Source organism: Rhamphochromis sp. 'chilingali', assembly GCF_963969265.1.
Source record: "Rhamphochromis sp. 'chilingali' genome assembly, chromosome: 16".
Lineage (NCBI taxonomy): Eukaryota > Metazoa > Chordata > Actinopteri > Cichliformes > Cichlidae > Rhamphochromis > Rhamphochromis sp. 'chilingali'.
In genome coordinates this window covers 33,054,112-33,340,968 of record NC_137943.1, presented here as the reverse complement: position 1 = coordinate 33,340,968, position 286,857 = coordinate 33,054,112, and the positions used below count along the sequence as shown (strand labels likewise).

General features: G+C 42.4%; 1 protein-coding gene across 2 annotated transcripts; it reads left to right on the top strand.

Annotated features, from left to right (window-relative positions):
- The first annotated feature begins 107,719 nt into the window (after positions 1 to 107,719).
- Positions 107,720 to 238,497, top strand: adcy8 (adenylate cyclase 8 (brain)). Of its 2 annotated transcripts, XM_080907299.1 has the most exons (18): positions 107,720 to 109,604; positions 152,688 to 152,837; positions 160,886 to 161,016; positions 161,213 to 161,324; positions 162,788 to 162,915; positions 174,857 to 175,015; positions 176,557 to 176,827; positions 193,637 to 193,834; positions 197,759 to 197,859; positions 200,930 to 201,131; positions 202,679 to 202,768; positions 205,268 to 205,440; positions 209,528 to 209,606; positions 225,594 to 225,752; positions 233,458 to 233,604; positions 236,496 to 236,588; positions 237,159 to 237,273; positions 237,983 to 238,497. In XM_080907299.1, the coding sequence occupies exons 1-18, from the start codon at positions 108,705 to 108,707 to the stop codon at positions 238,480 to 238,482; spliced, it is 3,708 nt and encodes a 1,235-aa protein (XP_080763425.1). In that variant the 5' UTR covers positions 107,720 to 108,704; the 3' UTR covers positions 238,483 to 238,497. The 2 variants fall into 2 exon arrangements, with proteins under 2 accessions (XP_080763425.1, XP_080763426.1); XM_080907300.1 differs by lacking the exon at positions 193,637 to 193,834.
- The last annotated feature ends 48,360 nt before the right edge of the window (positions 238,498 to 286,857 follow it).

Below are 286,857 nucleotides of genomic sequence, written 5' to 3'. Positions count from 1 at the left end.
GTGTTGACCAGAGAAAAAAGGAATCCTGAATTATGGCGAGGAGCCGGAGGGATAAAAATGTACGGGTATTCATGTTTGTTTATGACACTCCGGAGTAGAGAACATATGCGGAGTTGTTGCTCTTTGTCTTGTCTTTTAATTGGTATTTCTTTAGTCCCACCCTACAAAAGAGCAAATCTTTTTTATAACCCACATCCTTTACAATCACTGTAGAGCCAGAAGGCACCATATGTCATGTTTCTTTTATGGTCCCTGTGGTATAGCAGTGCTGCCCACAGCCACTCTGGTGTCCCTTCGACACAAGCCAGTTTTACTGTGTGAATACTGATGGACAGGCCTACAGTCTGCTGGTTATTTAGACCCTAGTCACACAGGCCTAGAGACCGGTCAGTACTGGTAACTACCAGTTCCAAGGGAAAAAGATGTAACCCTGACTGGTGGCTTACTGTTGCTAGGTGAAATTGGTCAAAAAAGTTAAATGATACGGCACTAAAAACGTCCTTGTGACTGCTTTATAGTGATGTGCGGATCGATCCTGAAATATCGATTCCTCCGATACCAGTCATTTATGTTCTAGAATCGATTCTCACATTAAAATATCGATATTTTAGTAATTTAGGGTAAATTTGTAGTTTATCATTAACAGGAACACAGTGGGAAGAAACTATAACATTCGGATTGTCTGCATTCGAAGGAACTACTTCCTCTTCTGCCTTTCATAGTCATGTGCGAAATACGGCTGTATAAATGTGTTGCAGCCCCTGGCTGAGCTTAATTGGAGTCATGTGCGGATGTATTTTACCTCCACAAACAGCTGAGACGTGGTTTGCAATACATGTGGCAAGAAAGTGAGGTGTTGTGGCAACATCACTAACCTTGTCAAACACCTCAGAATAAATCATATCACAGAATATGACGAGCGTATGTTGAGGCGAACTGAAGAGGAGGAGAGGACAGGGACAGATGCTGCTAGGGCGAGACAGACGTCTCTCACGGAGTCCTTTAGTGCTGCAGGCAGGCAACGTGTTCAAATAGCGCACAGCTTCAGTTTTTTTTTTTATTTCTATATGATGAACTTCGCATTATTAAGCGATAAGAACAAGTAATCTGATGTCCTGTAATCATTATGATGCTATAATTTGAGATACAATAAATAAAATAAGTTTCTCTACAAAGTATGGGTATCGGATCAGTATCGTCGATACCACCCTGAATTTTACTTGGTATCGGATCGGAAAGGAAATCAGTGGTATCGCACATCACTACTGCTTTATTCCTTAGAAGATTGTTGTTGTCGGTCATAGTCTGCATGGAAGACAGTGACTTGTCCTTAAACACTTACCAGTTACTCAGTAAGTAGTTGTGAATCGGAAACATGCAGCAAAAATGGAAACTGTTCGAAAACAAAGTAAAAGTGTGGGTTTTTTAAAACATGTTGGATTCAGCAGTAAGAAACAACTTTAACTTTGAGGGTGAATGTGCTTCGTTTCCAGTATGTGTTTTTTAAGTTTCACTGCTGCTCGCGGTTAATTAGCAAGTGTTGGCAGACAAATTGGGATATTACATAAGCAACCAAGGCGACCTGCTAACAGCCAAACCTGTCATGGCTACTGAACGGACCCACGCGCAGACAGTTCTTTCAAGGAAACAAAAAGGGGATTTATTTACAATAGGGATCACCTTAGTGCAAAATATATGTACAGTGAGTTGGGAGGGGGTCCAGGGCTCCAGGGAGAGAAGGGGGGGGGGATCCACACACACGCTTCCTCTTCCACTCAGTCACCGCCACCGCTCCTCCGCACACACGCACTCCTCTTCAGCCGCACTCGCTCCAACACTCCACACACTGCCCCACTTGGACAGGTCCGGTGATTCGGTCCAGAATCTACAGACAGAAGGTCAAGGTTAGTTCCACAACATAAAACACGTGTAAGCGATTCTTCTTTGAATATGCCGCGAGCACGAACTCAGGTGGTTCGACGTTCCAGCAGTGAGCTGCTCTGTGCCACTGCCTTAAATAGCAGCTGGGGAAATCAGCCAGATCAGCCGCAGGTGGACACCATCCACAGGGGTGCGTGGGCCAAGAGTGAGAGCCCGTAATGAGCTCCACCTAGGCAGAGAGGAGGAGGAGAGACAAAAAACTAAAACTAACAACAACAAAACCTGTAGCCAGCGTGGGCCAACCAGAGAGACACGGGGACCGTGACAAAACCAATCAAAGCCGTGTAACTCAATCACTTTTACCCCGCAACCACTCGCCAACTAGTTGGTGAAAACACATTTTTCTGGTGTCTACTAAGACAGCGGTCCCCAACCGTTATTGCGCCACAGACCGATTTAATGTCAGACAATATTTTCACGGACTGGCCTTTAAGGTGTCACGAATAAATAAACCCCGACTTACAAGTACCCCGTTACACGAAAAATTCAAGTTACGAAGGCACTGAACGGCAATATTTCTGCCCATGTTACGCAAAATGCCCGTGTTACGAAATCTGCTGGCTCTGATTGGCTCAGCCCAGAATGGCTACAATGCCCACAATGCCTTCTGAATCATGTGACAACCCCTTGGCTTTCGTACTTGCGCTTCGCTGTTCCACTTAAACGACATATTGTTGTTGCTGTTAGCAATTAGCCTATAGCCTATCGTTCACTCAAAAGGCGCGATGGGTGCTTCGACTTATGAAAATTTTCGACTTACGAAAGACCCTCGGGAACGAATAAGTCGGGGTTCCACTGTACAACAAAATAAAACGATATGACCAAAACAAAAACTGTGGTATTTTGTAAATATAATAATAAACGCGAATTCACTGTGTAATTGTGTAACTTTATTAGCAGCGTCCTCCTTAAATGCACCAACAACATTGAGAGTAACATCCTCCTCTCTGCCCCTTAATGCCCTCTGGTCGCTGTGGTAACGTGTAAATATTTCTTTCAAAATAAGACACACAACTACAACACGGGAAAAGACCCAGGAAAAGCGAGTTAACAGTAAAACCCTGAAAACCATAAATTTCACACCCGAGCCTCAACTCTGTCGGCCGGTTACCAAAGGACCAGTATCGGTCCGTGGCCCGGGGGTTGAGGACTGCTGCACTAAGAGGTCTGCAGCCGGTCTCTAGGCCTGTGTGTTAAAGCTTTAAATAACAATGTTATTGCTGATGTGGACTGATGTTTCCCACATATCCACCCTCTCACTCACAGATGACCTCACACCTTTCATCATCCTCTTTTGCACATTCCTCTTGTCAAGGTTTAATTTTTCTTCTTCTACAGTTGTTGCACCTGCGCCACAGCTGGCGCTCAGATGCCAGATCAACGCCAAACACCGAGCGCTCCTCAGCCTGTGGGCGTCCGCTCTCCATCGGCTGTTTGCATCAGTCTTCATCCAACACTTCTCCTTAGCTGGCTGGCAACATCACCCGTCTCCTCCCCAAGACACACACATATACACACAGCATCAGCACCACACTTCTCCACAGTAGTTGAGCTGCCGCGCACCATCTGCTCCCTTCAGGAGAGGGTGATTGATGCACCGTCCATATAAAAGCTACGGGGATGACTCATCGACTCCCCGCCACGATACTTGGTGCAGTGAGGAGGTATGTGTGTGTTTCTCCTTCTGTTTCATATCTCACATCACTTATCCTCCACCTCGCCAGAGCTTTAAAGTTTGCACTGTCTCAAGTTATTAACCAGCAATCGATGCTTTTTTGATCAGTTGTGCAGCTCGTGGAGTGATTCGGAGAAGTTTTACACTCTCAGGGTGAACTGACACTGACGGTTTTACAGCGCACTCACTCGACCAGCTGCTCCACAACGAGGAAGTCCAAGAGAATAAAATGTGAACTTTTACTGCCCTGATATAACATTTCTAATTAGCTCGTTAGCTGGTTTCATTCAAAACCTGATGAGCCAGGTTAAAAGAAACATATTTAAATCTAATTAATCTTTCAGTATGAGCTTTACTTACCCATCAGCTGATAACAGCTTGCCATATTCCCCAATATTGTCTTTGAAGGACTTTATTTCACCAGAAAGTTCGCAACAGTGGACATGCTGAGCCCGTGCCTGGTGTTGAACTTGTAGAGCTCAGATTTTTTTCGTTTTGATAAATGGTGCTTTCCATGTGAGCAACAGTATAAATGTCTTTCAGAATAGACTGTGTTTGTCTTGTGCTTGACCAACATACCATAAGCAGTATTTGTTGTATAACCTGGTCCAATAACATGGTTTCATGGTCAGTGGTGTGAAAAGGGTTAGGGTAGGAACAAGGAGCCGGCCAACAGGAAGAAAAGCAAGAAGGGTTTTTTGGAAGAGTAAACTGCAGCCGATTCCTCCCAGCTTGTCTTCTCTTTATTGTTTTCCGGTCTTTAAGTCTGATGCCATTAGCTGTTTCTGGGTCCAAACTCTGCTTCAGGTCCCAAAGTCAAACGATCACTGCGGTATCACTGAGAGTTACAAACTGTCTAAATTCGGTAATAAAATGATCAGTATGGCTGCTCTACCAGGTGCAATGAAGTTTAACATCCAGGCATTCATGAAAACAGGATTTATGAAGCTTGACGGAGTTCATACCCATATGGAAAAGATATATATAAATCTTATAAAGTTTTTATCTGTCTTGTATGAAACTTGTATGAAAAGCATACAAGAGTGAAAACACATATAAGATCCCTTGAAAAATTATATAATGAAACTTGTATGTTTTGTATACTTACTAAAAAAAAATATGAAAGTAATGAGAAAGTGGCCACTTTCATGAGTAAATCATGTAAGCCTTATGATTTATATATGATTTACTCATGAAAGTGGCCACTTTCAAGAGTAAATCATATATGTTTTTACTATTTCTTTTCCATATGGGTAGTTAGCAGGAAGTTTGCTTGCTAGTTTCTATCCAAACATAATATAGCATGTTCTGACTGAGGGATTTCTGAAAAATTAAAACGTACAGCTCTGCTATCACTTCCGATATAAATGAAGACAGAAAACTAAACAGCAGTGACTTTTGTAGGGTTACTGAAGTTTGGCTAGCTGGTATATAATGATGTGCTACGTGGCTAGCTACACAGCTATGGTTAGCATAACATAAACACAGTGAAGCCGGAGGATGAACCCTAACTTTTCTCCACTCGATAAAAGTTAACGTCACGAGAACAACTGAGATAATCCATCCACAATACGAGGTTAGTCATTAATATACTGCTGCATGGGCTGGGCTGTAGTTACATCGTAAGGTTTTAAAAACCGAGCTTTAAAACGAACAGTGGTAATAAAAACCAAGAGAGGTCGACAGTGATCACTGACTATTTTTAGGGGCTTGTTCAGATTAAACAGAAGAAGATACAAAGCATTAAAACATGTTAAAAACACACCAGCCTTATTAAACAGTGTTTGTAAAGCCTCCATTAAAACCATATTTCAAAGTCGTTTTGTCTGATAGATTTATTGTGACTCTGGCTGTATTACAATGTAGTACAAATGAGTGTATGAAGTAGCAAAGAAGCAAATGGATGTAAATGGCTAACAGCAGGCTGAGTCTGACTGCTCTGAAGTAGATAAAGATGAACACACGGCCATTAAAGTTTCCACAGTTTACAGTTTTCCCCAGAGCTCCGACCTTTATGCACACGATCAACGCTAATAATTGTGTTAGTCCCACTGAGTGCTGCTCGTGGGGACATCAGCAGCACGTGTTAGTCTGGTTATTTGTAGATTATACTGAGAGAATTCTCATTTCTTGCTATGACTTTGATTTTCTGAAGTTTTACAACAGTGTATCAAATCTTTGTCTTTCATTGACGAGTAGAAATGCACGTTCAACTTTATTCCCCAATTTTAAACAGGGCACATAATTGTCCTTTGGACCTTAGAGTATATCAAACTGGCATCTATGCTTCATTTTTATTTTTTACTCTCAGAACGTTAAACACCATCACCTACACAGCAGGCATTTTTCCTCACCCTCTTGTCCTTAATAGGTTCAACTTTATTGATAGAGTTGTTTTTCTGTCTCACTTATCAACGTGCTTAAAGCTCACTTACAGCACTTTAGATACTGTAACACTGTTCAGTCCTTTTCCTGCTGCTGCTTTGTCTGCAGCAGCTGTGTTGCTTTCAGCCTCTTCATATTTTTCTAATATCATAGTTTTAATTTCCTTTTTAAAATCCGCTTCTTTGCTTCCAGTAGACTTATCCATGTCTGTGATTCATCGGATGCTGCCAACGTCACCCATTTATTGCTGTTGTTGGTGCCTCTAAGGATCAAAACATCATGTAATGATGTGTTTGGCTTATTGGGGTTATATGGGCTACACCTGTGCCCAAACACACCTCCAAGTTTTGAAGACCTACTTGAAAACCAATGAAGACTACGGCATGCTGCCTGACGTTTACAAAAAACTAGGTTGGAAATTAGTAGTAGCTACAAACTATGCAGTAAGTCAGATTTATGGTCTGTATCGGAACTATGTACAAGTGCTTTGTCCCTCTCAATTAAAAACATGAAAAATTTGATTAATTTGGACACGAAAGAAGCCTGAGAAAGACAAATATTGCAGAAATTAGAAGATGCACTTCAGCAATTATGCTGGGATGACATAGATAACATGACAAATCCCGGGCAGATGTTATATGTGATAAACATATACGTATTAAATTTTAATCTCTGCTTGTTTTTGAGGTTTGGATTTCCAAACATTTGGCCTAATTTTTGTCTCCATTATAAGAAAACAAAACATGACAAACACTGGAAAGAAACTGCAGATTGTGAAAGCAAACATTCACACTTTATTTCTCCACCTTGGAAATTAGTAGAACCTTCTTTGTTTCCTAGATGTATTTTCCTATCTGAATGCGGCGGTCCCAGTAGCCTCACATTGTTTTGTCGCCTTTGAATGCTGAGCTGTGATCAAATTCCTCATTGAGATGCAGATGGAGGGCCAACCTGCCTCAGCCCCAGCTCGTGGCTTTGGAGGCAGCCGCCAGGATTGTTTGTTCTCCCCTCCGTGATTTCAGCTCATCATCTGGAGCAGAGACTAACAGGATCTCCTCCTCTTTTCACACACAGCTGCACAGCCACTTCACCTCTTTGCAACCTTATTGTGCCACATGAACCAGTGTTAAAGCACGCTCAGTGGAAATACACAATGACACTGTGCTGGTACAGAACGCCTCTGATACAAATCGCACTCATGAGGGCAGACGATCACAATACACATACAGAAAGTTAACACATTTCACATTTCAAAGCATTTAAAATAAAAGCATTCAGAACTGCTCCAACGCTATTGTGCAGGCTTAATACTCAATCTGTGCAACACTTCATTGTGGAAATATTTTGCTAAAGTGGGGCCAACTACAATCACCAAACTCTGTTTAATGACAAATACAAGTTAAAAAACAGAACCAGCACAAATGGTTGAGCTCACCGTTTGAAATCGCATTAACACTCACAGAGTGAAGAGCATCTAACACCCGTGGACTGATTTCTCCGTGAAGGACTGGGGACAAATGGGTGTGATGTTTTAGCGCTAGCTTAGAAACTGGAATCCACTAATGATGATAAATGACTGCCTGTGTATACACTGAGCAACAACATCTAATAGCTTACAAATGAAGTCCACTAATCACCTTCCTCAATAACCGTAAAACCCAAGGGGCCAAATGGGAGGGTGTGATCTTGTCAGCAGGATAAAGAGGGAACAAAGGGGGCATTTGGTTCATGGAGGGGCTTTTGTACCCTGAGCTAGCTTTGCTCTACTTCGTGTTAAAGCTTGCTTGCCTTGTAATGGATTGCTAGCTGTTTAAATTACTGTCCTGAATGGATAAAGTCAGTTAACTTTAAAATTAAAGCAAAGTTACAGCTAGCTCGCCAATCTTAGCTTATTTGCGACCTAACGTCATAGCTAACAAAACACTGCTATCACATGTGTAGATTAGTTAGCTTCCCAGCTAACATGATATCCACTTAGAGATTACAAAGGGTGACCAACCGTCCTCTTTTCCCTGGACATGTCCTTTTTTCACGTTCTGTCCGGGGCGCCCAAGGGGTTTTTCGAGATTGATAAAAATGTCCGGGTTTTCCTATATTCCGACAGAGGACCCATGTGTGTGACGTCAGTCATCCCCAAGCTGCTGCTTTGTGAGCGCTTGTTCTGCGCTCACAGACAGGACAGACAGCGCACAGCAACGCGCCTAATGATATTTAAAAGGTCCCAAAGCACAAGTCCATCTTTTCAGACAAACTGCAAAAGAAATTTCCCTCGTACCGACCATAGCTGTACTGGCCATTTTTTGTTTTTACGGGCCGATGTTTTTCTTTGCTGTTGTTGTTTTTGTAACGGTATAAACAATGAAAGCTGGTGGATTGGCCAGATGCTGGCCGATGTATAAAAATAACTTGGTGGTGGCTATGGCGGAGCTGCCACAGAGGTCAGCAGGTTTATGAGGGAAAGGGGAGGCAGGAGGAGGAGAGACCCGAGGGGGCCGCTGGTCCGAGTGTCAGGTGAAATGAACTTCAGGTAAGAAGTTATGACCTGCAGTCTATCTGGGTCAGATATAAACCAAGTTCAGGTGGAGTTTATTTTCCTTGTGCTGACGTTTTACAGTCAGTTACAATAACTCGTACGGCGTACTAGTTAGCATGAGTTTCTATACAGCTGGGTGGGTGCTATGATGTTACTGATAGTGAACTTTATTTATAAGAGTTAGTTAGTAGAGTTGCCAACCGTCCCGTAAAAAACGTAATCGTCTCGTATTCAGAGAAAATATTACGCGTTTCGTATTGAGCTGAAAAGGAGCACAGTTTGTCTCGTACTTCAGCTAGAATGGAAAAAGACACAAAGGTGGAGTTATTCTGTCTTTACGCTGCACAGCTGCCTCTTCTTCTCTCATTCTCTCCCCTCTCTCGCCTGTTTCTACTTCAATCATGAAACTGATCAATGATCAGCTGATCGGCTTTTCTCTCTTGTTTGTTTAACGCCCACTTTGCACCAGAAAGAGGAAACCAGCAGATGTCACACTAAACAACAGCAGCACGTTTAAGCTTGATCAGCTGTTGTTAGAATTTATCAAATATTACTTTCTAGTATCAGCTGATGTTTGCTGGAGCCACAGCTGTAAACCTGCTGGTCATGATATCGGTTTGGACATGAACATGAAGATGAAACCAGGAGATGTCCTTACTGAATCATCAGAGCTGAACAGGTGATGGAGAAACAGGTTTACCTTTTAGGTGACATGAATGAGTTGAAGGGACGTTATGAACTGTTCCTGAGAGACAAATAACACCAGGATCCTTTTTTTTATGTAGCTGACAGCTGGTAAGTGTGCAGGGGCGGGTCTAGCAAAGTTTTGCCAGGGGCCAGGTAGGGCATTAATGGGGAATATTACAACCAAAGTTTTCATCTGATGTAAAATTATATATATACCAACAAGACAGTGTACATCACTGTCACAACAGCGTTTGTTTTCATTCAAAGGCTTTATGGTTTTTCCTATAATACCTGGTGGGGCAGTCTCTAGTCAAAATGCCCGGGCCGATTTTATGTTTCTTTAAGGAAGTTCTTCATGACTGAGCCAAGTGTCCTCTTTTTTGGAAATCAAAATATGGTCACCCTAAATTACAAAACACTGAATTGATTTTAGCTTAAGATAAATAATGGTTCAAAAAAGGCGTTTAGTGAAAGGTTAGTTTCTACAGTGCTAGCATGTAGCATGTAGCACTGTTCATCATGTCCATGCTTTGTTCATATACAGGGATACTGCAACATAGACTTGCTATGAGCTACGACCTGAAACGACTTCATGTGCTCCTGTGGGAGCAAATCAGTCTGATATGAATAGTGTTTTAACAAAAATATGTTTATTAATTTATTTTTTGTAGGTGTATCCAAAGCCTGACAGACATGATTCCTCTGTTATGTAAAAAATAAAATGTAACAGTTAACCACAGTGTTGCACTTGGTTTATTACCATTAATAAAATCTATGTACTTTTATATTAACATTAAACCCTCCCACAGATGATTTGCAGCAGTTGCTTAAACAACTTTGCAAATGAGCTATTACTAAGTGAATGCACTGGAGTACACAGATTACAGAACTTTGCTCAGGGAAAAAAAAGAGTCATTACCTGAACAATGATGAGCAAACAACAGAAGACACGACATGTCTGAACATTCATTTTAAATAATAAACAAAAATGAAAAAAGCTCACTCTTTTTGAGAATAACACATTGATATGGAAAAAGCAAGACGGTGCAACAGAAACAGAATTTTCTAAAGAGTCCGCAGTAGTGAAAGGAAAGCTATTTCCCCCATTCCTTTACCCAGAAATGTACATAAAACCGAGCTAACCAAATTAAAATGTCTCTGAAGTCAGTGTACAATAAATATCTAGCAAGTCTAATATAAGCCTCTGGGAAATTTATACAAACATGTGTAATATTAATCTCTGCCCTGCTCCTGACATATTGACCCTTTCCTCAACTGGGAGGCAGATTTAGATCTTTTAAAGTGTTCCTATAAAATACACACTTCTGATTCAGCTCATTCTCTGCCTTATCTCTGCTGATGCATCTCTTTTTATTTGCATCGAGGGCGATTTAATTAAAGGATTCACCAAGTGTGAAGCAAATAAACTGCCACAATGCCCTGACTGACACTGTATGACAGCAGATAGCTTTAGGACTTGGGGGGGTGACATTAACATGCATGGCTGAAATAACTGGACAGTGAATTAACCTTTGCGAGTACATTGTTCAGCACAGCGTAAAATGATGATCGCAAACGAAGGAACGCAGCAGAGGAATACTAAATCCACTGTGTGAAGAAAGTTAGCTTTGAATTTGCAGGGCTTATGTGCTGAAGCGAAACGGTAATCACTTTGGAATAAATGAATAGAGCGCAGCGAGTCGTCAGCGGCAGAAAGACTGTCGTACATTGGTCTTTTATCGCTTGGTGAGTTTTGAAATTACTTTTTGTCTAAAATCCGAGAATGATAGAAAAGTTCATTCACAATCTGAATTTTGGCTTTGTGATTAAAGTTATTATGTTGGACTATTTAACACTTTGCAGTTCTTGGTTCAGTTTGTACAATAACAGTAAATCGGATGAAAACTTTCTTTACAAATTATTCCACAAATAGATGATAGATTAATTTAAAATTAAAAATTTAATTTTGGGGTTGTTTCAGATTTTATGCTTCAAGAAAAAAAAATCATATTGTCGTTTTCTGTGTTTTGTGTTTGACAGTGATTAACAAATTCATTAGACCACCTGTCATAAAACCAAGGAAACACAAATATTTTAGAAATCAATGTCAAAAGCTTGTTTAAAACTAAAAAATACACTTTTTATTATTCAAATAACAAACTGAATTGATGTTTTTATACCCAGATTTGAGCCGCCACACTGGACTTTCCTGAGAAGTCAGAAAGTAGTCAAGCTTAACATCTAACATGCTTAACATTCAACTGCTTAAACTAATTTAACTGTAAATAACTGTAAAACATTTATTGAAAACAGGACATTTGATCATACATCTATCTATCTATCTATCTATCTATCTATCTATCTATCTATCTATCTATATATATATATATATAAAAAACACCCAGCACGCCCCTGCGGGCGGTTTATCCTTCAAGCTCGGGTCCTCTACCAGAGGCCTGGGAGCTTGAGGGTCCTGCGCAGTATCTTAGCTGTTCCCAGGACTGCGCTCTTCTGGACAGAGATCTCCGATGTTATTCCCGGGATCTGCTGGAGCCACTCGCCTAGCTTGGGAGTCACCGCACCTAGTGCTCCGATTACCACGGGGACCACCGTTACCTTCACCCTCCACATCCTCTCGAGCTCTTCTCTGAGCCCTTGGTATTTCTCCAGCTTCTCGTGTTCCTTCTTCCTGATATTGCTGTCATTCGGAACCGCTACATCGATCACTACGGCCATCTTCTTCTGTTTGTCTACCACCACTATGTCCGGTTGGTTAGCCACCACCATTTTGTCCGTCTGTATCTGGAAGTCCCACAGGATCTTAGCTCGGTCATTCTCCACCACCCTTGGGGGCATCTCCCATTTTGACCTTGGGACTTCCAGGTTATACTCGGCACAGATGTTCCTGTACACTATGCCGGCCACTTGGTTATGGCGTTCCATGTATGCCTTGCCTGCTAGCATCTTGCACCCTGCTGGTATGTGCTGGATTGTCTCTGGGGCATCTTTACACAGCCTGCATCTGGGGTCTTGCCTGGTGTGATAGACCCCAGCCTCTATGGATCTTGTGCTCAGAGCTTGTTCTTGTGCTGCCATGATTAGTGCCTCTGTGCTGTCTTTCAGTCCAGCTTTGTCCAGCCACTGGTAGGATTTCTGGATATCAGCCACCTCCTCTATCTGCCGGTGGTACATACCGTGCAGGGGCCTGTCCTTCCATGATGGTTCCTCGTCTCCCTCCTCTTTCTTGGGTTTCTGCTGCCTGAGGTATTCACTGAGCACTCAGTCAGTTGGGGCCATCTTCCCAATGTATTCTTGGATGTTCCTTGTCTCATCCTGGACTGTGGTGCTGACACTCACCAGTCCCCGGCCCCCCTCCTTCCGCTTAGCGTACAGCCTCAGGGTGCTGGACTTGGGGTGAAACCCTCCATGCATGGTAAGGAGCTTTCTTGTCTTTATGTCAGTGGCTTCTATCTCCTCCTTTGGCCAGCCCATTACCCCAGCAGGGTACCTGATCACGGGCAGGGCGTACGTGTTGATGGCCCGGATCTTGTTCTTACCATTCAGCTGACTCCTCAGGACTTGCCTGACCCTCTGCAGGTACTTGGTGGTTGCAGCCTTTCTAGCGGCCTCTTCATGGTTCCCATTTGCCTGCGGGATCCCCAGGTACTTGTAACTGTCCTCTATGTCTGCAATGTTGCCTTCTGGTAGTTCAATTCCCTCAGTTCTGACTACCTTCCCTCTCTTTGATACCATCCGACTACACTTCTCCAGTCCGAACGACATTCCAATGTCATTGCTGTATAGCCTGGTAGTGTGGATCAGTGAATCGATGTCTCGTTCACTCTTGGCATACAGCTTGATGTCATCCATGTACAGGAGGTGGCTGACAACTGCTCCGTTCCGTAGTCGGTATCCGTAGCCAGTCTTGTTAATGATCTCACTGAGGGGGTTCAGGCCTATGCAGAACAGCAGTGGGGACAGAGCATCTCCTTGGTAGATCCCGCACTTGATGGTGACTTGTGCTATGGGCTTGGAGTTGGCCTCTAGTGTTGTACGCCACATCCCCATTGAGTTCCTGATGAAGGCTCTTAGGGTCCCATTGATCTTGTACAATTCTAGGCATTCCAGTATCCAGCTGTGGGGCATTGAGTCATAGGCCTTCTTGTAATCAATCCAGGCAGTGCACAGGTTGGTCAGTCTGGTCTTGCAGTCTCGGCTGATTGTTCTGTCTACCAGTAGCTGGTGTTTTGCGCCTCTGGTATTCTTGCCAATTCCTTTCTGTGTCCCGCTCATGTATTGACCCATGTGCCTGTTCATCTTAGCCGATATGATGCCTGACAGGAGCTTCCATGTAGTACTGAGGCAGGTTATTGGTCGGTAGTTGGAGGGGACCGGTCCCTTCTTGGGGTCCTTGGGGATCAGGACCGTCCGGCCTTCAGTTAGCCATTCCGGGTGTCTCTCGTTAACTAGCAGCTGGTTCATTTGTGCTGCCAGACGCTTGTGGAGTGCAGTCAGCTTCTTCAGCCAGTAGGCGTGAACCATGTCGGGCCCTGGTGCTGTCCAACTCTTCATACTGGAGACCCTTTCTTGGATATCTGCCACTGTGATGGTTACTGGACCCTGTTCAGGGAGGTCGCTGTGGTCTGCCCTCAGATCCTCTAGCCACTGAGCATTGCCGTTATGGGTTGCATCCTTCTCCCATATGCTCTTCCAGTATTGCTCCGTCTCCAGCCTTGGTGGTGCTGTTCTCTTATTGTTCCCCTGCCACTGAGAGTACACCTTTGCTGGTTCTGTGGAGAACAGCTGGTTTATTCTCCTGCCTTCTATCTCTCTGGTGTACCTCCTCAAGCGGCTGGCCAAGGCTGTGAGTCTTTGCTTGGCAGTTTCCAAGGCCTCAGGTATGGACAGCTTGCTGTATTTCTTAGGCACCTTATTTGTCGCACCTTGCTGCAACTCCGTTAGTTGGCTAACCTCCCTCCGTGCTACTTTGATCTTGCCCTCTAGCCTCCTTCTCCATGGAGGGTACTGCCCCTTGTCGCTGTTCAACTTGTAGCCAAGCATCTCACTGATCACTGCTGCCGTATTGTAGATCAGCTTGTTAGTGTCGGTAATCGTGGTTGTAGGTATTGCCCGTAGTGCTGCATTAACATCATCTAGCAGACCTTCTGAGGGTACTTCACGTAATCTTGGTAACCGGCTACGGTGGATCCAGGTTTCAAGCTTGGCCATGATCCTATTTTTCAGGTCAGTTCCTCTCACACTCAACGATCCTTCTCCTATCGCACTTGGGGCTATGTACCCAATCTCGGGTGGGGGTGATGATATCGCCCCCCTGACCTGGCGTCCTGACTCCTCCTTGCCGTAGCATTTGTGTTGTACCTCGTCAATCTCTAGCTGTGAGAGCAGTCCCTTCTTTCGAATGTTGGAACACTGAGCTACTAGTTGTTTCGCCGTCATTGTGGATGTTGGGTATCGAAGAATCCATAGGTCCCTCATCCTATTCATGTAGCCCCTTCCGCCGGGGTTACTTGCGTAGTAGCATTCCAACAACGCCCTGTTTTCGTCTCTTGCCCACCGATGCCTTCTTGTTCCAGTAGCCCACTTTTCATCAGGGTGCCCTGGTTCCTCAACACCTGACGCGGACCTTGTTGATCCGGGCGACGTCCGAGCCGGCATGCCTTCATATTTATCTGTCTCGCTCATGTCTGCGGTAGGCTTGCTTAGCTGTATACAATGCCAGCCACTTGGTTAAAGCGTTCCATGTACGCCCTTTCCACTTGGGTTACTTGTGTAGAAACATTCCAACAGGGCCACCGATGCCGTTTTGTTCCAGTAGCCCCTCATAAGGGTGCCCTGGTTCCTCAACACTTTACGCTGACTCCTGTTCCAAAGGTGTGTAGTCTTACCAATTAATTTTGAAGCCTTGATGTTGGTGTTTTGGCAGCCTTCATTTTGGGTTTTTGGAGGCACATAAGTGAGCATATTTATTTGTTACAAAACACAGACATGAAACTGTGAACTAGCACGGCAAAGGATCCTGGCTGGACACAAAAACAGTCAAATAATGAAGCAATCAAGCACAACTGTTTGCTATCATAAGTGCACACACAATTTCTCAAAATTACATCTGAAAGATGTAGATTACTGAACGATATTTGATGCATAAACTGCAAATAATGCAGTATTTTTCCCCATGTCCTGGGGGTGCGAGCTGACCAGTCAGCCAGCAAAATTTGTCCACTGAGTGATACTGAAGATTTTCTGTCTTTAGCCTGTGGCAAGAACTCAGTGTGGACGTGACTGATTGATGATCAGAAGTCTAATCATTTATGAATGTGCTACAAGTGACCTGTTTATCCTATTTTCTATGTCATTGTCACAAAATCCCAATATTCAGAATAATTTATTAATCTTAGAGGAAATGATGTGGTTATATATCATATAGATTAAATAAGTGAAAATATACCTGTTTCACGGTCATGGTTTACTGGGACACATGATGAAACTGAGGCGTCATTGGTTCCACCTTTCCCTGCTGTGATTTCTCAACAGGAGTTGCTGTGAAAAACGTCTGGTTAGTTGATTGTACATCAGCTAAATGAACTTTCCCCCCCGTCAGTCTTACACATCTGCTGAAACACAGTTTGTAATTAAAACTGTCTTTCACTGAGAACCTTCACAGACAGTTTGTAATTAACCGTCCATCACAGCTTTTATTCGTTTTGTCAGCCACCCTGGCATCATGCGGCGTGCTGTGGTTGTGGACGTAGGCAGACCTTTCCAAATACATGTTGTAGTGTTTTCAAAGACACTGCGCCATCTCAGGAGACATGTCATCGGTCTCACCGTTTGATAATTAAATCAAGAAGCCACGAGCCAGTGAGCAAGGTGGAGTGAGTCAGGTTTTCACAATAATCAAATCTTCTAAATCTCTCGTTTCAGAGGGTCCTTGAACACATCAGCATTGTTGTCCTCTACAAAGGGCCCCATCATGTTGCCCTACACTCAAATCATGACTACAAATCCTGATATCACTACAGCATTTCAACAAGCTCTGTATATGACTCATGTTAGTTTTGAAGGGCGGTCTTGTCGCTCACTAACAGATGTCCCGGGCACGAAGACTGAAGTGTTTAACCTTTCTGAAACGGACTGCCTCCAAGCGCCCGTTTTCATTTTAGAGTGGCAATTGTATCGCTGTACGTTTAAATAAACTCATCATCAGTGGATATACAGTACAGCGATAAATGGTTATTCGTGAATTAACCCAACCATCCACAAACCCTTGCTGGTAATCACAGCTCTGACCAACTCGGTAGATTATGATGAAGCAGGATTTTCTTCTATTTGTAGATTTTTCTTGGTCATTGTCCACTGAAAGCCTTCTTTTAGCATATCGCAATAGCACCCCTCTATTTACTGTATTTTTTGGACCATAAGGTGCACCGGATTATAAGGCGCATTAAGCCAAACCTAACAGTCAGATTAGTCGAACTTTATTAAACTCATTCACAATAACTCTCAATATTGTTAAGTTGTAACACATTAAAAATTGAACAATAAACATTCTGCTTCCACAAATCCATCAAATTCCTTTATCTTCAGTGTCTGAGTTCAACAGTTGGGCGAATTCGGCCTCAAGCATGCCCGGATCCCTCTCATCATTATGCGAATCAGTCTTGTTGGTCTGGAAAGCTCGGACGACACTTGAGACCGATACCTTAGCTCAAGCATCCACGATCCATTGGCAGATAGGGGCGTAACTCGCTCGCCGTTGTCTCCCTGTCTTGGTCGCAGCTCGCAATTTGACTTTGAACGACCTGTTGACACCAATATCTAGTGGTTGGAGTTTTTGGTTAATCCACCCGGAATGATGGCAAGCTCCGAAATAGTTTGCTTCATTTGGGTTTTGACAGTATCGGTGAGATGGGCGCGCATGGAGTCGTATCAATAGGGACGGAGATTTGTGGAAAAAGCCGGTCTCTTGACATAAATTCCCTCAGCCACTCGCTCATCTTCTCCTCGTCCATCCAGCCCTTTGAGTTAGCCTTGACAATGATGCCGGCCGGAAACTTTTCTTTTGGCAAAGTCTTCCTCTTGAAAATGACCATGGGTGGTAGTTTCTGGCCATTAGCTTGGCAACCCAGAACTGTAGTGAAGGATGACTTCTCGTTCCCTGTGGTGCATATAGATACCGTACTGGTCCGTTGCTCCTGATGTTTCTAAATGAGAAAAAGAAGAAACCGAGATTCACAGATTAATACGGATTGAATCTGTGTTTCAGGGTGGAGCAGTTTGAGCTTTTGTTGGCAGAGTTGGGAACACATTTAAGATGGCTTTGAAAAATCTTCAGAGATTTACCTGAAAAAATGCTAGCTATGTGTCTGAGGTAAACTAATATCATTATCATTACATTATTTGTATATTCAGTACTGGTTTTGAGTTACAGTCCACTTTTTGCTAAATGCAGTCATCTGACTGGTTTATTATCATCATGAAAAAAAAGCCACAAATTCACCCAGTGAAATTACACGTTCAACGAGTCAGAAGATATTTTTAATTGACATGAAAATATGCATATACTTTACACGTCTGGAGTATAAAAACCTTCAGTTTGAATAAAAGACAGTTTGATGTCATTAAAGCCTTCAGTCCTGTGTTAGCTACTGGTTCTGGTCAAAAACGTTACCTGAACCGAGACCAAATCATCAAACAAATAAAGGAAAATATGTATTTATTAGTTCTGATTACTTTTTGAAAATGGAAACATTACAATTGACTATCGTGCGCGGCACCTGGAGTACCTTCAAAGTCCATCAGGGGGTAGCTGCTTGTAAGAGTTAACACAAACCAGAAAAGTGAAAAACTTCACTACAGCGTCACTCTGTAAACAAACAGTCCTTCAAAATGTAGACTGGCTTTGGGGATAATAACTGTTTACTGTTGGTCAAACTGGGAAATTTAAAAAGGTACAAGAAAACATTGTGTTTTAGGAAGCTGCAGGAAGGTCATGCTGTTGTCTTCTCCCTGACTAATGTAAAGTTAGCGTGGACCATGGAGCCACAGTATGCTAGTGTGAAATAAACCAGTAATCCTTTAAACCCTGACCGCTCGGTTCGATCGCGCATGTGTTCCTTTGACTATATTTTTCATGCCCTATGTGCACTGTTAGATGTTGATAATACTGCTAATCTGTCTGTGGCACTGCTGGAGCCACAACACAGAGAAAATAACCCACAAAGAGGAGCAGATTGTTTCAATGCCTCTATTTACAATGATGAAAACACACACAAACACACACAGACTCACACCCTCCCCCCAGGTCAACCCCGCTGGATCAGTATTATTACATCTGGTCCAATGCTGAGCAAATCCCGTCCATATTTTTTTTCAAGTTAGCAAGAGAAAGGATGAGAAAGACGATTAGGGAGTATAAGCCACAGTGTGTGTTTATATGCGTGTGTGTGTTTATATGCGTGTGTGTGTGTGTGTGTGTGTGTGTGTGTGTGTGTGTGTGTGTGTGTGTGTAATGGCACGAAGGCTGAAAGCATGTTAGTTGAACCATGGCAGGCGGCCAGCAGCAGCAGCTTGTCCTGCTCTGTTGTAGACTGAAAACAGGAAGGAAAACATTGCATTTGACGACACAGACCCATGAGTTAGGGTGTAATTTCCCAACATTTATTGTGTAATTCTTATGAAGTGCGTGTTTTATAGTGATCACAGTGGGAAAAAAATGCTTCTATGACAATGTAAATCAGTGGCATTTCCTCTAATGGGCACTTGAGTGACTCTAACAGTGAGTCAGTCCCCGTAGTCTCCCATGTTAAAATGTCCAACTGAACAGCAGAAATAAACACGATTACAGCTGCTACAAAAACCAGCTTTGCGCCCTTTGATTAACCCTCCTGCCATCCTTTAAAAAACTCACACCCATCACCCTAGGGACCATTCTCAGCCACGCCATAAAAAGACCATATATCCATATTTTATTCCACTTTAAATTAGCCAACCTTGTAAAACTACTTCTCCCTGAAATATTCATGTAAAGTTTTAATTATATTTTCGTTGTTTTAACCCTTCAAATCCCAGTGTTATTACATGAGCGCCCTGTGTTATAAGCCCCAAAAACCAAAAAACGAAACTAAATATTTCCACAAAAAACCAGTTGAAGTAATATGTGATTGTCATTATAAGTAGGCCTTTAGATGGACCAAAGATTGGCACCAACATACATTTTGACCTGCCATTATTTTTTTTGCATTTTTTTTGCAATTTAAAAATTAAAACTTCAAGGCCCTGAGTCTTCATTGACATCCAAGAAAAGAAGAAAAAATAAAATCATATGATGATAATTTGGGGTTGAAAAATAGCGTTTATAATGGAAGTCAATGGGCAGAAAATGGTCCCCAGGGTGATGGGTGTGGGGATTTCTGCTGCTCAGCCATTTTAGGCTGATTTAAGGAATTCACACTGGAATATTAACATTGACAGGTAAAAACTATCCTGTGGCAAGTTTGGTTATATTCCACTGAACACAGTGGAAATGGCAGCCATTTAACACATAGCAGTGGCACAAAAAGGTCCCAAGAAGGCAGGAAGGTTAATTTGCCCCCGTTCTTTGGATGTTGGCTGTCTTTTGTTCTGTTGTCTGTCAAAATGATCCCACCGTTTCAATAACATTGAGATCCGGACTCTGGGGAGGCCAATCCACGACTGATTGTGTTGCCCTGTGTTTTACTACAGTGTGTTTGGGATCACGGTAACACTGAAAAATGAAGCTGTTGCCAGTCAGATGCTTTCCAAATATTAGTGACGTGCAAATTAGAATCTGATGTTACTTTTCTGCATTTGTAATTCCATCTATCTCCAACACCACTGATTTAAATGCAGCCACAAACAATGACAGAGCCTCCACCGTGCTTTCCATAAAGCTGTAGACACACTCCTGATGCTCTCTGCACATAATAACAACAATCTGAACCAAAGTCTCAAATTTCGATTTATAATTCTATAAGACCTGTTACCACAGATTTTGAGGAAGTGTAATTTGGCATACTTCAGCCCTTTTCCCGTTTCCTTTCCTTAATATTGTCTTCTTGAGACAGTTGGAGGAATTTCCAGCCGGAGTCGATGCGTTCCCTGTGTCTCCTCTCATGTGTGGAGTTTCTGGTGTTTCACCTGTGTTGCATCCACGGCTAAACAGCAGTAGGGTTCTTTAGACCAGCGCTGTCCTCCGCTCTGTGCTAGTTCGTCAGCTACCTCTTGGTGGTAACTAGACTTTCCTTGTGTCTTGCCTCCACGGTTTATTCTTAATGTGTAATCTTGTTCCTGGTCGCGACTTCCAGGATCCATCCACTGCCACAGTTTCTGTCAAGTGCTGGTCCTACCTGCAACGCTCATCAGTAACTATCTGGAAAACAGAACTACTCACCTCACCTGCCCTCCTGTCCACCGTGCACCTCGGGGACTTTGGAATTTCGAAGCAGAGTGCCGTTAACCTCTTTGCTCGTTCCTTCCCTAGACACTCCTTCAGCTACCCTACTTGAAGCTCCCATTCTTCACCTGCAAATAAGCAAACATCCAGCAAGAAATACTCACCTGTAGTTTCATTCTTCTGTCACTCAGTAACCGCTGTTTCCTCTGTTTCACAGCTGCTAATCAGAGGTCCCATTCTGCTCCCTACTGGTATCTTCATAGGTATATAATCAAACCTCGTCTCTTGTGTGTAAATAAAGTCTAAGTCAGTTCTTGAGTCTGCTTCTGGGTTCGCATCTTGTACAGACCTTTGGTTTGTGACACACCGTTCCACTGAGAGCATTTCTGTCAGGGTTCTGGGTGGCTGCTCTGGATGTTTCACCATTACTGCACACAGCAAAGGCTTCAGTTTGCACTTCACTCCAGATCAGGTTCAACCAAAAACATCTGAAGGGAAAGTTAAATACAGTGTCACGGCAGGGTGTGCCGGTGTTTTTGGAAACAGGACCCAAAAGCAGATGCTGACAGAGGAGTTGCAGGTTTTAACCAAAAATAAGCCTTTAATTTTGGCCGAAAAACTGCAGTACTATGAAACTATGAAAAAAACCATGAAAAACTATGACAACTATGAAAGACTATGACTGCAGTGGAGAGAATAACAGGTGACCTGAGAAAAAACACAGAAAACAGGACTTAAATACACAGGAGGTGATCAGGGGAAGTGAGAACACATGGGGAAACAGCTGACTGATCAACAAAATAAAACTAAAATACACTAACCAGTCCATGACATAAAGCATCTGTCCCGGTACAGTGCAATGATTACTCTCTTCAGCCACAAAGGCAGAGCATGTGGGATCTAGCTAGCCCAGCAGCCGAAGATGAGCAGCCTATGGAATGCAGTCCTACAGTGGATCATGACTTTTGTCCCAGAACCTTCTGGCCTTGACCTGGTAGCAGCCAAAAACAGAAAAGAGGTGGAGGAACTCAAAATTTAATTCACTTTCAGATTACAAAGATTGGTTGGATGCGCTGATTCTACCCAACATTTGCAAGTTACTTCCTGACGCTTTGAGGACTAATTGAGCCATCTGTCCACAAAATGGTTCGCACATCAAGAGCCAAAGTCTGAAACACACATGAGGCAGTCACTGCAACCCACTGATGAGCTCTGGCTCTTCTAAATGTACCTGGCTGCTAGTCTTAAGGAGACAGACTGTACAGCCACTGTAAGTCGCATTATTTCTTCATGGACCAACAACTTTTACACTCTCTTGGGTTCAGTGCGAATTTGGATTGATGCTGAGGACATTAAAGCTCACCTCCCTGATTATTTCAAAGACTTTCCTGATACTCAGGTGATTGCAGATTGCACTGAGCTAAAGTATCAAACCCCATCCTCCCCTGTTCTCCAAAGTGAGATGTTCTCCAGATACAAATCTCAGTGAACTTTGTTTCTTCACTCTATGAGGGGTCAGTAAGTGATGAAGAACTCTTTAGGAGATGAGGGTTGGCTGACCCAGAAGACATGGCCATAATGGTTGCCAAGGGATTCCTCATCTCTGACTGTGTAAAGTTCAAGGTTTACTGTCTGCCTTATCTCAGCAAAAGAAGCCAGATGCCAGCACACAGCTTCCTCCAGACACAGAAAATCACACGTCTGAGAGTGCATGTGGAGCATGAAATTCGAAGGGTTAAGTAAAAAAAGCCGTTTGACGAATACAGATTTCCCTTGATTCCACAAAGTAGACAAAACAGAGACATTTTGAACACAACCAAAAGAAAGCTGCAAGTTTCTAAAAATGTTTTTTTCTTTTTCTGAATGGTTTCTAAGATGTAAAACAATGATTTTATTGCAACAAACTGTTGTTTTGTATGTATTTCATGAATAAATATGAAAGCTAACAATCAAAAAAGTAAAAAGAAAAACCTTGTTAGCAGAGGTGTGGACTCGAGTCACATGACTTGGACTCGAGTCCAAGTCATGTGACTCGAGTCATTAATTTTATGACTTTAGACTTGACTTGAAAAAATGTTCTAAGACTTGTGACTTGACTTGGACTTTTACACCAATGACCTGGGACTTGAATTGGACTTGAACCGGTTTACTTGAAAAGACTTGATATTTTACCCCAAATATAAAATTTAACATGCATATTATATAGAGATTGAAAATGTGACGTCATTCACGGGTAGAACCGCAAAGGATTCTGGGAACTCGTGGCAAGCGGTACTAGCGCAGCGATAAAAAGAAACACAAAAATGTCAAGAAGCTGTTGTATTATTAACTGCAATAGCCGGTCGCATGACAGCCACGGGAAGCCGACGAGTAAAGAGATCGGTTGTTATCGGATTACGTCGTTGAAGAGAAATTGTTCGAGCCGTGTTTCCGAAGTAACAAAGAGGCGACTGGATTGCAGCCATTCAAAGATCAAAATATAACGTCCCAGAACACTCCAGCTCACAGGTTAGTCTGCTCCAAGCATTTACACGAAGGTCAGTCTGCTGTTGTAGTTAATACGTCATTTTTCTTAACATAATTGGTGATATAGGTTACAAGCAAGTCTGGCGCTGAACAGAAATTGTCGCGCTATGCTCCTTTGTTTATTGTGCATAAATAGTGAATTGTCCTGACACAATATTGCGTTTCGCTTCTGTTATTATGGTACATTGACAAAAACATATACTTTTATTCACAGGATAAAACAGGTTTTTTGTATCACTAATTGCCCAGTACGATTACAGCATACAATATTATTGTCACTGCTACATTTCTGTGATGCTACCAGAAATTATTTCCACTACTAATTAATTACCGTTGAGCTCAAAGGTTATATTAATAAACGGTTAACAAATGTGTATTTATGACGACGATTTGTGAGACTGGTAAACTTATGATACGTACGATGGTCTTTCGTTCTACACGGTGCATTTCAAGGTCCTGCACCCATCCGTCGGTAAACTGTACCTGGGCTTGTTGCAGTGACCGGAAGTTACTAAACTTCATGAGTGTATGCACTCACTCCAAGAACCGTATAATTATAAATATGCATATAAATATGCTACGATGAGATAGCTGACTTCATCTAACTAGCAAATGTTTTCCAGGCTACGTTGGTGATGCAGTTTTTTTTAAATGTGTATGATATTTTTGTCATGCGATTTTAAAGCTGGTCCTACAACCGCATCCAAGAATAACATGCAGCTTATCTCAGAACTGTCGGTGAAAATTATTCTTGGAGCTAGGTTTAATTGAGCTGCATTTTAAAGAGGTGCAATTTCACAATTTGTGTATATTTTCTAAGTTCACTATTTTGTATGTGTTGAGAAAAACACAGATTTAAAAATTACATGGTCTAATATTTACATTTAGCATAACTGCAACATGCTTTTTTTCGGGTTTTTTTTAAAGACTCGAAAGGACTTGAAATTCAAAATTTCAGACTTGTGACTTGACTCGGACTTTTACACCAGTGACTTGAGACTCGACTCTGACTTGCCTGACATTACTTGAGACATTACTTGAGACTTGAGGATAAAGACTTGAGACTTACTTGAGACTTGCAAAACAATGACTTGGTCCCACCTCTGCTTGTTAGTGCAAAAACACATTTTTATGCCTTTTATCTTTGGCATTTCTTGTACATTCAGCTAAAGAAATGGAAACAAATGACGCATATGCTTTATAAGTCAGTTATATGAAAACAGTAGTAGTGGTTCATCCGTTGAGTTAGGTATCTTATTTATGCTTAAATTCCTAAACACTGCTCTGAAAATGTTCAGGTGCAAGAACTGGACTGAAAAGGAGCGAAAAAGCAGCCCAAGAGATCCTGGAGAACCACCGCTTTTAAAAACACGATGAAGGCTGGCTCGAGACTTCTGCACAGACTTGCTGATTCCATCCACTCACGTGTGTGATCCTGGACTTAAATAATAATTGACTGTGCCTCTTTTTGTCCCACATTTATTTGTGATTTTGTCCCCTCAGCTCTCTCCTTCTTCCACTTTCCCCGTCTCTCAACGCTCCACATTTGTGAGTTCGAGGTTGTGTTTAGCCTCGTCCTTGTGTGGTCTAAATAAAAACCACAGGTGATCAGAGATTCTCTGAGGAAGATCAGCGGCTCTGTGGAGCTTCATTTAACCCAAGATTGTGTGAGGGCACTCACTGTGTGTCTGTGTGTGTGTATAGGTTAGACCTGAAAGCATTTGCTGTCCATCAGTACCACCTACAACATGTTTTCCATTATTCAGGTTATGTTCATGATGCATACATGCAAACAGCTTCTCAGCATTTTATTAGTTAGACTAAACTAAACAGTTTAATAAACAGTTTTGGGATGTAGATTTCTTAAAGAAGGATGTAAGTCTGGAGGCTGCAGTTACTCTTGCTGTCTTGAGGCTTCAGGTAAAGCCAGCAGTTATCTGGGCCAGTTTTGCCATCCGGTCATTGTTTACAAATGCAGATCACGAGGGGAAAAAAAGAATAAGCTAAAAATATCTTCAGCCAGCCACTGATGTTTAAATACTTGCAACAAAACCAATTCCCTGTCCTCTGCCTACAGATTCTGCATCTGTAACTTAACGTTGGTTGAATGAGACTAAGCTTCTCCAAATCTAAGGCCACGGTTCTCTGAAGAAAAACGATGGAGAGCATCTAACGGGTTAGAGAACAGTTGTTCCTAAATACGTGGAAGTTTTAAGTATGTTGGGTTCTTGTTTATGACTGAAAGCAGGATGTGATTGGCAGATCGGCAGATTGTTTGCAGCATCAGCAGTAATGAGGACATTGCACTTTTTTGTTGAAGACAGGATGCCTCCCATTGGAGGAGTTTTGGGCATGTCCAATTGGGAGCAGAATTTGCAGGCCCAGAATTTTACAGGAGGGATTATATATCTCATCATACTTGGTGGCAATTGGGAAATATTGCTAGAGGGAAAAAAACAAAAAGGCTGATGGGGGCGTTTTTACCTCACAGATTACTGTGATTTTAATTACCAATATAAATAAGAATGACATTCACTATTTTTTTTCTGTTTTCCCCATTGTGTTGCTTATCTGCACCTTCAGCTATTAACTCTCTAAATGTCCACAATAAGCAGAAAATGTGAAAAGAAAGGAGGTGAAGGAAATCAGAAATCCAGTGAATAAGGACATGCTGACGGCTGTTTAATCAACAACTGCACTGAAGCTGCTGACAAGAAGAAAATGAGAGTTTGCAGAAAGAACATAAATACACGGTGAACTTTTCAACACTGACATGGACGTAAACATAATGTCAGGTAACAACAGTACAGTGGTGATAAATACATATATTTTTGGGACATATTGGTCACAGCATACTGGTTTTCTAGTACAGGTCAGGCTGTGACACTGCACACCTCAGTGACAATTAAAATATGATAAATTAAAATATGCTACGTGCACGGTATTTAGAACTGGAGGTGGGTTCAAGCTGCAGTGCCCGACCTGTGGCACACTCTGCCCACACCTGATGAGGTTTAATGACTCTAAACACTTTTATAAAGGACCTAAAAACTTATTTACTTGGGCAGTTCACCAACAATTATTACTGGCCTAGACTGTGATACATATTGAGCCATACGTGAAACGTAAATATAGCCTGAGTAAGCCTGAAAATTTTAAGTATTTCTGTGGCAAAGGTGGTAGATTTTTTTTAAATGATTGATTTACTTTGGCTGCTGTTAATTTCCCACTCCTTGGATTGTAAACTAACTGTTAGGAGGCAGCTAAAAACACGTCTTTACTCGAAGCAGCAAAAACGTGTTTCGTGTTCGTTCTGCTTTTGTGCAATTTTGTCCTGTAATAATTGTACTGCTCCTAACCATGTTTCAAACAGTGGCTCTTAAGAACACATTACATTTTACAATAAACAGTATGTAATTAACATTATGAACTGCCACAGAGTAAATTAAACAGTATAAAAAATAAATGGGTTTTGCAATTGATTTGGAGGCAAATGGCGCCTTTGTGGCTAAGGAGTTGGACAGTGATTTGATTTCCTCAAGCCCTTACTTTTAAGTGTTATTGGACAGGTTACTGAACCCTAAATTGCTCACAATTGCATTGCATTCATTGACACGAGTGTGAGCAACAGAGAGGCCAGTGCGAGTTAAGGTGCTGCAAGAATGCATGTGCCAATGGTTAATGTGGCTTTTAGCATAAAAGCCTTTTAAATGGTCAGTTAGACTAGAAAAGTGCTACATCGATACAGGTCCATTTACCAGAGGTAACTCTAAAAATAAAAACGGGTTCCTGTTTGTTGGCTTGACTCCACAATTACACGAAACCACAACCTTTCCCTTTAAAAAAGAACGCTGCCAATAAAATAAACGTATAGGTGTGTGTTTGTGTTTGTGAATGAGGGATTGCCGTCCAGCTGCAGAGATAAGATGGCGAGGTTATAGGTTGTGTCCTGCTTTCATATCAGCCAATGATCGAGGGAGCGCATCCGACTCAATTATTCATTAGTAAACTCTTTTGTCTCCAGTTAGCAGATCAATAGCTTCTATAATCAGCTTCCCAATGAAGAAAAGTAGCACAGTGCTCACCCGGAACATGACATATGTCTCGTGTGGGGGAATAAAGAAGCAAACAAACATCAGGAACTATCGGCTGTTAGGCAATCAGATGTCAGTTTGAGCATCTGCACAGACCCATAAAAACTTAGTGTGCTGGGAAAATTTAAAGCTGCCTCTTTTTTAAAAAAAATCTTGTGTGTTCCCACATTTTGACATTTAGCAGCTGATTGTGCCCAAAGCTTCCCTAAAGTCCTCAGCCCAGACAAGCCAGTTAATAGTTTTTCCTTGTAGGGTCAACATTTCCTCAGGCACAGGGATTTTAATCCCATATATTCCATTCCAGATAGCTCTTCACCCATCCCTCCCTCCCGCTCTCTGTCTCCACTATTTTCCAGTAGATTTGCTAAAGTCTGCTCTCTATAAGCTGATGATCCGTTTGCTTAATAAAACTCTGGAGAATGATACTTGGGCTGTAGTTAAGCTTCTTACCCGGGATCCCTGTTTGCAAGCGTGACCTTAGAAATGGAGAATATGTCACTGCTGTTCATAGTTTGGAAGGAAAATGTGTTCACAGTAAGATTTACAGCAAGTTGTCTTGTTCAGTTTTAAAAAATGGCAGCAAGGCGAGTGGACGACATTTAACAGCTTCCTCTTCGCGTTGTGTTGTGTATTTATTGGGTAATGATCTTCATTCTTTTTTTATTCATTTAGGAACAAATCTATATATTTTTTATACAATAACTTTACATTGATGAAGAAATTCTATAAGGCTTGAAAAGGCTGGTTCAAAATTACAGCCAGAAGACGAGCCTGGTCTTAGAATGTAGGTGAAAGGGAGACGTAGCTGTGGCAGAGGTGTGGTCTCTGGCCTGCTGCAGAGGACAGGTGGCACAGTGAGCTCGCAAGGGGGACACGGAGGCGTGTTTGAAACACAGGCGTGCTGGAGCGGGGTAAATGACACTGCTATCTTCTTCGGTTTTTTCCAGTGATGGTGAAGCAGGAGGACGTGTGTGGCAGCAACCTTGGAGTGACTGTTTCCAGCGTGCAGAGCACCGAAACAACAGTATCTGCTGCCCATAGACAATCAAAGTTATCCGAGCAAACTGGCAACTGTGTGTGTGCGTGGGGTCCGTGCCACACTAGCATATAGCTGTTCATCTCCCACATAGTGAAATGAGGTTTAAAGTCGTGGGGGCAGCAGCCTAAGCAGAGAAGCCCAAACCTCCCTCTCCCTGGCCACCTCCTCCAGCTTGTCTGGGGGAACATCAAGGTGTTCCCAGGACCACACGAGAGATATAATTTCTCCAGTGAGAGATAGAGTGAGATGTTCAGCCATCTGGGAGGGGTTCAGAGTAGAGCTGCTGCTCCTCCACATCGAAAGGAGTGAGGTGGTTCGGGCATCTGACAAGGAGGCTTCCTGGATGAGGTGTTCGGGGCATGTCCCAGGACACGCTCGGCTGGCCTGGGAATAAATAAATAAATAAAATAAAACTATCTGTAACATGTCAGCATTCCTTTCATCTCTCTGTACTTCCATGTTGCCTGATGACACTGAGTAGATGATAACAGCTGCCACCGTGAGAAGGGACAATGTTTCGGATAGATTATCATGATGTTTAAGCTCGGTCACTATGATGATCTGCTTTTCTGTTACCTGGCTGGACGGTACCACAAAGTCTCTCTGCAGCATGACAGGGGCATGCATCTGCTGCAGGTCAAAGCTCGGAGTGAAACAAACTCACGATAAGACGTATAAAAAAGTGTTAGTGTTAAACAGAAACAGGAGGTTGAAGAAGTTTATCATCTACTTTCTATGGTCTGTAGTCACCATGGTGGCTGCGAAATGCTCCCAGCAGGATGTGGAGTCTGTGAGGGATTTTAATGTCTCTGCAGACAAAGCTGAATTCAGGCTCGTTTTCTAGAAGAAAAGCTAAAAGACAATTCATACTGATAATGTGATTGCATGGGAAATCGCAAAACTTAGCTTCAAATACATATCGATCAGCTCCATAATGGATCCTCCAAGAAGCAGCTCAAGTGACACATGACACGGACCACAAAATTTCAGGGTTATCTCATACATGTCCTGATGTTTTTCATTTTAAAAACCAGCTAGTCCTTCACTGGGTCCAGAAGATCTCAAGCACACTAATAAACAGTCAGCACTCTGAGCATCTGGGCTTGTATGGCCGATATCTGGTCCTCTGGGTAGAAGATCCTCGTATGTTCAGAATTGCTCCATGTGGAATGGAGTGGTGTTCCTGCAGGTTGCAGAATGGGGCCTGCATGGATCTGGCCTGAACCACTGCATCCAGCAGGTCGTCAGATGGATCTGCAAAGTTTGAGGAACGGGTCAGCATTGTGGGCTGTACTTCAGCTCTTCCCAGCAGCACGATCTTCCTGAAAATTCATTTTTTCATGGGAGATTGTGTTTGATCTGCAAAAATGTTCAGGAGCATAGCTAGTATCAAAGTTACACCCAAACCAAGTTTGTGAGAGGATCCTGAATCGGTCCATTTTTATAACTTCTGGGGTTCGTCTTCTTGCTGTCAGCGATGTATAATGTAATGGAAATGATTCAATAAAGCACAGACAGGACAGTTTGTGTTGTGCTATAGTGCTCATATTTACTCCTGATGAGTACATTTCTGATGAAAGTGTCTTGTTCTGTTAAACATAACCTGAAGAATTTAAAAGGCCGACAGGATTTCTTCTTTGCTGGTTCCGGTGTGATATTCACTGACGTAACCTCACTAGAAATGTGGAAATATGTGGAAATTCGAAGTCTTCTCAGAGAAATGTTTTAAAACATATAAGACTGAATTCAGAAAGTAGTCTCTGTCCTGTTCTCTGCAGCGCAGTCACAGTCCGTCCTCTGTAGAGAAAGAACAAATGGAATATTTTAAAAAAGTAAAGTCACTTCACTAGACTAGAATGTAAATGTCACCGAGAATTAAAATGAGTCAACATGAAGCTCGTACACTTTCTGTTAAACATTAAAATCCTGAAAGAGGCCATTCTCACACTTCTTTGTTTTTCTGGTTTGGCTGAGACTGAAAATGTGGTGACAGCAGCAGAACATCTGGTGAGGAAGAAAGTATAAATGTTATTTTCAACTGTGTAATCATTTTAACAACAAATACATCCTCGATAATGAGCATAAATAATGACTCAGAGAATTTGCATCACAAAAATGATGCATTCATACATTTACACGCCAGGTTATCTCTGCAGCCGTGTGAAAAACGGGGCACAGCCTTATGTAACTGGGAGCCAGATGACTCTAACTTGATCCTCAATGAGGATCGACCATGGTTCAGGGGGTTGGGAAGCTCATCTTGTAACCGGAAGGTTGCCGGTTTGATCCCCTGCTCTGTCTTGGTCATTGTGTCCTTGACACAAGACACTTCACTTACCGCCTACTGGTGTTGGCCAGAGGGGCTGATGGTGTGATATGGCAGCCTCGCTTCTGTCAGTCTGCCCCAGTAGCTTGTGAATGTGAGAGTGAATGAATAGTGGAATTGTAAAGCGCTTTGTGGGCCTTGAAAAGCGCTATATAAATGCAATCCATTATTACTGAGGAATGAACAAGAAGCAAATTCACCCTCAAACCATGCAATGATCTTGAAGAGCTTCAAGATTTTACAGGACTCAGTTATTATGTCATGTGTTAAAGATCAAGCCGGAACAATTAGAAGAAGGCTGAACAAATGGGAAGGGTTTGGAAGGGTTGCCACGAGAAAGCCTCTGCTTTTAAAAGAGCATGGTGGCATTGGTTAGATATGCAAAGTTGCAATTGAACAAACCACAAGACGTCTGGAGCAATGTCCTTAAGACAGATGAAAAAACTGACATCCCAGTGTGCTTCAGACCCAGCAACACACTCAGACAAAAACTGGTTCACCTGAAAGACAAAACTCCAAAACACAAACTTAACAATGTGGTGTTTGCTGTACAGTGCAGCGAGGAATGCTCAGACCTCCACATTGGAGAGACCAAACAGCCACTTCACAAGCGCATGGCACAACACAGAAGAGCCACCTCCACAGGACAAGACTCAGCAGTCCATCTGCATCTAAAGGTCAAAGGTCACTCTTTCGAGGATGCCAATGTTCACATTTTGGACAGAGAGGACAGATGGTTTGAAAGAGGAGTGAAAGAAGCCATCTATGTCCACTGTGAGCGACCATCTTTGAACAGAGGCGGGGGTTTACGACACCAACTCTCTGCCATCTATAATCCAGTTTTGAGATCCCTTCCCAGACGCCTTAACGCCCACTCACATCCTGGGCCATCTGACCTCAGGAAATCGCATGATAAGGTGGGGCCAGGTTTCACAATGAGCTCACCTGAAACCCTGGCTGATTGTGACCCACACCCAGTTTCACACCTTGGCTCATGTGATTAGGTAGAGGATCATCAGGGGGTCCTTTTGTCCCTCTTTGGGGGGAAACTCCCACTGGGTTTAAATCTGGGACTCTCCACCATTTGACCTTAGAACTGAAGAAGCTTCTCGGATGAGAGGTAAAACGTCTTCAAGCAACTTAAAGAAGTCCAGACGCTTTTCCAGAAGCTCCTTAGACTACCATGTCTTGATAAACTGAGCAGATATTTGAAGTTTACACAGCTACATTCTCTGAAAATATCTTATAAATGTATTTTGTGACCCAGAAAAAGTAATAAGAGTAATTTTAAAACTGTAATTTTAAAACTTCCAACAACTGCCATTGTTGGAAACTGGATGTGGCTGGGCCGCGCTATGAATTCTGCGATATGGTGGGCCACGAAGGATACACCCAACCCATTCTTCAAATCTGGGGAAAAGTAGGACGCAATTGTCGGCCACATTTGGAGGAGTCTACAAATTTGGACAGCCTTCATTACGTCGCTGTGACGTAATTGGCCTACAAATGCGGCCTCAGGAGGATGCAGCCTATGAATTTGGACATCCCCGATAACAGCACAAACACCTCATACAGTCCCTCACTGTCAGCGCAAGGCGTAGTTGAAGTGAGCCTTGCAATAGGACAGAGAGCCCAAGAACAGCACAAATCTACAATAGAACCAGTTTGCAAACTTAAATGAAAACTTTTTTTTCAAAGGGCAATCTGAAGAGTTTCCATAGAGTTTCATCTTTTAGGCCAAAATTCAGATTTGCAAGTAGAACAAAGACGTTCTCCTCCAGAGCAACATTGAAAAGCATGGCTCACATAGAAATCTGAGCGATCAATGTTAAGTGATAAGTGTTGTATCAACATTAAAATACTAACAAAAGGTTCTGTTTGATTGATGGTGTGTTTACAGTCAAACAGGTGACCACACTGAGGTGGAAAACCCAATGATTAATAGTTGACTGAGGAATTAAAGCTATTATCACCTGGATTGTTCCGCTGCACTCGTCTCATAGTCATTGATTTATAGTTGAGCGGGATGGTAGATGACATTACTGCACGCCAGAGATCCATCCATTACTTAGCTGGGGGGTCTGAAGCCTATGTCAGCTGTCATAGGGGTCGCCAATCTATCACAGTGCAAGCATTCACTTATTTCTAATATTTAAATTGTGAAAGATGTAAATTTTAACTAGCTATATTTTATCGCGTATCATTCGAGGGTGCAAAAGTGATAGATCAACGTCAGCATTCAGTTTTCGTTTTGAATCAAAGTTGCGTCTCAGAAACAGAGGAGCGGCAGCCTCGTCTGTGAACCATCCAGACATTTTACACTTTCATGCCTCTTTTTATTTGAACACAGGATCCAATTTGAATGGCAGCGTGATGTTCCGGTCTCCAGTTCAAACTGAGCCGCACCTTAATTCACCTGACAAAAGACAACAAAGAACGAGTTCCCCCCGGGTCTCTTTATCTTTCTTACTTTTAATTGGGCCACTCCAAAGAGGGATGTCTTGCCAATGAAACACTGTGTCATTTTAATTTTCTCTCATTAGCTTTTAAATTGCTTGGCGGTCCTCCGACAGGAGACCAGTCATTTTTTAAGATGGAAATGAAAGAGAGGCTCGCGGTAAAGGAAAAAAAGAAGCAATCTGCAGAGCTGCTGCACGCCTGCTGCTATCCTCGTTGTATATAGAGGACGTGTGATCGTTGACCTCTTAGATAGGCGATGATGTAGCAGGGAAAGATGATAGTCAAGACTGGATAGATGAAAATGGCAAATTATCAATTTCTTTCCTCCTCAGTGGGGTTTTAGTGTGTGAATTACAGTCGATATGCAGGATTTATCTACGGAAATCAAGAATGGGTCACCTACAAAATACAGTACAGCTCTTTAATGCTAATAAATGATTAATATAATATGAATTATGTTTCTCATCAAGCTCATGGTATTTAAAGGCTGGATGGTGCTGATGTTCTCTGTCAGATCATTTAGGGTAATAAAGTAGAAATCCCAGTTTGTTACCTGCCAGTTTTCCATCAGCCTCCTAGTTGTTCCGCTGACCTGTTCACCTGGATTCCTGCTATCCTGAGGAGTTTCCCAGTCATCGCCATCCACTCTTACATTAACCGGTCAGCCAGTCTCAATACTTACAAAGTAAGGGAATTACCTGTAATCTACCTGCCTGCTCACCCTCCATCACCACTCACCCATTTTCTCAGATTTCTCTCTGCCAGCCTTGTACACCTTCAGAGCATCTGTTCAAGAAATAAACAAATGAAGCCGTTAAACTGATCACAAATATTACAAGCTGGACTCACCTTTGCCCCTCTTAACCCCCTCTCTCCTCGCTGACAGGTCCCAATGCTTCCTGTCCTTCACTGAACACAGTAAAGCTGCTGTCGCCTCGTTGAGTATGAGCCCCGAGTCCAAATTGTACCGAAACAATAATAATTCCACCTGTTTGTTTTGGTTCATGGACACAAATCGATCTTTTTCTTTTTTCTTTTTTTTTTTTTACAAAAAAACTTCATTAGAACAAGTCGTACGTTTCATGTTTCATGGCTGAACGTTGTTCTCTCTGAGGATGTTTTTCATTGAAAACACGAGGCTGAATAATTGTCAGTGGTTTTATCTGAATCCAAAGCATCTATTTCTAAATCCGACCGAGTAGTTTCCTTGTTTAAAGGTAACAACACAACACGAACGCTCTTTCATCCTTTACAGCTGGAAAAACTGACAGCAAACGTCTCCGCAGGACAGTCGGGCTCTCCCAAGCCCAGGAAGGTGTCAATTCTGTTACGGGACCAGTTGATCAAATCCATAATTTTTTAGGTTTTAGAGAACAAGACTGAGAAACTCTTTGAGGGTTAGAGTTAGATGAGATTATACAAAAGACATGAGAAGCCAAGCAGGAAAGATAAGTGAGAGGGAGAGGGGGAGGGAGAAAAGTGCGACCGCCTCCGTCAAGAGCCAAGAAAGAAGAAAAAAAATTCAACAATCCTTGTAATTATATTATGGATCTAATGTGTGGAGATTTCCTTCCTTACGAATAAGAGAACAAAGAGCTCCTCAGCATAACAAAGGCCTCAGACTGTCCAGTTTGAATGCAGAGTGAGTAAATGTCTCCTTTCGAGGTTTATTCACTACAACTGACTGAGAATGTGTTATCATCTCCTCCTAGCTTACAATTTCAGTCAAGCAATGGGACATGTTGAAGAAAAATGCAAAGAGCACGCACCTTTCAGACTCTCAGGCTGTTTCGTTGAGGCGATTTTTATAACCCGACACTCTGCACGCACTCTCTGCTGTTCACTTCACACCGAACAGCCATTATCGGCGTTTCAAAGCATCTAAAAGCTCTTTTCCTGCATTGACCTAGTTTCCGCTTCTCTTCCAGTTACTTGTGTCCTGCTGGTTTGATTGATGGGTCACGAGTCCAGTTGTTCAGGGTGTCAGCACTCTGCCAATTAAACCAAAGGGGAGAAGGCACAGAAGTGGAACAGGTAAGTCTATGATTAGATCCAGTTGGGAAGCTTTTACCCCGGTGAGGTGGCTTCGAAAGAACCTTGCCTGACAATTCGCAAACTCTGGTTTCAGACAAAAGCCCGGTGTGAGATGGAAGCGAAAGTGAGCATGTGAGTCAAAGGAGCTGCAGCTGTTCACCTGCGAGGCCTTTCTGAAAGCAGCTGCACTTTTCTTCACCACACTGCGAACGCACTAAGATCTTTACTCTGGGATGCAGCTAGCTGTTACTTACATTATCAGATCTCTCAATCACTGTTCCAGCTGCACCGTAAAGACACACAAGCACAGCCACAACAACGCACCGTACACCCGCATCTACTCCGATAACATTTAGACAAGTCGCCCAGGGACATGGACGGTCAGGAGGAGAAACGCTGGAGCAAGGAGGGGGAGAAGAAAAAGAGAAAGGCCTGTGGCACAGATGAAGATAATGACTACGAGATAGCTCCACAGCAGTCATCTCAAGGTGCATTATACTGAAAGGTAAAGACCCTCCAACAGCGGTGGGTAACATTGTTTCTGCAGAGGAACACACTGACCTGCACAGTAAGCGAAGGGCCACGCTCAATAACTGACTTTACTGCTTAGCATAAAGCTTGCTTTTTTTTTTAGGTTAACCCTAACCTCCACCAAGGAGTTGATGTGTTTGCATGTGTGTGTCTGTGAACAGGATAAACTGTTTGGCAGTCGTCCGCACAAAGGTCTACAATTTATTGGTCAAAAAGTGACAAAAATGTCCTTTAACCTTGAAAATGTGTTTCTTACTGAGGTGTGAATTGTCTAAGGATATAAAGATCACATTTGACCTCTGACCTCTCCTTCAAGGTCAATAGATTGATCTAAAGGTCAAATTGACAATGCTATATGAAGCTATTTTCAAAACTACTACTTACTGCTGTGGTTTGTATTGACAACATATAGGACACGGGGATTCTAACGATCACGTTACATTAAACCTCTGACCTCTTTTTCAAGGTCAAATAAGGTCAAACTGTCATAAAATGTCTTTCATCTTTAAAGCTGTGCTTAAACTCTACCGCCTTCATTTGTATTGATAATGACTCCGACAAATGGGGGTTCTAAATATCACATGACATTTGACCTCTGACCTCATTTTTATATTTTATATGCTTTTCCTTCGGTTTGACCCCTAAGCGTATTGTATCTTTAGAGAAGCTATTACTCTTTCAATGGTTTTAATGCATAAAGCCATAATGATAACATGTTAAGGTGGACAGAACGGACTCAGGCGCAGACTCAGGCTCCTTGGAAAAAGAGTTTGACAGTTTATTTAGAAAACCAAAGTGCCGAATATATACAAGGTGAGGGGCAAAGCGTCCAGGGCTCCAGGGGGGTATGTGGGACATCCACACGCTTGCCTCACTCTTCGTGCTCACACTCTCACTCCTCTTCTGCCACTCACGCCTTTTCACACTCTACGCAGACAAACAGGCACTCCAGGAGGGTTCGGGGACAGGTCCAGGAAATCTATGTACAAGGAGACACAGGTCAGGAACACCAGCTAGCGAAGCTCGAGAACAAACACTAGGAAGTATCCGGGGACACGAACTCCAGTAGCTCAACGATCCAGCGACGAGAAGCTCAGAGCCGCCACCTTAAGTAGCGTCAGGAACTGTGTCAGTGAGCAGCAGCAGGTGGTAATCAGGCCAGGTGTGTGGGCCAAAGGCGGGAGCCCATAATGAGCTCCGCCCAGCCAGACAGGAGAGTGAGAACAAAAACAACATGTGGCCTGGAGTGAGCCAGCCGGAGAGACACAGGGCCATGACATAACATCTTTAACCTTTGACAGAGTCAGTGGGCCATTTTCTTTATAATTTGATTTGGACTTGAACCCCAAACTTTAGTTCATTCTGAAGTTTCAGCTGCAGTCTCTGAACTGCCTTCACTCTGCTCCTCTGATTTAAAAATATCCTCAAAATCCTCAAAAATCTGCACCTGCAAAATGAAATTCCTCCCAATCCAAAGCATGATGAAAAACGGGGACACGAGAGGTTGTCTGGTCATTGTTTGGTCCAAGGTTGGAGCAGCTGCAATCACACCGCAACTTCTCCAGGAATAAATCCCGAGCACAAAAATATCATTTCTCCTCTCTGCTCTGTTCTGTTCTCTGCACTTGCCAGAAGACGGTACGGCGAGGAAGGAATAACGACTGTTGGATCAGTGCCAAACATGAGGCTTAAGGAAAAGAAACCTCCAATGGACAATCAGCGTTAACAGTGCCTGTGAAAAACATCCTGAAGCTGTACATAAAAGCCTAACAAAAAAATAAACAGGAAATACAAGGCATGAGAAAAATAGAATGACCTCAATAATGTTTAATAATCAAACTAATGAGGAGCAAATGAATGTTGGCAGGTTTATATTTCTGCTGTCAGAAGCAGGGGAGACGACCACATGGAATAAAAGACGGTAAGAAGCGGCGAAACACTAAGTGAAGACGGCTGTTTGATGTTTTCTTCCAGATATCAGATTAGAGGAATATCACTGAATTGATTAGCTGATGTTCATGGCTGGTCAGGTGCTGAAAAACCCCGATGGATCCTTTTCTTGTTCCTCATCGACCAAAGAGCCAAAGAAAGATGATAAGAGCCTCTTTGGGTGAAAGTCAATATTGTGTAGGTTCATTTACCTCGCTGTCTCTTAACCTGGAGGTCGCAAGCTCAGTCTCTGTCTGTCAGTGTGAGTAACATGGCAACAGCACAAGTACATTTTTAGAGTGAAATACCCCCCCACCCCGTGTTCATGTGTGTTCCTGCAGCTTCGCCATTTTCCTGCTGTCGTTTCCAGAGATCCGAGCGCTCTGCGTGAGTCTGTCCGCATACATTTTCTTCTGGTTGGAGTCAAACTGTGCTGGAGCCAGCGAGCAGGTGGCTGATTGTCAGCCAGATGAAGGCGACAGGCTGCATGGCAATAAAGAGGGAAGAAAGGCTTCTGGAGGAAATAATTAAGGACTCGGCATGTTCATAAAAAAGCAAATATTAGTGTTGAAATCCTGAGGTTTCCGTCCTCTGCAAATCCCCCCCAATGACAGGCTCTCTGACACACATATGAATTTTTTTATTTTATTTTTTTAATCCTTGAAAGGTTAAATTGCAGCTATTCAATTCAGAAATTATCCATAGCTACTGGGACACGCCCACCTGCTGGGCAAAATCTGTGCAGCCATCCTTCGACTTTAACTTAGTCAAAATGCCGGATAGCTTCTTTGCTATCAGATGCACTAATCAGTGTTTATTTACAGCTGCCAGAAGGCCGTATGGTACCAACACGTGAGCACAACTCTTCTAACCCTGCCTTAGAGACCAAATCGCACCAATCCCTCCTTCTCCACATTGACTTTCATGACGGCTCATTTAAACTGTACCTGGTCAACTGCTACTGTTATAACACAAACAAAGAAGAACTTTTTTGGCCTACGGATTTAAATAAAGCTAAATCACAAGTCTCTTAAATTCATAGTTTCCCCTCATCTCATCTCAATTGATAGCTGATACAGGTAGTCTTGGCTTGAGACAGGTGAAAAAACCCAACTTTTTATCCTGCAGTACTACCGACTATCCTCTTACTTTTTGCTGTCATGATGGAGTATTGTTTTCACCCGCCAGGTAGTGAGTCAGTCATGTGACTGAAAATCGGCCCATTGGCCGGGGAAGCACCAAGGTGTTCCCAGGACCACCCTAGAGATATAATCTCTCCAGTGTGTCCTGGGTCTGCCCCGGGCCTCCTCCCGGTGGGACATGCCCAGAACACTGCATCCAGGAGGCATCCTTGTCAGATGCCCGAATCACCTCAACTGGCTCCTTTCGATATGGAGGAGCAGCGGCTGTACTTTGAGCCTCCAAATCTGAGGCCATGGTCCTCACCCAGAAAAGGGTGGCGCGCCCACTCCAGGTCAGGGACGAGTTCCTGTCCCAAGTGAAGGAGTTTAAATGTTTCTTTTTCTTTCCTTCATTTTAAATTTTTTTCTTAATCCTGGCGTGTCGAACTCGAGTGCTCGAGGGCCGGTGTCCTGAAACTTTTAAATGAGTCCCTGCTGCAACACACCTGAATAAAATTAGGTCATGAGCAAGACTTGACTACTTGGTGAAGTGGCAACCCCTAACCTTGCTCAAGTAAATTTAAATAAATTTAAGTTTTGGGAAAAATGTACTTCCTAAAGTACTTTTATTGCACCGTGTTCATTCACTCATAAGCTTCAGTAACATGAATCAAATGGCTGAATTGCCACCTCAGCATGCAGTCAGTTCTATAGAGTGTTGCTAATGACCTACTAATTTTATCCAGGTGTGTTGCAGCAGAGACACATGGAAAAGTTTCAGGACACCGACCCTGGAGGACTGGAGTTTGACACCCGTGACCTAATCAATCTTTTTTCCACTTATTATTGTCCCGAGTGTCCCTAATCCACCGTCGCAGCACAGCACTAGAGAAGACCTTTAACTGTGTTGTGTACTGAGTCCTGCATATGTAGACTCATAGCTGTTCTCCTGGAGGAAAGAGCAAAAAACAGAAAACTAATTTAGCACACGGTGGCTGTTCTGGTTGCAATAACTTTTGCAGTCACTAACGATGTGTTCGAGCACACTGAGGGTAAAGCACGTAGGTCATATCTGTTCATTACAGAGGAAAGCTTTAGCAAAGTTTTATCCTGGCTACTCTACGCCTGTATCCACCAGGCCCGAGTATTAAATCTGGATTAAAGAAACACATGCTATCTGCACAGTGACATTAAAATCGTGTACATGCTGCAGAACGAGATTAATGTTGGGCCTGATAAATGATTTCTGTCTCCCTGCAGTAAATCTGCGTTGTGCTCGGTCTGTTCGTTGATGTGCATCGGCCACGTCACCCCGATGCTGTGGAGATTTACGGCGTGCGTGTTTGTTTTGGGCCTCGGTGTCACGTCGCGGTGTCCAATCCGTCACTCGCCCGACAGTCGTTACAGGGCAGGAGGTAGCACTGCTGCACGTGACGCCAGCTGTTTTAATTATGTGAGCCAATAAATCTGATCTCCAGGAAATGTCAGCAAAGATATGGCTGCCTGTAAAGTGTTTGGCTTCAGCTGCAAAGGTTCAACGAAGTCAGAGACTATCAGGGAACATGAGAAGGGTGTAACTGTCTGTTAAAGGGGACCCATTATGATTTATTTTCTGTCATAAACACACCCTGTTGCAACAGTTCACGCTCATGTTAAATATGTGACATAACAAGGCCAGTGGATGTTTTTTTTCTGCTTTTCTGCATGATGTCAGAGCTGGTCATCTCATGCACTCACTGCTTCACTGAGTGAATGGGTTAAAGAGAAGAAGAAGAAGAATCCTTTAATTGTCCCAGATGGGGAAATTTGGGTGTAACAGTAGTAAGAAAGACACATATACAAACAAACAGGACACAGAACAGAAACAATTTTTACATATTTACATCAAGGACAATGGTTACCAAAAACAGAGTATCCATCCATCCATCCATTTTCATCCGCTTTGTCCGGGGCCGGGTCGCGGGGGCAGCAGCCTCCTGGGTGAGGTGTTCCAGGCATGTCCCACCGGGAGGAGGCCCCGGGGCAGACCCAGGACACGCTGGAGAAAAACAGAGTACTGTACCGTTATTAAATTAAATAAAATTAAATACAGATAAGAGGCAAACCCTAGTTATAGTGTGAATCGGTTGATAAAATAGTGCCAAGTTACAGCGTTGTTATAAACATCCATGTTTGTTGGGAGCAGTTCTGGTAGTACAGTCTGACAGCTGCAGGGAGGAAGGACCTGCGGAAACGCTCCTTCGTGCATCGAGGATGCAGCAGTCTGGCACTGAAGCAGCTCTGCAGCAACACTTACATGCATGGGGTGGGAGACTCTGTCCATCAGAGATGTTATTTTGGCCGGAGTCCTTCTGTCTCCCACCACCTGCACTGGGTCCAGGGTGCCTCCCAGAACAGAGCTGGCCTTCCTGATGAGTTTATCCAACCTCTTCCTCTCAGCTGCCGATAAACTGCTGCTCCAGCAAACCACACTGTAAAAAATGACAGATGCCACCACAGAGTCATGGAAGGTCTTTAAAAGTGCTCCCTGGACTCCAAATGACCTCAGCCGCCTCAGCAGGTAGAGTCTGCTCTGACCCTTCCTGTACAGAGCATCAGTGTTGTGGCTCCAGTCCAGTTTATTCCACTATCTCAATGTCCACTCCCTGGATGTTCACCGGTGTCAGTGTGGTGGGTCTGCGTCTCCGGAAGTCCACCACCAACTCCTTGGTTTTCCCGGCATTGATCAGCAGGTGGTTCTGCTGACACCAGTCCACAGAGTCCAGAGTCCAGAGTCCACCGTCTGTACTCTGAGTCGTCCTCACCTGTGATGAGGCCGACTATGGCAGAGTCGTCAGAGAACTTTTATAGGTGGCAGCGTGGGGAGTTGATGGAGAAGTCTGCAGTGTAGAGGGTGAAGAGGAACGGTGCCAGCACAGTTCCCTGTGGGGCCCCCGTACTGCAGACCAGCGTGTCAGAGACACAGCCCTGCGTCCTCACATACTGTGGGCGTTCTGTGAGGTAGTCCAGTATCCACTGGGACATGTGGTGGTCCACTCCCGATAGCTCCAGCTTGTCTCTCAGAAGTCGTGGCTGGATGGTGTTGAAAGCACTGGAGAAATCAAAGAACATGATCCTCACAGTGCTTCCAGGCTTCTCCAGGTGAGTCAGGGCTCGGTGCAGGAGGTAGATGATGGCGTCCTCCACCCCGATGCCAGGCTGGTAAGCAAACTGCAGTGGATCCAATGAAGACCTCACCAGGGGACGCAGATGGTTTAGAACCAACCTCTCGAGGGTCTTCATCAGATGAGATGTCAGGGCAACCGGCCTGTAGCTGCTGAGGTCCTTGGGATGGGAGGTCTTTGGTACCGTTATCACACAGGAGGTCTTCCACAGCTGTGGTACTTTCTTTTTGCAGCTGGGGGGATGATGCTGGGGGAGGGGTGGGTGTTTGATCAAACCTATTAAAATATTTATTTAGGTCATTCACCCACCCCAAGTCTCCTGCAGCCTGGGGGGTTGGTTTTTGTCCTGAGATTGTCTTCAGGCTGTTCCAAACCCCTCTGATGTTGTCCTGTTGCAGCTGCTCTTCCATCTTCCTGCTGTAGTTTTCCTTCCCCTGCCTTATCTTCCATTTCAGCTTCTTCTGAACAACTCTCCGCTCCTGTTTGTCTCCAGATCTAAAGACTCTCTTCTCCTTGAGGAGAGCCTTTATTTCAGGATTTATTTATGGATTGTTGTTAGAAAAACACCGTACCTTTATGATGGGTACGGTGTTGTCCACACAGAAGTTCATGTAATCCGTAATGCAGTCTGTGATGCTGTTGAGGTCATCCTCCAGGGGGCTGCAGAGGTTGTCCCACACAGTAGAACGGAAACAGTCCCTCAGGGCCTCTTCAGTCTCTGCCGACCATTTCCTTACTGTCCGTTTCACAACTGGTTCTCTGTGTACCAGAGGTTTATACACAGGCTGGAGATGAACCAGATTGTGATCTGAGCCCCCCAGGGGAGGAAGAGGTGATGAGCTGTATGCCTCCTTGGTGTTGGCATACAATAAGTCCAATGTTTTATTGTCTCTGGTGTGGCAGGTAACATACTGGGTGAAGGTGGGGAGAGTGGAGGACAGGGAAATGTGATTAAAGTCCCCAGAGATCAGGAAAAGGGCCTGAGGGTGCTGTGTTTGGAGTCTGCTGGTTACAGTGTGCAGGACCTCACAGGCTGCTGCAGCGTTAGCAGAGGGCGGGACATACACAGCTATCATAATCATGTGTTAAACTCTCGCGGTAGATAGTACGGTCTCATGCTAACCGCTAGCAGCTCAATGTCCTTACAGCATAGCGTCTCCTTGATAGATAAATGCCCAGAGTTACACCATCTATCGTTCACAAACACAGCGAGACCCCCTCCTCTCTTCTGACCACTCTCCGCTGTTCTGTCGGCCCGGATCAGGTGGAAACCGTCTATGTTTATGTGTGAGTCCGGAGTTAGCGTGGTTAGCCACGACTCTGTGAAGCACATCAGGCTGCACTCCCTGTAGCTCCTCTGATGTCGGGTTAGAGCCGCCAGTTCATCCACTTTTTTGGGGAGCGATCTCACGTTCCCCATAATAACAGATGGAATCGCTGGCCGGTACCTCCTAACCTTACTGCGACGCCCAATCTCGGCCCGAGTGCCATGTCTCTTCCTCCTCACCTCGTTGCGGATGTTGGCTCGCTCGGCGGTAGGCAGAACAGCGGAGGCCCTGAGGGCTAACAGCTGATCCTTGCTGTAAACAATGGGCGGTCGGACCTCCGAGCGCTCCCCAGACACAGATGCCGTAAAAATATGTGATAAATAACACAATTGTCCATAAAATTCTGAGCTCCATTGTGGAGTAGTACAGTCCACAATAAAAAAAAAACAAGAACAAGAAACACAATAACAACAAAGAAAGAGAAAAACGACTCGGTCAGGTCGGAGCTGCTGATACTGGCTGCCAGCTCGGAGCGGCGCCGGAAGTGATGTAAATGCAGAGAGAAATTTCCCACGGGCACATTATTATCTTGGACACACAGAAGCTCCACCCACCTGCTATTTGAATCTTTGCTTCATGAGGGTCAGCCAATCATAAAAAAGCTGGTTTAAAGAGAGTCGAGGGAGCCAATGGGAGTTTCAGATTAAGCCAGAAGTTTCGGGTTCCCAGTTGGAATTTTAGTCTGGAATACTGGGTTTTCCAAGCTGGAAACTCGGAGGAGCCCCACCAACTCTGAGATAACAATTCAAGATGGCAGCAGTAATCTGTCCATCATTGTTGTGTATCTGTGACTTGCTAAATAAGTGCAGACCACTGATCAGGCTCTATCCATGAATGTGCTGCAATTGTGCTGTGTCGCTAGTGATGCATGAATGGCTCCACTATTAACACCGTTATTCACACTTTTCCGAATTTACTACTGGAACGCACTAACTCATTCTAACGTCCAAGCGAGAACAGATTTCCTGTTTTATTGTGATAGTCTTGCGTTCCGTGTTGAGTGTGTCTTCTGTTTTGTTGTGCCTAATTCGTCCCAGCTGTGGTCCCCGTGTTTCTTTTCCCTCGTCACCCTCATGTGTATGTATGTGTTTAGCTGTTATTCAGTCTTTGTCAGGTCGTCTGTTACGTTCACGCCGTGTTTCCAGTTCTTCATGTTTCCATGATGATAGTTTCCAGGGTTCGCGCGTTTAGTTTAGTCTTTAGTTTCCCAGTTTAGTCTTAGTTATTTCTCTTCCTGACTTTTGTTTTGTATTTCGGTTATCGGCCTCCAATAAATGTCTCACCTTCTGTTCCACCTCACTCATGCCTCAGTGTCTGCATTTGGGTTCTCCTACTCTCACCACACGAGCTGGGTTGCAGATCCTGACATCTGAGGCACGACAGAATCTTCAGTCACCATAACCAGCTGCTTCTTATACACACATTGAAGCTTTTGTCGTGGTTTAATGTTGATTCAATATATAACTTGGAAAGAGGTGAGAACACATAAGAAAATCTTAACTAGATCATTTCTTTTAGAGCAACAGTATATGACAAAAATACTTCCCCACAGCACGAGGCAGTCCTTAGTGACGGTGTGGAGAAGGGGCTCTTTTTAACAGGACGAGATCAAAGTTTAAGGAGGGGTAGTCGTCTTCCATGACTGAACGAGGGGAGGACGGAAAGAGAAGAGAGAAAAGACGAGCACAGAGAAAGGAACTGAACAAACCACAAACTACTGGAGAGAGCAAAGGAAATGTTAATATGGAGCTAGAAATGAGCAGAGTGCACAAAACTGAAAATATAAAGTCAAGTTGAAAGCGCCAACGATCACTCTAGTTTGAGTCTTTTGCAAGGTGACAGCTACACCTGTCACGATACCTGTTTAAACAGGTTATTGCCACAGAGAGAATAAAAGTTTATTCAAGGATCACTGCTTTCTAATTAAGGAAGTTTGACATTTAACATCGGCTTTACGCTTACTTGGCAGGAAACAGTAAGACAAGAGATCAATAGCAGTATTTTTAAAGGTAATTCCATTAAAGATGCTGCAAAAGTAAAATTCCAGACAGAGGTGAAGCTATAGCTGCCAATCAAAGCTATCTAACTTTTATAAAAGGAGAAACTGACCATAGAAAACTGTTTTTTTCTACTAAAACATTAAAAAAAAACAACCCTCCAATATGGGACTGCTGTTTCAGCATTGGGCTTCCAAAACTTGCTACCTCACTGTCTGGTACCACATTTCATGTACTATGGTTGGGATTATGCTTATGTTAAAGCCATATCCCTTTGTTTTCTAATTGCTTCCTCTTAATTGCTGTAATTCCTACTTCCTGTCTTTGTTAGAGTCCCTGCATCGCCCCGCCGTCATCAGTATCGCCTGTGTTTAATTGGCGACACCTGTTTCCAGTTAATCACTTACCTCAGTGCATTTCCAGTTGCCCCCCAGTGACCTTTATATCTTATGGTTTTCTTGTGCATGTCTCCTGCTCCCTGCCAAACTCCCCTCCTTCCTTGCTGCACATCCTGACCTCCTGCATGACTTATTCTACGCTTAATTTTCATTTTTTATTGTGAACTTCTGCTCCTGTGCAGGTTGCTGACGGCTGGCTCCCTGTCAGTTTGGCCCTGACCTGATTTCAGGCCTGTGAAGACCACTGGAGCAAACTGAAGCTCCTCATAACCTTGTGCTGCTGCAATTCTGTTAAAAGCCTCCAAATCCTTCCATCATTAGCAAAGCTCTGAGCTCTTCTCTGATTGTTTTTGTGGCCACAAATGGAAGAGATTTATTCCATAACATATTGTACTTCTATTTTGGGAAGAATGTTCCTCAGGTTTAATTTGGAAATTGTGGAGGGACCAGGCTGGAAGGCTGTTTAATTTCCCCACCCAATGACATATTTAATATTTTTACATGAGCCTAAAAAGGCAGTAATCTCTTAATTCATTTGAGCACATTAAGCATGTGCTAATTTTGATTTACTAGCATGAAAAACAGCAATGTCTAAAGCTTGCTGGCAGCAGCTCCATCAGTCCTAACATGCAGGAGGTATTGTCTCAGAGTTTGGTGTTTGAGGTGGATTTACTGGGCTTGTTTGGTGAAAACAGCTGCTGCTTGCTGCTATTGCAAACAACGACACTGAAACCTGCCAGAAATGAGCTGCAAAACCAAAACTGGAAGCTAAAATAACCCAAAACACACGGAAGAACCGACTCTGAGCCTTTTGTCATTAAAACTGCTATCTTCATAAACCAACATGTTTCCCTTTAATGCTTAAACTTTGAAGTTTACACTCTATTTGCACCCATCCTGGGGTGTCACATAAGGGTGTTTTGTCAGATGCAAGCAAAAGGTGTCCTGTGACTTTATGTGATGTCCCCGTTTTAGACATCTATAAATTGTGCTGGACAAGCTGGACATTTATCAGGAGATTTGGACTTTGTGTTTTTTGCCTGCCTTTAACTCTTTATTTTCACTTTCACTCGTGAGGTTTCCAGAATAAAAACAACTTGATTAGCTTTAAGAAAAGTGAGGTGAGGAGTAACAGCTTGTTACGTGTCCCCCAAGTATACTTAGAAACGTGCAACTGAAACACACTGATGACTAAAGCGACGTGTGTTCATCATTGGAAAGAGGTCATTTCTCCGCTACTTTGAGCTGCTTTGCCAATGTTCCACCTCTCTCTGTGCATCCATAGCTCCCACATGCATTGCATAAAACCATCTGCATGTACACCTTGTTCCACTAAATCACTTCTCATCAGTATGTCTCAGTTCCTCAACACACATTGCTAATCCGGGTCATGAGTGAGCTGGTATGCTTCAGGGGGCTAACACAGGGACACTTACTGGATCTATCGTTCCAAAGGTGGCAGTGGTGCCACTACACTGTCCAGCTACTCGCACCACAAATCATCTCCAAGATACCCAATGCAATTGCTGTTGTTAGATCATAAGTTTGCTTTCCACTGTGGTTCCAAACAACTAACCAGGCTACAGGTTGGATCTTCAGAATCCAAAAGTAAATCTGTACAACGTCCATCTTTTATATAGTCTGTTCACAACTCGTGATGCAGCCTTCCAGTGTTGAAGTATGACAAATGTTCGCCCATCATCTCCTGCCTCGATTTGTTCCCCCGGTTCAAATCACAGACAAACAGGATCCCACAGCTGTTTATGTTTTTGAACCCATTTTGCACAGAGAGGCATTTTTTGAAAAATGTATTGACAGCAATGTTGAATATTATTACACAGGAAAGAAACAACTACAGTAAAATAATCACACTGTGACGCCTCTGCCTTTGTAAATGGAGGGACAGTAACTGCGTGTAAAACCTGCAGACAGTCAGATTAACAGTATTTCATCTCTATCTGCCATTCTGCAATTCATCTCATGTAAACAATAACGTGGCTACAGCGTGACGTGAAAAGAGGCACATTGCGCAACAAACTTTGTATTCCTCGTCCACACGTAAACGCAAAAAAGGAGTTTTAAAAATCTCAGTTTTTGGTGATTCGAAACGCCGTTTATGTGTGGAAGAAAGGTCCAAACGCACAGAAACCGCTGTGTTTTCAAAAATACTCGTGTAGGTGTGGATGCAGCGTAAAAGAATTTGGAGATTATTTTATTACTACCTGTAATTTATTGCAGTTTACTTGTATTTGCTTATTTGTTTACTAAATGTTTGAGGTGTGAAAGAAACCGCAGTGGAGTTTGAAAACAAACTATGTGTTTGTGCGTGGGGACGGGCATTTGGTCCCCATAAGTGACTGCTGGTCCCCACAATTAGCATGCCAATTTTCTGTCCTCACAAAGAAGCTTAAACATGTACACACACACACTTCATAAAAATGCATAAACGCTCTGCTCTGGACGTTATGCTGCACTGGTCAGGATGGTGGGGAAAATGACTGACAGGTGTCACCAGCTCGGGAGTCCAGTTCAAACCTCCAAACAGCGGCTCTGAATTATGTGTTGCAGGCACAAAGTGAATAACGGCTGTTTAAAGCCTGAGTGCTCCAGACAAACACCGCACCGTGCCTTCCTGCTCTGACGTGAGCTTCCAGTCTAAGAGAACACGACGGGACACTTTCCCTTTTACAGCATCAGTTTTGTGCTTTTGATTCAAACACCTTCTGCTGCTGATTACAGGTTGCATTGTGAATGCTGCGAAACAGCCTCAGCTCCCTCTGCGTTTCACAGCTGTGCTCATCTCTGCGTTTCACAGATAACTGTCTGCCTGAATGATGTATGTGTCTCTTATTTCTCATTATTTTTATGTGTGCAGATTACAGAAAGCTGCAGCTCAGACTCGGTCATCGTAGGAAAATTTATGAAGGTCATCTATTTTGTCCCATTAATTTCGGCACATTCAGCTTCCTCCCCAAACTCTTCGAGATGTCTCACTTTGTTCGCTGCGATTCAATTCAGCTGTGTGGGAGGGCCAGAGGGAGGATTTTCTAAGCCCACCCCACTCCCACTGTGACAGACTTTTTCATTTTGCTGATTCAGAGCCACTCGTATCCATGGGAGACATCAGACTGTGCCGCCATCGCCGCCTCATTAAGAGTGCTGGTGGGTTTGATCAAAGGAGAAAGTATACTTATCCTGCAGATCCATTCAGCTTTTCCCTGAGATTTAACCTCAGGAGACTTGTACAGTCACTGCAGGCTGAACGCCAACACGCTGCGCCCGTGCACGGCAGCCCATTACGCCACGCCGCAGCAGGAAAGCAGACGTACATGCTGTGAATGTCCCACTTCACCTTTGTGTTAATGAATACCTTTTCTAACTAGTCTCATTCAGGTGGGCATTCATGTGAATTTTCCCAGTCACTGTAAGATACAGATGACTCTGCCTCACAGCAGACCATCAGACATCCTGTCACGGTTGGGCTGTTACAGCAGCAGAGGCCATGCTTGACTCAAACTTACACTTGACTGTAGCTGCCTCACACACTGACTTTACTGCCAGCAGTTTAATTTAGCTGACTTTATTGGCTGAAAACACAAAGTCTAAAATTGAACACGTGGAGCAAAAACTGGCAGCAAAACAGGAAAACACAAGGAACTAAACAGGGAACTAACCAGGGAACTAACCAGGGAACAGACATGTACACAATCTGAATGACTGGTGATGAGACACAGGAGGGGACACCAACCAGAGGGAAAAAATTGTCTCTGAAGGATAGCTAATACAATCAAAAGACAAACTCAATATTAAACACGAGTCAGGAGCAAAAGTTTTGGCAAGTTGGCAAGTTTTTCAGTGCTTCAGGTTTAAACTTTTAATATAAAAAAATGAAGAGGATTCATTTTAAAGTATCATAAATATAATTCTAGCATTTAAAATGAACCAAGTCATTTGAAAATCTGTTGGAAATTGAGTTACAATTTCTATAGTTTCTCCTCACACACACACACGTAGGAGGTCTAATGTGGCATCTGTATTGACGTCTATACCTCCACTGCAGTGAGGCTGTCCATAGTTGGCCATTAAACTGACACTGGGAGCAGTTTTTAGATCTTCTTCGTGTCCATATTATTATTATCTTGTCACTAAAGTGACCCTGAAACCGATGACTGATGGATCAACAGGAGCTATCTCACTAACATTAGCCAATTATCTTAACAGTGAAGGATTTCTTTTCTTCCATCTGTCACGTGGCAGCATTATTAACCCATTTTACCCTGGCAGCAGTTTAAGGGAGGGATTCTCCAGATGGTACTAATATATACATGTACGTGTGTGTGTGTCCAGTGCTGGCTGGTTTGCCTTCCAGGTATTCAGTGAAATGACTGACAGTTTCGCCGACATTTTTGACAGCCTGGTTTGCGTCTCTATGAATAGATTCCTCCTTCTAACTGTACACTTAGTGATTTTGTTTACTGGAGTTAGGGGCGTGGCCTCAGTTTAGCTAACTGGAGTCACTGAACTGAACATTTCCACTGAGTTTGTGCAGTTCAGAGCGTGTTTTTTAATGGAATTATGTGACCGATAGATGTGTTCCGGCTCGATCGTTTTACTACATTTTAGTGAGTGAAACTAATATTTTATTAGTCTTTACAGGGCGTCTGTAGTCATGTGCTTGACCCAGATAGTCATCGTCATGTTATGTTCCAGTACATAGCAGTGTGCTGGACTGCATTTTGAAACTTGCATCCATACAGCTGCAGTGCAAAGGAAAGATCTGCTAGTTAGTGACAGACTAATAAAATATGCAGCATAAAGGTAGTGGATGGTCTGTACCACCTAAGTCCTGATGTTTCCCATATACTCTTATTAAAAAGGCACCAACAGCGAGGTGGAGCTCAGTGACTCAAATTTGGGGCGTTTACGCCAGAAACCATCATTTATTTACAGCACATGTTCCTCTGACAGTAAATGTATTTTTATGGACAGTTTGGTTGGAGCAGATCTGCACAGCAACAGTGAAATATTAAAAAAATATAAAATGTGTAGTTTTGCCTCCTCTGTGCTCGGTCTCTTAAAAACAGCTGCAGTGACTTTTTCTCAGCTGCTGAACTCATGAACAATCAGTGACTCTGGAGAGTTGCTTCAGTGAATTACCATTCATCATATGCATGCCAATCAAGAATCTTGTTCCTCTCAACACATTAATTTCACCACTTTAATAACAAGGTCACTGGCAACATCCGTGACGGAGAGCTTTGTACAACCTCTGAGAGCGGCTGATTCCCTCTGAGTGTGACGGTTAAATGAAGAGAATGGGCCGGGATTGTTCTCCGACATTGGCGTGTTGTAGCTGGATGCACCTCATCAACATTTCATTTATACATTAGACACGGAGGATATAGTCCTCGTAAGTTACGGGAGCCATTCTTGGAACCCAAGTTGCATATATGAGATGAGCGTTGTGTAAAGGAATCGTTTGGGCATCTCTAATTTTAAGAACTGACATATGAAACAGCCTCCAGGTCACAGGAGGACAAGCGCTCGACCTACGCCGGCCACCGGCGTCATCGGCCCATGTTTGCTCTCCATTATTGACGGCGTATCAATCATTCGCCCCAGCCTCCAGGCCTCCCCTGGGTGTCTTCGCAGCCCAGTGGTGAGTGTCAAATGCTCCTGTAATGAGTTGTTATTGTGCACGATGATGTATATGAGCATCCCTCATGAGCTCGGGTCACTGCAAGAAGAATGTATCATTGATTGCACGATCAATGGCTCATAGGAGGAGCCGAGGGGGTCGTTGTTGGGTGTTGAGTCAAGCGTCAAAGCTCCTTAATGCCTTCACAGCCTCTGGGGTGCACGCAGTTAGGACCCCCCCTGGGAAAAAACAGCATGAATCACAAAGTTTTGTGCTTTTCAAAGTTAAATGAAGTAAGAATGAACCTTGGCAGACATTACATCTCGCAAACACTTTTTTTAGCCAGCTGAGAGTCAGTGTGGCCATTAGAGGAACCATTAGTGTGTGTGTGTGTGTGTGTGTGTGTGTGTGTGTGTGTGTGTGTGTGTGTGTGTGTGTGTGTGTGTGTGTGTGTGTGTGTGTGTGTGTGTGTGTGTGGCACATCTGCACTGGTTTCACTGTTAAATTCTAAAGGCTTCCAGGTCGGAGAGACAAGGCTGCTGCAGATGAAGCTGCCAGGCTGCAGGTAAAGTGTAAGTTTATGGCAGTGGTTCTTAACCTGGGTTCGATCGAACCCTAGGGGTTCGGTGAGTCAGTCTCAGGGGTTCGGCAGAGCCTCCGCCGTGACATGCATGGCTCATTTTGTGCACCAGTAAAAAACATACCTATGTCTTGAATTTGAAAAAAATCACATTTTATTTTTCACTAAAGAGGCTTTCAGTGAATGCGCATATGAAACTGGTGGGGTTCGGTTCCTCCAACAAGGTTAAGGACCACTGGTTTATGGACATGCAGGTCTTCTGCGCATATAGAGGAAGGTGTTGCTCAAATGGGAGCAATCAAAGAGGGGAAATAGTGAGAATGTCTTTAGTTAGTTAGGATAGCCAGTAAATTGGACAAAGGACTGTTTAAAGATGGTCTGCAAGATGCAGTTCCTCTAAAGTCCACTTGAGGCTCCAAAAGTGAGCCAATCCCCATAGACTCCCATGTTAAAATGACCAGGTTTAAAGCAGATTTATACCTGGTCTGTCTCTCAGTGGATATATTCCTTATGCCATTAGTTTGCCCTAGGTCATGGTTTCCTTCCACATATGGCCTTGCATACAAAGAACTTGCAGCAACAGAAACATAATATTCCAGAAACACGCTTTGCCGATCCAATCAGCTGTTCATTCAATTCAATTCAATTTTATTTATATAGCGCCAAATCACAACAAAAGTCGCCTCAAGGCGCTTCATAGGTACAGAGAGAAGCCCAACAATCATATGACCCCCTATGAGCAAGCACTTTGGCGACAGTGGGAAGGAAAAACTCCCTTTCAACAGGAAGAAACTGCCAGCAGAACCAGGCTCAGGGAGGGGCGGGGCCATCTGCTGCGACCAGTTGGGGTGAGAGAAGGAAGACAGGATAAAGACATGCTGTGGAAGAGAGACAGAGGTTAATAAGAGATATGATTCAATGCAGAGAGGTCTATTAATACATAGTGAGTGAGAAAGGTGACTGGAAAGGAAAAACTCAATGCATCATGGGAATCCCCTGGCAGCCTACGTCTATAGCAGCATAACTAAGGGAGGATTCAGGGTCACCTGGTCCAGCCCTAACTATATGCTTTAGCAAAAAGGAAAGTTTTAAGCCTAATCTTAAAAGTAGAGATAGTGTCTGTCTCCTGAATCCAAACTGGAAGCTGGTTCCACAGAAGAGGGGCCTGAAAACTGAAGGCTCTGCCTCCCATTCTACTTTTAAATACTCTAGGAACAACAAGTAGGCCTGCAGAGCGAGAGCAAAGTGCTCTAATAGGGTGATATGGTACTACAAGGTCATTAAGATAAGATGGGGCCTGATTATTTCAGACCTTGTATGTGAGGAGCAGGATTTTGAATTCAATTCTGGATTTAACAGGAAGCCAATGAAGGGAAGCCAAAACAGGAGAAATCTGCTCTCTCTTTCTAGTCCCTGTCAGGACTCTTGCTGCAGCATTTTGGATTAACTGAAGAATTTTCAGCGAGTTTTTAGGACTTCCTGATAATAATGAACAGGTCAGAAGTCCTGACGCTTGAACAACTACTCTTTCAAGGATTTTTGATATGAAAGGAAGGTTGGAGATTGGCCTATAATTAGCTAAGACTGCTGGGTCTAGAGATGCTTTTTGAGTAAAGGTTTAACTACAGCCAGCTTGAAGGCCTGTGGTACATAGCTGATTATTAGCGATAGGTTGATCATGTTTAAGATCGAAGAATTAATTAATGGCAGAACTTCTTTGAGCAGTTTTGTAGGAATGGGGTCTAAAAGACACGTTGATGGCTTCGAGGAAGTAATTCAGTGTGCGAATGTGTGTGTGAATGGGTGGATGACTGGATATGTAAAGCGCTTTGGGGTCCTTAGGGACTAGTAAAGCGCTATATAAATACAGGCCATTTACCATTTACCATTCTTGACCTCACCGATCCTTCTGATATCAGCTGGAGAAGAAGAGTCAGATGAGGCTGGAGGATTTTTCATCAAAGCTTTATTACCAATGTGCATTGGGAGATCCCACTACATGCACTAATTCTATTGTTCAGTCGAGGGGGGGGGGGGGGGCTGTCCTCCCCCAGGCTAGTAGCTGTGGCTTCCTGTTTATGTGGCCAAGGCAGCTCTTACTCCTCATTTTATGATAGGTAGACCCCCACCTGTCAATAAATTCCTCACACTATACAGTGAGAAACCAACTTATTTGGCACGTCACAGGTCAGGGATCAGCAACTTAATCTCATTCTTGAAAGCTTTAACGTCACATGAAATGCTTTGAGAATAAAAACAGGGGTTGACCGCGTCATCCTAACCAAACACACTCACAAATCATTTCCTGTTCTTCTGATCCCCCTATTATCTAAGCACATTCTATTCTAATCTTTGGTTTATTCTACTCACACAATGTAAAGTGCCTTGAGGTGACTCTTGTTGGCAATTGGCACAGTAATATGTGAAATGCGAGAACTTCCTGGTAAGTTGTAAAAAAGCGTCACTGTAACTTGATTTCAGCTTTCGTTGTGTAAGAGCTCCTTAAGCCTGGATTGTACTGTGTTGTCGAGACACAACGGTGGAGTAGTCGTTCTTGTTGTACTTCTTTGAAGTCTGCTTAAAGTCCGCTGCCTGGGGTTTTTAATGTGGATTATAGGGCACGTTGATCCTCACACTCACTGTCCAATGTCGAAATTTATATCACAGGGATCCTGGTGAAACACAGAGTATAAAACTTATTTGCTGGCTGTTAAGAGTATTTCCGGATTCTGGATTCACAGCGGTGCGACGTTGCTTCATGTTTGGACACAGCTTTTTATGCCACAGGACATCAGGCTGAATATGGATCAAGAACTGAAACGACTGTAGTCCACAACAGTCTGACAGCCGTGGAAGTCTGACATAATGAATGAAAACTGACAGTCCAGGCTTCGAGGAAGTAATTCAGTGTGTGAATGTGTGTGTGAATGGGTGGATGACTGGATATGTAAAGCGCTTTGGGGTCCTTAGGGACTAGTAAAGCGCTATATAAATACAGGCCATTTACCATTTACCAATTATTGAAGTTAACTCAGAAAGATCAATTGGAGAAAAAGAGTCTAACTTAACATCAGTGGTACTAAGAGTAGCTGTAGATAATATTACATCTGTGGGATGATTATTGGTATTTTTTTCTCTAATGATAAAAATTTTATTTGTGAAGAAGTTCATGAAGTCATTACTAGTTAACGTTAAAGGGATGGTTGGCTCAAAAGAGCTCTGACTTTTTGTCAGCCTGGCTACAGAGCTGACGAGAAACCTGGGGTTGTTCTTATTTTCTTCAATCAGTGATGAATAGTAAGATGTTCTGGCTCTGTGGAGGGCTTTCTTATAAAGCAGCAAACTATTTCTCCAGGCTAAATGATGATCCTCTAAATTTGTGACACGCCATTTCCTCTCTAGCTTACGAGTCATCTGCTTTAGGCTACGTGTTTGAGAATTATACCACGGAGTCAGGTACTTCTGATTAGAGACCTTAGTTTTCACTGGAGCTACAGTATCCAGAGTCGTACGTAGTGAGGAGGTGAAATTATTAACAAGATAATCGACCTCTGTTGGAGCAGCGTTCAGATAGCTGCTCTGCTCTGTGTTGGTACAGGGCATTGAAGATGATAACAGTGGGTGGATTATATTCTTAAACTTAGTTACAGCGCTTTCAGAAAGACATCTACTGTGATAAAGTCTACTCTCCACCGCTGTGTAATCAATTATTGTAAATCATAACACTTCCTATGTTGGAATAGACATCAGCGCGAACTATCGCATGTCCACCATTACCTGCCAGAAACCGGAAGTGATGTCATTTTGGCGGAAAATTTAGTTTTTTACCTTTAGAGCCTTATAAGCCTGCACTGGTGTTTTTCATTTTCAACTTTATGCTTTTCTGAATAGTTTCTGGGATGCTTAGAACCCAAAAGGCACTGCTGGAAATAGTTTATTTTGACGCATATGCTCTTTTTTTGCAAATTTGCATTATAATATTTATTTTCGTTTTTCCTGCAGTATATAATAATTGGTGTATCTCAAAAATAAAACTATGAAGACGCTCAAAATAAATTTCCTGTGGTGGGAAACTATTTTGTGCAACTTTTATGTATTTACAGTTTTGAGGGATAAACCTCTTAAATTTCTCTAACTAGAAATATATGTAAAAAAAAAAAAATCAAATACGATTTTCATTTTTTTTGTAGTTTATTGCACTTTTTTGCAATTTATGTAGCTACTTTGCACTTAATGCATACATATTATTAAAATTTGGGCTATGGTGGTTGTATTGATGTATAGCAACTTGAAATGCTCCCAAAAATGGCACTACAGCATGTGAAAATATAAAGATAAGCTCTGGCAGACTTGGTTCTATGGTAGGTCTTAAAGGGTTAATACAGCATGTTAGCATGCTGGGTAAGCTAGCTGTTTGCTGCTAGTATTTCACTGATTATCTGGCACATTACATTTCATACACCCTTAAGAAGATCAAATAAAAGGATCAAACTTACTGCATGTACATTAATTTTTGTCAATGTTTACTATATATAGTAATAGTGATAATGTTTTTTTACATGCTGAAAGCTAAACCTGTTGGTAGGACCTGGTCACCCAAAATTAGCACAAAGTAATATATGCATACATATGTAATATGTATCTATAAGTAAACAGTGAAAGGATAAAAGAAAGTTGAAGTTTGTTCGTATAGCCGCATGCATTCGCCTTTTGATAGTCTTGTATGTTTTTTCACTGATGGTGTTATTTGCTGATGCTGTTCTGTCTGGTGTAAATGGTGTAAATAAAACAGTCTGGTGATGAGGCTAAAGTGCAAACTTTCATATTCATGCTTAAGGTTTCAGACATTTTCATTTATCTAAATTATTTTAAGTCTAAATAATTAACTTTAGCAGAGGGGAAAATATTTAACAGGATGCAGAAATGAGACATTTTTTTCTGGATAGAAATTTTGACCCAGTTTATGGGCCAAACATGGCATGAGTGGCCTTAAAATAGCTGCAGTGCGACTAAAAAAACGATACTGTCTGATTTTTCAGTCTCTTCTTCCCAGAGCAGGTTTTTCTTCCAGCCTTTGCTTCCATAAAAGTCAGTGGATTTTGGGTTGTGTTCTCGTGCCATCCCTCCTTAGTGTGGCTGCTGACCCGTGGCCCGTGTCAGTAAACACATCATCCTCAAACAGCCGTGCTGTCACCTTGCTCAGGTCACCCAGAATATTAGTAGGCTTCACTGGACTCTCATGCCACTGGTTCAATGACAAACGCCTGACAGAAAATAACACTAAGATGGGTGAATATGGAGTAAAAAACTGTGAAGATGGTTTGTTTACTTCTGATTCCAACAACAAAAAAAACAAACAACAACAAAGTAAATTTGGATATATCCATCACGAGGACTGTTGTGAAGAAAAGAAAGTTGAACAAGCCTGAGATGTAAAAAAGAAAATGATTAATAAAGTAACAGACAGTCAAAGGAGCTTGCAAAGAAAAGTGTCTGGACTTCTTTAAGTTGGGTGAAATTTCACCCGAAAGACAAAACTCCTAAACACAAACTTAACAATGTGGTGTTTGCTGTACAGTGCAGCGAGGAATGCCCAGACCTCTACACTGGAGAGACCAAACAGCCACTTCACAAGCGCATGGCACAACATAGAAGAGCCACCTCCACAGGACAAGACTCAGCAGTCCATCTGCATCTAAAGGTCAAAGGTCACTCTTTCGAGGACACCAATGTTCACATTTTGGACAGAGAGGACAGATGGTTTGAAAGACGAGTGAAAGAAGCATCTATGTCCACTGTGAGCGACCATCTTTGAACAGAGGCGGGGGTTTACGACACCAACTCTCTGCCATCTATAATCCAGTTTTGAGATCCTTCCCAGACGCCTTAACGCCCACTCACATCCTGGGCCATCTGACCTCAGGAAATCACATGATAAGGTGGGGCCAGGTTTCACAATGAGCTCACCTGAAACCCTGGCTGACTGTGACCCACACCCAGTTTCACACCTGGGCTCATGTGATTAGGTAGAGGATAATCAGGGGGTCCTTTTGTCCCTCTGTGGGGGGAAACTCCCACTAGGTTTAAATCTGGGACTCTCCACCATTTGACCTTAGAACTGAAGAAGCTTCTCGGATGAGAGGTGAAACGTCTTCAAGCAACTTAAAGAAGTCCAGACGCTTTTCTTTGCAAGCTCCTTTGACTACGATGACCTGGATGACTGAGAACCTTCACAGACAAAGTAACCGACAATGCAGCAAAAACTGATCATGTTATGTAACATTACAAAGAACACTGGCACTCACTAATATCTGCATTCTGCAGGAAAAAATGGCAGAGCTTGTACAAAAAAAAAAATCACCATCAGGTTTAGGACGCATGCAAGCTAACCTCCAGGTGAAGCGGAGAAAGCACAAAGTTAGATAGCAAGGCGAGTAAAAGACATTCAAGAGAATTTTACAGCTCAAGAAATGAAAACAATAGTCTCAGAGAAAGAAGCAAAAAAGGCACGCTTTTCAAAAGTGTTTCCACGGGTGTCACGATGGTGAAAAGAAAAAAAGGCTGGGCTGTACAATAAAGCCGTATCCTCCGAGACCTGTCCAGACACATCCAGCAACGCTTCAGCAGCGCAGATGTGCGCTCTGTTACAGCGTGTGTGTGGACGTGGACGTGGTTGTAGCAGATGGGGTCAACAGCCATGTTTTTTTTTTTTTTTAAAGCCATGTCAACTGTCATCTAAAATAATAAATTTAGTATTTAAGCACAGACAGAACCCAGTGTTTCGATTTAATAACTTACTCCAAATGCATTCCTGCTGTGCTGCTGTCGTGGGTACATCCGGTACATCAGACTAAAGGACAAGATCAGAGAGGCTAAGGACAATTACAGGAGGAAGCTGGAGTGGAAACTCCAGCAGAACAGCATGAGAGAGGTGTGGAGGGGCATGAAGACCATCACGGGATTCAGGCCAACCAACAGCAGGGGAGCTGAGGGAGGTGAGAATAGAGCCGACGAGTTTAATCTGTTTTTCAATAGATTCGACACCACAGTGTCTGCTCCCACCCCCACAACCTCACCTGCAGTCAGCCTGGAATCCAGAGCCACACCACTGTGCCAGCCTCTCTCTTCACATGTTGCCTCCTGTGAGATTCCTGACACCCCTCCCCCACCCATCACCTTCACTCAATACCAGGTTGAGATGCAAATGAGGAGACTTCACTCAGGCAAGTCTGCTGGACCAGACGGAGTGAGTCCCCTTGTCCTCAAGACCTGTGCCCCCCAGCTGTGTGGAGTCTTTCATAAACTGTTTATGCTGAGTCTGAGTCTGCAGAGGGTCCCGGTGATGTGGAAGACATCATGCCTCGTCCCTGTACCAAAGACGCCACGTCCCAGTGGCCCCCAGGATTACAGGCCCGTGGCACTGACCTCCCACATCATGAAGACCCTGGAAAGGCTCATCCTGGACCAGCTGCGACCCATAGTAAGACCACATCTGGATCCCCTTCAGTTCGCTTATCAGCCTCGTCTCGGAACAGAGGACGCCATCATCTACCTGCTCAATCGTGTCTACACCCATCTGGACCAGCCGGCGAGCACTGTGAGGGTCATGTTTTTTGACTTTTCCAGTGCTTTCAACACCATCAGGCCGACCCTCCTGGGTGATAAGTTAGCAGCGATGCAGGTGGATGCTTCTCTGGTGTCCTGGATTGTTGATTACCTGACAGGAAGACCACAATATGTACGTCTCCCACAGTGTGTGTCTGACAAGGTGATTAGCAACACAGGGGCACCACAGGGGACTGTCCTCTCCCCCTTCCTCTTCACCCTCTACACCACAGACTTCAGCCACTGCACAGAGACCTGCCATCTTCAGAAGTTTTCTGATGACTCTGCGGTGGTTGGATGCATCAGCAGGGATGATGAGACAGAGTACCGGGCTGTGGTCGACTCCTTTGTCACGTGGTGTGAGCAGAATCATCTGCAGCTCAACGTGGCAAAGACCAAGGAACTGATCGTGGACTTCAGGAAGACCAGGAAACACTTGACCCCTGTTTCAATCCAGGGGTCAGTGTTGACATTGTGGAGGACTATAAATACCTTGGAGTACACATTGACAATAAACTGGACTGGGCTAAAAACACCACAGCACTTTACAGGAAGGGCCAGAGTCGTCTCTATTTTTTGAGGCGACTGAGGTCCTTCAACATCTGCCAGAAAATGCTGAGGATTTTCTATGAGTCTGTTGTGGCCAGTGCGATCCTCTATGCTGTTGCATGCTGGGGGAGCAGGCTGAGGGTCGCAGATGCCAACAGACTTAATAAACTGATCCGTAAGGCCAGCAATGTTGTGGGGATGGAGCTGGACTCCCTCAAGGTGGTGTCGGAGAGGCGGATGCTGTCCAAGATAAAGACAATGTTGGATAACACCTCCCACCCACTCCATGACATGCTGGTCAGTCACAGGAGCACGTTCAGTGAGAGACTGAGATTACCGAAAAGCACCACTGAACGACACAGGAAATCATTCCTGCCTGTGGCTCCCTGTACAACGCATCCACTTAACACACTGTTTGCTGCTACAACTACACATGTTTCTTTTCCAACTATTTATTTATGAGTGACTTATGTATGTATGTATGTATGTATGTATGTATGTATGTATGTATGTATGTATATATTGTACTATTCTTAGTTAGCGTATTGTCTGTCTGGTCTTAATGTTGGTTTAAAATGGAGCACTGTAACAAAAAATAATTTCCCCCAGGGATCAATAAAGTATTCTGATTCTGATTCTGATTCTGATTCCAAGACAATCTGACGATTCACATATTACCTGAACATTGATCATATTTAAACTGCATATTTTAAATGGAGTAAGTAGACGAAATTCTGATGCACACATAGGGTCGCCCTATTGCTCCAATAGCCTGTTCATTATAATGTAATTTTCTTCAGGCATTAGCCTGATAATTCCATTTAACTCTGGGAATTAGAAGCCACAGAAATCTCGGACCGATCCGCTCCTTCCCTCAGAAATGTCTCTGTAGCCAAGAAAGTGATGGTTCATAAAACTTGGACCTGAGGTTGTACGGGCTGAGCGGTGTGCGTGTGTTGTCTTATTTCTATTCCAAGGAACTGATTCAACAAAAGACTATAGGCTAAAACTCAGTGAAATAATTTCCACCTTTCCAATATTTCCGACCTGAAGGTGCAGGGAAAAAACCCTCTTGTCCACCGGGAGGAACCCCAACATACAGGCAGCAATCCGAGGGGATACTAGGATACCCACCCCAACCTGCCGCCTCTCACCAAGGGCAACTCCGGACTGAGACAAAGTCCAGCCCCTCTCCAGGAGACTGGTGCCAGAGTCCAAGCCGTGCGTTGACTTGAGCCCGACTATATCTAGCCGGTACCTTTTAACCTCACGCACTAACTCATGCTCCTTCTCCTTTTGATAGTCAGGGACTGGTCCGCCAGGGCTTTCATTCCTGGCCCCTACCCACAAACATTGCACCCAACCCCTACGGCACCTCCTGCGGGTGATGGGCCTACGGGATGATGGGCCCATGTCCCTTTTTTTCGGGCTGTGCCCAGTTGGGCCCCGGGACTAAGGCCTGGCCATCACACGCTCGCCCTTAGGCATCCTCCCCGGGCCTGGCTCCAGCGCGGGGTCCTGGGCAGGTGAACTGTTCCCTCAGTATTGGACTCATCTCCTGAATCGGTCTTTGTCTGATCTTTGTCAAACTGGTCACCCAGGACCAGTTTGCCATGGGTAACCCTACCAGGGGGCAAAAGCCCCCCCAACAACATAGCCCCTCCACCCCCATAAGGTAGCGATTAGGAGGGGATATCGTTTTCCGTTACAGCTTTTTTTAATGAATGTAGTTAGCCACATGGTCACGATGAAGGTGTTCATCAGCTTGGTCCACCCATAATTCTCAGTTTAGCTGCAGACACTTAAATAAACAGTGGAGTTTGCAACATTTCACTAATCACACTGATATTTATTTCAGTCTTTATGAAAGCAGCAGAGCGAGAGTGAGCCGGGGAAAGCATTTATGGCTCTGTAAGAATGTCAGAGATTTAGGTGCTTTGCAGTAACACTGAAAGATTTCTGCTATACTAAAAATAAATTAGCTGGCAGGTGAGACGGAAAGCTGATAAAAGATACAAACTGTGTTAGAGACTCATAAGTATCACAGCTCTATCATTAAAGTCTGGGAGGGTCTGATGGATTACAGCCATTATTCCATGAAATTAATGTTCAGACGTGTGTAAAGCAGCTTTCATTCTTTCAGCTGCAGCCCAGGTTTAAGAATAAATATATAGGCTCAGTCTACGACATGTTTAATAAGGCCAACAAGTACAAATAGGCACCATCTTTTACCATCATATACTAATGCTTACAGAGGAATAAGAAGCTAATATAGATATAGAAACTTCAGTCTCTCTTAGATGCGCTTTTCCTCTCCACTCTGAGGTCTGAATGGTCAGTGTTATGGTCTCTAAATTTATGGCTCAAAGGAGCCTAACATGAGATGCTCACATTCAAGCTTTTTACAATGGAAACACAATTATTTACAAAGGACAAACAAGCAAAAAGGGATGAGAGCCATGGCTATAAAAAAAGAGGAAGGAGGCTGTGGACACAATGGCCCTCAGATCCAGCTTAAACAAGTTCAGGTAAAGAAGACAAATGGAAACAGAAACGGGAACGGCCGACTCCACCTATATTTAATAATAATTAAAAACAAAAAAAAGTAAAACTGGTACTGATGGAGGAGAGGAAGAAGGCGAGACGGACCAAGATGCTCCGCTTTCTCTGTGTTTATGCTCAGAGACGAGCATGAGGGTGACAATAAAAACACGATGATGATGATGATGACTGGACCAACATACTGAGGTAACGGGATCAGGTGCAATAGTCAGCAGGTGGTCATTTCATGCCTTGTGATCTTGTATTGTGTACAACACGCTCCAGGGCAGCACATCACTGAAAACCAGTTAAACCTTGAAGTTACTTCGCTAATCCCTGAATCCTGCTCCGAGCTCCAGGCCTCAGGGAACACCAGCTCATGATGCAGCACCACTGAGCCCAGTTTGGTGGATGCTTGGTAAACGCTGGCTCTTCTGACGTCATACATGTAATGCTAATAACTCTGCTGGCAGCAAATCAGCTGTGAGAGACAGTCAGCGAACGTGAATTTAAAGTTCGGAGACATTTATGAACCAATAATTAGTGGGAACATTTAGACAGGAAGGCCTTCTAGGAAGAGGAATGAAAGAACTGACCTTCAGCTAAAAACATCTCCGGTCTTTGTGTGGAAATTAGCAGATGAATGGTTTTTGTGTCCTGTCTTTGCTCTTCCTGCAATTGATCACAAGCAGATGTTTCAGTTTTATCAGATATATTGCTCATCTTTTTCCCCACCTTTCACTTATTCCTTTTTCCTTTCTTCTTGGAATTGTTTGTGTCTTTCCAGCCATCACCCCTCCTCCTCCTCCTCATCTCTTTACAACTTTTAGTCATGAAGCTGCAGAGGAAATTGATATTTACAGCAAAAGAAGAGCTCTTTAAAGAAAACCTCTTTGCTGTGATTTAAAATATTTTCCACCTAACATGATAGTATCAGTGATGTAAAGCATCAGAAATGTCCCTAAAGTGGGTCGACATATTTTCTTTTAACCTTCTTATGGTGATATATGTGGGAAGTTGCATCACTCGAGTTACTGCCTTTTATTTATGTTTATGTGTAAGAATCAGGAACTGGGCGGATGGTTAGCGAATGCATTCATGCACACTGACTTGTCGATGGATGCATGTTAAACCCGAGCCAGCAGAGCAGCGAGAGGCTGACTCATCCCTGCAGGCCGCTGTTTGCATGTAAAGTTCACCATTAATCCACAAGATACAATTTTATACATTATGTACATTAGAGACTAAAAGAAATTACAGTTTAATGTGGTTTCCTCTAATTAAATACTGAACACTAAACTTACAGTGGTGCACTCGTATCAGGACAGGAAGTGTTTGCTCTTCCTCAGTTCAGTGTGTCTTGTGTAAAGTGTGATGCAAAGAGAACACAAATGCAAAACTCTGAAGCAAATAAGTAGTTTTAGCTGCAGTCCAGCAAGAAACAATTCAGGGTCGGTAAACTGGGACAACAGGAAAGCTCAGGGTGAAAAGATCGATGCAGCCCAGTTGAAAGCAGAGTGAAAATCACTCGACTGACAGGACAGACGTCGACTTCCTGTCTGCCATCTTGTTGTTTTCTCAGTGACGCTAACCCGTCACACTTTGAGCCACAGACTACTTTTGCTTGCTTTCCCTGTTTTTTTTGTGCATAGTTATTGTGCAGGTATAATAAATGCATATAAAAATGCATTTAAGTGTATTCAGTAAACATTGCATAACTGAGTGCTCAACTTTATCCAGCCTCGTTTGAGCCCATATGGCATAATTCAATCTTTTATTTATTATGTTTGCTTTTATTTTGACGTGGATGCCAAATTCCTGTCAAATACCTGGAGTAATTCAAAAACTGTAATGATTTTAAACACAGTATGTGCGAATAGACACGCATGAGCATGACAATGAAGGCGAGGAGGGGGTGGTGAGGATGAGGAGTTTATTCTGGGTAGGAAGGTGGTTGAGGTAGGGTGGGGGCATGTTTCCATCAGGTCTTGAAAAATAACTGGGCTGTGAAACAGAATTAAAGGATCAGTGCAGCTAATGCATCAATCACAATAAATGACTTTCGCACACAGTTCAGGTTATTCGCGGTTTCTCATTTCGCCTCCTGCTGTGACCATCTGAACGCTTCATTTCTGCAGGAGGCGTGGGGGTCACTTTAACATTAACCACACTGGTCAGTGATTTAATGAGCGCAGTGTGGAGTTTAACTTCAGGTGAATTTAAAGAGCGCTGACAAATTTGACAACAGGAAGTCCATTACATGGGTTGTTGACTTGGCACGTAGTTTCATTTGAGTAGCATTGAAACGATGTGGAACTACAGAAGATCAAGAAAAGGCAAAGGATTCTCATCCAGAGGCCTCGCATACACCACACATATATATCACACACATCTGACAGAGCACAGTCTTTGGATGTTGCAGACTCTGAGGTTGGAGAAGTCTCTACAAAGAAAATCATACACATAATGCTTAATATATTATATTTAGTATCAGCTTGATAAGTTTGAAATTTACCAACTGGTCACACTATGACAGCATTGTTGTATGGATGAAAAATAACCAGGCCACACAGAAAGGCCACAGTTTTTATAGAATAACTTAAATACCATGTTACCCTCATGTAAACTCTAAAACAAACAAACATCAACTGACAACACCACTAATTGTGGCAAGTACGGTGAGCTACATTTAGCTGCTCCCTTACCACAGCGGGTAGTTGCATACATTTAATTTAACAGTGTTTATGTCAGATGAACTTCCTGAGAAAATATCAAAACTGTGGCAGTGGGAAAAACAAACAGAGAAGACGAGAACAGGTTTGCAATATGAGTCAGAGGGAACAAAGACAGACTGAAGCTTTAAATAAATTCAGAGGTTAATCAGGGAAAATGGAAACATAAGCGTAACTGGACACAGCTGAAACTAATTAAGACAATGGGTTAAGCATCGGTCTCTATCACATCCAGCTCGTCACAACATAATACACTTTCCTACTGACAGTTTTTGATAAAGCAGAATGAGCCAAATCCCTGCAGCTGCAGTCTGTGTGTTATCAGGACAGAGGACACAGCCAGGAGTTTAGACGGTCTACTGACCCTCCTCGCTTTACCTCCACAAACCTGCAATATCACTTCTAGCATTCATTCACATTCTGCACAGTCCTGCAATAAAAGAGATATCTGTGCATCATTTTTACGATCGTGCACTAGAGACTAAACATTTTCTCTCCCCCAGAATTTTTTCTTTAGTTGTCTAAAGAAAAAAAAACGATGAAGAAAAGTAAGGCAGACAGTTCATCCTTGGAAACATCACTCTGTCTTTTATTCTTGTATATGCTGAATGTATTTAGTGACCCAGTTTCTATTATAAGTTGATTTTCTTTCGTGTGCTTGTTCTCTCTTCCTCTTCTACGTGCTCGTATCTTATGTTTAGTCCTGTCTCCATTACTTCCCTCTTTGTGACTGATGATTGTCCTTCACCTGTCCCTGATCGATCTCACCTGTCCTCTGTTCTGTTCTAATCAGTTCCTCTGTTCTGTCTTCCTCTTTGTCAGACAGTCTGTTATCCATCCTCATGTGCCTGCTTTGTTTTCCTGTTGTGCCTTTGTTAGATTTTGAGGTTAGGTTAGGTTTTGGCAGTTTTGTTCATACTTTTGTTGGTCAGAACAGAAGTTTTCTGGTGCCAGATTTCCTGTCAGAGGCTTCACCGTTGGACTGTCAGTTTTCATTCATTATGTCAGACTTCCACGGCTGTCAGACTGTTGTGGACTACAGTCGTTTCAGTTCTTGATCCATATTCAGCCTGATGTCCTGTGGCATAAAAAGCTGTGTCCAAACATGAAGCAACGTCGCACCGCTGTGAATCCAGAATCCGGAAATACTCTTAACAGCCAGCAAATAAGTTTTATACTTTGTGTTTCACCAGGATCCCTGTGATATAAATTTCGACATTGGACAGTGAGTGTGAGGATCAACACTATAATCCACATTAAAAACCCCAGGCAGCGGACTTTAAGCAGACTTCAAAGAAGTACAACAAGAACGACTACTCCACCGTTGTGTCTCGACAACACAGTACAATCCAGGCTTAAGGAGCTCTTACACAACGAAAGCTGAAATCAAGTTACAGTGACGCTTTTTTACAACTTACCAGGAAGTTCTCGCATTTCACATATTACTGTGCCAATTGCCAACAAGAGTCACCTCAAGGCACTTTACATTGTGTGAGTAGAATAAACCAAAGATTAGAATAGAATGTGCTTAGATAATAGGGGGATCAGAAGAACAGGAAATGATTTGTGAGTGTGTTTGGTTAGGATGACGCGGTCAACCCCTGTTTTTATTCTCAAAGCATTTCATGTGACGTTAAAGCTTTCAAGAATGAGATTAAGTTGCTGATCCCTGACCTGTGACGTGCCAAATAAGTTGGTTTCTCACTGTATAGTGTGAGGAATTTATTGACAGGTGGGGGTCTACCTATCATAAAATAAGGAGTAAGAGCTGCCTTGGCCACATAAACAGGAAGCCACAGCTACTAGCCTGGGGGAGGACAGCCCCCCCCCCCCCCCCCCCCCTCGACTGAACAATAGAATTAGTGCATGTAGTGGGATCTCCCAATGCACATTGGTAATAAAGCTTTGATGAAAAATCCTCCAGCCTCATCTGACTCTTCTTCTCCAGCTGATATCAGAAGGATCGGTGAGGTCAAGAATGGTAAAATGGTAAATGGCCTGTATTTATATAGCGCTTTACTAGTCCCTAAGGACCCCAAAGCGCTTTACATATCCAGTCATCCACCCATTCACACACACATTCGCACACTGGTGATGGCAAGCTACATTGTAACCACAGCCACCCTGGGGCGCACTGACAGAGGCGAGGCTGCCGGACACTGGCGCCACCGGGCCCTCTGACCACCACCAGTAGGCAACAGGTGAAGTGTCTTGCCCAAGGACACAACGACCGAGACTGTCCGAGCCGGGGCTCGAACCGGCAACCTTCCGATTACAAGACGAACTCCCAACTCTTGAGCCACGATCGCTCAAGAAGTAAACCTCAACAATCGTAAAGTAAATAAAACAAACAAAATTCAAGAGAAAACTTCCAGCAATCTGTGAGCAGCACCTTCTGATGCTGGGAATAAAAAGCCTGCTTTTAACAGGACGAGACCTCCAGCAGACCCAGGCGGGGGTGGAGCAGCTGTCTTCAGTGAGTGGTTGGGAGATTTGGGGAAATACAGAATTGCAATCATATCAGTTTGATTGGAAGACACAACAAAAGCCGCCTGTGAATACCAATGAAAATCTTTTATTAGTCTGCATTCATTTATATACATCGAGTGTGTATAAATACGAGTTTGGGCTGCGAGGAAATCTGGTCTGAGCCGCGAAACATTTTTCCTAATCTGCTGTTGTCCATACAGCAAATGAAATCGGGGCTGAAGCAGCGAGGCAGAGACATCACATTTTAATTCATTAAACTGATGATTAAAGCTGTGTTAGGACACAGTCGGCTGCTCCATATTAGTTCCCAGAAATCCTGTGAAGGGACTTCAGTCAGCCGCCCGTGATTACACGCAGGCCAAAGCAGAGCACACTTTGCATGTTTGCGACGCGCCCTGGTGCCGATCGGACGTCCGCTTTGTTTTATTTTTCCAGTCTGTGGTTTACTGTGAAGTGAGGCGGTGATTAGTATTATACAGTGACAGCTGGTGGAGAAACCTGCCCGGCTCCAGAGACAATATTTACAGGTGTGACCTTGAACTGTGTGTTCAGATTTATGCGGTGCTGCATAACGAAACACAACTCGGGTCCACAGCAAGTCCATGTAGAGTGATGACTGCTCACACTGACTGCTGCATGATGAGAACCAGTAGGTAATAGATGAGGACGATGCAGTGTGGCTGAAAATATATTTTTTCTCTGAATCTGTTAAAAGCATTTCTGTGTTGTTTACTCATAAAATATAACTATACTTTAAGCAATTATGTACAATTCTGGCTGGAAGAAGTTAGTGAAACCTTAGATTTGAAAGGGAAGTTTGCAGAACCGGTAAGAAGGGCACAGATTTTTTTTTCTCCAAAGCTTTGATATCTGAAGTTCGCTTGTAGTTGGTGGCATAAAGGCAAATAGTCAGTACAGCGAGCCTACGTGTCAGGTTATGAGGTGTAGAGAGGACCCAAACGCAAGACACAAGGACAGAAGAATGAAATAAAATTTCACTGTAGCTGAAAAAACAGGAACACTGGAATAATCAGAGCTGTAAGTGAAGGAGAACAACCAGAGGCTTTGAACAAGAACACATGACAGATCAAGATGGTGTAATTAACAAGAGATGACAATGAGAGTAGAGGGATAAACTACAACTAAAGTTCAACACAGTCAACAAAACCTGAAACTGCAATCAGAGGTAACTGGAAACATGGCGGTGGTCATCAACTTTCTGTTAACCCGCCTCTCGTTTGACTCATGCAGGGAGCTTGTTCCAGTTAAGAGGAACAAGTGGTTATTATGGAGCACCATGAAGAATATTAACAAACGTCTTAGCAGAAAATGCAACACTGCAAACAAAGCGAGAAGTGTTAGGTTGGCAAAAAAAGAATGCATAAATGTAACTGGTGTGTTCCTGCATTGTATCTGACAATGAAAGATGAAAAGAAAGACCTCCAAGTAAATAACTGGCCCGCTCAAGCTCCTATAACCAAATATAAAGCAAGACTGATCTGTTCAAGCAAGCATTAACAGCACCTATACACATACGTGGCACACACATATTCACAGCATGTAGTAAAGACAGGCGTAATGATGACAACACAATCAGAAACATCAGGGTGGATAAAGGTACAATTAGTGTTGGAAAAGAAATGACACCGACCTCTCCCGCAGGGGAATTGTAGAAAAAAAGGAGAGGCCAAAGGGGTACCCCAAATTTATAGGGTTGCACCAAAGAAGAAGAAGAAAAGGATGAAGAGGGGCTCTAACTGATAATGAAGATAACCACAGGCTCGGAGGTCCTAAAAGTCACGTATACCAGGAACAGTTTGGGGTTTAGAACACATTTTGTGTGATTATAATATGTAATTTACGACCCAGTTACATATTTCACATCTACCTCTTTCATTTGCAGTTGAAGGAGATACTCTGGTTTTGCCTGAGCTGCCATCACACACACCTCACCCCCAGAGATCAGCAGTCATAGCAAAGTAGCATATTCATAACCATAGCACAGCATAGTTAGCTCATTTATTTCACAGGGTGAGGACAACATGCAGCATTCTCCTGACCTGTGGCCTCCACCTCTAGACCTCCTGGGAATGTCTCCAGCATTAAAGGTCCCATTGGGCAGCATCCAGAAATGGAACCACCAGGACTCTTCCTAAAGGTGGCCGTCTGGCCAATCTGAGTGATCAGGGTAGAAGGGCCTCAGTCATGGAGGTGACCAAGACCCTGATGATCGCTGCGGGGATGTTTCTTGACATCAGGAACCATGAGACTAGTCAGGGTCAGGGGAAAGATGAATGCAGCAGTGGACCTCAGACTGCAGTGAAGGTTCATCCAACAGGACCAAAGGAGTGGTTTCTGGACCGGTCTGTGCACAGAGCTCAAACTTGAACCTGGTTGAACATCTCTGGATCTGAAAATGGCTGCGCACTGACGCACCCCATCCAACCTGAGGGAGCTTGAAGGGTTCTTCAAAGAACAGGTGTGCCAAAGGCAGTGAATACTTTTGTTCAGGTTATATTTTTGTTTGTATTCCAAAGAATCTTTTTTCACTTTGTCATCGTGTGTAATCTGAACATTGTTCTGACTCGTGTCTGTGTAAATCCTGTGAATAGCTGCTTTTGGCCTGGTGGAACTATTTATAATTCTAACAGCTGTTAGAGGAAATTACCCCTTGTCTCCTGTCCATACTGGAGATACTGAGTGTGGCTGCGACTCCTTGAACTTCTTCTGGGACTATTTTTTAGTTCCTAGGATGTTTTTTACAACACGTGAAACTTTTGTCATCATGTTACACGAGGAGTGTGCAACGTGTGCCAGAAAGCATGAATGACACACAAACGTACTCTTAGTTTGTTGGAATCTGCCCACATTCATGAAACATGTTTTAGAGGAAACCACAGCAAAAACACAGAGCACTATTTTCAGATTAAACGAGGTGTCACCAGCCGTGACTGTGACGACCTGCTGCTGATGGTAAATACAGGTGTGTGTTTTTAAGGCCAAAGACCAGTGAGTTGCAGAGCTCTGTAACGCTCCGCATTTACTCCCAATCATATTTTCCTAATGCAGAGATCAGAGTTCAGAATGCAGAGAGGCAAAACCAGTGTTGTCCTCACAGTTTGCTTCACAGGCATCAGGCCGCTGACTGTGAGTGTCTCAGCTGCTCTGGCACGCTGCTCCTTGTGCAGCCGAAGCCGTTAATTATGGCAGCCGGTTCACAGTTTCGATAGCAGTGCTTTGGCGCTCTGCGACATCCCAACTGTCAGTTTAATCATAGAGCGCGGGGTCGACGACGCCGACCGCGCCGGGCTGTCTCTGCCTCGCCTCATCCCACACTGCAAAAAATGCCACAATCCCAGTTTCTCAACCTCTGTGACTCATGATGTGTCACAGACATGGAACCCACAGCGTGGGCTGGAGTGAGTGTCGAAGTGAATTGCAGGTCAACAAGGTGTAAAGTTCAGCATCAGGTTAATACCAAAGAAAGTACACGACTTCTTTATTGCTTTATTGTTTGGATTCATGAGGAAGATAAATGTGTAACATTGGAGAAGGAAACTCAGCCAGATGTGGACTGCAGCTGTAAATCAGAGGGTTGGTGGGGTTCTGCATACATTCGGTCATTACATCAATGCAAAATCTCCATCTTGCCAAATCATTTGTGTCTGTATCAAGTCCTAAAATCAGTCTTTGTCTGTTTTATGTGTTTGTAATTCAAGTTCTCAGTGTTTGTATTTTAACACATGCGATAATGAGACCATTTTATTTGTTGTTTTTAATGAAAGAATGTTTTAAGACCTGAACGAGACTCTTCTTGCAGTGTGCAGGATTCCTCCACTTCATCGCTTCATCTGGTGGTTTATGTTTCGTGGTTTCCAAAAACAAACACACAGTACAGTACAGCGCCGTCAGCGTGACTTGGTTCAAGCAGAGTGCACTCTGAAGTAGTTTGCTCCCAAAGCAAAGCATCAGATCACATCCATACCAGCTCTAGTGCTGATGAACCTGGTACATGTCCATCCATCCATCTTTTCCCGCTTGTCCAGGGCCAAATCTACTTGGTCTATCCAAACAAACCGGTAGAGTTCATGCACTGAAAACTGTTTAGGGTGAGATGGGAGAGGTACTCAGTTGGGTTTAGGCTTTAGAATCTGAACCTCATTCTTGGCGGCAGAAAATTTGACAAAACTCGAAGTGAGGGAGTGAGAACAACCTGAGACTGCACTCCTGTGTGAATTATGGCGGTAACACTCCTGCAGCCGCCCTTATGTGTAGTTTTATTGCTGTTTCTAAGTGATAACTCTTAGAAACAGCAACCATGGCGATAACAGCTGACTGACCCTATCAGTTATACCTTGGGATTAATTATTTTAATTGGTTTTTAGCTTAAAGGGAAGTTTCATTTATAGATACAGCCATTGTACTTAGTAAGAATGACACAGTAAACAAAAACACATACCTGACCAGTCGAGATGAATATCTTTGATGGTGCAGATTTCAGCTTTCAGCATTAGAGCAGACAGTACAGGTGTTTGGATGAGTTTATTTCTGAACAGCTGACTGTACGGTATGTTGTTAAGCATTTTCCTCGCCTGCAGCTGCCACTCGAGGTCGATGTGAGTAAAGATACTAAAACGAGCTCAGAACATCAAGTGAAATCACACAGCAGCTTTTCATTTGCACTAAATCCTGTTTGCTTTTGTAAAAGGCTGTTGGTGTTCAAAGAAGGTTTGCTGTTCCCGGAGGCTTTTACACTGAAGCTTTCCCCCCTCCACACACACACACACACACGCCCAGCGACACATCAGAAGTGCTGCCTGAATTTTGGAAGGCTCATTAATGGTCCATTTCTGTGTGTGTTGATTTGATGTGTGTCACCCGCCACCGTGAAGTGGCAGCAAATACGACATCCTGTCCTGGAAAGGGGCGAAAATAGCTGCTCATTAACTCGCTCTCAGTCTCTCTCTCTCTCTCTCTCTCTCTCTCTCTCTCTCTCTCTCTCTCTCTCTCTCTCTCTCACACACACACACACACACACACACACACACACACACACACACACACACACACACACACACACACACACAGAGCTGGATAAAACTACGTAGACACACATTTTATTTGATCTCAAACACTTGAGGCTACAGACTTGTGCTCACACACATGTACGAAGGGTTACGTTACCATGACTGTATAAACTTTATAATAAATAACTGTAAATAACCAAGATTATTGAAAATATGTGAAAACGTGTTTTAAATATATTATAAAATAAAATCGATGTGATTAGCTTTGCCTGTTCTGCAGTTATTGTGAGCTAGAGCACTTTTTCTAAAAGGCTACATGGAAAAACCAAAATGCATTTTTCAGATAATATTTTGTACTGAACACAACTGCTTTTTTCCATTTGCAATATTTGGAGTCTGTGCATGGCTCAATAGAGCAAACTCTCTACCCTCCTCTGTCCATATGTGGAAAGCTACAGTAGAGGCCGAGAAAGCAGCAGAAAGCCACATGAACTCTAGCTCTGCTCCAGCACAGGACTCTGAATCGACTGTTTGGCTCCACTTCTGTTTTTTGCCATAACTACATTTAATGGGAAGAGGGGAGAATTATTCCAGAATTATTAGCATATTTAGTCAAGAAAGTCTGACCCGAGTTTTCATATTAATCATCTGCAGGTTAGAGTTTTGCAGGATGACAGCAGGCAGGAGGACAACAGGCTCAAGCTTCAGAGTTTGAAAAGTGAGGTTACTGGGGAACCACCAGCAGGGGGCGACTTCTCTGCTTGAAGATGAATCTTTGAGTTTGGCTTCCACTGGCAATAACAAGTCTTATTGAATAGAACATAGTGCTTATTTTTACAAATCTGCTCACAATGGAGGATAACTCTATGATTCAGGTGGGTCTGCATTGTGATTGGCTGAGTCTTTGTGCCCATCAGTTTGTCGGCCAGAGCCAGAACAGAAAAAAGGGCTAACGCTCCGAACTTCAGGTGCAACCTCGCTAACCATCAGGTGAGGCTACGCTAGCTATGTCCATGTTCTATACTTAATCTATTTGGAAGACAGTCAGGTTGGAGGGTTGGATGCAGAGCAGGCAGGCACAAAGGTCTGGAGCTTCCATATAGTAATTCAGCCAAGCAGTGCACATCCCCCCCCCCCCCCCACACACACACACACACACAAAACATTGTACATTAACATAAAACTGTTGTCAGAACCATACTGAATTTCGCCAGAGAAACACACACACACATATGAAGAGAGAGAGTATGCATAGTATACAAACAGCTACCAAACAGCCATCATAATTCGTCATACAATGAGAACAGGACAAATCAACAACTGACAACGACTAATTAGTATTAAAATCTGTAACATAATGTATTGTTTGGAGTTTAGTCTGTTACTGTTACTATTTTTTACCATTTCTTCTTGGAGCAACTGTAACCCACATAATTTCCTTAGGGATTAATAAAGTATTCTGATTGTTTCAGGATGACCTGCTTACCTGTATCTTTTGCTTGTTTCTCCTCCTCTTCTGTTCTATTTTTTCTAACCCAGGATTCAAATCATGAATACATGATGGGCTTGGATTTACAACATTATGAATGAAATGCGCTCTATTTGGAAGCAGCAGGGCCCACCGCCCCTTTCAACGGGTTGTGTGTGAGACTTTAAATCATCAAACTCTAAATTATAAATGTTAAATTGTAATTGATCCCTTTACCCCAAGTGTATATTTATTTTCTTACTCTTCTTATAATTATTGTTTGTTTACTTGCACTGCTGTAACTGGAGCCTCGTCGTCTCGTCTCTCTACTGGACTGTATGTAGCGGAGATGACAATAAAGTTTACTTTGACTTCACCAGCGAGCAGGCGCACTGAGGGCTCTCGCGCTCACTTTGAACGTACAGGGAGTGCAGAATTATTAGGCAAATGAGTATTTTGTCCACATCATCCTCTTCATGCATGTTGTCTTACTCCAAGCTGTATAGGCTCGAAAGCCTACTACCAATTAAGCATACTAGGTGATGTGCATCTCTGTAATGAGAAGGGGTGTGGTCTAATGACATCAACACCATATATCAGGTGTGCATAATTATTAGGCAACGTCCTTTCCTTTGGCAAAATGGGTCAAAAGAAGGACTTGACAGGCTCAGAAAAGTCAAAAATAGTGAGATATCTTGCAGAGGGATGCAGCAGTCTCAAAATTGCAAAGCTTCTGAAGCGTGATCATCGAACAATCAAGCGTTTCATTCAAAATAGTCAACAGGGTCGCAAGAAGCGTGTGGAAAAACCAAGGCACAAAATAACTGCCCATGAACTGAGAAAAGTCAAGCGTGCAGCTGCCAAGATGCCACTTGCCACCAGTTTGGCCATATTTCAGAGCTGCAACATCACTGGAGTGCCCAAAAGCACAAGGTGTGCAATACTCAGAGACATGGCCAAGGTAAGAAAGGCTGAAAGACGACCACCACTGAACAAGACACACAAGCTGAAACGTCAAGACTGGGCCAAGAAATATCTCAAGACTGGTTTTTCTAAGGTTTTATGGACTGATGAAACGAGAGTGAGTCTTGATGGGCCAGATGGATGGGCCCGTGGCTGGATTGGTAAAGGGCAGGAGAGCTCCAGTCCGACTCAGACGCCAGCAAGGTGGAGGTGGAGTACTGGTTTGGGCTGGTATCATCAAAGATGAGCTTGTGGGGCCTTTTCGGGTTGAGGATGGAGTCAAGCTCAACTCCCAGTCCTACTGCCAGTTTCTGGAAGACACCTTCTTCAAGCAGTGGTACAGGAAGAAGTCTGCATCCTTCAAGAAAAACATGATTTTCATGCAGGACAATGCTCCATCACACGCGTCCAAGTACTCCACAGCGTGGCTGGCAAGAAAGGGTATAAAAGAAGAAAAACTAATGACATGGCCACCTTGTTCACCTGATCTGAACCCCATTGAGAACCTGTGGTCCATCATCAAATGTGAGCATTACAAGGAGGGAAAACAGTACACCTCTCTGAACAGTGTCTGGGAGGCTGTGGTTGCTGCTGCACACAATGTTGATGGTGAACAGATCAAAACACTGACAGAATCCATGGATGGCAGGCTTTTGAGTGTCCTTGCAAAGAAAGGTGGCTATATTGGTCGCTGATTTGTTTTTGTTTTGTTTTTGAATGTCAGAAATGTATATTTGTGAATGTGGAGATGTTATATTGGTTTCACTGGTAAAAATAAATAATTGAAATGGGTATATATTTGTTTTTTAAGTTGCCTAATAATTATGCACAGTAATAGTCACCTGCACACACAGATATCCCCCTAAAATAGCTAAAACTAAAAACAAACTAAAAACTACTTCCAAAAACATTCAGCTTTGATATTAATGAGTTTTTTGGGTTCATTGAGAACATGGTTGTGTCACGGATTGCCGGGGCAAGCCGTGTGGAATGTAGAAAAGGACCCAAAAGGCAGCAGCTCTGGTGCAGGCGAGTGTTTATTTACAGGGGTGGGTAAGTACAAACAGCGGTGGCGACAAAACATGAAACCGGAAACCTAAACTGGGTAAACTAATAAGACAAACCAGAATGAGGATGCAGGGAGGTCCGGAGAAATACATACGGGGAGACGCAGGGAGACCGAGGGGAAACAACACAGACGAACCAGCGACTAGACAGAAAACACAACTTAAATACACTCAGAAAACACAGGGAGATTACACACAGGTGGGAAACACAGCCGGGAGTGATTAACATGACGAGACTAGGGAGGCAAACTGAAAATACTCACATAAGACGCAGACCTACACAATAAAACAGGAACTTGCACATGAAAGGACACAAACTAAGAAACGCGGACTAGATACAGGAACACACGGGCAGAACAGAGTAAACACTAACCAGAGGAAGAACAGAACCAAACTCACGAAGAGAAAACACAAAATGCTGGGTCGAAAGGACCCAGGATCATGACAGATTGTTGTTCAATAATAAAATTATTCCTCAAAAATACAACTTGCCTAATAATTCTGCACTCCCTGTACAGAATTTTTTAAAAAAACATCGGTGCAAATTATAAGTCTGTATCATGATGTCTGGTGTTTTTGTGTTTGTTGGTTTGTTTTTATTTTGTTTTATTTTGTGAGTTGGTTATTAGATGCTGCTCCAACCAGCCAGAGAATCCCCCGCCGCCCCGCCCTCTCCTCCCTGTGCTGCAAGCAGCAGGCGCACCTCGCAAACGGAGGGCGCCCTTACTCCCAGCAAATGGGCGATAGAAAACCGATCGGTCTGCCTCCCCCCACCGCAGGGAAAAGGGTAACACCACCTGGGTCTGGGTGCAGTTCCCCCCTCCAGGGGCAAGGGTACCTAGACCCGGTTCGTAGAGTACGCTTGGGGAGTGTGATCGTGTGTACAGCGTCTCTTTATGTCTGTCTCCACGTTGGTTGAGTGTGGAGTGAGTGCATATGAGAGCATGAAGGTGGGAATGGATGTTTGTATCTGTGTGTGCCTGTATGTCTGTGTCTATATGTCAGGTTGGGTATCAGACGCCACCTCTCTGGGGACATCTCAGGCCCTCCAAGGTTTGGAGGCCTATCTCCCTCCACCACCACTTCCCCTGCCAGTGGCGGACTCCCTCAGGTGTCGGTGCGTTGGTGGTTCTTTGTGTCTGGGGGTGGGCGTCCGGGTACACACCGGCTCACTCCTTGGCGGCCGCTTATCGGGGCCTGGAGCCTGGGGCTTGCTCGGGCCACTTCGGAGGTGGAGTGCCCCCGGCCTCTCGGCCTGGGGCTCGGTCACTCAGGCACGGCTGGCTGCCGGCGGAGCTCACGGGCGCGTCACTGCAACTCCCCCTGGCTTCTGCTCCGCGGCTGCTGAGTGAGCCCTCATCTGGGACTCTCCTCAGCTCTTACTGGGACAGTGGCGCGGCTGCCCCTCTGTTGGTCTTCCTTGGTCTCTTGTGTTCTGGGGGCCTCTGGATGTCTGGAGTTTTGATCTCCTCCATACCTGCTTCATACCCTGGTGGACGGGGCTGTGGCTCCCCAGACTCCCTAGCAGATCGTTACATGGAGAAACCTTTGGAATGCAAGCATGCTGATCCACACAGGTATGCACACAGGTGTACACATGGGTATTCACAGACGCGGACTACAGCTTTCTTGGCTGCTGCCTCAAAGCACATGGTGCGCTGTCTATCTTGCGTGCTGCACAATATCGTTTATTATTTAGTATCTACTGATATCTACTGCTAGCTAGTTTATTGTGATGGTGCCGTTTTTTTTATTATGTTGCTCTTTGTTGTTTGCTTTCTCTTCTGTGTTTTTTCTCCATACAGGTGACCCATGTTTTGTTTTTTTTTTCTTTGTTTGTTTGTTTGTTTTTCTTTCTTCCCCGCTTTCTCACCGTCTCTTCTCCCCTTTGGTTTTCTTTCTCCCCCCCCCCCTTCTCATCGTCTCTTCTCCCCTTTGGTTTTCTTTCTCCCCCCCCCCCCCCCTTCTCATCGTCTCTTCTCCCCTTTGGTTTTCTTTCTCTCCCCCTCTTTCTTTCATTCTTTCTCCCTGTCCTATCCCCCAATCATGTCTGTCCCGTTTGTAGCAACTGAAAATAAAATAAATTCATAATTATAATAAAGGTCAATCAAATGGACCAATATGGCAAGGCCATGATGATCCACTTGGTAAAATAAATCCGCTTGGCATCTTTCTTGGCCTTAAGACAACAATTCTGATGGCTAAAGATCCAAACGGGACACAAAAAAAAACCAAAAAACGATCGGAACTCAGTCAATGTCACAAAGCACACGTCACTTTATCTGACATGGCTTCACAAACATGATGGCGAGTTGAGCGGCCTCCCCAGACACCAGATCTAGAGTAGACCTCTGTGGAACAGGAGGCTGGCAGCATGAATGTGCAGCAATGCTGAAATAATCAGATGCAATCATTTCTCAGAGGAAGGTTTCCAACATCCTGAAGTCAGAATGTTTACGGTGATCCTAAAAATGCGCTAGGTTGGTTTTACTGACGCTTTGTCAGCTCAGCTCTTTTATTTTGAAGCAAAGTTTTCTCTGATTTGGCAGGAAGCTGCAGAGAGAGAGTCAGCAACAGTCGAGGAGACTGACGGGATTCTGGAAGTCGACGTGTTTTGTCAGCTGTGCCGGTCAGACGGGAAGTAGCTTCAGAGTCGTCAGGGTTGGGTGACGCTCCAGACGCACGACATGTGACACAGCGTGTGAGCGCTCAGAGACTCCATACATCAACCTGACAGCATCCAGCCTGGGAGGTCGAGAAACGGTGCTGCTGCTGACAGAAGAGACGGGCCGGAGATAAAACAGAGCAGTCCTTATGCAAACATGCCTTCATGAAGTACAGCTTCAAATGTAATAGAAGATAAAAGAAGTCTGTTGTATTTGATTTACAAATGAGCTGCAAAACAAACCTAAAGAGATTAAGGAGCGCTCTGGATCCTGATGATCAGCAGTTATATTTAAAATGCCCGATGATTCATCTTTGGGTTAGATTTGGTCACTATCTAACTCACATTGTAGAGATGAATGTATCTTTGGATGTGGCAGCAAACTATAGCTGAACATAGACTCCCAGGTGTGGAAGTCTTATGAAAAGATGACTGTTGCTTTGTGTTGGAAGTGAAGGTCACTGTGTGAGTATGTGTAAGTTCAATAAGGAGGATGTGTAATCACCCATCAGTCTGCTAGTCTATCCTTTACGTCGCTCCCATGTTTCTCACCTTGTCAAACTCAACACTGACTTCATTACTCTGGTGCAATCATTTTCCGCAGTCTGCGACCCAATCAGCCTCCGCTCTGTGTGATGTAATGTAAGCACCTCCTTCTCATCTCCACCCTATCCTGCTCACTCAGCCTTCATCTTCACCGTCGCCAGCGTCTTAGCTCTGGGACGTCCTGTCCTAACTCTTATCACTTCTGGGACCCTGTTCTGCTTTGACTGTAAATGGTTTCAATTAACTTAATTGAATCATGATCAGTTCTCCCAAACAAACTGCTGTAGTCATTTTTTTAAGCCTCATCTCACTGTGATGTGACATTTTGGCTTCATCTACATGTACAGGTGTATTTCATATTTAATTCAGTTCAGTTTTATTTATATAGTGCCAAATCACAACGCTTCAAGGTATGTAATATTGTAAGGTACAGACTCTACAGTATTAAAGAGAAACCCCAACAATCAGATGGCCTCTGTGAGGAAGCTTTTGGCAACAGTGGGAAGGAAAAACTCCCTTTTAACAGGAACAAACCTCCACAGAGCCAGGCTCAGGAAGGGGCAGCTACCTGCCATGACTGGTTAGGAGTGAGAGACGAGAAACACACTGTTGAAGCGTGTGTAATCTTTAAGCCCAATCTTAAAAGTAGTGTAATTCCAGAAGATGAAAAACAAAACAAAAACCCAACTTTATTAGTCATGAACACACAGTGTAAAGTTTGACTTTATCCAGTGTGAGCTTAGCCTGAAAATCACACTAAGAATGACAAAGTTTACAAAATGGACTAAATGTTTTGTTCACAATGACCACGAGAAAGAAGTCAGAAAGTTACGAGCAAACCAAACCTTGATTTTGCTTAAACAATCAAAAACGGATGTGGGTGGGAGAGTAGCTGTGGGTGTGGAAGATAAGTAGAGCTGGGTGTCGTCTGCATAGCAGTGAAATTGGATGTTATATTTCTTGAAAATATTACCTAGGGATAGGAGATAGATCATAAAAAGTAAAGGACCCAGGACAGAGCCTTGGGGTACACCAGAGTTAACTGGAATAGATCGTGATCTGTGAGTGAGTAACTGAACAAACTGTGAACGGCCAGATAAATATGAGGTAAACCAGGCGAGTGCTATATCGTTGATGCCAATAGATTTTAATCTATGAAGAAGGGAGTGGTGGGAGCATCGAAAGCTGCCAAAGGTCAAGGAGAATGAGGATGGCGATGAGTCCAGAGTCAGCTGCAAGCAGAAGATCATTTGTGATTTTTATTAGAGCTGTTTCTGTTCTATGAAATGAATGAAAGACAGACTGAAACTGTTCGTACAAGTTGTTTCCAGTGAGGTGTCCATGAACCTGTGCAGCCACTATCTTTTCCAGAATTTTGGCTACGAGAGAATTTTGGCTGAAATTGCCCTGAAATTATTTAAATTTGTAGGGTCTGAACCATTCTTTTTCAATATTGGAGTGATCATTGCAGTTTTAAGAGAGGATGGAAAGGAACCAGAGATAAATAAGAGAGGAGTGTGTGATATCAATGAGCCAAGAGAGGGGAGTGAAAGTTTAACAAGATTAGTGGGCAGAGGGGCATTTCGTCCAGACCCAGAGGCTGCGTCCAGTTTTCATAGTCTCTGTAAAAAACATCTATTTTGAATGTTAGTGAATGCAGATCAACAGAATAGATAAATCAGACTCATTCAGCTTCACTCTGTGTTGTTCTGCGTCGCCTGCAGCTCAAACACCAAACAGACCAACAGACACAACAACTGAGTGAAAGTTCAGAGAATGGAGGTTTACTCTGGTAGAGCAGATGAATAAACAAATCCTCATGCTCGACCGCTCTTTAAACAAACGTCCAAGCTGTCATTTCTGACACTGCGTTGATGTTGGCTTTGAATCAGAGAGACATCGAGGACATCACGGAAACATTTATAGTCAGAATCAACATTACAGACTGAGAAAATCACAGATTTTCATGTTGGAACAGTGACAGCACCATAGTATTCACAGTGTCAGCTGGTGGCAGTCATATTCCACCCTGTGACTACAGCAGCAGAGATGTAGGTCAGTGTGCTTATAGCTGTCTTGGCTAACTGCATCCATAACATGAATTATTATGTTAACGGTTGCTCTGATGAAAAGAGCAGAGATGCATTTCCTCTCTGAGTAGACCCATGAATGATAATGTTGTACAGCTCTGGGTGGAAAAAGCTTTTTAAACCATATTTTGGGGCCAAATCAAAAGTAAAACCAGCATTTTTTAAAAATGAATAAATAAATTTGATTTTACTGGTGATTCATTGTACCCAATTTCAAAATAACTGCCCAGAGACATGGCAAAAATCGTGATGCCAAAGTGAAAGACTTGCTGCTTTTATCAAAGTCATATTATACAACTTTCTTCCTAGACAGTTATAAATGGTAAATGGACTGGTTCTATATAGCGCTTTTCTAATACACTATATACACTACAGAGCTTTTCTTTCACAGCTACATTTGTGTTTAAATAAAGGATAACCGCTGGTTATCCTTTATTTAAACACACTGAGCAGGAGGAGGTTGGGGTGGATGGTGGGCTTTACAGGTGTTCACATTCAGACTTCCATCTGTCGCTGTTTCGAGGCAGCAAGAAGCTCGTTGGTCAAGGTTAAACCACAATTGTGGCTTTAATTAAATGTAGACATTCATCTAACATTGTGTTTCTGGTTCCAGTTGAATTCCTTGAAAATAATATCACATTCTCTTTCAGATTTCTACCTGATTAAATTTGATGTGAGTCAAACTGAGTTGTGCTGAATTAAATTATTGCACACTGGTCCAGCAGCAAAGGAGTCAGTGCCTCAGGCAGCGTGGACGCTGATAGCTTCGATGGGTATTAAAGCTGATGAGCCGGGTGTCCAGTTAATTTGTGTTGGCTGTAAAAAGCAGTGTACAACGCATCCACTTAACACACTGTTTGCTGCTACAGCTACACATGTTTCTTTTCCAACTATTTATTTATAAGTGACTTATGTATGTATGTATGTATATATATGTATATATTGTACTATTCTTAGTTAGCGTATTGTCTGTCTTGTCTTAATGTTGGTTTAAAATGGAGCACTGTAACAAAAAATTATTTCCCCCAGGGATCAATAAAGTATTCTGATTCTGATTCTGACCCGTGGGAAACAGAGGGGAAGGTGGTGCTGATCTACAAGCTTATACAGCAGCTGCAGCTTGGTGCTAATAAATCACACAGGAGTGACTGTTTGGCTGTTCGGTTCTGGATCAGATAAGTTTGGGGAAACATTTTCATTTTATGTTCATAAAAAGATGTAAAATCTCAGCACATCACTGGATTTTTTAGGTGCAAACCTGAAAGGAAAGCAATGGTTTATCAATAGGAATGTCAGCCAAACAGGATGATCTTCAGAGGATTTCAAACATTGAAATAAAGAAAGTTTACCCAGAATCAAACGACTCTTACTTGCTTGTCTTGTCTGTAATACATGTGATGGATCTATTTTTTTAATTATCTGTGTCCAGTGTTGGGGAGTAATGGAATACATGTACCGCCGTTACGTATTTAAAATACAAAATATGAGTAACTGTATTCTGTTACAGTTACCATTTAAAAAAGGTGGTATTTAGAATACAGTTACTTTGTTGAAATAAATGGATTACACGGCGGTATTTTCCTGTTTCATATTGTGGTGGGTCAGGACTGTTTGGGTTTTGTTTGACATGTTCTGTTGTTCCAGGTGGCAGCGTTACGGTTGCCATGGTTACAGGGCGACGCTCTCTCTCTCTGCGACTGTGTGTTTCCTGGGTGAGAGAGCGTCTTTTTGTTGTTGTTGTGCTAAGCTAATAGGCAGAATGCTACAGGCATAGCCCTAAAGAATGTAGCATCATGGGCAGTGTAGTCCGTGCTGCTGGGAGAATGGACCGCCATACCCGTTATGTGTCTGTGAGCGAGGGAGGGAGGGAGAGAAAGGAAAAGTACGAGCTGTCATCGAGCAGAAACGGGAGCTGGAAGCATGTAAATATAATAATAACCACTGCAGCCAAGAAGAGTGTCTGACGAGTCCAGCTGTAAGTAAGCTATTAAGACTGTACGCTTTGTTCATGTTTTCAATAAGTTCCGTTGGAGCAGCCTTTCAACGCCTCTCTCTGTCTCTTGCTAGCAAAGTTGACCCAGACAACAAAGTAAAGCTATTTTTCAGCTACAAGCCGACACGAACCCGACGTATTAGTCAGAGGTCCCTTTACTACGGTTCGGCGCCGCGGACCTTCAGTAACAGTAATAAGTCACAGCAATAGTACATCCATGTAGTTGTAAACAGCATGATAATATATTAAGTAATCCAAAGTATTCAGAATACGTTACTCTCATTGAGTAACGTAACGGAATACGTTACAGAATACATTTTGGGGCATGTATTCTGTAATGGAATACATTTTAAAAGTAACCTTCCCAACACTGTCTGTGTCTAATTAGTCTAGTTATGTCTAATTATTGTTTAAAGGAAATAAAATAAAATGTTTGTTTTTTTTTAATTCATCATATCATTGTACATCTTCCCTCTGTGTGACCAAACCATCTATACGTACTGCTTCAAAGTATGCGTGTCTATGTTGTAGATCAGTAGATCATTAAAATAATAATAATAAGCAGTGCAGTGAGTCACTAATGAGCGCGCAAACAGTCAGCAAAGCTTCAATATTCAGTCAGGAATAAGCCCTGCACAGTCGATAATTAAGCTCTAACAATGTCTCTGCCAGTTAGTTCATTAGTTGCTAATCATTATTTACAACATAATTCAGGATTAGGAATTATGAGGGGAAGTACCTGGGAATGAAAACACTCCAGTTCTTTCTAGTTGTTCTTGCCAGTGCTAAAAATAGATTTTCATTCATGGCGGGAATAAAACGTCTCCCTCCACTAAACATTTTAAACAACATCTCCAGTAAAACCGAAGAAAAATGAAAAGCTGTCCAAAGCTGTTCTAAAGACCTGCCTGCATCCTGATCATCTGCATCAGAATGTCTTACAGAGGTGAAATCTGAAACATCTTATTTCAACTTGCTAAACTGCAGACCTGCAGTGAGACGTCGTGTGCCGGGCATCATCAGCGGAGCAGCCGCGCTCACGTCTCATTTTCAGATATTTTCAGATATTTACTGACTCTCTCAAAGGCCAACAGCCTGCTGTGCCTTAAAGTAAATGAATTTGAAATATGAGGTAACAGCAGCACGCCTGACTGAATGATGCTCTCTGATGTTTAAACAGTATTATGTTTGATTGCATCCTGTGTGTACGCAAGAAAAACACAGGAGACTAAAGAGATTTAAATAATCCTGGAAATGCATCAGTCAAATCTAAGGTTTAACCTTAGATTTAGAGATAACCCTAAAGTTATATCTCCTAGATATTTGATAAGGGGGAGAGAAAAATGAACGATAGATGCATGTTTCCGTATGCTTCATTTCCTGCTATGATGCAGAGTTTCTCGCTCTATAATGTGATGTGCAGACAGACGCTGAACTGTTTTCTTCCAGTGATTCTGCTGCCGTGCGCCTGATCTAAACGCAGTACAGGATGTGCTCTCTTTTTACCGCTCTGCCACGCACAGTCGAAATCGGAGTTAATCAAAAACAGCTTTTTGCTTTTCACGGTTCAATGAGAAACCAGGAAATAAACATTTCAGCCAGGTGCATAGATGGGTTCTTTTTTTCTCACCGAAACCTGTTTCACAAGGCCGAGCATGTCTGATCTGAGACGTTCCCGTCCAAAAAGAAGAAAAAAGACACTTTCATGTCTCGTTTTTTCAAGAAATAAACTGCAACAGGAAGAAGTGATTTCTTCCTCGGCTCAAACAGTAACCATCGTCTGAACGATCAAATGAGGATGTTTGAGATATCCAATCAAAGGAAACAAAAGAAGAATCAATCTGAGAAGAGAAACAAATTAAGACAAATTGCTCTACAGCTGTGCTTCAGTGTGAAGAGATGATGTAAACGATCCCAATGGCTGTGGCAGACATCACAATCACAATTACCAATTTCCATCTCAGCTTCTCGAACATCAGCACCGCGACTGTCTTCAGTTCAAGGTGGCAATCAGCGTAAAAACAGTGTTTGATTATCGATCGGCCCTTTCTGATTGGCCAACACGACTGAACACAAAGCCGAGCAATGACGACGACGAGCCCAGCGCAGCAGATTACAAGGAATGAGAAGCGAGGGAGGAGGATGAAGGAAAAAAAGCCATCTCTGGATGACTCATCCCCTCAGGCGGCCTTTCAGATGTGATGCCAGCAAACTTGGTTATTTGAAGCAGGCTCAAACCGCTGCGCCGCCCTCAAATATGATCACTTCCAGAGCCGGCCGAGGCCTCCGTGACTCTGTGACATCCGGACATCTCAGCGAGTTCTCCTCTCCGGTTCACAGGATTAAACGTGTTTATCGCCTGGAACATGTGAGGGTGATTTCTGTGTGTTTTCACGGCTTATAAACTTGTTTCGAGACTTCCTTTACTATTAGGTAATGCATTTTTTTTTCAGACTAGTGCAAGGATTACTGGGGACATTATTTCATGCAGCTCAGGCTTCCAAAGTTGCATCCTGGTGAGCAAAGACACGGCAGAGGTTTGGTGATGATGTAAAATGAGGGAATGTTTGTGGGGGAATTGATTTTTCTTTTCATCTCTGTAGAAAGTATCTGTTTGGTGTGCAAGCTTCTCTAGTTCTTCACAGAGGGATTTCAGCAATAAAGAGCTGCTCTAGTCGAAGAACGTGTCCAAACAAGTTTGTCTTTTCTTTTTATACCTTACAGCTGACTGTGTTTAGTTCTAAATGATGAGGCCCCATCATATCTGAGAGACCTTACAGAGTTCCCAGAGTCTTAAATGTCAGGTCCCAGTTAGGGAACCGGGTACCAGTTAGGGTTCACGGGACAGACATGGTCTCCAGAGTTTAGACTAGACTTCAACGTTTCCTTTATAGTTAGTACTAGTACTCATATTCATGTTTTAACTCGACACATATACACAGTGGAGGCGAATAGAGTAAAACTTTTATCAATATTTCAATATTGATTTCATTTCTCAAGACGATTCACGGTTCAATACATAATGCAGTGAGTCAGACTGTGTTTACAGGAATCACCTGCTGTCAAACATTTTGTACCTGATGGGTCGGTCACAAGCAGATATTCCAGCCTCTGGTTGCCAAGGTAATTCTTTAATGTACTCTATTAAGCACTCACTAATATCCAGTCAGTGTATCCAATCGTTTTCATTGGTACTCATTTCAGTGATTGAATCTGATGCCACTGACTCTTTCTGGTGTCTGGTTTCTGCTTTGCTCCCAGTCACTTCCTGTGTGGTCACTGGTGTCTGTTCCTGGAGGAGTGGTCTGCTCAGGTGTTCATGGTGTTCTTCTCTTTCTTGTTCCTGTTTTATTTCCTGATTCATTGATTTTATGCTTTATCTGCTCCTCACCAGGTCTGTGAGGTGCGCTGGCTGTCAGGATGAGTTTGATCTGAGGCTTTCTGAATCCGGTTGTTCAGTGATGACGCGACGAATCCTACTTCCGGGCCTAAAGTAGTCTGCGTTTAATATGGCTTTTGTGTTGTTAACATGTTTAATGTTATGTATTTTCTTCTATTTGATCTCAAAAAGCTCCTAAAACAGTCAGTGATCCCTGTTGACCTCCCTCGGCTTTTATTACCACTAATCGTTTATTTAAGCTCAGTTTTTAAAACCTTAGGATGTAACTACAGCCCAGCCCATGCAGCAGTATATGAATGACTAACCTCGTATTGTGGATGGATTATCTCAGTTGTTCTCCTGGCTGAAGTTTGGTCCTTTTACAGCATCCTGCCATGCGATTACATTTGTTCCTGACCACCGAGAACACTCACGTTAACTTTTATCGAGTGGAAAAAAAGTTAGCTTGTTTATATTATGCTAGCATAGCTGTGTCGCTAGCGGTCACGTAGCACATCATTATATACCAGCTAGCCCAACTTCAGTAACCCTACAAACGTCACTGCTGTTTAGTTTTCTGTCTTCATTTATGCTGGAAGTGATAACAGAGCTGTACGTTTGAATTTGTTTCCAAAACCCCGCAGTCAGGACATGCTATATTGTATTTAGATAGAAGCTAGCGAGCTAACTCCCTGCTAACTTCTAACTCCGTTAAATGTCATAAATTCCCTTTTCATGGATGCCTGGATGTTAAACTCAATTGTTACACCTGGTAGAGCAGAACGCTGATCATTTTATTAAAGATGAAAGACTTTAGACAGTTTTTCAACTCTCAGTAATGCCATAGTGATCGTTTGATATATGGACCTGCAGCGGAGTTTAGACCCAGACACGGCTAGTGACGTCAGACTGAACAACCGGATAGAGGTTCTGATGGAGGAAGACAGAGTGTGCTTAAGTGGAATGTGATTGAAATTAATGTATCATGTATGTATTTATAGGCTTAATGCCACTCTGTCAGCTTGGCCTTGGACTGATGTGACTGTGCGAGGTTTTGAAAGAGAGAATTAGTATTTTTTTTTCTGATTTTTCATATTGTCACAAACTGCGACTGCAACACTGAATGAATTATTCATAACAGAGTGGCTTCACGTCTCCAGAGAGTGCATCAAAGTCAACTTTTCCTGTATGTTCATTCATCTGTGAGCCAAGATGTTTATTAAAAGCTTTCCTGAAATTTGATTTGGTTTGTCCACTTTACTTAAATCTAATTGCACTTTGGCTGCAGTTGATGTGGAAAACTTTGACTCAGCAGGAGTCAGTGTAATCAGCCAATCACAGCACAGCTCTACAAGGTCCTGCGCTTCAAAATCATTTGGTAAAAACTCTTTAAACACACCAGCGGCAGGGCAGAAGTAGCCCAGCACATGGTCTCAGGGAAAAATCAAATAGGAGTGTTTTAGTCACGACCATACCTGCATAAAAACTCACGCCAATGCATGTTGACTGATTTTAGCTCTGAGCTGCCTGAGCTGTAGAGAAACTTAAAAAAGAGCGATGCAAACCAAAAATGGAGAATATCCACCTTCAGAATAAAAGTTGTGCTTTAGTGCTGTAACCAACTGTTTCAGCAGACAGAACCTTTACTTTGAAGGCAGCCACCCTCTGTTTTCCAACTATGTCTCACTTTTTCAAGTTTTACTACGACTTGCCAAGTAATTCGAAGTGTTTGCAGACATGTTTGCCCCAAATGTGCGAATTGATGGCGATCTGCAGAAAACTGCTCACGACCAAAACAGCTGCAAGGCGATTTTTTAGTGTGACCAGTTTAACACGAGCAGCAGAACTTACAACTGCTCGGCGAGTTCAGATTTTTCTTCAGCGAGGAGTGGTTTCTGGATGGATGCTAACTGGTCTCTAGGCCTGTGTGACTGAAGCCTTAGCAAGCTGCATCCATAAACCTGTAGGTGAAGTGCTAAGATAAAGGTGTGCTACCCAGGAGGCAGAGTGTTTCATTGGCTGTTTTAGGTTTATGTATCAGTCTATCATTTTGTGATAAATCATCTATCACTAACATGAGTTCACACTCTTTTTAACCCGAGTCAGTGTAATCTCCAGATCACACACACACACTCAGTAATAGCACAATGCTGAGCTACATGTAAGTCTCACTTCTTCCTTGGTCAAGGTCGTAGTGGATGGTTTACTGCTTAACAATAGAGCATCTGTTATTTTCCATAATAGGATTTTATTAACGAAGGGTGTTTTAAGCCCTTGTGGAAGGAGATTGCAGGCAGCGCGTTGCACAGCTGCTGTCTGTATTATACTGAAAGCATCAAATTCATTGGGAGAGAAGTGCTGAGAAGTTTTGGAGGTTGTCGTCATCCATGAGACTGTTCCCACTCCTTTCTCCTCATGATCCTGGAATTGGTGAAGACTCCTTATTTTCAAACTGTGTATAATCAGCTCAACTTTTAAATGCCACCAATTTATGTCACTGGACCAGGATGCACTCTAAATATTTAATTAATTTCACCTTTTTAGGTCATAATATAAGAACGATAACGACACAAATCTTGAGCCAACTCCAGTTTCTTTATATTTTGTGTCCACTGAGCCAGACTTTTAATTTTTAAAGTGAGCTTGAGCAACAGTTCTTCAGGCTTTCTGAAGGTCTTTCAGGGTTTTTGTTGGACACTGGCTGCTTTTTAAATCATGGTTCACCTCAACACACTGACATAACTGGACAGGAAACTGGCAGGCCTAAAAAACACAGCAGGTGAACAGTGTCTGAAAGTCATGTTCTTATGAAATAGGAAAAAAAGAGCTGACACAGAGCCTACTGTTCACTGAAGCCTCATCAGATATGGTCTCAGTGGAAGGATGGCAGTCAAGAAGCCGTTCTTAAGGAAGGGAAGCAGGAGAAAAAGCTGAGGTAAGAAAATTATGGAAGTAATGAACTGAACAGCATTGCAAACAGGTTTTATATAAGGATGAACTGAAAGCAGCCATGTGAGAAAGTGCAGTTCATGCATTAGGTTCTTTTTTTTAACCGCAACACAAAAAGATGTACAATCATTTTCTCAACGTGCACAATTCTTATTGGCGCATTCCTTCACATCATGCTGTGGCTGTTCTTTGCTCTTTGTAAGCAAATATATTCCTCACTGCTGCCGGGGGGGCTCATGTGTAACTTCAGTATGTGTTTAAATTAGAGATGGCACGATACCACTTTTTTATGTCCGATACCGATACCGATATCATAAATTTGGATATCTGCCGATACCGATATGAATCCGATATAGTGTGTTTTAATCAACAAAACTGTTTTTTAAATATCTTGCTGCATTTTGTATAGGTTCATACTCAAGTTTAAAACAACAACTACACTAAAGCTATTCTGTTATACCTGTATGCAAAAAAAAATATTTCATAGTTCAGCAATACTGATCAATCTAATAAACTTAGACCTACACCATCCTCCCTATTCTGGTATTTTAAAGAGTACTTAGCATAAATATTAAGCAACCTAACTAATAGGGTTCCAACTCCCAGCAACAACAAAAATAAAAAAATAAAAAATAGGGAACCACCCCTCACGCTCCACCTCATGATGCTTAATCGACGTAATCAACCTTAATTTGATGCAGTGTGAAAAAAAATGCACAGAAATCAATTATTTTTCAAGAAATATTAAATAGATTCAACATCTTTCTTCAACAAAATTGCAGACTGCATAGATGGTACCTTCCCAAAGTAAAAAGTACTATAGCTTACTAGGGTATATATATTAGACTTAATAGTCACTATATACAGTAATTGACTTATATTCATTTTACATCAAATTAAAACTTTGGGTGTCAGATAATTATTTATTAAAAGCTAGACATTTTAAATGAGAATAAGAAAGAAAAGTATGTCTTTGTGCCCCCTTTTCCCTGTTCATGCCCTATCGGCCCCCCTGGCTAAACTTTGCTAGATCCGCCCCTGCACAGTTACCAGCGTCAGCTACGTAGAAAAAGATCCTGGAGTAGAAAGTAATATTAAATACATTCTAACAATAGCTGATCAAGCTTAAACGTGCTGCTGTTGTTCAGCCGCTGGTTTCCTCTTTCTGGTGCAAAGTGGGCCAAAAACAAACTAGAGAGACGGACTCGCGACAGAAAAGCCGATCAGCTGATCGTTAAGCAGTTTCATGATTGAAGTAGCAGCAAGAAGAGGCAGTCGCTCCATATATCGCTTGTTAAGCTTAACGCAGGAATGCTTTACATTCAGAGATGGACTTACACACTTGCTTTACTTCTCTCGGGGATAACTTTGTCGGAGATGAAATGCCGGGTTGCTAGCGAAGCTCCAAATGCTATCCAGACCACCGACAGGTCCCGCATGCCACAGCCGCTCTATCACGTGATGCATACTGCTCCGACGTGCTAACGTTCTGAGGTGAGTTACGGCGTGTTGCAAGTTTTGTGAGGTGCTTTCGTGATATTTAATGGATCGGATTACATTTTTTATATTTCTCCGATATCCGATCCAGTAATTTAGGTCAGTATCGGACCGATACGTAATATCGGATCGGTCCATCTCTAGTTTAAATCCTCAGATATCTGTGAGCACACGTCCAATGAAGTCATATACATATGCAGCCACTGGCATGTATGCATGCCCGTGAGCACGTGCACACACTCAAGCACGCACTGTAGCTCTTGTACAACACCGCCGGCATGCTGATGGCGGTGCAGCACATTGGTGGTGGTATATGAAGTGCAGGTAAGTGTTGCAGGAGGAGGAGGAGGCATGGAGTGAGTATGTACGTGAGATGACAACACTTCTGCAGTCTCTCTCAGTCCCCAGCCTCCCTCTGATCTGCCAGATAAGCTGGAGCTGTGTGAATATCTGCTCCACATTCAAGGATTCTGCATCCCGCACGCAAGAAAACAGTCCAGAGCTGGGATCAGGGCGATGCCCAGGAATCCACACATTTTAAGCCTTGTGTTAGAAAATTTTCTTTATACTCAAATATATTATGCACCTACCTAAGAAAACACTTTTTCCAGTGGTATTGATTTAAAGGCTTTCCACAGCATGTCTCCGTCCTGTTTTCCTCCCATCACCCCAATCGGTTGTAGCAGATGTCTTCACATGATTATGCTGGAGGTTTCTTTCTTTTAAAAGAGAGTTTTTCTTTCCCACAGTTGACAAAGCACTTGCTCAGTAGGGCAATTTGATTCTTGAGGCTTTCTGGGGCGACCGTGGCTCAGGGGGTTGGGAAGCGCATCTGTAACCGGAAGGTCGCTGGTTCGATCCCTGGGCTTTCTGTCCTGGTCGTTGTGTCCTTGGGCAAGACACCTTACCCTACTGGTGTTGGCCAAAGGGGCCGATGGTGCGATATGGCAGCCTCGCTTCTGTCAGTCTGCCCCAGGGCAGCTGTGGCTACAACTGTAGCTGCCTCCACCAGTGTGTGAATGTGAGAGTGAATGAATAGGTTCTTTATTATTTGTCACATGCATAGTTATACAAGTATAACACACAGTGAAATGTAGCCTGACACGCTCCTCGACATGTGCAAAAATTGGGGGGGGGGGGTGTAGAGGAAGAACATTATATATATATATATATATATATATATATATATATATATATATATACACATATAGTATATACACTGGGTGAATGTGCATTAGTAGCAGCAAGCAGGTGAATTCTGTACATTAATATGAATAGATATCTGACTATTTTACAGGATAGACAATATAAACATATTTAAAATTAAAGGAATTGAAATGTACATTGTGCCTTGGTTTAGTGTCTGGTTTAGTGGCATTGTAAAGCGCTTTGGTTGCCTTGAAAAGCACTATATAAATCCTATCCATTATTATTATTCTCTACTTTCTTTATATTATGAAGTCAAGACAATACAATAATACAAAGAGCCTTGAAGCAACTGCTGTTGTGATTATCACTATATAAATAAAATTTAAATTGACATGAACAAAATTTTTGACAGTAAGGGCCCATTCATTATATATTTGGTTCAGTTCAGGATTTTACATATACATCATTCAAATAACTGCAAAAATAGTCTTTTACTGGTACTCAAATACATGCCTGGCAGTTCATCCGTCTGTCCATCCATCCATCCATCCATCATCCGCCCATCTGTCCATCCATCTGTTCGTCCATCCATCCATCCATCATCCATCCATCCATCCATCATCCGTCCGTCCGTCCATCCATCCATCCATCCATCCATTCATCCATCATCCGCCCGTCTGTCCATCCATTCATCATCCGCCCGTCTGTCCATCCATTCATCATCCGTCCGTCTGTCCGTCCATCTGTTCGTCCATCCATCCATCCATCCATCCATCCATTCATCCATCATCCGTCTATCCATCCATCCATCATCCATCCGTCCGTCTGTCCATTCATCCATCCATCCATCCATCCATCCATCCATCCATCCATCCATCCTCTTAACCACTTGTCCAGTCCGAATTGTGATGGATTGCTTGGAGGCTTTGCAGGCGCAGTCCAAATTTAAACTTAATCAGAACAAAATGAAATAAACAAAATATTATTTATCAAGGAAAAAAGTAAAAATGTCTAAAAAGATTTTTTTTAAAACAGCCATATATCACAGAAGCATGTCGAACTCTCTCTCTCTGGCTCTGAGAGCATTGCTCATCCCACTGACTAAACCGAATCTACAGTTAATCACTCACATCCCAACTTTCTGGTACAAAACTTTTAAAAAGTTCAAAAAGGGGCAGCCAAGCAGCTAAAATCCAACTTCAAAGAGTTGGAAACATTGAAACAACACAGCATCGAAACTGAGCAGAGCTTCCAGGTCAGAAAAGTGAAGCCAACCTCAAGTGGCTTCTTTTTAAAGGCCACCGGGGGGGCGATACATGTGGTCACAGAAAGAGTTTCAGTTTTACTGAAGTCTATGGGAAAACAACCCTTTGCTCTGACCTCTTTAAGTAGTTCCTTGTTGACTTTATGGACTCGGGCACTCATTTCAGGTCATACTGAATAAGCATTAAGTCCATACAGTTTACTTATTCTATGTGAAAGGCAGCAGAATTATCCAGGACATGCTCACTGCGTGTGCCGTTTCACTGTCAGATCTGCCCCACTTTCAAATCCCCGACACGCCAATGGTGTAAATCTTGAGGCTTCAGAGCGAGACTTCAGAAACCAGTGGATGATATCATGGAAACTACTCCACCTTTCATCCTGTCTGTGATGATATAAACATACAGATGACAAATAACTTTATTTGGGCATTTTACACAATCTTTTTGGACACAGGTTTGTAATATCTCATATCTAGTAGTTCTGAAACCTCATTTTTGCACTGGCTAAACAGCTGACTGTATCTAAACTGTCCACATGTGTGACTGTGACAGCGCTCCGTAACGTCAGCAGCTTGTAGTCCAACCCACCGACTCTATGATTAGCATGCTTGTTTCAGAGCTCTGGAAAGAGCTAACATCATTACAAAGATGAATTAAATTCAGGTTCCTTGCACTGCATCATTTCTGCTGATTGTCTGTCTGATCCAATCAGCTGAAGTCTGCCTGGATGTGACATCCGCAGCTGCTTACTACTTTCAACTTTTCCTACAAACCCAAGTTTCCCTGTGAGGATAACAAGGAGTCTTATCCCTGGATCATGTTTGGCCCAGATTCAAACTCCATCAGTGCTGCACAGAGACGAAAAACAAGACCTCTATTCTTTTTCTGCTTCCTTTAGTTCCATCCACTGATGAGCGGTAATCCAGTGGGGAATGAGGAGTCTCTGCCAGACTGAGTGTCCAGCCGTCTTATTATTATTTGGCTTAATAAAAGTCTGTTTTTTGGACAGTTTTTATCTTTTGCAGAGCTCCAGTTTTGAACCCTGTTGAGTCCACAGCAGTGATGGAGAGTGCAGAGAAGAGCATTTCTGTCTAATTATTAACCTTTGTTTAACTAGAAGGGCGACCGAGCTTTAGCACTCTGTTTCCACCTGCTCCCTTCTTCAGCGCTGCATTAACTGTTGGCAGATGGCCATCACAATCAGACATGAATTAGAGCGATTGAGCTGAAGAGGTTTGGAAAAGCAAGAAGTGACATTTACTGACAGGAAAATAAGTCTTAATAATGAATCATAAAGCAACAATGTGTCTGGATGTGAATTATTAGGATCTTTTGTGCAACTTATACCGACTACAGCACTTAGGACCCATATACTTAAATTTTAGACCATAAGCAGTGCCATGAATTTCACCTAAAGTTTCGAATTGTTTACCACAGAGATGGTAAACAATTAAAACTGCTACAGAGCCTTGTGCTGATGTTCTTCATTTTGTGCTGTGCAGGCAGAGTGCCAGCTTGACACGAGGCAAAAGCTACACATTTTCTAGTCTGACGCACACTGCAAACAGAACTGTAGCGCTGCACACCAGTCCTTCCAAAGCCAGTGCAGTGAAAATACTGTAAACCACCTTCTTTGAGGTGTCGGTCGTTTTAGACGACACAAACTACCTGATTAGTAACCCAACTCTGACTGACAGTCATTGGAGGGATGCAGGGGACTCTGGAAATAAATTAAAGACATGCACGTCTTCCAACGTCTTTAAGTTTTTAATCTTTGGACTTTTCCTATCAAAATGTAAATATTTGCACTCGTGTTCAGTCTCCGGGGTTATAATTATACAGCACTGTCAGAGAGGAGGAGGATGATTGGTCTTTACCTACAAGAACCAGGAATTTAGCAAATGATAGTATCATGTAGTCACCATCATGAAGGAGTGAGAGAAACTGAGTCAAGGTGAAAATCCTTCCTGCCAGCAATGTTGAAAACTGTGCACAAGTACATAAATACTATTAGTGGAATAACTTTTGAAGGCATTTTTGGGGCTTTAGGTGGTGACACTCACCCTGAACAGCTTCTGTCTCTGCAGCAATGGTTGGATGATAAGACAGGTACTGGAAAAATTAAATCCTGAGCATGACAAAGCCACCGATATGATCGAAGTGAGAGCCAGCACGCTGCAGCAGGTAAATAGTGACATCACCAACCTCTACATGAACCTGTTAAACAAACTGAAGAGGGGCAAGAGCATCTCAGCTAAGCCTGGTGAGACCAGTCTCTCCAGTCCCTTCATGATATGCAAGGTTAAGCCAACTGGTCTGAAGTTGTTAAGGCCAGAAGGCGCGTCTGTCTTCGGTCCCAGCAATAAACAGGACACAAAACAATGAGATGACATATTATAACCTCTGTCTATTCAGCGTATTCCTGCAAATCACCTACAGCCTGTTTATTAATAACACCAAGTAACATACAAGTAATGCTAGAATTTTCTCTATATACAGTTTTTATGAACACTTAAAATAGCTACAGAGACCAACGTGAGGTAGAACAGGTCATCTGTGAATCGAAGGTTCAGTGGTTCGATTCCTGGATGCTTAAATTTGTATCACATTGTTACATCAGGCATTTTTTGCAATTTTGTTTTTCTTTTTGGGGAGAAAAGAAATCACACTGATGACAAAGAAGTCGCAAAATCTCACTTGTCTTTAAAGGGTTAATGAGGCTTGTAGTAGGAAAGCACTGTGAGTGCTGAGAGTAGAAAAGTAGTTTTTTATGTAGCAGTCTGCTTATGTCCTTCATTTATATTCAAGTGGCACCAGGACTCACCACCTGGACACTTTAAAAATGTTCCCGGTGAAGGATTCGTTCGTCAGCGGTGTCAACAGACTGACAGAGGGAAAACCGAAACACGTCTTTATGTTCTGCCCCTCGTCGGTAAGTAACTCTTATTTTTCTACCCTGAAACTTGTTAAAACAGGTTCAGAACTTGTGGTGAAGAGGTCCTCTGAGACCTTGTCCTCTGTGGGTGAAATGGACCAGAAATCAGCCTGCCAGAGGAATTAATAAGGTTATTAGTCATGCTACTCAAACAGCAACACAGTTTGACCAAACACAAATAAATAATGTGGAATAAATCATAATGCGGGAAGGAAATTGTACACGCTGGCGTGCGGTTACTGCAGTGGTTTGACAAATGAGGTGGTAAATGACCTTCACAGCGGGCGGCTGGAGTCTGAAAAGAGAAAAGAGGAAATGTTTCTGCAGGTAAAGGGAAAATGTTCAGGCCCATAGAGGTGGGAGAGGCATTACAGCAGCAGGGTTAGAGGTTCAAATCCCTCTGACCGTCATACAGATGACTTATAAAACTTTGTACTATGTAGAGAAAAGGCCTGTGACGAATGGCAGTTAAATATTCAGCACAAATCATTTTTTTAATGAGGATGAGGTGGAGATAAACGCGTGCGATCAGCCAGAACTCTGAAATCCCGGCTTCTTCTGATGTCTTATAATAAAAGCTCATTTTTTATGTATGATTCATGCGCGGACTCAAACTTTCCTCAAGGTGAGGAAAGGTAAAACTGTTCTTTTCTGCCTTTGTGTAACTGCTTCTTACCTTTTCATGCGAGGATCCAGGCTACAGAGCAAAGAAAACCTCCGTGCCAAACATCAAATATTTAGTGTCCTGCACATTAAAGTTTCTTAATATTGTCCCTGCTGAGTCAACACACACACACACACACACACACACACACACACACACACACACACACACACACACACACACACACACACACACACACACCATCTGTCCTTTCTTGCATTGTTTTTTTTTCTTTAAATGTGAGTATTTGTGTCTTGATTCATCACTTTTGCTTCATTTACAAACACCTGGATTTGAATATATTCTACTAATGTCTGAGTTTGGAAATCATCTCAGTCGTGCTATTGAAGCAGCATCAAGTATAACCTCAGATGGATACATGGATACACCAAAATGCTAATACTGAGGATCGACAGCGTGAAGTCCATGAAATGGGTGGAATTACGGTTTACATGCGGCCTGTGGTTCCTGCGTGTTGGCTTGATTGGTGCACGTAACGAGCTGGATGAATGCCTGACGTCCTGCAAAATGTGAAACATCACAATAACTTGAAACGTGAACCCACAGAGAACTCATTGCTCACCGTTTTCCCTGCTAGCCTCTTTCTATCCAAGTCCAAACACGGCTATCACAGTAATAATAATAATAATAAGAATACATTTTATTTAGAAGCGCCTTTCAAAGCACTCAAGGACACTTTACAGAGCAAATAAGAGAAGCATAAAAACAGGAAATGAACACAATGATAAAACAAAGTTTAAGAGCATGAAGCAGTTATACAGAGTAGCCTATATTGAACAGGTGGGTTTTGAGGGTGGACTTAAAAAGGGGGAAAGAAGTGATGTTTCTGAGGTCAGGGGGTCGAGGGGCAGAGCAACTAAAAGCCCCGCCCCCATGGTAATAAGACGAAATGAAGGAACAGAAAGAAGAAGAGAAGAGGAGAATCTGAGGCACCGGGATGGGATGGAGATCTGTACCAAGTCAGAGAGATATGGTGGGGAGAGAGAATGAATAGCCTTAAATGTGTAGAGGAGTATTTTAAAATGAATGCAGAGTTGAACTGGGAGCCAGTGGAGGTGCTTCAGGATAGGGGTGATGTGGTGAGTAGAGTCCTAGTAATAATACGGGCAGCAGAGTTCTGGACACACTGAAGCTTGTTGAGGGGTTTTTGTGGCAGGCCAGATAAGAGTTATCTGATGCAGTACCCAGCATCATTATCTTTTTGCATTTTACATTTAAAAAACTTCACTGCAGTGAACACATTTTTTCTTATTCTTTTTAAGGAGGTCTTTTATATTCCAGCAGATATTTCTGGGCTCCTGCTGCACACAAACACACAGACGCGCCCTGGCCAGGACACCGAGTGTCTTTCAGACTGATTGTAAATGGTGGCCATTAAACTCGGAGTAAAACATCATGTTGTCTGAATCCCAGCTAACAAGATGAGCATCAGGACCTGAACTGACAAAGGCGTCAGCAGATGTTTTACTCTTGTAATCTCCAATAAAAAATTAATTAATTAATTAGTGGCTGAGTCATTCTCGTTGGATGTCTGTCATCTTAATGAGCTTAATTTAAATTCAGGACTTTCAGCTTAGTGACTCATCTGAGTAAAAAAAAAAAATCTCCACGGCTGATCTCAGAGCTGTTGTTCATTATTCATGGTCCGTGGAGCAGCTCGAGATGACATCATCACCACAGTCTGTTCAGCCAGACGCCGCCGCAGACTCACATGTCGGGTGATGTAGAAGCACGGTATGAGCTTTACCATCACGCTCTTGGTTTAAGGTCCTGCACCCTCCACTGTACCGTCCAGCATCGGCTTCTCCTTTGAAACATCTCTCCGTCTCTTTATATATTTTAATTTTGTGCATAAATAAATGAGCTGTGGGAGTTGATGTGCTTCACAGATCAGCAGATGAGTGTTGTTGCTTTTCAAAAGACTTCCTGTTGCACCACATCTGAAAGCTGGAGGTTAATTTGCAAATTCATATTTTCATTTCACTTTTGAAAACTTTAAATATTGATCAAAAACCTCCATCTACAAAACATAAGTGTCACGGACCCAGTTCCAGGGATTCGGGGTCCGTGAGCAGTGTGGACTACTATTGTAGTTATTATTATTATTATTATTATTATTATTATTATTATTATTATTATTATTATTATTATTATTATTGTGGTTGTTGTTATTATGGTTGTGTCTGCTGTCCTGTTTTTCCGTGTTGGTGTACTGTCAGGTGTTTAGGGGTGTGTGCTTGTGTATGTGAGGGTGCGGTCGTGGCAGGCACTTTTAGGCCTGGTGGGTGTGGCCCTGCCAGCTGACCGGTCCCACCCAGGAATCCACACACACCTGGCGCCGATCAAGCCTCGTCAGAGGAGCTTCAAAACAGTGTGGCTGAGAGCTCCTCGACGCTGGATCGTTGAGTGACTTCCCGTCAGTCTTAAGTGTATTGTGCAAGGTTAGTGCAAGTCTACTGTTAGGTTTTGTACTCACGGCTGCCTTTGGTATGCGTGTTTCCTCAGGAGGAATTGTGGCGACCAGGAGGCAGCACACGGAGAGTACACAGGGAACGGAGACAGAGCACGGAGCACGGGATAAAGGAGAAGACACGGAACGGGAGTTGGGATCGCACGGGGGGATTTATTGTTGTTCGGATTGTCACCACTGTAAATAAACACTGTTGCACTGTAGAGTCCTGCATTTTGGGTCCTCCTTTCCCCACATCCCCACGGTCTGCCAGCGAGACCGTGACAATAAGCTTATCCTGAAGGGATTTGCATCATGCTAAGTTTTGCTTCTTCTCTTTCTTCTCCACCTGTTCATAACCAGCTCATCAGTCCTTGTGTAACGACACCTGTGAGCTCCTCAGTTATCAGACTGTGTTAAACTGTACTCGAGCAGTTTACCCACTTTCTCTGCTTTCCCGGGCTCTTCTTCTTCTTCTTCTTCTTCTTCTTCTTCTTCTTCTTCTTCTTCTTTGTCTTTTTATAGTAGGCTGTTAATATGTTTATGTCTGCAATAAGTTGTACATTTTAACTTGGGCGTTAGAGGAACTGCATGCAGTTTTTAGCTTATTTTTCAGCCATCGATTCTGCTGCTCGGTTTGTCGCATTCCCAGTTTGTCTTTTTTTGTTTAAATATGGATGCAGCCTGTTTTTTCCTTTCCCTGCATCTTGTCTGGGCTCTGCGATCACCGGTTTATGACCTCTAGATTGGATGTTTGACTTAGCTCTGCCTCTTGCATAATTTTTCTTTAAAGAGCAAATCTTTTTATCTTTTCAACTTGGACTGTACAAATGTTAGGAGTGCTCACAGCGGGCTCATCCATCGCCTAAAAGCAAACATTAACCACCAGCTGTGTTTATACTAACTGCTTCCTTAATTGGAAATATGTCTGCAGCCCTTTATGAATCATAGACAAAACGTTGGACCTCAAATTAAACAAAATACAACAAGAAAGAAAGAAAGATGTTCTGCTCAGGGCAGGTTGTAACCTCCAGCGGAGACGAATGATGAGAATAAAAACTCCTGCAGAGCTAAAAACCTTCCCATGTCTCCCTCCATTATTCAAGGTAGGACCTATTTTCGCTCTGGAGCTATCCGCGGGGCTCGGCCGGTGCAGGAAGTGCAGCCTTGGCACATCATCAGCTGATGTCTCGGGGAAAGGACACATCCACCCTTGATGGGAGCGCATATGAACAGAGGCTGAGGCGTCCCTCACTTCCTGTCATCTCATCATTGAAACCTCAAATTATGGCCCCGTGCAATTGATGAGCTGTCACGCGTGACCCTGTGGAGCCGTCAGGGCGTCGACACCCTGAAATGAGCGGGTCTGGGCGAAATGGCAAACAGCTTAATTTCGAGGGAACGGTGACACTTTGACGGACGCGCGGTGATGTATGCACGCTCTAATGTGGCAGCGGGAAAGTAAATAAAGGGTTTTGCTTTAAATGGCCTAGACTCGCATCAGCACCTGATTTTCATGACAGCGCATTAACATAAAGCAATTAAACATGCTTTAGTTAATGGTTTTCAGGGATTTCGTTCAAAAGAAGCGAATTCATTACCTTTAAAAGAAGAAACACCGACAATTATCACGTCCAAAACTTCACAAATACAAAAGTAATCGTTCAATTGGGGGCACGCTGTTTGTATTTGGGCTCTCTTTGACAAGATCAGCGTGAAATGTGAAATTAGGAAGTCACATGGAGGCAGGTTTGACATTTGAAATGTCTGCAGTGTTTGTAAATGAGCACTGAATAATCAGTTACAGCCACACCAACACTTTGCATCCGATTTAAAAATGTTGCTCTGTGAACGAGGAGCTCTCGAAGCACGATCAGGCTGCAGTGTCAGGGTTCAGAGGTCACGCTCTGCAGCTACGTGCACACACTCTCTCCTTCTGATGGCGATCTCGCTTTGGCTCGCTCCTTCGGTGGATTAGCTGCTCCTAATTTTTGTGACTTTGTATTAATAAACTCATTTTCTGAAGAGCAAATTGAAAGTCGCCTTTTTGAGAAACAAACAAAACTGCATTCCAAAGCACATCTACAAAAACACGGACGGCGTCGCCGGTAAGAGCGCAGCCAGGATTTAATCAGACTTAATCCCTGAAATTTTATGAGTCAGCTGTTTACATGGAGCATTTTTATTATGTTTATGCTTTTACTGATGGTCCATATTCAAGCAGAGAATATAATAAAAAGACTCTACAAATAGCAAATATATGGTTCATTAACCCTCTGAGGTCCCATCACTGGTCTATACTAAACCCCGTTTGAGGTTTTCTTTTTGTCCCTTGGTTGTCAGGATTTCAGAGATTAATTTTCAAAAGACAAAAAACCATCACACTGATTTGTGACTCTGGGCTCTTTCCCCCCTTTTCTATGTTTCCCTACAGTTTCCCTCGGTCAGGGGCTGTTAGAGAATTTGGGGGACAAACTCGGAATATTCTACAACCAAAAATGAAAAACCAAAGTAAAACTAGAAAGTGGAGCTTTGATGGAATGCAAACTCTTGACTTGTGGGTGGAAGCCTTCTCATTTCTGGCACCCCACCTACCTCCCATTATGTTTGCATCTAGTCTCCTCTAAAATTCACTTCATGCTTGGCCGAAAAACTAAAACTGGCAAACAAAAGTGGAGAAAACGACCAAAAGATTTCAAAGGAGAGACCTCCACCAGCTAGCAAACAGCTTAGGATAGAGATGCATGTGCAAGCAGTAAGACACAGATGGAGGCGATGAGTGCGGAGCAAACAACCAGAATACAGGGAACTGGTTAAAGGCAGGAAGTAGAACCAGCCAAAACACACAAAACACTACCAAAATAAACAGGGAGTGGTTAAAGCATGGAGATGAACAAGGAAGGTGCAGCCATTAAAAAACATGGAAGAAAACCATCAAACAAATAAACGCACCACAAACTCCTGCTTGATAATATTAGTCATCTTTAATCTGGGGCTCATTCAAATCTGCTCTGATATGAAGTAAAACGTCCATAAAATAACTTGAGAATGAATCTAATCTGAGCCTGGGAGGCCCTCGCATGTTAATCACAAGCTTCAAATTAATTATGAAAGAACTCCCCAGAGATGTTTTGACAGTCATCCTCCACACATCGCTACTCATTGTCTTGCCAAGGGGACGCTTGTTAAAGTGAGATTAATTCAGATTAAGTCATAGCGTCGTGAAAATGCCCAAAAAGTAGTCAGAGTATTGGGGAGGGAAACGAGCACGCTGGAGACTCCGTGGTCTCCTGCTGTGTGTGAATATCTTGTCCCACTTTTCCTTATCCGAGAGAAGCAGGCTCGCCGGAGCTCGCCGCACCGCGATTAGATTGGGTGAAATTACTCCCCGCTAAACCTCCAGGAGCTGCATGGGGTCCTTATGAGGAGAAGCAAACCCTACACATGGCTCAGGGCAGGAGAAAAGTTGCCTCATTGCTATTCAGTCTATTTTTACCCTCCCCTCGCCCGCCTTGTCTCTACACTGGCTTCTTTTTTCCCAGGAAAGGAGAATTACTGAAATCCTTCCTCAAACAGAATCTCACCAAATGATATCGAGTGCCAGTGAGAGCCGGCCACTGTTCAACGTGTCCTTTATTTGTCCTCAGAAGTAGGCGTCAGAACTGATAGGGATTAAAACAAGACTAATAATGTAAATCTGCAGTTCCCACGTCTTCACGAAGACGAGCTGCAGCATATAAATGAAGCCGAACATCAGAGGAAACACTAAATACTGCGTCTCTGCTCGTTCACAATCTGAGCGAGTAAATTCTGTTTACTTAATAACTACAAGGAAAATGAATCACTGAATAATAAGCAGTGTCAAAATATGACGGAAATTTCATTTAAGCTAAAACTAAGCCACATCACCACACAATGACAGACCTGCACCTCTACAGGTTACAGTATAACCTTTTCGCTGTCATATTATGCGCACATTTGCATATACAGTGTTGACTGTAAATAAAAGATGGACGCAGCCACCACAATATCATCTACTGGTGTCTGAGCTCCTCGTTTTAAAGCCTACAAGATCCACAACCATCTGTTTCTTTTCATGCATTTTATTATTTTGTCAGAGATTATTACATTTTAACTACTGATTTTATCTACTGTTCCTTTCTTTTTTTTTCCATTTTAAATCATGCTTTTTATTTGTTTTTGTTTTTAATGTCTCTGTAAAGCACTTTGAATCACCTTGCTGTTGAATTGTGCTATATAAATAAACTTGCCTTGATGATACCAATTTGTAGTTAGCTAAAGATAGCTAGCTTGGTTAGCAAACTGTAGAGGTACAAACACCTGCAAATACCTGCCAAGTGACAGGTAAGTGACAGAATAACAACATGCGGGAATTTCACTCACTAAAACTGATCCACAGACTTCTTCCACAGGGTTGTGGTATATTAACCACACAAGCAAGCCATGTATTTGTCAGATAATTGTACTGTAAATCCTCAAAGAACATTTCAAGCTTCATAAATGAAGCCAGGTTCAGTAGAGCTGAAGGAACTCTGACCATAGTTCAGGAGACACCATCAAGATCAAAAGTACTTTAGTGATCAGAAAGCGATGAGGAGTCACAGCTGAATGGTGAGTTTAATGGGATTTTAGGGCTCGTTGTGTTATTTCATAAGCTTTGTCAGTTTCACTCATGCAGACTCTGCTGATGAAGGTCATGTGGTATGACGGAGAGGTCTGCAAGTGGCAGTGATAGGAACTTAGTTAAAAAGGTTTATTATGATGCACAGACAGGAGTTTGATCATTGCAGACTGGAGTCTGGTTTCAGCAGAGGCTGGAGGCCAGGTGAGTCTGCCAGGTAACATGGGACGAGTTATGGACCTGAGGCAGAGCGCAGGAGAGGTAAATTACCAGATTAGAAGAGCCCATGTTTGTCATGGCTCCAGGTTCTTATTTGGTTCTAGCGTATTTTTGTGGCTGCTTTCCTTGTTTGTCTTTACTTCCTGTGTGTGTCCTTGCTCTTTTGTCAGTGCCTGGTTCACACCAGTGTGTAACTGTGTAATCACTCCCTGCTACGTAGTTTATTTTGTCTTTCCCTTTGTCGAGTTCCCTGTTTAGGCTTCCTTAAGTTTCTTGTACTCAAGTTTGTTTCATCCTGTGAAGTTCCTTGGACTTTGTGTATCCTGGTGTTCGCAAACGGGCACTGAAGATTCATTTTTTTATTCACGCCTGTCATTCCCTCCAGGTAATACACAACACCACGGTTCTTCAGGGGCCACGGCAGGGCGACCGTGGCTCAGGGGGTTGGGAATCGCATCTGTAACCGGAAGGTCGCTGGTTCGATCCCTCGGCTCTCTGTCCTGGTCGTTGTGTCCTTGGGCAAGACACTTTACCCTACTTGCCTACTGGTGTTGGCCAGAGGGGCCGATGGCGCGATATGGCAGCCTCGCTTCTGTCAGTCTGCCCCAGGGCAGCTGTGGCTACAACTGTAGCTGCCTCCACCAGTGTGTGAATGTGAGAGTGAGTGAATGAATAGTGGTATTGTAAAGCGCTTTGGGTGCCTAGAAAAGCGCTATATAAATCCTATCCATTATTATTATTATTATTATTATTATTCATTCAAAGATGGATTTGTGACTTAGCTTCTTTGCACATGCTTTCTTGACTGCCCTTTGCATCACTTTAAGGGGCCTGTGCACAACACAGAATGTAACTTAGTTCCTACCCCAAAAGGAACAACAATAAATAAAGGAAATAAATAAAATACATAAATACAATAAATTAAGAATATTGACATTTATGGCAGTTAAAACATCACTTGCCTCTGCACCACCATTTTCCTTGTCTTATGTTCGGGCAGGTATCTTGCCCAAGGATATTTGTCATCCATATAATATTCAGTTCCACTGCTACGCCGATGACACCCAGCTCTATCTCTCTACCAAACCTGACTCTACTCTTCCTCCACCCTCCCTCATCCTCTGTCTAGCTGAACTTAATTCTTGGTTCTCCTCCAACTTTCTTAAACTCAACAGCAATAAATCGGAACTTCTTCTGGTTGGCACTAAACGACTGCTATCCAGAATTAACAATTTCTCTCTCACCATCAATAACTCGCTGGTCCCTATCTCTCCCTCTGTGAAAAGCTTGGGTGTCATTCTCGATAGCACATTATCCTTTAACTCACATATCAATAATATTACACGTGCAGCATATTTCCAACTCCGTAACATTAATCGCCTCCGCCCCTTCCTCACACCTCACGCCACTGCCATTCTCATCCATAATCTTGTTATCTCTAGAATTGACTACTGCAACTCATTATTATTTGGCCTTACACAAAAATCTATCAACAAGCTCCAACGTGTCCAGAACTCTGCTGCCCGTATTATTACTAGGACTTCTTCTACCCACCACATCTCCCCAATCCTGAAGCAACTTCACTGGCTCCCGGTCAAATTTCGCATCCATTTTAAAATAATTCTGTATACATTCAAGGCTATTCATTCTCTCTCTCCACCGTACCTCTCTGACTTATTACAGATGAAGCTCCCATCCCGCTGCCTCAGATCTTCATCTTCTCTTTCTCTCTCTGTTCCCTCTGCTCGTCTGATCACAATGGGAGGGAGGGCCTTTAGCTGCTCTGCCCCTCGACTTTGGAATTCCCTACCCCCGGACCTCAGAAATATTAGTTCATTCTCTCTTTTTAAGTCCACCCTCAAAACTCATCTGTTTAAAATTGCCTATTCTTAAATTTCTGTATGTTTTTAACTTTTATCTTCTATTTTTATCATTGTGTATATTTCCAGTTTTTATCTGTTGTACAGTGTCCTTGGGTGCTTTGAAAGGCGCTATTTAAATAAAATGTATTATTATTATTATTATTATTATCCAGACTGGGGGAGCCAGGCATCAAACCACCAACCTTCCGATCAGTAGATGACCTGCTCTACCTCCTGAGCCAGATGAAAACAATCATGTTTTTGGGATTTCCTTACCTGGATGATTGAGCATGGATCAAGACAGCACGCTGTAATATTTGACAGATAGCTGCACTAAAAATGCCCAAGAAACTACAGTCAGTGGCTTCAGTTAGTGGAGGTGACGAAAGATACTCCTAACTCCTGAATCCAAATGAGTGAGTTTTAAACAGATTCTAGCCCCGTTTGGTTGTTATATAGGGTGAACTTAGTTACACGTGCTACAGTGTATTTTGTAGCCTGCTGTAAATATGGTTACTTTAGCTGTAACAATGGGTATTTTAACATGGGAGTCAGTGGGGATCGACTCACTTTGGGATCCAGCCTCATGTGGCCGTAAGAGGAACTGCAGTCCACTTCTGCACTGGCTTCGTTTTACAGCCCTGGAGGTTGAGGCTTGGACTAAAACGAGCCTCCTCCACTGCAGCAGTATGTAAATATGACAGAGGATAATAGGAAGCTACAGACCAGCCCAGGGAAATCATAAACAGTGTGTAGGCTATGCTTAAGCGACACCGTTTAATCCCAAATTTGGGCAGCTGAGAAGAGAGAGAGTAAAAGGAGGGGGGCAGACAATGGAGGGGAGAGAAAGGAAAAAAGACAAAGGAGGAGAAGAGCGTGGGATGATAGGGACGGTTAAGACAAGGGGAGCGCACACACACGCGCGCGCGGAGGTGTGACGTCAAACTGGAGCGTAGCTGACACGCTCGCCCCCCGGTGCAACTCGCTGACCAGTCTCCCGCTCTCTGCAAATCAACTCCACGCGGGTGCTACTGCACGCCCTTTAAAAAAAAAAACAAAAAAAAAAACACCGTAGGAGGAGTAAGAGGAGGAGAAGGAGAAAGAGCCAAACCCGGGAGGTCTCACGCGGAGAGAGACGGCTCGCGGGAGGACGAGGAACTGGAGGAGGAGGAGGAAGGAGGCTTCGCTCTCTGTCAGCCTCGCGCGCACAGCACGCGGAGGCAGAAGGCATTATTTACTGGACGCTTCCCATGGAGACGCTCTCCGTCTCGCGCGCCGTCCTCTCAGAAAGAAGCGGGTAGGATTGTGACCGAGGGCGGCTCTCTCAGATCTCACAGCCAGGTGTTGCATCCCCCCCCCCCCGTTTCGATGGGGAGGCCTGAGGAGGGTTGAGTGGCTCGCGCTCTCGACTTTAATCTGGAGACTCGCGCGCAACAACAAGTTGATATTTCTGAGTCGTCGCCGAGTTTCTAAGAGAACAAGATTTTTGGATGTTTTTTCGTGTTTTTTTGCTCCTCTCTGAGTTGCTGACCTCACCGCTGTTTGGATCTGTGTACTCGCGTGTGTGTGTGCATGTGTAGAAGACAGAAGACTGGAATTAATGTGAATATTCGTGCTGCAGGCGCAGATAGGACAGCCATGGCACGGTAAAGCGGACCGAGCTGTGCCAACGACGCACGAGCCATTTGGAAATCTGGTCTCTGTGCCGCGTGCACTCCTCGTGTCCCCGCCTCGTTTTTCCCGCTCCTGGATTGCCGCGGCACCCCGATGGTGCGGACGGTTGGTGGCTCGAGCTTGGACACGCCACCCGGTGATTGTTGTTGTTATTGTTGTTTTGAGACGCTTCTGACGATGCGCGCGGTTCATCTTGGAGATGTTTTTCCTTTCCAGTAGGATTTCTGTGCGGGTCTTTTTCGTTTTTGGAATCGTTCGCGCGACAATGACCTCCAACCCAAGAGAGAAGCACGCGCCCCCAGTTCAGTGCGCACGAGAGGACGTTGTCTCCCCCAAAATCGCCGAGCTCCTTAACGCGCGGGAAGGGTGGGTTACGAGCCTGTAATCAGTGCGGCGAAGACACACACAGACAAACGGGACCAGCGCGCGCGGTGGCAGCTGCCATGGAGCTGTCAGAGGTCCGATGCTCCAGCGCGAGCGAGGAGCTGTACACCATCAACAAGACCCCGAGCAGCAGCAACAACAGCAACAGCAGCGGCAGCGCGCGACCCAAACGGCTGCTGTGGCAGAACGCGGTGCGGCACATCACCGAGCAGCGCTTCATCCACGAGCAGGGCGGGGGAGGGGTGAAGGGCATCGGGCCGGACGAGCCCTACGACCCGAGCCAAGGGGCGCGGAAGCAGTCGGCAGGGCGGACGTCGGTGGGAGACCGGCACAACAACGGCGGGACCAAAGTGTTCCCGGAGCGCGCCAGCAGCGACCTGGGCTTCCTGCAGATCGACTGCGCGCCGAGCAACTCAGACTTCTTCCTGAACTGGGGCTACACGTATCGGGGCGTGATCTTCCCCACGCTGCGCAACTCCTTCAAGTCCCGCGACCTGGAGCGGCTGTACCAGCGCTACTTCCTGGGCCAAAGGCGCAAGTCGGTGGTGGTGATGAACATCCTGGACGTGGTGACCAAGCTCACCCTGCTGGTGCTGCACCTCACCCTGGCCTCCATCCCCATGGACCCCATCAAGGGGACGCTCCTGGGCTTCTTCACGGGCATCGAAGTTGTTATTTGTGCCTTAGTGGTGGTGCGAAAGGACACCACGTCGCACAGCTACCTGCAGTACAGCGGCGTGGTCACCTGGGTGGCAATGGCCACGCAGATCCTGGCGGCAGGGCTGGGCTACGGGCTGCTGGGCGACGGGGTGGGGTACGTTCTCTTCACTCTGTTCGCCACCTACAGCATGCTGCCGCTGCCGCTCACCTGGGCCATCCTGGCCGGCCTGTTCACTTCGGGGCTTCACATCCTGGTCCAGCTGCTCATCTCCAAGAATGTGCAGCTCTCCAGCAACCAGGTGAGCCTTCGACATACCCTGCTTTCACGTCTCCTCCATTCCTCTGCTCTGTCTTCTTTCGTTTGCCCGAAGCAGCTGCTTTATCTTCCTCTTTCTCCTCCCTGAAACTTTATCTTTTTACGGAGCGCTGATATTTACCGGAACTCTCAGCTGTGTGATGATGTTTCACTTTCCAAACCTACAGTCAGTTTATGTGCAGCTGGCACGTGTGTTTTCCCGTCTTTTAGAGCGCACAATTACAGTCGTAGACTCCACGACCAGGTGTGAATTTACCTGAGATGTTTTGTGTCGCCTGTGCTTCCCCGACTCTGGCTCAGGTGGTTTGATTTTTTCGTGTTTTAATAATGAAATGCGTCAGTTTGTGACAGCAGCCTGGTGTGACTGCCTCAGAGTGCTGCAGGTTTCAGCACCAGGAGCTGTCCAACACATACAGACACACACACAGACACACACACACACACAAAGGAGGGCCTGAAATGCAGCTGAGCTCCACATAGGTTTAGCGCCCCCTGCGGGTGAAAACAATAACTTTAATCTTTTTTGGTAAAAATGCATCAAATTCCAGGAGGTCTTTTAGAGTCAGATGCTTCATATGGAAGTGTGAAGGTGAACAGCCGAGAGGGTGATATTTCTAAATGTGCTTGCCTTTGATTGTCAGACTGTCTTATGGCACCATCATCATATATGTCTGAGTTCCTGAAAGCACCAAGAAATGAACACAGAGCTCTCAGAAAGCTTCAAATAACCGCAGCAGTCTGTCAACATCGACTGAAGAGCTGATCATCAGATGTGGAAGTAAACAACGCAAGCTAATGAAGCAGAACACGATTCTGAGCAGTTTTGTTGCTACTTAGTATCTGATTGATGGCGAGAGAGTGAGCGGCATGTTGCTGTAATCCATTAGTGGCCTGTCGTTGAACTTTCCCTCGAGGAGGGAGATGTTACAGCTCAACTATTTGATTTCTCAGCTCGTTTTGTGGAATCTTTGCTTTACACGGCTCTCGGTTTACAGACTGAAACTTAAATTCTATTTCAGTTCAGTTTGTGTTTGTGTTTATAAGGTAAAGACTCTACAATCTAAGACAGACAACACTAACAATATGAGCATCGACACTGGGGAGGAAGAACTCTGTTTTAGCTATTTGCTGTTACATGTAGGGGGTTGATGAAGAAACGACAAACAATAAACAGAACTATTAATCATAGGCAGGTAAAAATAGGTGCCTCTGTTCTGTCGGAGGTTCCTTCCTCTTAAAAGGGAATTATTTTTTCCCACTTTTTCCCAACTGCTTGCTCATAGGGGGCTGACTGATTGTTGGGATTTTCTTTCTAACTTTGCAGGGTCTTTATCTTACAATATAAAGTATCTTGAGGCGAATGTTGTTGAAAATATGTATGTAAAGTTGAACCAATTTAATTGAATTTAATTAAAAGTTTGGATCTTAAAAGTAGACAGGGTGTCTTCTGAACCCAAACAGGAAGCTGCTTCCGCAGGAGCGGAGCCTGCCTCCTGTTCTGCTTTTGGAAATTTCAAATCAGTTGCTTATTTGTTTGTTGTGACCTATACAGTCAAAAACCTTCAAATCTCAAAGCTGGGTCCATGTTGCTGCAGTAAAGAATCGTTCCAAAATGTCCAGGCTCCACATCCAGTTTGACTCCCAAATGAAATCAATCATAATTTTGGTGAAAAATGTACAGAAATCTGCCCATAACGTTTGGTAATCCTGCTAACAAACAGTCAGACAGATAATCTGAACCACTGAAGCTTCTTGAACCTCTTTGGCAGGATTAAATTGTTATTTTGAGATTTATGCAGGCAAAGGGATAACTTTCTTTTTTAAGTTTAGGGATTTTATGAATTGATGCAAAGCAGTCAGTGAGTGTGTCCTGGTACTGGCGACCAAGTGCTAACCCTGCAGTAATCCACAGTAATGTGCTGAAATGATATAATTGCAAGTTAAACCTTTCACTGCATGGTTTGCACACTAAAATATTTGACTCCCTTTTTTCTTTTATCTCGTTGAAAAGCTCAGGAGGTATCGAGAGTGTTTTCCATTAATCAGAAAGCCAATGATTTCATTCAGAAACTGGCCCTAACATCACTTGTGCCTCTCTACGATAATGTGGTGTATTTCTACTATAATAAATGCAGTGTGAAGAAGTGAATGTGGTTTGTATTGCAGCACTTTGTGTGTTCAGTAAAAAAAAGCTTTTAAATGCCGTCCATTTGTGCTTTGTTTTCTTCCTGTTTGCTGTCACGAGTGAAAGTTCAAGTCAGCGTTGTTATTCATCAGTTGAATTCTGACAACGTGGTTTGTTTGGTGCTAACAGAGTCTGAGGATTGTCGTGTGAGCGCTGAGATAAATTGTTGGGTTGGTCAGAGGTTTTCTTCCACATCCTGCAGACGTCCCTGAACTGTTGGTTTCGGTTTACAGACGACCTGCTCTGCTCGTTTCTAGGCCCATTTTGTCCATTCGTGGACGTCACCCTCCCGCTAGATCAACATTTCTGATTGGCTCCCATCATATTAGGGACATCCATTCAGTATGACATCATACCGAGGCAAGAGTAAAAAAAAAGTCTGAATCCTGAGCTGCTTTTTTGCTCACTTTGATTCAGTTTCCTCGTTATTTGAAACTTGGTTTAATATCCATCATTGGAACAGTTTATATATGACAGAAAACCAGGAAAAGCAGAACGCAGAGCTTAAAGTCTCTCGCTTTGGATTTGTAAATGGGAATCATTTTTATGGAGAACTGTCATAAAGTAAGAACGGCATAATTTACATACTTGTTGTTCTTAGAAACCTTTGTGTCAGTCCAGGAGTCATGTTGCTATACTGCAAATAATATGATTTTTGTTTTTATAGCATTGGTTTGACTAATCTGGCCATCATAATAACGCTTTATTTTAGGAATCAGCTGTTTAAAAGTCTGAAAGATGCATAGCTTTTGGAAATTTCATGCAATGTGTTATCAATGTGTTATATTGTTATCACAATAGGTTCCTTTGTAAAAAAAAATGTGTGTTTTCTCGAAGTGTGTAGTGAGGAGCAACAACAAACATCAAAGAAGCAAAAACAGAGATGCTGCAGATGGTTGTGTGTGCGCTGGTAGACGCTCTCACCTGAGGTGGATTATTCAGTGAGTTTAACTGCCTGTGATTATGAGTCTTCGGTCTGATGAAAACGTCACACAGCCTCTCAGATGTGTTTTCTTTTGACTTGACGTATTTCTTTTAAGATGAGTGTGAAATGCTCTCGAGTGCTGTGCACATCTCATTTCAGAATTAGCTCCTCACATCAGCAATTAGCTACGAAATATATTTTATAAATCAGCCGTCAGCTCTTTCATGTCTGGCAGATTTCCCAGAGTGACTTGTAATACTTGAAAGGAGCGTAGACGAACATGTGACGGGCAACTCGATGAAGAGCTCTTATACTTGGTCTTGAAATGCATTATTTTAGGGTTATGCAGAAACAAACACACAACATGAAGCCCAAAGCTACAGATCAAAGCGCATACACACAGCGTGTCTCTGGTCTGGAAGGATAATTCAGGTTAATTTATAATGTGTCCACTGTGGCTCTGTGCTCACTTTTCTGTCTTCACCTCTGTTGGAAAGATTTGGGGAAACATGGGACTCCCTGCAGCTCCCAGTAAAACTTGCTTAGACAGTTTATGGAGTCTGACTCAGAGATGAAAACTGAACATACCCCCTGCAGTAGGGCAGGGAGATTAATTGGATTTTAATTTTAATTAAGATTTTGGCTTCCGATAATGAAAACAAGATGATTAGGATAAAACAGTTTTTCCAGTAATTTTTTGCTAAAAATCACAATATTGTCTTGTTATAAGCCGCGGGGGGAGGGGGCTCTGAAAGCTTCACTCACAGTTTATTTCAGCTTGAGCTGTGATGCTGGAAAGAAAGTCATCAAATCTGTAGCCTGTAGGCTTATTGTTACCTTTTATGACTTCGGCTGAGGAGTCATATTTGTTACCCATCGGCTGAAAAAGGCTGCTGGGGTATTGTTGTTACTCTGCTGGTGAGCTGATGAGCGGGTGGCGTGGAAAGCCAAGTTTGTCAATGAGATAACTCGAGAATGAGGCGACATAGGAGCTTCAAATTGATATCCCAGGTTCAACTACTAAACATCTCGGACAAGTTTGAAACTAAGTGACCTCAACCTCAAGGTCAGAGGTCAAGTTTTCTGCTTTAACTCAAAGCTACCACAGAAAAGAGTAAAAACTCAGGTCAGAACATCAGCAATCAGCAGAAGTGCTGCTTCACTGACTGCAGCTGGATTCGTTACTATCGATGACTATCGTGCTGTTAGCCACATTCAGCTGTCAAGGACGTATCGTACACAAACTCTGCAGCTTCTTAAAGTTTTTCTGTGTTCAGCAGTCGAAGGGAAACCACTATATTTGAAATAAGGTGATGATTTGCACTTTAAAGTACAATGTGGCACAGTTTGTTAGCTCTCAGCTCAGCAGTTCTCAGTATTGGAAAGAGGATTAATGTTAAACTGTTTTTTATCTTCTTTGTCAGATTCGGGTATTTCAGGCTTTATAAGCATCATTACGTATTTTTGTTGTTGCTTGAGCTCTTTTTAATTTCACATTTTGTTCTCTTGTATAATAAAAACTGAGCTAAACAGTTAGTCGATCATTAAATTGGCTTTTTGTTGCCGATGGTGCGGACCTGCTTTTGTCCATCATTATGAATTCACTAACTGTGTATGTGTGGTTTGGACTCCTTAGCTTGGACAGGTATATATATATATATGTGTGTAATTTTCACAGTTTTAGATTTGACTTTAACTTAAATGCTTTGAATCTTTGGCATTTTATGGTGATGATACCATTCAGTGTTTGAATGCTTTAGAGCTCGTTGAATTATCTTTCTCGGGTAATTCTTCGGTGAGCTTCTTTGACCGTTTGTTAGCAGAATACATCTAAATTATAAACAGAGACTTGCATGTATATTTGATCATAGGTGAGGCTTTGCCCAACTTAGAAGGGATTATTGTTCGGATTTGACATAGATATGCATCCTGGAAAGAGTGACATTACCCCAGGAATTACTGGAAATACTGGTTTAGGTGAGGGAGCTACCTGCTTACATGTCACCCACTCGATAGTAGCAAATGCTCTGATGCACTGGAATATTAGCTTTACCATTCCCATACTGGTGCAATCTAGTATCTCACAGGCTTTGTGCTATAGAGCTGGCGGGTTAAAGACTAGCCAGACATCCACCCCTTTCGGTAATGTTTGGCAGATTTTGGGTGCATGTGTGAAAATGGTTTTAAAAACAAATGTAGTATAAATGTAGTCATAAATGACTGCAAATGCATTAGAGACACTGAAATAAAACAAGGTCATCTTTATTTGGTTTGTTCAAAGGCAACAGTAGGAGAATAACAGCCAGATGTTTAAAAAGTCCAGTCGCTGGATGCAGCGTATGGTCTGCATGCGTCTCTGGAATTCTACTGGAGGGATGAACCTACGGCTGGTCGATAGGGAAAAAACTCTTATTGCAATAATGTTTTTAGTATCAGTCGATATCGATAAATATAACCGTATAAATAAAATCACAATTTTTTTTCAGGCACAAGGTTTTTTTCTTTTACTCCTGAGATTTTATTCCAACCACACGATTGGTTCAGCACGGCGCTGTTCTCATTATCATTGGCCTTTTGTGTTGTCTGTCAAAACGTGGATGAAATGAGCTCCATTGACTTTATGTTGATCATGTTTTTTATCACTGTTGAAGGTTTCACCGTCCAGCTTTGCATGGGTCCACAGTCCCCTAAAGAAGGTGTTAGGATACAGGCTGGCACTCAGAACATGACTGTACTGATGTTGCAGTGACCGTAGTGGACCCAACCCACAGCGTAACAGAGCCTCACTGAAGGGTCAAAGATTTCGTTTTCTTAAATTTGTCACTTATAGTAGCTCACAGACTTTTTGGGAATTCTAAGTGCTGCAGCATTAAAGCTCTCTGAGCATGCTCAGTGAGATTCATGTGATCTCGTGTGAGGCCTTATCTTCCCACTGGTGTAAATGGCCTGGTACTTATTGCCAGGGATTGAACCACCAGCCGTCACAGGCTCGACCTCGTGAGCTGCTGAATGCTCGTGCCTCTGTGTGGCTGTGTAGCTGACTAAAGCTGTGCAGCTGGCTGTAGGCTGCACTGACTGGCTGTTGTTGTGTAGCTCAGGGTGCATTTCCCAGCTCCCCCACCCGGCGCGGTTCAGCTGTCGCTCTGCTCGCTGCCACCGAACCAGCGAGCTTTTTCTGTGTCGGAGGTCGATAGTTTTAAAGAGGCTGCTGTAAGCTGGATTCAGAGGCTGATGCTATGCTTTGCAGTAATTGATTACAGTTTAATGACTTTTCAATAAAACCTCTGATATTTCATAGACTCAGCAGGCCATGAAAGCTTTTCCATTCACTTCTGTCAATAGGTCATGGTTGCACTAATCACTTATCCCCCTTCAGTAACTCTGGAGCAATACTATAACATGTTTATCACATTATGTTTTTAGCTTGATCCACTGCTTATAAGAAAAACATTTCTTTGATTAACAAGCTTCTTGGGATTTCTAAGAAACCATGAGTTAGAGGTATATCAGACATACTGAGCGGTAGTAAGAAAAAACTGCACAGATTTAGCACTAGCTTTATTTTAGATTCAGCTGAGTGTTACACTAAGGCCAGTAAATTACAAGTGAATAGTCCCTGTGCTCTTATTTTGAAAGTTTAGTCTTTCATTTCCCTGTTAGAAGACTGGGTGGGTGCAGCGGTGCATGTCCTCATCATTCAGCTGCCATCATCGAGTCACTGAACTTATCATTTAAATGATTTTATAGGATCTTTTTGTATATATATGCAAACACATCGCTCCAGCTTTCACTCCCTAACCACCGAAACACAAAACAGAGCGACAGTGACTGTCAATCAGTTATTTAGTCAAAAGTTAATAAAAGATAATGTAGCAATTGTTTTGCCACAATTTATAATGAGAGTCAAATGTTTGATACTTTTTTACGTTTCTTTTATCATTAAGCTAAATTTGTTTGGGTTTCACAATATTTGAAGACATGTTGTCAGATTAGTGAATCAGGAGATCATTCAAAATGCAGACTCACGGGCAAGATGGTATCAACTAAAAACAACCTTATTATTGAAGGCGAAGTTACCATGGTTACTTCACCTTCACTAAGTAGCAAAAACAAAGTCCAGGAATAAACATCATAGAGAGATGCTGGGAGCGGTGCGCACAGGAAACAGGAACTATGGGAAACAAGCGTTATCAAGACACACAAGGTGATTAGGGAGGTAAAAACACCAGGGAACACAGCTGGGACCAATCAGGGAAAGGAGACGGGAGAAAGTAAATACCATGTCCACGAGACAGAAGACTACCAAAATAAAATAGGAAGAACTCAGGAAGGGAACATCACTGACAGAAACGTAACTACACACAGGGAACAGAGAGGAGACAGGAAAGGAACATTGTAACAGAAACTGAAAGACAAGCACAAAGCAAACTAACAAACACAACAAACTGAAGAACATCAAAAAGACCTGCAGCACACATCATGAAGACTGCAAAAACATGGTGATGAAGAGGTTTTAATAAACCAAACCAAAACTCCTCAATACTCAAGAAAATAATCAAGAAGTTATTTTGTAGCTCTATAAAATAATTTTTGCGTAAAGTTGCAAGCTACAAAATGATGGTAATCTGGATCAAACTTGTTTTTGGTTTTATTTTACTGCCTCATTAAGTGTCTCAGTGATCAAACCTGTGGCTAACAGGCGTTGTTTTTATCACATATTATCTCGCCAAAAGACAAATTAATTGTTTTCTTTACAGGACTTTAAATTGTTCAACCCTCAGATTTCTGCCTCAGTGTAATGAAAGTCTGAGTTACTGACATGCAGGAGTGTTTTTGAAGTTCAATAATGACTTTATTAATTAGCTTCCACTCATGCTGTGATAAGTCTTAGCTTGTGTCATTATTATAAGTGTTATCTCGCTGGAAAGTCAGCGGGCCGGATGGATTAGTTTAGCGTGGCGAGTTTGTATTAGTTGACCTCTGAGATCGGCGCCTAACATGTTTCGTCTTAACTCGGCTGCAGTGACGTGGTGGCGGTGCAGCTGGATGGACGCAGCAGCAGAGGGAGGATTAGGACGGCTCATACTGAACTCCTGGGGTTAGGAAGACTCGACACGCTGTGAAATTTAACATCCTGAACTCAAGTGGTGCTAATCTGCTCTTATTAATTATGTTTGCGCGAGGATGTTGTGAACAGAATATAAAATCCAGATCAACAATTATACAGAGAGAAGAGACAATAAGGGAATGAGATTGGATGAAGGAAGCTGAGGATTTATCACACTTGCCAGAAGCACAAAGTTAAATAGGTACAAAAACATTTCAGTGGCTTTTGAGGACATTTTGTGAGGTGGCTTGTGGTTATGAGAGCATCTCATCCTTACTGTAGGAAGTAGTCTGGTGGATGGATTTATGATACGTGCTGATTTATGTTAAAGACAAATGAGGACACAAAACTTTGCATATAATAAACTGAATTCTTTTAATGACCAGTAGGGGGCAAATCCTGCAAAAAATCATAATGTATAGAAATCTATGACCCCACCTGTAACTTGATCTCTGACTCGAGTAAACACTTTCCTGACATGTTTATGGTTTCAGTCGCTAGTTTCAAGTCCTTGTGAATAGAACATGATGCTAATTTTTCAAATGATTTTACTAGTTATTTATTACTAGTCTTTAGGGTGGGGCTACCGAGGGATTTAAAAGTCTCCAAAAGTCTCTTTGTCACTATTCACCACTGAATCTTTCTGTCAGACTCAAAACAACTTCCATCGATCCACCTCGGTCTCTTTAGAGTCTTGTTGGGCCCCTGTTGGCCCCACATCCTTTGTGTCCCTCCTGTTGAAGGCTGTGGTATTGACTGCTGCCTTTCCCTTAAAACCTTCACACCGTCATGCCCCATCTTCTCACTGTCTAAACAATATACTCATATCGACTCGTGGCTTTTTTTCCCCCCCGCTGAAAAGACTCCAAGCAGACCCAATTCTGGCTTTCCAATCATGGCTGTATTGACAGCTGCCTTTGTGCAGAGGTCATTTAGTCTTCTTTCTTGCTGTTAAATGAACAGGGGCATCAGTAAATAACAGATTAGCCTGTTCTGGCCAGTGAAGGAGCATGCATGTGAATGATAATGTGTGTGTTTGGGTGTCAGGGAAGAGTTTGCATGGAGCTAAGAGTGTTATAAAACTGTCAATAGCACTGTGTCTTATTTTCTCTGTTCACACACACACAGCGAGAGCTTCGTACCCGCCGATTAGCTGTTCTCCCGCTCGCTGCAGCTTCCTCTTTCAAGGTCAAAGTCAGCTTACCTAGAGCGCCGGCTGCACGGAGGAGATAGAGAAGTTTGGATTTCATACCGAGACAACGTGCATGCATTTTCTATCCCTGAGAGGAGAATTTTTTGTCTGTTTGAACACTCAAAAGGCTTTGAATGTTAACAACCCTTTTCAAAGACATTGGCTTCATCTCTCTCTGCTTTCATTTACATTTTTGATTTTGGGCGTTACGTAAGAAAGCGCTGATCAGGTTTTCTGTGACTGCATCTCGGTGCCACTGGCTGATCACGACCTCATCCGCCGATTTGAGCCAACCCATTTTCTACAACATAAAAACAAAGCGCCAAATAAAAGCTGTTTGGGAAAAAGTGTAATTTCTCACAGCTGCGTCTGCACGTGGAAATAAATCACAGGTTTTACCCCCACGCAGTCATTTTGTATATTACTGTGTGCGCTTGATTGAGGTGGTTATTCATCTGGTGCCAGCGGTGGCTCGTTGGAAGGTTTTGACAGCAGAAGCAGGATCGGCTCTGCCGTCTGTGTCCAGCCTGAAGTCATGAAGTGGTGTATGAATAACAAGCGAAGTCATCCTCAAATGTCCTTAAACAAAAATGTAAATCTTTGTATTTCCATTACAGAAGACCAGATTATATATATCAATACATATTTATATCAAGATATATAATGTTCATATATTAAAAAGGTACCAAAATGAGCAATATGGATTGCCTTAAAAATCGGGGTGGGTTTAAAATATAGATTTCGCTGATTCAAATCGATTTTAGCGTGAATAAAGTGATATCAAATCATTAAATCCTGAATTTTTAAATATAAATGTATTTTTCCAGAAATGCCACAATCTCAGGTAAAAGCTGACAGAAGTATTTCAACAACCACCAAACAGCTAAAAAAGCAAATGATTAAAGAGCAGGTAAACGGATCCTCACAAAGATGTAAACACAAAGCGTGGATCGTTCACCCGACGGCACGTGCACAGACACGCCGACAGCTCACAGATTCTGTTGCTGCAGGTTTCGTCACTCTCTGACCAAAATTCACTGAACCAGCAGCAAAAGACGATCGAAGCTACGCTTCACATTTGATAAACATCATCATAAATTCCCTCTTACTTCGGCTGTTTTGCTTCTACCATGATAAAAATATAGATATGTACTGATACTGAAATCGAATCAAATCGATTATAGAAATCCGTGACGAGACCCAGCCCTACTTCAAAGCTCCTTTGAAAAGATGTTTATAAAAAGTTATTCTTCCACTTGGAAAACATGGAAGATATTCTGTGGAGTCTTTTCATCCGTTACCTCCATCTTTGTTTTCCCAAAAACAGCCAGGAATGCCCCCTGGCAAGTTTCAGGAAGGTGATGGATATGTTAATGCAGATGTGTGAACTCATTTAATACATATTTAAATGTGTATTATGTGACAAGTTTTTTCACATTTTAAATGCTGTCTGAATTCTATTGTGCCTTAAAAAATTTGCCCATCCCCAACTTGTTGTTAATATACTTTAAGACAGACCTTCCCAAAGTGTGGGGCCCGCCCCCTAGGGGGGGGCGCAGAGCCATTGCAGGGGGGGCGCGGCATGAAAAGGGAAAAAAAAACAAAAAAACAAGGCTTGGACACTGCTAGCACGGGGCGCCCACACAAACGCAAAGCAGGAGATGAAGCATCGCTGAATATGTTTCCAAACCAACTTCATTCTAAGCCAAAGACTAGAAAATATGGTGAAGCAAATTTTCACCTGCACAAGTGCTGAGGTAGGTCTCCCTGCAGAATTGGTTTTCCCTTCGTCGGGAGCAGCGCTGGGCTGTTTAAATCACGGACAAACAGGATCCCACATTCTTGATTTGTAGTTCACAAACACTTGTTGTAATGACTAACTACTCCTGACATTTTGGAGATGTGAGCTCTTTATACAGTAAAGTTACAGTGGGATACCAATAACATCAGGCTGATCCTGCCACGATTTGTTCAAATCACGGACAAACAGTATCCAACAGTTGTTTATGTTTTTGAACCCATTTTGCAGAGGGATTTTTTGAAAAATGTATTAATAGCAATGTTGAATATTATTACACAGGAAAAAAAAACAACTACATGTAAAATAATCACACCGTGACGCCTCTGCTTTTCTAAATGGAGGGACAGTAACTGCGTGTGTATATGTAAGCGTGTAAAACTGCAGACAGTCAGATTAACAGTATTTTGTCTCTATCTGCCATTCTGCAATTCATCTCATGTAAACAATAACGTGGCGGACAGCTGACATGAAAAAAGGCACATACCTTTGACGTTGCGTGACGAACTCTGTATTCCTCGTCCACACGTAAACGCAAAAACGGAGGTTTAAAAAAATCTTCGGTGATTCGAAACGCCGTTTACGTGTGGACGAAAGGTCCAAACGCACAGAAACAGCTGCGTTTTCAAAAATACCCGTGTAGGTGCGGACGCAGCGTAAAAGAGTTTGTAGTTTCTTTTCTTACTACCTGTAATTTATTGCAGATTACTTGTATTTGTGTTTACTGAATGTTTAGGTGTGAAATAAACCGCAGTGGAGTTTGAAAACAAAACATGGGTGTGTGTGGTTGGAGGATGTGTTTGTGTTTGTGTGGGGGGTGTTAGGTGGGGTGGGGGGGTGGGGGGGGGGATTTTCTTGTAAAACATAGGGGGGCCTAGCAAAAAAAGTTTGGGAACCACTGCTTTAAGATGACTTCTTTTTTATGGATCTTGATGAAATATTTGAGTATGTGAGACTTCTGCGAGCCCCCAGATGCCTCAACACATCGCTGCTCCCAGTTTTAACATTTAGAAACACCCGATAATGTTATCTGAGGATCTGAGCTCATTAATGATGAACATCAACAAATGACTTGCTCCCTGACACAGACTATCCAGTATACACACCGTTTTCCCAGCTGCAGTACAAGATACGTGGCTCACAGTATAGTACATACAGTATAATCTTGCAGGATAACAGTACAGGAGAGTCTCATCACTGTTTCGACTGACGGTAGCTTGCACTGTATGCCAGCAACGCTGCGGTTCAGGGCCTCGTGTCATTAATAACAGTGATGTTATGCAGAGGCCCTTTACCCTCGTAGCTTTTAATACAGTAGATTCCCACAGGCTGAACTTCTGGGCAGAACCTTTGCTTCTCCGAACCCCCGAAGAGATTGACAGTGATGGCCAGCCATGTTGATCCAGACACAATTTCTGCTATGTGGAGTCATAGTGACCTCATAAGTGTTGCTGTCATCTGTAGCTTTCCTCTTTCTTTTGCTTTTGCAGACATTTCCTCCGTGTGCAGTCAGGCGTCTTCAGACTGACTCAGCTCGCTGAAAAATATTTTGGAGGGAGGAGGGGTGTGGGGCAGGCGGGCACAGAGGGACGAATCACTGACTCCAGCCTTCCCCCAGCCACCCCTCGCCTCCCTTTCACCCTCCTCGGTGGTTTCATGCGGTTGATCTCAGACAATCTTGTTGTTACCAGACACTGCACTCAGCCTCTCTTAATATTTGATGAAGGATCAGGGCCATCAGTTGCAGCTTTTTGAGCTTTTAATAGCACAGTTTTCCGGTGGCATTCTTGTGCAGTGACCTTCCAGGCGTTGCTTAAAAATGACTTGAGAAGCAAAAGCTTTTACAGTCTTTCTGTCTCATTGCTCTGTCTGCAATGCTCGCTGAACTCAAGGGTTTCCATCAACTTAGAAAGCAGCAAAAGTAATTACACATGTACTGTTCAAACAAGATGAGGGGACTATTTAAAGTAGGGAAGAGTGTAATTCTTGTAAAATAATTTAAGACGTCCTTAATTTGCATTTTTTGCATGTGGGTCAAGTGTAGGGATGGGTATCGTTTAGGTTTTATCCGATACCGGTGCCAAACCGGTACTTTTGAAATGGTGCCGGTGCTTAAACGGTGCTCAAACCGGTGCTTAAAGAATGGAGAACACAAAATCGGTCCAAAAACCTCTCATGTTCAGCTGGTTTTTTTGTAAAAAGATAACAATGTTAGCCTTTTCTGCAGCTATGGGGCATATATGGTATCACTCTTGGCTGGAAGCAGTGCTTAAACAATGGAAAAAACACAAACTTTGTCCTAAACCTCTCATGTTTAGCTGTTTTCCACTTTTTCTTTGGTCATTTTAGCCTTTTTGTCCAGGGTGAAGGGAGTATCTGCCATCAAACAAGAAGACAGCCGCATGTAGCTATGATGATGTTTGTTAGTTCACCTTACATGCATTAATGTAATAACGTGGTTAGCCTACTCAACGTAAATTACACACGAACAACATTAAGCTACTCACGCAGAGAAGAACGGCTGCTGCTGCATCATCATCCTCATCATTTCTGCTACACTGGCAGGGCTAGGGGCCAGGACTCTCCTCTTCGGGTTTTTGGGGGATGTTGCTAACTCCGGGTCCGATAACAGGCACCACACCCGCAGTAGATGTGCTCGGTATGAGGTCTCGCAGCAAGCTATCAAATACGGCGCATTTCTCGGCTTTTAAAAAAAACGCTATGCGTCGCCAGGTGTTTCATCGGATTTGAGGTGTTACCTCCTTTGACAGTATCACAGTATCAGCTTAAAGCACTTAATCTGTAGCTCTGCTCTAACAGAACGTACGTACCTGGCCCCGCCTACTATCCTCGGAAACGTAAAATGATTGGCTAGAATCTAAAGTGTACCACAGCTCAGGAAAAAAAAGCACCGAAATAAAGCACCGAAATGTGCGCTGCTTTTCGGTCTGGTTACTACCGTTTATGTCAGAACGGTAATAACCAAATAAGTGATGACGTGATGAACCCTGCTGCAGGGTCCAAACTACTCTGTGTTTATTAAGGCTGTCGAGGTTTTAACATGTTTTAATGTTTTGTATCTTTGTTCTGTTTAATCAGAACAAGCCTCTAAATACAGTCAGTGATCGCTGTCTCTCTCGGTTTTTATCATTTTAAAGCTCAGTTTAAAACCTTACGATGTAACTACAGCCCAGCCCACGCAGCAGTATATTAATGACTAACCTCTTTGTGGATGGATCATCTCAGTTGTTCTCCTGACTGAAGTTCGATCCGTTTACAGCATCCTGCCATGCGATTGCATTGCAACCGTCAAGAAGCTGCTTCAAGTATGTGTCAGCAAAGCTTCTGTAAACACCCAGAGTTGGACCAGTAAAGGTCAGAGTTTCTGGGGTAACCCGTACCTCTTTATTTGACAGCAATGTGTGAACATAGTTTTGGAAATTTGCATCACAAGAACCGGTTTATACAGAGAGCAGCACAGCCTTGTAGTTGAGAGACTTTCTAAGAGGTTCAAGGCAGCAGACTAATACGAGCTATAACACATTGCTTTGTCTTTGCTCAGGTTTGTTTAAAGACAGGAAAAAATGAAGACCTTTATGTTTGCTCTGGCTCATTTCCTATAACAAACTTCACTAGGGGCAGTTTTGGCCTCGGCCACCGTTTGTCACCTTGTTGACTCCTCCGGTCTCGTCCTCAGTAAGACCAAATGAAATAGTTTGTCTGGAAGAATTACTGCCCCTGAGTCTTGGCTCGATACGAAGCGATAAAAAAAAAAGACACCTCGTAGCGACTCATTTCCTCCTTTCTCTGCTTTCTGCTCCGGGCTCTTAAACCTTTTTTTGTGAACTTTAAGTGCCAGAAGAGTGTCCTGACCTGATAAATCACACTAGCAGCACAGCCAGTTCTGAAAGTGCCGCCAGGGAACATGGGAGGTTTTCATTTTTACTCCATTTCACTGAAGTTTGTTCTTTTTCTAAACTTTCACTGAAATCTAAACTGAAACGTGCCAGTTTTGCTCCAGAGTGTTGCACACCGACCTTCAGAGTTACCTGCGAGTCATTTCTAATTTCTTGCCAAACGCTGAGTCAGCACTCACCCTATTCCTGCCTCCATTATCAGCCAGGCATTCATCTCAATGAAGGCTTCTCTTTGTGTTCCTGCGTCTGAACTGCTGACTGAACCTAATTACTGGTTATTATATCTTGGCTGGTAAATGTAAGGCAGCAATTCTAAAACATTAATTTTAAACTCAAAAAGGGGTTTTGGACACTAGTTGCAGAGTGTGAGCAGAATGTGCTTTTGTCAGTGTGTCCATGATGCTTTTCTGGTTCTGATCAAAGAGTTTTTCTGACCCCAAACCAGTAGTTTCAAAGTCAACAGAAGGCAGTTCACCTGCAGCTTGCAGAAAGATACAGAAAACTAAAAGCCCCAGTTTGATGCATGCAGTGCTTTACAGCTTCCAGTTTATAGACATGGGTGGAACAATTAGTCATTTTATTGCTTCATGCAAAAAAAAGGAAAGAGGAGGCTGTTTGTTTGTGAGGGGCTCAGAGTAGACCTGCTGCTCCTCCACACTGAAAGGAGGCAGCTTTGTTTTGGTCACAACCAACCTGGAGGAGACCCCAGAGTGGACCAGGTCATGCTGCAGAGATGAAGTCTCTCCAACTAGGTCTGGAAAGCCTCGGTGTCTCTCCAGGAGGAGCCGAAGGAAGCAAGCTGCCCCTGTGGCAGGTAAGCAGGAGGACATGGATACAAAATATGATTCAACCTTTGCAATCTTGCCTCTGTACACCCCCCCCCCCCCCGGAAAGCAGGGGAAGACATGCAGCAGAGGGCTGCAGGTCAGACCAAACTGGCACCTCACATTTGATTTTACATAAAAATATGGCGCTGACTGTTTAAGACTTACAGTCATTTTTATAGATAGTGCACAATTTATAGGCCTGGGTGTAACTACTAAACATCTCGGATAGCTTTAAATCCCGGTGACGTCGACCTCAGAATCCAAGTGAGAGGTCAACTTCTCTGAAACTCTTGGTGAATCCATTTACTCATGAAAGAAAACGCGAAATCGCTAGTAGTCAGAGCAGGGTTCAGGATGTTTGATCCTCGTAATAAACAGGTAACACTGGTGCTACTGTCTGTGTTGTTTTTCCCAGTGTCCCTCCCACTCTGTGCGTGGACGTATTAATTAAGCGTAGCTGTGTCTCGGGGCTGGGTCAGGAGGTTAAAAGACGAGGCGTATCGATTATCTCTCACAAAGACACCAGCTGATGAATTTGATGGACGCCGTGGTGGGCAGTCTGACCCTGAAACCTCTCCTGTGCTGTTGCTGGAGGTTAAGGATGACACATTGTAGGGATGATCACTGCCGGGTCTCAGCGCAGAGACCCATCCATCCTCATCGAATCAGGAGATCCTCCCACACCTACATTCAGGTTTATGTAACAAACACACCTTTTCTCTTGGAGCAGTTCGTCTCTCTGGAGGAGTGACCTGAAACAACAAGAAAGAGCAATATTATGGTTAACGTTTTATTTACATGCCATCTGTATTTAGCTAACTTAACTGGATAATGTGTGTGAATCTTTGGCAAATGAGTGGAAGTGGGATGCCAGACTGCATTTGGAGGTGGCACCTATCGCTGACTCGTCCTGTTAACTACAACAAGCCCGATAAAAGCTACAGGCTGAAGCATTAACAGCAGCACTTGTTCTCTCAACATGGGATGGGCCACGATTGTTAAAAAGGCAGTTTGCTCTGCATGCAACGATCGGAGTTGGGTTTGCTGTCGCTGTGACGCTGACTCGGACAGCTCCACTGGGCGTCGGTGATTTATGTCTGCTCAGTCCACTTCTGTTTTCTTCTTTGTTTCTTTCCTGGTTCCTAGTGAGCGAGCTAACGTAGCACGGAGGAAGCTAATAGCATAGAGTCAGCAGCTTTTCTTTACATGATAGCAGCAGTTCACCGCTTACCTGCAAACTGCGGTCATGCGAGGGGATGTTGCTGTCAGCTTCTCACTGTTTTATATTTTGTGGCACTGACACAAACAGAAGCTGTTCATCTGCTCGTCAGCTCCTCTCTGTGTGTGTGAGGAGCTGCAGACAGCTACTCACCTCAGTTATGTTGATTTATATTCTGAGATGTATTTCTATTTCAACATCAGGCTGAATGCACCGATATTTCGTTCTGATGTGCTGGTGTATGTCCCAAATCACAATAAAGTGGCTATTCTGCTTTTTTCTATCCTATTTTATTTTAAATTATAATTGTCAAACTTTATTCTTGTACAATTTGTCAGGCAGCAAACACACGCTGGCTGCACTTCGTGGCTCCAAAATGGATATTTGTTGGATCTAAATGCTATTAAAAGTTTTCTCAATCATAAATGTGTTTTTAAAATTCTGCAGATAAAAGCCAGATCCCTGCTCGTCGTGCCCATTAGTTCTCCAAAAAGCATATCTTTCTCCCCTTGAAGGCATCATCCTCAGCTGGCTGTATTTATTTCTCCTGCTGTTCCAAAGCTGGTGTGATATGCATCAACATTTGCCCTGTTTGAGTCTGAGAGCATATTGAGTGAGGTTTTAAGCTCAGAGCGAGGGCGATTTACAGCTTATTCTTCACATCGAGGATGATTTCAGCCAGGATTACCTCCCAGCGGTAATCTATTCATAGCACCGGAGTGGCAGCCAGCATCTCTCGCCGCTCTCCTCTGGGGTCAGCGTTTAACGAGATTAATGTTGGATTACTGTTATCTGTTTGAAATGTGAAAACGGAAGGTGTTCAGAAAGGTGACTCTAAACGACAGACGTGTCCAAAATGAGAGAAGAAGAAAGGAGAAAGAAATGTGATGATAACAGGATACATCGAAACTGATGTGATGCCCGAAAACTGTAGAAGGGAAACATCACAGTGAGACTGTGAGATGTTTGCTTTCCTTTAATTGGTTCTTAGTTGTACGGTGGCCACCAGGGACAAACTTTGCAGAACAAGCAGCTTTTAAATGTTTCTGGAAAAAGCTTGTTGCTGGTGTGGCTGCATCTTGTATTGATTCATCTGTCAAAGATGTTTTTTTCCCAGCATTTGGCCTTTAGCCTGACCCTGAATCTCTGCCTCCACCTCTTCCAGCAGCTCTGACTGACAAAATGTTAAAGTCAGCTCTTTTAAAAAGCTCTTCTGGCATTATCTTAGCATCAGCTGCCCTCCAGGAAAAAATGGAAACCGATCCTGGTGCATTTAAGTTTAACCTGATCGTTGGAGGCTGACTTTCAGTGCAGTAATTTTACTTTTTATTCTGACGTAACACACACCAATGCCTTAGCAACATCCTGGTGGTGGAGATAGCGAGACCGCCAGGGTCACCGTGGATGGTCTGCCCGCCCAGCAAGCGTAGAAGGCGACGGAGGGAAAGAAAGCAGAAGAGGGGATGCCGGTCGGGCTCAGACGCTAGGCTACGCAAACATCCACACCGGCCAGCACTTCCGAGCCTTTTCCTATCGAACGCCAGATCCATCACCCACAAACTTGACGAATTGGAGCTACAGATAGCCAACACAAGCTTTGCACGTAACTGCAGCATTATTCTTATTACGGAGACGTGGCTTCACCCGCTGATTCCCGACGCTGCAGTCGAGTTAGCAGGCCGCACGCTACACCGGCATGACAGAAACAGCAACTCAGGTAAAAGCAGAGGAGGGGGGCTATGTGTTTACGTGCATAACGAGTGGTGTTGTAACAGCAGGATCATTCACACACACTGTTCTCCTGATTTGGAGGTTCTGGCAGTCTCGTGCAGACCTTTTTACATCCCGAGGGAGTTTACAGTAGTTATTGTGATAGCTGTTTATATACCGCCGGATGCTAACGTTAGCACGGCTCTCAGCCTCTTGCTCAACACCATAAACAAACAACAGCTTGCCCACCCCGATGGGGTTTTTATTGTCGCCGGCGACTTTAACAAAGCGTGCCTAAAGACTGTGCTTCCTAAATTTGTCCAGTTCGTGGACTTTGCTACGAGAGGAGAACACACTTTGGACCATGTCTATTCAAACATCAGGCATGCTTTCAAAGCGACACCCCTCCCCCACCTGGCTGGATCTGACCACCTCTGCATGTCCCTCACCCCCACCTACACCCCCCTGCTGAGAAAAACAAAGCCCCAGACAAAGACAATAAAAACCTGGCCTGAAGGAGCCCTTTCTCAACTGCAGGACTGCTTCTCAACAACTGTATGGGATTTATTCTCCAGCCACAACCTCCAGGAGTACACGGACACTGTACTCTCGTACATCAGGAACTGTGTTGACAATGTCACCGTCAACAAAAGGGTCAGGGTGTTTCCAAATCAAAAACCCTGGATGAATAGCGAAGTGCAATCCCTCCTAAAAAGCCGCAACACTGCCTTCAAGTCAGGGGACAGGGCTGCGTATAGGGCGGCCAGGGCAGACCTGAGTAGAGGCATCAGGAAAGCTAAGGCTGCCTATAGGAGGAGGATTGAAGATCACTTTGCTGACAACGACCCCAGAAAAATGTGGCAGGGGATCAATCACATTACCAACTACAGAAGCAATAACCAGGCAACATCTAGGACTGATGCCTCACTGGCTGAGGATCTAAACCGTTTCTTCGCCCGCTTTGAGACGACCAAGCCCTCAGCTGCCACACCACTTCCACCCGCCCCCAGCACTGGCACACTAACACTTAGGGAGCACCAAGTGAGGTGTGTTCTAAGGTCAGTGAATCCCAGGAAGGCGGCAGGTCCTGATGGAATACATGGAAAGGTTCTCAGAGCATGTGCTGACGAACTGACCGGAGTCTTCACTAAAATCTTCAACCTTTCCTTGTCATCAAACACCGTCCCGCCCTGCCTCAAAACCTCCACCATCATCCCCATCGCCAAGAAGACAGCTGTGGCCAGCCCAAATGACTACAGGCCTGTAGTGATGAAGTGCTTTGAGAGACTGGTCTGTCAGCACATCAGGGCCGGTCTGCCTCCCACTCTGGACCCCCACCAATTTGCCTACAGGAAAAATCGTTCCACCGAGGACGCTATCACCATAGCGCTCCACACTGCGCTGAGTCACCTGGAGCACCGAGGAAGCTATGTGAGAATGCTCTTTCTGGACTTCAGCTCAGCATTCAATCATATCATCCCGGAGATCCTGGTCCAGAAACTGTCTCACCTGGGACTCTCCACCCCCATCTGCCTCTGGATCAAGGACTTCCTGACAAATAGACCACAGTCTGTCAGACTCGGCCCCCACCGGTCCAGCACCATCACACTCAGCACCGGGTCTCCACAAGGATGTGTTTTGAGTCCCCTCCTGTTTACGCTCTACACATCCGACTGCTCCCCTACCCATCTCTCAAACACCATCATAAAGTTCGCGGATGACACCACAGTGGTTGGACTCATCTCAAGGGGGGATGAGTCGGACTACAGAGATGAGGTCAACAGACTGACTGAGTGGTGTTCAGTTAACAACCTCCAACTGAACACCACGAAAACTAAAGAACTTATCTTGGACTTCAGGAAGGGCAGAGCAGACCCGGCCCCACTTTACATTCACGGGAGCTGTGTGGAGAGGGTACACTCCATGAGGTTTCTGGGTGTGCAGATATCTGATGACCTCTCCTGGACTGCAAATACTACAGCGGTGGTTAAAAAGGCCCAGCAGCGTCTCCACTTTCTGAGAGTGCTCAGGAGGAACAACCTGGAGGAGTGGCTGCTGGTGACATTTTACAGAGCCACCATAGAGAGCATCCTAACGTACGGCATAACAACATGGTATGCAGGGTGCTCAGCTGCAGACAGGAAAGTACTGCAGAGGGTCATCAACACAGCCCAGAAGATCACTGGCTGCTCTCTGCCCAGCCTGGAGGTCACTGCAAACTCTCGGTACCTCAGCAGAGCTGGCAATATCATCAAGGACCACTCTCACCCCAGCAACCAACTTTTTGAACTATTACCGTCAGGCCGACGGTACAGGTCACATAAAACCAGGACAAACAGATTCAGGGATAGCTTCTTTCCCAGAGCTATCACCGTAGTAAATAAGCACAAAAACAATTGAACCTATTCCATACCGTCACTGTCATTATATTATGCTGCTATTCATACTGTCATTATATTAATGCTGCTATCCTGTATATATTGTACATACTATTGTTTGAGTACTTACGATTGTTTTTTTTGTACTTTTTATATTTTACATTTATATTTATTATTGAAACTTGCACCAAGGGAGTGGCACTCCAATTTCGTTGTACTCTGTACAATGACAATAAAGGCTATTCTATTCTATTCTATTCTATTCTATTCTATTCTATTCTATTCTAACTCGACATAGCAACTGCACTACCCACTGTTGTCACTATGTTTCACATTAACAGAGTGTGCAGGAGTTTTCCATGTTTTGTGGAGGCCCTGCTCTGGATTTGATCAAATTGAGATAGACTTGTTGGTCAGTCCCAGTTTTCTATTTTGTTATCTGGATAATTGTATAATTTTTCTTTTGCATGCTTTTGTCCATGTTAGGCTCTCTCTCCATCTCCCTACACTCATATTTTAAGTGCAAACACACAATAAACACAATTAAAGATGGATTTGACTGATTCATGTATTATTTGGTCGATGTAACTGAGTGGCCTTTGATAGAATTACTGTTTCAGTCTGCCACATTTGTTTCCTTCTTTTGGTTTTTACACAAAGGGCAACCAAAGGCTGCTCAGATATGCAGGTTGCAACTTTTTGGGCTGTTTCTGCCTTACGATTTCTTTTTAAAGTGCGACCTTCTAATACCAATTTTTGCTGATTCCAGTTTTATAATTAAATGACAGCATATACAAACAAAAATCAACTTTCCTTTAATGCACAATATTATTGCTATAACAAAAGAAATGATGAAACTTCTTCAGAGGATCTTCTCTCATTGAAACAACTGAAGATAAAATGTTCTCTTTATGGAAATAGGTATAATAAATGACTGTAAATGAGTTGCTGTACACCCACCTTTACCTGACAGATCTTATCTTACCCAACAAAAGCCAGCTACTTACACCATCTCCAGTATGTTGAACTTCACCAGATAATGGGACAGCAACCCTTCTGGCTTTTTCGCTCATCTGTTTGTATTTTTGCCTTTTATGTGCTTTGATTCTTTGCTAATACCGAGGCTGCTGGCTTGTGGTTGGTTGGCTCTGAGGTTTGGATAGCTTTAGCTTTAGCCTTAGCCACATTGCCCACGGTAGCTTCTTTAAAAATCCCATGTTGTGCTGTGTGAGGGTTTTTTAAGTGTTCCCCCGATGCTTTACTTTGGCAAACTTTCTTCACTCGTGGTAAAAAGCTTCCACACTAACAGCATGTTCCTGCGAGCGTGCACGTCAGTATTTGCTTGCATCACTGTGCGTGTGTAGAACATGCATGAAACTCACGCGCTTGTGGTCGGACATGTAGGCTTACCATCCAGGCAGTAGTCAGGGCTGAGAACAGCCAGTTCCAGTGAATCTCTGGTAGCTGCAGTATAAGCAGTGAGTAACAGGCAAAAACACGTCTGTGTGAGCTATACTGCTGTTAATACTCGTACACATTCTACAGCACAGGCAGTTTAAGAGCTTCAGACTGCAAACTGAGTTTAAAGCTCACAAAATCAAGTTACATCTGTGGGTTTTTTTTATCGTGGGCTTTGCAGTGACTGTCATGAAGATGAGCAGTGACGAGTTCAGAATATAAGTCTCATAATTACTGATTGTGCCTTTCCCAGTTAGTCTCCTCTTAGCTTCACAATTAAAACCCGAGCTTGTCATGACTGTGAAAGCAGGGAAGTCAGAGTGAATCCAAGCAGAGCGGTCAACATTTGCAGTGACGTTGCAAAGCTCACTGTGAAGTGAGTTCGCCTCTGGGCAGTGTGCAGGTTAACGTGGTATTGCACAACAATGACTGCATGTCACGTCTGATCAGACAGGACAAACCGTCAGTGTTTCAGTGAATAGAAAGAGCGTCACAATCAAACGTTTCATAAGAGGAAAAGAAAATGTGGGAATTGTGTTTCGCTAACTGCTAATCTCCACTCACCAGCAGTGTCTAGCTTTGTGTTTCGCAAAGTTACTGTGTGTTTCAGTGTGCACATCCTTTAGATATGTTTTATTCCAGTCAGAAGGAGCAGCGGCACACAGCACGTGTTTGTTATTGTCTGGTGTGTGTGCTCGGTATCTCCTGGGAGGACTGGTCTTTAGCAGCTACAGTATCACAGACTATTCCTCCTCTCCCTCAGGCTGTTGTGCTCAGGCTGGCGAGCTGCCCTCAGGGATCTGCTGCCCTGACAGTTCAGGGAATAAACCTCGGCTTGGCTTATAGGAGCAAACATAGCTGCCCACTCTGCTAAAAATATGTCTTACATCACGGGGTGTTTGGCTCTCTGTGTAGCTGATCAAATCAGCGTTTTTTCATGTTTTTTCAATGGATGCATTTCCTGTAAAGGTTAACGGGAAGATTCTTGGAAGACCTGTGCATCGGCTACAGAAAAGTATTGATGACTCCTGATTTATCGAGAAAACGGAGGGCAACAGAGGAATAACTGTGGCCTGTCAGTCCGACATATACACACCAGCTCTCGCTGTATTCAGGCTTCAGTCCCTCAGACGTGTTTGCTGCCATAATGGCTGCTTTCTGCTTTTCCTCCTGCTTCTCTCTCTGAGGGGAGAAAGATGTTACAGCCATGAAGTGACATTAAAGAGACGAGCATGCTGCTGTGCTGCAGGCTGAGCTGTAGGGAAATGTCAGGATCACATGCTCAGGAAAGCTTTGCCAAAGGACACAGCATGAGTAAGTACACGAGCATTGGTTTCTCTGAGGCCCTAGAGGTCAGAGGTTGCTGTGGTCACATAATGACTATAATAACTCTGCATTGGGTGAGGTAGTTCCTTTCGTTTAGTTAATTTCTTCCCACGAGGAAGAAATAACTTGATTTTTGAAAGAGGTTAAACTGACCTTTGTTTACGTTGGTGAACTCGTGTGAAGGGTGGAGAAAGAGAAGCCTGATGCAGGTCGAAGAAGTTGAGATGGGTCTGTCACTCCCAGCTCATAATTCACCAACATGCAGGGTAACTGGAGAGGCGGGCTTTAACCTGGAAAACGATCTTTCCTAACCCTGACTGAGTATTCAGTTCAATTCAGTTTTATTTATACAGCCCAAATCACAACAACAGTCGCCTCAAGGCGCTTTATATTGTAAGCTAGAGCCTACAATAATACATACAGAGAAAAACCCAACAATCATATGACCCCCTATGAGCAAGACCTTTGGCGACAGTGGAAAGAAAAAACTCCCTTTTGACAGGAAGAAACCTCTGGCAGAACCAGGCTCAGGGAGGAAATGAAAACAAACAAATCTGTAAGTGAAATGAACCAAAGTGGATTTTTTCGCTGATATTGATCTGCTCATCCATACAATGAGAATGTGCCGACCGCTGAAAATGTGAAATAGTTATGATAAATTAAAATAAAACAGTCTAATTTCCAAAACACGAATCAGTAATTCAGAGGCTGTTATCTGAAGAACTGCTGTGAGAGTGCTTCGGCTCATTAAGGTTTTTTGCATTAATCCTGAGAGTAGACTAACAACTAAAGGCTTCAGATAGATGTAGTGTCATGCAAACAGTATCAGTAATATAATCCTGTCAGAGGAAATGTTCAGAGCTGTAGACGCCAGTGTTTTGGCACAGCTGGATTTTAAAATGACGCATTCCCTTCGTAGCGCGTAGAAGCTGCAGGAGCTGCTCCTTCCTGCCTCTGCAGCCTCCTCTCTGATTAAAATATGCAAACTTAATCCTGCGCTTCGTCATCGGGGTCGTTTCTGATAACACGTTCAGAACATATTGGTGAATATCACAGCTTTTATTGTTGGCTGGTCTAACACACACACGTTCTTTGTCACCTTAGTCATAAGTCCAATTTACACATGCAGCAACAGACAGGCTGTGATACCAGCAGAGCCAAGAAGAGCTGCAGTGAGACTGACGTGGAAACGTGTCTGCCAAACCAGCTCAGTATCTCTGCAAGGTTCTCAGCTGCATAATCCGTCATGTATGCTGAATATACTTTAAATACAGAGATCAAATACAGGAAACAGGGCTAACGTTTTGTCATTTGTTGTGTGATTAGATTCACATTACGGCACGAAGCAGAGAGACGTTTCAGGTGATCACAGGTGAAGAAGAGGTGTCAGAGATGAGAGATCATATCTCCAACATTAAACAGTCCAGTAAAGGCTCTCCCAGCTTTTGTCATTGTTTATGGTTTTACTGGTTAACCCTTTCATGCATGAATTATGACAACCTCAGTCTGGATTTTTTTCGTAAGTATTTTTATTCATCTGTAGGCATGAAAAAAAGATTTTTGAACGTCATTTTTTTAAACATGTACTTTTCAAAGAGTCTTTTACATTTCCACTTAGGTGGACAACATCACCTTTGTGGCAGGGTATGGAGTGACACATCAGTGTGCAAGTATACCATCAACACTGACATCGCGCCACTATGGGTGAAAGGGTTAAAAGTGATGTTGGTTTTGGATTTGCATTTAAGGCTCGCTCTCTTCCACAGCGTGCCTTTTATCCTGTCATCCTCACCCCAAAACGGGTTCAGCAGATCGCTGCTCCTCCCTCAGTCTGGGGTTTCTTCCTGTTAAAAGGGAGCTTTTCTTTCTCACTGTCACCAAGTGCTTGGTTGTTGGGCGTTTCTTACAATATCAAGGTGCTTGAGATGACTGATTAGGTGAATTGAACTGAAGACCAATATCTGTGTGAATAAGTTATAGTCACACCAGCAGACTGTGAGTAGAAATGAGAGTTATCCCAGGTTTAGGTAAATCTTGTCACATGCAGCTCCTTGTATAGATGATAAATAATGATTATTGTAGAATATTTGCAGGAGTAAACACAGCTGTCTGATACACAGTGGGATAGGTCAGCAGAAGCTCCATTCATATTCTTGCCTCACTCCTCGTATCACACGCCAAGCAGACATTCAGTTTGTTAGTTAGGCAGAGCTTCCTGCCTCTCCCTCTGAGATATCAGTGCCCTCACTCACCTCACCATCCTCCTGTGGGATGTATATATAACATATTAGTTTGGAAGTTGAGATGGGTCTGTCATGTAATGTGAGTAAATCATGTGATGAGTAAATCCAAATGCGCATTGTGTGATCGAAACAACAGTTCTTTTTTTAAATATTGTCTCATAATCTACAGAAAGTCAGTAAAAAGAGCTGCAAACTGAAATAACCTAAATTTATTTACTTAACCCTGCAGAGGAGAAATTTCTCATCGGCAGTGTAGTGTAGTGTGTGTGTGTGTGTGTGTGTGTGTGTGTGTGTGTGTGTGTGTGTGTGTGTGTGTGTGTGTGTGTGTGGATGCTGGTAGGAGGAAACGTCTGCAAGAAATAAAGGTCAAACAAAACTCCTGCCAGATGGAGCGGGGAGAGAGCGAGCACACCCGGCCCTCAGATGTAGTAATGAGTGAAGTGAGCTGAAGAAAACATACACATGAGGACCAAACAGAGTGGGAGGGGCCATCACAATATTGGATTAGAGAGAACCCCCCCCCCCCCTCTCAATACACACAGGCATACTGTTTAAAAGAGGCTTTTATTTCACCTCAGATATCCAAAATACACAGAAATAAAAATAAGCTAGTTTAAGAAATAAGTGGGTCTAAAAAAAGAGGTCAACCAGACTAAATTCCACTCAACAAGTTGACCTGTGAGCTTAAAAAGCTGTTATAAATGCAACAGAGAGAACGGTTCAGGGATAATGCTTCACTCAGTGCAATGAACGCCGTTTCCCTCCACGCCGTCGCAGCAGATGCTTCGGTCTACTTGTTGAGGCCTCTGTATTTCAGCCAGCTCCTCTCTCATGTTTAAGACACCCATCCTCCGGGCGAGTCCTTCCCGATTAATAACCAAATGTGAGTGCCATCATTTAGAGCATTTAGTGTTGTACAAATGAAACAAACTTCTTAAGATTTCCCCCTTTTTCATCAGGTGTCGTCCTTATGAGGAAATGAGTTAACCCTGCGTGTGTGATTGATGTGATGAAACTACCAAACTGGTATTTCAGTTGTGTGTCTGCAGTTACACCCCGAGGGATCCAGACGTTCCCTATGAACAAACACTTGGTGACACTGGGGAGGAAAAACTCCCCTTTAACAGGAAAGAGGACAGAGGGAAAGAGGGATCTTTGAGAGGGGAAAATATCTTATTATGATTTGGGTCTCTATTTAAATACAACATCATTTTTTGAATAATATAGAAAATATCTAATTGATGTCTAAGATTGATGTTTATTTGTTTGTTTTTTGTTGTAACCACATTCGTGCGCAAACCAGCCGACCTCTCGCACGTGCTTCCTTCCCGTTTTCACTCGGATTGTCACAGCTCCCAAGAAGTGAGACAGTTGTCTCTGCTCAGTGACACCACATATTGCCATGGTAATGAGTCAGATGTAGGTCACACGTCACGGGACTCGTATTTGGAGCGCAGGCCCGTGTGGTTTAGGATGGAGTGGACTAAAAGTGGCTGAGAGCGGCGTTTTGACGAACGGAAACGTTGCGCCCGTTTCACGATGCCTTCCTGCGTCGGGACGGTCTGAGCTGCTCTTTCATGTCAGTGAGCGAGTCTGAGGACAGCATGAAGGCTGACAGCCTTTATTGTCTTTCCCAGGAGTTAAGGTTACCTCGTGGTTTCATATATATTTTGTTCTGCTTGAATTTAATCAGCCCATGTGTGGCTCAGCTTGAACAGCAGTGAAAATGAGCACGCGGCTCTATCACGCCGTGTTACACAAAGGGGACGTCCGCCTACTTAATTTTTGTGACTGCGCAGACTCGTCTGCAGGAAATTTACATTTTCATTACACTTCAAGCAGACTTCAAAGGAAATACAACAGGAATGTGACCCACCCATGGCTGCCTGTGTCCGTGTCTGCAGCAGAATATGATCAAGTGATCTTGTTCTGTTCAGCAGGCTGTTTGGGTTCATGACATCATACAGAGCCTTTTCTTAAATTCGGAAGAAAAAAAAGTGTTTAGAGCAGTTTGAAATCTCTGGTCTTTGCTCACAGCATTACTTATACATTCATGCATTCGTTATCTTACACTTAGTGCAGTAGTTGTAGGCCAAAGTGGATAATCCAAATGCACAGACTCCCCCGCCTTATATCCAACCCCAGTGGCTGTCCTCGTCATGGTGTTGGGTCCGCGGGGAAGCAGATGCATGTTTTTTGTTCAGGCTGTGCCCGGCCGAGCCTCCTGAATCCAGGGATGGGCACCAGACACTTGCCTGCAAGTTCCCCTAGTGGTTCTGGCTGCAGGAGGAGGCCCCGGTTTTCTGCTTCCAGGCGAGGATATGCAGTGCTGGGTGTTACAGATCACTGGAGTTTCTTGAAATACTCTCTCTCTGTTCCCTCCCTTGAGAACATTTTGCCCTGAGAGATTCTGCCAGGGGCTATTGGCCACAATCCCGCTCCAAGGATGCCAGGGACCTATCCACCACGATAGGCAGTGACTCGTCAGGCGCGTCCACACGCACTGACCTCATTATTTGAAACCGTTTAATACAAATAATGTCTAATATGAATCCACCATTAGAACAATGTGTATATGATAGAGTCATTTTCTCTCCCTCTAAATCACCAGCTTCTAACAAAACTGACCCGGGATCTGTCATAATAATCAGTCCTGACCATTAAAGTTCAAGATCCCAGCCCTGCTATGCAAAATAAGACTGTATAATAGAAATGTGAGATATAGATGTTTTGATAATTGCTGCTAATAAACAAAATATGTATGATTTAGTCACAAAAATCTGTTTTTCAGAACCTGCTGCTCGGGCTGTAGCAGCAGATACTTCGGTGAGGTTTCCCACTTGGCAGCAGAGTCAATACGAGAACTCTGCTAGAATAAAAACCCTCACACTCTCTGACTGAATCATCTCACGATCATTTTCTAATTTGTGAAACATGATGCTGGCACCACTTGTGATCTGTGCAGGGCCCAATATTCACTTATGTCAAACAGGCCCTTTGAGCAGCGTGTCTGGCAGTCATGTTATTAAATGAATGGGGAGCAACTGTTAACTTTAATTTCAGTGGTGGCTCTCACACTAAACCCATGTTAGTCTTTGCTACACATCCTCACCACTATGTGTGGGAGATGCAGCCCCCCCCCAAAAAAAACCCCATCAAAAACCCCAAAAGAACAACGATTCCCTTATTTTCCATCCATCCATCTTCATCCGCTTCATCCCCAGCTCATTTCTGCCCTTATTTTCCAATTTCCTTAATTTATTACATCTACTTTGATGTTTGAACACACCTGTTCTTGACCAGACAATGAAAAACAAGGCGCCGCCATCGTTAATCACCTGTGATTAGGGCTGTTTATGACCAAAATCTCATATCCCGATATAAGACATCTATCGTATGATAACGATATAAATCACAAAAATTTTACATTTTCTGTAAATTCTGTGAATCTCGGGCAGCTCGACTTGCGTGAAGTGTTTCCAGCTGGGCGTCCTGTAGCTGGAGTCGAGTGTTTTAACCGATGCATGAAGCTATACATTTTTAGACATAAGTTGTAACGGCCGCCGTTTTCTTTGTGAGTATTTATTACACGGCGTGCTGCGGGGAGAAGCCTGTTCTAACGTTTGAGTGTATGGTTTCTTTTTTAGCACCTGACGGCTCTTTTTTGCTTCTCACCCGTAAACACTCTGCATCTTTCACGTGATTCGGTTTAATTTGAAAGGTCTCAACAGGATCTTGAGCTTTATTCTGAAAGGTTTATGTGGAAAATAAACAAGCGGACACGCGATGGTTTTACCGTTGTTGTTGCTAACGGCAGCGCATAAAAACAGGCGCTTGTCCGTCCGTAGTGTGGTTATATTGAATATAAGAGAGAACTTTAAGAAATTAATATAGCCACTACAGTGACCATCAAAACGATGAAAAAATATTGCCGAAAGCAGTTTATTTTGCGACAGCACGAAACAAACGATAGAGTAAAATGATCTGAATCTTGTGCTTCAGTGATACGATCGTGGTGTTATGGGGCTATAACAATGTTTATGGAGGTCTGCAGGAGACTGCTTGTCGGTCCTCCTGTGCTGCTCCATTTACAAAATCCTGGAAACGCTCCTGCTGTTCTGGCTCATTTTTCTCCTGACTGGTACTTTGGGGGCACGACAAACTCAGACTTTGTAATTCTCTTGCAAAATTTCTGTTGATGATCTTTTGAATCTGTGTCTATTTTAGACAAAGGTAGAAGTTAAAATAAGCAAAGTTTTGGAAACAGATGAAATTTTTAATAAGCCAACACCGATGATCATAAAACGATTGCTCTGGGAGCTTTTTCGTAGATTGGCTGGAAATCTCCTTGTTTGATTCTGCTAATTACTGAATCTCGTGCTGTGCAAAGCTTGCAGCAGCACCCTTCATCTCTTCAATGATGTTGAAATCAGGTTCTTCGAGTGAGCAGAGGTTTAATTAAACTAAAGCCGCCGTGCCCAGACATATTTGTATCGCTGGAATAGATGCTGAACGTTTGTCCACTGAACAAATACACAAAGCTGTAGTTTTGTTTTTCTGCAAATTTCTGTGCAAACATCAGATGCCGATGAACTGAGGCCGACCTAAACACGTCATATTTCAGATGTAATATCTTTTGACAGGCCTGTGTTGACTGGAGTATGTTCATCATGTCTGCAGAGATCTGCGGATCTGAGTTAATCGTTCGCTGTCCTCTTCCACACGTCTGAGCTGCAGAATAAATCCCTTCATTTGGCTGAGGGGTGCTCTCTGCACAGACCGCCGCTGGCTGCAGGGGGTTTAGCTCGGCCGCTCTCAGCCGCCTGCTCCTCTCGCATGTTTTCATACAGCTGTCATCAGATACTAAAAGCAGGTTAAACCGAGGCCTCCACACCTTGTAAATCTGCCTGTGCTGTCGTGACGTCTTCCTCTGGTATCCGTAAGTCTCCACCGTGAATGTAAAATGAGAAGGCCAGCTGCTGAGCAGGAATGTAATTGATAGCTCTGAAATATTGATACGGGGTGGGTGTTTGTGTTTCGCCTCGTGGCAGATCTGGCAGTCTGCCCGCTCCCTCGTCTCGTTGGGTTAAACATCAGCGCTTACTGATTATCCTGCTGATGTGACAAGCTCACACGTTCCCACGCTCATCCTCACCTCACTTCTTCCCTCAGCACGTCACAGATGTACATTTTTGTCTCGTTCTCGGCAGCGTGCGTGTCTTTGTTTGGTCTGTTTTTTGATCTTGGGTCATTATAAACTGTCTCTGCAGAGTCATCCATGGATTGCAATAATGCCTGACTCCACTGTAGAAAGAAGGAACGGCATCTTAACAGTTAAGACACAGTTTTTTAGCATTAGCCTTTATCTTCTTGTCTGCTTCTTGTAGTGTTGCTGTGTTATATTTGTGTCGTATGCCAAGAAGCTTAGTAAAAAGACAACAGCACAATTCAGTTCACTTTCATTACATAACGCCTGCTGCCTCAAGGCGCTTTGTTTTGTAGGATAAAGAACATTGTAACAATCTGACGACCCTTTTAAGCGAGCGCTTGGCAACAGTGGGAAGGAAAAACCAGGACCAGGACCAGGCTCAGGGAGGGGCGGCCTTCTGCCAAGAGAAAACAGCTCGTTTACAGTAACTGTTCATTAAAGTCTTATCAACAAGTGTTAAACCAAACTGAGCGAGGGTGCGAGAGAAGCCGACAGGGATGGCATCATCATCACTCACATCACCAAAGAGAAGCTGTTGGTGTCTACGGAGTGAAATGGCTTCAAACTGCTGATCCTTTACTATAGCTGTAGCTTTGCTACACATCCTCACTTCATCCTAAAATATAAAAAAAAATGGCATTAAAAATAAATAAAAGGAAAAGTAACTACGTTTCACACAGGGCAGGTAAAACCGAAAAAGGACAAGACAAGTCGACACTTATATAGCTTTTGTTGTGCAAACACAACACAGTGATACTAAGAAGGAAAACTGACAGGAAACACAGCATCCACATTTCCATCACTGTCAGCGCTCTTGAACACAAACAGATGAAAACTGCTTCACATGGTGACCATGTGACACCTCCACACTTCTCCTTGGAGCACTGCTGCTAATGCACAGTAGGCACAGTTTCTCACACATAGTATTTGTTTTGGCATTTTGTCCCCAAAAGTGAGTGTTGGTCCCCACAAGCATAGCAGCATGGAAGTATAGGAGAGCAGCAGGACAGCCTCACCTGCCATGAACGCTGCAGCCTGCTGTAAGAGGTGAACAGAGGCGTATTGGATCATAATATTTTCCTCGTTCTTTTTCACAGTTTTTCTTGAGGCCTATAAGACTACGAAATTGTCCATCTGTTTTTATATTTGTAAAATTACTCACTGCTTTTCAGTCACAAACACACAGCCAGGGGGAAAGTGAAGGAGAGGAGATCAACTAGAGCAAATGTACAGTTTCATTAAGCTCTCGTTTAAAGTCACAGCAACAGACTGAAATGCACTCCGTCTGTTTTCTCTCTTTTGATGACTTGAAGATTAGTGAAGCTGAACAACACATGCATATTTATTTCCTGAACTCATGTTGTGTGCACACATGCACGTAGCCTTGCACATCCATATTCCGGGTGCTGGTTTTATACACACATAGATGTGAAAACAGGCAGATTTACTTGTAGACAATCCTCTTATTTTGGAAGTTCCATCACTTTTATCCAGCTGCCCCCATTCCTTACAGTTTTCCATTTCCCTAAAGCAGGGGTGGGGAACTCCAGGCCTCAAGCGCCGGTGTCCTGCAGGTCTTAGATGTGTTCTTGATCCAGCATTGATTTAAATGGCTAAATTACCTCCTCAACATCTCTTGAAGTTCTCCAGAGGTTTTGCCAAAGGTTTCTTCCTGTTAAAAGGGAGTGTTTATAGAAGGTCATATGATTGTTGGGTTTTTCTCTGTATGTATTATTGTAGAGTCTACCTTACAATATAAAGCACCTTGAGGAGACTGTTGTTGTGATGTTTGGTGCTGTATAAAAAAGAATTGGATTGAATTCAGGTGTGTTGACCCAGGGTGATATCTAAAGCCTGCAGGACACCGGCCCTTGAGGCCTGGAGTTCACCTCTGCCCTAAAGGCTGACCAGGTCGCTGTCACAGTGTTCCTCAGTGTCTCTCAGCTGGCCCTCCAGGGAGTCTCTTGTCCCAAAGCTGGATGGACTCACTTTAACCAAAGCTGATTCCCGTGCACCACAACGGGTGCAGAGGAGAACGAGGACTGTCGTTGCCAGCTGCGGTCCATGAAGGTAGAGTTTAAGACCATTGGCGGAGAAACAGCTGATTTAAATTGCTCGGTTATTTATTTGCCAGTAAATAAAAGATCACAAATAAAACCACATGAACTGAACTGAAAGGCGAGCTCCCAGATTGGACGCCTGTCACAGACATGAGCGGGCCGGTCAAAGACACAGATATGTGTGTTTATTTGTCACGGTGCACGGCCCTTCTCACGGTTAAATCAAATTGAAGACATTATGTTAATTATTACTAATATTAACCCTGCCTGATTATTTTCCATGTAGCTGTTTATAAGCAGCGCCTCTTCCCGGCCCAGCGCTCCTAATGAGGTCTTGTTAAAAACATCCACATCACTGGCATTTCCCTTTAATGAGTGCACCGGCGGTTTCCATGCTGATGCCCTTTATGGCAAACCGGTGCTGCTCTTTTCCAAAACAACATGGATGCCGCCACAGCTGCCGCAGCTTACGGGGGTTTTAATTTTTGTCTCCGTGGGAGGAGCAGAGGCCTCCGGGGGGGGGGGGCCGAGCAAGAAATTGAATCAATGCTGAGAGCGTCCTGGGAGAGATTCACAATAACGCACAGTAACACACCGTAATGCTCTGTGAGATACAGTGATAAGCCTCGGGGGAGAAGACTGGCAGAAGGATGGCGCTGCATGTGTGTGTGTGTCGCTTAAAGGAAAAAAGCCTTTGATACTCCTACATGTTTTCAGTTTTTAATGTGAAAGTGCCTACAGGAGGTTTTTTCCACACAGGGTTTCCTGCTGCAGTATTTGAAGCGGAGGCGGGTCGAATCAACTGAATTAATGACGAGAAATTTATACAAGTTTTAGCGAATGCAAGCTTAAAGGCTCCTTTTTCCTTAAATGTGGGAGCGTTGGTTTTCTTGGATGCTTGAGCTTCGTTGTGCAGAATGGTGTGCAGCATGTTAAAGCTGCTGAAGATGGAAAGATTCTAGAAATTTAAGGCGGTTTGTAATGATGATCAGGTGGGAAGTCAGCGCTGGTCAACTTATATAAGCAGAGATTTGGAGACCTGAAGTCAGAAAGCACTGAGGTGGATCTGAATTGAAGCCAGAGACAGCTTCACATCCTGTGTTCTGTATTGTTTTAATGATAGACTCAGAGTGTCATTTAAAGAATATTAACAAGGTAAATCATAAATGAACCTGTTATTACGGGGCAGTATATACATGTTCCCTGATACTGAGCGTAGATTTTTAATAGTGATATTAAGGTATTTTAAGGACTTTTAAGGAGTCTAAGTTAGGCTACTGTTAACATCAGTTTTTACATATAAAACAAGTTACTAAATCTGTAAAGAAGCCTTCAAAATGGTAAAAAAGTCAGAATAGAACCAGGGGAATATATTTCACCCGTTTCTTTTAGTGCGTTTTCTTTAACTTGTTCTTTGTGCTGGAAGTGAACGAGAACAACAGCTCTCCGTCATGGTGGTGGAGCTGCACGTGTGCTCCTTTTGTGTGACACAGTGCGGTGCTACATTAGCGCCTCCTCCCATCACAGCAACCAGTCCTGAAGTCTTTACTGGTGCAAACCCTGAAGCTTCAGAGTTTGACACTAAACTTTGAAGCTCGTCCAGCACACTCAGACTCTTACTTACTTGCTTACAAAGCTCGAGGCAGCTAGTTAAGAGTACAGTACAATGTTTATGTTTTTACCCCTTAATCCTAAAAGGCTGATGCGAAGTTGTCATCGCCTGCTGGGCTTGGCCGGGCGGGTGAGTGGCTAGTTGGCATGGAGACCCAAGTTTATGAATGCACTAACTCAAGAATGGTTTCAAATCGCAGTTACTTTGACATTAAGGTCAAAGGTCAAGATTTCTGATAATCTTGTGAATGTCTTAACTCTGGAATGAGACGATGTAGGAGTTTAGGAGGCTGAGGGGGTACCAGTGGCAGTCACCGGTATATTTGAAATGTATTTTCTGGGAATTTACCATTATTCTTTTAAATGGAGATATTATCTGAATTTCAGGAGCGGGACCACACCTCATTCACGCCCCTTCCAGCCTCAGGCTATATATGCCCTCTTCACCAATACCTGCTGTTCTCATTTTCATGCCCCTCATTAGTACACCTTCATCCTTCATTGCTCATCGTAACTGAGGATGTGGTCCCAGATAGTGACACGTGTTGCTCTGTTTGACCACCGCGTCTCTTACGTTTTAAACAGATCCTTGTTTTAGGTGAAACGTACTTCTGACTGTCCTTCGGGTCTTTTCTGAGCCGGTTTTCCTCTATTTTTGTTCAAGATCAGATTCAGATCAGATCCTTTGCTTTGTTGGATTTAAATTTGACATTGGCGGGGTTGGCAGGGTAATGACCGACTTGGATATTTACATTCACACATTTGTTTGGTCTAGAAAGGTTCAGGGCTGTAGTGCTAATGTGAAAACCACATCAGCCTCAGTTAACTAAATGACAGTAATTATTCATTGTATATATTATCCAAGGAGGTTAAATGGATGCCAGACATTATTTATTTGGGAATTTACAGTATTCTGCACCACCTCCTCCTTCTGCCAGGCTCTCGTCTCTGTTAACACCAATCCATCCAGATCAATCCAGACGGATGGAGAGGATTTCGGGCAGTTGGGAAAAGCACCCTTATGAAATGTCAACTTGCTCTCTGCAAAGCAACCCTGCTGTGAAAAGCACCAGAAATCAGAAAATCCCCTCTTCATGCTCCATTTTTTCCTCTTGAAATGTGCTCTCACTGCAGCAATTTCACTGCAGAGGAAAACAGCGGCAGAGCACTTCTCTCAGCGACAGAGGACACCGAACTGTCTTTTTGAGGTTTTTATCATCTGTGACACAATTCTGCCTCAAGTGTGGGAGCAAAAGCTCTCAGTCTTTTATTTTTGAAAAAGACAGACAGGCGGGGAGCAATGAAACGGTTTTAAAGCTTTTTGATCACTTTGATTTACAGCGTGCTTTGTGTCAATGAGACTCATCTAAGCTGGAAAGAAACATTTAAATGTGGTGTTGTTCAGATTCCTTTCTCGTTGACCTTCTTCTTCATCTTCCTCTTCTGTCACTGCAACGCTTCTTCACTATGTGCATGTATCTGCAGCTCTACATTCAGCACCCTGTGTCTAATATATCCACTATCAGGTGGGGTGCAGTGGGAGGAGACAAGTGTGGGGTGATCTGTGGCAGAAAGATATCAACAGGAGGGAAAGGGAAAGGCTTAAAGGGTGGTAGTGAGACGTGCTCTGATGTATGGTTTAGAGATGATGGCACTGATAAAAGGACAAGAGGCTGAGCTGCAGATGTCATGATTTTCATTGAGAGTAACCAGAATGGACGAGATTAGACATGAGTACATCAGAGGTAGGGGTGGGCCGGTGGGATAAACGGTATACGGTAGAAATGATATAAATTTGGCCAACGCTAGAGATTTTGACTATACCGTCCTACCGCGATAGCGCATGTTGATGGTGTCATCAAACTGCGCCTGTTTTGGTCGAAAGCATGGCAGCGGCTGCAAGCATGGAGCTTACAGGTGGGAGGGAGGAGGAGGTGCTCATAAAGAAGACCGGTGCGACGTCGGTCACATGGACCTGGTTTGGGTTTAAGCAGTCGGATGTTGAGCAGAAAAATATCATCTGCATATTATGCCGGTGTTCTGGGAATCTATCCTACCTCACAAACCATCCTACCCCTTGTTTATGCACGTATGCTGCGCATGCGGGTAACTACAGAGCCCCGCAAGGGACATGGGAGAAAAAAATTACGATGAACTTTTGCGAGATCTCGCAAAAGAAACTCGGAATTCACAAAAGTTGAATTCCAACTATGGTGGCAGCTACTTAGTTGTAATATTACTCTTTCTGGGTCACAAAATAAACTTTTAAGATATTTTGAGGCGTGAATGTAGTTGTATAAACGTCAAATATCTGCTCGGTTTACAAGACATCACATATTTGCAAAAGTGCTGCGACGTTTCCGGAGATCTGACACCCACCATGTCGAAGCTAACGGGAGGTCGAGACCTACTACAGCCGGGAGGAACATCGCTCTCCCGGCACATCGTGCCTCGGCGCGGCCTCCGAAGAATGCAGCTAAAAGTTTTGCGAGATCCCGAGTTTGTTTTGCAAGATCTCGCAAAAGTCCATCTTAATTGTTTTTTTCTCCCATGTCCCTTGCGGGGCTCCGTAGGTAACAAAATCCCCAAATTTAAATCATTTTTTTAACCCATTGTGAATATTTCTTATGGTTATGTTAGGGTTTGTATTAGTCACAAGTCGCCGTCAAATTATAATACGGGTAGGACGATTTGCCGAAGTTGGACGGTTTCTCAGACAGTAATAGTGAAGAGAGGATATACAAGTAATTTGTTTTATCACCTTTAAACGGAGCACCTTTTTGGAACATGAGGAAAGCCAAAAACTGCGCTTTCCACAAACACCCATTCAGTTAAATGGAAAGAAAAAAGTGGCCCTGCACACCAGCAGACTGATATTTTCCAAGCCTTTTCCAAAGGCACTGAGAAAACAAATCAGCGGTGGATATCACAAATGCCATTACCGTGTAGTTGTGGTGCCGTTTCTTAGAGTGGAGAAAAGCGGCTTTAACGATATGATTAAGACACTCGATCCATGTTGCGAGGTACCTGGCTGCGAACATTTTAGCTGAACTGAAACACCCAAAGTAACATTTATTTTAAAAAAAGTTTTGCACAATAAATTTTTGAAGTGTGTTTATTTTTCTGCAATGTATCTGGTATGTGAGGGACAGCTCAGGTTAAATGATTTGGAGTTAAAGTCAGAGAGCCTGAGATGGTTTGGACAATTGCAGAGGAGGGACGGTGGTTATGTTGGACAAAGGATGTGGAGGATGGAGCAGCCAGGCAGGAGGAAGAGAGAAAGACCTCAGAGGAGGTTCGTGGATGTAGTGAAGGAGGACACCGAGGGTTGGAGTGACAGACGAGCATACTGGAGGAAGGGTGAACGTGATGCAGATGGTCCGCTGTGGTCCTAAAGGGAGCTGCCAAAAGAAGAAGAAGATCTGTTAATAAATTAAAGAAGTAAAGGCATCTGTGTTGGTGGACTACACACACTATACATCACATAAACACAAACCTTAGACGACCTCGAGATTGCACAAGAAGCTGGAACCATGCTAACCCTGAAAGGTCGAAGTCATCGCTGATGTTATTGGAATACGTCATTTTGATTATTTTTGAAGAGTCTTTCCAGTCAGGTGACAAAAACAATAATCACAGTGACACACAACAAAGAATCTTTTAATGTCGGGGTCATCCCGATGATGAGCTCAGAGGGCTAAAACCTGTATAGACCGTAGACTATATAGAGAAAAATGTGCCTGCATGATGATGACCTCAGTAAACACGTTCCTGATGATTTACATGTACAGCATGTTTCCATAGTCTAAATCATGTTAAAGCAGATCATAAACCAGGCTAAGGCCTTATGGTGGATGTCTGCCAGCCTCTCAGTCCCATCCAGCCCTGATTTAAAACATCAAAAAACAAAAAAACCCAAAAACTAAATGGCAACAGGCCTCGAAACATAATGTCATTTTCTACATACAGTCCATTATTACGTTATCCTGGAGTTCTGGGCCTTGGAGATGTACCACTTTTTCCAGTTGGTAATTTGTCTGAAGATGTTAAAAGGCACAAATCTCATCAACCTGGCTAATAATATTGATTTATGGATCAGCGGTGTTATCAGTATCCTGCAGGTACTCTACATGGTAATCTTTGTGTGAGGAAATAGAAGCCGTCCTGTGTGACCTTTATAGAGATACTGTAGAGCAGGGGTGCCCAATCCCGGTCCTCGAGAGCTACCGTCCTGCAGCTTTTAGATGCATTCCTACTCCAACACAGCTGAATCAAATGGTTTGATTACCTCTTCAGCATGCCATCGTGTTTGGCAAAGGCCTGATAACAAGCCATTCATTTGATTCAGCTGTGTTGGAGTAGGGATGCATCTAAAAGCTGCAGGATAGTAGCTCTCGAGGACCGGGATTGGGCAGCCCTGCTGTAGAGGGTAGCAGATGCTCGAGTCCTGTCCAGACTTGCCCGTGACTATAATTACTCCCCATGTACACAAACCCTCTGAGAGTACAACAAATAAACACTGTGTCATCCAACTGAAGTATGATAAAAAAAACAAAACAGTTCAGGTAGAAATCCTTGTCCTGTTTGAAGAGCTGTTTGTGGAAGTCGGGTGAAAGCTGTGAAGGGTTTTCCTCTGTGAGTGTTTTTAACGCTTGCATCATGTGAAGCTCCAGCAGGTAGGAGGAAGCTGGTCAGGCGGCGGTGAAATCCCTCGTGCTGCTCAGGAACACGCTCGTGTTGCTTATTGTTACATCAGCCCGACGTCCGATGCTTTTAACGGGCCCAGCCCTACATCACTTTATGTGCTCACAGCTGATGAAAGCTTTCAGTGTTTATACTGTCATCTTTCACAGAAATTTCAAAGAAGACGCTTGAGTTTAGTTTAAATGTTACACAGCTGCTCTCTGGATTCCTTTTTTTAATTTAGACTATATTCAAGTCTGCCTTAACGGTAGATTCATTTGTTCAGCGAGTACGCTTTTTGTTTCCATAGTTAAATAAGTTTTTACAATGAAATTACTTCATAAATCTAAATTACAGTCACGCATAATATGAAATATGAAAATGTACAGTTTTGGCTCCCTTTCCAGTTACAGATCATCACATTTCTGTACTCAGAGTTGCTTTTCATATAAAGACTTACAGTGTTCTGAATTTCTGGATTGCTGTTGGGTGTCAGAGCAGAGTGCTTTAAAGTTTGCATGAATCAATATTTTTGTATCAGGATGGATCAAAGACTTTATGTAATGGATGAGAGTTCAGTTAGAGAAGCACGATCAGTTCTGCAGAACTCGTTAACCTTTCCCATTGAGAGAAGATTAACACAATTTCAAATGATTATTATTAATGCATCTCCTGCCAGTCCAAATCAGTTCTCTCTGCTGCCCCCAAGTGGCCAAAAATGAATAATTAGTGCTTTAAGCTAACGTAGGCGAGGATTCCTTCATAGCCAAATCAAGATACTGACTTATCTTGTTATGTAGCCCTAATAAAACATAGACATAACATAATATTTTACAAATCTTTCATTTGAATATGTATTTATATCTTAAACATATTTTATCCAAACATAGTCATGATGTAATTAATGTACATGTCAGACTGGCTTCATTGGTTTAACCTGCACTTAACCTAAAGCTCTTACAGTTCAGAGCTCAGAGAATTTAAAGTGTTTGAAAGAATACAAACGTCTCTGCGAAAACCTAATTTACTGATACATATTACATGTTTGAGTTTATTCTAATGGAACTATCAGTCCTTAGAAGGTCTTCATAGACGGTGAATAGACATCGGTACATGTGAAGCAGGAGTTTGAATGTTCACTCATTCCAGAATTAATGTTTTAGCACCTTTCTTACCTGCTCAAGTACCAGACGGTCTGATTGCTGTTAAATAGATGTCATAGATCATTGACTTGTACTGGTGGTTGAAAGCTCATTGGTGTAACAGATGATCAGTACCTGTCTGGGCTCACCTGACAAGTGACATATGGTTTAAAACACTAAAGATGAGGCCAGTGAAAGTGCTCAGCTCTTAATGGCTGACATCACTGTGGCTGTCACCAACTTTTACAGTAGTGGCTCTATTTTTGCTTCTGCTCCCTGTAAACAGAAATCATTTGTACACTGTGAGATAAAAGTTGTTTGAATGAGGGATCTCTGACAGACGAGTTATTGTGACTGAAAACTAAACCTGACAGCGCTCCTGCAGTTTTTCTGGACTTCCCCTCACTGATTTGATTTCTTGCCCATGACAGACGTCAGTGTGACGTCAAATCCCTTCAAACTCTCCAGCCTACAAGGCCTTTAAACCATCTCACTGTATGTGCCTCTCTCAGTTTATAACTGCATGAAGTCTCGATGCTGCTCCTGGGTCACATCCAGCTCTAATGGTAAAAATAAGTGACAGACTGTGTAACATATCACCACAAACATAAAGGGAGATTGTGACAGTTTGCAGCACCGTCACAACTCTTCAGATTACACCACGGGGACTGCAGCGAGCAAACAATCCTTTCATCGTGTCACATCACCTCGGGCCATCATATTTTATTGAGTACTATGTATGCATCTTAAAGTACTCTGAGGTCATGGCGTCCTCTGTACAGCTCTTCATATAACTTTTTGCTAAAGTGATTTATTTTAAAAAATGCATTTCAGATAAAGCTGTAAAATGCGTCTCAAAAAGAAAAATATGGACCTGCTGCAAAAAGTTGGCAAGAAAAAAAATCAAATAAGGTGCAAAAAAAGGGAAGTGAGCACAAGATAACCAAGTGGAGAAAAAGACACGGAACAGAAAAACCATAGAAAACCAACTCGATGCGACAGGGACGTCACAGTGTTATTGATTTACTTAAAGCTTTGATCTGAATTCATTTCATTGAGTTTGTCAGTTTCCATGCAGTTCCACATGTTAGCCTTCAGTACCTGTGGACTCGTCAGGCTACGGTGGCACATTTGTAAAGGACCATTTTGTTCTGTGTGAAAATAATCTCATGTGACTTCCAGTGTGATGCCGGTAGGACCCCCTCCCCGATCACACAGCTGGAGATCAGCAGGGTTCCTCTGTTGAATGTCGGCCTCCACCCCCCTCTCTCTCTCTCTCTCGTCTATATATTTCTAGTTATTGTTACAATTAAAAAAATTAAATGGCAGATACCAATGTGCACAACTTCCTTTCAGTGATTTCTTTAGTCACAGTAATTAAAAGTCCCACGTGGTTTTTCCTATGTTGGAAAAACTCAGAGATGGTTGAAAACTTGCATTGCTAAATGTAACCGATCTACTGTGAGACGCATCAGTGATGACGTCACTTATTTCTACAGTCATACACTTTATTTATACTTGGCAGCCGACAGGTCTCGTTTATGAAACGTCCTCACTAATATTGGGATTGAAGTTTCTCCAGGAAAAACTTTTAATGATAAAGTTCTTCTAGTTGTTATTAAGGATTAGATTTTCTCGTTGCAATCTTTTTAAATTTGCTTTTGAGCCTCTTATTTTTTAGATGAATAGGGCAAAAAGCTGAAGATTTTCCTCAATGTTGTTGTGTTGAATACAAAGATAATCGATATAAGATGATAGTTTGTATTTTGTGTTACAAACTGCTTTAAAGTCTGTTGTGATTTTTGCCTGATATTTGTTTTGCACTGATTTGAAAAGATGCTCTTTTTTTCTCTTTGACAAATGCTTGATGAAGATCTTAAATATTTTTAGAATTAAATATTTAGTTGGAGAAAAATATTGTGCAGATGTTTCCCCCTTTTCAGCCTAATTAATAAAGACATAAAATTGCCTCAGAATATTTGTAAATATAAACAAAGAAGCTTTGAATGTTGGTTCTTGCACTCCAAAATTTGTCAACAAGCAAATCTCCTAATCCTCTCTTTTTGTGTGTTCTAGATAGCAGCTCAGGCTGTGTTGTTCATGTGCATGAACACTGCTGGGATATTCATCAGTTACCTGTCTGACCGTGCTCAGCGTCAGGCCTTCCTCGAGACGCGGCGCTGCATCGAAGCTCGGCTGCGACTCGAGACAGAGAACCAGAGACAGGTGAGCCGCAGACAAGTTTTTGTTGCCTCCTGCAACTTTTCAAGCTTCGGATGATTTGTTAGTCACTGTCTGTGCTGTGTTCTGTTTAATACATTTGCAGCAGTTAAATTTTTCTGTGTGTTTTCACAAGACACTTAAAGAATGAAAGCAAGTTTAGGATGCGTGTTCAGAGCCAGGTTTGAAAATTTGTGTGAGTGTTAGCAGCAGGGCTGTAGGGACAGCTGTTTGCACTCCTTTAGTATCACCACCAGGTCAAAATGCTTGCTTTACAATCTGGATGGACTGGAACACAGTTTGGCTCAGATATTCAGGACACCCAGGATTAAACTCAGGCTGTTTGCTCAGTTTAACGACCTCTGAACTCCTGCATGTCCTTCTGAATCGTCTCTGATGTCTTCCTCTTTCTGTCCTGCCCTGCAGCTCCATTGTCGGTATGCTTTGCCCAACATATCCACTATCCCTCATCTGCACATGTCCAAACCATCTCAGTCTCGGCTCTCTGACTTCATTTCCAAACTGCTCAAACTGTCCCTCTGCTGTACTCATTTCTAATCCCGCGTCTCCGGCCTGTGCTCGAGCTGATGCACACCATCACCACATCAGACAAATTCTGAATCTGTGGTATTGGAAGTGTTGAGAATCCATCATGGTGGTTTATATGCATTCTAAATGTGAGCAAATCGTACCTCAATACCGTCAACATGCTAGCACTTGCTATTGTGTGCATGGCTAGCATGCTAAATGCTCCTTGTAGACTTGTTTAAGTGCTGTTTGCTCAGTGAGAGTTCATACGCCGCTGCTGAAACTATTTCAGGTTGACCCCTGTTTGAACTCCAGTGAGAGATATTGGGCAGTGACCTCTAAATGACCTTCACAAACCACTGGTGCACCACAGCAGCAACGAAATCCTCTAATTTACAGCAGAATGATGTGTGAAGTGCACATTTTCACCCTCTGCTGCTTGATGCTGAAGCTCAGCGTGAGGCGACTTTAAAAAAAGAATCAAAACAAATTATGGATTTTAGCTAACAGGGCCGAGTGTTAGCAGCACCGCTAACGAGTCCTCTGAGAGCAGAAAAACATGGACGCTGCATTGATTCAATGCTGTCACACATACTGTGTCTCTGTGCATGCAGCCCCTGCTCCACACACACTTAACACGCAATCTAATAAGACAACACACGCGCTGTGAGTCAGACAAACAGAAGGCACGCACACATAAGCAAACACACACACACACACACACACACACACACACACACACACACACACACACACACACACACACACACACACAGTGGCAGATAGTGTTGTGTATGCGCTGGAGTGGACAGTGAAGCTCTGAGAAGCCACAGAAAGCTTTTACAGTGGTCATGTTTCCTGGAAGGCTCTGGGCTGGCTGTAATGGAGTAAGCAGGGCCCCGCCCCTGAAAAGAACAGTGTAATGACATCCAATCAGGCTCTGTTATTTCTGTTAATGTGTTCCAGGAACATAGTGGCACATTTCTGGTTACAGCATCTCTCCAGAATACTGTAGGGTCTTCATTATAGCGCTCTTTGAGGCGACTGCTGTTGTGATTTGGTGCTATATAAATAAACCTGAATCGAACTGAACTGAAGATTGGATCATACTGCTGCAAGCAGAAAACCAATATCTATATTTTTAGATAACTCACAAACTTCCTGTTGTTGATCAGTAAACAGTGAACACCGCATAAGGTTTTGAGTTTAGAAGGATTCGTTTTGAATTTTAGGTTACCTTTGGATTAGGGTTCTGTTATTGTTTCCTGTCGCTTCCCTTGTCATTTGTTACGTCAGCGTTGTAGCGTCTGTGCCTTAGCGCTTTGTAAACACTTTCTGGACTTTGTGATTTTCTGGACTTAAAGAATCATTATTCTTTAAGCATTGAGAATGCTTAATGTTCATTCTTGTTTCCTGAGTCTTGCATTAGGGTTCACAAATGTTTAAGACACGCAGATGGTGTTTGCTGACTGGTGCACTGCTAGAGTTTTAATTTAGCAAACATTGGACAACATCAGATCCTCAAAAATGAAAGCTTAACATTTGGCTGTCTAAAAAATATTTTTCTGTTCCTGACAAGAGTAATGAAAGGATGTTTCCCTGACAGCTGCAGTGTAATAACTCTAAAGAAAAACAGTATTAATGAAGCAGTAATAAGCAGATTATAATACAGATGAACTCAAAATTAGCCTCCATCCATCCATCCATCCATCCATCCATTCGCTTCCGCTTATCCTTTTCAGGGTCGCGGGGGGCGCTGGAGCCTATTCCAGCTGTCATAGGGCGAGAGGCAGGGTACACCCTGGACAGGTCGCCAGTCTGTCGCAGGGCTAACACACAGGGACAGACAACCATTCACACTCACATTCACACCTAGTGGCAATTTGGATTATCCAATTAACCTATCCCCACAAGTTGCATGTCTTTGGATGGTGGGAGGAAGCCGGAGTACCCGGAGAGAACCCACGCAAACACGGGGAGAACATGCAAACTCCACACAGAAAGACCCCGGCCTGATGGTGGAATTGAACTCAGGACCTTCTTGCTGTGCGGCAACAGTGCTAACCACCGTGCCACCGTGCTGCCCTATAAATTAGCCTTTACATTGAAAATCCACCACAAGGTCCATGTGGATCTTTGGTACAGTCTGAATGAAGACAGACGTTGTCAGTGAGCTGCTGGAGGGCTTCAGCTTTCAGCTAAAATCAAGCTTCACTAATGACTTTCAAAGCTGATCTGACATTGAGTCCGCTGGCTCTCAGCTGTCCAAACCAGGGTCCCTGTCCAGTGGAGCAAACACTCTGCAGCCCCCTGTCCACACACAAGATTTTAGCATTTCTAACATTTTGTTATGTGTCTGAGATGACTGCGGCATTCTCAATTCATTTACTATTTCAAAACCCCCTTGCTCTTATTTGGAAAGATCAGTCACTGCTAATCAGATAGCCTTCCTTATTTTTTTCCTACTTATCCTCCAGATAATCTCACACCAGCTGCAAGATTATCTGCAGGATAAGGATTAACAGGAGAGGTGGCTGATTATATTGCTCAGTTATTTGCCACAGAGTACTTTGATGAATATATGTCAAAGTCTGTCTCCTGTAAATTTACTTTACCTTTATTAACCGGGTACAAATACTGTAAATGAGCGGCCTTTGTGGAGTTTGCATGTTGTCACTGTGCCTGTGTGGGTCTCCCCAGGTACCTCCCGCCTCCTCCCACAGTCCAAGGTTAGGTTAATTAGTGATGCTAAAATACCTAAATTCAGCATACGTATGCTGTCTTTGGAAATTCCACTTAAGTTGAAAATTTCAGCAGATTTCTTTTGTTTATGTTTAACATGGGAACTAAGATTACTGTCTTGATGGCAAAAGGAGTTAAGAGAGGGAGAAGAGCTGCTGATAGAGTTTCCAAAACATAATGTAGTTAATAGAATTTATATTGTAATATTTTATCCCAGAGTACTGCGACAGGAAGCGGTACTATTTGCTCAAATGGAGCTCCTTGTGTGATTGCAGCAGGAGTTTGGCTGACGTGTGATTGAGCAGCACAGACACATTGCAGGGTTCAAAGGTTCAGTCTGAATTCAGGACGACTCTGTAAAATCCACATTTCTTGCAGTGAGACTCCACCACCAAAGCCCGGGGCGTTTGGTTGCGACGCAGCAGCCGAAGAATTAGCAACGCTTCACTGAAATGTTTGTCTGTCTAGACCTCAATTTGTGGATGCACTGCTCTGCTTTCCAGCACAGACACCAACACAACAAAAACAACAGCACAACAGAGGCGTGCCGAGAGCAGGGGGCGGTGCGTGCTCAACAACACAAGCACCTGCTCTCCTCTTACACATTTCACACTCAGCTGATGGTCACGTCCACAGTGGTGTGTCAGAGAGATGAGCTGTCCAATCAGCTTCTGCTCTCCATCACAAGCTGCAGGATCCCAGTGACTGAAACATAAACAACAATATAGCTGAGATTTTGAGTGATCATGTAGCTGGATGCATGAATTATCAATATGTTATTATTCTTTGCTAAAGATAAGGGGTTCTGTTTTTGTTATGATCCCTTTTTATTTTTGCATCATATCTCTTCCTGTCATGTGTGAGTGTTTACCTCTGGATACTTCAGCTGCTCTTCAGGTTTGGTTTAGTTAGCTTGTTTTTTTCTGCCACTGCAGCCATAAGCTTGCAAAAAATACTACATAACATTAACAACTGTCAGTGCTTTGCTGTTGGGTCCACTCAGGACTTTCCCCTCTGAACTGTGTCTGGGTGATTAGTTATGTAAATAAAAAGTATTGTTCGGGGTGCTGGTACAGCTCACTGTATGCTGGGAGGCTACAATGTAAAGTATGAGGTGTGTTCTGTGCACCGTTATGCACTGGTTTCACTGGTCCAGCCCACTTATGAGCTAAGACGAGTACGATACCCCAGTTTTAAAAGTTTGTTATCATGAAGACGACAGTTGTAAAGTGTCATAAAAAAGATGAAAAGAAATAAAGAATTGTTGAAGAGTAATTTTTTGATTAAGGTATTAAATCAATGCAACAGGAAGACCACCTGATTAGATGTGAACAGGTTTCCATGACAACAGATGAAACAGTGATTAGCTGGGAGCTTGGATGGATGTGGGTTTCAAAGTGGCTTGCAGATGCACAAACGTGGGGACTGCTAGGATAACATGTACATTATTTTCCATAGAGATGTACCGTTTGGATGTGTATCAGCTAAGCTAACAGCTGATGTGGACTGGCATTTTCCCGCCTCTGGACCAACTTTTTTTATCGTATGTTAAGGTTCAAAATGATTAGAGTTCATGGTATTTTGATGGTTTTCTTTATTCTGATTGTGGTGATTTTTATGTTAGAATTTGCTCCGATGCTTGTTTTTACGTATTAGATGACAATCTTTGTATAACCGCTGCTTCATTATTTACATCTCTTTCTACAGCAACGATGGAACTGTTGTCATTGCTGTGATCGCAGCAGAGGACGGTGTCGCTATCTCCCTCTCTCTGTGCGTCTCATTGCTATTATCCAGCCTCAGCCAGCCTCTCTTTGCACTTGTGCTCGGGGTCTGAAGAGGCTCTCCAGGGCTCTCAGACAGCATCATGCAGCTTCACTGAGTGCACATGAGGTTGCATTTTTATTTCTTACTGGAAAACTCATCTGTGAGCCAAGCAGGGAAGAAAAACAAGTGTGCTGTCTTACAGTTGTGACTGCAGAGGAACCGTGCAAGCTGATGACAGCAAATGTTCTCAGAGAATTATAGACGATCTAGTGTAACGTCGAGGTGGGAATCACCAGACACCTCACGATACAATATTAAAACAATACTTGACTCTGTCAATATTAGTGTCATTTGTTACATTTTGCAATATGCTGAGTATTTGGACTAAAATATATTGCAATTTATCACCTTTTTTTTTTTTTACTGCAAATTACATCCTCAAAGTTAAAATGTATCAAAACCTGTTTTATCCAATAAGATAAAGTTACCTCACTTCAGTGTTTTCTTTTTGGTGCCAAATGAGATTATCAAGAATGGCAACATTGTCACTAAAACCAACAAATGTTGCCATAAAACGGAGTCGGTCTGTTATCAGTCTGTGATTGAATGTGGTCAAGCCAGCAATTATACGCAATCTGTTTCTGATAATACAGCAAATACAGTGATAAATCATTGAAAATCACATATCTGCTTCCGTCTAAATAGACAGAAATTGAAATTTAACAGAAATTGACATTTAACTATTACATTTGCACTTCACAGCCTTCCTGTTCTATAGGAATATAAACCAGAATACAACCAGCTGGCAGCCAGTTGAGTCCCCTCGTGTTGAGCTCATAGACTGAATCATTCAGACTGATGGAAACATTTGTGCTCATTTATAAATTAAACACCAATTATTTGCAAACCTTTTACAATCTTTCCAAGCGTGACTGCAGCCACTTAGAGAAAGGTCGCCTCCTATCATGCGACCTTGCAGCCCCGTTATTCGTAGTATCCTGGCGTATTTGAATGTATCTAATCAAATATAAATATATTTTCCCTCAGCCCGTGTTTCAAGTCGTAGAGTTTTTGGGAACTGTTTGCAGTTGCGGATTAATCCATATTTGGAGCTCTTTGGTGAGTAATTCCAACAGCAGAGTGCTGTATGTGGGGCTGAGTCATAGTGAAGCGCGGTGTGCATTCATGGTAATGAAAGAACATGATGTGCCCACGTGCAACCATCATGTTGTCTTCAAGATTTACAGCTCTTCAAATGGAATATCACTTTAGTCTCTATCACAAATTCATTCCAGTGAAAATCTCACCAGAAGACACACCAGAGAGAATAAAAGGCAGATCGCCGCTCTAATGTCAAAATTCTGTGCAAAATTTCTTTCAACTTGTTTATCAGATTGGGAGCAAAACTAATCTCCCGCCTCGTGCAGATTTCCTCTCGTGTTTTTAAACAGTGAGTCTTTAAGATGTAGAACAGGGCCAGCTGGTTCGTTCGGAGCCTTTCCAGCTATTAGACTTGTCCCTCTGTCATCCCTTTGGCGTAAAATATTCCAAAAAACCTGCAGGGCTTTTGAGCATGTGCGTGCCGTGTACTGATGTCACTGTACGTGACGTTCTGGTTGGTTCTAATGTATTCAGTATCTGAAAGAAGCAGTTGCTTGGCTCTGGTGCGGCTCCCCGAGGCCAAAAGAATCCTGAGGGATGCTGCATCGCTCCCACTCCAAATCTGTTTCTGCTTTAGCCAAGTGGCACCGTGTCAGTACAAAAATCACAACACAAACTCGTTTACTTGTGATGTTCCTGCGAGCGCGGAGGCTTTGGAGGATCCTGCTCGAGGAGCTTAGGCTGGCAGAGCTCAAGCCATCTTTTTTAATTCATTTCTCACACACACAGCCCCTCGTGTAATTTCTTTTTAAAGGCTTTATTTCTGTTCCTTCAATAATTTACTGTTGATGTTCTCTCGTTTATTATTGAAACATTTACATACATCAAACATAGTTTTTGAATTTATCCATAAAAAAGGCTGTTTCCACTTTTTAGCTGTAGTTCAAAGCATTTAGTTTAAAAGTGAAACAATCTAAAGTAATGATGTGAAGAGTTTACCTTCCTTCCTGTGTTTCTGGACGTAGATGCTGCTGTACTAGAAGAACTCACACTGATCAGCGTTCATCTCAGTGCAAGCTGACATCAGCTGATGGCTCAGCACTTCCTGTTTTCCATATGTTGCCGTGTAAGGTTGGGGAGATCCCAGGACAAACCTTTGCCTATAAACTGCTGCAGGAGTGTGTTGGACTGTTAGGTTTGAGCTAATAAAACTCAAAGTTGTGGTTCATGGGGTGATGGCCTCGTGCTTTTACGAGGGTTGTTTACAGCAGAGTGTGAAGTGGCTGGAATGAGAATTAGCGCCTTTAAATCCGAGGACCCGGTTCGCTCAGAAAAGACCGTCCACTCTGGATTTGAAGGCTTCAAGTAGAATTCAGATATTTGTTGTTATTCAAGCAGCTGACTGTGAAGCTGAAGCTGTTGATGTACCGGCCTGTGAACAATGCTGGCCTCACCTTTGGTCACGAGCTGTGGGTGGTGACAGAAGAAATAGGAGCGCAGATAGCAGTGTTGGTGAGCTTCTCCTGAGAGGTGACTGGGGTCAGCCGTAGACACAGGGTGAGGAGCTTGATCATACAGGAGGCTCTGAGTAGCTCCTACTGGGAGGAGACCCCAGGCAGACCCGAGGCATGACAGCTGACAGATGAAGTGTCTCGTCTGTCTTAGGAAAGCATCAGAGTCCTCCTGAAAGACCTGGGGGAGGCAACAGGGGAGAGGAAGATCTGAACACCTCTGCTTAGTCTGCTCCCTGTGGACAAATTAACGGATGGAAGTGCCAATCACAAAAACAGTTCAATAGTCAATGTTTTTTTAACACATTGTGATTTGTCGGTATATGCAGATGTTATGTTATTGTTCTGTATTGTGTCTTTTTGTCATTTCAAAGCGATGAGATGATTCATTTTTCTCCCCAACAGGAACGACTGGTGTTATCAGTCCTGCCTCGTTTTGTAGTTTTGGAAATGATCAACGACATGACAAATGTAGAGGACGAACACCTCCAGCATCAGTTTCACAGAATCTACATCCACCGCTACGAGAATGTCAGGTGAGGGTCCAACAGCAAAACACCTGTGTGTGCCCCGATTAAAGACATTTGAGAGTTTTTGCTCTTAAGAACAAAACTGTGACATTTACGTAAAATGTGCAAAATCTGACATCACAGAAAATGTCATCCTCATTAAGTATCATAACTTTTAAGAAGTGAGCTGGATATTAAAGTGACATTTCCGTATTTTATTCAGCATTCTTTTCGCAGATGTTAAAGGCTTCACAAACCTCTCCACGACGCTGTCAGCGCAGGAGCTGGTGCGAATGTTGAATGAACTCTTTGCACGCTTCGACCGCCTCGCACATGTAAGAGCTTCTCATCCCAAATGCATATGTGCATATAATCTGATTTTAGTCTTGAGATTTGAATCAATTTATTTTCCCATTAAAAATATTCACTCATCTGTGCATTAAAGGATTAATAAATCACATTTCTTTAGAGATACCTCTTAGCAGATCCAGGAACAGTGTGTTCTGGATCAGGTTAATAACCTTTACCTAACAGCTGATTACCTGTCTGTGGTTAACTTTTGATTTACTTTCACTTATCTTATGAACCTCCTCTGAAAATGGCCCAAACAGCAACGCCAGCTTGGCCAACATTTGTAATGTTGTGTGTTGACTCATAGCGTTGACTCAGGGTGAGTCTGGATGCCTCACCTCAGCCACGGGCCACATCTGTCAAACACTACATCACCTGATCTTATGACTTATGGCTGATTATGTGGAGACTTTTTGTACGATGGGACTCAAATTTTGTTCAAATATTTGGTAAACTGTGTTAGATAGAACTGTTTAGTGAAAGTCAGCTTTAAAGGCGACCAGTTTAAACTGATAATCTCATAGATCCTATAATGTTCAATCAATATTTAGATTGAAACACTTTTCCCAATATATAGTTTGTGAACACTTGCTTTATGGTTAAGTGAAAGCAAACTCTGAGGATGTCACTGTGGATGAGGGAGGTGTTTTTCCACAGCGTCGCCAGGTGTCGCTCATGGGGATCATGTGATCGTTGGGGTTCTCTCTTTGTTATTGTAGTATATTAACCTTGCTAAATGCTAAAGAGTTCTATAAATGCAGCTGCAATAAGCTGCATTGTTGTGGCAGACTTGCATCTTGCTAGCTAGCTGGTAAGGAATTGCAAGGATAGCTTCTCAGCTCCTTTACTGCCACCTTCTGGCAATAGAGTGTACCATTCAAGATGCTGGTTAAAAATACATGCACATACACCATAAATGGTAACATAAACTCTTTAATTTTTGCTTCTGTGTGGCAGGCTATCACTAAAAACTATTTTCCCAGTTGTATAAAAATAATTACTGAAAATGAAGCATAAGAATAGACTTTGCAGCTCTTCTTTTTCCACATTGTTTGATTGTGCGTGTATGATTTTGGAGCCCAGAGCTCATCTCTTCTGCGACAGCCTCTCATGGCTGTCGGGACTCATGAAAACTGAATAAAGACGCTCCAGTAGAATAAATATTTATTCAAAACAACACAGTGAATATCTGATTCAACATCCACTGTGTACGACTCAGCTGATATTAGATTGCAGAACATTTACATTATTATTATTGTACATTATTTCAGACTGTCACGCTTGGGCGGTCGCAATTTCACAGTCAGAGAAGGAATTCAGAGATAACCTGATATGTTTTCTGTGTTTTCCTTTTTTTTCTAATTTCTACTGATCTTTAATTCTTATTTCAGGTATAGTCATTGCTTAGGTTTTCTGCCTTTATGGTTATGGTGTTTGTCTGTTTCAGGAGCATCACTGTCTAAGAATAAAGATCCTTGGAGACTGTTACTACTGTGTGTCTGGTCTGCCGGAGCCTAGGCCGGACCACGCCCACTGCTGCGTGGAAATGGGCCTCAGCATGATCAAAACCATCAGGTGCTGTCTTCTTCTACTGTCCTTTCTTTTTAACAAAGCTCCTTGTTGTAGGGAAAGGCTTTTACTGCAGCTGTCATCAGTTGTTTATGCCTTTAGTTTTACCTTAAATAGGTGAACAGTAGTTCAGTTGATTTCAGATCAGACCACTTGTTTTCCATCAAAGACTCCTGTGTTGCTTTTACAGTATGTTTTTGGTCAGTCCACTGACTCACTGGAAGCTGGAAGCCATGCATGTCCATGCAATAGATTGATCTTCCTGTCTTACTTTGATTTCTCTAAGTAACAGTGCCAGAGCTTTTTAATTTATTTTTTTAAAATTCATTCTGGTTTCTAATTTCGAGAGTGATCACTGGTTTGCAGATTATGCACTAATATGTTGGATATCAGATTGTTCCCTGTACTGTAAAGTCTTTCTTGGATGGCAGGCTTGGATAAATATATGTCTTCCTCATGTAGAAATGCTTTTGTTATCTACCATGGAAAGGATCCTGCGATCATCCACTGCTCTAGGTCTGTTTTATGTTGCATCGCTCCTCGGCACATTCTTCTTTTTCTTGTCTCATCAAGCTTTAAATTTGACGTCTCTTAATGTTGCTGCGATCGCTCTAGTGCATTTGTTTTTTGTTCGTAGCCTGAGGATGGCCTGTTTCACTGGCACAGAGAGCTCTGTACATTAAAAGTGGATCTAATTCCAATATTTTTTAAGAATCTGCACTTTTTGATTGAGTGGTACTGATATAAATAAGCTATAAGTTAGATGTAGTGTTTTAGCTATTTTGTCACTGATTTTTCCTCCCATTTTATAAATGCTGACTTTTGGCCTGGTCGTGATTTATTATGGGATTGAGAGGTATTAGCATGCAGTGCATCTTGGTCTGCCCTAGATTGCCAGGATACAAAACGCCAAAATCGTCATACTGACGTTTCACAACAGGATTTTCTCTAACCAGTGAGGGACATGGGTTAATACACCTTTTAAATAGGTGTGTATAAATACACATGTGACTACGAATACATTTTTAAACCTTCTTCTCTGTAACTTTAAAAGATAAAACATGGTAATAAAAAAAAAGTACGTTTATTTTGGTGCAGCGGGAGAGAAACCCTTTTAAATCAAAGTCGAGTTTGTCTGTTTTTGTATGAATAGAGCAAATTCATGGTGCAATGAATTCATTGTAACTGCAGGAATCATCTTAGAAGAATAAATGTCTTTTACCCCGAGGACTGTCCTAGTATCTGTTCTGCTTGGAAAAGCCTCCCTGCAATATTTGCATGCAGCTGTGTTTTAACACAAAATCAGTATCAAATAATGTACATTTGAATTAACAGATGCATTGCTGAAATGCAAGAAAACATGTTTGTAGTGCTTGTATTGTATTTTGCAACACACAAAAGGGCTTTATAGATCTTTGTATCAGACTGTGAAATGAGTAGTTCATAGGAAAGGAGAAAGAGTCAGTTCTTCTTTGTCTAAAAGGCTCACAGACGCTGGAGTTTGTGCTTTGATTTATTTTATTTCAGTGATCCTCGGTGCTGCTGTAGCGTTTTAACCCCTTGCATTGATATAAGAGTGAGAGAGGAGAGGACTGATGTTCAGAGGAAAGAGACAGATTAGGGTTGATAAGCTGTGAGATTTGTGCTCAGTATCATCATGTCAAGATGGTGAGCTGTGCACACTTTTTGCTGCGACACCAATCAGTTTTGCAAAAGCTGGAATAAGAGGAGATGGGTTTGCTTATATTGTCCAAATAAAGCAGGTTTTTACTTGTTTCTGAGGGATTGTAAAGCATAAAGGTGGGACCACATTGTTCCCGACTCGTCCAATAAACAGAGGAAATACTAACCCCCTTCCTTAAAAGTTGGAACACCTTAAAAAGTGAATAAATGAATGCAACGATTTGCTGGACTTTTGGGAGGGGAATAATATTCCACTGTTATCTGAGAGGAATCCAGCTGCTCAGCTGTCCGTGGTCTTATTTGTCATAAATTTCACTTAATGGTGTTTCTGTTTGTGAAAGGTCTGGACTGCAGCGAGCCATGAAGCTGTGCTGTTGGATTAGCTCCAGTATATGATTTAGCATTGTCTTGTTGAAATGTGCAAGGCCTCTCCTGTGACAGATGCTGTCTGCACGGGCACAACCTGTATGTACCGTTCAGCACTGGTGGTACCTTTCCACATGTTCAACCACCATACCGTCAGAGTTTCAGGCTTTTGAACTGAGTGCTGATGACGAGCTGGACGTAACTCTTTAGTTAGTTCACGATGTTCTTTCAGCTGTTCGTTTTTGGCACCACTTTACTTTTCCAGCCTCTTTTCCAACTTTTTTGCGACATGGTGCTGCCATTAAAGTCAAAATGAACTAATATATTTAATGTAATAGTGAAATGTCTGAGTATAAGCATATATGTTTTATTGTGAATAGAATATGGGTTTATGAGATTTTTCAAAGCATTGCTTTTATTTATGTTTTACACAGAGTCCCAAATTCACAGTCACAGTCGTCAGTAATCAAACACGGTTTTAAACACTGCTGTGTGCAACTACATGTGGTGATATAATCACACAAAGACGATGTTGGTCGAGTTTACAGAATCCAGCTAATGTTAGCTAAGCTTGCACCAGTTTCCTTCTTTCCTCGTATTTGTTAATGCAGATTCTGGTCACACGTTGCTGAACAAATGCATGAAGGCTGAGAGTAAGCTGACAGATTCTAGTACAGCATCTTGTCATACTGGTTTACAACTTCCTGTTACACAGATTGAGGCGTTGGTTACATTTTTGTGAATTTCAAAAATTGTCAGTCCTCATTGTACATTAAAACTAGGAAGACATGTTAAGCCGTTAGCAGTTAAGGCAGTTGAGGTGGGAATGTTCCAAGGTTTCTGTATCTTTAGGCTATTTTAGCACATCCATCGCAGCTCAGCAGGGGAGCACAATCAGGGAGTACTAGTACAAAGAAACCTCACAGAAAAAAGTCCAAAGTTACGATGTGAAGCTCTCACATGACACCTGGAGGTCTGAACCAAATGTTTGGGAGGATAGAAACAGGAGGCTCCGAAGACAGTTCAGTCTGCAGAAATTCTCTCTCCCTGTTTTGATGTTTATCGCCGTCTTTTGTTGAGGTCAAGACTCAACACAAATCTAAAACTAAAAGTTTGTCTGGTTCACCAAACACTGCCAACGTCTTCTTAGATGGATAGTTTGTTCTATCCATCCATGGCTAACAGTTTTTCTGTTACCTAGACGGTTAGATTTTATTTCGAACATGCAAATATAACTGAAATAACAAGAAAAAAATAAGAAAAAAACTTAAAAACACGTTTTCATGAATATCTCTGTCTACACAATGTCTATGCTCAAAAAGGAGTAGGATGAAGTTTACACTTTTCCTGTTCCTACCCCCTAATTTCAAATTTCATTACTTACAAATTAATATTTAGAATTCGACATATTGTCACCCTCACATTACTCAGTCATTAACAATGTACAGTAGGTGTGTTTACCTCTAAACACTGCTATAGACGAGAAGATGGGATTTTCAAATGAAGGTGTTTACAGCTGAATGCAGGGACAGAAGTGGAGACAGACTGCACTGTTTGTTAGGCACAAAAACACACAAGCGAGTATATCTCCTCTGACCTGCTCCTGTTAGCACTAATCAGCTGTTAGTGCTGATTTGAAACCTCAGCAGGACGTGTTCACAGAATTACCTGAGTCTCTCACAGTCTCGGTCGTTGTGTCCTTGGGTAAGACACTTCACCCGTTGCCTACTGGTGGTGGTCAGAGGACCCGGTGGCGCCAGTGTCCGGCAGCCTCGCCTCTGTCAGTGCGCCCCAGGGTGGCTGTGGCTACAATGTAGCTGCCATCACCAGTGTGTGAATGTGTGTGTGAATGGGTGGATGACTGGATATGTAAAGCGCTTTGGGGTCCTTAGGGACTAGTAAAGCGCTATATAAATACAGGCCATTTACCATTTACCATATAATAAGGTTTATGCCTGCCTGTGTGATACGGCCTGTTTAAGAAGTCTGTGCTCCAGTTTTAGCGAGTGAAATCCTCGTGTGTTACTCGTCTCTGACGTAGCACTAAGTAGCACATCTGTGCATGTCGCCTGTACATCTTATAGATACAGCTTGCTATTAGCCGACAGCCTCATGTCCAAACATATTTCTAATAAAAAAATTAACATGATGGAGCCGAACCACAAACACAGTTTTAAACCCCTTTCAACATGTAAATTAATCAGAACGGGAGCTATATTGAAATGTATTGATTTTTTTGGTATAGTATTTTTTTTTCTCTCTTATTTTATTTTCTAAATGTACCTGTATATTGTTTACATGTTTGAAATAAATCACCAATCAAACTGTGGTGTCCAGAAACAAAGGATGGTGTCACAGAGGCTACATACATTTTTTTCCATTTAAAATCTGTGATATTTACAAAAACCCTTTAACTGATTAAAGAACAGGAGACCCCCTTACTGCTGCAGACACGAGGTCAAATGTGGTGTGTGCGGAAAACTTACAGATTGGGGATGATCAGGACAAAAGTCTGGGAAGAAGCCCTGCTACTTCCAGATGCCACCCACAGATTTCCATTAAAATCTGTTGTCTTAATTATTATTTACTCTACGTCAGCACTCACAGCGCTTTATACAACGCATCTCATTCACACATTTACACAAGCATTTATTTTCTGCCTCTACGTCAGAGGTGTTGAACTCCAGGCCCCGAGGGCCAGTGTCCTGCAGGTTTTAGATCTCACCCTGGGTCAACACACCTGAATCAAATGATTAGTTCATTATCAGGCCTCTGGAGAACTTTGAGACATGTTGAGGAGGTATTTTAGCCATTTAAATCAGCTGCGTTGGATCAAGGACACATCCAAAACCTGCAGGACACCGGCCCTCGAGGCCTGGAGTTCGACACCTGTGCTCTACGTGCTCTCTTAGACGGCAGCATCTCGGGGGTTCGCTATGTTGCCTGAGGATACTTTGGACTAGAGCAGCCAGGGAATGAACTACCAACCTTTTGATTTGTAGGTGACGTGTATGTATGTATATATATATATATATATATATATATATATGGAAAGAACTTCCTGGCAGAGTCAACACAGTATCACAGCATCTTCATTCTCCTCCTCCTCTTCGTCGTTAGCTGCAGGTTGTTTGTTAATTTCTACTCCAGGTGTCGTCTAGCAGCTGACTGACTTTAACCACCTGTCACAAACACCCAGGATGCCTTTCACCTCACATTCATTGCGGCTCTTATGAAGCATGAAATAACGCCAGGAGGGAGGAAGAGGCGTGACAGGCCTGTCTGCTCCTCGGAGGCTGTTATCAGCTGCACTCTGTCCTGCTTTTATTGTGTTTCAGGGAAAAATAAAGTACGAAATGAGAAAGTAATTTATTAACAGGTGCGACGAGTCTACAGAAACAGTTTTACCTCTTTTGTTGAAGTGCCACAGATATGCCTGAACTCTTTTGTGTTCGTTTCTTGGTGGACTTGAACGGTGTTTGCCTGGCAGCATTATCTGTCTCCGTGTTCTGTGTTTCTTTAGTTTCACCAAAGGTCAGTTTCATGTATATTAATCTGCTGAATTAATGCCGTCAGTGTTTTTCACAGTACGACCCAAAGTGACCCCTGAAATATTTTTAAATTAATGCCAGACGTGTGCCCCTGAAGTCAATTAGATCAGCTTTTTTAAACTCAAATATACATACCTGCGTGTAATTTTACACTTTTTTCAAAATCATCCATTGTTACCTTCATAACCTTAATTCAGTTTATTCACAGCCTCACAACGCTTTATTTTCATTGTATTTTCATGCTCATGTAAGTGGTCCAGTCCACTTACACACCACATTATATATTATTTTGTATTCTGAAACAGTTAAACATGTTTCAGGTAACTTTTGAAACGTATTTCTGGGAGTATTTGAATGGACTGTGATTGTAAATGGATCTGGGAGTGACTACATGCCTGGTGTGCAGTCAGGGGAAGCCCAAAACATTGTTGAGGGGTGTCAACATTTTTTACATGGGGGAAAAATTCTGGGATAAGATTTGTTGGTTCATCTAAATTCACAGAGCAAATCTTTTAATTTTGTGATTTTTTTTAAAATTCAAGGTACGTACAGTACGGTACATCAGCTACGTCAACAAAGCTAAATCACACGCTGGCATCATCTGTCATGATTTTACATATAATAACACAATAAAAATAATCTGGTCCTCACCAGGTCTGATAATATCACCTGGATGAACAGTAACACACGACAGATTTCACCATCTAATTATTCATATAAGCCAGAATGCAGAAACAGTGCATGAGCTCACAGCATGATTCAGCATCTTCTAGAACAGGGGTGGGCAATTCCAGGCCCCGAGGGCCGGTGTCCTGCAGGTTTTAGATCTCACCTTGGGTCAACACACCTGAATCACATGATTAGTTCATTACCAGGACATGTTGAGGAGCTAATTTAGCCATTTAAATCAGCTGTGTTGGTTCAAGGACACATCTAAAACCTGCAGGGACACCGGCCCTCGAGGCCTGGAGTTGCCCACCCCTGTTCTAGAAGCATTTTTAGCGTTAATAGCTGTATGACTGTATCAGTCTCTCACATCGGTGTGGAGGATTTTTTGACGTAACTTCCTTTCATTGAGTTTAGTTAAACTCTCTCAACAGCGTGTCACAGCATTTCAGTCAGATTGAGGTCTTTGAGTGGAGCATTGCAAAACCTTGGTTCGTTTCTTTTTCAGCCACTCTGCTGTAGATTTGTAGATGTGCTGCTTTTCTTGTGATCTTTGCAGTTTGAGACCGATGGCATTTAACTCTAGGGGCTGTGGCGTGCCAAGGTCCTGTTGTTGCAAAACAAGTCCTAAACGTCAGCCCTCCACCACCGTGCTGACCGTTGGTATGGGGTGTTTGGTTAGTGTTCTGCCCTCCCTGTACGCTGATGCCCAGTTTGGCAGATAGATAAACAGTTCTTCAAAAGGAGAGGCAAAGGCTTCCAGTTCTCATTGCAGGGTTTATTTGTCTCCCTAATGAAGGCACTGTAAAAAAGCATATATTTCTCATGCTCCAGTACAGCCAACTTCAGAGCTAATATTTTGTGTGCTGGTATCAACTTGGCCAGACTCCATGAACTTTTCCTATATTTACTAGAGAAACTTGAGTACACAAACCCGCTTCCTCCCCCTAGTGGGGTGGTGGAGCTACTGCACCCAGCAGTGGCAGCACACTCCCCGCCTGGTATAATGAATTATACCACTACCCATTCCCTGGATGTAGTAGTAAAACAACCTCCGACACTGGCCGCAAATACACTTTAGGAGTGCCATTCTTGACTACCTTCACTTCCACCTTACGTACTCTATGATCTTGGCTAGGAAAGGCTTTAATCACAAGTCCAACAGGCCACTCAGTCCTTTTTACTTGCGAATCCTTCATCAGTACAACATCTCCCACTTGAAGGTTTGGCTTCTCTGTTGTCCACTTTCTCTGTGTTTGAAGCGTGGTCAGATACTCCGTTTTCCACCTCTTCCAAAATGCATCAGCAAGTGCTTGGACCCTTTTCCAGTGTTTGTTGGACAGATCATTAACATCAAAATCCCCAGAGGGAGCAGTCAACGTATCTCGTTTCTGTGTCAACAACATTGATGGGGTGAGAACTGCCGGTGCTTCTGGGTCAGAAGACACTGGGACCAATGGTCTTGAATTTATAATGGCGGTAACCTCTGCCATCAGGGTGACAAGTGTCTCATGTGTGAGGTACGATGGATTCAGCCTCAGAAGAAGAGCATCTAAGATTCGCCGAGCGATACCAATCATCCTCTCCCACACCCCACCCATGTGGGAAGAGTGGGGAGGATTGAATATCCAAGTACACTTGTTGCTTTTAAGGTAATTCCTCACCTCAGAATCTGATGTGTCAAGTCTGAGTTCTTTACAGGCTCCAGTGAAATTTGTTCCCCGGTCTGATCTGATTGTTTTGATCGGCCCTCTTATGGCAATGAAACGTCTGAGCCCATTGATGAAGCTTGTAGTGGTCATAGTCTCTATAACCTCAATGTGCACAGCTCTGGTAGTCAAACAAGTGAACATTACTGCCCATCGTTTACTTTCCGCATGCCCTCCTCTTGTTCTTCGGGCAGTCACCATCCAAGGTCCAAAAACATCCAACCCTACATGAGTAAATGATGGATCTGGTGAAAGTCTTTCAGATGGTAAGTCTGACATCTTCTGGTCCTCCATTTTACCTCTCAGCCTTTTGCAAGTTACACATTTGTGTATCACACTAGATACAAGCCTTTTCCCCCCAATCAGCCAAAGTCCTGCCAACCTAATAGCTCCCTCCGTGAAATGGCGTCCTTGGTGCGCAGCCTGTTCGTGATATCTTCTGACCAATAATGTAGCAATGTGCGTCTTGGGAATGACCAGAGGATGTTTATCATCAAAAGACATATCGGCTGAGGACATACGGCCGCCAACTCTTAATAGCCCATCTTTGTCCAGAAATGGTGTCAGCTTTCGCAGTGGACTTTGTTTTGGGATTCGGTCCCCTTTGGCTAGACACTGCAACACCCTCTCAAAGGCATCTTGTTGTGCAGTTTTAATGATCACTTTTACTGCTTGTTCTTCTTCATCCCCAGTGTTGCCACCATGTGTATCTGCAACACTCCTTGCCTTTTTGATTAGTGTGTGCACGAGTCAAAGCTCTCCAAGTGGAAAATGTAAGAAACCTTTGAGCTCCAAGCGAGCTTTCTTTAACCATTGAGCTGAAGGTCGTTACTTCAGAGCGAACTTCTGGATCCACCTCCGGATGTATCAGCTCAAAGTCATCACTCTGGGGAAGGAGTCGTTTTGAAGGGCCCAATAGAAATGATGGTCCAGTGAACCAATTGGTGCCTTTGAGAGCTGCAGCAGTTGTTGGCCGAGTTCCATGGTCTGCTGGGTTTTCTTCAGTGGTGATGTAATGCCACTTATCTGGACGAGACGACTTTCTGATCTGTGCTATCCTGTTTGACACATAGACATAAAACCTGCGTGAGGTGTTATATATGTAGCCCAGTACTATCTTGCTGTCAGTATAGTACTTCACAGAATGAATGTCAATATCCATTTCATCTTGGATGAAGACTGCCATTTCAGTTGCCAAAACCGCAGCACAAAGCTCAAGACGGGGCACGGTGTGCGCTGGGTGTGGGGCCAGCTTTGCCTTTGCCATAACAAATCCCACGTGGATATCTCCTGTTGCAGAAATTGTTTTCAAGTAAGCCACAGCAGCTATAGCCATGACTGATGCATCTGAAAACACGCACAACTCTCTGTGCTGAGTCTGTGTAGACAAAGACACTGGAACATATAGTCTTGGGATCTGGAGCTGATCTAAGTCTTTCATAGAGTCTTTCCAGAGTTTCCAGTGTTCTTGTTTTGAAGCTGGCAATGGTGTGTCCCAGTCATACTGTTCAATGGAGAGGTTTCTCACTAAATGTCTTCCTCCCACTGTGACTGGCACTACAAATCCCAAAGGGTCAAATAAACTGTTCACTGCAGACAAAATCCCTCTTTTTGTCAAGGGTTTCGCCTCCTTCGACACACAGAAGGTGAAGTTGTCTGTTTCCAGATTCCAAATTAGACCTAGACTCCTCTGAAGAGGTAGTGACTCCACTCCTAAGTCTAGATCTTTCAAATCCTTGGCCAAGTCTTCTGGTGGGAATGCTTGCATAACACTGCTGCTGTTCGATGCAATCTTGTGTAGCTTAATGTTTGATTTAGCTAGCATCGCTTGGGCAGTGCGCAGGACACCAGTGGCTTCTGCTTCATTAGGAAAAGATGCAAGTCCATCATCCACATAAAAATTGCGTGTGATGAACTCCCTTGCACTGGTAGTGGAGTCATCTGCTTGCTTAGCAGCTCGTCTGAGGCAGTAAATGGCAACTGCTGGTGATGGACTGTTGCCAAATACATGTACTGTCATTCGAAACTCTTTCACTTCTTTCTGGAGATCATTGTTTTCATACCATAAGAACCTCAGAAAGTTGCGATGTTCCTCGCACACCTTGAAGCAGTAGAACATCTGCTGCACATCCGCTGTAACTGCTATAGGTTCTCTGCGGAAGCGGATCAGAACCCCAAGGAGAGTGTTGTTCAAGTCGGGTCCACTCAGGAGCACATCATTGAGGGAAACCCCTTCATGTTTGGCACTTGAATCGAACACTACCCTTATCTGTGCATGTTCAATGACTTCTGGTGCGCCAAAACACTCTTCGAGTCTCTGCCACACCATCTGAAGACCTGCAGTGGGATTGTTTATGTACGCAGCCCTGACTCGCTTGGCTTGTGCTGCTGATTGTGGCCCGAGCCATTTGGATAGCAGGTCTAGCTCTTCTTGAGGTGTTACACCCAGATCTTGAATTGAACTTAGAAAGGAAGCCTTCCAAGCCCAGTAATTTTCTGGTCGATCATCAAACCTCAGCAGGCCTGAGCTGATCATCTCTTTCCGTATCAGGTATCTCGTTAGATCAGACGTGTCAGCATGACTACTCCTTACAGGTGTGGGTGTCCATACCTTAGACTGAGGATGGTGATATCGATCATAGTTTGCTGGCTCGCCTCCATAGCTCCAGTTGCAAGATTCTCTCTTTGGGCTCAAAGCACGGAAGACTGGCAAAGGTGTGAATTCTTGGTTGTTGCTCCTACTGGGCTGATGGATACTTGGTTCCTTGTGAGCTTTTGGTGTTGCATCGATGGCCGTGGCTGGCTGTGGCACCAGAGAAGATAGGAGTTCTGGATGATTAACTTGTGGAGTCTGCAGATCGTCGCCGAGTTCTGACTGTTGCTGCACATACTCTTGGACTCGTTCTAATGGGCTGATTTGCTGCATGCCGTCCAGCTGGGGCTGTTGTGGGTGCTCACTCTCTTGCGCAGATGCTTCCCAAGCTTGAGCCTCAGCTAGGGCTGCTGCAGCTGCCTTCTGCGATTTGAGTACGTGTAGCTCTGCATCCAGATCTGCTTTCTTTTTAAGCTGCTCGGCCTGTTGTTTTAGGATGCTGGCTTCCTGCTTAGCAAAGGAGAGCTGAGCACGGGCAGCTTCTGCTTTTGCTCGTGCTCTGGCGGCAGCAGTAGATGATGATGTAAGCTGGCTGGAACGTAAAGAACTGGACACTTTTGACCTTGTTTCCAGCGTCTCATCCATCCTTTCTTTTAGAGAACTATCTGGCTGATGAGAATGATGCTTTTTTACTGTTCTGCCCTCCCTGTACGCTGATGCCCAGTTCGGCAGATAGATAAACAGTTCTTCAAAAGGAGAGGCAAAGGCTTCCAGTTCTCATTGCAGGGTTTATTTGTCTCCCTAATGAAGGCACTGTAAAAAAGCATATATTTCTCATGCTCCAGTACAGCCAACTTCAGAGCTAATATTTTGTGTGCTGGTATCAACTTGGCCAGACTCCATGAACTTTTCCTATATTTACTAGAGAAACTTGAGTACACAAACCCGCTTCCTCCCCCTAGTGGGGTGGTGGAGCTACTGCACCCAGCAGTGGCAGCACAGTTAGTTTTAAATGTTGTGCTTTACATTATGGATAAACTTCTCCATTTTGGTCTTGTTCTTCCAGAGCACAAACCTTTACAAACCTAAGACTTCCATGTTCTTTTTTCCCGTTCTTTGGGATTTATTGCAGCCGTCAGTAAACCCTGTACTGGCACAAAGCAAAGCTGTACAGCTAATCTTCTCTTTCCACTGTATTAACAAACATGGAGCGGCTAGCCAGTCAGTTGCAACCTCTGTCTGTTGTTTGTTCGTTCTTCTTGCCAAAAATCGGCTAGTTTTCTCCGTTTCTTCTCAGTACATTAGTTTAGCGCCGTAGTCCTGATTTATATAAGAGTACTATGCCAAAAATTAACTGCTTTTTTCCCGCTTTCTTCCAGATACGTGAGATCACGGACGAAACACGACATCGACATGCGTATTGGGATCCACTCCGGCTCGGTACTGTGCGGCGTGCTGGGACTCAGGAAGTGGCAGTTCGATGTCTGGTCCTGGGATGTGGACATCGCCAACAAGCTGGAGTCTGGAGGCATCCCAGGGTGAGGAAACGGAAGGAATTTTCTGTGGCTGTTTTTATCTCCAGTTGGATTATTGGCAGTGGACAGACGGAAAATTCACTCACATAAAACATGGCTCCAGAGAAAGCAAACGGATGTTTGGTAAAGATATGTCATGGCCAGAGCCGAGCAGGAGATGCGATTATGCTGAGTCCCTCGGTCATTTATTTTTATCCACCCTCATATAGTTTTTAAAAGGATAGTTTAGTGGCATAATATGGGAATTTTTTAATCTTCACGTTCCTGTTGTTCCTGTTTGACCTTAAAAGGCAGATTATTTCTCTAAGTACTGATTTAACATTTCCTGCAAGCATCTTTTCCCATAAACTTCTATATAATCTGACTCGTTTTTTCACCCGTCACCTCGTGCTGCAAATTATAACGGAAGCAAATTTGTATGTCTATGTCTGTATGTATACATGTCTGTATGTATCTTCTCCTTAACAGGTGGGCCAATCGAGCTCGAGCATCATCATGTATATAGTGATTATTAACATCTATATGTATTAAAAAAGCATTTATTATAAATCCCAGTTCTTTTGATTTTTCACATTCATCACCCTCCTGTGAATGTGATGTTACATTCTACATTAGTGTTTGTTTCATGTCACGTTCATGTTTGTCGCCCATATGTTACGTGATGTTCATCAAATGTGTATCTGAGGTGGAATTTTGTTCCAGTCATCACTAAATGCATCTCCACTGGTTGCTGAGCCTGGTTCTGCCAGAGGTTTCTTCCTGTTGAAAGGGAGTTTTTCCCCCTGTAGGCAAGTGCTTGCTCACAGGTGTGATCTGATCATTGGGATTTTCTCTGTGTTACTGTAGGTGTTGACCTCACAATATAAAAAAGATCCTCAAGAAAAAATCAGTACCTGGTGAAGAAAGTGAAACATTGAACAGCAAATGTTTTTCACAGGAATTATTTATGTCATGGATTCACTTCAGTTCAAATGAATTCTAGTCAAAGCGGTCATCTCAGAGTACATGTAAGGGAAGATCCTGCAATTTTAGCAAGAGAACTCCAATGAGCTGCTCTTGATGTGATGGTGGGAAAGAAGATTTCTAATAGGATGAGGCTCAGGGAGGGGCAGCTTCGATTGGCTGGGTGGGTGAAGGGAAAGAGAAAATGAATAGAGAGACCACAAATAACACACACAATAAAACACAAAGTACAGGAAACAGAAGACAAAAGCAAGACAAAGCCAGAACTGAATTATGGATTTACATCTAATCAGCGACATGATTACATTGTATCTAGGGATACTTCTTTCCCTTTGGGCATGATGTTTATATATATATGTATATATATATATATATATATATATATATATATATATATATAGCCATTTTTTATCTTTACTGGATAGTAAGTGCAGGCATTAAGTGGGGAGAGAGCAAGCACGAAGCAAAGGACTGTGGGTCAGACTTGAACCCAGACCACTGTGGCCTGTGGTTACCTTCTCACCCACTGAGCTAAAGTGGCAAAAGATGTTTTAAATATGTATGTTTTTTCTCCATTTCAGGAGGATCCACATCTCTAAGGCAGCTCTGGATTGTTTAAACGGTGACTACGAGGTGGAGGAAGGCCACGGGAAGGACCGCAACGACTTCCTTCGCCGCCACAACATCGAGACGTACCTGATAAAGCAGCCCGAGGAGAGTCTGCTCTCCCTGCCGGAGGACATCATGAAGGAGGCGGCCAGCTCGGCCGACCGTCGAGCCAGCAGCGCTACCTTTAACGAGGCCTCGTGGAGCCCCGAGCTCCCCTTTGACAACATCGTGGGGAAGGAGAACGTAAGTCCCGCCACTGCTTGTAATTCAGGTCATGATGTATGCACTTTATCACCCTGCCAGAGAATGTCTGTCTTTGCAGCAAACTTCTTCTGCAGTGATGATTAAACTGTTATCTTTAATTCTACGTTCGGGGGAGGGGAATGAATTTTATCTGCTCGTTAGCTAATGACATAATGACCCCATTTCTGGGTTCAAATGTTTCCTTATGATGAATGGGAGTCTCGTCTCTTTAATATTCTCCAGTGCTCCGTTTTTTTTTTTTTAAACTGGCACAAGCCCACCAGACCTATTTAATTGCCATTCTCAGCCTGGTTTCTTCTCAGCCTGGTAGGACCCAGGTGCTGCTAATTAAATGCCCTTAATTAATTGATCATCAGCAAGTGTAAGCACCTCTATAAAAGCAGTTTGTTGGTCTGGAGCATTCAGGCACGTGCAAACATTACAGCACGAGTGAAAATCCTCGCAAATTCATCCCATAGTCAGATCATGCAATGCTCAGAGACATGCACAAACCTGAGTTTTTTCTTTCTTTTCCTGTCATACAATATTACATTCATGACAGTACAATTAGAAAAGATTGAACAAATATGGCTTGTTTGGAAGTGGAGACGTTTGGCCATAGCACTTCATACAGCACAGACGGTCAGCGCGGCGCTGCAGGGGTATTGATTTGGGCTTGGCCCAAACTGAGTCATGCAACAGGACAATGATCCCGAGCACAGCAGCAATGGCTGAAAAAGAAAATGTTGCGAAGGTCCAGCCAAAGTCCGGACCTCAAGAGAGCTGTGCAAAAATGAAGTGATGCTGCAAAGAAGAGTGGGACAGATTTTATCCACAGAAACTGATCATTTGATCAAGTTATTATCAATAAAGGTTGTTGATTAAGCTATTTAATCATATGGCGTGCCTAGTTTTTCGCAGGACTCCACGTCATATCAAAACTGTACATAAGCTAATCCTTGACAAGTTTTCCAGCGATGTTAGATTCAACGTTAGAGCAGCGACTTTGTAAATCCTCGTTTCATCGACGCCTGAATGCTAAACTTTACTGTAACACCTGTTAGAACAACCACACGCATCTTTTTATTGGAGCTAAACAAATTTGGACTGTTTTCAATTGTCTGTGCTTGTTTTCGTTTTGGAACTGAAGCATTTGGACCCAGAAATGAGTGAAGATGCCAGACGAAGCAAGTAGATGGGAGGAAATAAACTTCTGTTTCATTTTTCCTGATGATATTTGGACGACTAGAATACTCTTGGCCAGCTTGTTTGCTTTAACTGAGTTTCACTGCAGGATGAAGTTTTTTGTCACGGCGGGCGTTTTTTAATTTATTTATTTGTTTTTTGTTTACAGTGCATGGGATCTTCGCAGTTGTTTCGCCTGTTTGTTGGTTGCTTTGTCCTTTTTGGGGGGTTTTGTTTTCCTGGGAGCGAGTGGACAGCTTTCTGCAGAGAAAATGTGTTACTGTGGTAACGCATCACTGCGCGCCAGCCTTCTTTTTATTTTTTATTTTCGGATGACGAGCTTGTGATTGTGTGGCCCATTTTAAACATCCTCCTCATTTCTTCTTCATTTGCCTGCCTGTGACAACAAAACAGCCCCCGGAGGGGTTTTGTGTTTTGTCTAAGACGGTTGAATTTGGAGAGAGTGATTGAAGGTTGAGCTTGTTTCACATTTTCTTTCTTTTTTTTGTTGAACAATGTGGAAGGGAGAGGGAGAAAAACTAACAGCTGATGGATGTTTGTGACAGTTTCAAATGGTGTTCAGAGAGTTTCCTGTCAGGAAATATCTGAAAATATGTTAGAAAAATGTCCTTAAAACATCAGACACAGGCTGATGAATGCATCATTGTTTTTTTTTTTTTACAGTATCATTTAATGCAGTTTTCTCTGTTTGCACCGTTCACAGATCCTTTTGCCTCTATAAGGAGCTAACACACCGGTTAGATATATAGTCATAGACTGAGGAAGAGAGGCGTGCAACTGCAATGAAACAACATGATGGCGCTGTAAAGTCTGATTGCTGTGTCTTGTGAACACTGTTGGGCATTTACCTTGCAGTATAAAGCCACCTTGAGGTGACTGTTGTTGTGATTTGTGCTGCATTAATGAGCTTGAACTGAATTAAAGGCAGGATTACGTGTTGTGTGCTGCCAGGTTCATGGGCGAAGGCGAGGCTGTGTGGTTCGGGTAAATTGTGAAGATCTTTTTAAAGGAAACTTCTTAATCTGCTCTTGAGTTGCCATCTTCAGGTCTTTGAAAGACATTTATGCAAGAAAAAAATGAAAGATTTGTTACTTATCTTTTCTTTTAGAAGATTGTGCTGTTTGAGCTATGTTGCATTGTGTTGCATTAGTATGCCTGAGTAAGGCTACCAAATGTTGAGGGCATTACATTTTAAGTGTGCGTGTTAGTCCCCATAGGGAAATAGTTCCTCTGCATTTAACCCATTCACCCAGTGAAGCAGTGGGCAGCCACCAGTGCAGCGCCCGGGGAGCAGTGTGTAGGGACGGTACCTTGCTCAGGGGTACCTCAGGGTAGCCGTTCAGTGGAGTCGAACCCCCGACCTTCCGATCATGGGGCCACCACTCTACCTACTGAGCTATCCCTGCCCTTACATGGACTACGTTGCATATGAAAATGGTGTGATACCTTTTTGATGAATTAAGTACCAGCGTGACCTGCACTGAAACCGAGACGACTCTGCTCTTGTGCTGCTTTAATTGTTGCGACATCATTGGGCTGCTTTTCTCTTTCTCTCGGTGTTTTGTGCTCTGCAGTGATTTGAATCAGGCCTAATTAACCATCAGCTTAACTGAGTTCTTTCCTAAATGAGGTTTTAAAAACACCCCAGATATTTTATGCTGAATGCATGTGCTGTCTATATCCAATAGTACTGATGCTTGAGAGCAGAGATGTCTTTGAAAAGTAAACCTGGAATGCTTCGACGACAGGGTCATAAAGTCTCGTCTTTTAATGACTGACAGACACAACAGCGCTCAGCTGTAAACGACTAAAGAGGTGTTGTTGTCACCCTGCTGGGTGGGTGGTGTGGACACCCCGGTTTGTGGTTACTTGAGAACGAGCCAACGTAGGATTTTGAAATTACACCACAGGTGCAGCTACTAAAAATCTCAGATGAGTTAGAATCTCTGTCACCTCGACCTCAGGGTCAAGGTCAGTTTTCCAAAACTCTTGTGAATGTGATACTCCTGAAGGAAGTGTTATCATAGGTGCATCTACTGGGAGGCTGATGGGTAACACTGGGGACCATGCTTGGAGTCTTTCATGATGTGCATGATGTTATTAGGGGGGAGGTTTCAATTTCTGGGAAAAGACGGTAAAAAAGATATTTGCAGCTGAAGCAGTGTGTGTCCATTTCACAGCCTCACCTACACCAGCAGCATCCTTTGTTTTGTCCTCTTTACAGTTCTGCACACTGGAGTAATATTGGGAGGGGGGAGGCAACTCTAAACAGTGGCGTCTTCTGCTCATGCATGACTCTTTTTTTATTCTCAGTCCTGATCCATGGCCTATGTTGTCTGAAAGGATCATAAGCAGGACAATCTGCCTTAAAGTGGAGATTTCAGATTTTTGTATATGACGTGATGGAGAAATGAAAAATTCAGAGCTCTTCTGTGTTGCATTTGAGCTTCACGTGAAAGGTAAAGTAAAAGCGGTGATTAGTGAGCATGAGCATTTCAGCGTTGTGAAACTTGAGCTGTTGGATTTCGTTCTGGCCTTCATCTTGGAGGAGGAGGTGCAGTTATTCTGATGTCTCCTTAGCTTTGAAGTTTACATTTTCTTCACATTTCGTATGTATTTTTCTGTGTATCAATTTGTGTAACCACTGCTGACTGAGCTGCTGCCCATCTTTGAAGGCTGAAATATTTAAACTTCATTCAGTTCATTTTATGTCAAGTCAAGTCAAGTCAAGTCAAGTTTATTTATAGAGCACATTTAAAAACAACCAAGGCTGACCAAAGTGCTGTACAGTAAATACAGATAAAAATACAATAGAACACAATTTCGTAAAACACCTCGCTGATCAAATAAAAAATAAATAAACAAATAAATTAAACCTTTCTAAAAGCCAATGAAAAGAGGTGAGTTTTAAGAGCAGTTTTAAAAGTTTCTAGGCTTTTGGAGAATCTGACGTGAGGAGGTAAACTGTTCCACAGTCTGGGTGCAGCCACAGCAAACGCCCTCTCTCCCTTTGTCTTTAATTTATACCTGGGAACATCTAAAAGCATCAGATCGGCTGACCTCAAAGATCTCCTGGGGCGATAAGTACTAAGGAGTTCTGACAGGTAAGAAGGTGCAGTGCCATTTAAAACCTTAAAAGCCAGCAGTAAGATTTTAAAATCAATCCTAAAAGCAACTGGGAGCCAGTGGAGAGAGCAGAGAACCGGAGTGATGTGGTCTCTTTTTTTTGAACCGGTCAACAGGCGAGCGGCAGCGTTCTGCACCAGTTGAAGGCGATGTAGACAGGAACGATCTAGGCCAGCATAGAGGGAATTACAGTAGTCCAGTCGTGAAGTAATAAAAGCATGGACCACTCTTTCTAGATCGTTCCTCGTCTGTGTTTTATCTTTTTCTTTGTTCTTGTAATTGGAAAGGTTCTGCAGAGTTTCCTTGTAAACACATTTTATTTAGTTACTTCCAGGTGTCTGATGTATCACAGTAAATGAATGTGAGCTTGTTTTGCTGTATTACACCTGACAGTGTGTTAGTGTTAATGTAGATGAGGGTGCTCGGTCTCTGCAGCAGATTAAACTCTGACCGTTGTCTTACGCATACTTGGACGTATCTGCTGTCCTCCCACAAACAAAGACATGTCATCGTGCATGATGATGGGAGGGGGATTAAGAATGCATTCTCAGGCCACATTAGCATTCCCAGATTGCTTTGATCGGACGAGCTTTTTGTGTCCAGCGCTGCTGGCCGACACCCAGCACCACAAACATGCCGCTTGGCGAGGACTCGTTGTTCCTCCATCACAAAGTGAATGGCGCCTTCCTACAGCTTCTGCTCCAGGCCGTCGAGCTTCACGTTTCATCAGGATAACTGGAGAAGGCGAACAGTTAGCCAAACAGTTAGCTTAAGATTTCATGTTAAACACATCACCAAGCCATTTCAAAACCCTGCAGAGATAATAGAGATAATGAAGACTTAATTTAGCATCAAACTTGAAACGTTTAAAAGACATTTATAGAAGTAGGCTGTCGACCGCGTGTGATGCATCAGTGTCTGCGTTTTCTCCTTCGTCTCTTTTAGTTTCTTCCTGTTTGGCTTCCTTTGTTTTTATTTACTGCAATTGTTCTCTTCCCTCCTTTGTTATTTGTCTGATTTTCTCTGTGCTGTGTACTCCAAACGTGGTTTTGCTCTGTCATCGTTTTCCTTGTTGGATAGAAAATAGACTTCTTTTCCTGTCCTCCTTCTCTCTTCCCAAATGGTTGCAGCAGATGGCCCCGCCCCTCCCAGAGCCTGGTTCTGACTGAGGTTTCTTCCTGCTAAAAGGGAGTTTTTCCTTCCCACTGTCGCCAAAGTGCTTGCTCATCATATGATTGTTGGGTCTAGCTTACAATCTAAAGCATCTTGAGGCGACTGTTGTTGTGATTTGGGGCTGTATAAATAAAATTAAATTGAGTTGAATAGACTGATTAAAGTTCCCGTGTGCTTGTCTGGCTGGCTGTGATTGAGTGCACTCAAGAACGTTAAACACAAACTTGACAATTTCCTTTTGATTTCATGGACATTCAGGTCATAAATTATACATTACAATTATTATAATACATACTATTATAAATCATAATATGTATTTAAAAGTCCAGTCACAACAGATTGCAGTCTAACACTGTATATTCTACACGTTTTTATGAATACAGCGCTGTTACAACATGCGATGGTAATGCCATATTTTCGCTCCTTATGTGAACAGTGAAATGTGTCTCCGCTCTCAGCGTGTGCCAAATGTGCAGAGCTGCAGTTTGATTGTTTCATCTCCTGCAGCTCCGAGCTGACAGCAAACTCTGCAAACTCGCCTCCTGTGTATACGAGGCTGAATGCAGCAGGAGTTTACAGCGTCTGATGTAAGCGTGTGTTTGGATGCAGAGGAATGGTTTTTCTGAAAAGTGCCACTTGGTTTTTTTTTTTTCTTCTGGCACAATGAAAGCCTGTTAGAGAAGTCAATTCAAACAGTGGCTCTTTGCATATCAAAGGCTCCTCGGAGGAGTTTCAAAGCATCTCTTTAAAAAAAAACACTTTTATTTTCTGTTGCGTTGCTTTCCTTGGAGCTCGAGTTCTCACTGCTGGTTTTCTGTGACCCCCATCCTTCACTCCTATTGGTCTGATTTGGCTGGCACGATACTGGTGCACGCCTGTGTCAGTCAGACAGGAAATAAAGGGACTGCAGTACAACAAGAAGAGTTCAGTTATGTCTTGGCTGCGTCCATTGTTATGACATGAATATTTGAAGGCCGATAATCGGTGTAAACGTGACTCGCCACCGCATGGTCAGCGTTTCTGGAAATTAATCACCGTCTTGTTAAGTGGCCGCTGCTTCTCTGCTGCAGGGAAATAAGTACTGTAGAAATGAGCCGACACAGTCGGATGGCAGTGGTTGACGTAGTCGTGAAATTAAATCAATTAATTAGTGTTTATGGACACTTGTCTTCATTTACTTGAACATTATTCTGTATCAGACCAGTCTAGCATCAATTCATTTGTGTCCATGTGCATGAAGTTAACATTTTCCACTTTTGAAAGGTGAAAACGTCATTTTGCTGCTCACGCGAGAAGCCATGATTCAAGTCCCACACAAGTTCTATATTTTTAAAATGTGTTCTTACTGAAATGAGAGTAAAACTACTGGATTAGATTAGAGATCAAATATAATGAATTTATAAGCTGTTTCATGGGTGAGTGAGGGTTAGTCCTTTCCTCAACAATTAATAAGGCAGAGAAGTAGGAATGCATTTTTCCCAGGAGGAATATAGCACCAGGGATCACACGGTCAGTGAATCAGATGTGATGTGAATCGTATGCTGTGGCTTTAACAACCCAGCTGAACATCTATAGAAGACTTTGGACCAACCACCACCATCAAAACACAGGATATGGGGATAATTTTGGACCAATGGTGTCCATCCCTCTAGCAGTAATTCAGAGAATCCACATGAAGGCCCGACACCTTGTTAAGTGTACTCACACTAGGAGATCTGTAAGTCCAGGAAGTTTGACAACTGCAGCTGCTGCATTTCTTCTGTGTTCTCATCATAAACTTTAAATAAGTCAATAAGGCAACTAAAGTATACTAAAATCTAACTGTCCCGTTAGCTTAGAAGCTCGTTTTTCTTGCTTTAGTAGCCGATATTTAAACAAAAACACTAGAAATACTCAGCCTATGTTTGACTCTTATGCTAAGATTGAATGACTGACTTCTCTCACCTGCAGTAATCTGACTTTATGCTCCTTTTCTTCAGCCAGGACGCTGACAGCAGCTTTCACACTGACATGGGCACTAGGAGCTTCCATTAACTGTACACAGCTGGTTGAAGACATGCAATAACACATAATAGCAGATGATTCACCGATTTCACAGGCAGCTGACTGAAGCAGCAGGTAACAGCTCTGTGCTGATAACTGTTATAAAAACAGGATTTAGTATCTGCGGCCAACCATTATCTTCCAATTATCCTGTGTTTTATTGCGTAAGACACAGATAGCCACTGAAGAAATGACATCATATCCTGTGTGTCACTGTGATTACGGGAGCTATCGTCCATCCGGGACTGATTGCTATCATGAAACTCAGAAGATTCGTCGCGTGCCCTGAAATCGTACTCGGAGCTCCGTGTGGGCTCTGCGCCGACTCAGTGGCTCTGTCTCTACCTCTTTCATGCTTCACTGTGTACCTGCCGGCGCCCGTGATGCACAGCACAGTCGCAGTGCTTTCGCCTCGAAGGAGCTTCTGCGTTTCCTTAGAAGACCCGGTTACTCCGAGTCCCCGCTCTGTGAAATCCAGGCCAGAAAGAAATGGGTTCAGTTTCATGTTTCATTTCAGCTCTGCTCAAGTCTCACGTCTGCATTTGAAATGAAAGGTGGCTCAGCCGACAGGGACGCGCGGCAGCTTGATCTCTTTCTAGACGCTCCTCCCTTGACCTAATTCTCGCTACCTTGTTTGCATGTTCACTTTAAAGGCTCGCCGAAGGCTAGAAGCAGTCTGAGTTTGTGCTCAGTGCTGCTGTAGTGACTTAAGTCATGCCAGTTCAACTACAAAGCAGTGTGCAATCAAAAGTCTGAAGACGACATATTCAGCTTCTCCTTACGTTAAGTCATGTATACACTGCAGTAGCGGTAAATGCTCATTAATAAACATGGACAAAAACTCCATATGAGCAAAAGTGTCATCGTGCTGCTCTAAATGCTCAGGTTTGTTTTCTTTAGTTTCAAAACCACTAAGCTGGTGTCACGAAAGCACCCAGGTCGTGTTTTGATGCTCAGCTCCAGGCGTGAAAACCCAGACTTCAATAATCAGCTGGTGATGCAACAATGGCGACATCCATCTTTCATGTATAAACGATATTTGACTAGGGCACTTTTGTGGGAAAATCCTCTGCTGATTTATGTCTGCCACTTTTATGTTTCAAATTATATAATGCTTTGTGAGAAAGGGCACACCGTCACATCAGTGCCACAAAACAATGGTGTAAAAGGAAGTTTGAATAAGTACAAAGGTCCCTGTTCTGTTGTCATATGTTGGTCTTTGCAGCAGTGTGTTCTGTTATTAATGTGTATACATACATGTAACCCCCGCTGGCTCGATGCAGCCAAACACTGCTCGACGACTAATCACTGTAGCCAGTCCAAAGACGGGAAATGCCAGATTCAGAAGCGGTTGCCCTTTAGGCTGTAGACTTCCTGAGGGATGTGCATGCCAGGAAAAATCACAGCAGCACGGCTCATAGCCCTGCCCCCTCCGAGTTCTTCTCTCATTAGCTGAAGACTAAGGCTCGCTATCTGTATTGTGGAATATGAAGTAATAGATTCAGATTTCAATTTAATTCAATTCATTTGTATTTATACAGCACCAAATCACAACAACAGTCACCCAAAGATGCTTTATATTGTAAGGAAAACCCTACAATAATACATACAGAGAAAAACACTATGAGCAAGCGCTTTGGCGACAGTGAGAAGGAAAAACTCCCTTTTAACAGGAAGAAACGTCCGGCAGAACCAGGCTCAGGGAGGGGCGGGGCCATCTGCTGCGACCGGTTGGGGTGAGAGAAGGAAGAGAGGCAAAGAGACTGGCTGTGGAAGAGATTAATAACAAGTATGATTCAGTGCAGAGATTTCTGATGTGGATTTTTTCTGCGATACTTGTTTTTTACAGAAGAGTGTTTTGTGTTTTGAATGGAGTTTTCACAGGTAGCAGAGGGTCAGAGAGGGGACTGACATACAAGGAAAACTTGGCAGTACACAGCAAGTCTACATCACAGATTTTTATATAAAATATTATGTAGCTTCATCCAATTTCTGGAAACAGGTATGCGTAACAAGAGAAGGAAATTCTTTTGTGGCTTTGATCTCTTGATGGTGGAAATCCTTGTTTTAAATATTTAAAATGTTCACAGCTTTCCTTTAAACTTCACAGGGATTCATGTTTGAAACCAGATTCTCCTCTAAAGAGAGGAAACCTAAAGAAAACATCCAGCTCCAGACGCTGATGATAAATTAACTGTGCGATGATGAATTTCAGCTTGTATTCATTTTTTCTGCATAAAGTCTGAGTTTCTACCTAGTGTGTTTTTTTCATGTATTCTGATGAAGGGGACATTTGCGTCTCTCTGGGCTGCATGTGCAAAGATAAAGAGTGGAGTAGTAAAGTGTCTTTTATGCTTGTGAACAGGATGAAAAGAGTGAATCAAGAGAACCTTACCTTTCAAAATAAAACACACAGTTACATTACCAGTGCTGCAGGTTTTCAGCAATCTTGCATTATTATCATTGGAGCTCATCTCTGTTTCATTTCTTTCCGGCTCAGATGTTTGAAGGTTAAGTGATGAACAGGTTTGCCAAGTGACGGCTTGATGTTTTAGTTAGCAGAGGTGTCAAACAAAAGGCCCGGGGGCCAGAATCAGCCCGGCAAAGACTCCAGTCTGGCCCACTGGGGTGCCATTGGAAAATTTTAAACTTTGGACTTTCACTGGTATTTTCAGATGTTTTACAATCTTTGCTACTGAGAAATATACCCCCACCTCGGCTTTAAAAGGCTGACGGACAGCAAGTGGGTTGGTGGGCGGGGCATTCAACTTTGCATACACAGGACTATAGTATTTTCAGGTGACCTCATTGTCAAGGTTAAAGGTCAAGTTTTCTCTTTTAAACATGATCACCTGAGAAAGGATTTTCAAATTAAAACAGCACGAGATAATCATGTTTAAAAAGTCATCCCTGGGCAGCTGTTATGAAGGGGGAAGTATTTAAAGTAAACCCAAAGCAATTCTGTGTCACGCTGTAAACAAAATTTATTTCTGAAGTAAAGTTTGATCTATTTTTCAGCCCCCTGGTACTTGCTGCGTGGTCATCCATCATCCAGGGTCATTTTAGTTTGAAAAAGCACCGATTTAATCAGATGTGGATTCGTGCAGCTCAGAACAGAAACCACGCTCTAGTCTCTTCCTGTAAAGATTTATGTTTATGGGTCAATAAGCCTTTTTATTACTTCTGTGCTGCCTTGTTTATGCATTTTATGGCATTTACACCAAAATCACAGTGTGGACATAAAACACTCCCAAACCCGATCTGAGTTTGTGCTGTAAAGCATCACAGCTGACTCTGTCTCTATTTAACAGACGCATGGAGCATGTCGCATTCAGACATATCGTCTGTATATTTTTCCCACATAAATGAGCTGAGATTAGTCTGAAATTAGCTGATAATAAAGTCTGCATACCGTCACCTCACCTGTCTTGGGCCTGGAGTGCGTAGCTGATGCTCATCAGCCAGTTTCCTCATTATAATGAAACCGCTCCAAATATGTTAATGATTTGACACAAAGGCCATGCGTTTTCATTCATATGCAAAAGATGAATTGTTGAGCTCAAGTTCAGTTTCAGCTCCGATCTCTTCGCTGTGTGCTGAGAGCAAACAGGGCTGAGCTCACAGTCACTGTTCTCCGTTGTGGTTTTTATTATGCAGACAGAACTTTTCCTGATGCTTTTAGTTTGCACCTCATTTCCTCCTACCTGCTAGGTTTAAGTGCAAGCTCTTTTATTTCTGAAAAAACAAATGACATTTCAAGTGACAACTAGAAAAACAGTTCAGTTTGCAGATAAGTAAATAGACTGTCAACAAGTCCACAGTTTTCAAGCTCAAAGGCAGGAATGGGGCCTATCCTCTGGTGAAACTCTCGATGTGCCGCTCGACTAGGGCTGCTCAATTAATCGAATTTTAATCACGATTACGATCTGGGCTTTCAATGATCATTAAAAATGACTGAGCCGATTATTAGCCCCTCCCTCGTGCTTTACTCTTGTGTGGCAAATCGAGCGCACCTCTCTGCATTTCGAACACGCATCACAACAATTAAGAGGACCCAAGGGAAGCTCGGAAAGCTAAGCAGAAGTTAATTTATTTTTTATATTGCAAACATTTGCACTGTTATCAGTATTTGCACACTATTTTATATTATTTTTTAAAGTCATTATTCAATACATTGTTATTGTTAACCCTTTAAATCCCTGTAGAACCTGAACCGCGTAAGCTAGCGCAATAATTTGTTTTGCATATGAAACCGGAGGAGTTGTACTTACATCTGATGCCATCAGCTTGTCCTCGGTCACGGTTTCCTTCCACATAAAGCTTTGCAAAAATTGCATAAAAAGCGCTTGCAGGAACAAAAACATAATATTCCAGAAACACGCTTTGCCGATCCTATCAGCTGTTCGTAACACTTCCCACATTGAAAAAGACGTCAACGTGAACTATCGCATGTCCGCCATTTCCTGTCCGAAACCGGAAGTGACGTCATTTTCGCGGAAAATGTAGTTTTTTACTTGTAGGCCTTAAAAGCCTATACTGGTATTTTTATAAGTCATGTTTGACTTTTCTGAATAGTTTCTGGGATGCTTAGAACTCGAATTGCACTGCTGGAAATAGTTTATTTTGATGCACCTGCTGTTTCCTTTGCAAATTTGCATCATAGGATTTTTTTTTTCCTGCAGTATATAAAAATAGCTGTATCTCCAAAATAAAACTATGAAGACACTCAAGATAAATTTCCTGTGGTGGGAAACTATTTTTTGCAACTTTTTTGTATTTAAAGTTTTGAGGGATAAACCTCTTAAATTTCTCCAAGTAGAAATATATGTAAAAAAAAACAAAAACGATTTTCAATTTTTTTGTAGTTTATTGCACTTTTTTGCAATTAATGTAGTTACTATGGACTTAATGCATACATATTATTAAAATATGGGCTATAACAGTTGTATAGCAACTTGAAATGCTCCCACAAATGGCACTACAGCATGTAAAAAAATAAAATAATATAAGCTCTGGTGGACTTGGTTCTATGGTAGGTCTTAAAGGGTTAAATAAATATCGTCAAATAATCGAGATCTCAATTTCAGTGAAAATAATCGTGATTATCATTTTTGCCATAATCGAGCAGCCCTGCGCTCGACGATAACAGCCCAAAGTGTGCGCGTGAGATAAATCAAAGGAAACAATCTGAGCTGTGTGGTGGATCAGAGCCCACTGAAAACACAATCTTGGCTTTTGCCTAGCTGCCCACAACAAAAATCTGAAGGAGATCCGGTGTGCTGTGCAGAGGCACAAGTAGAAGGCGAGGGAACAGGTCACAGAGGGAGCTAAAAATAGCAGCAGAACACAAGATACTCCAGAGGTGCACGAGAGTCAAGATTTTAGTCGGCCTCAAAGCACATTCGTCATTAAACAGAGGACTTCTTCTGAAGCCCGACGCAGTCAGACACGGTCGATAGTTCAGCTACACTCTCGGCTGAATCCAGGAAAACACAAATAAGAAGGATTGTCGTCACTGTAATCTGAGGTTTACCTCAATACAGGCATTTCACCAATAAAGGCATTTCCAGCAAGAACCTCAAACTTTAAAATATAATTACGTTTTATTTATTATTAATTATAATGAATAATTAATAAAACGTTCACTCTGTGGTTGTGAGACGTGAGAATCTTTCATCTGACAGTAAAAAGTGATCTTGCTTCTCGTGAATCATGAGGCACTGTCTGATAGACCTCTAAATTGCTGTCATTTATAAGCTCCAGGTAGCTCTGATTGGACTCACATTTGCATGTAATGACGGTCAGAGGAGCCCTGACATGAAACACAGAAGAAGCGGCATCCGCTAATGAAGGTGTTTGTTTGAGAACCTTCATTTAGAGACTGAAAACGAACGTTTAATGATCTCTCTGAGCACGATGGATGTCGCGCGTTAATGTGTTGAATGAAGCGAGATGAGGTGAGACGTTGGATCGGTCAGAATTGGTGAGAAATGTTGAATTTGACTACGTCTCCATCATCATTAATGGCTGCCAGCTCCACAGGTTTCAAACACTTCAAAGGGTAATTTGTAATATGTGGCTACTTAATAATGATGGGTAGCTAATGTCAATGGGCCTGAGAAAATGACTCTGATCCTCATGTGTGACCTTCATCGCTTTTACCTTTGGAGCCAACATGTCGTCTACGTCAGGATGGGCTGTACAGCTGAGAAAGAGTCAAAGTGGAGGCTGAGGTCATCGATAGAGAAAAAACACCAAAGGAGGACATGTGAGGAAGAGGTTAATTTCCTTTTTCCTACGAGCGATCCTTGATCCTTGTTACAATGACACTCAACAGCTTGTCACTGTAAGCTGCTGCAGTTTTACCCTTGAAGGAGGGAACTTAACTGTAGCCTTGAGTTTGTAACAATTTTTAAACCTCTGGGGACAATTTAATTTGTACCTTGATGCAAGGATACTGTTACGACCCCCTCTGCTAGGCGATAGGAGGGGAGAAACATACACAAGCCCTCTCATGAAATCAGAGTAAATAAGGGGTTTTATTACGAACATTGAACTGAAAACCGACAGGGCTGTTCAACAGCCCACCGGGAAAACAATTAATACACAAAGAAAAGAACAGGCAAGAGTAAAAGCTAAGGGTTAACTAAAGTGGGCCAGCAGACACAAGACTGTAATAAAACTAAGGTCAGCTGTATATCAGAGTTTACAAACAGAGTTCAAATATTAGGCAGACGAGGAGGACACAGCATGTTCACGTCAGCGCAGCAGTTGCCCACCAATTTGCACTGAAGTAAAAGAGACCATACATTCTTTGGCCAGTGTAGTCCACCTGCAATGCGCTCAAACACTGTGAAATAAGAGTCTACCTCAGTTTCTCTAAATGCTGGGACTAATGTGATGTGCCTACTTACATCAAAGCTGTCTTCTGGCTTCTTCTGGGATGGTAACTGCGGGGCTGACCGAGGTGTAGGAGGACTGGCAGATACAGCGGCTCCCCTCTCTATCTCCAGAGCCCTAACCTTTAAGTGCATGGCATCCACCTCCAACTGCTGCTTTTTTAACTCCACCTCCTTTATGCGCAGTGTTAACTGCAGCTCTTCCGCAGAAGGGCCAGTTTGAGAAGGGAGATTTTTCAGTGGGGCAGGAATACCAGCAACAGCTCCCAGCTCAACTCCCTCTGCAGGACCTGGCTCACCAAACAACCCCCTTTCATGCAGTTTAATACACAGGAGTTCTTTAAGCTCCTTTTTCTTTGCATTCAATGGCACAGTCACATCAAAGAAATTGGCAATAAGAATGAGGTCATCCTTTTTACATCTGTCCAGCTTTTCTTCAGTTGGGCCTAAAGCGAAATCCTCCAATTTAAATTCCATACTAACACACACCCTCCCACACAAGAAAAAACTGCCAACCAGAAAAGTAGAGCTAACCAAGAACACAGGTAACCCACCTGCGACAACGGCAACGAACAAAGAACAAAGAACGAGTCAACCCGACGGAAAAAAAAAGGATGGACGAGCCCCCAATGCAGAGGGGGTCGTAACTATACAAAAATGGCCCTCTTATAAAAAAAAAGGTGCACAGTCTGCAGAGCAGTGTTATTGTTATTCACACAGACACTGAAAGTGTGTCTTTAAAACACTTTTCTAGCCTCACTGAAGCTTTATGTGTCTCATATCTAAACAGTGGATCCTAAAACTAATGTGTTTGAACTGAAACCCAGAACTAACTTGCTGTGAAGTGATGTTCTGCCAGTGATACAGAGTGTATGTCAGATTGTAATAAATGTGTCCCACATAACTTAAACCAGCGGTCCCCACCCCTCGGGCCACAGACCATGAGTCGTTTGGCACCGGGCCGCGAGAGTTGAGGCTCGGGTGTGAAATTTATGGTTTTCAGGGTTTTTATCATTTTTATCATTAACTCCGTTTCCCTGGGTCTTTCCCGTGTGTTGTGAATAAATCTTCTTTTTTTGGCACCGATACTGATTTTGATTTTTGGTACTGATTTTATTTTGTTGTATTTATCCACGACACCTTAAAGGCCGGTCCGTGAAAATATTGTTGGACATAAACTGCTCCGTGGTGCAAAAAAGTTTGGGGCTTACACGGTAAAACCTGAACATCTAAGAGTCAAATTTATATTTTACCTAAAATTTTAGAGACATTTAAAATTTAGACAAAACTGTGCCGACAAGTATTTTAACACCTTTGGTACATATCTGAAACCTTTTCTGGACCTTTGAGGTCGGACATTTAGTCCTTTATAGTTTGTTTTTCATGTTTGTGCATTTACACAGCCTGCGTGAAACTCTGTGTTTTACTCCAGTGTCAGCTCTGGTATGGGCTAATAGCCTTTAAATGAATAAGTAAATGATTCATCAGTTGTATCTTTTTGGATCTGCATGCTGGTGACCTCATGAAAGTATAATCAAAATAACTGCAGAGTAAATCCGGATGTACTGACCTCGGTGTTTCTACATTTGTAGATTTGGCCGTTTTCACAGTCAGACTGAAACGTCTGTAAGCAGAAATGATCTCACCCGAAAACCTTTGGGGGGGAAAGCCTGTAATGATTCTAGTAGACTTGATTTGCAGAGGATGAAAAGGGTTGCTTTAAAAAGAGAGTTATGGCAGCTTTTGACCTTGGATATATTTTAGTTAAAGGAAGGCCGAGTGAGACGGGAAGCGATGAAGTGGTAAATTAAAACCCGAGGAGACCCTTGTAAAGAAAGAGCCTTGCGCTGTTCAATTACCTTTTATAATAGTGCATATTAATGTCTTGCAGGGTTGTCTGGGGTGAGGGTTTAATGGAGTTTAACTTTGTTTCTGGAAAGTTTTGAAGGTTATAATAATAACAGGTGGAAATAAATGGTTGCGCATTTGCTCCGCTTGTATCCAAACCTTTGTTTTCTGTCCTTCATTTCACGATTTGCCATTTTGATTCTGTTTTCACGTCCCGCACATGAGTTACAGCTTTGTTATAATGCGTGCTTGTTTTAAGAGCTTTGTCACCACTAACCCGAGTGCAAAGTGAACCTGCTGCAGGGGTGAATGGAAGATGCATGACTTGCTCTGAAGTGTCGGTCTGATAGCCGATGTTGCATTTTGGTCTTCCCTTTTCTTCCTTTTCCTTAACTTTCTTTTGTGTATGTACTGAATGTAACTGTGTGTCTGTTCTTCTTTTTCATTTGTAACTTGAATGAAACCAAAAGGGGGACAAGCAGGTTCATTCTATGTGCATGTGCTTTCCCTCTAGACTCTGGCTGCCCTAACGAGAAATTCGATAAATCTGCTTCCAAACCATCTCGCACAAGCTTTGCATGTCCACTCTGGTCCTGAGGAAATTAACAAGCGAATAGAGAGCGCCATCGACTTACGGAGTGGCGATAAGTTGAGAAGAGAGCATATCAAGCCTTTCTCACTGATGTTTAAAGACTCCAGCCTGGAAGAGAAGGTAGCTGGGGTTTTAGACAGATAACTGTTTTTTTCTTTCTCTCTCCCTCCTCATATCTTTTCCTAAATGACGACTTTCAGAAGCAAAACAATAACCAGCAATTTTTTATTGTCCCATCATGAGTAAGCTAAAGGCACATGAGGTACTACTGTGGGATTGCAGGAACAAAAAGACTGACATTTTGTATTTTACTGTCAATCTGAGTCAATTTAAGATCCCACAACTTTTAATGACTTAACAAAAAAAGTTGTGTTTTTTGGGGGGAGGGGATACGATGCACTGCAAAATAGATTTAATGTTCAAGGATTTTCTTTTAGCTAAAGACTTACTCATCTTTGTAGCAAATGGACTCTGAAGTGTGCCACCACAATAATTAATACAGCAGAACGTAGAATGCAGAAGGTTAAGCCAGACATTGGCGTCGACCTGGATTTTCTCTGAAAAGCTCTGAAATGAAGCAAAACAATGAGCAAAACAAGAAAACTGACGCCACAGAATATCTATCAGACATCTAACCAACATCTAACCCTCCTTCCTGTAGCACACAGGTAGTGTTTGGGATTTAGGCTTCATCACTCTAGAGTAAAAGTAGGAGAAGCAACTTTCTTGCTTACCTCCTTCCTTACATTGGATTCTTTCTCCTCCACTGCCTGTTTGCAATTAGTTAGCTAGTCAACCGCTTTTGATTGTAAGATTGCACAATTCACCTGCCTCCAGACTGACTGTAAATTATCACCCTTTAACTCATAAATGCAGACAGATGTACACATGTAAGTCTGCATCTCCTTGCAACAGGGAACACAACTTAACTAGTTGCCAACTGTTCCGCTTATACACCTTGGTTGTCGAGGCCCGGGGCCATTTTGCAGTTAAACTGCTGTCCTGTGGCAACTATGTTGCTATTTATGGAGGAATTTATGAACTTAACTGAACTCGCTTCATCTTATTGTAAGTTTATTGAAAGTTTTGAAGTTAGAATAGAATAGAATAATCGTTTAATTGTCCCACTAGGGGAAATTTGGTTGTAACAGCAGTTGCTTTGAAGGCAGCAACTGATTGCAGTGAAAGTTGTTGCAGACCTCGTTTTATCTTCAAAGCAGCCACTGCAAGTTTGTTGCACATGGTCACAGTCGTTTTGATTGTGTCATGGTCCCCAAACACTGTTTTGCCTCGTGTGGCTGTAGCATTAGCAAATGTGTTGCATATAGAGCTGGGTGTCTGATAAGTATATATCCTGCAGGAGCATATGCTGGGATGGTGGAAGGCTTCAAACAGCAGGCCGTGTTGCAAGGTAGCAGCAGAAGTGACATGTCAACATTTTCAGCTTAAAGCTGTGAGTGTATGTTTGGCTCGTAAATGACTTTATAATCAGTCAATAATTAATGCATTTGAGTTAGTATATTATTATCCATAATTCCATTATGCAATTTAAATGAAAGAAAGTGAAATTAAATTCTTCTAATTAAATGTATTTTAGGATTCTTCTCAGGTTTATATGTTCAAACAAAACAGGTTAAAAATATACAACAATTAATTATTATTCTGTTGGCACACTTCACACTCCGTAATAACAACACAATCAGCTTCATCTCTAACATTACAGACTAACTCTGCATGGCATTAATATCTTCTGTGAGTTAATGTAACTATTATTCTCACGCATCAAACACGTGTAACTGTGACTCATGTTTGACGTGCTTCAAATCTGATGAAGGATGTGAGATTTTTTTTCTTCGCCAAGCTTCGAAGCTGGATGAAACATGATGTTTGCCAACACCTGGAGTCCAGTTTCCACCTTCAGTTTACTCATGACCAAACGTCCATGCCGTGGACCCCTTTTACAGTCCTGTGGAAAAAGTTGACAACATATTCAACTCTATTTTTTTTTCTTTCTTTTTTTTTACAGGAGCACACTGCATTCACTAAAGGAAAACAGCATGACAGGAAAAAATATGTTTTTTCTCAAAATCCTGACTTCCATATCCCATAACTGCAGCTGAACGTGTCATAATGATGAGATGTTTGAAATATTTATTTCTGTTAAATGTACTATATGTAATACTAGAGTGTCTACATTAGGATTTATTATTATAAAATTTTATTTATTGTTACTTTTTTAATCATCTGTGGTATGTCGTTTAATGTCGTTATTGTGTTAGAAACTACACAAAAGATTATTTACAATTCTATATAAGCAGTAGTGTCAATAGTCAAATGACCTTTGATGAATTAATCTGCATCATACCTTACTATTTAGCAGTTTGTGATTTTATTAATCTGAAAACAAATTTAAAGATATTTAAAAAGTGGTTTTGTGTTTTATTTCGTCTTTAAAAGAAACAAACTCAAATACAAACATCTAAACGGGGTTAAACACAGCTGCCAGTTTTCATTGCCGTTATCATGAGATATGGAAGTTGGAAAGTGTGTCTGTGTTTTCCCGCCTTTTCTTTAGTGAATGCAGTGAACTTCTGAAGCTTTTGGTCCCTTTTTACCCTATTTTTTGTTACATTACTGAGCTCACTTTGACCTTTAAGTTGACTTTCGTTTTGCCTCTCCCTCTTCACATTTGTGTTTCCCCTTGAATCTTACATTAAAAACTTTTTCCAAGAATCTATTATTATTATTATTATTATTATTATTATTTTGTTGCCCTCTTAACCTCTTTAGTAAATGTGCAGTGATTTGCTGTTGGCCTCCCTCATCTTTTTTTGCCAAAGTTGTGACAAAACGTGAAGCATCCTCTTGCTAATTTCCCAGCACCCTTTGAGAAAGAGACAGAGCGAGGACGGGGCAGCGGGGGTTTCAGGGTGGGAAGTTTTCAGTGAAACAATTCAGGGCAGTTTGGTCAGACTGGTGACTCAGGTCAAGTTATGTTCGTGTAACTCGGCAGAAGCCACAGGATCAGAAAATTAAAACGTGTTAACGTGTAGACTTTAAATATTTTTAAATTAAATATTTAGAAACAGTAAAGTATTTAGAAGCAATAATAAATATAGCTATCTGATGAGACAGTGAATACTACTGTTATGATTGTGCACTTAGTAAGCTAATTAGCATGAGTACGCTAGCATGGTGCTAGGCTAGTGCTAGCTTAGTGCTAGCTTGGTGCGCTCCAAAATTCAAAAACATCTTCCAAGTGTTATGAGTAATGGTTATGATTAAAACAGTCAACTAGTGTTTTAATATCTCCCTTTGTGTACTTGTTAAACAGGCTAGCGTATCTCTTTCTGTTTTTAGTGTAGCAGCCAAGCTAGTCTTCTTATTTAAGAGAACAGGTCGTTTTATCAAACATTAAGAAAATTCTTGAACCTTTGGCCAGGTGCAAATAGTCTGAAGGTTTCCTCACAGGTCTGGATTACTTACATTGATTGCTAGCATAACTATACCAGGTTTCAGAATATAAAAATTAGAAAGTAGGTCTATATGTAAAATACAGAGAAAAAAGTAGGAGAAAGTCAAAAAGGTTGAGGCTTTTAGAAATCCTTATTAGAGTTTTTTATTTGGTTGAGTTGTTAGCATTGATACTTTAGGACTAAAAAGACATTTGAAAGAAAAAGCTAATTAATTTGATATTATTCCTACTCTAAATATAGTAACCATTTGAAGTCCCACCTGAGTTTTAGCTTTGCAGTCTGCTTATTTTGACACGGCGTGCATCGTTTTCGTCTCTGACTCTGCTAAAAGCTAGCATTGTGCTTGTGAGCTTCGCACCTTCCCCAGGACCCCACAGCTAACCCACCAGCTCCTGTCTCTCTCTAACGCTTGTGTTTGAACCGTGGCATGCATCTGTGGCAGTGTACTGGCGTGTTTGAGTTGCATTTTGATGTCTTCTCTGTTTGTCTGAAAACTTGTTTCTCGTCTTCCCCTCACCTGCTCCTCCTCCTCCGTCTTCTTTCTCTTTGTCTTCTCTTCATTGTGCAGTATTCACAGATGAGGGACGAGGTTTTCAAATCCAACCTGGTGTGCGCCTTCATTGTGCTCGTCTTCATCACAACCATCCAAAGCCTGCTACCCTCTGCCAGGTAAGAGAGCAGATATTCAATAAAATGATCATTTCAAAATGCGCAATCTCTTAATTCTGCATGTGTAGCAGCTTTTGCACCTTCAGTGTAAAATAGGAACTTCCCTGACCCTCTTGGTTGCGTCTAAGACACTGGGGACTGATTTTTATGTGGGTGTAGCACCAAAATCCAATGGATACACTGTTTATGTTTGCTCCTGAGTTCCACAGTCATGGACAGGGCGCATATGGATTATTTAGTGAGGCGCAAATGCAAAACAGTAGATTAGAGATTACAGGTTTTACAGTTCTACTACTGCTTACGCTTACTGTCGCCATCTTGAATTGACTTTCCGAGTTAAAAGTCCTACCTGGGGGGCTGTTCCAGATGGAAATCCTGGGGAACTTGGAAATTCTGACATTAATCTGTACCGCACCAAAATCATATCAGAGAGGAAATGCTAGCTGTCCAGTATGTTCCATGGTGCTTGTTTATGTGTAAAAACATGGGTCATGTTGAGGCTGGAGGCTATTCTAAAGGTCATAGGGTGAGAGGCAGGGTACACCCTGAACAGCTCACTGGTCTATCACATAACAAAACCCTGACCTATGTAGCCTTAGTATATGGGTTAGCATTCTCTGCTGCACACAGCTGTAGATGCTCATGTCATCTGTGAGAGGTTAAGGACTTGGGTTGAGTGAACAGATTTAGGTTGTATTTTAAATGTAAAGGTTGAGGTTTTCTTTTTTTCATCATGTCAGAGGTTTAGAGGGTGGGGGGGAGTGGGTTAGGTGAAGGAACGAAGAGAAAGGAGGCAGAAACAGCTGCGTTATAAGCGTATCTTGCCTTGTGTTGTCTCTGTGACTCTGACTGTGAAGGAAATCTTGTGTGACCAGGTCAGCTCGAGCAGAATCACAAGCTTTTAATGAATCTCAGCCGAGGAGAACAGAGTAAGGTAATGCCAACTGACAATCTGAAAGCCGCTTTGATACCTGCCTGCATCTATAGAACAACAGCACACAAGCTTCACTAAATACAAGAATTCTGCAGGTTTGTGTTGTCCTCAGACTCTCTCAGGAAATATTCCCCTGCAATGGTGCTGCTTTCAGGTCCTTATATAAATCATCATTAACTCACGTGAATGAAAACCAAACAAAGAACCAGAGTCATAGCTGAATATCTGGTTAGTGTCCAGATCTCAGTGTAAGTTTAAGCATTATAAAAACTCCTACCTTAAAAAAGAATTGGTCGCACCGGACAAAAAAGCAGCGGCCATTTTTATTCGGTTAGCGTTGGCCTGTGTTGTGTTATTCTGTAAGAGCACCACATACGTTTTCAGTAATTTGCCCGTTTTAGTTCAGTGGTGTGCCTTGTTTTCCAAAACTACACCTACTCTGTGCTAATAGCGAGCCTTCAGTGTTCAGATGTTCGTTCAGTAGATGACCATATGGAGCTATAATTGATAAAAACAAAACCGAATACACCAAAGCCAGAGTGAAAAGTGAAAGCAAAAGTCATTAAATTGATGTTTGATGTGATGGAGATACTTTTCCAGCAGGTGACACGTTTTAAAACCTTTACCAGTGTGTGTGTGTGTGTGTGTGTGTGTGTGTGTGTGTGTGTGTGTGTGTGTGTGTGTATTCATATCTTTGTGGGGACCAAAAATTGGAAGTTTATTGTACTTGTGGGGACCAACAGCTCTTATGGGGATGTGGTTTTAGTGTCAGGGTTACAATTGGTTATGGTTAGGTTTAGTGTAAGAGTTAGGCATTCATGTTTCATGGTTAGGGTAAGGGGCTAGGGAAAGCATTATGTCAATTAGATGTCCCGAAAGATATAATTACCCGACGTGTGTGTGTGTTTGTGTGTGTGTGTGTAAGAGAGATTTTTTTAGGCCACACGTTGTACATTGTGGAGGTGGACAGTGCCATTGAGTGCACACTAACATTAACCTCCTCTGCATCCCGCCCAAGTGGCAGCGCTATCAGTCATCTGTGATCCCACATTGGGCTGTTAGGAGTTTAGAGCACATTTCCCAATCCTAATTGGTATTAGGATATTGGTGGTAGCCCTGCGTCAGACTGAAGACCTGTCCAGGGTGTACCCTATCTCTCACCCTAACACAGCTGGGATAGGCTCCAGTGGCCCCTGCGACCTTGAAAAGGATAAGCGGAAGCGATTGGATGGATGTAAAATTTGTTATTACATAAAAGAAGAGCCCAGACCTGTTGTGCCATCTGTTGATATCTCGTAATACAATACGTTTGAAGTTTTGGACATACATAATATTTTTTTGTTTCTTCAGACTATTTTTCACTTAACCCTTCATGCATGAATTCAATCTCAATCAGGATTTTCTTCTTCAGTGTTTTTATTTATCTTTAGGTGTGAAAAGATGAATAAAAATACTTCATGTATGAAGGGCTTAAATAATAATAATTACAATGCAACACTTTACACATCTATAGTAACATTAAAGGACCAGTGGGTGGCAGGGTATGGAGTGACACATCAGTGTCCAATGTGGTTTATGTGCAAGTGTGCCATCAACACTGACACAAATACAAGAAAACAGCCTTTGAATAGCTGTCCACTGTAGTGACCAATATGCGTTACCATTTTTCACAAGCTTATTGAAATGCTCAGTAAGCTCGTGACATAAAGAAAACAAAACATCATCCATGTATCCAATTCCTGGTCACAGTGCTGCTGTCCCAGCTCTTATATGGCGAGAGGTGGGTACACACGGGCAGCTCACCAGTCTGTTGCAGACTCACAGTTACACATCAAGCTTATTTAGAGTCACCAGTTCATCCAACATGCTTGTTTCTGGACCGTGTGAGGACGCAGAGAGAGCAGACACGGGGAGAATGTGCAGACTCCACGCAGAGAGCTCTCGGGCAGTCTGTGAGGTCAAACCTGGGACCGTCTCACTATGAAGCAACAGTGCTAGCAACTGCACCACTATGCTGGGCTCACAATTAAATATATTCAAATTATTCTTTAAAAGTCAGCTTGATTACCTGTTCAAATAAAGACTAGTCCTAAGCTGCAGTGTCCCACTGGCATATTTATCATTGTGTTTTTGCAGCATGGTAACCATGGTGATCCAGTTCTCGGTCCTCATCATCCTCCATTCCTGCCTGGTCCTAGTTACGACAGCGGAGGACTACAAGTGTCTGCCTCTGGTCCTGAGAAAAGCCTGCTGCTGGATAAACGAAACCTACGCGGCACGAAACGTCATCATTTTCGTCTCGATCCTCATCAACTTCCTGGCAGCCATGATCAATATCGTGAGTTCTTTAGTTATTTTTTTAGATATATTATTTAAAACATGGGGTCAATGTCTGTCTGCAAAATAACTGTCAGAATGCATCAAATATGGGAACGCTACATGGTTAGTACCGTAGCATTTCTTCATACTTCGGGCAACAGGACAGTGTGTGTGCGATTTTCTTTATAAGTGTGTGTTTGTGGTAATGAAGAAACATTTCACCTACTTCAATAGCATGGCTGCTAAAATGTATTTTAATGGGTTAATTAAATATGGAGCTTCATGAAACAGAGGAATACGATGTAGGCATCTAGACATGGCTGATTTGATGGTGTGCAGTACCTCAGTCCATCCAGTGGGGTAAATACAGACTACAACACTTGACTTCGTACTTGTTGGAAAGCACAGTGGTACGACATTTAATGCCAGTTGAGAATTCCGTTCCAAATATTTTCTATAAGATTGAGGTCTGGACACTAGCTAGAGTATTTGGATCATTCGGATCTCCTTTGTTATCTTGGTGGTGGGTTTTTGATCCATGACCCATCTTCAGTGTTCTGGCTGAGGCAAGAAACTTCTTGTCAAAGATTTTATGCCACGTGACTCCGCCCATTGTCATCCTGTACTCTTAGCAGAAAAACAGCTCAGTGTAATGTTTCCACTCCCATGCTTGGCTGCATGTGTTGGGTCGAGTTGACGTTGGCTCCATCTGACCACAGCTCTTTCTGCCAAGCCTTCTCTGAATCATTCAGATGTTCACTGCCAAACTTGGGACAGACCTCTACATGTATCTTCTTCAGCAGGGGGCTTGTGGGAACTGCAAGACTTCAATCCATTATGCCGTAGTCTGTCATCAATGGTGTTCTGGGTGACTGTGGTCCCAACTACTTTCAGATCATTAACAGGCTCTTCCTGAACCTTTGCTTGATGTTCTGTCTTTCTCCATTAAAATTAAAGACTTTGTTTCTATGTGAATGAGCAAACTTACAAATTGAGTAGGGGATGAAATAATTAATGTTTAACACCATGCATTGCATTTTCTTATTATTTTAATCAACTAGGAACATCCTTGTTCTCACTCTGTTGTTGTAATTTATTAATTAAATTTTTGAAATACATATTTTTTTTTTTTTTAAATAGAAGCTGCTAAGGTACGTTGGAGATAAAAGCAACGAGCATACAATATTCTGCAATGAAGTAACCCACTCAACTGCTTAGTTTGTAAAGTATTTGTTCAGTTGCTTTATTTAGTCAGATTTTAATTACCTACACATCTACATTCCCCCCCCCCCCCTCCTTCTGTAAGAATCCTGTGTTGCTGCTAATTCAACCCTTCAGGTCTTCTTCAGTTATTCGTGTCAACTGCATCACTCCTTCTGTGCAGGAGAAATTTGGTGTTTTCCTGCAGAAAGTTGAAATCAGCTGTCGATTTCTCACACAACTATCTTGAAATATTAAAAGCGTGATGGAAATTTGTCTGAAAGGGAATGTGGGGTATTTTTATGCAGATCCTGCATCATTTAAAACTGCACAACAACACTAATCCACCCTGTTGGTCTCCCATAGCTGTGGTGCGACTTCGACAAGTCCAGTACCTTCAGGAACCAGACGTACAACGAATCGGCCTCCATCCCAGACATCTGCTTCTACCCAGAGGTACAAACTAAATGAGGTGTCTGAATTTTGCAGTCGGGTCCATCTGTTGTGTCTTTTTTTTTCTTCCCACTTGTGTGACAGCGGCAAACTGATGAATTAAACATCCTCGACATCTGCTCGCGCCCAGAGGGAGGTCTCGCCTCAGACAACGCTACGACTGATGGAGCCATCAGAACGTCACGGAGAAAATATCCATTATGTTGTTTTGCTCACATAATATGCAGCTGATTGATGAACTCAATAAGGGAGCCACATTTTTATAGCTCCGAGCTCGGGTTGACTCATGTATTGTTGCATGTATACATCATAAACGTATTTCCTCCTGAGGCTCATGCGCGCAAATAAGACCTATTTTACACACATAAAGAAGAGTTATTGACTTTGTTTTAGGCCGCACCAGAACGCACTCCAATATTAAATTAGACAAAAACTGATGTCTGTGCCAATGTCAGAGGCTTTTGGTGCAGTGAGCGGGCTGTCAGATATTTCATTTTTATAAAAGGGCACTTTACCAACTTTACACATAAAGGCCAGTCGACTCATTCTCATCTTGTGATAATGGAGGTTTAATGTGGAGGAGCTAATGAGTTCATAGTGATGCCGTAAATGTTACTTCAGTTTGGAGACAGAAGATTGGCAGCAGGAGGTTTGTGAGCAGGCGAGGGAGTCCACCAGTGAGGACAAAGGTAAACACAGAATGTTTTCAGGGGTGAAGAGTCAGGATGATTTCTGCAGCTGCAGCAGTCATCTCTTATTAATTAAGTAAAAGTGTTACACACGTCACTCTAAGTGCTAATGCAGGCATGCTAACAGGTATGCTTAGTTTAGTTTGTTTGCATGATAATACAAAATGTGTCCCTATTCATAAAATCCGTTCATAAAATTCCAGCTTGCCCAGTGTCCCCTTCAAGCTTGTCTCTTGTCAGATCTCTGAACATGTCAAACGCCTCAAATTTTCAATAAACTGAGTCGTAGCATCTAGAGCTAGACTAGACGAGGAGGAGAGCACAATAGTGGATGACATTGTAAATCCTTTGCTTCTGAAGGTGAAGAAGGCCTCACCCATGTATCCTGGGTCAGGATGCAAATGTCGTAGAGGACTACGAGTACCTGGTTGTCCTCATCACCAGCAGGCAGACCAACACAGAGGCTGTTCAAAAACGAGGGAGGAAGCTTGTGTTCACTGTGTGCAGCAGAGTGATGGTGCTTTTGTATACCTTAATTCTGGCAGCTGCAGCGTACTCTGCTGAGCACCATTAGGAAATCTTCCTCTATGATTGGCTGCAAACTGGAGACTTTGTTTAGTGACTTCCTCTCTATCACAGCTTTCAAACTGTTATCTATCAAAGATCACTCTGATCAACCTCTGCACCACATGCTAACATCCACTATATTACAGTATGGATATCTGGCAGAGATTCACCAGTCACTTATTATTATAATTAATAATATTATTATTATCATTATTATTTGCCACTTGCCCTGTGAGCCCGCTCAGCTGGGATAGGCTGTCCCAGCTGAATGGGCAGATGTTGAGTGGAGACCTTTTCAGTGCACTGTGGGCTACGGCTGTTGCACTGCAGTTCATTCAGAGGTCATTTCCTCTAATGTTTCCCCTCTGATGCTTCAGGACTTTACAGTAGTACTGTGCTTTGAAAGTCTGACCATGAGGGATGAATTCAAGGTGCATGAAAAAAGAAACCACATTGTGCATCATGTGTTGATCATGCTTCTCACTTGAATTATAGCGATGACACTTGAGTCAGCTGTACACAGAACTTCATATCTGCACAAGTTTAGGTCACGGTTTCCTGCAATGTATTGCAAAACTACCCCACTCTACTACTACTGACGATTCTCACACGTGTAAAAATCGGCTTGGAGAAAACTGAAGAACCAGGAAAATGTTATACACCTTTTTTTATATATATATATATATATATACTGTTTGTTCAGACGACTGGATGTCCATCCACTTGTGTCCACTTTGGTGTGTTATATACATATAACACATCTATATGGTCTCGTCTTCCTCCTTTTCCTTCTGCTCTATTGAGCTGCTCACATGCAGCGCTTCACTTTTCTGTCTGTGCTGGCACAAAATTATTGCACCATCAACATTATGGGAGGTTGGCAGAACCTCAAGAATCGAGTGAAAAATAAAATCCAGCCGAATCACAACGTCTTCTACCAGGTCAAACAGCTTTCCAGTCTCAAATCCCAGTTGCAAATGGTCCAAATGGGACTTCTGTGTTTAAAAAGAGCAGGAGCCCTGGAAGCAGTAGAGCGGTCCATGAGAAGATGACTTTGAATGGATATTGATCAAATTTGAATCAGTTATGTTTTTCATGTTCATCTGCAGAGTCGTGGAACTTTTCAAGCGTGTGTTTGTTGACAGATATTTAACACTGAGTGCAGCTGTGGCTGATTGGAGTTGCCAACATTTTTAAATACATTATTTTTCAGATGAAGTTGACCATGCGTTTTAATTTTTCACAGTATTTTGTATTCACTGGAGTGCTGGCGATGGTGACGTGTGCGGTGTTCCTGCGACTGAACTCCGTGCTGAAGCTGGCAGTGCTGCTGGTGATGATCGCCATCTACTCGCTGCTGACCGAAGCCTTCTACACGTCGCTGTTTGTTCGCTACGACACCGTCCACCACAACACAGAGTGAGTGCTTAGTGGAGGACATCCTCGTATATTAAATGCACTGTTTGTCTTTTTTGTTCAGGTGAGGTTTTATTCTAAGAGCAGTTTGTCACGGTCATGTGTCACGGTCCGGGCTCGGTGACCCAGGGGTTTGTGTTATTATTAATCTTTGATTTCCTCATGGTTTAGGTTTTGTTTATGTGCTTCCCTGCCTTCCTGCCCCACATTTCAGGTCTCTATGTTCTCTGTCATCCTTACCTCTGTGTTCGCGTGTTTCCTGTTTTACTTTGAAAGTCTGTGTCCTATGTCTGCTTTGCTTCCTTTGTCTTCTTGTGTCAGATTACCCCCAGCTGTGCTTCCCTCCTGTTTTCCATTCCCTCATTACTCCCTGGTGTATTTAAGCCGTGTTTGTTCCTCTGTCTGTTGTTGCATTGTACCGTCACAATGCTGTGTGTTGTCTCTGGGCTCCTGATTTCCATTGTTACCTCCTGTCAGCTCTTAGTTCCTTTGTTTCTATTTTCCTAGTTTTCTGAGTCTTAGTTCTCTAGCTTCTAGTTTTATGTTTTGCTTCTTGTATTTAGTTTTAGACTTTTTTCCAGCGAGTAAAGCTGCCGCTTTGAGTTTAGCTTTTTGTGTTTGAGTCTTGCGTTTGGGTCCTCATCCTGCCTGCCACACAGCCTAACCACGACAGAATGTGCCTGATGCCATGTGCAGTCAACTACTGGTTAGATTTAAAAAGTCCTGCTATCACTAAGTTGAAACTATCAAGGCTAAAACTGTTTTTTTTGTAGCTGGTTGTAGGCATGATTATATCTGCTGTAAGGCCGGACAGTTTCATATGGGAACCTCTCTGGATTGACTTCGTTTGTAGCCAGCCTCTAGTGGACATTAGAAGAACTGCAGTTTTTGGCACTTCCACTGAGGTGCCTGCTTGTGTCAAGGTTCAAATCAAGAAGCTCCAATGTGTTAGACAAGACAGGCGAATGTGAGGAAATGTGACCTAAATACTACGAAGGACCTGCTAAAACAAGCTAACAAAACCAAATTTTTGGGAGATTGATTTTGAGGTCCTTTGGGGAAATGACAGAAAATCTCAGGGGAAAAGAAAGTAAAGCCCAGTTTAGCCAGTATTGTTTGCTCCATATGTAGAAATCACACATATCCCTTCTTTTGTAAAAAACAACAACAAAAAACACAGATCTGTTACTAACAGCATTTTTATGTTCATTTTTTTCCTTTTACATATTTGTCACATTATTGTTCAAATGTCTATAATGACATATTTTACCAAAAAATAAATGCATTTGATTAATTGAGTATTTTGCCTGTAAAAGTTAAATATTTCTACAGCCATATCTCAATGACAATGAAATGAACTCAGAGATACATTAACGTATACCTGCATTAATCATCATCATTTTCAGTTTTAAGTCTTTAATTTTATAAATAGATCAAAAATGCGAACACTTTGACATATATAAAGAATTCGTTTAAATGAGCCTCTTTCTTGTAAAAAGCCTGTGTATTTACAGAATCCCATCCTGGCCCGACTCCCTTAGCTTGCCTGCTTTTTCATCTCCGTGACATGCCGGCTGTGTGTTGTGGGCGTGAGTTGATTTACTTCAAAGTGCTTGAAGTTTTCCAATCTTTGTGTTGTTTCTATCGTAAGTGTGCCTCTAAACTTTAAAAAGATGATGATTATTTCTACCAAAATATGCACCGAGTCGTGAGCTTGTGTTTGTTTATTTGTGGGTGTTAGAGAATCTAAAGCTTTGTATTTGTTTTCCTCTGGCATCACTGCACACTAAAGGCTGCACGCTACATTTTGCTGTCACAAGCTGATCCTCGGCAGCGAAAACAAACGAGCTGTTATTTTTCGCTTGTTTTGAGATTTTGGCTCCTAACTCGTTGTAAAGTGCCTGGAGCTCCGTCTCCACATCTCTCTGAGCTGTTGATCCTCAGCGAGCCTCAGATCAGCCTCAGATCACGCAGAACATTTGATCCTTCTACGGTCTGAGCTGAAAACAAAGAATCGTGAGATTAAGAGAAAAAAAGTGTCGTCTTTTCATATTTTGCTGCAGTTTGTGTTTAGATCTCAACTTTAATGGAGAGCAGGTTTGTCACCGGTGCTGGGTTTCGAATGTAGTTTTTGTGAAGCAATATTTAGGTTATTACAAAAGAACATGCTGTGGATCACTGTTTATCATACTACATGTTTATTTAGGTTATTAAGAAAAAGTTTTCTTGAAAATTAAAACCAGAAGAGTAAAAACTGAATGAAAATGTGACCACCTTTCATTAACAGAATGTACTCAGACAGGTTTTGCCTGGGAAAAAAAAAATCAACACTAATGTAAAACTTTAGAAGAGAAGAAACATGAATAATTTATATTTGTGTTTATCAAATGGTCAGAAATGCCCAACAAATGCATCTTTAGGGTAACATAGGCTCAATGCTTTTAATGTGGATCGGTTGTATTTATGTGCATAGCCAGTAGGGGTGGATGATATAGACTCGAAGTGATCTCACGGTATCATTCACAATGATGACATTTATGACAGTATAGGCAGAAAATCCAACATTTTATCGATGTTTGCAGCTTGGAGGCAGCAAAATGTATCACTGCAAACAACATAAAGGCTGTTTCTATTCTTCATTTCCAATGAGCTACTGTTACTGATGCCAGCAGCAGTATAATAGTACAATAGCAATGACACAGCATAAATCAAACATGAGTACAATAAGTGTTTTCAGTTGAAATTTTACATAACTCAAAGTCTAACATAACTACTTAAAACGTTAGTTTAACAATAACTAGAGTAACGTTATTGTCACAGTCGTGGAAGCAGACTGTGTGGAGTGAGGAGGACCCAAGTGCAGACACACAAAACGAAACTTTGATTTAACTGAGGGAGAGCCGTTTGTTGCAGGCTGGTTAAACAGTCCAAAATAAAAAGGCAAAGGCGAAACTAAACGTGAGAAAACTCTTAACGTGAACATGAAGACATGGATACATGAAAACCTAGAAACATGGCAGAGAAAGCAGGACGATCGGACAAGGAATGAAGAGAACTCACAGACTAAATGCACACAGGAAGTGATCGGGGAAAGTGGAAACATGGGGAAACAGCTGATATGAATCAACAGAATGACGCCACAGGAGAAGTGAAACTAAACACACTGAATATGGAAACAACAGACCCTTCACAATAAAACAGGAAACATTATGAGATGCAGACATGGCAAGAGGAGCAAGATTAACATATCCTCCTGAGAACGGCTTTTTATGTCCTCTGCTTTTGGTCTATAACTTTTGTGTTATTTGAGCTACCCTTCTAAGTCCTGATGTGCTCAACAGAGGACATCCTGGCCTTTTCAATAATATTTCATTTGGTTGGGTGGCCTTTTTTAGATCTAACGAGGCAGGAAATTACAAAAAAAGTTAAACTGAGGGATACATTTTCCCTCGGTTCTCAGGAGGATATAATAAAAGTGCAGTTGAAATGTTTTCTACCTGAGGTGTTGTTTCTTGGGTTGAGCTTTTAAAAAAAGCTCTGCTTTTCAGCCATGTAACTGCAGGAGTACTTTCCATCCGCTATTTGTTCTTCCTGTCATATGGAGCACAGCTAGCGAGTGCTCCAGCAATCCTTGGTCAAGTCACTTTACTTTTGGTCTCGTATCGCCAGCTACTCATATCTCACCATCACATGCCTTTGTAGCCTGGTTGTACTTGTTTTTACGATGTGTTTTTGCCTCGTTGGGTAAAACAAGTTTATTGTTTCCATCTGTAGCTGAAATAGGTTAAGTGTCATGTTTAGTTGGAGGTATGCTCTCAACAACAAAGCCAAACTACTTCCATAGTACTGAAGAAGCTCCCCTTTTCCCTAATTGGCACTAAGTAACAAATAAAATCAGTAAGTAACAAATAAAACTCTAGAATTTCTCTGAAATTCTGGAGTTTTATTTGTTACTTACTGATTTGTTAACACAATTAATTGTTAAACGTCGACCATGACATGCCCCAAGTTTTTTTCCATTAACATGCCTGTCAAACAGACGAACAAGGGCTCCCGTTGAACAGACTCTTCTTTCTTCTCGTTCCAACAGAAACTTCCTGGGAACCAAAGAGACGTCTTTACTCCTGATGGCCATGTTCCTCCTCGCCGTGTTTTACCACGGCCAGCAGGTAAGACCACGCCAGCTTTAACTGTGTCCTAATCAGTGAAGGAATGGCAATTTACACATTTAGATTACTGATTCATCACCTATGAGTGGATTTGTTATGGGCTGGTGATTGAGTTAGAGGACTTCTTGGCTAAATATTGTTATTATCTACACCCATGCAGCTGATTTTTGTGTCTTATCAGGTGGATTAGCTTGTTTTTCTAAGCATCAAAATGTATGATTAAAGGTGACTGAAGGGCATGGATAAAAACAAAAACTGTGACGGTTCCTTTAAAGGATAGTAACAGAAATAACCAGAGTACAGTGGGCGTGAGGAACCCAGCATCTTTCCTGTTGCTATGCAACGGTCTAATTAGAGTTATCAGCTAACGTGAAGTAAAAATAACAGAAGAAGATGACAAACAGTTGGAGTTCAGATGTGTCCAAACATGATGACATAAACGGTTAACGACCTGCCACATTTAACTGGCCTCTGAGAAACTCAAAGCAAAAAACTGTCATTGCATCCTTTAAAAATGTGAATCACTCTTCCAGCTGTGGATGCTGTGGAATCTCAAATACTTTGGTTCCATACAGATGAGGTGACAGCCGTAGCTGTAAGCATTAGACATCTTTGCGTGATGACCCAGAGAAGGCAGGGGTAACATAAGACGGATGTAGCCATGGTGATGTCAGCCGTAGGTTTGTGAAGTCCTGTTGTTAATCCTTGAGCTGAGCGTTTTTGCCATCACCATCTTGGTGCTTTTGAAACCAGACCAATGAGGTGTGGATCTGACTGTGAAATCACACTCTGACTGAATAACCAATGAGCACGTCCTGTATAATCCTGCTTATGAGGAGTCTTATCCGTAACTGAGCCCTTAAACTCCTCAGTAAAGTGTTTACAGAGATCAGGGTGGAGGGAGGTCTTCTGTAGGACCTGAAGTCTTGTGTGAGCCGTATGCATCACCACCTGGCGGCCACTGAAAACAATGCAGGTTTAATGCTTGAGAAATTAACCTTCAGCCCAAAGAGGTGAGAAAGGTCGGGGTGTTTAAGCCTGAAATGAGTTCTTTTGAATCCTCCAGTTCTGTATATGAGGTTTGGGCTGAATCTGCACTTTACAGGAACCTGGGTGGTGGCAAGACAGTTCTAAGCAATTTGTATTTACCTCTTCTGGGTTTCTTGAATGCGGTCCAAGTGTAAGAAAGAAAAATCACTTTGGTTAAACCTCTTGCTGCCTATAAAAGCTGTGACACAGGGCTGTGGGTAGAGAACATTTTAATAACCGAGCCTTTAAACGCATCTGTAATAACACAGGAAACGTCCTGCCAGGTTTTATGATTGCATAATAAGCGACCGGAGTGTTTCTTCAGCAAAGCAAAACTGGCACAGACCACTTTGTTTACACGTCTGATACATTATACAAGCCATTTCTATAAAGATGCAGTGAGACTCAGTGGCCTGAAGGAAACCGGTACCACTGTGCCGCTTTCATGCTCTCGCTATGGCAACCTTTGATCATGTAGTTTAGCAGCTCGGCATTGGTCAGAGACGGCCGTAATTGAAGGTCTTTTGTAGCCTCATGAAAGTAGAAAGCAGCTGTTTTTGAAGTCATGCAGTGGCGTATTGATTTTCTCTGGGTCAAACCACTTGTTTGGCAAAGCAGAGACAATGACAGCTCACAGCATGAAACACTCGCAGCGCTGAAAAGCTGTTTGTGCCAGATGCATATGGCCAAGGGAAAAGAGAGCACACTAAAAAGACTATTTACCCTTAGCAGGAAAGTCCAGCGTGCAAAACAGGATCCAGCTGTTTTTTAGTACAGTGTTGATGAACTAAGTGGCTCCGTGTTTTCTGCTAAATACTCCAAATTATCTTTGGGCAAAGTGGATAATCGCTGACAGAGGAGCACTTTTTGTTTTCATTTTTCATGCTTAAGCTCACAGCAGGGGTTAAGTTACAATTTTTGTGGTATATTTTACTGTTTCAAGTTTTAAGTTCAAAAGGCAATCTCAGTGCTTTCCTGTCTGTTTATGTTACAGTTACGTTCCAGCCAAAGACATTAAAGCAGGATTTTGTCTCAGCGTCGAGCAAGACGTGGATCCAACTCCACTAAGCATAAAAGGATCCTTAGATCCTGTACATGTTCAGTCCTTTAGTGTCCAGCCTGGAAGCTTTTCTCTGACAGTAAACACAGGCTGTCTATAACAGCTTTACATACACAATGTGATGTTTGCAAACCCTCAAGCTGGAATCTAGACTTCTGGCTTTGGCGATTCAGGAAAAGCAATCAGTACTTTTCCAGTGTGGTAACTACAGTATTGCGGAAAAGTCACTTTATATTTTACTAGGAACATGGCAAAGCAGCTAGTTATTAGAATATATGCAAACATGCATGGGTATATAATAGTGCTGTCAGCGTTAATCTCGTTAAAATGACGTTAACACCAGAACCAGAACCAAAACAGAGTTTGTGCAATTCTAACAAGCTTAAAAGTCAATATTTGTTATGGCCACCTTTATTCTTCTACACAGTCTGAACTCTCTGAGCCAGCTTCCGCGTCTTTCTTTAAGTAGTCTTCAGGAATAGTTCTGCAGGCTTCTTGAAGGACATTTAAAGCTCTTCTTTGGATGTTGAGATTCAATGCAGCTGAGGTCTGAGGTCTGGGGAGGCCAGTCCATGATGGGTAGTTTTGATTTTACTGGATTGGATTGGATTACTGCAGTGTTTGGGGACTTTATCCTGTCTTTCTTCTCTGTCCCCAATCGGTTGCAGCAGTTGGCCCCGCCCCTCCCTGAGCCTGGTTCTGTAGGAGGTTTCTTCCTATTAAAAAGGAGTTTTTCCTTCCCACTGTCACCTAAGTGCTTATTCATAGGGGTTCATAGGATTGTTGGATTTTTCTCTGTATGTGCTATTGTAGGGTCTACCTTACAATATAAAGCGCCTTGAGGCAACTGCTGTTGTGCTTTGGCGCTGTATAAATAAAATTGAATTGAATTTGCCATGCTGAAAAATGAACACAAAATAATCCCCGACATCACTGACTGAAACACAGCCAGAAACCATGGCAGAAGCTCTGTCATGTTTTACACTTGGGGTAGAAAACACAGTTTATTTTGGGATCAAGTTTGCCGTCTGTACGAACCTGTGACCACTGACATTAACATTAATTGTGTGGATGCTTTAAGCATCCACACTCTTGAGTTCCTCTTGGGACTTCCGTACACTTTTTGGCACTTAACTACTTCCACAATTTTCAGCCGATTTTCACCGTTCAAATTTTAAAATATTCTGCTATTTCTGCTAATTCCTGCTATGTCTTTTGGTATTTTTCACTATTATACTTTTTAAAATATTAAGCTTAATTTGTCCCATTGAAATGAATGGGAAACTTCTGCAATTCTGCTAAAATTTGCTTGTTTCTGAAACTTAACTACTTCCTCATATTTTCACGTAGAACAACCATTCAAACTTTAAAATGTTCTCAAATTATTGGGCTATTCAGGTATGATTCAGCTTTTTCAAATCTTTTACCGTTTTACCTTTATGCCTCTTAAAGTTTTCAGTTGCAAAATTGTGATTTTTCACAAAATACATGCGTTGTCATGGTTGCTATGCACTTGGCTTCCAGTGTGCCACTGAAGGTTTTGCAGTCTTCTCTTCATGTCCGAACAACTTCTTGCTACTTGCTCAATCTTCACTCAACTTCCACAAATTATACATCAAAACATAGGTATTTTTGCTGGGTTTCCGAAAATGTCACTATCATTGTTGTGGTATTCATAGAACTTTCGCAAATCTCCTCAGACCAACACAATGTCGGAAAACTCTCCATATAAAGTCAATGGAGAGTTTGTTCAAAATCACCGCTGCATTTCTGTAATGAGAGGCATATTCGAATCGTCATATCTCCTTAACGAAGCAAAGTTAAGACATGAGGCTTGTCCCGGTATATCTTCAGACACTCGTGACGCTCACAATTCAAGAATTTCTTTCTCACGTATTACCGTTCTGAAATGAGTTGGACTTGTTTGAGGGTAGGAAATTCGTCCGTCGCTCAGATTTCTTCAGATTTCAAACCCTGGAAATGAACCACTTTTTTCTCTCGTGATAACTTTTTGTTGGATTTCCACAGAGACCTGAAAATTTCCATGACTATTCACCAAAGCCTGCTGTCTCTTACGGTGAAAGAATGATATCGATACTCCAAATAGATTTCGAGTTACAAAGCGTTGTTTGAGGGCAAGTCAAGCCAGTTTTTGCTTCGCTCTACTCAGTTATGGTGCATTAGAAGTCAAATATCTTTAATAATTCACATTTTAATGATAAATTGTCAACACTGGAAGATTCCCCCATCTCTTCTGAACAAAACGGTGTAAGAATGACCGCTCTAGCCCCTACGGTTAGGAAATTATGGTCATTTGTTTGAGGGGAGTCGTCATTATGAGAAATAGACTGCAATCCGGTTGTTCAGTGATGACGCGACGAATCCTACTTCCGGGTCTAAAGTAGTCTGCGTTTAATATGGCTTTTGTGTTGTTAACATGTTTAATGTTATGTATTTTCTTCTATTTGATCTCAAAAAGCTCCTAAAACAGTCAGCGATCACTGTTGACCTCCCTCGGCTTTTATTACCGCTAATCATTTATTTAAGCTCAGTTTTTAAAACCTTAGGATGTAACGACAGCCCAGCCCATGCAGCAGTATATGAATGACTAACCTCGTATTGTGGATGGATTATCTCAGTTGTTCTCCTGGCTGAAGTTTGGTCCGTTTACAGCATCCTGCCATGCAATTACATTTGTTCCTGACCACCGAGAACACTCACGGTAACTTTTATCAAGTGGAAAAAAAGTTAGCTTGTTTATATTATGCTAACATAGCTGTGTCGCTAGCGGTCACGTAGCACATCATTATATACCAGCTAGCCCAACTTCAGTAACCCTACAAACGTCACTGCTGTTTAGCTTTCTGTCTTCATTTATGTTGGAAGTGATAACAGAGCTGTACGTTTGAATTTGTTTCCAAAACCCCGCAGTCAGGACATGCTATATTGTATTTAGATAGAAGCTAGCGAGCTAACTCCCTGCTAACTTCTAACTCCATTAAATGTCATAAATTCTGTTTTCATGGATGCCTGGATGTTAAACTCAATTGTTACACCTGGTAGAGCAGAACGCTGATCATTTTATTAAAGATGAAAGACTTTAGACAGTTTTTCAACTCTCAGTAATGCCATAGTGATCGTTTGATATATGGACCTGCAGCGGAGTTTAGACCCAGACACGGCTAGTGACATCAGACTGAACAACCGGATAATCCTGTGTCTCTCTGTGCTGCGTGTGTAAATAGATGCACCTGTTTTGGCGGGAAAAAGTGCACAGGCTCTCTGATTGGTGGATTCAAATTCAGCAGCTCCCAGGCTGACTGAGCTAGAAACTTACTTCTCTCTCCCTGTGTGTGTGTGTGTGTGTGTGTGTGTGTGTGTGTGTGTGTGTGTGTGTGTGTGTGTGTGTGTGTGTGACAGAGAGAGAGAGAGAGAGAGAGAGAGAAGGCCTTTTAATGGGATGATCTCATTCTAAGATTCAAATTCAATATATTTAGACTGGTTGACTGAATTGGATCTTGTGTGTGTGTCTCTCTGTGCATGTGTGTTTCCTTATGTGTACATATTTCTGATTGTGTGGCTGTTATATATTTTTTTTGCTGATTTTTTTCATTTTACAAGTATATTTGAGGGACCCTCAGCATGTTCAGCATTTCTTCAGCTGTCCATTTTGCTTTTCCAATTTTTCTGTTTAACTTATTACTATTGTGCTAAATCATACTATTTCTGCTATTTTATAAGATTTGTGCTTAATATACTATTTCTGCTTTTAATAGGATTTGTGCTTAATATACTATTTCTGCTTTTTATAGGATTTGTGCTTAATATAGTATTTCTGCTAAATGTAGTATTTATGCTTAATCATACTATTTCTATATATTTCTGCCAGGCAGCCAATCCTCTGTGCGGACTCAGACACATATCACATATCAGGGCCTGCACGGCTTCCCAGCCAGCCAATCATGTCTGAGGTCTTCCGTTTCCTCTCTCGTCATATCTCAGCGACGGTTGTACAAAGAGCAATGAAAATCGCAGTCAAAGTACACCAAAGTCCGCTGATTCACCCAGTACAAGAATTATGCCTCTAGTCCACCTAGTTTTTGAGTTACACAACGTTTTGTAACTCCAAAAAACGGCGTTTTTCGCCTCTCACCGGGATCTAATTCTGACTGCTCATCACCCTGTTTTTCAAAACGGCTCCTCTCTTTCCCAGTGGCGCAGTTGGTAATGACACGGGTCTGCAAGCCAAAGATCGTGGGTTCGATTCCACCTTGGTCAACATGTTTTTTTCCCTACAAATTAATACACTGTCACAGACCAGTAATTCATATTCATCATTTATTACAATTCTGCAAACTTTTATGATTTTACCAGCTTTTCTAATATGGACCTCACATTCTTAACACTCCATGGCACAAATACTCTTCCCTTTAGGCTCTGTGTATGTGTGTGTGTGTATCAATATTTCTCCCATTTTAAAGTATTACTCCTCCATAATTGTATTTCTGTTAAATCAAAGTACTTTTACTACATCTTAGTACTTCTGCTCAATCATAGTATTTCTGCTAAATCATTGTTATTATGCTATATTGTAGTATTTCTGCTCAATCATACTATTTCTACTATATTATATTTTTCTTTCTAAATATAGCATTTCTGCTATATAATTGTATTTCTGCTATGTTATAATATTTGTGCTAAACCAGAGTATTTGTGCTGTATCATAGTATTTCTGCCAAATTATAATATTTGTGCTAAAACATAGTCTTAATTTAAAATTACAATATTCATAGTTCATCACAGTGTCTCTGGTAAATCACAGTATTTCTGCTATGTTGTACTATTTTTCTAAATCATAGTGTTTCTGTAATGCTTAAGTATTTTTGTCTAAATATATTCTTTCTGTTATCTTATACTATTTCTCCTAAATTCTTGTATTTTTGAGAAGTTATGTTTCTGGTAAGTTACAATATTTCTGCTAAGTTCTGCTATGCTATTGTATTTCTGCCAAGTATTATGTTTCCTCTAAGATATTGCAGTTCTGCTAAGTTATTCCATTTTAGCAAAGTTCCTTTGCTTCTGCAAAGTTTTTACAATTTCTGCAACTTTTCAGCTTTTTCAGCTACTTTTTGCATACAGCTTCAGCTTTAAAGCATCCACACTGCATTTTCGCAGGAAATGCAAATTTTTCTAGTTTACATAATGCTTCAAAAAAACCTGCAAACATTTTCAATATGTTTGGACTGCTGTCAAAACACATGTCATTACCAGCATAACAGCAGGTTTTTCACCCCCATTTTCTACTTTGGCAGCCGCTGGAACTAGAAAATACAACTGTGGCGTTAGTAATTGCACACAGGTTGGGCTGAGATTGGAGAAATTTCCCCAAAGAGCAGCAACAAGAAGCACGGAGCAGTTCTGACTAAAACGGACCAAAATATAGTGACACGACATTCTTTTGACTCACATCCGCTCCTCTGCCTACTAGTAATCGACTCCAACAGTAATCAGAAGTCTCACTTTTTCAGAATGGCCCGTGGTTTGTGTTTGAAGCAGAGCTCCAGCAACAGAGGCACACAGTGATGAAGCAAAACAGAGGTAATAATCGTTACGCTGAACAATGGCGTAATGAAGCTCTGGAATGAGAACAGGGCTGAAAACCCACAGCCCTGTCGTCCATTGTTGAAGAAATGCATGAACACAGAGGGTGTTAAAACATTAGTTAGTGCTTCTTTCACAAAAGACACTTATTGTGCTGTGGAGAAAACCCTATTAGAGCGGAGAGATGAAGGAAACTATTTCAGCCTTTTATTCGTCTTCACAGCCTCTTTCATTACGAGAGTTGTGGTTTTATTCAGCGCTCGTTATCTCTGACTGCTGTGTGTAATGTCTTCCCCGTAAAAATTTTCTCACCTTTTCCCTTGATGGTATCTGGAGCTGCAAGTGTACAGCTCATTATGCGAGCCCGGGAAAAAAGTGCTGAAAGTTAAGAAAAAGAAAGAGTTTTTGCACATTTATACAATAAGACAAGTTAATGCATCGACTTAGCAAATTTGGCTACTATAATATGTTTTTTGTTGTAGGTAGTTGATTATTGCATCAACAGATCAGCAGAGGAAACTAAGCCAGCAGCCTTTTGCGTAATAAATTAATGGTGGAAACACTGAAGCCAGATGAGGTTGTTGTTCATGAGTGCTGCTTCCTGTCAGAGCCGTAATTACATTATCAAACACAGCAAGCACGAAGCAATTCGTTACAGCCATTCAGAAAAAGCTCTTAATTTGAAAGGATTAGGGATTCTTCTTTTTGACACTCCAGTTTTCTGCTGAATAATTTTAAGACTCGAACATTAATCAAGGCCGCACTGCTGGCAGCAATAATACAACACAAATACAAGAAGAATCAAATAATAGCACTCACGTGTAAACCTCAATTCATTACATTATTTCACTGGCTCCAATATCTTCATAAGCTTTCCCAAAATAATAAGCGTCTTTATGCTCAGTCAGTGTAAGCATCGCTCAGTCTAACAAGGATATAAAAAGGACGACAAGGACAAGGAAGTCGTCATCTGACTGCAAGTAGTTGTAGCCTCAGTCTCGGGCTGTTCAGTATAACGATATATATCGGATGACGATATGAAAAAATCTATCGTTTCATTTTACGCTATCGTTTGTTTCATGGTGTCGCAAAATAAACTGTTTACGGCAATATTTTTCATCGTTTTGATGGTCACTATAGTGAATATAACAGAAAGTTCTCTCTTTCTGTTATATTTAAAATAACCACACTACGGACGGATAAGCAACTGTTTTTACGCGTTGTCGTTAGCAACAACGACGGTAAACCCAGCGTGTGGCTCTGCTGTCCGCTTGTTTATTTTCCACCCAAGCCTTTCACAATAAAGCTGAAGATCCTGTTGAGATTTTTCAAAATAAACTGAAATGATGACAAACAGAATGACCAAAACAAAACAAATCGAGGACCTTATTTCTAAACGAGGGGCTCCCTCTGCAGCATGGACATGGTTTGGTTATGAAAAGTCTGACACGGACCTTTACTATGGAAATTATGCTGCAAACCGGTCCCCACCTCAGACTCAAACATGGCAAACCTCTTTTACCACCTACGCAAGAATCACGTGAAAGAGTATGGAAAGAGTTTATGGATGAGAAGCAAAAAAGAGCCGTCAGGTGCTCAAAGTAAACCTTAGACTCAAACATTAAAACTGGCTTTTCCCCGCAGCACGCCGTGTAATACTCACAAAGTAAATGGCGGCCGTTACAACTTATGTCTAAAAATGTATAGTTTCATGCATCGGTCAAAACACTCGACTCCAGGTACAGGACGCCCAGCTGGAAACACTTCACACAAGTCGAGTTGCCCGAAATTTACAGAATTTACAGAAAATGCTACATTTTTGTGATTTATATCGTTGTCGGGACGATAAATGTCTTATATCGGGATATGAGATTTTGGTCATATCGCACAGCCCTACCTCGGTCTTAAAACAACCATTTCAAAGTCATCAGGATCAGAAGTTCATTGCAAATGGTCCCAATAATTTTCCCAATAACAGTCACAGTCGCATAAGAGTTGGGATGTCTTAGAGTCAAGGGTAAAAACCCTCTCTGTGATGTACAATATTAATGATCTAAAATGCTGTGAAAAAGTGTTTGCCCCCTTTCCTGAATTTTTAGTTTTCAGCATATTTGTCACACTAAGATGTTTCAGGTCATCAAACAAATTTTAGTGTTAGACAAAGATAACCCCTGTAAATACAAAATACAAGTTTTAAATCAGGAGGAAAAAGGAGAGAAAACACTATCCAAACCTGGCCCTGAGTGAAAAAGTAAAACCTAAAATTGATTGTGCCACCCTTGGCAGCGAGAACTACCATCAAGTGTTTGTGATAACTGGCAATGAATCTTTCACTTCGCCGTGGAGGAATTTTGGCCGATTCTTCTTTGTAGAGTTGTTGTGATTCAGCCTCGTTGTGGAGTTTTTGAGCATCATGCTAAAGCATCTTGATCTGATTTGAGTCTGGAGTTTGACTAGGCCACTGTTTGTTTTTCTAGCCATTAAGAGTACTGGACTCCAGATTATTGTCCTGCATAACCTGAGTGATCTTGAGCTTCAGGGCAAGAACTGATGACTGGACTTTCTCCTTCAGGATTTTCTGGTAGAGAGCAGAATTCATGGTTACATCATTTATAGCAAGTTATTTTTACATCGGATATAACGAGATGCAAACTTTCCAAAAAGTTCCAATTTCCTTCCATCAGTCTACAGAATATATTCCCAAAACACTTCGGGATCATCAAGATGTTTTTTGGCAAATGTGATATGAGGCTTTGTCTCCGTTTTGGTCAGCAGTGTTTTCTCCCTGGAACTCTGTCACAGATGATATTTCTGCCCAATCTCAAGAACTCTGACCTTAAGTGAGGCCTGCAGTTCTTTTGAATTTGTTCTGGTTTCTTCTGTGACCTCCTGGATGAGTCGCTGATGAGCTCTTCAGTAAGCCAGCCTCTCCTGCGAGGGTTCACCACTGTTCCAGGTTTTCTCCATTTGTGGACGAAGAGATTCCAGCGAACCACGGTGAGAGACAAAGCCTTAAAAATGGCTTTGTAACCCTTCCGTGACTGATAGTGATTTTGTTTCTCAGCTGTTTCTTTAGATTGTGGCATGATGTATTGTTTTGAGATCTTTTACCCTACCTCTGTTTATTGATTATTGGATAACTTCTAAATAGTTTTAGACAATAATCTGGCCTGGGTGTGGCTAGTGAAAATTCTGTTAATGATTTAACAAGAAGAGCAATTACTTTTTCAGATAGGGCCAGGTAGGTTTCAGTAGCTGTTGTCCCTTAAAAATGAAAAGCAAAAAGAACTGCAGTTTGTATTTACTCAGGTAATTGTTGTCTAACATTAAAATCTGATGATCTGGAACAGTTAAGTGTGACAAATATACAGAAAACTAAGAAATCAGGAAGGGTGTAAGTACTTTTTCATGCTCCCAAGCTCAAATATTCAAGCAGCTTTGATGTGGCAGATTTTTGAGCTTCCTGACAAAACCCAACGAGAGATTTGTGCCTCCTCCTGGTCTTCAGATGGGATCTTGCTTTGTTAGGCAAACGTGTAAACCAGTCCACTATGGAACCACTTTCACGTACAAAATGACATTTTTTTAAATTAAAAACTAATCGAGGGCTTATTGTCATTTCCAACAATGCGTTGTGAAGATTTCCAGGTGGTTGGAGCATAAAGGATAAAAGCCATTATTCTGACCTCACACTGAAGGCCAGTCATTGGACCACGTATGATTTAAACCAGAGTAGCCATCAGCCATGTCTGTCCCCCCTCTCCAGCTAGATTTAGCTGAAAGAAAAATTACAGGATTATTGTTTTTATTTTATTTGTTCGCCTAAATCTTCTTTGTTTAACATCCTCATACATTTTAATGCTCGTCGGGTTGTTGGGCTGTCACATTAAGGTATGTAACTGTATAAATGGAGATTACCTGCAGTAACCACAATGTGTGAGGTGACTGCAGCTCCTGTACTGAGTAACGTGTTCGTTAGAACAGGAGAGCGAGGTATTTTCTGTACAGTTAACAGAAGCCATCGGTGAACAGCGGAGGTCATGTTGGCTAACGGCGGAGCGACCCGCTCTTTCACCGGGCGCCATCTCATTATCCCACCGACTAACGGGGCTGTCAGGCTTTGCATTCGTAATTAGAAAAACAGAAAATGAGATTGAAGTTTTTGTATTCACTCATATGATTAAGTGACTAATTGTTACCGCGATTAATCACAAAACGGTTTCCGCTGAACGCTGGAAAGAGTCGCTTAAATCCTCGCAGGCTTTTCAGCCGGCCCTCAAAATTAGTTTTTTTTTCTTCCTCTCATCTGCAAGTATTAAGTAAATGGTGGTGACTTTTGTTTGTCTCTAATGTATTCAAATGACTTGGTATTAACTGTGCATTCAAAACATCGGTTTGTGTTGCTTATTAGAATCCTTTTTCTGAGCTTCAGATTGATCGCACCCTCATGTTTTACATAATTGATCTGGCTTTTAGCAGATTTTTTAATTTAGCCGCCTGATCCAGAACTGCGGCTCAGCTTTTTCATCATCTAAATGAAATAAACAAAAAGACTTTCCCCTGAACTTTGGTTACACGTTTAAGCAGTTAAGTGATTAACAAGTGCCTGTTTAGGCTCGGGTGAGAACACAGACAGGATATGGATTTCCTGTTTTTTGGAGGTTGGGGAAGATTTGGGGAATATGTGGAGAATAAATAAATACATTTTTATTTTTAGGTATAACAGATAACAAGGATAAGGATGGTTGGGACCATTTCTCTCTCAACTTCCATCACATATGACTAAATCTCAGAAAATGTTGCACGGCTGCGAGGGTGTTTTCATCAGATATGATGGACACCGTCGGTAATGTAAGTAAACGACCCAACCTGAAACCAAGTGATAAGACCACAAAAGAGAAGCACAGAAGCATCTCATGTTAAATAAGCACAGAAACGTGTGGTTTCATCAGGTCCCATCATCCTGAGGCCTTTGGTTTTGCTGTTCTGCTTTATAAAGATCATTCTCCTTGTTTGTCTCTCTGTCTTTTTGTCCCTACCTGATCCCCATTATCATGGTGCACTTTCCCTTCTTTGCTACATGCCTTCATTTTCCTTTAGCTTCCATCAGCTCCTTATTAAAGCTCACATTTTGTTGGCTCTACTTTTCAGTTTTGGGGTGTCTTTATTCCATTCCTCTTTAGAATTTTAACAAAAGTAGAAGAAAAGAAAAAGATTTTCAGGGTCCTCTCCTTTGGTCTTATTATTATTCTCTGTTGCAGGTTTGATTTCTAAAGACCCATCGCTCTGAGTATATCACTCTGTAATTTGATTCACAATGTTTGCAACTCATGACTTAAAAAACTGATTTTCTTTGACTTTTTCTTTTCTTTTACCAGCAGGAGAAAACAATACAATTACTTTAGTGATTGTATTGATATTTTCTTGCTGGTAGAAGAACAGCCAGAAGGCATAAACATCATTTTAATCCAGTCTTCTCCACATCGAACATCCAAAATGTCTTGTTTTGTCCACGGCCTCTAAAATAACTTGTTGTTAATATATCTATGTACATTTATGCCAGATGTTGTGCTTTTTTGAAGCTTGTCTGTGTTTAAATCTTTTGTTGGAAAAGCAATCATATTACTATGTTTAGTACCGAGGAGATGGTGGTGTTGGGCTGCCACAAACGATTATTTTGATAGTCGACTAATCAGATCATCATCCACTGAACGTAAAACTACAGCTTATTGCACCAGCAGCATCTGCTCTTATATAACTATCATTAGCTTACAGCTTTAAGTGTTTAAGGTCTGTGCTAACTAAAAATAAAGACAAGATGATAGTTTATTAAATTTTAATGAAATTTGCAGATTGTTTCAGTGAAGTTTAATAAACTCCTTGCTATCTAAAATATAACAGGACACCAGAGTAAATTCTCGAGCATCTCACACTTCTGATAATCAGCTGTCTGCTTGAAGTTTATTCAGCTGTGTAAAAACTATAACTTTAATCTCAGACAAACCGATTTACTCAGGAACAAATAAAATACTGAAAAAAAGGCAAACAATAACATTTTTAAGTTATCTAAGTGACTTATATATCATGTTTAACCTGAGTAGCGATAGACGGCGGTGGGTTTGAAAACGATCTGCCGGAAGTCTGGTGTTCTCACAGCGCTAGTGAGCCTAGCCCCCGGCTAGCTATCGAGCTGGTGGGTAACAGACGTCTCCGAAAACGTCGGAGTGCTTTTGAAAATATGTGGTGTCTTGATAAACTGAGCAGATATTTGAGGTTTACACAGCTACATTCTCGCCTGAAAATATGTTAAAAGTTTTTTTGTGACCCAGAAAGAATAATAAGAGTAATATTAAAACTAACTAGCTGCCGCCATTGTTGGAAACTGAGCTGGGCTGCGCTATGAATTCTGGGACACAGCTTCTTCTTCTTCGGGGTTTAACAGCAGCTGGCATCCTTGTACATGCAGTGCTGCCATCTTCTGTTTCAGTCCGTTATTACACTCTTAAATCCTGCTACTTATTCCTGCGTCTTTTGGGATCTTACAAAGCTTCAAACGACGCGTCGACTATTAAATCAGTCGTCGACGATTTTGATAGTCGACTAATCGTGGCAGCCCTACAGTGGTGTCAGACGACGTATATTTTCATTCACTTCTTTTTGACGATTTAGTTCCTTCGGTGAAGTTTAGATAACTTGAGGTTAGACTGAAGAAGACGAGTTTCAACCCGTGGTCTTCATTGTCAAAATCAGACAATTTGTATGTCGAGCCAACCCCCTGAAGCTGAGCTTCAAATCTCCTTAACAGCATGCAAAAGTATCACGCTATTTCAGCCTTGACTTCAGAACGAGGGCAATAATTAGGCATGGCCGTAAGGGGTCACTTGTCAGGCAAACATCAGCGTAGGTTGTTTTAATCGTGTGAAGAAGCAGCGCTGCTGTTTTTCTGCTGAAGAGTGCCTTGTTTGTTTAAAAAAAATAAGCCTGTGTGTAGATTTGGAGAACTGGGCTATGCAGTTTGGTGAAGCTGTGTTCAAGTCTCTGTATTTTAACCCTTTAAAACCGGTCAGAGCAGGCACGCTCCGTTTTGCGTAACTATTTTTAAATCCCGGTAGCACTGCAACCACGTGAGCTAGCGCAATAATTGTTTTTGCATATGAAACTGGAGGAGTTGTACTTACATCTTATGGCATCAGCTTGTCCTCGGTCACAGTTTCCTTCCACATAAAGCTTTGCAAAAACTGCATAAAAAGCACTTGCAGCAAAAAAACCCATAATATTCCAGAAACAGGCTTTGCCGATCCGATCAGCTGTTCATAACACTTCCTACGTCCATCAGCACAAACTATCGCATGTCCGTTATGTCCTGCCCGAAACTGGAAGTGACGTCATTGTCGCGGAAATGTAGTTTTTTACCACCAAGGCCTCATGAGCCTATACTGGTGTTTTTAAAAGTTATGTTTGACTTTATGACTTTCTGTGTCGTTTCTGGGATGCTTAGGACTCATATTGCACTGCTGGAAATCGTTTATTTTGATGCATATGCTGTTTTTTTTGCAAATTTGCACTATAATATTTATTTTCGTTTTTCCTGCAGTGTATAGAAATTGGTGTATTTCAAAAATAAAACTATGAAGACACTCAAAATAAATTTCCTGTGGTGGGAAACTTGTTTGTGCAACTTTTTTGTATTTACAGTTTTGAGGGATAAACCTCTTAAATTTCTCTAACTAGAAATATATGTTAAAAAACAAAAACGATTTTCAATTTTTTTGTAGTTTATTGCAATTTTTTGCAATTTATGTAATTACTATGCACTTAATGCATGCATATTATTAACATTTAGGCTGTAATGGTTGTATTGATGTATAGCAACTTGAAATGCTCCCAAAAATGGCTCCACAGCATGTAAAAATATAATATAAGCTCTGGCGGACTTGGTTCTATGGTAGGTCTTAAAGGGTTAAAATACATCAAAATGGTTTACTGATATCAGATCTCATACACTGGATGTTTGAGCTGGTATATGCACAAAGTACAGTAAAATTATGTCGGGCCAAAGAAGATCTTCTCTGCACATGAAACAGATGAAGTGTTTAATCTGCAAACAGCCACAATGGCATGAATGATTAAAAAACACATTAATAACTCATCCAAATGATTTGTTTAGTAGCCTGAATGAATTATACGAGTGCAAGCATCCACTGGTGCTAGAGCACACAGTGGCACTCCGAACTAGGGTTTCTGATTTGTGACAGTTACTGATCTGAGGTGCTCTGCCTTCATTTTTCTGTCTTCAGTTGGAGTACACAGCACGACTGGACTTCCTGTGGCGTGTCCAGGCCAAGGAGGAGATCAACGAGATGAAGGAGCTGCGAGAACACAACGAGAACATGCTGAGGAACATCCTACCCAGCCACGTGGCCCGACACTTCCTAGAGAAGGACCGGGACAACGAGGTCTGTGCAAAAACCCGCTCACACCAAAAGTGGTTATACGAGTGGTTATGTTGGTTTTTAGCAAAAAAGCGGTTGAGTCGATCTGGATCTCGAGGTGGGGAAAAGTTCTTTGAGTCATTTCGTCACAAATACACATCAAATTGAAATATGAAAAATTGAGAGGCCTCCAGTAAACCAAAACCTTTGTGATATCAGCAACTGCTAAATAACGGTAATCAAATTTTCATTGGCTAGCTGGTTGGTGTCTGGGAATATGCTAGCAACAAATCGCCAGAGGGATCCGCACCCAGTCTCTGGGCCTGTGTGACTGTGGCTTCCTGTAAGTGGGTGCTCTGGTCACAGATCTAAGCTCTTGACGGGCACTTTGTTTTTGCAGTCATACTGGTCATGAGACAGAATGCAGGTTTCAGACACGACGTCTGTGTTTTATATACACTATGTTTTTTTCCTGTTCCTCTTTCTCAGTATTGTATTAACAACATATTTGGGGGGTTCAAACTAAAAGTGGTCTCACTTAAAATGAGTTATAATTTCTTAATATAACTGCACCGTTACAGTTATTAGGATGCAGTGGGTCAAGGCTGAATCTGATTGTAGGGTGGATGCTTGCAGCAGACGTTTTGGGTCATTGTACTGTTGTCAAATTTTATTCTTCTCTTGATTCAGAGTAAAGTACCATTTCCAGATCTCAGTTCTCTCAGCTAGCATTTGTGAATCACAGCCTGTTATTACCTTCAGGAATGATGAAGTAGACACAGGTTGTTTTTTAGGCCACTGACAACTCGAAAGATTAATGTTTTCAGTAACCTGTCAGCAAACGATAGGTCACATCTGAACATTGGACTGACTCAATATTTAGTGGTTTTATAAAGCAGCGTCTCCTTTGCACGCTTCGCCTCATTTTTTTCACCACAGACCTGCTGAAAAATGAGTCCCCTGTGTTCATTACAGTTCGTTCGCCGAGTCTCGGTCTTGCTGCCTGCAGAGAAAAGAAAAGGCAGTGTAATTGCTTTTCAAAGACTTTACAAAGTGAGAATTGGTGGGGCGGTTCATTCAGCCGGAAATCTTTAGAGACCTTTTTTTTTTCCAACCCATGCATTCGATTTGATTTTAATAACATGTTGTCTGTCTGTCAGCACACATTGATTTGTGTCTCTGGCACAGCGGTGACTCAGCTGCCCCAACTCTGCAGAGAATTAAACTTTTCACAGTCACTTTTTGTTCACCTTATCGCTGCCGCTCTTCTTCTGGTGCTTTTAATTGTCCCCAAGGGGAGATAAAACGAGAGCACAAATTTACACTCAGACTTACCACTAAATACTCGTTAGTAACAAACTAATAGAATTTAACTCAAGATTTGTATCACACAGCAGGTCGTATGATTAGAAAGATAATGCCAGTAAAAATGCTTTCAGTGACTTTCAGTGCAGGTGAAGCTTCCAGGCAGCTGCAGCAGCTGCTGTCTGCATGCCTGTCAAAGAGGCCACGCTGCTTACTTTAAACTTTCACAAAATCCAAACAGGTGAGTTAAAGATCACTGCATCATCACAAAGGAGAAATTTAGCTGTAGAGGCTGTAAACCTGTAATTTGATCATGAATTGGTTCTCGCACAAACACAAACTTATTTATTAGGAAATTAGTGATACATAAGTGACAGTCTAATAAAACAACAGAATTTCAGTCACTGAAACAAAAGCACAAACCTGCCATATGGTCTGTAGCAAAAAACAACTCAACATTAGTTATGAAAAATCCTCCAAAAAGCACCAACAGCACAAACACAGCGGTGAGATCCAGTTTAATGAGCCAAGGTGAAGCCAGGCCAAGACAGTGAGCGGGTACAGCTGCACACATCTGGACAGCTGTCAGTCAAAGCAGCCCTGCCCCCAAGTCCACTATCCAGTTGGATGAGTTATAAATAATAAACCATCATCACAGTTATTATATGACACTTTTTAAAAAATATATTTATACAAAGAATCAAATACACACAATGAAAGAAAATCAATGGGTGGAGAGATGTTATATAAAGGATTAATAGCAAAAATCACCTTGATAAGCAGACATCAAGCATAAAGTTGCAGGAAGAAATTCTCCAGATTATGACCCATCTTGCAAGTCCAGGAGAGTAGGGCTGGATATCGTCACTGATTTCTAGAATCGATTCAATTCCGATTCACAAGGTCCCGAATCGATTCGATCCACAATTCGATTTAATTCGATTCGATTCGATTTAAATCTGGGAAATTTTGACAGTCGGAAATATAATTCAGATCAGAACATTTACATATTTTTGTATCTATAAAAAGGAAGCTGACACTCGCAAGACTTTATCCAAGGTGTGAGCATCACAGCAGATGCCTTTGTGTCAAAGTAGCTGAAGATAAAACACAGAAAAACATGAAGGTTTTCCTGGCCTGGGATTTTATAAAAATATTCTGCAGTACATCGAAAACGAAAGAAAACCATTAATTAATGAACATTACCTCTGACGTTACAGCGGTTTTATTAGAGACACGGTTAAGCATTTTGCATTTTGAATAATTTTAAAAAGTTTCAATTTGTTCAGTATTGAACAGCAGAAATGAGGTTTTCTTTTCGGAAGAATGTAAAAGGGAAAAAAACAGCGGCCGACAGCGCTGTAAACAACAGTAGACTTGTGCATAACAAGCAAGCGAATAATGAAGAAAGCGAAACTGTTCGAGAGAGAGAGAAGGGGGGGGAGGGAGAGAGGGAGAGAGAGAGAGCTGCGCATCGCAATGGAAGCAAAACAGTAAAAGAATTCATGACGATGTTTATGTGAAGCGTTTGGATCTTCTTTAGCTGCTGGTTCGGTCAATATTGTTTGGAGAGAGATCAAACTAACAGCTTTAGAATCAGCCCATAAAGGGCGTGAACACAAAGCGCGGACCCGGATCAGCGAGCTGTCGGCTTTCAGCCCCGACTGTGAGAAAGGCGCCATCTAACTGATTCTGATCCGCTGTGTGATTAAGTCTATGTGCAGAATCCCTGTACCTGCTCTCATTTACTGTTTGGAGGTTCTTGAAATTTTGTGAGATGTCACCAGAGATTCTGGCATTTCGGACAAAATAAATTTATATTAAAAAATCGATTTAGGATTTTAATGAATCGATTTTACGTTATCCAAGCCAGAATCGATTTTAATCGATGAATCGATTATAAAAACCCACCCCTACAGGAGAGGTTTCCAGATGCCCTGAGAACTGCTCAGAGACTTCCCTTTGCAGCAACGAATCTTTTTGGAACAAGGAGGTGATGGGGATTTCCATTCTTGTAAGATTTGCCTCTTTGCAGCAATCGTCCCTATCCCCGTGTTTCCTTTGGTGAGATGGAAGTGGCCTATCAGAGGAGCCAAAGGTGGCTAGGGTGCAGTCTAGTTGGCCCAGGCCTCCCTCAGACGGTTGGCATTAACCGGAATAACAAAAACTTTGGCGAACTGGGAAATCAGAGGTTTAGAGGTTGGTTGACCAAAAAAGATAACAGAGAATATGATTTTTAGGTTTAGCGTTAACATCGGGGATAGACCCACGCATAAATGTATAATTTGTAGATACTGAAAAAGTTTGAGCTGAAACAGCGCAATCCCCTCCTTTTCCCTTTGACACTTTTTAACTTGAACACTATCCCTTATGATAAAGCCACCGTGTTGATATATCGATCAGAGATTATTACGTTAAGGTTATCTGTGTTTTTGCTTAAAGTGCAGGAAGAGGTGACAACAAAACAGCTTCTTGATGCTGTTTTTCTTCCAGTCGTCCATTCTTCGTCGCTCTCCTTCACCAGCTCAGTAATACCTGATGCCACTGGTCTGCAAACACACCCGTTATCACTAGTCCTTTCAAATTGCTGTATTGTCCTCTCTTGCCTCCTTGATGATCAAATCTCCAATGTTCCTTTGCCTTCCAAACAAAGGTCGAGCAACCTATGAATTATGAATGTCAAGAGAGGAGAGCCGATATCATTCTGCTTCTAATTAAAAAGGACACGATTAAAAATGCATCCATTAGAATAGTTTGACTTCTAATCACTTGTTGCATTATTAATCAGGATGTTTGTTGTTCTGTGATTTAGATACCAGAGCACTGGGTTATTAATAGGCTCCCACACCCCTGAGGAGGTTTTGATGATCTTTGGAATCAATTAAAACTCAGCATCATTTATTCCACCAGGTAGCTTCGTTTTTTTGAAGGTTTTATTCCTGAGTGTGTCAGTCGCTTACTAAATGGCACTTCAGCAGAATTTAATCTGTTAAATTTCAGTAACAGTTTCAGTCAAGTTTTTATTTTGACGCCACATTTTTAGTTTCTTATTCTCGTCAATTCATGGATCATTTCTGAATTCTTCTTCGTCTTCTAGTAAAGCTTTTATTTTGAAACATTTAGAGGAAAATCGTATAGAATCAAAAAGGATCCCAAAGTAAAGTTGAAGTGAATGATTGAAATGCAACAAAGTGTTTGAAAGCAGAGTGGCTGGAAACACACTGAGAGCTGTCATGCAAATTATGGCGTGTTTCTGAACGTCTTCGAGGCGTTTCGAGTACAACTGTCAGCGTTGGAACATTAAACTCACGCCAAATTTCATAATGACCCAAGTGGAAAATGGAGTGGAAAGTGAGGAAGTGGAAGTGGAAAAATGAATAAATGTGACTTCAAGGAAAGACAGAAAAACATATCTGTAGAAACAAAGGTTTGCTGCTTCAACGACACTTGTTTGTTACAGACACTTGTGCATCAAGCTAAGTGATTGGTTGATCCAAATATTTTTGGCAAAGGAAAAAGAGGAGAAGAAAATGATGGTCTTAAATAACATCTTTGCCCCTGTTTTTAGACTAAAAGTTCCTGACACCTCCCCCATGTTTTAATGTCATCATGGCAGCAGACATGCTGCATCAGTGCCGGGGCAGCCAGCACTCGTCCTAAAGCATGCGGCTAACCGCGCGCTGCCCTCCGAGTTCTTAGTGCTTGGAATTCTTTTGCCTGGAGGCCTTTCTGAGGTAATCTCAGAAACTACTGCATCTGACTTCAGTGACTCATAAAAGACAGTTTTGGATCAACATCAGATCTATAGCTCGAGCAGAACTTGGCTCCTGGAATTATGATTCTAAGCTGTAGCTGATCATCACGATGAGATAGTCAAACAACAAACTGTAGATAGACGGAACATCTCTCTGCTTTAAATCAATGTTAACATTTTTATTTGGGGGTTTTTGTCTGTACTTTGGAGGCATAAGTCGCCATATTTGTATGAGAGAGTGATGGTGCAATGCTAAATGCATACACGAACCCAGCAGCAAGTCATTTGATATGTTATTATTTTATTATTTTTATTTTTAGCACAATTCAAAGTAAATGATGACTGCAGCATCAGGAAAGGGACAAATCAAAATGCATAACACTGATGGTCACCGCTAAAGCCAGACATGAATATGTTGGGCTCAACGTGAGTGTCCACCGAGATTACAACGTCAAGTAAAGTTTAGAGGTAAACAGCACTGAGAGCACAGTGAGGATAAGTGAAAGATATCAACTTGTAAATTTACATGATTGAATGATTTACTGAGGCAGTGCTCTCCATCGAAGACAGAAATGATGCAAACATTGCCCCCCAGCTATATGAAATTCCACACACCTCGAAGCAGAAAACGTGGTTAACAAACAACACTGATAACCATTTATGTGATCGCCACCATCTCCACCTGGGGTTTTAGGGATTGTTAAAAAAGCTAAAGAAAGCCCGGCTCTGTCGAACTGGCTCCACAGTACACCCCACTGAAATGTACATGTTGTGCTGAAATAATTAAATTTCATTTCTTCAGGGTTTGACATAACTTGGCTAAATATAGGTTATTCTAATCCAAAACATTATGATGTTTGTGCATCACCCAAACCTCTGTAAACGCCCGGAGATGCACAGTATAAAATATGATGTCAGAGTTGCTGTCACAGCCCGTAAGCATCATCCTCAGCAGTGTAGCCCTGTAGTCTGTGTTTGTGTTTTACATTCTTAACCCTTATCAAGATTTTTATTTCTTTATTTAATCTAATTAAAAATTTGCTCAATGGGATGAGAAAGGTCTTTTTTTTCTTCAGATCACAGATGCATGATCCAATTTAAGTACTAAAGTGAACTGAATACTTAATTGGAGGTGATGGAGTGTTGATGGTGGAGCATTACTGCCTTTAGTCACCCATCTTTCTATTTAGTATTAGAAAACTCCTCCTGAAGTATGTTAGGGAGGCTTAGTTTGCAGGAAAAAGTAAAGCCCAAACAAACCTCGGAGCTCTGGCTGCCCTGAAAAGGCACCGGGAATAACCGAGCAATTAAATTAGTTCGACTTTTACTGAGTTCCACTTTGAAGGCGCTGACATTTGACTGAGCTCATTAAGCTTGTATGATTTCACAATAAAGTCAAAGGCTTATTTTTATAAGTGTGTAATTACATTAAAATGATAACAGACAGAGAGAGTCACCCAGCTTCTCCTGAATTATTACCTCCAAATGTTGAACTCTGGACAGACGTTATGTTTTCTAGCTCATCATTAAAATGCCTCCATAATGGCACAAAGAGCAACTGCGTGTGAGGACATGCTACTGCATGTCAGCACGCCTCCCGCCCGGTCACGTATCAACAGTGCCCCCTAGTGATGAGCACTGTGTAATGCACAAAACTGTAAGGTAATGATTGCTGCTGTGCGGGCTTTTCGGTGCTTTGTTTTAAAGCTCCAAAAAGTGTTTTACCTCCAAACTTCCTGTCAGGGATATGATTGACTACAGCTGACAGCTGCTCTGTGGAAACATAGAAAGGCTTTATTTGAGAGCACTCACCAACACAGAGACTATTGGAAAAATCCAAGGAGCTCAGTGCAGGTCTGAGAAAGTGTCATAATCCAACATCATCCATTCAAACAACGGCACAGGTTTTATATGACGTGTATCCTCTTAGTTTATTTTGATGGTCCAAGACAATCCAGGAAGAACTGAGGCCTCCAGAACATCACCATCTACCGTCAAGTGAGTCACATCACCATGAAGTGAGAGAAGCCCCTGATACTATTAACTGCAATTATTCAGCTCCACAAACTGCACCAATCAAGCTGGTTCAAATCAGCTGATGAGTCGTTATCTTCATTGGCAAATATTGCACATGTCACACTATTTAAACTACACGTTGCTTTTGCCTCTGCAAGCCACTTTGCAACCAACCTCCCCTCAGTCCCTTTCTGTGACTCCCTCTCTCCTGATATTTTTGCCTCTCAGCTTGAACTTTAACTAAAGTGTTCTTGAGAGGGCTAAAAAGCGGACGATAACCTGGAGCACAGTCTGTTCTATTACAGTTCTCTGTTAGTGTCTTCCCTTAGATATTACAAGTGGAGTGCCCAACACCAAAGTTTAATTTCTGTTTTCATTTACTGGAAGAAATTCAGAGGGGATGAAAGTGGGGCAGTGTCACATTTGTCTTGTGTAAAGTTTCACTCAATTCTCTGGAGAGTAAAGCAATGATCGACCTGCTGCTATAATGTCATCTGTCAGCCAGACGATTGTTTGAATGCGTGGCCAAATTCACCAATGCTTGGTTCTGCAGTATCCATAGAGACACAAAACAAGTGACTGAATGAAGTTATCTTGTTTGTGATTCAAGAAAACGTGACACCGTGAGCTCACTCGTGACGTGTTTACCCACAGGAGCTGTACTCGCAGTCCTACGATGCCGTGGGCGTGATGTTTGCCTCCATCCCAGGCTTTGCTGACTTCTACTCCCAGACCGAGATGAACAACCAAGGAGTCGAGTGCCTGAGGCTCCTCAATGAAATCATCGCTGACTTTGATGAGGTGAGACTGCAGATTTTCAAGTGTGCCCACTTCTGCTTCAGACAAACATTTTAAACATGCAGAGGACCGTCTCTGATGTCAGCATCTTCTGTTTTTCATGAAAAGCAGATCACTTCACAGCGGGTTAATCCGAAGCCAGAAACAACGAGCACACTCACATACGTGCACAGGTTATCAACAAGCACTGATTTCAGACAGAAACGCACCCGCACAGGAAATGAACACCACAGACACAAAAGCTTGTGGGTTCCACTGATATGAACCCAGATATTAGCTCTCATCCTGTATTGATTTAGCTTTCATGATACAGGGAGGATTTTTAAGCTTCCGTGGCAGCTGCTCCAGACTTTCTACACGAGTTCAAAACAGACTGAAGTACAGAATTACTGCGACTGATCCACCAAAGCAGAACTGTAGAAACAGTTACCTTGTTGCATCAGCAAGAAGGAACCTTCAAATGAGAAGAAACCAGTTGATAAAAGAGCTGCTCAATAAGTCTCCATGCGTCAGATTCAGTGTGAGTTAGGATGCTTGCAGAAGTTTCACAAAACTTTGCACTTTTTGGTTCCCTGTGGACAGAGTTGAAGTCTACAGGAACTCGTGGTCCTGATCAAGCCTCTGAACCGAAGTCTCTGACAGAAAATGTCAAAGTCTCCTAATAAGCGCAGAGACAGGCAGACACCAGCTGCGCTCTCTGCTGCCTCGGGCCACAATCCTCACTCACTTTCCCTCAAAACAAGAACAGACCTTGCAGTATGAGCCCACGGCAGAGGGGCTCTCACTGCAGATGACAAGATCAGAATAAATGGCTTCGTTTTAGGGGACAATTAGCAAAGAAGTGAGTAAGATTTATGCATCAGTCTGATTGTTTTCCACAGCAGACAATGATACAACGATGAGTTGTGGTTTAAAAGTAACAGATTCCTGTAAAAACGATGATAGTTTTATATCAGCTGACTGCAAAGAGAATCTCTTTGTTTGCTGTCATGTCGGAAAACTGAACAATAAGCAACTCCACATTTTTGTTATGGTACTTTGCCGCTGTTTCCATCCACAGGAACTTGTGTGTTCCCACCATCAGAATGTTAATCAGCTTAATCTTTAGACTGTTTTCATTTTCCCTGGTTTAGATACTTCTGTGAACACTGGTTGGTTAAACTCTGATTAGACAACCACAACAAGGAACCTATCAGAAAAGAAATAAAAGTCAGATTTGGATTGATGTAAGCTTTTTTTTTTTGCTTATTACGTCATATATCCAGAGATTTTTCTTGTAAGGCCTACAGAGTCAAGCAAACATGTTACTGGATTATTCAGGGTTCAGTTACAACCAACTCCAGTGACATATCATCCATTTTAACTCTCTTGGCTCCAAGCAAATGCTTACCTGAATCATCTCCCAGACACACCCAAATTCATAGTGATAAATTATCCATATACCGTGTTGGGAAGGTCACTTTTAAAATGGTTTCCACTACAGATTACAGAATACATGGCCCAAAATGTAGTTTGTAATGTATTCTGTTAAGTTACTCAATGTAACGTATTCTGATTACTTGATATATTATCATGCTTTTTGCAACTACATGAATGTACTATTGCTGTGATTTATTACTATTACTGAAGGGTACTCACCACCAAGCTAACATTGCTAGCTGGCATTAGCTGAGGTTAGTTCATAGACTGCTTTCAGAACTGCACATGATTATTTGCAGCTAGCAGGTTGTTAATGCTAACCATCAAGTCTAACAGTCTGCAGTCTAGTACACCGTAGTACATCGAAGATACTGAAGTGGCACATAACCCAGGTAGCTACCACAACTAAAACAAAGTAGCTGCAGTAGGCTAACGTTAGTTTTTAAAAAATAACTTTCTTTAGGTTGGAGGTGAAGTCTTTTGACGCTGAGAGCAGCTTGGTTGCTGGCAAACAGAGTTTGCATTGCACGGTCAGATTTCCCGTTCTTCTTTAAATGTGAAGTGGCGTCGGAATTTCCAAGTAAGAAAAGCATTCCTGCCCGTGCACTGCTGGCTCTGGGTCCACTGTGTAACTGACGCCACCAACATTAACAGGACGTTTACATTAGAGCCTCTTATTGCGTGTTTTGTTTGGGTTTCTGGTAATGCATGGAATTAACAAAATTAGAGAGGGGATAGCCTAATATGAAACAGGAGAAGACCGCTGTGTAATCCATTTATTTCAACAAAGTAACTGAATTCTAATCATCACCTATTTAAACAGTAACTGTAACAAAATGCAGTCACTCATATTTTGTATTTTAAATACGTAATGCCGGTACGTGTATTCTGTTACTCCCCAAAACCGCATTTCATGTTTGGTGACACGTTGTGCTTTATTTAGTCATGTCTCAAATCTTGTTGTAATTTGTGGTTTTGTTTAGTATTGCAATATGCAAACAAATACTGCTACTTGCCAGATAGTAGAGTGGAAAGCCATGGAAAACAAAATGAGAAAGCTGGAACAGGTATCGACTTTGATGAAATGCTGCCTGCTGAGGATTTGTGTGTTTACCAGCCAAGAGCAGCTCTGACAAAGACAGAGGCTGACAGAGTGAGGAGGAAATAGCTGTTGCCACATCAGCTTAGTAATTTACTCAACTTATCTTCACATAGTGCAAAAGCAGAAACACAGTGATGTTCAGTTCAGTTTTTTAATTCAATTTAACCAGTAACATGAACGATTATGTCCCCGAAAAAGGTTCCTGGGAGAAAAAACATCACGGAGCCCAAACTCCGTTATCCATGACAGGCGGTGGCAGATGGAAGGATTAACAGAGCTGGAGCTTCTTCACTTGTTGTGGCTTCGGAAGTAAAATATTTGCAAGAACAAGAAAGCAAACACAAATGTTCAAAGTGTCTCTCTGACTTTACAGCTGCTGGGTGAAGACCGATTTCAGGACATCGAGAAGATCAAGACGATTGGAAGCACCTACATGGCCGTCTCTGGTCTGTCACCTGAGAAGCAGGTGAGACCCTTGGGGCCGGCTGTTTTCTTTACTTTACATGAACAAAATAATTTGTATACATTAAATGAAAATAAAAGGTAATTAAGTGGTTTTAAAAATAATACGAAGATTTAATGAATCTGATTTCTAACATTCTGACGTTTCATTTCTCCAAACATGCTGGTTAGGATCCTCACACTAAGAGCGCCATCTGTTAGCTAGTTAAGTGTAACTTTGCTGAAAATTGGTTGTTTGATCAAAGTTTTGCAGCATGGCTGGAGTCAGTACCACATGTGAACTATTTTGCTTCTTGTAATTTGGTATTTTGAGGCAGAAGTACTAGAAAATATCAGAGGACTTTTCAGGCTGTGTGGAAGTAATTAAACTAATAAATAAAAATAATGACAGATCCCAGCCCGTCGCATCTGTTCGAGTGGAAGCATTAGATCGTGTGCCTAAAACCTTGAGTGAAGGCTTCAGTATCCACGGCAGTGAAAAGAGTTTTCTGACACAGTTCATCTCTGATGCGCCTGCCCTGCAGCTGGTCCTGATGTTCAGCTGACTCAGACCCTTCTGCTCTCACTCCCACAGCAATGTGAAGATAAATGGGGTCACCTGTGTGCGTTGGCAGACTTCGCCATCGCCCTCAACGAGAGCATCCAAGAGATTAACAAGCACTCCTTCAACAACTTTGAGCTGAGGATCGGTAAGAGCTTTGATGACGAAAGAGTAAAGTGGGTAACATTTTGTGGAGATCATCTCAGTCTAAACACTCAGAGTGGAGTGGACTCAGTTTTAATTTTCAATGACAAACACCAGAACGCTGTGTGAAGACAAGTGGGTAGTAGTTTCTGCAGTGCAGGTGAAAGAAATAAAAGCAAACAAAAAGCATTTTTACCTTTTAATGTGGCTGCAGCACAGAAATAATGTTCTCAGTGTCACTGCATCAACCTGAAATCCATGAAACTGAGAAAAAGCAACTGGTTGAATTGTTTCCTGTAGAAGCAGTAGGGTGTGCTTAGTTTTACCTTGTTTTTCAAAGGACTTCATATACTTTCTGACAATAAAAAGCAAAGATCAGCTGTCTCAAGGCAAACTCAACATCGAGGAGTGCAGATTGCGACAGCAGACTTCTTCGGGTTCTTTCAGTCCTTAAGTGCAGAACAACAAGTACACAAAGAGTCAGATGCTAATCAGTGCAAAATAAAATGAGAAAACAACAAAACGCACAGCTGGATGTTTAGTTGGAGATTCACTGACTTTTGGAGTCTCAAGTGGCCTTTTAAGGAACTGCAGTTTTTAGCACCTCCAGATTTGCATCATTAAAAATGAAAACAAAAGCAAGAAGACCCTTTTTGTGTTTTTAATAAAAAATGGTTCAGCCCCTAACAGCTGGTCCTGTGTGTTTTTGGCAGGTATGACTCATGGCTCGGTGGTGGCAGGCGTGATCGGTGCCAAGAAGCCTCAGTACGACATCTGGGGGAAGACGGTGAATCTGGCCAGCCGGATGGACAGCACCGGCGTGAGCGGCAAGATCCAGGTTCCCGAGGAGACCTACCTGATCCTGAAGGAGCGCGGCTTCGCGTTCGAGTACCGCGGCGAGATCTACGTGAAGGGCATCAGCGAGCAGGAGGGCAAGATCCGAACGCACTTCTTGCTGGGCCGCGTGCAGCCCAACCCGCTCATCCTGCAGCCCCGCAAAATCACCGGCCAGTACTCGCTGGCGGCCGTGGTGCTCGGCCTGGTGCAGTCGCTCAACCGGCAGAAGCAAAAGCAAATCCTCAACGAGAACAACAACTCGGGCATCATGAAGGGCCACCACCACTACAACCGGAGGACGTTGTTAGCACACGGTGGCTCCGAGGTGGGAGGGGGCCATCACGCTGAAGCAGCTGATAAAACTGAGCTGTCCTGAAGAGCAGACTGGAGTTTCAGTTCCACAGATCTCTCAGAGGCAGGGCTGCTCGTCAGCCAGAAATAGTGCCTGCGGTTGAGTTAAACCTAAGTGGGCGGAGCTAAAGAACATTTCTTTCTAGCATGTTCGCAAAAAAAACACAACAAACAAAAGTCCTTGAGGAGCTGTTGCAGTTTAAGCTGCTTTCAGGTCCTGAATTGTAAGTTTATGTTGTACTGAATAAAGGCTGTTTTCTGAAGAGCTACGTAGGCAGGATTCAAATCAGGAATGTCATCTTATCTCCCAGAAATCAAAAAATGCACCAAGAGTGAACAAGAAGGAAAGGCTTCAGTGCTAAACTAAACTGAACACGGCTCGTTAAAGTTTAAATCTACTACTTGTTTAATCTTTAGTGTTACTGGTTGGAAAACTTCAATGAGGAGCTTGTTTTAAGTAAACTGAGATGAAAGCAGTTTTTCCTCATTTTAATCTGAAATAGTCTTTCAGGAGATGCAAATAAATACCATAAAATATAAATACATTCCGTTTGTCATGCAACACCACGTAATATCAAGGAGAACAGGTCAACAGGATACAGCAGGAAGTTACTGATATTCTCCTCCAACATCCATCCTTCAGAGAAGTTAAATTATTTCATGCACATTTTAAAGGTGTTAAATTTGTTGCACTGAGTTTGGATGGGCCTGAATTTTAGTAGTGATGTCACTGCGAGCACTTTGAGTTCACTATGTCATGATTTTTGCCCCTCTACACATTTATATCACACAATGCAGCTGTAAACGCAGGAGAGCACCAGATCCAGACTTCATTCCAATACAGCGATGACTGAATTAACCTGCTGTGAATATTAGCAAACTTATATTGACTGAGCAGCTGTTCTTTTAAACTTTGTCATAGTTAAGATGTTGAAAAAGATAAACAGAGGCAGACTAGTAAGACACATTAGCTTACTTAACGACTGAACTGGCGTCAGTTCAAGGCCTGGAGTACACTGGTGGAAACCCTAAAGAAGATGAATCAGAACGAGGTCTTGCTTAGTTCATTGACAAATGTGGTTAAAGCCTTTGAAATGGTTACAAAGCAAACTGCACATCATGTGATATATAAATATCATGTCACTGCATCATTGCTATAGCAACGCCATGCTTTTACGGTACCCAGAGTGTACAGTAATGAAACAAACCCAGGTTTGTCTGAGGGCGGGAACTGACACAGCATGTTACTTTACAAAGTACGAATAATTTTACAGCAAAATATTTGCAAAAAATCCCAGTTCCTGCTAAAGGTGGAAACAACAAACAAAGTCACACCATCCAGCACAACCAGGCTATGAAGGAGAGGATGCTAGCAGCTGATGACGTGTGAGTGAGTGTCACTGGAGCACTTGCTAGATACACTTAAATGACAGGAAGAGAAAATGGAAGTTACTGAACTGGTTTAAAAGCTTGACTAAAAATACAACATCCAGTGTAGAAAATATGTTTGAGTTTTATATGGGAAATACTGTGTGGCTCCACTTACAAGGTGGACTTACTTTAGTTGTTGTTTGACTAAAGTGTTGAGCGTTTGCTTTGATTTAAAATTTTTAATGTCACAATTGCTAGTCTTGGTAGTCGAGAATCAGTCTGCCAGGACCTTTGCTCCTGGACGGTGCCCGGCACACATTGCACTAAACCCCTACGGTGCCTACGGGTGGTGGGCCTGCAGGAGGATGGGCCCATGTCCCTTTTTTGGGCTGTGCCCGGCCAGGCCCCATGGACTAAGGCCCGGCCACCAGATGCTCGCCCTCGAACACCTCCCTGGCTCCAGGGAGAGGCCCCGGTAACCCTATCTCTGGCAGGGTGAACTGTTCCCTTGGTCTTGTACTTCTGAGGGGGTCACCCTTGGATCTTCCAAGGGTGAGAAGTTCGGCCATCCGGGAGGGGATCAGAGTAGAGCCGCTGCTCCTCCACATTGAAAGGAGCCAGTTGAGGTGGTTGGGGCATGTCCCACTGGGAGGAGGCCTTTGGGTTTCCCCCGGATAAGCTGGCAGAGGTGGCCGCGGAGAGGGAGGTCTGGACTTCTTTGCTAAGGCTGCTGCCCCACGATTCAGCTCCGGATAAGCGGAAGAAGATGGATGGATGGATTAAAATTTCCAGGGAACACATGACGTAGACTACTTTTGTGCTTAGGTTTGACTTATTCTGGCACTACTATTACACTAAAACGCTGCTAGCATCTGTGCTAGCAGCAGCAACTGGTAGCAAGTCATCAGTGACAGCAGCTTGTTTGTTTACTTACACCTATAAATACTGCTGCTTGCAGCAACATTCAGTTCAATTTTATTTATATAGTACCAAATCACAGCAACAGTCACCTCAACGCTCAACATTCAGCATTTTATTCCCTATAACATCAAAAGTTGCAGTTTTTCTTAAAATGTCAATGGAATTTTGAAACAATATCACCTACCCCTACTTAGTAAATTCACCTTTGCAGGTTATGTAATACCTGCTGCAGGCTTTACACTCTCATACTGGTCTACATGTGACAGTTATGCACGAAGAAAAGCCCTGACCCCCAAAGAATAAGCTCTGCAGCAAATGTGCACTCTGCAAGCTTCCAACTTTGATTGTAAATAGAGGACTGGCGTAGCTACCAGAGTGTCACCCAGTGGTTTGTTAATTCTGACGTTTAGCTTCCATCAACATCTGTTTTTATTTTTTAAAAGCCAGATATGATGATGTTTGGATGTGAAGAATGCAGGGTGGAAAGTTTCAATCGAACAGAAGCTACTGTAGCCTGGTTAGCATCCAATGGCTATACTGGAGTTTGACTTGTTAACAAGTCTGGTCATACCCCTAGTAATGAGTTAAATTTTACAGTAGTCCTTATGCTCTGCAGCTTCACTGAATTGGGTACATGAATGGTTCCTCTGCTGCAGGTCCTGGTAAAGGCGACCCCGTAGCTCACAGCAGCTTTCCAGATCACAAGAAAGACTCCATCACTGCCATCGCCAGCTGCAGTGGAGCGCTGGTTCTTTCAACAGAAACCTGTCCAGTGAGTCTGCCAGCACGGGAAACACGAGATGTGAACAGGCCAATTGCTAGCTGGTTAGCTACAGCTGAATTTTCAAAATAAGGGTTTGTCCACTCAAAACAAGAATGGTGTCGAAGGGATGAAAAAAAGCTTTAAAAAAAAGTCACCAGATAAACTAGGTCAGCCATTGAAGTAAATCTATACTAATAATCTAAATTATTAAACTAAATCTTTTTTCCTTCTTTTCTTTTTTTTTTTAAACCAGGTTGTAAACATGTAAACGTGCTGATTTTTCCTGTATGGAGACAGACTCACCTTTGAAGCCTCGAGTGGTCATTGGAGGAATTGCAGTTTTTGGTACATTAGCTTCGGTTCATTTTTCAGATGCACTTGGCTTTAAAACTTTGCCAGTGTTTTAAAGAGGAATAAAGGGCACTCAGAAAGTTTTTCAGATCTTCAGGATAAACTCAACGCATTTTGGTGCGAAACACTGAATGTACACAGAAAAGCAGGCGCGCAACCAAGAGGTTCACAGATCTGCAGCCAAAGAGAGGTGGAAAAAACTTGCTAATCTCTGAGGTGATTATTGGAATTAGCATTGAGGCTCTTGCTCAATGCTAAAGCATTGAGCATTAGCATTGAGGCTAACTGGATTATATTGTTGTGGTGAACGAGCCTGCTGACCTTTCAACATCATGAATGTCATGTAAAAATGAATGAAAGTCACTTACATGTTTTCACCACAGTGACTTCTTTTCATCGTTCTAGGTTTACCAGGTAGCCCAAATGTGCTCAGAAAAAGAAAAAGAAAATCTCTGGCCCCTCCCACTTTGGGTTAACTCAACCAGTGAGATCATTTCTGGCTCCTGAACATCTCCGCTTTTGATGCATGTTTGAAGAACTGAAAGTTCTCTTTGGAGGAGAAGGAGAAGAGTAGGAGTTGGTTGTGGTTGAGGTGGGAAGGAAGGAGGGAGGGAGACTCATCCACCCTCACCCGTTCGATATCCGTTTGACCGATCCCCTCGGACTGTCTGATGTTCCTCCTGTCATTTCCCCTTTTTCATGTCACCTGACTCCCAACCCATCCCTGCCTATAAACCCCGCCCTGCTCTGACCCTCGCCCGGTGTCGATGTTTCTTTTTTGTATTTCTTTTATATATGAGAACACAATAAAAAGGGGTCTAATTTTTTATACAAACCATGTGTCTGGTTGCCTTTTTGTCCCGTTTCCATGGCTTCCCATGATGCCATCTCCACTGCACTCCACTCGGCACTCACACACCTGGACAAAAAAGACTCATATGTTCGAATGCTGTTCATAGATTTCAGTTCAGCATTCAACACTATAATCCCCCAACAGCTCATTCAAAAACTGGTCCAGCTGGGGCTCAACACCTCACTGTGCAACTGGCTGTTGGATTTCCTCACCGGAAGACCTCAAGCAGTACGGGTTGGCAGTAATACATCCAGCACCATCATTTTAAACACAGGGGCCCCGCAGGGATGTGTGCTGAGCTCCCTCCTCTTCACTCTGCTGACCCATGACTGCACTCCATCATACAGCTCCAACCTCTTCATCAAGTTTGCGGACGACACAACGGTGGTGGGTCTCATTAGCAACAGGGATGAGACTGACTACAGAAGTGAGGTGAGACGCCTGGCCACGTGGTGTGCTGACAACAATCTCTCTCTGAATGTGGAGAAGACGAAGGAGATTGTTGTGGACTTCAGGAGAATGCACACCCAACATGCTCCTCTGACCATTGACGGAGCGTCTGTGGAGAGAGTGAGCAGCACCAAGTTCTTGGGTGTGCACATCACAGAGGATCTCTCCTGGACGTACAACACCACAGCACTGGCCAAGAAATCACAGCAGCGTCTCTTCTTTCTCCGCAAACTAAGAAGAGCAGGAGCACCAGCCCCCATCATGTACACTTTCTACAGAGGCACCATCGAGAGCATCCTGTCGAGCTGCATCACTGTGTGGTTTGGAGCCTGCAATGCGTCCTGTCATAGAACCCTCCAACGCATAGTGAGAGCTGCAGAGAGGATCATTGGTGTCTCTCTCCCCTCCCTCCAGGACATTTACAGCACCCGTCTCACTAAAAAAGCCCTTTGCATAGCGGCTGATCCCACGCACCCAATGCAAAGCTTCTTCAAGCTGCTGCCGTCGGGGAGGAGACTGCGGAGTCTCCAGGCCAGGACCAGCAGGCTGAAGGACAGCTTCATCCATCAGGCTGTCAGGAAGCTTAACTCCCTCCCGATTCTGCCCCCTCTCCCCTCTCTCCTCCACGGTCTCACTGAACTCTGTCACACACACACAAACACACACACTCTCTGACTCACTCACTGGCCTGCACCAGTTACCAGTCACTTTGTGGAGCATTGGACTGCCATTACCTCATAAGACTTTGTTGTTACACTTTCTCTTACCGTACATTACTAAATCTCCATTTGCACTATTTGCCTATTTGCACTACTCTGCCTGGTTTACACTCAATGTCACTTACCCATTATATTGTATATTGTATAGCTTTCTTGTTATATGTAAAATTGTATTTATTTAAATTTTTACTTTTTAATTATTTTACTTGCATTTTTAATCACTTTTATATTTAAATATATTTAAATGTTCATTTGCTATTTATCTAGGGATTGAGAGTAACGCAATTTCTATTCTCTGTATGTCCTGTACATGTGGCAGAATCGACAAATAAAGTTGACTTTGACTTTGACTTTGAGGCAGGTTTAGATACACCCTAAAATGAAAGTCGAAATCCAAAGGTTTGTGGTGCTGATTATTTATCAACATTTGGTTATTACACAGATGAGCTTTGACTGAGGATTAGTTAAACCAAGTGCACTTCAGACATATGTCTACATTCGTTGCACAAAGCCAAGCACAAAGGTTAGTCAGTGATCGTCATCGAGTCATTAGTATTCAGTATTTCTAACTGAGGGAAATGTCTCAGAGGTTTCTGTGTAACTTCCTATGATGTAGCTGGTTGAATGAAAAGGAAAAGTGCTTCAGTCCTTCCTGTGTCACCTCTTAGCAGAGGATACACCAAACCATCATTTCTGAAAGGAAAGACCACAACACCATCACGTAATTCATAACAACATCTGTGTGTTACGAGGTCGTTTTCTTCTGTGAAGCACTTTGTAATGTGGCTTTAGAAAAGCACTCTATAATTACAGATTATGCATTTTATTAAAACGATCTGAATACATTTAAGATTTGATTGTCGTCTTATTGCCAGCCTTTAGGATTAACTAATTAATTAACCCGACTTAAAGGCAGGAGTCAGACTGGATCGTCTCTCCATCAGGAGAAAATAGGAACTAATCTCATTTCACGTTACTTTGTGGGCTCGTGTTCCATTTTCTTTAAAGTTCCAGCGTTCCAGTGTGAGGCGTCTTATTCTCTGTAATATCAACCAGTTGCTATTTATTTTTGTAAAAGTGTAAGCTGTATTATTCTAACCCTGAAGTGTCTTTATGAGACCCGTCCCATCTTTTGAATGCTGATGTTATTGAAAAGAGACGGCATTCAGCGCGTCTCCAGAAGAACAGGCAGGTTAAAAAGTATCTGATTCCATTTCCACATCTTTTTATCTTCTTGATTAAAAAGGTTTTGATGAATTCTTCCTTCTCTTCACATCTGACAAGCGTGAAGTGAAGAAGTTGGAAGTGAAGCCAGACTGCTGCACAACCCCAAACCATCTGGACCCCGGCTGAGCTCAGCTGATGGTCGATGATCTGAATCAGAGCTGATCGTCTGCTCTGTTCAGACACAGGAAGGATGCTTTACTCTTCCCGTTTTAACACAAATACCAAACATCAACAGGATGTAAGAGCAGCTCTTTGATGTTTTACTGTAGCGGGGAGAATGAAAGTCTTCAAAAAGACACTGTCCAAAGGCCTGCACACTCACAAAATGCCCCCCAAAATGTAGGAAATGTTAAAGACAAAGTGGCTCTGGGACAGAAACCTCAGCACACTGATAAGTAAGAAGGTGTTTTCAATGATCCCATTAGCACAGCTTGTTAGCTGATCAAGATTCAGCTGACTCCCCACACCCACTCACTCACCTGTTCCTCATTTTCCAACCATCTCTGTGGATTTATAGAAGCCCTTTCCCACCCACCGCTGTGTTGCCCTCTTCTACCTCCACAAGCTTTCACCCTCATCTTTCACCTCCTACCGTGACAGAGCTGAGCCTGCACATGTTTGTGGCTTTGTGATGTCCTGTATTTAAGTGTAACAAGGAACAAATAGATGAGTGGGTAAAAAAGAAGTAGTCTGCTTTCATCCAAAAATGTCCTCCACATGCAACAATCAGTCCTGTATTTAGTCCCTGAATCCAGACGAGTGCCATCAAGGAGCTGGTATACAAAGACATATCAGATTTATCGTCTTTGGTGTAATTTGAGGAAACTGAAGATTATTCCCCATGTGTTAATCTTCATTTGTGTAACACACGATTTTCTTGTGAATAAATGAGTTCTGACATCAGACATGAATGTGAAGAAGCAGACAAGAGAGCAGACTGCTAACTAAAGAAAACTCTGACGGTGTCCTTGTCTGTGCACATACACAATCCTGTAAATCAGTGGTGGAAATGGGTTTAGGAACAAATCACAGGCATCCTGCAGTTTGCAGGAACATCCACTTGATGGCGGTATACACCCGTGCAGACTGACTCAGCCTTAAACACACACTTGCTGATTGTGTGGCTGCAGAAAGATTTAATCTCTTTCTTCCTCATTCCTCCCTGCTGATACAAACTGAACTGTAACTGTAACTGAAGTTTAAAAAAACCTACATTTAAAAAAATATTTTTCCTAAAACCACTAATTAAACTTTTGAAAAAGAAATTCATTCTTTAAGCATACGCTGTACATAAAAGACAGACATAGCTAGCTTGACTACAGGATTCCACAACCCAATATTGGGTTGGACTGCAAAGGCTAAAACTGAGCTTTCAAACATCATCATCTAAGGCTACGTTCACACTGCAGGCGCATCAAATCTGACTTTTTTGACCCTATGCGCCCCATATCCGATCATGGTGTGACAGTTTGAACGGCACAAATATTCAAGCTAAACTTGAAGGGTCGTATCCAATGTTCCCTCTAGAATAAAGTTACGTTGAAACCAAGCACACCATTGTTTTTCTTGTGACATTACCAATAAGTTTGATGTGTCACATGGCCCTCTTCCTATTGCAAAAACAAAAGTTGTAACCAAGATGGCCGACTTCTAAATGGCCACCATGGTCACCACCCATCTTGAGGAGTTTGCCCCCTCACATATACTAATGTGCCACAAACAGGACTTTAATATCACCAACCATTCCCATGTTATTATGGTGTATCCATATAAATGGCCCACCCTGTACAATGTTTGGTTTTCTTCTTGAATACTATCGTTGTTCATATTTACTGCTGGAAGAAACGGTAAAAACGGCGTTTTATAAGGAAAGCACTCTCCGCCTGTGAGCAAAAACAAAATAAAATAAAAAAAAAACAACCACCCTTTCCTATTGGTGGAAAAATGTACCATGTCGACCAATCAAAAAATGATATGGCAACATGGCATTTAGTTGTTTAGGAAGGGGGACGTTTCAGGAGTGGCGGTGTTTTGAGATGTGAGAGATTTGCGACGTTTAGCTCAAATCTTGTGTAGTTAGTGTGTAGTGTATTCAATAATTTTGTTGTGTGTGTCAGAACAATGAGGCGACTGCTGAATGTTACAGGTGTTACAGCAGTGAAACATCTCCTGTTGTCAGGCCTGCAGGTATCAGGCTGTTGTTCTTTATCTCATAGTGGACAGAAATTATTTTTTGGAGTGGCACAAATGATTTGTGTGGCATCAAATTTGATGCAGAACAGCTGATTGTTCTGTAAATAGTTTGAAATGTTTATTTAAAAAAACACTTTTGCTGCATTTTTAGGTAAACGGCTGCAAAAAACGTTGTTTGCATAACTCAGTTACTTTTTTGAAGAAGTAACTATATAATTAATAACCCAACATTGGTCATTATTTACTGTATTTTGCAGACGGAGAGTTACAGACTCTCTCCCAGACCACAGACTCAGACTCATAATACAAGTCAGAGATTTATTTAAAAAAGAAAAAAGAAAAAAAAAGAAAGCTGGATTTTCCAAATTGGAGTTCAAGTTATTTTTACTTCCAATAGTGTTAACATACTACACAGGTCATGAACAAGATTTTTTTAAACTTTCATTGTAAGTGGGCTAAAGCAGCTAATTAAAAGTAGTCTAACATAAATGTAAAGGCTGTAATTTGATTATTTTAATAAACATGTAACTTGGATGGATTCGATGCTGGCGTGACCACAGTGCACATGTCTGCTGTTGCTCACAGTGGCCCAAGGGACGCTCAGGGAGTTTGTGTGTTCGCTCAGACACGTGAAAAATTAGAGGGAACATTGGTCGTATCGTAACCGGGCTGTGTTCGAGTGCATTGCCAAAGAAATGGTTGAACGAGGGCACACAGCCAAGTTTAATGAAGCTGAAGATGTAAACAAACAAAACGGACGTGGTTGAGTCACCTGCCCGTTTTATGATGAGCTTGACCGTTTTGGGCTCTGTAGCCGCCATTTTTTATTTCCGTAAACAGAGCGCGTTGTGTGTGACGTCTTCTTTTGCGCATGCAGGCTGCTTCGAGGGCCGTGAACCGGTCACACTACAGCGCGTTTGCTGTCACATTTTATTTGTAGTGTGAACAACCAGACAATCGGATTTGATCAAAAAAATTGGAATTGAGCATTACGACATGCAGTGTGAACATAGCCTTAGTGTTTCTGAGTAGAACAGAGGAACAAGGTGTGTTAGGGTGGAGACTCATCAGTCAAATGACATGCTTGCTCTAAAGCAGGGGTGGAGAACTCCTGCAGGTTTTAGATGTGTCCTTGATCTAGCACAGCTGATCTAAATGGCTAAATGACCTCCTCAACATGTCCTGAAGTTCTCCAGAGGCCTGCTAATGAGCTAATCATTTGATTCAGGTGTGTAGACCCAGGGTGAGATCTAAAACCTGCAGGACTCCGGCCCTCGAGGCCTGGAGTTCTTCGCCCCTGCTCTAAAGCATCGCCTGTAAGGTGTGAGGACCTCAATTTATAAAAGAATCCCCCTGTTGTCTTATTACAATAAGACCTGAAGCCAGCAACAGAGACACAAACTAATCAGGAAAGTATTTTAAGTGAATGGTGGATTTCTTTTCTCATTGATTTCCCTGCAGTGAAACTTTTCCTTTTCCAATCAGAGGAATATCAGGATGGAAGGACAGCTCAATGCGTGGAGCACTGAGGTGTGCTATTACTGAGCCCCACGTGTTTCTGGTCCTCAGTAACAACAACACACTCATACCTACAGACAACTCAAATCACCAGCTAGCCAAACTCCACGCATGCCTTTGGATTGTGGGAGGAAGCTGGAATGAATCCGCACAGAGAAAAGACTCCAGGCTGGATTCAAACCCAGGACCTTTTCACTGAGAGGTGACCCTGCTAACCACAGTAGCCAGGTTGCTTCTCCCCCAGGTTTTTACTCACATTTATAAAACAAACACAAGTCTGTGTGATTTTTATTTTCCCTCGCTTCTTTGTTTCTCCTGCAGAAGTTTCTCCCAATGGTACATGTTTGTGATCGCTTCCACACACTAATTTGCTTTTAACACATTTGTGTGCTTTGGCCAGGCTTTATCAGCACCACGAAGGTAACGTGGCACAATACAATAGTGCGGATTGGGAAGTGTGTCTGTTCCAAGTCTGTTTAAGAGTCTTTTATACCTCCAATGCTTCTTTGCTTTGACGTGATTTTTGTTTTTATCATTTTTAACCACTAGGGGCCAGGAAGAGACCAAAAACGGATCTTCTTGGTTGTGTCAAAATTCTAGGACCCACCAAGACAGAGATTTAAGTGTCATGTTGGCAGCTCAAAAATAATGTGGTTAGAAGTGCAAGCTTAAAATCTTAAAGCTTTTATCTTTTCAATAAATGAAGCCCTGCACTCATCAGTCTGCAACCTCCAGTAAAATGTGTAAATTTAATCTCTGCTAAGATGTTTGCACAACCAACTGGCAGCAGCATCACGACTGAAAGGTGATGATAGCAGCTGAAGCCATGCAGCTTAATTTGGTGTAATATTCACCCACAAACTGCTTCAGGAAAATCAGCAGATTCATTACGGCGACAGCACGGAAACTAATAAACTGTTTTAATCATCTCAGATGTTAAAAAATCGTTGCATCATGAAATCTCCTTTCCCACTCTTTCTGCCACAAATGAATGTTGCCACAGAGACATCGCCGACGAATGGATTGTTAAATCAAACGGGAACGACTCGGAGCATCTGGTCACCACGACAGTGACGAACACGAGTGCGGTGAGTTCAGGACAAATTGATTGTTTCTCTCATTTCCCTCCCCCGTATGGATTTTCTGTTTGACATGAAGGAGGAGGAGGAGGGAACAAGGGGAGAAGCAGAGATGTGGAGAATGGAGTTGCTATGGTGACAGGGGCACAGTGAAGCGTGTGTGTGTGTGTGCGTGCGTGTGTGTGTGTGTGTGTGTGTGTGTGTGTGTGTGTGTGTGTGTGTGTGTGTGTGTGTGTGTGTACACAAGTTTGTTGCAAAAGCTGGATGTCAAGCTAAATGGGGGTGACAAAGATGTGGTTCAGGGACTAGAAGCAGCTCTTCAAAGGGTCCAGTTTGGCCCACTTGATGCTCAATGAGGTGATGTTATTAATCTCTCATATTTTTAGTGCTGTGCAAAGGTATCATAGTGTATTAACACAGGCATTAAAATGTCTTTACAATCCACTTAAGTCACTTAAATTGTAATAATTTAAAATGCAAATTATTTTTTAGGCCTTGGGATTAGAGGGGTCCTTGACTTGAAGTTGTGGTTTCTTGTGCACAGTTCTGACACCAAGTCTGACGCCACGGTTCCCAATCAGAAAAATGTGGTGTGTCCACTCTGGAATAAGAATGAGCTGCTGCCTCAAGTATCCCGGGTTCTGTTCAGGAGTGAAAGAGGGAAGGAGCGAGTGGGAGATCGACTCCCAGATGGACTGGTGCTGCTTCTGCAGAGATGCAGATGCTGTCCCGTTCTGTCATGATGAAAAGAAACTGAGTGTGAAAGCAAACCTGTTGATTTTCAGGTCTGTTTATATTCCCTCCTTCACCTGTGGTCAACAGCTCTGGCCAAAAGAACGAGACTGCAGTTTCAAGCAGCAGAAATGTGTTTCCTCTAAAGGTCGTCTGGGCTCAGCGTTACAGAGGAGTGAGGAGCGGGTGCAGAGACGAGCTGTTATTCCTCCATATCAAAGGAAGCTAGTTGAGGCATCTAACTAGGATCCTCCCTGGATGCCTCTTAGTTGATGTTATTGTATCCGATCTTTAACCATACTGGAGTGTGTGCATGATTACTGCTGTTGTAGTCCGGTGTTTATATGTCTGCTTCCTAAATTCCCCTGATAAATTCCTCAAGCAAAAGGTGGGTACTCACTTTTTATATCAATATTGTATGAATGCAATATTGAATCCTTATAATTATTGAATAAATCTCAAACTGCACAATGACCAGTTTCTCTCTGAGGCTATCCCTGATTACTTCTTGAACCAATGTATGGCACAAATTATAACATTAATGATTAATCAGTGTTTATATTAAAAAATGAAGTGGTGAGAGCAGATCAACAGCTTCAAGCAGGTCTGCTGTCATGAACTGGATTTACATATTTTCAGAACACCTCAGCATTCAATTACAAATTGGTTGTTACTGATTTAGCATCAGGTTCTTTCCAATTTGATCCTCAGTGAAGCAGCTGATCAAATCATAACTGTTATTTTGGCTAAAATATACCAGTAAGCGCGCAGGCGGACACGTGGTGTTTCCCTGCCTGCTGTTGGGAGTTGTTATTGTTTCTGAATATTAAAAATAAGAAACACTTGAGGAAAATTTGATTGCCTAAGGCAGGAGTTTGATGTTCCAGACTACATCAAAAAGCAGATTTTCTTTCATCAAAAGAAACTCCAAGGAAAATAAAAGTCAGAGTTATGACAGTAAATTAATTAGCTTAGAACAAGAAAATCAGACTTTTGCCTCTAGCGTTCATCTTAATGCAAACAGTTTGATAACAGAGCTTTCTTTACTTTAATTGTTCTGCACCAGTAACACCAGCCCTGAACATTATTTGCATTTGTTTTTAAAAAGAGCATTGTGGAAACTTTTTTTCTTGGTTCAAAATCTATCACAAGGTTTCCAGGAGCAAACCGCATCGATACAGCGGCTAATGGATGGATAACGGATTTCATTATCCAGGCGGCTTTAGCTTCAGGGGGTCAGAGGTCAAAACAAGAGTGGACCTCCTTTTCAGCTCTCAGAGGTCTCGACCAAACACAACCACCACGGTACTAAAATCTACGTTCCTGTTGGCTTTAGTTGATACTGACTGGTTAAAATTCCAGCTGATACTTTATGAACAAACTGTTCCAGAGGAAAAACACTCCAGCTTGGCTTCACGTGGTACACGAGGTGTTTAAAGAGCACACAACATGATAACCCATAATCAGGACTGCACTGACGGTCTGTTATTAATTTTTTAAAATCTTTTTAAAATCTTTTATGAATTGGAGATGGACTCCAACCCAGGTCCCTGCAGTAGCCTTGGTGTAGAGGTTACCTGCACAACTACAGGTGAGCTCTCGTGGTCCCCCAAAGTATTGTTTTAATGGAAAGATGGGAGAGCAGCGGAAAAAGTAAAAATTCTTTTTTACTTTTCTCTCCAAACACAGATCTCAAAGAGTCAATGTTGTTCATCAGATGAACATAATTGTTGAATAAATGATGATGTTGATCGTTGTCTTCAAAATTTCTGGGCAGGTAACCGATATCTAACAAGAACAAAGACTACAGCGTCCTGGGTCAGAAAGCTACACACAGCTCTACACGCCCATTGCACATACACTTAATAACAACATTGATAATGTACTCTCTCTCATATCACATCACTGCACATGCATTTAACAACAAAATAATATACTTCTATAATATGCTTCATAACCGTTTTAGACTGGATGGAGCTACACCACCTTTAACTTTAATCCTTAACCACAGACCGCAAAAAATGTGAATGAAGCTTCCGGGTCATCAAGCTAATCGTCGCGGGTCTGCAGCTGCAGACCCTGCATTTATTTGAGCGTCTGCGTTTGGGTCTTCTTGAGGCAGGAAGGCAAAAGAACGCAGAGGTATACTAACCTAAAACCTAAACTGGGGAAAAACTAATCAAAGATCTAAAGAACCTACCACGGGAAAACCTACAAACCATGAACACGGAGAGACGAGCAGACGACCTGACGATGAACAAAGGAAGACAGAGACTTAAATACACAGAAGAGTTACGAGGGACTAAACACACTGAACATGGACCATGATACTATCAAAATAAAACAGGAGCCACTGAGACGAAGACTAACACATGAGCTTGACACCGGAGGAAAGTCAGACAAGAGAGGGAGCGGGGGAACACGAGAGAGCACACATGAAAGCATAACACAACGACGACGCGACACAGAAGACACGATAGACTCGGACAGAAAACTGGGACTGACACGGCGATGAGAACACACGGGCTGGGAGTAATATTAACTTACATGAAAACCAACGACTAAACTAAATGACAAAACTAACACTTTACAAAGAAATCAGAAAAACATTGCAAACTCAAAATGCCCGGTCGAATGACCCAGAACCAAGACACTGACACACTGCTTTAAACCGGCAATTTCTCTGAAAGCCACCAGGTGGCAATAGCTGTTAGCTTTCTGTCTTGGCCTCTGTAAACACTTTGCCTTTTCTTACTTTTAAAGTCATACTATATTTCTAAGTAAAGGGCTTTCTGTGGTATGTAGCTAGTCACTGGCTAATTACTTGTCAGTCACGTAATCAACATGGTGACAGTGAAAACAATGTCACCAAGAAGTGATGTCACAGTAGTTATGTCAATCTTTCATCTTTCTTTAACAAAAAACAAATGGATTAGTTATTAAAGAAAAAAATTAACTAAGGAGGAAATTAACTATAAACTTTTTTATGTGAACGTGTTTATTTCTTCTGTAGTTAGTTAGAGGCTTCTCTATAGGCACTCGTTTTTGGAGCGAGCCTCAAGTGGACATTCGAGGAACTGCAGTTCTTCACACTTCCACACTGGCTGCTTTATTTTCATCCCTGAGGGTTGCTGTTTGGCCTAAACTGGCTACCATACAATGTCCCTGTCCAAACCTGTTTTTCTTTGGTCATCAGGAATGTGAGTGAAAATGTTTAATTTTCTCAATTTTGCTCCCTGAACGAGCTGCTGCGGCTGTCATGGGCATGGCCTTTCACTGTTTTATGTAAAACACACACACACACACACACACACACACACACACACACACACACACACACACACACACACACACACACACACACACACACGCACAGTCTGCCTGTGGCATCGCAGCTGAGCTCACATTATTACCTCAGAGCCCGTTGTCCACACCAAATGAAGCAGCCAAGTTGAAACAGAGTCCTGAGACGAGCATTTATTCACAGTTAATAAAACTCTCCTTTCAGCCCACATGAACCCAAACACGCTCCATCCTTTCTGTTAAACCAGGACAGAAATAAAGACCCCTGCGAACGCACATGCATTAATGCAGAAACGGTTTAGATCAGCTCAGCTTTTCTGTATCAGATGGTCCCCGTGATTTAAGAAAAAAGTCAAACTAGCTGAATATAAATCAGACGTCACTTACACTATGGCAACTGCCGCCAGTGATGCTCCTCAGCTGACCGCAAGGAGCCATCTGCCATCTGGCCAGCAGGCGAGGGAGAGGAGCGAGCACACACAGGCTGACACACACACACACATGTGGCATGTGTAAAAGCATGTTGGTGTGGACTCAAACAATGACCCACAACACAGATGTACAATGTGCTGATTAAAGAGCACAGAAACCAAGAACTACACACGACTAGCGTACAAAGCCAACATTCAAAAACACCACAGTAGGATGAAAAATGTTTTTAGCTTTGATGTTTTTGTGTTCATGACAAACAGCGCCCTCTCTGTTCGTACCCCACAGCAGAATCCAGCAGACTCGGCTAATGCAACAACCTTTTTAGTGGGTTCTCCGGATTTACTGTGGGTTTAATCTTGATATGCTTTGTTAATCATAACCACGCCTTAAGATCACATCTCTACCACATTTCTATTTTCTCTTTTTTTTTTTACCTCCTCTAATTTGAATCACTCTCCTAATAAAACTATACTGGGAATTCTAATAGTCCATCAAAAAAGGTGCACCAGTACTGGTGAGAGAAATTCTAGTATTTCATTTGCAATTTGCATGTTTGCATGTTAGCACAGATTACAGTTTTTGAGACTTGCTAACCACCCTTGCTAGCATGAGCTGATAACACCAGCTCTAAAAAAGCAACATGGCCAAAAACGCTAATGCCGAGGCTTCGAATGGATTCTTCAGAAAGCAGTGACGTTATGGCAGTAACATCCATCTTTTATATACAGTTTTTTCTTTATCCCGCCTTGCTCGCTGAGTGTCTGTCTGCTCTGGCTTTACATCATTCCCCGTCTTACAGGATTTAACTGCCTGTTGTACAGAGTCTTTCATCAGTTGTTTGCATAGTCTATCTTTCACCTTTCATGTCTTTTCCTCCTTTGTTTCTGCTGCTTGCTTTCGCCTTTGCTCAAAATGTTGGTATGCCTAATCGTTGTTTTTAAAGGTTTTTTTAACATCTGGCCAGCGGACAGCAGTGGGAAAAATTTGGCATTTGGCTAACACCGGCACATTTGCAGCGATGATGATGATTAATGTGTATTGCACCTGAGGGATACAGCAATTTGTGACCTTTTTAGGTAAAGTAATATACATATACATGTACAACTTCATGTATGATAAACATCCTGCAAAGGTAAAATAGAATCAGACATTTCATCACAACATCAAATCAAATTTATATCCAGAGAGCGGGTGTCGTGGTCTGGGTGGTTTTCCACAGCATCAGCTCCTCCCCACTGGGTGGAGTCTTTGTTGTTCCTCACCTGATGGCAATCGGACCAGCAGTATTTATGACCGGCGCACTCAACTGGTCTTCGCCAGATTATCTGCCAACTTTAGTCAGTTCTCGGCCTCACGTCCGTTCCTTGGTGACTAATCGTGTGTATTAACCGTATCTCTGTTTTTTTCGTCAGCCTCTGAAAACCACCTACCAAGCTCTCCTGGATACCAGTTTGCTGCCACCGGTAATCCCTCTCCGTTTTGGAGCTGCCATTTTCTCCTGCCTGCCTCCCTGCCTTGCATGCAGCACCCACCTGGACCTCTCCTGCCTCCCCCCTCCACGCAACCCCCACCTGCAAGCTTGTAAGACAGCTCAGTGTACTATTTTTTAGATTCACTCGCAACCCTCTGTGGGATTCCCCTGACTGCTCTGTCCTCTGTTTCAGTGCCCGGACCCGCCACAGTTTTCCCTGCCCAGTACCTGCACCCAGTTATCCCTGCCATCTAGTTTTCACCACAGTATTTTTCTCTCGCCTCAGACATCTAGTTTATGTTCATTGATTCTAGTCTGCACTTTCTGTTAGCCTCTGAGCATTGTAAAAATAAAGTCTCTTTTCGTTACACCTCACCCCTGGCCTCCGGTTTTGAATCTGCGCTTGAGTCCATCCCATGTCCATGGGCCACTGCGCCTGACAGCGGGGCTGTCAGTTTATTCACGCTGGGTATCCTTTTGGATTGCTCGCCATCCCCTCCGTGTGTGTGTACATCATGGTGGTAATGGTGGTGTGTATGTAAGCGGTGGGGGGGGGGGGGGGTTGCTGACCAAACACACACACACACACGTCCCTACACTTCCCCCCCGGAGACTGAGCGCCCTACATTCAACCATCAAACCCACTGTTACATAAAGCCACTACTGCCACACAAGCCAGCTTGCTGCCTGTTGCTAGGCAACAAGCCCCCGAGCCCCATCATCGAGTCTCGCTGGGCCACGGCTGTACCTGGAAGTGCTCAAATGGGTCAGTGAGGACAAAAGAAAAGAGACAAACTAGAAAAACAAGGGGAAACACCCCCCCATTAAACATGTCTGTGGGATTGTGCAGATTATTGTACTATTCTTAGTTAGCATATTGTCTGTCTTGTCTTAATGTTGGTTTATAATGGAGCACTGTAACAAAAAATAATTTCCCCCAGGGATCAATAAAGTATTCTGATTCTGATTCTGATTCTGATCTGCGCTCAGCATAATGTGCATAATGAGGTTTGTGAGTCTGGGAGGACGGAGTGAGGGAAAAGGAGGGAGGAAGATGATCTGTGGAGTTTCTGTCAGAAGACTTTTTTCCCTGCAGAATGAGACAGCAGCTGTCTGAATCTACAGACTTACAGCACAATCGCTTCAAAACCTTCCAGAGGTTTTCGTTTGTGCTGGGGATTTGGTAACTGTGGAGGTAAATGCACTCATTCATGTTTCTAGAAATACAAATTAGTAACAGACTGATAGAATACTACTAAGTTAGGTGCTATGCCACATGGCAAGCTATACAGTTATTTGCACTAACACAGTGAAGACGTCCGTCTGTGTTGGCAAAACTGTCAGAGTGGCAACTGCAACATTTTTAGTCTTTAACAAAACAGAACCAGATACAGAAACTTGAACTCTTTGCTCTCTCGAGTCTTTTCCAGACGTCACCATTCTCACTGTGAAATGCCTCTTTTTCATTATCATGCTGTCCAGAGTGCAGATGTAGTTTCATTAAGCATCAGATTCACATCTTGCTGATAAAATGACAAATCCAGTATTTTTTTTCCTGAAGATGATGAATGTTGGGGTTTGATCAGAGTTCTTGTCCTGCTTTGCAGACTGGGGGCATCCAGAGTTCACATCAATATTCAGTATAGCTGGCAAAGTCAGTAATTCTCTGTATAGGAGGCGGTAACTGCAAATCCTGCATTAAATCCTGTAAAGGATCAAGACGGCAAATGTAGCAGTATAGCAGTGGCTCTGGGGTAAATGTTCACACACCATAAAAATGCCTCTTGTGGATTGTGGGTTTTTTAAGGTCATGCCACTACTGGTTTTAATATTGAATGTTTTAAATTATGTAGCTGTAGTCAGATGTTGAATCTTCAGAAGCTGGAAAACCAGTGAGGGTGCAGATGCCCAGATGAGGGGAAAGATTTTTGGAAGCTTTCTTGTTTCTGGTTGTCCGATCGCTTCAGAACTCAGAGGTGTGAAGATCAAGTTTTAAGGGACTCAGTGTCAGTGCAGTTTAAAAAATAAATAAATAAACTGGAACTAAAAATAAAATGGCAAAAATATGAGAATGAACCAACCGTGGATGCAGAATATCCAAAATGTTAATGCATCCTTACTGGTAGAGCTAAAACACCAAACGTCTGTGAAGGTTCTCAGTCATCCAGGTCATCGTAGTCAAAGGAGCTTGCAAAGCTTCACAATGAACGCACCCGAAACTCTGGCTGATTGGGACCCACACCCAGTTTCACACCTTGGCTCAGGCGATTAGAGGATCATCAGGGGGTCCTTTTGTCCCTCTGTGGGGGGTTACTCTCACTAGGTTTATATCTGGGACTCTCCACCATTTGACCTCAGAACTGAAGAAGCTTCTCGGATGAGAGGTGAAACGTCTTCAAGTAACTTAAAGAAGTCCAGACGCTTTTCTTTGCAAGCTCCTTTGACTAAAACACCAAACGTAGCACCACACACAGTGGACGTGTAGTATTACACACTTTTCTATTTTCTGGTTTCCCCCCACGCTCCAAGAACATGTATGCTAGGTTACCTGATTGTTCTACATCTCTTGTAGGCGTGACTGTGACCACAAATGATTTTCTGTCTGTCCAGGGTGTGCCCCACCCCCCAGTGTCAGATTCCCACCCCCACATTCTCACCCTGGTGACCCTGAAGGGGTTAAGAAAATGAGTGGATGGATGGAAAGTTGGAGAAATGTCAGAAATAAAAACTGGAAAGTAAAGTTTCTGAACATTTGCAACTTGTTGAGCCTACAGCATCGAAATCTGGCTTTTCTGTATTTGTGTATTCACAGCGTCACTTTGAAGCATCCGCCATTTTAATTTCAGGCATGACGCAGCAGTCAGCAGCCTCCTGATGACACCACTTCCACACATGAAAGCTTCTGCTGGGATTTAAATACACTCTTAATGTCGAATTAAGACAGACATTTGGAATCAAAGAGCATCCTGTCATAAATCCTTAACTGACCAATCGACAAGCATCGGCAGTTTTATAGGAAAAAACTTGTTTCCCTGTAAGAATAATGACATTTTATTTCACTTATTTCAGCCATTTAACTCCATTCAGTCCTAATAAATGAGAACTGGCTTCTAAGCACCTCCTCTTGTGCCTTTGACTAAACTGAAGCCAATTTCGTCATAGTGGGATCAATAGGCTTGCCTAGATTCTGTCTGCTGAAATCAGTTGGTGGTCCTTCCTCTTCTTCCAGCTGGTGAACCCTGAGGACAGGGGTCAGCAACCTTTAACACCCAAAGAGCCATTTGGACCCGGTTTCCACGCAAACGGAAACTCTGGGAGCCGCAAATACTTTTTGACATCTAAAATGAAGATAACACTGTATATACTGTTTTTTACCTTTGTGCTTTGTGTGAACAACTAAGGTGTGCTGCTTATGAAACCCATGAAGTGCTACAGAGAAAATTACATTTTATTTGTGTAATTAACACATTTTGAACTCAAAATGTGTTAATTACATAAATAAAATAACAAAAGCAAAGACACCCAGCTGAACTAAAATGATCCAGCAAACAAAAACTGTTGTGAGCCACCACCCTTATATCGCCTTTGGGCTTTTGGAGCCTTGATCTGACTTTTAAAAAATAATTGGGAAAAAAAGCTCTATGCTGATGAAAAATAGATATTTGCAAAATTCTGCCTAAATATGTATTTTACCTGGTTACTGTGTGTTGCGGGGCGTGGTCTGCAGCGTCGGGTCTGCCGTGATATGTTTACAACGGGACTTCTGCTCCTGAACCTCTGCGCACAGCGTCTGCAAATCGGGGCTGTACGAAGTCACTTTCATCTTTACGCAGGACTGTAAGCTGTCGTCTGTGAGGCGTGAGCGCTGTTTGTTTTTAACATAGTTCACGGTGGAGAACAGCTGCTGACATAATGTGGATCCAAGATCCATAATTGGCCTGCCTGGGGTTGAAAGTCTCGATAAATGCACGGCGTTTCAGCGGGTACACCGGCTTCCGCGAGTGTGACGCTTATTTTGAGTGATGAAAAAAATAATAGAATATAATTTTATTTTTATATGTCGATATCACAATAATCTTCCAATTTAGAACTACAAGTTAACAAAGAACTAACATAAATAAAACACACTTCAGCTAAATACTTCTAATTTATAAACCACGCGCAGCCGCACTGTAAGGACTAAAGAGCCACAGGTTGCCGAGCCCTGCCTGAGGAGAACCTCTGTGCCATTATAAATACACCTTCTGAGTACTTGTGGTGCTCTGTAAGTTGCCATATTTGTCATTGTCACTCTAGTGTAAATGAGACTCTGCAAGTTGGCAATCGTACACATTTATTGCAAGCCCCAGAGTGTAACATTAACTACAACAGAAGTAAAATATCAAGTTTAACTGCATGTTTGTGTAACAGTCGGAGTAAAGATGGATTACAACTGTAAAACAGAAGAAATAATGAGCAGAGGAAACATAATGCTGTTCCCCGGGTGAGTCTTGCCAGAATTTATTCACACAAACACAAACAGCTCTGCTTCTTTTGTCAGTAAACTTCGGCGGGACCCTGTGCATTCAGGACTGTATACATTTCAAATGTGCTTTATACTGTAAGGTAAGAGAGAATGAAAACCCCAACCATCAGATAAACCCCTATCAGCAAGCACTTGGTGACAGTGGGAAGGAAAAAATCCCTTTTAACAGGAAGAAAACATTTGGCATTGTTAGCCATCTGCAGCAACTACTTCAGGGGGTGAGGGGAGTAGAACAGGGCACAATGTGGAAGACAGCCCCAGATGAATAATAATGATTTAATGCAGAGGGGTGTAGAAACACACAGAGAGTGAAAAGAGGTGAGAGAAGAAGAAATGCTCAGTTAAAATAAATAAACAAATGAAAAACACATTTTTCCATTTAAAAAATAATTTAAATATGTCTTGGGCGAGACACTCCACCCGTTGCCTACTGGTGGTGGTCAGAGGACCCGGTGGCGCCAGTGTCCGGCAGCCTCGCCTCTGTCAGTGCGCCCCAGGGTGGCTGTGGCTACAATGTAGCTTGCCATCACCAATGTGTGAATGTGTGTGTGAATGGGTGGATGACTGGATATGTAAAGCGCTTTGGGGTCCTTAGGTACTAGTAAAAGCGCTATATAAATACAGGCCATTTACCATTTATCATAATAATATCTTAGTATGAAGGAAGAACATTTATATGTTTTTATATGAGCAGATAGCTACATTTATTTATTTATACACAAAACAATAGTGTCCTCATCACACACACATGTACTACAGTGTACTTATTTAGTGTGGCAGAGCTTCAGTAGCTGAGGTAATTACACTGCACATCATAACCACAGCCTGAAACAACGCGGCACAAATGTCACCGTGTTTATCCGTTTGATGCTTATGACCTGTGAAACAGGAGAGCGAGCATGCTTGAATCACAGCTGTGTCCACATATTATTGTGTGTCACACATGACCCACAGTACACACAGGACTCTGAGAAAGTGCTACATGTTGTCAACTTTCATCTGGGATGGCCTAAAATCATCCACCCTCTACCCGTCTTAGCAGACCCTCATGTTGGACTGCTAGTCACTCTTTTAACTCCTACTCACAAACGGATCGCTACGCTGCCTCTCTCAATTATTAATGACTCACTCATCAATGTTTGATTTCCCAATTTACGATTCAGCATCCACACGCGATTCTATCTCATGATATACTCTCTTTGAAATGCATACAGCCCCCAGTGTGCGGGGTCCCGAGCCGCGATCAGGAGCAGGGATGCACAACAGAGAAACAACACAAAGCTCAGGACTGGGTTTGGCTTCTCTTGAAGCTTATTGCTTTCTCTGCCCACTGGAAAAATGGTGATTTTAGTTTAGCAATATAAATCCAAAATCCACCTGGGTGGGTTTCTTCGGGGGTTATACGAGTGGATTACTTCCACATCAATGCCTGGATATCATCTCGTTACACTGCAGGTGATCGTTTTACTGAGCAGAGAGATTAGAAACTTTTACTCAAAGACGTTTACCTGAAATCACTTTTTGTCTCCACTTTACTCTTTTCCTTCTCTCTCTGTGGCAGACAAAAACAACACAGCAACCCTATTAATATGATACCAAAAATAACTTCTACTTAAGATTTTGTGACAACAATCCCACCGCGGCGTATCATCATACCAGCCGAGTTGAAAAGCGCTGAAAATAGTTTCACTCTTTGAATTTCTGTCACTTCTCAGCCCATAAACCTCTTAAACAGAAGCAGTCGGGGAAGAGTAGCACCCTGCATCCCAGGAGAGACACTCGAGGGAGAATTTGTGAATCTAGGACAGTCGATGGTGCTCCGGTTGACTGACACAGGCAATTGCATGGCAATCTGCTGTAATCACTGAGCTTAACTATCTATAATTCAGGAGAGCGAGGGCCGGATGATTCAAAGGACACGTGCTGCCTTTCTTTACAAAAAAAGGAAATAATTTAGCAGCACCTTCAGTCTTGCTCTGTAGGGACGGAAAGCGTCTGAAAACAATGTACAGCAGAGGGAAATGAAAAGAAACAATAAATTAGAGCTTCAGCGAATCTAGTGTAGGAAGTTTTTGTTACAGCTGAGATGGACTTAGACTTTATCAGGGTACTACAGAAGTACCCTGATAAAGTCTACAAAAGTGCGTTAAAAACAAGCTCTAATAAAACAGTCTGCATGCATGCTCAATCATCCAGGTAAGGAAACCCTAAAAGGTGATTCTGTTCATCTGGACCAGGAGTGTCAAACTTCAATCCTCGAGGGCTGGTGTCCCTGCTGCAACACACCTGAATGCAATTAGTTGGTCATTAGCAAGATGCTGTAGAACTTGTTACACTTTCTCTTACCGTACATTACTAAATCTCCATTTGCACTATTTGCCTATTTGCACTACTCTGCCTGGTTTACACTCAATGTCACTTACCCATTATATTGTATATTGTATAGCTTTCTTGTTATATGTAAAATTGTATTTATTTAAATTTTTACTTTTTAATTATTTTACTTGCATTTTTAATCACTTTTATATTTAAATATATTTAAATGTTCATTTGCTATTTATCTAGGGATTGAGAGTAACGCAATTTCTATTCTCTGTATGTCCTGTACATGTGGCAGAATCGACAAATAAAGTTGACTTTGACTTTTTTTGACTTTGACTGCATGCTGAGGGGAGAATTTAGCCATTTGATTCATGTTGGAGCAGCTCATGACTGAGTGAACAGGGTGCAAGTACTTTTAGAAGTACAGTTTTCCAAACACTTGATTTAAATGTATGAGAGGAAGGTTATTCCAAAGCATCTGCGCAGCAACAGAGAATGCTTGGTCTCCTCTAAGTTTCAGCCGTGACTTTGGGACCGAAAGCAGCAACTGCTCAGCTGACCGAAGGGAACGAGTGGGGACGTGGGGCTTCAACAAATCAGACAAATAAACAGGTGCCAGACCATTTAGAGATTTAAAAACCAATAAAAGGACTTTAAAACGGATCCTGAATTCAATTGGAAGCCAGTGTAAAGACGCCAAAATCGGAGTGATGTGATCAAATTTTCTTCTGCCAGTTAAAAATCGTGCTGCAGCATTTTACACTAATTGCAAGCGTGACAAAGTGCCCTGCCCAACCCCTATTAAAAGAGAATTACAATAATCTAAACGTGAGGTAATAAAGGCATGAATAACACTTTCCAAGTCACGCTTGGAAAGAAAGGGCTTAACCTTTGATAAACGTCTGAGGTGATAAAATGCTGATTTTACCACCCCGTTTACATGGTCATCAAAGGTAAGTGCAGAATCAATTTTAACTCCGAGATTTGTGATCAAACTCTTTAGTTGGGAAGTCAAAGCTGCAAGATCAACATCCGGAGTATGAGAAGAAAGATTTGGGCCAAATAAAATTGCTTCTGTCTTCCGATCATTAAAATTTAAAAAGTTTTTTGCCATCCATGCTTTTACATCGGTAGTCAAGCAAAGGTCGAGTTGGGAGACTATCAGAATGACTAAAAGGTAAGTAGAGCTGGCAGTCACCTGCGTATAGATGGAATGGCACTTTATGTTTCCGGAAAATCGCGCCAAGAGGCAAAAGGTACAGTGAAAACAATAACGGCCCAAGAATAGATCCCTGTGGCACACACCAAAGCAGAGGGGCCACAGAGGATGAAGCCGACCCCAACTTAACACAAAAGGTCCTATTTAAGAGATAGGACTTTAACCACAAAAGTGCTAAACCAGAAATTCCCACACAGTGCTGCAAGCGGGAGATCAGCAAATCGTGATCCACAGTGTCAAATGCAGCGGTCATGTCCAACAAGACCAGCACTGCATATTTACCACGGTCTGTCGCTATCAGGATGTCATTCATAACTTTTACGAGGGCGGTCTCCGTACTGTGGAATGGCTTAAAGCCGGACTGAAAGATTTCCAACAATTTAGAGTCATTCAAGTAGTCCATCAACTGAGTATAAACAATCCTTTCCAGAATCTTACTAAGAAAGGGAAGCTTAGAGATGGGTCTAAAATTTGATATGACTGAACTGTCTAAGCCTGGTTTCTTAAAATGAAAGTTATTGAAGATATCTGCCCAAGTGCGTGCCTGAGGCATCACCAAGATGGCTACCTAGTGTAAAAACCTGCTTCTAGACACAGGTTTAGTATATTTTTTTAAAAAACTGTTAATCTTTTTGAACAAGAATAACATAAAATCTCTTAATTTCATTTTGTCGAATGCTGAGATTTGCTGTTTTGTTTAATTGTACTTTTATTATTTAGCAGCTGAAGGCAAAGATAAATTTATCGAGCTTCCTGTTCTGCCTGCTACTGATTGTTTATGACTGCTGATGAATAAATAAATGAAACTAAATAAAGTTGTATTCTCTGCTGTTTCTTCCAGAGAGAGGAATGCACTGTCTCCACTCCTTTCCTGTTGCTCTTGTAACTTTTGGTTTTGTGTCTCTGGGAATATACGTGACCCCACTTAATCTGATCTGACTGAACAGAAAGTGGGAAAAGTCCTTAGATCAGCTTGCATTTAATGATAGCCAGTGAAGCCTTAAACTCTGCAGTAGTCCAGCATTTTAGTGTATAGATTCTTCTTGTCTGATCTGTCCAATATGTTCAGCTTTACAACACAAATGAGACCCCACTTAGCCTCACATCGATTTGATCTTAAATACATAGTGCCAATCACGGTGCAGCTGATACTGGCTCAGATCAAAGATAAGATACAGTAAAATGAACTTTATTGATCCCAGTGGGCAAACTGGGTCAGATAAGGGCTGAAAATAAGAATGAATCCAGTGTGACAGGTGGGCATCTACAGTAGTGACACTACAACATCAAAGCCCGATTTAGATGAACCATATAGAGAACTTGGAAGCGCTTGCATTTTAGTTTCTTTTTCACTGCTGTGACCACGTCATGTGTAATGTGACTGTGCTGTACCTGATTGGAATTACGTAATAACAACATGGTTTGCTTGAATATGATGAAGCTTTTTGCTACAAAGACTACAATAAAAAGAGCTTTATGCTTTGACACTTTTATTTTAAACCACTCACCTTCATTTGAAGTCATACTGAATAAAAAACAGAGGCGACCGTGGCTCAGGGGGTTGGGAATCGCATCTGTAACCGGAAGGTCGCCGGTTCGATCCCCGGGCTCTCTGTCCTGGTCGTTGTGTCCCTGGACAAGACACTTTACCCTACTTGCCTACTGGTGTTGGCCAGAGGGGCCGATGGCGCGATATGGCAGCCTCGCTTCTGTCAGTCTGCCCCAGGGCAGCTGTGGCTACAACTGTAGCTTGCTTCCACCAGTGAATGAATAGTGGCATTGTAAAGCGCTTTGGGTGCCTTGAAAAGCGCTATATAAATCCAATCCATTATTATTATTATTATTTTGTAAATCTTGCTCATACCCTGTTTTAAAAAGGAGGCTTATTCATCAGACTGTGAAACCATGTGCTCATGAGCTAATGTGTTAGCACAACCATGCCACTCTTTCTCACCATATGGTTCTCTTTGTTTTATAAAATGTAACAAAGATGACAAACATGCATGCCTCAGAAACCAATAAGTAATTCATTAATTTAGTAAACTAGCTAACTATGCTTTCCTCAGATAGTATTTTACCTGCGAAAGCAAGCAAGTTAGCCACATAGCTGCATCTTTGCTCTGCTGCCTGAATCTGATGGTGACTGTTAGCTGATAAAGAAACTTGAAACTACAAACTTGCCAGCCAGATTAGCCCACAGTAGGACAGTTCTGACTCATGTTTGCAGGCAAGTCAGCGTCACAGCAAAAGTCCTGCAAGAACAAACTGGGCTCAGGGCCCAGGAAACAATCCTGGGGCTCGGTCCAAAAGCTTTTTAACATTTTTACAATATTAATCATTTGTTTAGTAGGTCTGCAGAGCATAAACCATCAGCAGCTGTGTCAGGACTACAATCTCATGTCCTCGAGGAGGACCTGGATGCTAATGCTAATGCTACTAGCCTAGTTCAAGCATCTCTGATGAGTGGTGAAAGAGCAGCACTAGCACGACCAGATACTTAGAAAATGTTATTCTAGGGGAGGGAACTTTTCTACTGATTATTTTAATCAGTAATAACATGAGAAGTTTGGAAAGGTTAGAAAAACATAAAAGCTTTAAACGAAAAGCAAGACTGGAATATTGGGACCTTCAGCTCTCAAAGTAAAGATAAAGAATCTCAAAGGTCAGGTGAAATTGCTAACTAATCTTACCCTGTCATGAGCAGAAGGGATGGGCGAATGCAAATTATAACCCTGGTGCTGCAAGTTTAAAAGTCAGGGGCTCACTAGAGGCGCTGGCATTTATCCTCTGAGGACAACGAATGTCTGCACCAAAGTTCACAGTCTTTTATCAAGTGAATGTGGAGACATTTCCACCCAAGCCGATTGCTGAACTGACTGACTGACAGGCTGACGCTGGCGTTTCTTTGCCACGAACAAGTCAAATTTAATTAAACTTAATTCTGCAGGAAAAAAGCAGATTCAGCCGGTCTGTTTGCTGTCACTCTTCCAGTACATGGTGACACGAGCAATCTCTGTTATTAGTTCAGCTTCGACGCTGCAGAAAGTTCTAGCCTAATAAAAATATTTCACATGCACATTAAGAGTCTTGTGTTTCTGACAAGCCGAGCAAGAAAAGATCAAAGATTTATTCTTTTTTAATCAAAACCCACTCAGCCTCTGTGTAGTTTCTCTCACTGCTCCTCAGACTCAGAAATACTGCTGTTGTTGCTTAGCAACCATGACACCCATGAAAATATAATGAACAAAAGTGAGAAGATGCTGTAATCTTTGTGCTTCCTGCATTGAAGCAGACTGAAAATAGAGCTTTTTGAGCGACTCTGAAATTCAGCAGGCTGAACAGGACACATCAATACTATCACATGTCTACAGTCAGTAAAGCAAATATACACGTTCATCATGCTGCAAACTTCCAATCCCTGATGTGATATGTGACTGCAGATACGTGCTTCTCCAGCAGGTCTCTGCTCAGGTTTGCGTCACCAAAGCGTAAACTGTCTGAAGGTGGAAAAGCATCATCTGCGCACAGTTTTCTCCAGACTTCACAATTTTAAGGTTGGATGATGGATTTTTTTTCCGTTATGTTATCAAAACAAAACAGAAAATAAATTAAATAAATCAGCAAACGGGCAGTTAACACAACTGCTTAGTCTGTATCCACATAAGCGTCAATACATTACACCTGCATTCTGTTTAATGGCCAGCAGGGGGCAACTCCTGTGGTAGCAAAAAGAAACCAGACCGTGTGTGTTGGTAACCCAAACTTCATTCACGACTAAGTCCATCAGAAAACAAAAACATTTTGATAATAAGTTTATCATCTCAGCTGATTGTTTTAAGTCTTCATCAGACTGAGTTGAGATCATTGGCAACTGTGACAGTTCTCATTAAGTCTTAGCGGGAAGCGCACTAAACCTTCATTATTTCTAACAGCCAGCAGGATGTAACTTCTTTGGCTGCAAAATCTGATTATACAGTTCATGAGAAACGACTCTTCTGCTCACTCGAACTATGACTTCAATAAAAATATTGTGATTAATTTATTTTTTAATCACAAGTTCAGTCCGGACTACTGTAGTCCAAAAATGGATTCCCAATGTGCAGTAATCTGGACCCTCCCCACAGCGCCCAGCAGAGCACAGAGCACTGCTTGTGTTTCAAAGTGGATCCTATAAATGAAGGCAGGCTAAAGCAGCTTAAAAAGTGCACTCTGAATGAGATCTGTTAATTGTGTAAATGTGTAGAAGGCTATCAGCTGAGCCTTAACCTGATTGGGTAATCTGAGATCAGATGGAAATGTGGCTTGGCTTGACTTAACGCCCTGACCCGGATCTTTTGCTATGCTCAGTTTTTAGACATTATGGAATAAAATATGAGATTTGCTGCCTTCTGATTGACTTGTTGTGATAATATTGGGCTGAATAGCGGCGTCAGATTTGGTTGTTGTGAACAGGGCTTGGAAATGTTCTGAAAATTTGAATAATATTATTAAAATGTGACTTTAGGCTACGTGTTGTAACTGTTCCTTCCTCACAGATATTTTGCGTTAATAAGAAGAAAAAAAATCCAGCCCATGAATTAATTTCCCTTCATGCTAAGCTATGTTAACTACATCCTGACTCAGCAATACGTCCATACTTGACATGCTGACACAAGTCTGTTATGAAAAACAAATATGAAAAAAACAACAATTCACCAACAGTGAAACAGCACCTCAGACTTACTGTTAATCTACTGAGACATGTGCTATTTGTTTATATTCCTCCTGAACCCCGGAGGAGCAATGATGCCTGACTTTGCAGCACAATTGCATCTGCAAGTTTAAGTTGATGTGTGTTCTGAAAATAGAAAGTAATCAGAAAGTGTTTACATGACACATCTCGTTCCACTGAAGTGCCGATGAAGACCTAACCACCCTCTTTGAGATGAGAATGAGATTGCTTTCTGAGTGCGCCACTGTATTAAGTTCTTATAGCGATTATTTTTGACATTTAAAGTCTGTGTGTGTGTGTGTGTGATTATGATCCAGCGAGGACCCAGACATGGATTGACATGTCAGACACGGGGCCCTCGGGAAGGACAAGCTGCTAGACTGGCTCTGGGTGATGGGGTGGGGAGGTGGGGGGGGGAGTGATGGTGTTTGGCTTGTCAGGGCTCAACCCACATCCAAGGAACAGTCTCTACACACACACACACACACACACACACACACACACACACACACACACACACACACACACACACACACACACACACACACACAGATGCTGTCTCACACACACCTAACAGAATGTGACAGGTCTGCCTCTGAACAGTGTCCCTGCCACAAAACAGAGTTTTTCAGTATTTGTCTTTTAGCCATGCTAGCAGCATGACTCCAGGAATAGCAATAGATAGCCGAATCGCTACTCTGTTTTCCAGCTTGTTTCTGTTATTTAAGTCTCAATCACGCCGTAAAAGGCTAAAACCAGAGTCTGTATGTAAAAGACGGCTGTAGCAACCATAACATCACTCACAGGTTTGAGGGCTTTTTAAAGCCTCATGTGGCCACCAGAGGAACTGCAGTTTTTGGCACTTGACTAAAACCTGATAAAGAGGTTAATGTCAACATATTAGCATGTTCTATAATCTGTTTGCACATTATATGGTCACAGGTCAGCACCAAACTTTATAAAGAAGATGGACGTTGAACCCCAAAACGTGACACTAAATGCAAAATGCCTTAAGCCTGCAATTTCTACGATGGCCAGCAGGGGGAATCCTGGCAGAAATTATTGACTCCTGTTTAATTTGTTGCTTCACATTTTAACTGGGTTTATTATTTAATATATGAACGTTACACTTACACCATAAACCCAGTTAGAGTTAAATATATCATATGTGACATCCTTGTAAATGGACTGACTCCTATACATAGCATTTTTCTACTCTACCTGAGCACTACAGCCACTCCTGTTGGAGTGTGCACTGTCTCTACACGAGTCCACTGAAAGCTACTCAAACATTTTAGTTTAAGTGATTAAAAAAACAGACTGAATCTAGTGGTGTTACAACTTGCACAAGGATGTTGCGTGATTTCCCCAAATTTCTCTCAGAAGAAAGAAACAACAGTCATGTGTTTCATTTACCAGGATGCATCCATGGAGCGCTGTTTAAAAAAAGATTTATTTTAACTTCTTTTTTTGCTTGAATCGGACTCGACATCCACTTTATCTTAGTTTTAAGGACTCAGAGGTGCTTGGACTTGAATTAGAGTCGTGACTATAGCATTAAAGGCTCATCACTTTTGAGGAGATATATTGCAGCAGAGAACGCTTCATAGAAAAGTGTATGCCAGTACAGCACTAATATGGAGACTTCTGCTACTTTCAAAGGTCACTACTGTCAGGATGGGTTGTACTTTGTCAACTCTGCAAATTCATGTTTCGAAGTGGAACTCAGAGCAAAAGAAGTAAGCAGATTTTTCACTTTTCCCTCTTCAAGTAGTGATCCCAGCCTGTCAGAAATATTCTTTCACTGCCATTTTCTTGGTGCGTAACAGGCACAAACCACGATGAACCTCCACAAATGCACGACCACATTAATGCTGAGGGAAGACGTTGGCTTCAGAACCACTCTTGACCTTTTTTTGACACGTCACATCCCCGTGTTGTGTTGCTGTACTGGACACCCAGTTGAAGACCTCACACACTGCAGATGGCTGTTTAGCAGAGCTCCATTTTCTAATCCAAGCTGCTCACGGGTCTCAGGGGCGAAGGGCTGAGCGAGTCGATTGGTCTCTAAGTGGAAGACAAATTGAAGGTTGTTGAGGCGAACGAGCCAAAAATGAAAGCTCTCTCTCTCCCTGAATTGCTTGTTCTAAAAATGTTGCGATGGCCGTCCTCAGCGGGGAGAGTTTGCAGCTACCAGAGCAGAAAAACAGCATTAACTGCCTTCTTAAATGTTCATCTGGAAGCTCTGACCATGTATGTGAGTAAGCACGCTTACATAAACAGGACTGTAAACCTAATGCAACTATTTTTAAGCTACTAATTGAGTTTTAGGTAACAGCTGGATTTGACTTTAACCTTTTTCCACATGTAAAAGTGTATTTTAAATAACTGCAAGATATTTGCACAAAACGAGGATGGATTGTTTCTGTTTCCCTTCATGCACCATATTTACAGTATGACTAAAAGCTTTAAGAACTGTTCTTTTTCTGCACAGTTTCATCTATTGCTTAATTTTTCTGAACATTTTTGTTTCATATCTTATTTTGTGAATTATAAACACTACTGAGGTAGAGAGAAAAAGGCCATAACTGGCTTTAAATATTCTAACACTATTCTAAATCGGAGGCTTGCGTGAAGAAGGGCAGCCAGTGTAAATCAAACGTGGAGATCCATCCACTCTGCTGGAGGAACCAAAAGTACGTCCATGTCTTTGACTTAGAATTTGTGTGTGTTGTGAGTTTGTGGTCTGCATGAGAGATTTATAAGAATGAAAATCTAGAACACATTTTCACCATTAAAAATACATTATTATTGGCAGACACAGATTCTGTACACCATGTTTGTCGTCCTACAGATATCGATGCTATGTAACCTACTGAAACGTCTTTAAAAAGGCATCAGACCCAAATGGCTCCGAACATCAACCATGTTGTTAGAAGAGAAGGTGTACATAGTAATTACAGTTGATACCGTAAACTGAAACAGTGGAGTGGCTGTAGCTCAGGAGGTAGAGCTGGTCATCTAAGAACTGGAAGCTTGGTTCGATGTATCCTTGGGCAAGAACCTGAACCCCAAGTTGATGCATTCATCAGAGTGTGTATGTGCGTGAATGTTAGATTAAAAGCTCTTGAGCAGAGAAAAACACAAGCGCTGGTATGAATGTGTGTGTGAATGGGTGAATGAAGGTTGTTGCACAAAGCACTTTGAGTACACAAAGAGCAGAAATGCTCTACACAGGAGTCAGTCCATTTATGGTTCAGAATATTCGATCGTGCAGACTTTGGTTTTCAGATTGTCGATGCGCTGATGTCACCCCGACACGCACCATGTAAACATGCATATATCTAACAAACGTGACTCAGAGGCACTGCTGTGTCTTCTTAGAGAGCAATAAATTGCCAAGTATCAGGTTGCCATGACAATCCAGTCAATGAAGCCCGCTGACTTCCCTGTGAGGGGGGGGGGGAGAACCAAAGAAAAAAACAAAAACAAAAGCAGGTGGCCTTGGACAAGAGACGTGAAGGGGTGGGGTGGGGGGTGAGATGAAAATTATAACAATCACAAAGCTCCAGTCCCACTGTTTTCCACACAGAGCCTGACGGATGCACAGACGCCCCGCTGGGCAGGAAGGAGAGGGGGGATAAAAAAAGACACAGGGAGCTGGAGGAGGCTCAGCTGACAAGCGCCTCTGACAAAGTGAACGTGTCACAGCCTTCCTGCTGTTGTGTTGAATTTCTCCTGCCGTTTGACAAAATGCATATGAGCTGCCGGAGCACTTGTTGAACTCATTTTCTCCTCCCAAAAAGCAACATTTGACATTTTCACACTGCTTACTGCTTAAAATGATTATGAACTTGTGCAAGAAGTTAATAAAATGCATGCTTATTAAAGCTGAGGAGGCTGTGGGTTTGGTTTGATATGATTGTCTACAAAATGTTATAGAAATATCTGCATTAAATTTATGCCTGTGACAGTTTTGGGCCCAATGTAAGCAATTAATGTTTGTCAATCTGCATTCTTACCCCTTTGAGATGATCACAAGGATGTTTTTAAATGTCCCCTATGATATCTTCAAAAGTGCTTAATAAGATAACATTGTCTTGACCTTAAGATAATCTCTTAAAATAATGATGCATGGTGTGGAAGGTCCTGGTCCTGAATGCCCCTGGAAATGTGCAGTTTTTACCTTCCCTGGTGATTTGAGACTTGTCTGCTATAACAAATCCTGCAGAATCTGGTAGTACACTGTTTTGCTCACTGGCAAGATTTTTTAAATTTTAATAGTCTAACATCCCTGTGCTGCAGAAACACCAATGGGGAGAGGGTGAATTATATATCAATAATAGACATGGAGATGGGTACAGCAGACTTTTCAGAAAAGAAAGTACTTTCCAAGTCCAGGGACCTGTGTGGCCTCTTCCCTCGTCTCGGTTAAATCGGATATCCATCAGAAAAGCTATGAGTGTAATCTGATTTCTTTTGTTACTCGGACACATAGAAAAGGCGCACGTGTCTTTCTTTCCATACTTATGTAGAAACAGCTGTGCGAGGCATAGCTGACCACTGCGCCGAGTATCTGTAACAATATAGAGCAACATGGGAGCAGTCTGAGTTAAAGAGAACATAAAAGCATTTAGTGCTCTGCTTTTTATACTCGTACTGTACACAGATAAGGTCTGTTCCCATGTGGACAGTTGAAAGCACGTTTTTAGAGCAGGTTTCAGCCAAAATGTGTTAAAACAGAACTCCATACTAAACAGCTGTGATGGTAGTTTTTCCCAGCCTTTGAGCCACTCACGCTCGGCCCATAGAAGCGTCGCTGTGATTATCACAGTGTTTTCCTTCCTTCAGTACAACCATCCATCCACTTAATTTTCCACTCATCACTAAGGTAACTGACCCTCAGTGTTTTGGTTAAGTATCTGAGTGTTTCTTAGTGTTTACCTTTTCTACTTGTCTTCGTGTGTCTCAGTGACACACCCGTGTCCATCTGCGACACATGTAATTTAATTCCTTTTTTTTTGTTTTCCAGCACTTCATTACTGCTCAGTCCTCAGTGAGCTTTAAAGGCTGCACGGTCGCACTCTCTCCTGCACTCCATGTTATCCATTGTTGATCTGCACACAGCTGTTGCCACAGACGTCGCACGCGCTTACATCATTGTCATGAGACACTCTCACAAACAAAATCACAGCTTAGTAACGCAGTACTGCAGTGTGCTTACGGGAAAGTAACAGTAATCGAATTACTTTTTTGCAGCAGTAATCCCTTACTTTACTTGTTACTTGAAAAAAGTAATCCAATTACAGTAACACATTAATATTTAACGCATTACTGCCCTTCTCTGCTCATTACTATCAAGCGGTGGTATTATTATTATTATTACTAATGATATTATTTTTTTTATTATTACTGCTATTGTTACCATTTATTATTGTTATTACTATTATAATAAATATCATTATTGTGGTTTTTGTTGTTGTTGTCATCATTGTGATTTATTAATATCTCACTTATCCACATCAGGCACACAACCGCACAATGCATTCACATAAATGCAACTCACACAATTTTATGCATACATCTACTCATCCTCTCAAATTTCAAATTGCCAATATTTACAACAGGTTCTTTATTATTATTATTTATTATTATTATTCTTTATTATTCGCTGTGGAAAAGAAAGGAAGCTGAAAGAGGCTGTAGCAATATACTCACAGCACATCGGCATTTGATGAGCTGATTTAAAATCTCATCTCTCTCCATCTTCACAGAAGTAAGAAACTGACGTGCGCTCTAACGTGGACAAATGAAGAAACTGTGCTGCACCTTAATCTGTGGAGGTTTTCTGCAGACATTAACATCGGCGGGGAATCGTTTGATCAAATCTGATCTTGAGCTCTCTTCTAAGCTAAGAATAGCAGTGCCATCACATCAGGTGATGTAGTGACTGGACTGGACACTTCATAACAGGGCTTCACTGACCAGGGGATGACGCCACGGTGGCTGCATCCATCTTTTCTACAGTCTGTGCTAATTTTTCAAATGATTTCATCAGCTAATATGATTCAGCTATTTACATTATGCCATGTTTTATTTGATCAGTTAATAGCATCAGATGATCCAGAATGGCATTCTGCACCTTCAATGAATGAGAAATCAGATATGATTAAGATTTTTATAAACACATAATAGAGTTAAAAGAGCTAATTTTACATGTGCTACAGCCTGGCATTGCTTCCAGTGAAGGCATGATGATGGTAGGTCAATACTAAGAAACTGATGACACCCCACAGCTTGCTTATACACTTAACACTTCCTTTAGACTTTTTAACTTAATGCTCTCATGTGTTACCGAACATGCCAATAAAGGCGTTGTTGCAGCATCTAGCTGAGGGCTCTAGTTTCCACTACAGAAGATCGCTTTGCACAAACCAAGTAACATTTATAATTGGCAGGTCATTTCAAAAAGCTCCACAAATGTCAGAAAACTCAAATTATGCAGTTTGGACCACAATAAATGGGGAACAGACTGCATGTGTGTTTGTGTGTTCACATAGCATGCATCTTCAGTCCTGTCATTATGTGTTTGTGCGTTCACATCCATATGTCCCTGCCTCGTTCTCTCAGTGAGTCTCCACATGCTCCATCCATCAGCTGCTCTCCCATATGAAGGCAGGAGTAGGGTGGAGGGGGGGGGGTGCTCTACAGTGGATGCGCTTGTGCCTGTTGCTAGGCGAGAGCCGGCACCGCGGCTGCCTCCGCAACCAATCGTGACAATAGAAGAAAGCTCCGCACCAATGAGGCGGTTCAGCGAGGTGGTGGGCCGATGCTCGGGTTCTTCTTCGTGGAGTTTTTTCCACTGATTTCTCAATGGGGTTGTATCGTGTCGGACATCAAAGCAAGTGTCTGGAGTTGTTTTCAGCCCCCCTGCGCTTTCTTTCAGCAGCAGTGGCATCAGGTTCTTGGTTGTGGGCCGTTAACGGCGACGCCTCCTCACAAGAAAGCTCTGCGGAGTCTTAAAATGATTATTAATTCTGTAAATTACTCTTACGCACTCGCATATTCCTGCTGACCAAATATGTTCTGTTTGATGCTGCTTTTCAAAAAGGTTCACCATCAATACTCGCTTTTATTTATTTTTTAAAAAAATCATAAAAACTATTTTATCATCTAAAATAAAAAAAAATGTATGTATATTATTTATAAAATAAATAATCAGATAAATAAACACAGCTGGTGTAGGTAGTCAGTAATGGTGTAATTTGCAGACACTAAAAGTTCCTGAATTTCTTAAAATATGTTTGTGCATCATTTACATCATTAATGTGAAATGATGCCTGTAAGTCTGGTATTCTGCTGGTATCATGTTCAGAAAGTAAGTGCAGATTTGTTCAGCTACAAGCACTTTGGCATCATTAATATACCCCTAAACTAAGAAATAATAGTTTTGACATGTACTTGTTATAATACCGGTTAAAGACTGTTACAGCTGGACAAAGAGCACATGAAGCACTAACCAGTCAAATTGGGGGTGGGGGGTATCGATGCGCTGCACCTTTCATGTTAGTCAGTACTGCATATTAATGAGTTATAAACACATACACTTTTTTTGTCCTGTCTTAAACTGCAGTCACTTCCCATCAGTTCATGAGCCGGCACATTAAATGTCAGCGCATTGTTAAAAAATGTGCACATTACAGTTTCTAATTCCTAATTTTTTTAAAAACACATTTCTCCCTGGACTAGTGCTGTTTTCTAAGGAGCTTGGAAAGAAAAGCGTCTGGACTTCTTTAAGTTGCTTGAAGACGTTTCACCTCTCATCCGAGAAGCTTCTTCAGTTCTAAGGTCAAATGGTGGAGAGTCCCAGATATAAACCTAGTGAGAGTAACCCCCCACAGAGGGACAAAAGACCCCCTGATGATCCTCTAATCGCCTGAGCCAAGGTGTGAAAGCGGGTGTGGGTCACAATCAGCCAGGGTTTCGGGTGTGCTCATTGTGAAACTTGGCCAGGGGGTCCTTTGTCCCTCTTTGGGGGGAAACTCCAGACGCTTTTCTTTCCAAGCTCCTTAGACTACAATGACCTGGATGGCTGAGAACCTTCATAGACACTAGTGCTGTTTATTGATTTAGACTGTTTTGGTGTGAGATGGCAAATTTCAATCTTATTTTTTCTCCGTATTTTGACACCCACCTTGTGATTATGTATGACTCACTACTTTTAGCTACTCTCTAATTCACAGAAGGTCACCACAACTGGCAGCTTTACATTTTTGATTTGATAGATTTTTGCACTGGAGGCCCTCGTGTCTCCTCTGGGGATCAAACTAGGATCTTCCGCTTGTTAGGTGAACCTATAAAGCCAGTACACTGTGGAGCTACAACAGCAACAAAAGCTACACTGAAAAATCAGCTTAACCCAGTTACTTGCTTCAGTTAGAATAGCCAGTATATAAAAAGATGGATGTATCTTCTAGTGCAGAAGTACGTTAGACCTGCAGTCTTTCTAATGGCCAATAGAGGGCGACTTATGTGCAAAAAGGCATCATGAAAATCTTTTAATAAGCACTTAAATCTCTCCCTTTGTTCTCTCTTGACACTTTCCTGATGAGTTTGTTTTCTTAATTGATAGTTTCATCTCTCTTTGAATGCAACATTGTGTTAGTTTTATTAGAGTCAAGAGGTACAATATCATCAATCAATCATTCATATCATCGAGTATCTAAGAGCGTGCAATGTCCATCATTTCCACCTTGTATCATCTAGGTCCACCCTGCTCTCGTGATACTTAGATGCTGATGGTTAAAACACTCAGACGTGGCGTTAAAATTTGGACCACATTCTTCTAGGCTGATGCATGAAACTAACGGCAGATTTTTGGAACACAGAAAGGTCGGTACCACTTAGGCTGTAGAAACATCTGGCGCATCTTAATTATAAGGCAACTGCGTCTCACAACAAAACAGCTTTGATTTAGACGTAGGCTACATCCACACGTACACGGGTATTTTTGAAAACGGGGATTTTCCGTTTTCATTTTACAAAATAATCCCGTCCACATGTAAGTGCAGAAATGAAGGAAAGCGCTGCTAGGAACATGCCAAAGCAACAGGTGGCGATATATTCCTAACCTTGCAGAAATGTTGGCCAATCAGAAGTCTAGAAGCCTCGGTGGGAAATAGTAAACAAAGATGGGGCATAGAAGCAAAACTGAGTCGTATGTGTGGAGGGACAGTAACTGTGTGTGTATATGTAAGCATTTAAACACCGCAGAGAGTACAATTAACAGTAACAGTATTGTAGAAATTCATTTAGTATTTAGTATTTAGTATTTATTTATTGTCATTGTCAAGAACAATGAAATTGCGTTTGGGGCTTCCATACAACCCAAAAAAAAAGAAGAAAATAATAAATACCCCTTAAAACCCAAGTGTACATATTTAACCCAGTGTGACTCCAATGCAATAAGACAATCCTTAGCAATAATGTTCGTAGAAATTCAGACAAAGACCTGAGAAACATGACAAAATACAACAATGCAACCCGTTCAATATTATTGTACTGTGAGATATGATATCAGATATGATAGTTATCTATTTAAGAAAGAGGGGGGGGGGGCAGGAGGGGGAAGAGAATAAAGATATGATGCACCAATGCAGACCAGTTCATTGCTATTAAGAAGTTGGATATGGTTATTGTCCGTGAGAGGGGGGCAGAGAGTTCAGGAGCCTCACAGCCTGTGGATACAGGCTGTTGGCCAGTCTGGATGTTCTGGCCTGTATAGACCTGTACCTTCTCCCTGAGGGCAGCAGATGGAAAAGGTGGCGCGCAGGGTGATGTTGGTCCCGCAGGATACTGTGCACCCTCCTCAGACAGCGAGTGGGGAAGATATTACTGATCTCTGGCAGACTTGTTCCAATAATTCTGCCAGCTTCTTTCACCACCCGCTGGAGTGCTTGCTGATCGGCCTTGGTGCAGCTGGGGAACCACACTAGAAATCCATACGTCAGAACGCTGCTGATGGCACAGTTGTAGAAGTTCAACATCAGAGATCTGGGAATGTGTGCGCTCCGCAGTCTCCTCAGGTAGTAGAGGCGCTGTTGGGCCTTCCGTACAACTGAGGTGATATGGTTGCCCCAGGACAGGTCCTCGGTCACAGTTACCCCCAAGAATTTAAAACTGCTCACCCTCTCCACCGCCTCACTGCCAATGAAGAGAGGCAGATGGTTGTTATGACCCCTCTTCCGGAAATCTACAATGATCTCCTTGGTCTTTTTGGTGTTTAAGACCAAGTTATTGTCGTGGCACCATGACTCTAGTTGTTGCACCTCTGTCCTATAGTTTGTCTCATCATTGTTGGCTATAAGTCCGAGCACTGTAGTGTCATCTGCAAACTTAACAATGAGATTGGACGCGCAGGAGGAAATACAGTCATGGGTGAAGAGAGTGTATAGCAGAGGGCTCAGAACACACCCCTGAGGGGCACCGGTGTTGACCACAAGGGTGGAAGAGGTGTTCTTACCCACTCTGACACTCTGTCTACGGTTAGTGAGGAAGTCCACAATCCAGTTGCACAGAGAGGAGTTAAGTCCCAGTTGGTGGAGTTTGGGACGGAGTTTGTATGGCCGGATGGTATTAAAAGCCGAGCTGTAGTCTACAAAGAGGAGCCGTGCATAGGTGTTCCTGTGTTCCAAGTGCTTCAGTAATGTGTGCAGCACTGTGGCGATCGCATCCTCGGTTGACCGGTTCTCCCTGTATGCAAACTGGTGCGAGTCCAGGGATGGTGGAAAAGCAGCTCTGATGTGTTTAAAGTTGTAGTAGATCATCTCTGTTGTATTGAAGTAACCCCAGACTGTGTGAAATAATACACAGTACCACCAAAAGTGCAAAAGTGTAGGAGCTCCGGGCCGCTGCGTCTGTGCGCGCCGCCATCTTGGTTAACGCCGCCATCTGAAACAATAACGTGGCGCACACCTTTGACGCTGCGTTTTCTGCATTTTCTCCGTTTTTCTCGTCCACATGTAAACGCAAAAACTGAGTTTTCAAAAATATCCACCCTAGCAGGCGTTTTAAAAATCTCAGTTTTCAGTGACCGAAAACGCCGTTTACGTGTGGACGAAAGGTGCAAACGCATAGAAAAATCTGCGTTTTCAAAAATACCCGTGTACGTGTGGACGTAGCCGTAAACTGTCACTAATATTTGCCCCAGCAAATGTATATTTAGATTGCTGCTACATAAGAAGACTCCTTCAAACAGTGTAGATGTGAAGCTATCTGAACATGTGAACATGTCAAACGTGTTAACAGCTGTCACAGAGTCTAGTTTGGGAGAGTAAATATTTCAAATTAGCTCCAGCAGCAGGCAGGTTTCATGAATATTTGTGTTCTGGCGTGTGAGCATCCTCAAAGACAGGAGAACACATCCTGTAATTATTTTCAGCAGTCGTCTCTTGTTGTATTTTTCCATCACTGTTCATTTTCTCTGGAGTGAGTCTAACTGCCACCCTCGTTCCTTCAGCGGGAAGTGAGCGCCAGAGCTAAACTCGCTTTAAATATTTAACACATTATGTAAGGTTACGCAAGAACGAGGGAGACTGGGGAAACATGAGGGAGATCATGGGAAGCACTGAATATTTTAAGAATGCCCTCATGCTTCGCTGGCTCCAAGAAAGGGCTAAAAATTGTGGCAAAAGCACATTTACTCAACACTACTTGTACTTATTCTTCTAATAAAAAAAAACTTGCCGAGTATGTTTTCTTGGGGGTCTGTCTGGTCTGGATGACTCACTCTGAGCTCTTAAGTCAATGCATGGGTTAAAATGATATTGAAGTCATTAGAAAACAAAACTTTAATGAAAGAAGTGACGAGTAAAAAAAGTGAAACGTGGTTAAAATGTTACCCAGTAAAACAAAATACACAAAAATTGTGCTGAACATCACCACTGTTGATGACAGCAGGGTGTCAACATACAACTGAGCAGGTTTAGAGGACCAGTCCACATTTCCCAAGCCTGAAGGCTTCATGTCAGGTGAGTAGTGAGACTGGGAGTAACATGGACGTCCACTTTGTCACCCTCCATCATCGTCTGATGGAGAACATTTAGCAGAAAGGACCTGAAATGTGCTGCCACAGAGGGCACTGAAAAACATCACCGCCTGCCCCATGCAGGTGACATGGCGCTCCGTGCTTTGTTGACTTCTGAAGCTACTTTCAGCTGCTCCCTTTTCACAGTGAGGCACCACAGTGGGCAGCTCAGCATGTTTGATTTGGCAGACTTTTACAGTGGATGCCCTTCCTGGCATAACCCCAAATGGAATTTGTGTTTGCAGCTGGAAGTGAGTCAGTGAAGCCTGCCAAGCAAATGTGTAAACCACGACGCTGTGGAGGCGCACACTTTCTGGACTTCTGAAAGTGAAAATAAAGGTGCGGGATCACAGTTTAAGCACACAGGAAGAGACTGAGCGTGCATTTTAGAGGCCCAACCAAAAAGGCCACTCCTGGAACATTTTGATCACACTGTCATGGACGTTAAAACAGAGGCACTGTTGTGCAGTACTAATGATAATCTATTTAGTACGACTGACAACACAATAGAGGATAAATGTGTAATCAGGACTAATTACTCATTGCACATTAACCACTGAAAGAAAAATCATGTATTAAGTCCCTGCAGCAAGAATAATGATTTAAGATGCTCGTCACTTTACTTTCGGTATAGAGAGCAGCTCTGTGCCAGTGATTGACTGCGATGTGCATTAGTGCAAACTGAACATATGATTGTTAGAGCCCAAATGCGACGGCTATCATTTGAGGAGGTGTTGGCCGCTGTTATAGTGACTGGCAGGCAGAATAAAGGGATTATAAAGAAATATAGAGTATTAAAGAGTTAATGACGGCTTGGCTCATTTATATTGAAAGTGATTCAAAGATTACCTGAAGGAGTCGTTCTTAAAATGGTATATGGAAATGAAAGCTTTAATTTCATAAAGTGCCGTTTAGCTGTAATGAAAAAGTGTGTGTTAATGTGAGAGATGAAGAGCTGCTGGTCCAGAATGAGACTGCTGCCATCTGAGAAAGTGACACCGACTTATTACAGAGTGACTGACAGCACAAGATAAAAGCTCGCTGTGCCACTTTATAAAGGGAAATACTTAACAGACCAAGGATTTAATCTATGGCTTGTAAAATAAGGGCACTTTACAGAGTAAATCATGTCATTTATAGAGATTAACTGATTTTAAGAAGTGTGTGCACAAAGCTGCAGTAATTAAATCAGAGCCTTTTTAAACGCAATCATCTTGCTTGCTGATGTTTGTTTGCAGCATAGTTTTCATAATTTGTGTAATTTATTTTCTATTTTATTCCTAAAAGCAATAATGTTGAAATGTATAGTTTAGTCTCACTAAAACAAAAATCCAGTAAATATCACAGATACCCAAAATATTCAGGCTCACTTTTGTTTTTTCCCCCTCAGTCGTTTCTGTTTGGGAGCAGGGCTGTGATCATGGAGCTCCCAGCCTTGTTTTCTTCTAGTACCATAAACAACAATCGCAGGAAGGCTTGGGGAGCTGCTGGTATGACTATAAACCCTCTGCCTTACATCAGTGGTCTTAATTTAAACTCTTTTTTTCAGAGATGGATATTTTAAAAGAAAAAGACCACAAGTAAACAATGCAGTGCAGTAAATGCACCATATTCAAGTCTGAGCATGTCAACAGAGCAGCTACATCACAAGTACAGCAGTGATGGTGGAGGGACGTTTAAAGCCTGCATTCACGTTCAGTCTGTGAGCTGAACAGAGAGTGAGCGCGACAGAATCACACATTTTCACACACACACACGTCAGGTGTTGCTATTCTCACGGGGACCTCCCATTGACACGATACTTTCTCTAGCCGCTTACTGTAACTCTAACCATCAACACGGTTCCGGGTTATTTTGACCCAGCATTTTCAGTTTCTTGTGTTTTGGTATTATTCGATACGATTTATGTTCTGATTGTCTAGTTGTGCTGTTTTGATTATTATTATTATTATTATTATTATTATTATTATTATTATTATTATTATTATTATTATTATTATTTTAGGTTTCAGTTTAATTCTAGTTATGAGTTTAGTTCTTAGGTTTTGTTCTTGTGCCCTTGTGTTTCATGTAGGTTTAGTTCAGTGTCAAGTCTGTGCCTGTTGTGTGCTTCCTGTTTTACTTTGAAAGTCTGTGTCTCATGCCAGTGTTTCTAGTTTTGTTTCCCTTGTCTCCTAAGGTGTAATTTCTCCCAGCTGTGTTTCCCTCCTGTCTCCAATTCCCTGATTACTCCACTGTTTAGTTAAGCCCCACACTATGCTGTGTGTTTGATGTTTCTGTTTGTTTCCCAGTGTGAGTTTCTCAGTTTCTAGCTTCCTGTCGCCAGTTTAGTTTCTAGTTTTGTGTTTGGAGGTTTTGGTTTGTTTTTGTAAAGTCTATTTTCTGTGGAGAGTTTTTTCCAGCAACAAAGCTGTGCTTTAAGTTTAACCTCCAGTCTGTGAGTCCTGCGTCTGGGTCCAATCCTGCCTGCCACACAGCCAAATCATGACAGCCTAACCCTAACCCTAACCCTTGCCCTAAACCTAATCTAATTGTAACCCTGACACTATAACCACATTTTGAGTCTCAGACATACCTTCAAACTTGTGGGGACGGGCAATTTGTCCCCATATGGAGCTGTTGGTCCTCACAAGTATAGTGACATTTAAGTTTTGGTCCCCACAAGGATATATAAACATGGTAGACACAGACACAGACACACACACGTGCTAAATTAAATGAAAATTGAATCTTACAAGTACTTGCTGCCATTTGGAGTTACCACTTCATTAAGAAAGACCTTTTGTGTCCAGTAAACTATTCCCGGTGAGCCAGATTCTGTTTGTCTGATTGGCTGTCATATTTCAGTATAGCTTTTGTCATAATACACAATGTAACTCCTCCATATTCATCCAAAAAGCAACACCAGTGAAATATATCAAGTTGTCATTTCCTAAACATTACATGACATCCTGCTCTCTCCCCCCTGAGCCTAAAACACGATCACCATCACACGACTGTGTGGCGACAAACATCGTAGCAGATTGTCCCCGACAGCCACAGAGGCGAGTGCCGGCAGATTTGGTGCATTTGGTCCCAAGGTCCCCTGAATGTGGGCATCTACCAGTCAAGAGGATCTGACTGATCTTCCACAAAGCTTCGCCTCCATCTAGCTCCATGTCTCTCTCTCTCTCTCTGATCCTCCCCCACACGCCTAGCTTTGAAACGCTGAGCGATTGAGGCTGGGTAAGGACCTTCTCACAGTCAGCGAGCTAAATGACACAAACTCTTTGAAACCAGCGCTCGCACAGTTCACCACACAGGCTTCAAAGAACAGTCGCATCAGATGGAAAGAAACAAAAGGATCCACATGAGCGACAGGGAGGGACAAACTCACAGCTTCTTGATATGAGAGCGTGTCCTCACACTCTGACCTGTGGTTAGGCAGCAGTGCAGGTGATGGAAAACAAAGAAAGCTTTTGATTCTTGGTACATTTTTAACCCTGTACAGAAAAACGGGGAGAAAACATTGTAAAAGAAAATGATATCACTCTAGAATCTTTGATAGAAATCTATATAGGACACATCTCTGATGTTCTAAGCTCACACAGACTTATTTTGTCTCCTTATCTGGAAGCAGCTGAGTTGTCCTTGTGTCTCATCGTGGAGCCGAAACACTCAGAGCCACCAGCAGACAGAAGAACTCCTAAAAGCTCCACTGAAACAAACCTTTATTCGAGCCTCCTCATAAGACGCCACTTACTACATGGAGGGTGATCATAAAACATCTGTATACTGTTGTCCCCAGCTGATGTTAATGAGCGTTCCAGCTGTGTGGCAGTGGGCATACGTCACATCATAGTAAAGATGAAGGTAAGTGACTGTTTTCTTTTATTAGTATGAAATATATTTAAGGTGGGAGCAGCCACATACATAGATAGTGTCTGGACTCAGCCTTACATGAAGCAGACACACTGCAAAACTCTGTGAAATGTACTTGTGATTCCATATGTGCAGTTTTTATGCCCTGGTGGTGTTTGAAATCAATGTAGAGGTTCTCTTCCTGTTGGATAAGGGTTTATTTTCTGCAGGCATTTCCAAAACATGTGCTGAGTGACGAGACTTGCACAGTGTGGACAGACCACACAGCTACAGGAGCTGCTCTGCCATGGAGACCCACACCGTGAGCACACTGCAGTTATTGAGTCAGCACCCGGGTCTCTAACTTCATGTTGTCTGTCACTTTGACTGAGTTGTTTTGGTTCATAAACATATCCAGTTCGTAATGATACCACTTACACATGATTGACTGTGGGACATCTACAAAGGGAAGGGATTTAACAAATTGACTTGCTGCAGCGGTGTCATCCAATTACAGTACCACACTCAAATTCAGCGAGCTCGTTAGAGTGACTCATTCCTTCACAAATGTTTGTAATGGCAGACTGCATGGCTAGGTGCTTGATTTTTTTTTAGTGGTTAAAATAAGTCTTCCTGTAGTTTCTTTAGCAGTTTTAGAAAGCATCGATTTAACCCGAAAGTAAATTCTTAATTAATATTTAATATTTGCATCAATCTTTCAAATGTTTTAAAAATGCCAAGACCTTTCTAACAATGCAATTTGAAGTCTGTAACTATAGTGACCAGTTTGCTCAGAGCTGATAAGCAACGCTTGCTAGATAGCAGAGAAATGGAGAAATGCATAAAACTGGGTCTTGAACAAATACTGTAAGTGTTTCAAAGCACAGAGTCTGTGGTGCAGAGAGTGTTTCAGACTTTGAACAACGGCCTGACTTACAATAGAATCGCTTGTTGTGAATGCTGATAAAGACCTTCTTATATCCTTGGAAAGAAGGCACAACTCCCATTATGGCTTTATAAACCTGGGACTCTCCACAATTTGGTCTTAGAACTGAAGGAGCTCCTTGGGTGAGAGGTGGAACTTCTTCAAGAAACTTAAAGAAGTCCAGCTGGTTTCTAAACTCCTTATATCTCCATAACCTGGGTGACTGAGAACCTACACAAACACCTTTTTATATTACTTTTTATATTATTGTGCAAATTAAGCCTTGAACAAAGCAGACAGCAATAATCTAACACATTGGTGAGGTTTTCTCTAGTTTTGATGATTGTTTAGCTGGTCCAGGAGTCTTAGAGCATTATGAGCTTAACTCTGAAATCTAAGTTAAGCTGTAGGAAACCTGAACAAAGTGACACAAGGAACCGTGATAGAGTTAATATTTGAAATATAACATGAATTTTGTGCTTTTTAAACTTTTGATGTTTCTTGTTTCGTCAGATTTTACCTCTCAAATTTGTTCTTATTGTACTGACACACCTTCTACTTTCAGCTCATAACGATGTCACATCGACACTTGCAGACAGAAGTCCTCAGAATGTCAGCTTTTTACCTCTGTAATTATTGCATGAGTGACTCTTTTCCCTGACAGACATGATGAACCAGATTTTGAGAGAAAATAGCAGCAGAGACAAAAGCTGAATTTTTTCTTCATTGTTCCCTGTTCATGCAGTTTTCAGCCTCTGAAGCTTTGCAGCCAATGGTTAGTGCCACAGGAAATCTCTCTGTGTGTGTGTGTGGGGTTCTGGTTCGCTCCACACAGTAAAGGTCAGAGCTTCTGCTTCTGAGCATTTTAATATTTCTGACAGACAGAGAGACAGACTTGGCTTTGCGAGTGTTTTCAATAAAAACTGAAATAGAAATGTCAGGATGCATCCGACTGTTGAGAGGCTGTTATTCCAGGGGAACAAAGAACTAATGTGTGTGTGGGCGGTTTAGTGTCCTAGGGTTGAGATAATTTCTGAAATAGTGGCATATTGTGGCCTTTAAAGTAATTTCGATATCATTTAGACACCATGTACTGCTGGGATCACGCCAGCAGCAACTCCCATTATTACGATGAGTAAACAGCAGTCTTTATCGGTGGAGCTCATATTCATCATTAAGAGGTGACTCACTAAGGATTACTTGCCCTCAGCTCACCATTCAGGACTCATAAAGTAATGGTTTGTGTCTAAAATCCTTTTGAGTTTATTCTTATTAACTAAAGAAAGCAAAAAAACAGCGGACTGTAAAGCTGAAAGTTCAAATAGTGACCACACAAAAACAATAAAGAACAATGTAGGTCACTTCAAACTATCACAGGATCCACAGCTAC

Bases quoted from the DNA above. Each gene is read 5' to 3' on its own strand.
- adcy8 (XM_080907299.1), top strand. From the start codon at position 108,705: ATGGAGCTGTCAGAGGTCCGATGCTCCAGCGCGAGCGAGGAGCTGTAC. The intron at 152,838-160,885 runs GTGAGCCGCAGA...TCTCCCCAACAG, and splicing joins AGACAGAGAACCAGAGACAG to GAACGACTGGTGTTATCAGT. The intron at 197,860-200,929 runs GTAAGAGAGCAG...GTGTTTTTGCAG, and splicing joins AGCCTGCTACCCTCTGCCAG to CATGGTAACCATGGTGATCC.